Source organism: Neoarius graeffei, chromosome 3 (assembly GCF_027579695.1).
Source record: "Neoarius graeffei isolate fNeoGra1 chromosome 3, fNeoGra1.pri, whole genome shotgun sequence".
Classification (NCBI taxonomy): domain Eukaryota; kingdom Metazoa; phylum Chordata; class Actinopteri; order Siluriformes; family Ariidae; genus Neoarius; species Neoarius graeffei.
This window is the reverse complement of record NC_083571.1, coordinates 75,008,323-75,296,680: the sequence shown is the minus strand read 5'-3', so window position 1 is coordinate 75,296,680 and position 288,358 is coordinate 75,008,323. Positions and strand designations below refer to the sequence as shown.

Below are 288,358 nucleotides of genomic sequence, written 5' to 3'. Positions count from 1 at the left end.
CAGGCTTCAGAACAGGTACACTCTTTTTTTTTTTTTTTTTACACTTTCCAGTGATTAGTAATCAACACACAAACACACACATGCGACAGGGTGTCACAGCTCTCTATCGTCCCTGGCTGTCTGAAAGACAGACACACAGAGACACAGGTTAATAGACAGCCAGTAATTAGCCACAGGTGCATATCACATGTTACCTACTGGTTCAACCTGCCTCCTCGCCGTTCACAGCTGACACTCGACCACGCCCCCGCTGCCACAACGCTTAATCCACTTACATGTTTATGAAGTAAAGGAAATAAGTCGCTCTTTTCAATGTCATAAAAATAATGTGAATGTTGTAAATTTTCACTTAGTAAAAGTGCGTGTGGCAGTGAGGACATGGTCAAGCTTCCACTGTGAACAGTGAGGAGTCAGGTTGAACCAGCAGGTAATATGTGAGTCGTTACACCTGTGTCTAATTACTGGCTGTCTATTAATGTGACTCTGTGTGTCTTTCAGATGGCCAGTAACGAGAGAGAGAGCCGTGATCCCCAATGCGTTTTTGTGTGTGTGTGTGTGTGTGTGTGTGTGTGTGTGTGTGTGTGTGTGTGTGTGTGTGTGTGTGAGAGCAACCTAAAGCCACTGAAAATAAAGATAAATAATTTAAAAAAAAAACGCGCCCTGACCTGTCACACCTGTCTCCCAGTTCCTCACTGCCCTAGCATATAAGCTGTTACAGTGCGATACTAGTGTCCCATCAGTTTTACTAGCTGAAGAAACTTTTAATCCTGGACTGCTTTTTCTTCAATGACTTAACTGTCCAAGTCACAATGGCAGTTCATTGAGTTAAAGGATCACAAACGGAGGCAATGTGTCATGCTCCGCCCCGGAATTCCACTCCGGAGATTACTTATCTCCCAGGTCAGCGCTAATCCGGATCCGGGATGGGAATTCCATCTTGCCTGCATTCAGTTCCTGGTTTTCTCTGCTGTGCATATAAATGCCGTTCTCAGACAGGGACTTCGCCAGAACGTCTCGTCAGTTTTTCTTGCCATTTCTGTGCCCTTTATTCTTTCATGTTTTTTTTGCTCTCTAGCCTGCTTGTTTCTTGTCACGGTTTTTGCTCTACATTTTGTTTTTTTCATGTTTTTTGTGCTAGCGTTTTTCGTCCTTGCCTGCCTTGTTTTTTTTGTCCCAAGTTTTGTCCGGACTATTTTTGCTATTTTTTGTTTGTTAACTTTTTGCTTCAATTAAATCACCTTTTTATTGGGATTACTTGTCAGTGCTCTGCTTTTGGATCCTATCGCACCACATCTCGTCACCCTTAACAGTACATTCTGGCCAACATGGATCCAGCAGAACTGACCCAGCTGAGAATGGCTATACAGCAGCAAGGAGCTCTCCTCAGAACCCACCAACAGGAGCTCCAATAGATTACACAGAACCTCTCCACCCTGTCCAATTCACTCAACCTTCTAGCCACGCAGCTCCAGCACTCCCAAGCCGTGCCTACCCCTGCCCAGCCACCTCCTTCTTCACCTCCTGCCACCGCTGCTCTCCACGAACCGAGACTCCCTTCGCCTCAGCCCTACAGTGGAGAACCAGGTACCTGCAGATCTTTTCTGTCTCAATGTTCACTGATCTTGGAGCTACAACCTCTGGCCTTCCCCATAGAATGCTACCAGGTAGCCTATACCATCACGCTCCTCACCGGCAAGGCCAGGGAATGGGGAACAGCGGTCTGGGACGCTGATGCAGCCTTTTGTTCCAGCTTCAAATAAGTCTCCGAGGAAATGAGGCGAACATTCGACTGCTTTCTGTCCGGCCGGGAGGTGGCTAGGGAGCTCATGGAGCTGCGGCAGGGGTCCCAATCTATCTCAGATTATGCCATTGAGTTCCAGACGTTGGCGGCGTCATGCGGTCGGAATGAGAGTGTCCAGGTTGACACGTTCCTATATGGCCTGTCTGACACCATTAAGGATGAACTAGTCTCTTGGGAACTGCCGTCGGACCTCTCCAGCCTCATGGACCTTGCGAATCGCATCGATGCTCGGATTCAACAACGGAGAAGAGAGAAGAACCGCTCCAACTTCACCTCCTCTCCTTCCGTCGAACCCATGCAGGTAGATCGGGTACGGATGTCAGCGGAGGAACGACTGCGCCGGCGGAGCACGGGGGCCTGCTTCTACTGCAGTCAGCAAGGACACATCTGCTGAGCCTGCCCGCTAAAAGGACGAACCCACCAGTGAATCGAGGGGCCCTGGTGGGCAATGCTTGGAGCCAGTCCTCTGCTGACCGACTGTTGTTCCCTGTTATCATCACCCACAACAACCGGCATCGCCACCTTCAGGCACTCGTCGACTCGGGGGTGGGCAGGAACCTGATCTGCTCCACCACCGCCAAGGATCTCGGAATCCCATTACTCGCCCTCGAGGTCCCTCTCACCGTCCTGACACTCAATGGCACTGGCTTGACCATCACTCATCTTACCACCCCGCTTACCTTAAGGATTTCAAGCAATCACTCCGAAACTATTCAATTTCACGTCATGAATGACCCTTATGTTCCCATCATTCTAGGACTACCTTGGCTGACGCAGCACAACCCTCACTTAAATTGGACTAATAACACCATCCTAGGCTGGAGTCCTTCCTGCCTGGCCTCCTGCCTGAACTCCGCTTGGCCTCCCGCCAAACCACCACAGCCCTCAGCCAGCGAGTTTCCCGACCTCTCTTATGTGCCTCCGGAATATCTGGACCTTAAGCTAGTTTTCAGTAAGACCTGAGCAGTGTCCCTCCCTCCTCACAGACCCTACAACTGTGGTATCAACCTCCTGTCCTGGACAGCACCACCCAAGGGACACCTCTACTCTCTTTCTCCCGCCAAAAGACAAGCCATGGAAAAATACATCACCGAGTCGTTGGCAGCTGGAATCATCTGCCCTTCCTCCTCCCCAGCAGGGATGGAGTTCTTCTTTGTCGAAAAGAAGGACAAGTCACTCTGCCCCTGCATTGACTATCGGGGTCTCAACGCTATCACAATCAAGAATCATTATCCACTACCGCTCATGACCACAGCCTTCGAACTACTCCAGGGAGCCAAAGTGTTTACTAAACTGGACTTACGCAATAACTACCATCTCGTTAGGATCAGGGAAGGGGATGAGTGGAAGACAGCCTTTAACACCGCCACAGGCCACTACGAGTACCTCATGGTCCCTTTCAGCCTGACCAATGTGCCTGCGATCTTCCAGGCACTAGTTAACGACATCTTGAGGGACTTCCTTAACACCTTTGTCTTCATGTACCTGGATGACATCCTGATTTTCTCTCTCTCCCTGGAGGAACATCGGGGTCACGTCCAGCAGGTCCTCCAATGCCTGCTAGAAAACAAGCTGTTCATCAAGGTGGAGAAAAGGGAGTTCCACCAAAGCTCTGTCTCGTTCCTGGGGTTCATCATCTCTCCGGCGAAGATTCAGATGGACCCCCTCAAGCTGGAGGCAGTCGCTGACTGGTCCACCCCATCTTCGAGACAAGAGCTCCAGCGCTTCCTCGGGTTCGTCAACTTCTACAGGCGCTTCATCCATGACTTCAGCATGGTGGCCAGACCTCTCTCAGCCCTGACCTTGACCAAGACCCAGTTCAAGTGGGGGAAGGAAGCGGAGAAAGCCTTTTCCATGCTCAAGCGCAGGTTTACCACAGCACCCATTCTCACCATATCCGATCCAACCAAGCAGTTTATCATCGAGGTTGACGCTTCCGTGTCAGGGGTCAGAGCCATTCTCTACCAGAGAGCCAGTGACAACAAGATCCACCTGTGCGCCTTCTTCTCCTGCCGGCTGTCCCCAGCCGAACGTGACTACGACATTGGCGACAGAAAGCTACTGGCTGTGAAACTAGCCTTGGAGGAGTGGAGGCATTGGCTCGAGGGGCCTAATCTTCCCTTCCTAGTCTGGACCAACCATAAAAACCTGGAGTACCTCAAGTCTGCCAAACGTCTCAATTCTTGACAAGCCTGATGGTCTCTCTTCTTCTCCCAGTTCAAATTCACGTTCTCCTACTGCCCAGGCTCCAAGAATGGCAAACCCGACGCCCTGTCCAGGATGTTCTCTTCCTGCCAGGAGGAGTCCAAAATGCCTGTAACCATCCTCCCTCCACACTGCCTGGTGGGGGCCGCCCTACTTGAGGTTGAGACACTAGTGCAGAAGGCCCTGGAGCAGGACCCCAGAGAAGGTAACCCCAACGACATTCCACATCATCATCTGTTTGTTCCCTGTCCTGTGCAAACCCAGGTGCTGCAGTGGGGTCATGGGTCCAAGCTGGCCTGTCATCCGGGAGCTGCCCAAACCCTGGCACTCATCCAGCAGCGCTTCTGGTGGCCATCCATCAAGGAAGACGTTCAGGAGTTTGTGGCAGCCTGCGACACACGTTCCCAGAACAAGACAGCCAATCGAGCCCCTGCCGGCTTGCTAAGACCTCTCCCGACTCCGCATTGACCTTGGTCTCACATCGCCCTGGACTTCGTCACAGGACTCCCCAACTCAGGTGGCAATACATGCATCCTCACTGTTATTGACCGTTTCTCCAAGACCATTCATTTCATCCCTCTGCCCAAGCTCCCCTCAGCCAAGGAAACCGCTGAACTACTCATCCAGCATATTTTCCGTCTACATGGACTGCCCACTGACATCGTTTCTGACCGGGGTCCTCAGTTCACTGCTCAATTCTGGAGGGCCTTCTGCAAACTCATCGGGGCCACCTGTAGTCTCTCCTCAGGCTTCCACCCACAAGCCAACGGTCAGGCAGAATGGGCAAACCAAGCTTTGGAGGTAGCACTCAGGTGCATGGCATCCAGGGATGCCAGTTCTTGGAGTAAGTACCTACCTTGGATCGAATATGCTCAGAACACTCTCCCTTCCTCTGCCACAGGTCTCTCTCCATTCCAGTGCTCCCTAGGTTACCAACCACCACTGTTCCCCAGCCAAGAGGAGGAGGTCGCCGTATCCTCAGTCCAGCTCTTTATACGTCGCTGCAGGAGGACATGGGCATTGCCCTCGCATCCAAGAGGCAGGCCGACAAACGCCGCTCCAAGGCACCCACCTACCGGGTAGGACAACGAGTCATGCTCTCCATGCGCCACCTGCCACTTAGAACCGTCTCCCACAAGCTAGCACCCAGGTTCCTTGGACCCTTTCTCATCAAGAAGGTAATCAACCCATGTTCCGTTAGACTGGCATTACCACTCACCATGCAACGTGTTCACCCCACCTTTCACGTATCACAGCTCAAACCTCTGGTCTCCAGTCCTTGGGGGGGGGGGGGTTGAAGATTCCGACTCATTGGCATTAAAGGCAAGGGACACAAACTAAGTTTGTTATATGCAAAAGTTCGTAGTAAAAGAGTTCATTATAGTGAGGTTGGAGTGTGTTTGTACCCAAGTTAATCAGGAAGTCATGGATTACAACTTGAAAATTCCTACACACTCCAATCAACTAAAATATGTACAATTTAAATAGGAAACGTGCTTCAAAAATTTATTTCAATTAAAGGCTGGATTTTTCTCATTTTTTCAATGTGAGATGAAACTACTTCAGCAAAGGTGGATTTTTCCAACCCTTTTTAGTAATCTTTACAAGGAGTGCCAATAATCGTGGACGGCACTCTACATACAGTACATGATGAGTTAGCTGCATGAACAAAGATCAGGTTGTGAGCTTTAAATGGATTTTTCATGACTAATTTATAAATTAGTCATATTAAGGCAGTGAGATTTTAAATCTTGTTTTAGCAGTGGCAGAGATCAGGAGTGTGTAAATGCAAATGTGCTACCTGCCCGGCTGGTTGGGGTATTTTTGCTTGGTGTAGGACTCCAGCGAGGCATATACTTTTTCTCTCAGCATCTCCACCTCAGCTGGGTTAGACAGGCCTTTAGCATCTGCAAGCACATATAACTTGATACAAGCACACTTATCACACTCGATACAAATGAATTTATTTGTACATAATTTGATAAAAATCATAACTCATAACCTGTTGGAGCATTTCCACAATAAATGTGGAGTTCATGAAAACCCTCTTAGGTTTGAAAATCATTTGTATCCTATGAGAACGCCTAAGTTTATGTAAATTTCCACATGAAGAGATTCACAAATGTAAACTTCCACTGATCAGCTACAAACTGATGGTGAGGAAGGAGGACAGGTTTGGTCTCTGCAGTGGCATTAGGCTACTAGAAACTTTAGCTCATGCTGTGTTTAAGATGGAACGGATATTTAAAGACTGGTACGACTTTTTTCGGTTGACGAAAGCTGGCTTATAAATCAGTTTCATTTGCCACAGCATCTTCTCTTTGAGAGCAAGTGCTAAATCATCTGACAGAATGATTGTGCCTGGTGTTGCCAGGAAAGGCTCCATAACCACCACAGGGTAACTGAAAAAGGTATGTACATATGAAAAATCTGTCTTGTGCCAAATCCTGTGCATGTTCAAGTTTCATCAGTGCTTGGAATTTTTACAAAAGGGTTTTAACATAAAACATTTTGTATATTTTTACATAGCACTGGTTTCAAAATATTCTCATAGTTAATGTTTTGTGATGCTTGCCCTGAAGAGAATAACAGTACAGAATCTCTTTCTGTAATGTCTAACAATGTTGAAGACACTTATATAGGGATCCACTACTCCATATTTCACTCCTCCATACACAACCTTTTAAGCTCCTTTATATTCTTAGCGATGTGGCACTTAATTCAGATCACAAGTTTTCAGTTCAAATCTGAACTCTGCGGTGGACATCACAAAAAAAAAAAACACCAACTGATTGTGTGTTTCTTTACCCATTCACGTGTTGATTTGCAAGTATGTACAAATCATTTGTTGAAAAAAAAAATAGCCACAAAACAATCCCAAAGTATGACCAATCTACCCCCATGTGTTACAGCAGCTATCAAATGCTTCTCCTTGTAGTCCCTGAGCCAAGACCCTAAATTTGGCTATTTACGGTATTACCAGTCTGGGGGGCAAATTTTATCATGTTTTTAAAACCTTTAATGTGTCTACTTGATAGTTATGTATGATAACCCTCACAATTTAGCAGCTTTGAATAGTTTTTTTGGGTATTTAATATGATCCCCTCACCCAACCGAATCGGAACATTTGATTAAAACTGCAAGTATACATTCTGTACTGGCGTGTCAAAAAACTCAAATATAATATGTTACACATCATAACTCAAAATGAATTGGACTATTAATATATTCAAAGTGAAATACATGCATATTTACAGAATACTGTATGATACAATATAATTGAATAAACAATATAATTGAAAGAAAAAATTATTAAAAGCACAAGCCAAAGCAAAGAGAAAAGGTAATGGTATTTCTGGAGAATAAAGTATGCTGTGTTCCCTTAAGAAAAAACAGTATTAAATATTTAAACAGAATTGAAACATCCTTTTTCAAATTTTGAGCAGTTGATAAACTGTTAAACTCTCGTAGCTGTTATTATTCTATACACATTCACTGGATATGAGCAATCACGCACTCTAATTGTCTACTACTAGGCTATCAGCTCATATACCGTGAGTAGAGAAAAACAAAATGGTGGTGCGTGTTACTGAACCAACCGAGGACAAAATAAAAACTGTACTCAAAAACAAACCCCCAAAAATTATCATCAAGGGTTTAAAGAAACACAAATAGCTAAAAAAGCATAGTCTCTCCCCTCCACCAAATATCTCCTGTTCCACTCTAGCCCAGTTGGTGGCGGTAATGCACCTTTAAGTTGGTTTGTCAACTGTCAAAACACCCTAAAGAAGAAGAAGAACAGGAAAAAATTAACCCCCCCAATATAAAAAAGCAACAAAATACAGAATAAAAGTATTTGATGGTAATAACATATTTTTTTCAAGAATAATTATTATAGCATTTTTCACAAATTGCTACTGTCATTTCGCTGGTTTGTTTACATTCTAAGCAGAAATTATTTTGTTGGACGTTTTGTATAAAGTTTTTATTTAATGAATTTGCAAAAAAAAATAATAATGCTCTGTTTCTCAAAATCCAGTGAAGGTGGATAATAAAACAGTTATTCCACTCAGTCTTGTTGTACATGGTTTATAGCTACAGTTAGGTCCATAAATATTTGGACAGAGACAACATTTTTCTAATTTTGGTTCTGTACATTACCACAATGAATTGTGAACAAAACAATTCAGATGCAGTTGACGTTCAGACTTTCAGCTTTAATTCAGTGGGTTGAACAAAAATGATTGCATAAAAATGTGAGGAACTAAAGCATTTTTTTAAACACAATCCCTTCATTTCAGGGGCTCAAAAGTAATTGGACAAATTAAATAATTGTAAATAAAATGTTCATTTCTAATACTTGGTTTAAAACCCTTTGTTGGCAATGACGGCCTGAAGTCTTGAACTCATGAACATCACCAGACGCTGTGTTTCCTCCTTTTTAATGCTCTGCCAGGCCTTTACTGCAGCGGTTTTCAGTTGCTGTTTGTTTGTGGGCCTTTCTGTCTGAAGTTTAGTCTTTAACAAGTGAAATGCATGCTCAATTGGGTTGAGATCAGGTGACTGACTTGGCCATTCAAGAACATTCCACTTCTTTGCTTTAATAAACTCCTGGGTTGCTTTGGCTTTATGTTTTGGGTCATTGTCCATCTGTATTATGAAACGCTGACCAATCAGTTTGGCTGCATTTGAGCACACAGTATGTCTCTGAATACCTCAGAATTCATCCGGCTGCTTCTGTCCTGTGTCACATCATCAATAAACACTAGTGACCCAGTGCCACTGGCAGCCATGCATGCCCAAGCCATCACACTGCCTCCGCTGTGTTTTACAGATGATGTCGTATGCTTTGGATCATGAGCTGTACCATGCCTTTGCCATACTTTTTTCTTTCCATCATTCTGGTAGAGGTTGATCTTGGTTTCATCTGTCCAAAGAATGTTCTTCCAGAACTGTGCTGGCTTTTTTAGATGTTTTTTAGCAAAGTCCAATCTAGCCTTTTTATTCTTGAGGCTTATGAGTGGCTTGCACCGTGCAGTGAACCCTCTGTATTTACTTTCATGCAGTCTTCTCTTTATGGTAGATTTGGATATTGATACACCTACCTCCTGGAGAGTGTTGTTCACTTGGTTGGCTGTTGTGAAGGAGTTTCTCTTCATTCTGCGATCATCCACCACTGTTGTCTTCTGTGGGCGTCCAGGTCTTTTTGCACTGATGAGTTCACCAGTGCTTTCTTTCTTTCTCAGGATGTACCAAACTGTAGATTTTGCCACTCCTAATATTGTAGCAATTTCTCAGATGTTTTTTTTCTGTTTTCGCAGCTTAAGGATGGCTTGTTTCACCTGCATGGAGAGCTCCTTTGACCGCATGTTTTCTTCACAGCAAAATCTTCCAAATGCAAGCACCACACCTCAAATCAACTCCAGGCCTTTTATCTGCTTAATTGAGAATGACATAACGAAGGAATTGCCCACACCTGCCCATGAAATAGCCTTTGAGTCAATTGTCCAATTATTTTTGGTCCCTTTAAAAACAGGGTGGCACATGTTAAGGAGATGAAACTCCTAAACCCTTCATCCAATTTTAATGTGGATACCCTCAAATGAAAGCTGAAAGTCTGGACTTTATGTCCATGTTCATTATATAATTATAACTTGAATATGTTTCAGTAAACAGGTAAAAAAAAACAAAATTTGTGTCAGTGTCCAAATATATATGGACCTAACTGTATCTCGGCACTACGCGCCTCATCGGCTATCAGCTTATGGATGATTTGATTTTGTGGAATAACTTAAATATATAAGGGCTGTCGAAGTTGGTACGATATGAACACGTTCACGCAAATTCAGAGCATTTGAGATCATAATGCATTAATAGAACATTTTTATTTTTAGCAAATTCGATAAATAAAAACTTTATACAAAATGTCTGACAAAATCATTTCCGCATAGGATGTAAACAAATCGGCAAAATGACATTAGCAATTTGTGAAAAATGCTATAATGATATAAAATAAATAATATAAAATGATAAATTGATAAATTATATAAAATGCTATAATTCTTGGAAAATTAAAAAATACATTCTTACCATCAAATACTTTTATTCCATATTTTGTAGCCTTTTTTTTTATTTTGGGGGGTTTTATTTCCAAGTAGAGTTTTTATTTCGTCCTCGGTTCAGCAAAACGCTCCGCCATTTTGTTTTTCTCTATTCACGGTATATGAGCTGATAGTCAATCAGAGTGCATGATTGCTCATATCCAATAAATGAGGTCCCTTAGCCTCTAGGCACAGATGGCTTTGGCATCATCAGGATTCAAACTCTCAACTTCCAGCAACAGGGCAAACGCTTTTCTGTTGTGCCACTCAGGAACTTTGTATCTTTAATTGCTTATGTATTTTTAAATCCACCGTCTGCCTCTTTTTTTTTATTGAAAGGTTGTGGTGATGAATGAGGGATTTTAATTTTCTATCAACACTACTTCTACCTGCTGTTTCCCAGACTGATTAGATTAGATAAAACTTTATTGATCCCTTTGGGAGGGTTCCCTCAGGGAAATTAAGATTCCAGAAGCATCATTACAGATAAACAGAGAAAAGAAATAGAGAAAAACTTCTAGATAAATTAAAATAAATTAAGTATTTGCATATTCAAATATAAAAGAATAAGATATGGGGAAGAGAGGAGGTGGGGGGGGAAGGGATTCTGGAGCAGAAGAACAAAATAACGTGCGTGTCACTGACCAGGGTTAAACAGAACGATGGCTCTGAGGCAGCCTAGCTCTGTTTTATCCATCTGCATGTCCTTCATCTTAGACACCAGCTCAGTCAACACTCTGAGACACACACACACACACACACACACACACACACACACACACACACACACACACACAAGAAATCATTGAAATCTTGTCTCTGAATTAAGAAGAAATCCATCATGTTAAATACTCACATCATCAGTATTGTAGTATAAATAATATTGTAGTATTCTGCTTCACTGTTTCAGATTTAGCCATTAAGCTTTCAGTTATTGGAAAAGTTCATTCAAAACTTCTCATGTACCAAACAAATAATAAATGCTGGAGACAATTAATTAGCATATTGTAATTTGGACTTACTAGCCCATGTATGAAGGGCCAGAACCATGTTTTTGTTTAGATTTTTATTTCTTCTTCTTTTTGTCATTGTTGCTATTATTATTATTATGTAAAGTGCATCAACCAGTGGTGGATTTAGGTATGGGCAACATGGGCAGCTTGGTAGGGTGGCAAAGGGACGCCTGCACAAAATTTCAAACAAACAAACAAACAAAAAACCCCAAGGTGTGATATTTGCGCTATCGGTGATCTGTTGCTCACTGAAAGATAGGTCACCGTGTGGGTCAGTTAACCTGCTGGAGTGGGCACTGTGATTCTAGTTTATGAGCCAGGTAGGTTACTTCCTGGTATACCACTCAGAAGTAAGAGGTGAGGAGGGAGGGGGCAGGAGTAGGTTGACCTCAGCTCTCCCCACCGGAAGTCCGAGGTAGGCAGAACGGGGGCATCTATTACCTCTAACTTTGTACAGGACTGATGTAATGAGTAAAATCAGTGAAGAAACATGCAAACAATAAAAGGTATGCAGCTGTCATCTCTAAAAAAACTAATTCTTTTATTTAGCCATTTCTGTTTCTTTTAAATACTTGATAACAAAGTGATATATCTGACTTGATGTGCTCCGGCATTTTGTTTTCCTCTCCTAACGGTATATGAGCCGATATCCTAGTAGTAGAGTAGCCAATCAGAGCACACAATTGCTCATATCCAGTGAATGTGAATAGAAATAAATTTTACACACACACACACACACACACACACACACCCTCTGGAAAAAATTAAGAGATCATTGCAAAATTATCAGTTTATCAGGTTTTACTATTTATAGGTATGTGCTTGAGGAGCATGAGCATTTTTGTTTTATTTCATAAATTACTGACATTTCCCCCAAATACCACATAAAAATATTGTCAGAGCATTTAATTGCAGAAAATGACAACTGGTCAAAATAACAAAAAAGATTGAATGTTTTCAGAGCTTGAATAATGCATAGAAATCAAGATCATATTCAATTTTAAATGGCACAATACTAATGTTTGAGCTTTAAATGAGTTCATTTAATCAATATTTGGTGGAATAACCCTGATATTTAAATCACAGCTTTCGTGCTTCTTGGCACGCTCTCCACCAGCATTTCACGTTACTTTTGGATGACTTTATTTCACTCCTGAAAATTTAATCAGCTCAGATTTGTTTGATGGCTTGCGATCATTCATCTTCCTCTTGATCACATTCCAAACGCTTTCAAATGGGATTCAGGTCTGGATGGCCATGACAGGGTCTTGATCATGTGATCCTCCATTAATAGACCTGGCTGTGTAGTATGGAGCATTGTCTCATCTCATCTCATCATCTCTAGCCGCTTTATCCTGTTCTACAGGGTCGCAGACAAGCTGGAGCCTATCCCAGCTGACTACGGGCAAGAGGTGGGGTACACCCTGGACAAGTCGCCAGGTCATCACACGGCCGACACAGACACAGACAACCATTTACACTCACACCTATGGTCAATTTAGAGTCACCAGTTAACCTAACCTGCATGTCTTTGGACTGTGGGGGAAACCGGAGCACCTGGAGGAAACCCACACGGACACGGGGAGAACATGCAAACTCCGCACAGAAAGGCCCTCGCCGGCCACGGGGCTCAAACCCGGACCTTCTTGCTGTGAGGTGACAGCGCTAACCACTACACCACCGTGCCGCCTATGGAGCATTGTCCTGCTGGAAAACCCAATCCTCAGAATTAGTGAACCTTGTCAGAGCAAAAGGAAGCAAGTTTTCTTCCAGGATAACCTTGTACATGACTTGATTCATGTGTCCTTCACAAACACAAATCTGCCCCATTCCAGCCTTGCTGAAGCACCATCAGATCATCACCAATCCTTCACCAAATTTCACACTGGGTGCAAGACACTGTTGGTTGTAGGCCTCTCCAGGTCTCCATCTAACCTTTAGATGACCAGGTGATGGGAAAAGCTGAAAACTGGACTCATCAGAGACCATGACAACGTTTACATGCACATCCAAATCGAGCTGCTGTCGGTAATCGAGCTGAAGATCCCAGCAGGGTGCCAGAGAAATCCAATCCTACATGCACACAATGAAATCGGGCTATTGTGTGAGGTGCATTGTGCACCCGAGCCACAGGTGGCGCTACACGCCCCATCGTGTTGGTACACTTCCAGTTGTCGTCATGAAGAAGAGCTATTCAAGAGTGTAAACAAAGTTATCAGTTCCGTGTTCTCCATTGCGCGTTTTTCTCCCATCCATGAATTTTAATATATTCAACTCCTTAAGCTGAATGAGCATGAACTCTGTCTCCTCATTGCTCCAGAAGTGCACGTTTCTGCTTGCCTGTGGCAGTGGGGGCGTGGTCAAGCGCCGGTCTGTGACAGGAGGGCGGAGCCAGGGAAGGTGAGTGGCAGAATAACTACACCTGACGGTAATTAACCTGTGTTTGTGTGTCTTCCCAGTAACCGCGCCCTATTTAAGGAGGCAGAGGGAGAGCAGAGGGGACAGCTCATCCCGGGACTAGAACACAGTGCGCGCGTGTGTGTGTTTTTTTTCCTCTCAAGAATAAAAGTAGGCTGTTAAACTGAAAAGTCTGACAATAAAAAGCCTATTAGTACCAGAAGCTTTGTCCTGCCGTCCTCTGTGCTCCACCCACACTTCAGAGAGCTCTACATTGCCATTTTCTCTTCTTCGTTTGTTCCTCCTGACCTCTTCTGCTGCTCGCTACTACTGTTGTCATGCCGACCGAGGCTGTTGTGTTTCCCGCTTGTGGTCTCGTCACTTGTCACTTCCGGAAGTAGCTCGACAACTAGCTCGATAGGGTATACATGCACTAAGTAGCTCGGCAGAAATCGCATAAACTAGGTCGTGTAGCTCGATTCCGAGAAATCAAGTTCGGTTCAATTTCAGCCGAATTAAGGTGTATACATGGCATTTTGAACTTCGATTTCAGTCGAGCAACGGCAGAAATTCGATTCTCTCTATGTGCATGTAAACGTAGTGACTGACCTTACTCCAGTCCTCTACAGTCCAATCCTTATGGTCTTTAGCAAACCTCAGCCTGGCTCTTCTTTGCTTTTCATTGATGAAGGGCTTTTTTTTCTTTTTTTTTTTTTTAGCTTTGCATGACTTCAACCCCACCCAGAGGGGCCTGCTTCAAACCGTCCTTGCCGTGCACTTAACCCCAGCTGCCATTTGCAATGCCTTTTGTAGGTCACTTGATGTCCTCTTACAGTTGTTGAGTGACATTCGAAGGAGTTGATGATCATCCCAGTCAATGGAGAGTCATTTTCACCTTCTGCCAGTCTGTAACTTTGTTGTCTCCAATGTCTGCTGCTTGACCTTGTTCTTATGAATTGCCGTCTTTGAAATTTCGAGGATGGAAGCAACCTGACACTCACTGCATCTCTTTGCCAGTAAAGCCAGAACTGAACCTTCTTTTTTCTCACTCAAAATTTTTCTTTTTAACTCTTTTGGCATGATGAATAGATAAATTTGTATTCCAAATAAATTTAAGGTACTACTAACAATGTTTTTGCCATCCAAACTGGTACTATTACAAGAGGATAGTGATGACCATGGAGGTGTTTTTTATGTTTCCTTGTTAAATAAGATTTGGTTTAGGTGATCACCTAATTAGTACCTCATTAACTAAAATGAGGTGTGCTTGTGTTGGAATTCCAGCACTGTCACTGGAACGAAATGGCTGCCAAACATAGAGATGGTGATTTAAGAAGAAATTTAAGTGGTCTCTTAATTTTTTCCAGAGCTGTGTATATACACACAAACACACACACACACACACAGTACTGTGCAAAAGTCTTAGACACATGTTAAGAAATACTGTAGACCAAAAATGCCTTAAAAATAATGAAATGAAATGTTTCAACTTAAAAAAAAAAATGAAAAAGTCAATATTTGTTGTGAGATAACCCTTTGCTTTAAAAACATAGTAGTCTCAGGTACAAATAATGCAGTTTTATAAGGATGTCTCTGAAGGTTCTCAGTCATCCAGGTCATTGTAAACCGTAGGTGCTAAAGAAGGCAACTGAACTTGCTTGAAATTCTTGAAGACGCTTCACCTCTCATCTGAAAAGCTTCTTCAGTTCTGTCTGACTAATGGGGAGTTCCAGGTATTTATCCTCTAGTGGACCAAAAGCAACCCTAAGGAGAGTTGTTGAGGTCACATGGGTCATTGACCCTCTCAGGCTACATCCACACGACAACGGCAACAAGATGTTATTTAAAAATATATCGCGTCCAAATGGGCAATGATCAGTAAAATATCAGGTCCATATGGCAACGCAATGCTTGCTGAAAACGATGCAATACACATGCCACACCTCTAGGGGCGCTGTAAGACGGTCCCTTCGGAGACACCAGAACAATAGAAGAAGTAAGGACGCATGCACATAAACTATTATGTGCGAGACTTCATATTAGCCACAAAGTCAGGAAAATCTGTTCGTAAAATTACATTATAATGACCAAATACAATGAAAAGTATTTTTCCAGTCTCACCTGTGAAAGGTAATCCCATGTGATCTCGTTTGGACGGTAAACCTGTTGGTACAGTTAAACGCAGCACATGAATGAGGCATCTTTATTTTCCGCTTTGACCTATCCAATATGGCGGCGAGGATGACGTATGATTCTACGCGGAAGGCGGCGTCTTTAATGGTCCGGAATAAATTGAATGCTACACGTTGATGGATTAATTTGTTCTTCTACGCCCTTTTTGAGGAATGTATTGTAGGACTTAAACCAACATCTGAAGAGGTGAGATCGCTCCTTTTTTTCCCTATTTTTGCTGGCGGGATTGACTCTGCCCTAAGGGCTATTTTCTCTCTCTCTCTCTCTCTCTCTCTCTCTCACTTTGCACCATTACACAATAAATATTCACAGTGAAAATATTTTGTAAGTGCGTTTCATGAACCAAGTTATAGGATTTGTTGACAACTCGCATCGAGTTTGTTACACTTCTACCCGGCGTGAAGCACTCACAGTCATGTGGTTGTGACGTCATTGTAAACAAATCTGTTCTACTCATCCAGACGACTTCGCAATGGCAACGTTGCCAGATCTTTCCACTCTGGAACCCGTTCTCAAAAAGATTGCGTTTTGGGGCACCCAAAATGCCGGTGCCGTGTGGACGCCAGGCCTAAATGATAAGCAATTGTATCGGAGTCACCTGAATCCGTTGCCATGTGGACAGGGCCTCAGGCCAAGTTTACATTAGACCGTATCTGTCTCGTTTCCTTCGCGGATGCACTGTCCGTTTACATTAAACCGCCTGGAAACGCCGGGAAACGGGAATCCGCCAGGGTCCACATATTCAATCCAGATCGTGTCAGCTCCGGTGCTGTGTAAACATTGAGGATACGCGGATACGCTGTGCTGAGCTCTAGCTGGCGTCGTCATTGGACAACGTCACTGTGACATCCACCTTCCTGATTCGCTGGCGTTGGTCATGTGACGCGACTGCTGAAAAACGGCGCGGACTTCCGCCTTGTATCACCTTTCATTAAAGAGTATAAAAGTATGAAAATACTGATGCAAATACTGCCCATTGTGTAGTTATGATTGTCTTTAGGCTTGCCATCCTTCCACTTGCAAGTGGTAAGTGATATGCGCTGGGATCACACACACAGCGGCTCAGTCCCGAATCACAGCTTGTGCACTTCACTCGCGTGCTCTGTGAGCTGCGCAAGGCCGGAGTGCGCACCCTCCAGAGGGCACTCGCTGTTCAGGGCGGAGTGATTTGGAGCGCAGGATGCCTGCGGAGCCGAGCGTATCCGTGTATTGGTGTTGCTGTGTGCACGCAATTCGTGTATTGGTGTTGCTGTGTGCACACTAATCGTTTTTAAAACGTTAATCTGATGATCCGCTGATACGGTCTAATGTAAACATGGGCTCAGTCATTCTGTAGGCGTTAGGGTCACTGGAGGCCAGGTGTGAACGGTGTTAGCAGCCTAGAGAGTCGTTTGGGTGATCTGTGGGTCGTTGGCTCTCTCTGCCATCGTGTGAGACATTGAAGTCAGCTGAGTCTCGGTGGGGATGTGTATTCAGTTTTCTGGGAAGTGTGCCAAGGACTGCATTGTATGTGGCTGATAAGTGGTGTCTCAGGTGGTGTTTACATTAGACCGTATCCGTATCGTTTTCGTTGCAGATACACTGTCCGTGCACATTAAAACTCTGGAAAACGACTCCACAGGCGGAACAGTTTGAATCCGCCAGGGCCCACGTATTCAACCCAGTACGTATCTGATCCGGTGCTGTGTAAACATTGAGGAACGAGGATACGCAGTGCTGAGCTCTAGCTGACGTCGTCATTGGACAACGTCACTGTGACATCCACCTTCCTGATTCGCTGGCGTTGGTCATGCCACGTTGGTCATGTGAATGAGCAATACAGGAAGTGTGTTGAGGAAGTCATTAAGTGAATGAGCAATACAGGAAGTGTGTTGGTTACCGTAGCACTAAATAGTCTTGTTGTAATCGCAAAAAACGGCCGTTTTGCGAGGTGAAGAGTGTACCGAACACTGTTAGATCCTTCTAGCATAAACACGAAGGCCATACACGGTGTAAAAAAGGCGTCATTGTAGTACCAGTACCGCCGATAACAGACTGGCATACTTCATTTTTTACAACGACATCCTTCCACTTGCAAGTGGTGAGTGACTTGCGCATGCCCGATATGCACTGGGATCATGTGACGTGCCGTCTAATTAGTCATGTGATTAGCATATCCGTGTATTGGCGTTGCTGTGTGCATGGGGAACGGTTTTGTTGCGGGTACAGAAATTTTGTGTGTGTACGCGAATCGTTTTAAAAACGCTAATCTGATGATCCGCTGATTCGAAATAATGTAAACAGGGCCTCAGACCACCTCCTCTGTTAAGTGATGGTCGTTCCAGGTTGACGAAGATGACTCCTTTTACTCCTCTTTCAAACCACCAATCTTCTCTGACTAGAATGTGTACATTGCAGTCCTGAAACGAGTGTCCTTTGTTATTGAGAAGAAGATAGACTGCAGAGTCCTGGCCTGAGGAACTGGCTCTCCTGTGTTGAGCCATGCACTTGTGAAGCGGTTGTTTCATTTCCCCAATGTACAGGTCTGTGCATTCCTCGCTGCACTGAATTGCATACACTACGTTGTCCTGTTTGTTTCTGGGTATTCTATCCTTAGGGTGGGCCAATTTCTGTCTCAGGGTATTACTGGGTCTGAAGTGTACAGGGATGTTATGTTTGTAGAAGATCCTCCTGAATTTCTCAGATAGTCCAGAATTGTAGGGAATGACAATGTTCTCGCATTTGTTGCTGTTTTCTTCCCTGTCCGTTATGTTTCTTTTTCTGGTCTTGATGAAAACCCAGTTGAGATACCCACACTTCTAAAGTGCTTCCTTGATGTGTTTTTGTGCCTTCTCTTTTCCCTCTACTGTTGTAGGAATATTCTAAGCCCTGTGACGTAAGGTCCTAATGACCCCCAATTTGTGTTCCAGTGGGTGGTGAGAGTCAAACAGTAGGTACTGGATAGTATGTGTGGGTTTCTGGTAGACCTTGATGCTAAGGCTTCTGTCTTGTCCAATGTGCACGCTGCAGTCCAAAAAGGCTAGGTTGTTTCCACTGACGTCCTCCAAAGTGAACTTGATGTTGAGTTTTATAAGGAAATGAGCTGTAGGTTTTACTCAGCATCTTGCAGAATCAGCCACAGTTCTTCTGGAGACTTTGACTGTCACACTTCCTTCTTAATTTTGCAGCAAAATCCAGTAACCTTCATGTTTTCTTTTTGAATCTGAAAAGTGGTCTCTTATTAAATATACTCCTCAGATACAAACTTTTTTTTTTCCTGTAACATTTAATTTTGTGCTGGAAAACAAGTGTTTGGAACTCTAACATGTACTGACTTGATAATGTAGAAGTCATAAAATAGAAATCTATAACAAAGTTTGTCTGAAAAAGAAAAAAAGAAATTGGGTGCCTAAGACTTTTGCACAGTGTATGTGTGTATACACGCGCGCACACACACACACACACACACACACACACACACACACACACACACACACACACACACACACTATATACATATATATATGAGCATTAATGGTGCAGTTCGTAATCTTGAAGAGACCTACAATAATCATATAATTTCACAGGTACCATGGAATCTTGTCATTTCATTTCACATTTCTCATCTCATCATCTCTAGCTGCTTTATCCTTCTACAGGGTCGCAGGCAAGCTGGAGCCTATCCCAGCTGACTACAGGCGAAAGGCAGGGTACACCCTGGACAAGTCGCCAGGTCATCACAGGGCTGACACATAGACACAGACAACCATTCACACTCACATTCACACCTACGGTCAATTTAGAGTCACCAGTTAACCTAACCTGCATGTCTTTGGACTGTGGGGGAAACCGGAGCACCCGGAGGAAACCCACGCGGACAGGGGGAGAACATGCAAACTCCACACAGAAAGGCCCTCGTCAGCCACGGGGCTCGAACCCGGACCTTCTTGCTGTGAGGCGACAGCGCTAACCACTACACCACCGTGCCGCCATTTCATGTTTCTGTTTAAATTATTCTGACCCATTAATAGCTCTACCCATATCCCAAAAAGAGCCACTGCCATTGCCCTTTCACCTTAAGATACCTTGTAAGGCATTATGTAGCTTCCACAGCAGGTTGAAGGTGGAAGGCTTACCATGATTTTTCACTGTAATTGTGATTTGCTCACATGAGCAGCAAAGGGCTTTACTTCTTTAAAGTCTGAGTTCAAGTTGCTGAGACTTGAAACCATCCCAATATCACGACAGATGTTTAATCCCTGAGCTGCCACTGGCCTACTATATTTTGCACCATCAGCTTTGTTAAACATCCATTTAAAAGATTTACAAATGCTAGCGAACTAGGCAAGCAAACCTGTCAAAAATAGAGCCCACTCCAGCACTGTGTGCACTGCTCCGGTGCACATGGAGACCTGTGGCCAGCAGGATACCATCTTTCACTGTGACAGAGCGGTGCGAGAAGGAGGCGATGAGCAGCTCGTTCCAGCCTGATGATAACAGTAAGAGGAAACACCAGGAGGTGAAAAACCATCAGCAAACAAGGAGGGGCACAAGCAGTCAAGTCATATTTATTTATAAAGCACATATTATATAACAGAGGTTAAATGCTGTACAATAATAAGTTATAAACAATCAAGATAAAAACAGCAGTAAATATACACAGACCATTAAAAATAAATTGACCATTAAAATTAGACAATTACTTTAACCACCATCCCACATACACTGCCTTGACAAAAAAAAAAAAAAAATTAAAAGGGCACACTCTAATATTTGGTTGGACCACCTTTAGCTTTGATTACAGCATGCATTCGCCGTGGCATTGTTTCGATAAACCTATACAATGTCACAACATTTATTTCAGTCCAGAGTTGTATTAATTTTTCACTGAGAGCTTGTGTTGAGGATGGGAGAGTCGAACCACTGCGTAAAGGCTTCTCCAGCACATCCCAAAGATTCTCAATGGGGTTAGGATTGGGACTCTGTGGTGGTTAACTCATGTGTCAAAATAATTCCTCATGCTTCCTGAACTACTTTCACAATTTGAGCCCTAATTTTATGCCTGTGCCATCAGAGAAGAAAAAAAATCCATTGATGGGATAACCTGGTAATTCAGTACATTCAGGTCATCAGCTGACTTCATTTTATTGTCCCATAACGTTGTTGAGCCTCGACCTGACCAACCGAAGCAACCACAGATCATAACCCTGCCTCCAGAGGCTTGTACAGTGGCCACTATGCATGAGGGATGCATTGCTTCATGTGCTTCCCTTCTTACCCTGACACATCCATCACTCAGGAATAGAGCAAATCTGGACTTATCAGACCACATGACTTTTTTTCCATTGCTCCAGAGTCCAATCTTTATGCTCCCTAGCAAACTTTTCTCCTGATTAGTCTCACTAACAAATGGTTTTCGTATGGCCACACAGCTGTTTAGTACCAATCCTGTAAGTTCTCATCACATTCCGAGTGTGGAAATGCTCTTACTTCCATTATTAAATATAGCCGTGAGTGAATTCTACTGTTTATTTATTTTTACAATTCGACTTCACCAAGCATTTAAGTGATCTCTGACCATGGTCAGTCAGGATCTTTTTCCAACCACATTTTTTTCCATGAAGTTGATGGTTCACCACTATCCTTCCAGGTTTTAATAATGCGTTAGACAGTTCTTAACCCAATTCCGGTCATTTCATCAATCTCCTTAGTTGTTTTCTTTGCTTGATGCAGGCCAATAATTTGACCCTTCTGAAACACAGTAACATCTTTTCCAATGAGCATGGGATACAGCCTTCCAACATGTTTGTTTAAGAAATGAGAAGCTACTCACTGCATCAGTTAGGGTTAAAAGAAATGTTGCCAGCTGAAACGCATTAATCACTGCAGTAATTATCCAATCAAAAGCTCTTAAATATTTGCTTATTTAAATCTAAATGGTGACTTATTTTTTGGCCAGGCAGCAAGGCAAGGCAAGGCAAGTTTATTTATATAGCACATTTCATACACAGTGGCAGTTCAATGTGCTTTACAGAAGTAAAAGCAAAACAGTAAACAATAGAGAATAAAATTACATAAAATAAATGGGAAGAAATATAATAAGAATTAAACAATAGTAGAAATAAAATAATAAAATGAAGTAGAAGTTCAAATAGGGGGAAAAAACCCAGCAGAATAAAAAAAAAGTAAAGATTATAAAACATGTAAAGAAGACAATATTAATTATTTAACAGAAAGCATCTGAAAACAGCTTGGTCTTTAACCTAGATTTGAAGCTGCCAACAGCAGGAGCATTTGTAATGTCCTCTGGCAGTTGGTTCCATAGCTGCACTGCATAGTAGCTAAAAGCTGCTTCACCATACTTTGTTTTAACAACAGGTTTTAATAGTCAATTTTTCTGTTGCGATCTGGTAGATCTGATTGGGTTAGGCCGCTGCAACATATCAGAGAGGTAATTGGGCCCTGTACCATTTAGAGATTTGTACACCAGCAGCAATGCTTTAAAGTCAATTCTGTAGCTTACTGGAAGCCAGTGAAGGGACCTTAGAATTGGAGTAATGTGCTCTGTTCTTTTTGTTCGTGTGAGAACCCTAGCCGCTGCATTTTGAACCAGCTGAAGTCGTTTGATGGTCTTTTTTGGCAGGCCTGTGAAAAGGCCATTGCAGTAATCAACCCTACTAGAGATGAAGGCATGTATCAGTTTTTCCAGATCATTTTTTGACATAAGTCCTCTTAGTTTGGAAATGTTTTTTAGGTGATAAAATGCCGTTTTAGTGATTGCTTTCATGTGACTGTCAAAGTTTAGCTCGCTGTCAATGAAAACACCAAGATTTTTAACCATTTCTTTAGTTTTAATCCCTTTTGTGTCAAGAATAGTGGTAATCCTGAGTCTTTCATCTTTTTTTCCAAATAGAATTACTTCTGTTTTATCTGTGTTCAGCTGAAGAAAATTTTGTGACATCCAGTTGTTGATTTGATCGATACACTGGTAGAGACATTCAAGGGGGGCATAATCATTAGGTGATAAAGCAAAATAAATTTGGGTGTCATCTGCATAGCAGTGATACAAAATTGAATTTTTATTGATAATTTGCCCAAGTGGGAGCATATAAAGGTTGAATAGTAATGGTCCAAGAATCGACCCCTGGGGGACACCACAGGTCAAGGACATTGACGTTGAGGAACAATTTCCCATGGTAACAAAGAAGCTTCTATCTTTTAAGTATGAATTTAACCAATTGATAACTTTACCAGTCAATCCAACCCAGTGTTCAAGTCGATATAGCAGTATGTTGTGATCAACAGTATCAAAAGCTGCACTGAGGTCCAGTAATACCATGACCGATGTTTTGCCTGCATCAGTATTAAGACGTATGTCATTTATAACTTTAATCAGCGCTGTTTCAGTGCTATGATTGGCACAAAATCCTGACTGAAAATTATCAAAACGGCTGTTTGATATCAAGAAGGCAGTTAATTGATTGAAGACAATTTTTTCAAGGATTTTCCCGATGAATGGTAAATTTGATATTGGCCTGTAGTTATTTAATACTGAAGGATCCAGATTATTTTTTTTTAAGTAGGGGCTTTACAACGGCTTTTTTCAGGGACACAGGAACAACGCCAGTCTCTAGGGATGTATTTATAATTTGAAGCACATCTGTAATTATAAGATGAAGAACAGACTTAAAAAAGTTGGTGGGCAGAATGTCCAATTCAGATGTTGAGGAACTGAGATTTTGTACAGTTTTTTCAAGAGTCTCATAATCAATTAAACAAAATTCTGACATTGTGTTCAAGTTATCTATCTGTGTCATTGGTGATTGCAGTTTTTCAATTTTTTGCAACTGAGATATATTATGAGGAATATTCTGCCGTATTTTATCAATTTTACCTTTGAAGAAGGATGCAAACTCTTTGCATTTATTAACTGAGAGAAGTTCAGGTGCTAATTGTGGTGGGGGATTAGTTAGCTTCTCTACTGTTGAAAATAGCACACGGGCATTGTTCATATTCCTGTTGATGATGTTGGAGAAGAAAGACTGTCTTGCTTTACGAATTTCATAATTATAATTACAAAGCATCTCTTTATGGATTTGATAATGGATGTGAAGTTTAGATTTGCGCCATTTTCTTTCAGTCTTTCTACATTCTCTCTTTAGCAGTTTAACAGCCAGGTACTGCTTCCATGGTGCTTTCTGCTTATCATTGACTCTTTTGATTTTGAATGGAGCAATATCATCCATAATTTGGGTCATATTTAAATTAAAAATTTCCAGTAAATCATCTACAGAGTTTTGGTTGAGTTCTGAGAGAGAGCTTGCTCAAAGAGAACACGTGCTGTCTTTTATGACTCTCCTACCCATAGTCGTTGAGCTGTTCTGAATGTGAGGAGACATAGAAACATCAGAGAAAACACAAAAATGATCAGATAAGGCCAGGTCAACAACAGTAGTAGAAACAGTAAGACCCTTTGTGATGATGAGGTCAAGGGTATGACCACGAGAGTGGGTCGGCCCCTGTACATGTTGTACTAGGTTGAAGTTGTCAATAAGTGCAAGTAGTTCTTTGGCATAAGTGTTTTCAGTATTATCTACATGCAAGTTAAAATCCCCAGATATAATAAGACAATCAAACTCTAAGCAAATGACTGACAACAGTTCACCAAACTCTTCAAGAAAGACTTCGGCTGAATGTCTCGGAGGCCTATAAATAGTTAATAATAATATGTTAGGAGAGCATGTAACAAGTGCACATAAGTGTTCAAAGGATGTAAAATCACCAAGTGAGGATTGTTTACATTGAAAAGAGACTTTGAATATATTTGCAATCCCTCCACCTTTCCTTTGTCGGGTAACATTCAAAAAATTTAAATTTGGGGGAGCTGCTTCAATAAGGGTGGTAGCACTATTTGCTTGATCCAGCCAAGTTTCAGTTAGAAGCAAAAAATCAAGATTGTGTTTGCAGATAAGATCATTAATTAAAAATGACTTGTTTGAAAGTGATCTAACGTTCAGAAGAGCTAGCTTTACAGAAAGTCTAGAAGTAATATCTGCTTGTGCACTCTGATGTTGTTTTAAAACAGGAAGGAGATTAGATTGGTTTACCCCCTGGGTTAAATGTGCTCTATGTTTTCTATTTCTTATCAACACAGGAATAGAGAATGGCACAGGCATATTGGGTCCCAGCTGGTTTTCAAAACTACACCCATTTGCAGGGACCCAGAGTACATCAAACAAGACTTTCTAAATGTTCCATTTGGTTTGAGGGTGAAAGGCTTGGAGATGACATGTATCTTTTAGATGGTGAAAAAGATTTGTAGCCAGCTGAAAGTCCTGGGCGAACACAGTTTTGATGAACTGGGTACACTGCTTGTCGCGACAGATTTGGGCTGGAAAAAGAAAGTGTAGCCATTGGGAGCAATCTTTGCATACTATTAGGGAAATCCATGTGGGTGGGAGACGGAGATAGTGCAGTGAAGTCAGAAGAGCGAGAAATTGGTGAGTTCTTTGTATGGCAGTTTGTCTCTGATTTTTGGCAGTCTGTCTTTGAATCTTGGCAGTCTGGCAGGTCAGATGTCTGTGTGTCCTTGATGACGACTTGCAAAGATGATTGTTTTGGCTTTGCAGAGGTATTGTTTTTTGTAACTATGTCAGTCTGCAACATCTTATCAACTGTTTTCCTCAATGCTGGCTGAGAAAAGATTGCAAGTCTGTAATGGTCTACTAAGACTTTGGCTCCAATCCAGCTGAGTTCAGTGCTATTTGGCTTGAAGAATTCTCTGCGATTCCAGAAAAGGTTAAAATTGTCTATGAAGCTCATACCAAATGAAAAACAAGTTTTTCCAAGCCAGGTGTTAAGATTGAAGAGTCGAGAAAATGCAAAACTTCCTCTCGCTGGGAGTGGGCCACTAATAAAAGATTGTATTCCAGTCTGAAGGCCCGGTCACACAGCACTCCGCGTCTATATCACGTACAAAAAGATACAAAAATCAGGTGGACGTGGTCGTAAGTGGTAATTTTTGGTCAATTTTGGCTTTGCCGTGTTTTGTACGGGGTATGGCCGTCGGCGGCTGTTTCACTGCCATAGCACTGCCAAATCACGGGTAACCGCGGCTCAGCGTCGTTGGAAGAGCGGCTTGCTGCGCATATAAAAGCGGTAGGATATGTTGAGCCTGTATCAGTTGGTTCTGTTGGTGCTGGAGCATTAAGATGAGGACATCACAGCGTTGAGGGTTCATGTTCACCCCTTGACATCTAGACTGCAAGTGCCGAGGTCTCAGAAAATTACGGTATTTACATGCCGCAAATCAGAAGTGATGCAGAAGTGATTAGACAGTGATCAATCGAATTTAGAACTTGTTTGAGACGTCGTTTAACGGGCTTAGACAGTGCTATGTACGCGGAAAAATCCATTTCTCAGTGATAAGCCGCTAAACACACGCTATATCCCGTGATACCAACGCATAACACCCGTCCGATGACCGTGCTCTGCCCGTGATAGACCGCCAAACTTTCGCGTCTTACCACGTCTCCCCAAGTTTTAATAACGGCCGGGACACTGATTATCACGTGTTTTTCACCTGTGTTGCACGTCTTTACCACGTGTGCCGGCCGTGGTTGTCCGCGGTCTAAAGTTTTGAGCAGTCCAAAACTTTTTGCCGCGTCCGACGCCGTTCCGATTTTCCCCTGCGTCCTGTAACGTCTGTATATCGACTGTAACACGTCTTAACTTCGACATCAACACGAACAATATCGTCTGCTTCACGGGAGAGCACTTTTTGACGGGTTTTGGCCGTGATAAAGCCATAAAGCGCTGTGTGACCGGGCCTTTATAGAGATCAGAAAAAAGTTTTCTGAAATCATCTTGGACAAACAGCTGTTCTCTGAAAACATCATTTGCTCCCACATGCACAACAATACGTTTGATAGTTTTATGCTCGGACATTTACATACAATTACACACACTAAAAGGTGAAGGAAAAGAAATGGGCCTTTAGACACAATTTAAAAATGTCAGAGAGAGAAGACCTAATATGGAGAAGGAGATCATTTCAAAGCCTGGAGGCAGCAATTGAGAAAGCCCTGTCGCCCCTAGCCTTCAACCATGATCTTGGAACTCCGAGGAATGCGAAGGAGGTTGCAAATATATTGTAGAGTAAGACTACGCAAAGCTTTAAAAACAAATAGCAAGATTTTAAATTCAATTCTATATCTCACCAGTCACAATGGATTTAAGCTAGAAACAGGTGAGATATGTTCACTTTATGTGTCTGAGTCACTGTGAATAAATTAGGGATAAAATTAGCTCATATTTAAAGTCTTTAATTTTATATAAAGCTGCTTTGTGACAATGTCTGTTGTCAAATGCTCTATACAAATAAACTTGACTTGACTGTGTATAACAGCTCTGTTCATTAGAGTTGCAGTGTGATATCCTAAAGAAGTGTCGACTGGAGCAGGTGGAAGATAATTTCGTGTGTGTGTGTGGGGGGGGGGGGGGGGGCTTACCTGCCCGAAGCAGAATGACCTGATCATCCAGAGGAAGGTCTGAGAACTGTGGTATCCTTTTAGCCCATTCAACCAGTGTGAAGAGCTGTTTGTCTGCTGCCTGGCAGATGTTAGTGACTGGGTCATTTGTCTGAGAGAGAAAGATTGAGACAGATAAAAAGGCACGCAGACAGACAGACAGGCAGGGACTATTAGGATCAAGATACCAGTTGTGACTTAACTGGCTTGCATAAGTAAACTTTATAGGGATGTAACTGAACATGCACAGACATTGATATGATATATGAAATGAAATAACATTATATTATATATTTCTTTAGGAAAGTTTGCTCAAAAGGTTCAGAGGGAAACAAAAAAGTCGCATGAGTATAAGGATTTTAATTTTATGCAGGCACATGCAAGTGGTCAGATATGAAGCTTTGTGGGACAAACAGAGACCAGGTTTATCATCATGAATGTGTAGTGCTGGGGCAACACATTTACTATGGTCCTTCATTCATAGCTACCTGGTCAGGCCTGTGGTGGTTTGAATGAAACTACGAGTTTGTTTATATATTGGGAAATCCAACTAAATACAGTGTCCTCCATGATTATTGGCATCCACTGTAAAGATTAGTAAAAAGGGTAAGAAAAAAAATCCACCTCTGATACCCCTTTTCCACCAAATCAGTTCCAGGGCTGGTTCGGGGCCAGTGCTGGTGCTGGTTCACAACTCGTTCAACTTGCGAGCCAGCTGAGAACCAGTTTGCTTTTCCATAGCTCGCGGTGCTAGGGGAAGCCACGTCATTACGTCGCTGTATACGTCAGTTACGTCGTTGTATACATCAGTTACGTCGCTGCGTTTGCATAAACCTTGGCGCGAATATCGAAGCAAAAACAGCACGGAAGAAGCAGCAGCAGCAACAACAACAATAATAATAATAATAATGGATGACTTCGCGTTTGTACAGCTGCTGCTTCTCGTCGCTTAAAAATGGCGATCTTTCGCGGTCTTGTTATTGTTGTTGGTCTTAACAACTCCGCACCCCCCCGCTGACGTAAGCGGTTCTTTCCTCTGGCCCAGCAGAGAGTTGGTGCTAGCCTGGAACCGTTTTTTCTGGCCCCAGAGCCAGTTCTTTGTCAGTGGAAACAGAAAACCCGGTTCCAAACTAAGCACTGGCCCCGAACCAGCCCTGGAACTGCTTTGGTGGAAAAGGGGCATTAGTGGAGTACCTTCATGAAAAAAAATGAAAAAAAAAGAGAAAAATTCAACTTTTAATTGAAATAAATATATTCAGAGAAAAATAAATATCAGTCATCAAGAAATAATTATTTTCAATAAAAACACATGTGCTTCAGGGCAGATGACCTGACATTTGTCTCTAGAATATTCTGGTATTAAGTGGAGTTCATTACTGTCTAAATGACTGCAAGTGTCCCAGGCGCTGTGGCTGCAAAACAAGCCCAAATCATCAGCCCTCCACCACCACACTTTATGGTCATATGCTGTGTTTTTGCTAAACATGGCACTTTGCACGATGACCAAACATCTCCACCGGATGGTCTAATCAGTCAAGTCAATATCTGATTAGCTAGTGCTAGCTGAGTACAGTGCTTTTAACAGTAGTCGCAAAGCAGGGCGGCACGGTGGTGTAGTGGTTAGCGCTGTCGCCTCACAGCAAGAAGGTCTGGGTTTGAGCCCCGTGGCCGGCAAGGGCCTTTCTGTGTGGAGTTTGCATGTTCTCCCCGTGTCCGCGTGGGTTTCCTCCGGGTGCTCCGGTTTCCCCCACAGTCCAAAGACATGCAGGTTAGGTTAACTGGTGACTCTAAATTGACCGTAGGTGTGAATGTGAGTGTGAATGGTTGTCTGTGTCTATGTGTCAGCCCTGTGATGACCTGGTGACTTGTCCAGGGTGTACCCCGCCTTTCGCCCGTAGTCAGCTGGGATAGGCTCCAGCTTGCCTGCGACCCTGTAGAAGGATAAAGCAGCTAGAGATAATGAGATGAGATGAGATGAGTCGCAAAGCAGCTTTACAGAAAAATAAAGATTTTAAATATATGAACTAATAAATTTATCCTTAATAAATATATCCCCAATGAGCAAGCCTGAGTGACGGTGGCAAGGAAAAAAAAAAAAAAACTCCGAGACGATATGAGGAAGAAACCTTGACAGGAACCAGATTCAAAAGGGAACCTATTCCCTTTGGAATATGGGATGCAAAACCCATCTTCATTTGGGTGATTTTATTATAAATAACTCACTTCTGTAACTGTGTCCTATATGGTCAAAAAGTGCGATTGTGTGACCAGGGAATTCAATATAGTTTTGACGTGAAGTCTATTTTGTTGAAGTTATTAACTGTTCACTCGAGACTTGAGTGCAAAACTGTTCATGACAACTGCAGTCCTAAGGTTATCGTGGTAACTGTAGTCCTCAGCCATCATAGCAAAACTGTTTGTATTAAGTGTCCCGAGCCATCAAAGAATATTGTTCCAGAACTTTTGTGGTTTGTTCAGATTCAATTTTCAAAAACCTAAATCATGCTCCATATTCTTTTTGGAGAGAAGGGGCTTTTTCTTTGCCACACTTCTTTACATACACACTATACCCCCCCCCACACACACACACGCAAAATCTGTAGATCATGTAAAACAATTTTGCAGCGTAAGGTCTCATGTCTGATCCAGTCTCTGTCGGTGGCACTTGCCACAGCTGAGCAAGCACACTTGGCATTTCCTCTGCAGAAATGCAGTCTAGTTCCAGCTTGTGCTTTCTTTTTCGCATCGTTATGGCATTTATATGCAACACAATGAGGCATACTTGCTTAAAAACTGATACATTTGGTAAAATACTTGTAAAACTAGCAAAACTACAATGTAAACAGAGAATATAAATAGCTGAGCTACTCCAAGTGACCACTATCTGACATCATTGCAGACGTCCCCATCGCAGGAAGCCCAACTGACATTTTAAAGAAAATTCCTTTTTCTCAAACACTATTTGATCTCCGAAAATGAAAATTTGATTTTTTTAAATCTGCGACTACTTTTATTAAAATAAGTTTGAGAATAACTCCGCTAGAGGATCCTTTTAACATTGGAGTTGCCCAGCGCTCTGTGGGGCAATACTTCTGTGCTCGCTTTCTGGATCCATGGTACAGTGTTCTGACCACTGTTGCCCGGTGGCGTCGTGGCGGCTGTGCTGGCGGTGTGGGATTTATCTTCGTGTACCTTTTGTTGGGACTGTGGCCAGCTACGCCACTGGAGTTACATCCTGATCTCTTTTGGTGGACTTTTTTTTTTGTAATTGTAAAGTGACCTTGGGTGTGAGAAAGGTGCTTATACAAGTTAAAATTATTATTATTATTATTATTATTTCTTCATCAATTATTAGAATTGATAACACAGAATTGAAGGAGTGTCTACTTACTTTTTCATATGACCATAAATGTGAATACCTGCAATATCTGCCTTTCCTGTGTTGTGTGGGTAACTGTCTGAGCAGTGTCTCAGTTCAGAGATAAGTTTGAAGTCAGAAGAGCGATAGACACCATTTCAGCATTAACTCTTCACTATACTGTGTATTGATATTGCTACTGTTTTCAGCAAAACTATTTCAAATGATTCTAAATGTCTGATGGATAATATGTAGGCTGATTACTGTCAGTTAATTGCCACTGAACGCACTGGGTGGCACGGTGGTGCAGTGGTTAGCACTGTCGCCTCATAGCAAGAAGGTTCTGGGTGTCTGCGTGGGTTTCCTCCGGGTGCTCCGGTTTCCCCCACAGTTCAAAGACATGCAGATTAGGTAAAAAATACCCTGCCACTGGGGTTGCACAAGCCAGTGCATACTTAGTGCTGGTCCCAAGCCCGGATAGATTGGGGAGGGTTGCACCAGGAAGGGCATCTGGTGTAAAAACCTATGCAAAATAAAATATGCGGAGCATGATGATCTGCTGTGGTGACCCCTAACGCAGAGCCGGCCCATGGCATAGGCAATATAGGCAAATGCTAAGGGCGCTGCGTCCATCCAGGTGCGCAGAAACGGGGGGAGAAAAATTATGACTTCCACTATTCTGAAAACGAGTTAGCATTATAATGTCTTAGCCTAATTTAATTGTACAGCAAAGCATGTAGTCAGGGTGCGATTTGTCAAAAAAAGCGGGGTGGGGTGGTGGTTGTTAATCATGAAACAATAAGCGCTCAACAGTGGTTCGCCCTGTCTATAGTGTGTCTTCGGGCGCGCAAGTGTGCATCCGCGGCTATTCTCTGTTTTGGCCATGTAATAGCCTAAGTGTTGTTGGCTAAAGAGTGTTTTTGCATAACGTAGATAACTGACATAGATCTGTTGCTCGTTTTGAATATGGCTGCACTTGGAGCAGTCTGTCGGTGTCGTTGAGCAGTCTGGGCTGAAGTAAAGGTCTTTTATGCACCGAACACGTTTTGCAGCGAGATATTCCAATGGTGCCTGGCACGTTTTTTTTTTTTTTTTAAATAAAACAAAGTTGCTTTGTTGATCTGTGTTCTCATTAAAATGACAGTTTAGCAGCTCATTCAAGCAACCATGTTGCGAAGAGCTTCCTGGAGGAAAATATAATAAACGCGTTGAAAACAAGAAACAATCTAAGTGCGTCAAGACTGCAGGGAAATGAAACAAGCACTCAGATGTGTTCTCTTTACCAGCGCCGGCGATTGCTATAGGCGACCTAGGCAATTGCCTAGAGCGCAAAGTGTGCCCAGGGGCGCCAAGGGTGACCAAAACCCCACCAAAAAGGAGGGATGGAGTTATTGAATGGAGATGTTACCAAGTGCATCAGTGGTGTACAGTGTTTTCAACCACTGTGCTGCCGAACTCTAGTACCGCGGAACACTAGTGTGCCGTGAGAGATCACCAAGTGTACCGTGGAAAATTATAGAATGACTGTATATTGTAAATATTGGCAACAGCGTTTTAGTTTCAGTCAACATTTTCTATTGGTGATGTGCCTTGAGATTTTTTCATTGAAAAAAGTGCGCCCTGGCTCATGAAAGGTTGAAAACCTTTTTTACAACACCTCTGATGCGGCTGGGGATGTAGAAATACGCGCTCCTTACCTCTGCTGTTACACTACCTGTGACAGTAGCTTCTGCTGAAAGAAGCTTTTCAAAATTAAAACTGCTGAAGACATACTTAAGGTCAACAATGAGTCAAGAACGTCTGAATGGGCTTGTTCTGGTGAGCATCAACCAAGAGATCTCAAGAGAAATATCATTTGATGATATTATCAAGGAATGTGCCATTAGGAAGACCAGACGAGTCCCATTGTAATGTTACTTCAATAACAAAGTACCCATAATAGCACTTTTGTTTGAAAATACAGCCCATTGATGTCCTAACAGGGTGCTTAAGTTTGCACAATTTAGAATTGTAGAATTTTTTATTCATTTAATTTGTTAATTCTTCAGAGATGACTTAACTTTTAATAGCAAAAAAGAAACTAAAAATAATTTCTTGTTTATTGTCCATGCACTACACTTTGAACAGGGTGCAGAAGAGTTTTTGCCCATTATATGGAGATATGTATTGAATTTGTGTGGTCATTTTACTTTGTGACACTTTATGTGAATAATGATAACAATAATAACAATAATGAAAAAGATAAAAAATGACTTCTTGTTTATTGTCCATGCACCATACATTGTTTAATAGTAATAGAATAGAGTGATTAGATTAAAGTGTTATTTAGATGTTATTAGAGGGTTTTTTTTCTTGGGGGGGGCGCCAAAACTCAATCTCGCCTAGGGCAGCCAAAGACCTAGAGCCGGCCCTGCCCTAACGGGAGCAGCCAGAAGAAGAACAACTGTTTCTGAATGCACAGGCTCATCTTGGTTCGGTTTTTATCAGAAATGAAGTAAGAAATTATGGCAAGTCATCTACTTGTTAGTAGATGATTTATATAATCATAATTAAAGAAATATATAATTACATTAATTATAATTCAAGAAAAAGCTCAACAAATTTCTAAATACACTCTTAATGCACAATACACTAGAAATGACGTGAAACGTAAACCACTGGTGTTGTCACCGCTTGCTAGTGTTATTAATTACATAAAATGAACTCCGTGCTCCAGTTAAGGACTTACAGAGTTTCCTGGACTGTCATCCGTATGTGTTTCAGTCTTGGGTTCCACTGCGAGTTCAGCATCCAGAATCTTCTCGACAGGCATGTCTTCATTAAAACTATTGGTCGACTCCACCTCATTATCACACTTCTCCTTCCCACGCTGCCTCTCTTCCTGAACCGCTACAGTGAGTCAGGAGGGACATAAATACAGTCCTTTTTAGTGTGTATCTATTATTTTATTATATCTGGATGGGTGTATTTGGTGTCACTTTGGTATTACTTTTATTTGAAGTACACGCGCACACACCTTCCCTCTTCATACCCATGGCCAGACACTTCTGGTAGCGACAGTATTGGCAGCGGTTGCGCTGGCGTTTATCAATCAGACACTCCTTATTGTCTCGACATGTGTAGGTCAGGTCTTTCCGGATGGTCCTCTTGAAGAAACCTTTGCACCCCTCACAGCTGTACACACCATAGTGTTTTCCTGCATTCACGAAAAAGCCAAAACACAATGTGTAATCCATGAAGCATACACAAAATGGGAGTAGCTTGGCTAAAAAATAAATAAAAATAAAATAAAAAAAATAATAAATAATAAAAAAAAAAAAAAGATCCAATTTTCTCAGCCAAAAATCAACACAGACATGGTTTTGACTGGCACATCCATCCATCCATTATCTATACCACTTATCCATCAGGCTCGTGGGGGAAGCTGGAGCCAATTTTTTGTTATTCTTATTTCCATTGTCCACACAGTTTCTTTCACTAAACAAGAATGCTCTGAGAACACAATATCCCTCGCTGGCAACTATATCTATGCTATAAATGCTTAATACACCCTCATGAAATTGTCAAAGTTTGGTAATCAAGGGCCATAACTCTGGTAAAATGCGACTGAATTGAACAAAATTGCAGTATGCGTACTACCGATATAAAGAATCCTGTCAAGTTTTGTGAAATTCCTCCAAAAATTGTGAGAGGAGTTGATTTCAGAAGGTGAGTACCCTTCCCGGGACGGATGGACAGACAGAGGGACGGATGGACATCGCCACGACATAATTCCCCTTTGGGCCTTTCGGCCAGTGGGGGATAAAAATTGTGAGAGGAGTTGATTTCAGAAGGAAAACACACTCTCATGAAATTGTCAAATTATAATTTTGTTAGTCAAGGGCATAACTCTGGTAAAATGTGACCAAATTTAACGAACTTACAATATGCGTACTACGGACATATACCAATGCCTCTTGTCAAGTTTCATGAAATTCCTCTAAAAATTGCGAGAGGAGTTGATTTCAGAAGGTGAGTACCCTTTCCTGGGACGGACGGGCGGATGGACGGACGGGAAGGCATATGGACAGACATCGCCACGACATAATCTCCCTTCAGGCCTTTTGGCCAGCGGGGCATAATATACTAAACATGTCATTTCAATCTTTTTTTTTTAATTCACTCAGTTTTATTCTTCCATAAAAGCACACTTATATTGACACTGTCTGATACTGTCTCTCTTGAACATGACGCATTCTGCTCGAATGCGTGGATGCTGCTTATGTCAAGCATGCGTGCACACGGTTTTTTCTCTTTCCCAGGTGCTGCTTCAATCAAACTGATAAGTGCTCAACATTTGCACAACAGTATAAAGTTGCATGGGTGATAACTGCACCGAAGAGGGAGGAGTGAGCTTGTGTGGAGACAAGGGGGGGGCACCCCCTTTGAGTGGGATGAAAATCTCTGGAATACTAGTGTTAATAGATAGCCCATAGCATACTGTGCTGACTGTATCTGAAATCATAAGGATTACCTGAGGAGCGATCACCACAGATGGCACAGATATGTTTGGACATGGAACCGGGACTGGTGCACTGATAGCTGTTGACGGTGGACAGTGACAGCAGACCAGGAGGAGGCTTCACATCCTCTGAGCTGCTCACACTGCTCAGAGAGTTCATCTGCATGATGGATAGAAAGAGGAAACAGAGAGAGATCAGGTCTTGCATTATATCGGCAAACACACACAATGAAACATTTTTTTCCTGAGTTTTCACCCGTGCCTATTACTCTGTAAAAACACCATCCATCCATCCATCCTGCTCTCTCTCTGGCACTTTCTCGCTCACTCTCTCTCTCTGTCGCTCAGAAATCATTTCTCAGCTACATGATTTCCGCCCAGTCCCATCATACCCTTGGCCTTGTGTTACCAACAAGTGTGTGTACACTTTTTAAAATATTTTTTGTATACACACTGAATTTCCCTGAGGGGAAATTAGGATTCTTTGCATTTAACCCATCTGAGGCAATGAACACACACATGCACACACATACCCAAAGCAGTGGGCAGCTACGCTACAGCACTTGGTTAGATGCTTTGCTCAAGGGCACTTCAGTCATGGATGTACAGGGGAAGGGAAAGTGCTCTTCATTCACACACACCCAATTATGTAATTGTAAACCAGAGAATCAAACCGGCGACCTTTTGGTCCCAAGACTGCTTCTCTAACCTTTAGGCCATGGCTGCTCCATATTTAGCCCTTTTTGAAGACAAGGGGGAAACACATGTCCTCACAATCACCTGGTCCTCACAAAAACACAGTGTTTTACATCTTTTATTTGAAAAACTAAAAGTACGGGTTTATGCCAAGGAAGAGCACATCGGATGCAATTTTTGCTTTAAGAATGTTAATGGAGAAGTACAGAGAAGGCCAGAGGAAGCTACATTGTGTGTTTGTAGACCTGGAGAAGGCATACGATAGAGTGCCGAGAGATAAGTTATGGTATTGTATGAGAAAAAGTGGAGTGAATGAGAAGTATATTAGAGTGGTGCAAGACATGTATGAGAACAGTGAAACAGCAGTGAGGTGTGCAGTTGGAACAACTGAATGGTTCAAGGTGAAGGTGGGACTCCATCAAGGATCTGCTTTGAGTCCTTTTTTGTTTGCCATAGTGATGGATAGCTTAACGGACGAAGGGAGGCAAGAGTCACCATGGAACATGATGTTTGCGGACGATATTGTGATATGTGGTGAAAGTAGGAAGGAGGTTGAGTTGGGTTTGGAGAGATGGAGGTATGCATTGGAACGAAGAGGAATGAAGGTGAGCAGCAGCAAAACAGAATACATGTGCATCAATGAGAATGGGGATGAGAGTGTAGTGAAGATGGAAGGAGTAGACGTAAAGAAAGTTGGTGAATTCAAGTACCTGGGGTCAACTGTGTAGGAAAATGGGGGCTGCGATAGTGAGGTGAGAAAGAGAGTGCAGGCAGGGTGGAGCAGTTGGAGAAGGATTTCGGGAGTCATTTGTGATAGGAAAGTCCCAGCAAAAGTGAAAGGTAAGATGTATAAGACAGTAGTGAGACCAGCTATGATGTATGGATTGGAGAGAGTACCCTTAATGAAGAGACAGGAGGCAAAGTTGGAGGTGGCGGAGTTGAGGATGTTAAGGTTTGCGATGGGAGTGACGAGGTTGGACAGGATAAGGAACGAGCACATCAGAGGGACAGCACATGTGGAGAGCTTGGGAATTAAGCTAAGAGAGATGAGACTGAGATGGTATGGGCACATCCTGAGAAGAGATGCAGAGCATGTTGGAAGGAGAATGTTGAGGATGGAGCTGCCAGGCAAACAAAAACGAGGAAGGCCAAAGAGGAGATACATGGATGTGGTGAGAGAGGACATGAAAGTGGCAGGTGTGGTAGAGAAGGATGCGGAAGACAGGGAGCAATGGAGACAAAAGATCCACTGTGGCGACCCCTAATCGGGAGCAGCCAAAAGAAGAAGAAGAAGAAGAAGATTTGAAAAACTAAAAGAGTCAAACATTTAATTCTGGTTAATGAGGTTAAGGTTCAGCTTACATTTAATGCTGCATTAACTAACTACAGTCATCTTTAGGTCAATGGAAGGTCCTCGCAGAGACAGAAAACCATGTGTTTGTACAGTGGCTTGCAAAAGTATTCAAATCCCCTTGAATTAATCAGGTTTTTTTAAAGAACAAATGATAAATGCACACATTCATCGGTCAGCATTTTTTTATTACAAACTCGTGTTCTCTTACAGTGAATCCTTTAAATTAAAATTAATTATTGGTCAGCAAGTATTTCAAATTCAAAGTATTTCAAAACCAAAAACTGAAAAATTCTGCTTGCATTCAAACCCCCAGGTTCTGCAACCTCCAGGTGAAAGTTATTGTAATGAGGACACAACTGATTTGTAATTGGCCTTCACCTGCGGAATATAAAAACAGCTCCCATTTCCTGAATGAAACATACCTTAATTGAACTGTCACTGAAGAGATGGTCAGTCTGAAAGAAAGAAGCGAAACCAAAGACTAAGAAGCATTCTCAGAAAGTCAAGAGCATTAAGCACTGTAAGATCAACAGTGAGGAAGTGTAAGCTGCATGACATCACCCAAGCAATACCTACACAAAACCCTCCCACAAAACTCAAAAACAAGACAGAGACTGGTGAGGGAAGCCACAATGAAGCCAACAATAACTCTGATGGAGTTGCAGAGTAGAGTGGCAGAAAGTGGAATGAAAGTGTATCAGACAACCATTTCAAGAGCTCCACATAATTGAGGACTGTATTGCAGGCATGGCTAAAAAGATATTGTGGCTTGGTAAGGGAATTGAATACGTCTGTAATTCACTGTATAAATCAGAATTTCAGCTTTCACTTCCCGATATTTACATCTAGATGTGTTAAACAACATAAAAGATGCCACCTTTCGGTTGAACCCATAGACATATAAACATAGACACCGCCTTCTGCATAGAATCATACGTCATCCTCACCGCCATACTGGATGTGGCAAAGTGGAGATTCTTCAACCATCTCTGGTATAGCGTCTAGACAGTAGCCAAGAATAAAGATGCCTCATTCATGTGCTGTGTTTAACTGTACCAACAGGTTTACCGTCCAAACGAGATCACATGGGATTACCTTTCACAGGTGAGACTGGAAAAATACTTTTCATTATATTTGGTCATTATAATGTAATTTTACGAACAGATTTTTCTGACTTTGTGGCTGTGGCAGCGGGGGCGTGGTCAAGCACCGGTCTGTGACAGGAGGGCGGAGTTGGGGAAGGTAAGTGGCAGAATCGCTTCACCTGAGTGTGATTAATCTATGTTTTGTGTGTGTTCTCCCCAGTAAACCGGGCTATTTAAGGAGGGAGAGCGAGAGCAGAGGAGCTCTACAACCCGAGCACCGGAATGTGTGTGTGTGTGTGTGTCTGAGAGAGAAAACCGCTTCCGCTGAAAAGTGAGAATAAAACTGTTTTGCGAACTCAGTCTTTGTCCTGCCGTCCTCTGTGCTCCACCCACATCCAGCGAACATTTACAGTGGTGCCGAAACCCGGGATCGTGGAGCACCTGTCCTGCAGCCCCATGGAATCCTCCCCGTTCGCGGACTTGATCCACGCCCTCGCCACGGCTCAGCAGAGCCAGCACCAGGCTCTCGTCACGCTCCGGAAGGAGCAGGAGCAGCGCTTCGAAGCCCTGGTGCTGGCTCAACAGGAAGACCGAGAGGCGTTCCGGCGCCTCCTCGCGTCGGCGGGGTCCACCAGCGCACCGGCCGCGGGCCCGTCTCCCATCACCTTGACTAAGATGGGCCCGCAGGACGACCCCGAGGCATTCATCGCGTTGTTCGAACAGGTCGCCGAAGCCTCGGGGTGGCCGGTGGAGCAGCGCGCGGCGCGCCTCCTCCCCCTCCTGACGGGAGAGGCGCAGTTAGCCGCACTACAGCTCCCCGCCGACCACCGGCTGGCCTACGCCGACCTTCGCCGGGCTGTCCTCCAGCGCGTGGGGCGCACGCCGGAGCAGCAGCGCCAGCGCTTCCGCGCGCTGCGAATGGAGGAAGTCGGCAGCCCATTCGCGTTCGGCCAGCAGCTCCGGGACGCCTGCTGGCGGTGGCTGAGGGCCGAAGATCGCGACGCCGAGGGGATCATCGACCAGGTGGCGCTGGAACAATTCATCGCCCGCCTACCCGCCGGAACCGCGGAGTGGGTCCAGTGCCACCGCCCGGCGTCGCTGGATCAGGCCGTAGGACTGGCGGAGGATCATCTGGCGGCTGTCCCGGCGGCAGGACAACGGCTGTCATCTTCTCTCTCCTCTTCTCTCTCTCTCTCTCTTCCCCCTCCTCCCGTGTCCCGTCCTCGCCCCATTCCCCCACCACGGAGGCGGGGGCCGGCTCCACCCCAGCCGGCCCACCGCACCCGTGGTGCCCTCCCGTTTCTCCCTTCTGTGTCTGTCTCTCCCCCCCCTCAGGTGAGTGACCCTCAAACCACAGCTGCAGAGGGGAGGCCCGGGCCGGTTTGCTGGCGCTGCGGGGAACCGGGCCACCTGCAGCAACAGTGTGTCGCGATGGAGGTGGGGGCGGTGGTGCGGATCCCCGACGCGCCAGAGGCTGCCCTCGATCAGGCCGGAGCATATCGCATACCGGTAAGTGTACAAGGGGCGACATATCAGGCGTTGGTGGATTCGGGTTGCAACCAGACCTCGATCCGCCAAAGCCTGGTGCAAGACGAGGCATTGGGGGGAGCACAAGGGGTGAAGGTGTTGTGTGTGCACGGGGATGTTCACTGCTACCCGTTGGTGTCGGTCCACATATATTTCAGAGGGGACAAATCCATAGTAAAGGCGGCGGTTAATCCTCGCCTTACCCACTCTTTGATCTTGGGGACTGATTGGCCGGGATTCCGGGGGTTGATGGCACACCTAGTAAAGAGTGGGTCCTGCCGGTTAGCGGGTGGGGGTCCCGGTGTCGTTTTGGCTGGAGCTGCGGTCGCAGAGCCGTCTACGTCATCTCCGCGACAGAGTGAGGAGCCCCCGGCCCCTCCTCTTTCTATTGGGGAATCCCTCGCGGATTTCCCACTGGAACAATCGCGAGACGAAACTCTGCGACACGCGTTTGACCAAGTGAGAGTAATCGATGGTCAAACGCTCCAGCCGAACGCCACCCCGACCTTCCCCTATTTTTCCATTTTAAAGGATAGGTTGTACCGAGTGACGCAGGACACTCAGACGAAGGAGCGTGTCACCCAGTTGTTAATTCCAAGGAGCCGCCGGGAATTGGTATTCCAGGCGGCTCACTTTAATCCCATGGCGGGACACCTCGGGCAGGATAAAACACTCGCCCGGATAATGGCCCGGTTCTATTGGCCGGGGATTCGCGGCGACGTCCGTAAGTGGTGTACGGCGTGCCGCGAATGCCAGTTAGTTAATCCCGCGGCCATTCCAAAAGCGCCTTTGCGCCCCCTACCATTAATCGAGACCCCGTTTGAAAGAATTGGGATGGATCTCGTCGGGCCATTAGATCGGTCAACACGAGGGTACCGCTTTATATTGGTTCTGGGGGACTATGCAACGCGATACCCGGAAGCGGTGCCTCTTCGCAATATCTCCGCACGTAGTATTGCAGAGGCCCTCTTCCACGTCATCTCCCGGGTCGGAATCCCGAAAGAGATTCTGACTGATCAAGGCACCTCGTTTATGTCACGAACACTGGCCGAACTGTATGGGCTACTGGGTATTAAGCCGATCCGCACCAGCGTGTATCACCCACAGACGGACGGTTTAGTCGAACGGTTCAACCGCACCCTCAAGAATATTATCAAAAAATTCGTAAGTGAGGACGCACGTAACTGGGATAAGTGGCTCGAACCCTTGTTGTTTGCAGTGCGAGAGGTCCCCCAAGCCTCCACGGGGTTCTCCCCGTTTGAATTATTATATGGGCGTAAGCCGCGCGGCATCTTAGATGTACTGCGGGAAAATTGGGAGGAGGGACCTTCGCAGAGCAAAAATGAAATTCAATACGTTATGGATCTGCGCGCAAAACTCCACACACTCACCCACTTAACTCAGGAGAATTTGCGGCGGGCCCAGGAACGGCAAACCCGCCTGTACAACAAGGGCACGCGCCTTAGAGAGTTCACTCCGGGAGATAAGGTACTCGTCCTGCTGCCCACGTCGAGCTCCAAATTAATCGCCAAGTGGCAAGGGCCCTTCGAGGTCACACGGCGAGTCGGGGACGTCGACTATGAGGTTAGGCGAACGGACAGGGAGGGGGCGCTACAGATCTACCACCTCAATCTGCTGAAGCTCTGGAACGAGGAGGTCCCCGTGGCGTTGGTGTCGGTAGTTCCGGAGAAGGCGGAGCTGGGGCCGGAGGTCCAAAAAAGGTCATTGGCATCTCGCACCTCTCCGGTCCCCTGTGGAGACCACCTCTCCCCGACCCAACTCACGGAGGTCGCCCAGTTGCAGGCCGAGTTTTCGGATGTGTTCTCGCCCCTGCCCGGTCGCACCAATCTCATAGAACACCACATAGAGACGCCCCCGGGGGTGGTAGTGCGTAGCCGTCCTTATAGATTACCCGAACACAAAAAAAAGGTGGTTCGGGAAGAACTTCAGGCCATGCTCGAAATGGGCATTGTCGAGGAGTCCCACAGTGACTGGAGCAGCCCGGTGGTCTTGGTTCCCAAGGCCGACGGCTCGGTCCGGTTCTGTGTGGACTATAGAAAAGTCAACGCGGTGTCTAAATTTGACGCGTACCCAATGCCTCGTATTGATGAGCTGCTCGATCGACTAGGCACGGCTCGCTTTTACTCGACACTGGATTTGACGAAGGGATATTGGCAGATCCCCTTGACTCCATTATCCCGGGAAAAAACGGCCTTTTCCACACCGTTCGGCTTACACCAGTTCGTCACACTTCCATTTGGGCTGTTTGGGGCGCCCGCTACGTTTCAGCGGCTGATGGACCGGGTCCTCCGGCCCCACGCCACCTATGCGGCCGCTTACTTGGATGACATCATCATTTATAGTAATGACTGGCAGCGGCACCTGCAACACCTGAGGGCCGTCCTTAGGTCGCTGAGGCGGGCGGGGCTCACTGCCAACCCGAAGAAGTGTGCGATTGGGCGGGTGGAAGTACGGTATCTGGGCTTCCACTTGGGTAACGGGCAGGTGCGTCCCCAAATTAATAAGACCGCAGCAATTGCGGCCTGCCCGAGGCCCAAGACCAAAAAGGGGGTGAGACAGTTCCTGGGGCTGGCTGGCTATTATCGTAGGTTTATACCTAATTATTCGGACGTCACCAGCCCGCTGACTGACCTCACTAAAAAGGGGGCGCCAGATCCGGTCCAGTGGACGGAGCAGTGCCAGCGGGCTTTCTCTGAGGTAAAGGCTGCACTGTGTGGGGGGCCACTGTTACACTCCCCTGACTTCTCTCTCCCTTTTTTGTTACAGACGGATGCGTCGGACAGAGGGCTGGGGGCCGTTTTGTCCCAGCAGGTGGGGGGAGAGGATCGCCCAGTGTTATACATCAGCCGGAAGCTGTCGGTGCGTGAGGGGCGCTACAGCACTATCGAAAAAGAGTGTCTGGCGATCAAGTGGGCGGTCCTCGCCCTCCGTTACTACCTGCTGGGGCGCTCTTTCACCCTCTGTTCGGACCACGCGCCCCTCCAGTGGCTCCACCGCATGAAGGATGCCAACGCGCGGATCACCCGTTGGTATCTAGCGCTCCAACCTTTCAACTTCAAGGTGGTCCACAGGCCGGGGGCGCAGATGGTCGTTGCGGACTTCCTCTCCCGTCAAGGGGGGGGGGAGTCGGCTGCGGGCCGGACGGGCGCCCGGCCTGAGTCGGGCGGTGGGGGTATGTGGCAGCGGGGGCGTGGTCAAGCACCGGTCTGTGACAGGAGGGCGGAGTTGGGGAAGGTAAGTGGCAGAATCGCTTCACCTGAGTGTGATTAATCTATGTTTTGTGTGTGTTCTCCCCAGTAAACCGGGCTATTTAAGGAGGGAGAGCGAGAGCAGAGGAGCTCTACAACCCGAGCACCGGAATGTGTGTGTGTGTGTGTGTCTGAGAGAGAAAACCGCTTCCGCTGAAAAGTGAGAATAAAACTGTTTTGCGAACTCAGTCTTTGTCCTGCCGTCCTCTGTGCTCCACCCACATCCAGCGAACATTTACAGTGGCTAATATGAAGTCTCGCGCATAATAGCCACTCGGTGAAACCTGTCTCCAAATAACGAAGTATTTCCTTCGTAACTACGCTGATTGTTGTTAGTTGCTTAGCTAACTTTTCACATACTATGTATATAGGTTTCCCAAAAATAAAGACATGAAAAAGCAGTGGGAGACAGCTGTGCGACGGGAAGGGTCTTCTGCTACTCCGTCATCCATGCTCTGCAGTGAACACTTCAGAACGGAGGATTTTGACAGAACAGGTCAGACAGTCAGGATCAGAGAAGGAGCTGTTCCTTCAGTCTTCAGTTTCCCAGCTCATCTCCACCGGGTAGGTGTATAGTTATAAGCAGTGAGAATTAGATAATACAGTGCCACACTATGATGAACGTTTTTGAACGTATGATGAATGTTTTTAACCTTTCTGAGTGTGAAGGAATCAGTGATGTATTTTGTTTTGGTATGACGTTAGAACCTGGCCGAACTCAGTTTGGCGGCCATTCAGCTCACTTTATTCAACGAGAGTAGGTCTGTGTGGTGACTCAATAAATAAAACAGTAAATTTTTATTTTCATTCATTATTTCCAGTTTTTCCACTATTTCCATCATTTATCATATTCAGTCTTGTAGGTTGGTTATTTTGGCCTCAGGTTTTGGTAGCTTGCTACGGTATGCTGACTGATTAGCTTACCTGAGCTATCTATCGCTAGTTTGCAGTGTACAGGGTATTTCGCACACTATTTATAACCATCACATTAAAAGTTATACATGTTGTTTTGATGCCTGTTTGTTTCCCAAATATATACGTGTGTGTCTTAATGGGTGAATAAAAGGCATCGAGTTAAATATTATTGTAGAAAGGGGCTTTATGAAGTTCAGTCCATTTACTTGCATTGGTTTATGGGGAAGATTTGCCACATCCAATATGGCAGACACTCTGACGTATCCCAGCAACGGGCCACTCAGCTCAATGCGGCGTCTATGTTTATATGTCTATGGGTTGAACCCACCCATTTTCAAGTGATCAATAATACTGGAACACACGACGGACAGGTGATCCTTGTTGTCCAGGTATGCCCTGTTAGATCAATTGCTTAAACTATTAATAGCTCTGAATATCTACTTGTCTTTTGGTTTGAGCCTTGAGTTTCAGCTGTAAAGACTGCATTTGTTGTGAAAAAGGACAAACTAACATGAAGACCAGAGAGCTGTCTACGGGAGAAAAGCAAGCCATTCTGATGCTGAGAAAAGAGGGAAAATCAATCATAGCCATTATATAAGCAATTACCATAGCCAATACAACAATTTGGAATGTTTTGGTAAAGATAGAAACCACTGGTGTACTAACAACCAAACAGTGAACAGATCAGCCAAGGAAAACAACAGCAGTTCACAACAGAAACATTGGGAGAGCTGTGAAGTAAAAACCAAAAGCAAGAGTCAGTGACATCACCAACAACCTCCACAGGTCAGGGGTGAAGGAAGGACAATCCACTGTTTGAAAAAAAAGACTTTGAGGTCAGCAATATAGAGGCCATATCACTCAAACAAGATGTGAATCACTCCTCAGCAGTAAGAATCAGAAGGCCAGACTGGAAGTCAAAAATGCCCCTTTTCCACCAAAGCAGTTCCAGGGCTGGTTCGGTTCCAGGGCTGGTTCGGGGCCAGTGCTTAGTTTGTGTTAGGACTGGGACTGTTTTGGCCTCTAGAGGCCGCTGTTATTTCCTGTTTTTTGTCTATGTTTGTTTTGGCCTCTAGAGGTCGCCACTGTGTCCTATGTTTTGGGTTGGTGTTGATTGCCTGTTTTCATTAGTGTCACCTGTTTCCAATTTGTTTTGTGTATTTATACCCCCTGAGTTCAGTCCTCTTGTTATGTTTAAGCTCCAGTTACCTCTGTTCCGATTTCCTCGTCCATGTCCTTGTGTTCTTTGTATTTTTGCTTTCTTTTGGACTTTGTGGATTTTGTTTTTTGACTTTGTGAATCTTCTGAGCATTTGGCATTTTTGCCTTTTCTTTTCTAGTTTTTTTGGCTTTTGTATTGACTTTGAACTTTTGGATTTTTTATTTTTTCCCTTAAGATCTTCTGAGCGTTTTGGATTATACTTTTTGGATTTTTTGTAAATATTGTAAATAAACCTTTTTATACTTTTTATACTTCCGCCTCACGCCTCTGCATTTGAGTCATCCCCCTGGTGGCCTAGTGGGGGTTTGCTGGATTATCACATCAGCGAACCAGGTTCGAATCCCAGCAAAACCCTAACAGTTTGGAACCGGGTTTTCTGTTTCCACTGACAAAGAACTGGCTCTGGGCCAGAAAAACCGGTTCCAGGCTAGCACCAACTCTCTGCTGGGCCAGAGGAAAGAACCGCTTACGTTAGCAGGGGGGCGGAGTTGTTAAGACCAACAACAATAACAAGACCGCGAAAGATTGCCATTTTTAAGCGATGAGAAGCAGCAGCTGTACAAACGCGAAGTCATTTATTATTATTGTTGTTGCTGCTGCTTCTTCCGTGTTGTTTTTGCTTCGATATTCGCGCCAAGGTTTATGCAAACGTAGTGACGTAACTGACGTATACAGCGACGTAATTACGTATACAACGACGTAACTGACGTACAGTATACAGCGACGTAATGACGTGTCTTCTCTTAGCACCGCGAGGGATGGAAAAGCAAACTGGTTCTCAGCTGGCTCGCAAGTTGAACGAGTTGTGAACCAGCACTGGCCCCGAACCAGCCCTGGAACTGATTTGGTGGAAAAGGGGTAAAAGAGACACAGAGATGAGCCACAAACATTTAATCTGGATCCAAAACGAACCTCTACCAGAGTGATGGAAAGGTCAAAGTGTGGAGAAAGAAAGGATCTGCTCATGATCCAAAACAAACGAGTGCATGGGTCTAGCACGGGAGAGGTAGTGTCATGGCTTTAGGTTTGCATGGCTGCTTCTGGAACAGACTCACTAATACTCACTGGCCTGCCACTAAAAGTGCCATGTTCGAAGTTGTTTAACACATCTAGATGTAAATATCAAGAAATAAGAGGTGAAATTCTGATCCATCATCTCATTCATATTTTGATCTTAAACCCAAATCTCTTTAATGTATAACAAAAACAGAAGAACTAGCCTTGAGGATCCAGTACTTTCAGAGGGAACTGTATATATGTGAGTGAGAGAAAGACACACATACAGAGAGTGAGTTTGTGCATATTCTGTACTGAATGTGAATGAGGTCTTTGTTCCTATTTAATATATGTACAAAGCGAGAAATAATCTATTGCCAAAAAATATACAAGGAATGTTTAGTGAGAGAGAGGGGGGATATAATCTAAGGGGAGACCTAAATTTTAAAAAACCAAAGGTTCGAACAAATATGAAAAACATGTGCGTATCGAGCTTTATGACTTTATGGAACAGACTGGAGACAGAAATAAAACAAAGTGCAAATATAAATCTGTTTAAAAAAAGGTACAAAAAATATTTTTAAATAAGTATATAGAAGAGGAAGTATGTTAACGGAGGATGATGAGGGATAAATAGAATAGGGTTGATTGTTATATTAGAACTAACTTAGTATATGGTATATATTTATTTATGGGGATACTGTAGTTTATATATTCATATTTATAGGGATAGGTATGTAGTAGATATTTATTTTTGTAATGATATATTTATATAGATATTTATGAAGTGTATATATGGTATATAGTATATATACATTTTTGTAATGATATATTTATATAGATATTTATGAAGTGTATATATGGTATATAGTATATATATTTTTTGTAATTATATATTTATATAGATACTTATGAAGTGTATATATGGTATGTAGTATATATTTATTTTTGTAATTAAATATTTATATAGATATTTATGAAGTGTATATATATATATATATATATATATATATATATATATGGTTTGTAGTATGTATTTATTTTTGTAATTGTATATTTATATAGATATTCATTAAGTGTATATATGGTATATATTTTTATAGGTGTATTAATGTAGTTTGGATTTCGGGGTAGTTAAAAAGGGGTGGGAAATTAAAAAAGTATTGTACTCTTCCCACTCCTTTTTCAAACAATGTGCGGTGTTTTGTAATGTCTTAGCTCTTTATGTTATTTTATTTATTATTTTTTTTATTTCTCATTTTCTTTCTTTAGTATGTACAAATAGTTACATACATTTTTTATACATGTTCGAAATAAAAAATAAAATTCATTCAATTCAATTCAAATTCAATGTCTGTGAGGGTTTTCAGCCATTAAAAGACTCGACTAAACTTGAAAAGGTTTTACAAGGTTTTTTACTTTCTTTTACTCACTACCACTAGTATTTTTAATTGTAAACATTTTAAAGCAAGCTTTGAGCAAATTGGTTTCTCTTGCCCTTGGGGCACAAAATGAGCATGTGTCTATAATACTACAGAGTTGCACAGATATAGGGTTATACGACACTTACCTATGAGAACCATTCTCATACAGTCACATAAAATGGAAAAGCGGGATGACCTTAAAGTGCATATCATGGGTAAATTCAGGAGCAAGATCAATGTAATTCTCCTATTTTATATTAAACTTTGGTCAAATATCTGTCACATTTTGCATTTTGTGCAATTTTTTTTACCTTGAGCAATACCAGAAAAATTCAGTTGAAATCAAGCCATTTGAGGCGAATTGATCCACCTCTGAAAAAACTTGGCATTTGGATTTCCCGGGAAACACTGATTTTCTTGACGTCATGTGCGGGACGCCTCCCTCTGAATCCTACATCAGCGCTGGTTTGTTTATGAGAAAACGACCTGGTGGTTTTCTGTAAATTTCTTCAACGTTATCGTGTAATTATTAAAATGGTTAACAGATGTATCGTAGGAGGGTGTAGCAACACCAATCTTGATGGGATTAGTACTCATCGTTTTCCAAAAGACCGGACAGTGAGAGAGAAATGGGAGCGCTTGGTCTACACAGGCTGTGCACTGAAACCGTGCAAAGCTCGCGCAGCCTGCTGGCGCTTCCGCAGGTAACGTCACAAATCTGGCTCCAGACTCCCTTGGGATTTTTCCAGACGCGTTTTGTTATTTTATTTTTTTCTGCTATAGACAGATGGCCTTGTGCAAAATTACCCTTCTGGATGAGTGTGTAAAGGGACATACTTTCATATAAAAAAAAAAAAAACACGAAATTGGTCCAGAATATGCACTTTAAAGGTTTAACTTGGTTTTAAAGCTCCTATGCTACGCACTTTTTAGTTATTTTATATTATTCCCTGAGATACTTTTGTAAAGTTTGCGACTAGCAATATATGTAAACAGCTTCACTCTTATTGGCTCAGTTATTATAGTTTTTAAATTTTCATTAGTTTTTATTTTGTCTTTCAGTTTGTTTGTTCATTTTTTTTATTTCAGTTTAGTTTTAGTTAGTTTTCCAAGTGCAAAAGTCATTTCAGATTTATTTTTATTCTGAGGAATTGGCTAGTTTTAGTTTTGTTTTTGTTTAGTTTTAGTGTTTGTTTTTCTTAACATGCTGTTCTTTCATGCAGAAATCCCTCCAGTAAAGTTAGCTTGTTTAGCTGTTCAGAATTCTGTGTGTTTTGCAGGGGAACGACAGCATCCATACATCCCAGTTTACCAAAACACAGTATGCCTGAGGACCCTCCAGATCTACTCCTTTACCCAACAAAAAGCTATTAACAAAAGGCTTGACTAAACAGATATGTTTTCAGCCTAGACTTAAACACTGAGACTGTGTCTTAGTCCTGAACACGATTTGGAAGGCTGTTCCATAGCGTTCACTCGGGTTTGTTGCTTAATGTCCCAGGGCTCCCTCATGTCTGTGTTACCTTTCGGCTCTTCCTTTTAGTTACGCTGTCATAGTTAGTCTTGCTGGAGTCCCTCAGAACAAAATATATGAGATGTAACAAAGACACCAAAGATAACACTGAAGGAGCTACAAAGATCCACAGCACAGATGGGAGTATCTGTCCACAGTACCACTTTAAGCCATACACTCCACAGAGCGGGGCTTTATGGAAGAGTGGCCAGAAAAAAAGCCATTGCTTAAAGAAAAAAAATAAGAAAACACGTTTGGAGTTTGCCCAACAGCATGTGGCAGACTCCCCAAACACATGGAAGAAGATTATCTGGTTAGATGAGACTAAAATTGAACTTTTTGGCCACCATATGTGGCACAAACCCAACACTACCCATCACCGTGAGTACATCATTCCTACAGTGAAGCATGGTGGTGGCAGCATCATGCTGTTGGGATATTTTTCACCTGCAGGGACAGGAAAGCTGGTCAGGATTGAAGGAAAGATGAATGGCACTAAATACAGGGCAATTCTGATGGAAAACCTGTTTGAGTCGGCCAGAGGTTTGAGACTGGGTCGAAGGTTCACATTCCAGCAGGACAATGACCTTAAACATACTGCTAAAGCAACGCTGGAGTGGTTTAAAGGGAAACATTTAAATGTCTTGGAGTGGCCGAATCAAAGCCCAGACTGCAATCCAACTGAGAATCTGTGGCATCACTTGAAGATTGCTGTACACCAACGCAACCCATCTAACTTGAAGAAGTTGGAGCAGTTTTGCCTTGAGGAATGGGCAAAAATCCCAGTGGCTAGATGTGCTAAGCTAACAGAGACATACCCCTAGAGACTTGCAGCTGTAATTGCAGCAAAAGGTGGCTCTACAAAGTATTGACTTTGGGGGGTGAATACCGATGCACACTCCAGATTTCTGTTTTTTCATCTTAATTATTGTTTGTGTCACAATTTTTTTTAAATTGCACTTTTAAAGTGGTAGGCATGTTGTGTAAATCAAATGATGCTAACCCCGCCAAAATCCATTTTAATTCCAGCTTGTAATGTGACAAAATAGGACAAACAGCAAGGGGGATGAATACTTTTGCAAAACATTGTACATGTATATGTAGTAAGAATTACAATGTCCCTCATACCATGCTTTCTGCCTTTCTCTGTCTTCACTCATCATTACTCCATTGTTCAGCCTTCTGTACATTTGTCTGCATTGCTCCTTACTTTCTATATCTGAGTGTTCGTGTTCCTCTGCTAGGAGGTTATTAAATTATATGCATATCCCCTTCAGACATAATGTGTGCAATTGTACATCTGAAGTTCCATAGCATTTTTCCTTGTGTCCAAAGGGGTTATAGTTTTAAGCACATTAAGTTCTCTCGGACTTTTCCACAGATTATCACTACTGTAATCAAAAAGGGTTATTTTTTTATTAGCATGAAGTGTTTAGTTCTTCTCTAAACACATGCAGCATCACATTACACTCATGTTCTGTCACACAGTCAGTGCACATACATTTTCAGCACTTTTTTCTTTTCAGTAAGTGACCAATAAAAAACCATTTAGGTTAAGATTTAGCTTTTTTCTGTACATGGAATTTTCTACTGAAACATCTGATATGACTGAATGTGTGGTGTTCATGCACTGTTCAAGGACTTTGACCTGCCAGAGGTGAGGTTTATAGTAAATTAATATAAATACGGAGGTGATTATAGAAAATTGCATGCACTGATTATTGAGAAATAGTCCGAATTTCTTGACTAATCACCTTAAAGTGCTGATGACACATTTTTGACATCTTTGGCGATGTTTTATAACATAAAAAGTAATTCCCGATGATCCATATATTAATTCATGAAGGCGCCTATTTTACAAGTTATGATAAAAAACGCGGCTATTTGGGCAAATTTGACGGGCCTGCAGCACCCAGGAGACGAATGAGGAGGAGGGGCTATATGACGTCAGCGAAAGAACCTTCCTCCTAACTTACCAGTTTGTTGTTGATGTGACAGGTGTTCAGTTTATCATTATTAGTATTATTATTATACATTATATATATTTATTATGCCTTCGCGTTGTGTTGCCAGCTTTTGCTCCAAAATCCACAAGGATGGGATAAGTTTATTCAAGTTTCCCAGAGATCCCAAGCTGCATGCGAAGTGGGTGAAGCAAGTCAGGCGCACTCGTGACAAGTGGGAGCCCTCACCAACATCCGTCCTGTGCTCTGAACACTTCGATTTGGATTGTTTTGACACCCTTCCCAGCTTAAAGGAATCTCTTAGGTGTTCAGTTCAGCACAAACGTGTGTTACTACCATCAGCAGTGCCTACACAGTGTTGCCAGATTGGGAGGTTTCCCGCCCAGTTGGGCGGTTTCAAGTGCATTTTGGTGGGTTTTGAACATATTTTGGGCTGGAAAACGTCAACAGTATGTGTTTCCAGATACTGCTGACGTTTTCCAGCCCAAAATATGTTAAAAACCCACCAAAATGCACTTGAAACCGCCCAACTGGGCGGGAAACCGCCCAATCTGGCAACACTGCCAGTATTCCGGAGGGGGTCTACTAGTAGCTATGCCGGATCCAGCAGTCACGTGGGACAAGGCGACTCCTCCAAAGACAGTCCTCCTGTCAGAACATGTGTTGTGAAACGACATAAGATAAAGGTACGTAGAGCTATAGATTCTACATGATAATCATAAATGTAATCATAAAGTCGGCGTGATATCAGTCATGTATTTGCTTGTGAAAGCTTGCGGCTTTCATGTAACTGCCGCCTAGCAATGAGAGGCAAAGGGTAAAGAGGGTAGGCTATCATAGATTCTATTCAGAAGAGATCAACACAATTCTAGACTCCCAGAAGAGGAAGAGCTAGCACTAGAGAGTTCACCGGCGTTTTCATGCGCCATTTCCATTGAGTAGAACCAGAGTAGAACAGCCAGTGAACCACAGCGTGTTCTTCCGCTGACGTCACAGCATGGCCGCGAGCCACGGACCCAGTTTTCTTGCGCTGTGCAATTAAAAGTTGGATATTCGCGTAACAACAGCTTCTTTTCACGTAATTATAACAGAAATCTAACATGTTTGCCATGTTGTATAGTTTATTTAAGAAATTACATAGAGTCATGTTCGTGTCATCAGCCCTTTAAGCAGATCGGCAAAATGGTGGCCATTCGCTTCGTCACAGTAAGTGAGGAACAGTTACAAATTATGAAGGAAAATGCTGTTCCTAAAAGCACTAAAGATGCTACCAAGTTTGGTCTAAAACTATTGAAAGGGAAGGTGGAATTGTGATTTATTTTATCTGTTTCAAAACAAAGTATTTTATGTGACTTGGCGTAGATAAGTGACACAACCCTACGCCGTGCCGTTATCACATTTGCATGCTGCTTCTGAAGTTTGAAATAAATGATTTTTTAATAAGTTTTTTAAATAATCACCTGTGTATTTATATTAAAACAATTATCCACTTCAGGCTCAGTGAATAATTGTTAATTATTAAACCCCCTTCCCCACCTGAGACCCACATTTAAAAACAGCTTCTTATTGGACATGGCATGAAGCAAAAAAAAACAAGGACTTATTGCTTGTATTTATGATTTCTTCATATAATACAAACAAAACAGACACAAGGTTACTTTGCATAACTGAAAATGGATTTTAGTTCAAAATACTCAATTTCTCAAGTAACTCTGCTATATTTATGGCTGGAAAACATTTAGCCACAAATTCAGACTTTTTCCTGTCAAGAAACTGCTTATCTCCCAAGGCATGTAATAGGTAACAGGTATGGAGAGTAAACTATTTACTCCTCATCTTAAACAAGTCTCTAACCTTAACCGGGACCACTCTAACTCAAAGCCAATAACTGTGATATTAGGCATGTTTTAAAGCATGTATATAATCTCCGTGCATTTCAGGAATAGCTACAAAGGCAATATGAAATTCACCTTAACCAGGTGTACACAGATGGCCCTGAAACGTGGCATAAAGTAGAGACTGCTGGTATTGGACAGATGGAGCCCAGTGTAAGCTTTTAGAAGGGTACTCAGTCTTTTTGGCCTGATCAGAATTTAGCATTTTTACCTGTGAACTATTGAGGGCGCCAAAGCCCATGGCAGGCGTGGAGGGTAGTGAGACAGAGGGCGAGCTCATAGAGGACGTGATGACCGAGTAGCCCATTGCTGAAGGAAGGGGACGTGAGGTGCTGATGACGGACGGGTGACCCATCATGGAGCTCATTTGTGGAGGCTGTGGGAGAGAGGAGTTAAGTGCCCCAGATGAGTCTGTGGGAGGAGAAAAACAGCTAATAATATTCATGATATGATAAATTGTCATGGTTTTCAATAATTTACAGTATCTGTTTCTGGCTTTCAAAGATGATGGCATGACATGAGCCATACAGTGGTGCTTGAAAGTTTGTGAACCCTTTAGAATTTTCTGTATAAATATGACCTAAAACATCATCAGATTTTCACACAAGTCCTAAAAGTAGATAAACAGAACCCAGTTAAACAAATCAGACAAAAATATTATACTTAGTCATTTATTTATTGAAGAAAATGATCCAATATTACATATCCGTGAGTGGCAAAAGTATGTGAACCTCGAGGATTAGCAGTTAATTTGAAGGTGAAATTCGAGTCAGGTGTTTTCAATCAATGGGATGACAATCAGGTGTGAGTGGGCACCCTGTTTTATTTAAAGAACAGGGATCTATCAAAGTCTGATCTTCACAACACATGTTTGTGGAAGTGTATCACAGCACAAACAAAGGAAATTTCTGAGGACCTCAGAAAAAGCGTTGTTGATGCTCATCAAATCAAATCAAATCAAGTTTATTTGTACAGCGCTTTTAACAATAAACATTGTCGCAAAGCAGCTTTACAGAATTTGAACGACTTAAAACATGAGCTAATTTTATCCCTAATCTATCCCCAATGAGCAAGCCTGTGGCGACGGTGGCAAGGAAAAACTCCCTCAGACGACATGAGGAAGAAACCTCGAGAGGAACCAGACTCAAAAGGGAACCCATCCTCATTTGGGCAACAACAGACAGCCTGACTATAATATTAACAGTTTTAACAGGTATAACCCTCAACTGTCCTCATGGGGCCGTCCTTCACAGGAGTGGGGCGATAAAACTCCGACCAGACACAGGGCACCAGGATGGATCAAGCAGGTCCGAGGGGCAGAAGAGGCCAGCATCTCAATCCCAGGATCAACATGTAACTCAGAGGGACGGGGGGGGGGGGGAGAGAGAGAGAAAGAAAACATGTTGTTAGGTATGCCCTAAAAATGACAAGTATTAAATCTGTGTGGTAGGCTCGCAGAGACGAGAGTCTTTACATCAGGCATGACACACAATGGCATGTTAATATGGTAAAAAAAAATATATCATGACCTGCTCTGGCTGGATGCTTGATTGGGTGATGGGAGCACACTCCTCACCAATGATGAGATGCAGATGGGACCCTTAGGCCTGGCCAAGACAATTCAGTTACATTTCACCGGGTCTGGGACATGCGACAGAATGTCTGACGGCCGATTCCCTGCAGGCTACGATAGCCAGTCGAGGTCCACACCGTCTCCACCAAAAGATTTCCTGTTGACTCCATGTAACTCAGAGGGACAGATTTGGAGTGGGGGGGGAGAGAAAGAAAACACAGGTGGTTAGGTATGCCCGATGTCACCTGAATAAGTAGGAACAGTATACATATTGCACCGAGTACAAGCAGGGACTCCGGCAACTAACTATGACAGCATAACTAAAAGGAGAGAGCCAGAAGGTAACACAGGCATGAGGGAGCCCCGGGACATAAAGCAGCCAGCCACTGCACCGTCAACAAACTCGAGTGAGCAAGCGAGTGGGGACTGACAGCATCCATACATCCCAGTTTACCAAAACACTCTATGTCTGAGGACCCTCCAGATCTACTCCTTTACCTCATAAACATCATTAATAAAAGGCTTGACTAAACAGATATGTTTTCAGCCTAGACTTAAATGCTGAGACTGTGTCTGATTCCCGAACATTACTTGGAAGGCTGTTCCATAACAGTGGGGCTTTGTAAGAAAAGGCTCTGCCCCCTGATGTAGCCTTCACTATACGAGGTACCAGCAGATAGCCTGCACCTTTTGATCTAAGTAGGCGTGGCGGGTCATAGAGGAGCAGAAGTTCACTCAGGTACTGTGGTGCGAGACCATTTAGTGCTTTAAAGGTCAATAGTAGTATTTTATAATCAATACGAAATTTGATTGGGAGCCAATGCAGTGTGGATAAGACAGGCGTGATGTGGTCATATTTTCTTGTTCTAGTAAGGACTCTTGCTGCGGCATTTTGAACTAACTGGAGCTTGTTTATGCACTTATTGGAACATCCAGACAGTAAGGCATTACAATAATCCAACCTGGAGGTAACGAAAGCATGGACTAGTTTTTCTGCATCATGCAATGACATTAAATTTCTTATCTTTGCAATATTTCTGAGATGAAAGAAAGCTATCCGGGTGATGTTATCAATGTGAGTTTCGAATGAAAGACTGGGGTCAATAATCACTCCGAGGTCTTTTACTGCTGCACGTGAAGAAACAGAAAGGCCATCCAGAGTTACTGTGTAATCAGAAAACTTACTTCTAGCTGTATGTGGTCCTAGCACAAGTACTTCAGTCTTGTCAGAGTTAAGCAGAAGGAAATTTATAAGCATCCAGTGTCTAATGTCCTTCACACATTCCTCAATTCTATTAAGCTGGTGTCTCTCATCAGGTTTTGCAGAGACATACAACTGTGTGTCATCAGCATAACAGTGGAAACTAATACAATGTTTACGAATAATATCGCCCAGAGGTAACATATATAGAGAAAAAAGCAGTGGACCCAAGACAGAACCTTGTGGAACACCAAACTTTACCTCGGTACGTCTAGAAATATCACCATTTATATCAACATACTGATAACGATCAGTTAGATAAGACCTGAGCCAGGAGAGGGCCATTCCCTTAACTCCCACAACATTTTCTAGTCTATCCAGAAGAATGGAATGATCAATGGTATCAAATGCTGCACTAAGGTCAAGCAACACAAGTAGCGAGACACAGCCCTGATCAGACGCCAACAGTAGGTCGTTTACTACTTTAACCAGTGCTGTCTCTGTGCTATGATGAGGTCTAAATCCTGACTGATACATTTCATGGATGTTATTCCTATGTAAATATGAGCATAACTGCTGTGCCACAGCTTTTTCAAGGATCTTGGAGATAAAGGGGAGGTTTGATATTGGCCGATAATTGGACAGCTGACAGGGATCAAGGTCAGGTTTTTTAATCAGGGGTTTCATCAGGCTGGAAAAGGTTACAAAACCATCTCTAAAGAGTTTAGACTCCACCAATCCACAGTCAGACAGATTGTGTACAAATGGAGTAAATTTAAGACCATTATTACCCTCCACAGGAGTGGTCGACCAACAAAGATCACTCCAAGAGCAAGGCGTGTAATAGTCAGCGAGGTCACAAAGGACCCCAGGGTAACTTCTAAGCAACTGAAGGCCTCTCTCACATTAACATTAGCCAATGTTCATGAGTCCACCATCAGGAGAACACTGAACCACAATGGTGTGCATGGCAGGGTTGCAAGAAGAAAGCCACTGCTCTCCAAAAAGAACACTGCTGCTCGTCTGCAGTTTGCTAAAGATCACGTCGACAAGCCAGAAGGCTATTGGAAAAATGTTTTGTGGACGGATGAGACCAAAATAGAACTTTTTGGTTTAAATGAGAACTGTTATGATTGGAGAAAGGAAAACACTGCATTCCAGCATAAGAACCTTATCCCATCTGTGAAACATGGTGGCGGTAGTATCATGGTTTGGGCCTATTTTGCTGCATCTGGGCCAGGATGGCTTGCCATCATTGATGGAACAATGAATTCTGAATTATACCAGTGAATTCTAAAAGAAAACGTCAGGACATCTGTCCATGAAGTGAATCTCAAGAGAAGGTTGGTCATGCAGCAAGACAACGACCCTAAGCACACAAGTCGTTCTACCAAAGAATGGTCAAAGAAGAATAAAGTTAATGTTTTGGAATGGCCAAGTCAAAGTCCTGACCTTAATCCAATCAAAATGTTGTGGAAGGACCTGAAGCGAGCAGTTCATGTGAGGAAACCCACCAACATCCCAGAGTTGAAGCTGTTCTGTATGGAGGAATGGGCTAAGATTCCTCCAAGCCGGTGTGCAGGACTGATCAACAGTTACCAGAAACGTTTAGTTGCAGTTATTGCTGCACAAGGGGGTCACACCAGATACTGAAAGCAAAGGTTCACATACTTTTGCCACTCACAGATATGTAATATTGGATCATTTTCTTCAATAAATAAATGACTAAGTATAATATTTTTGTCTCAATTGTTTAACTGGGTTCTCTTTATCTACTTTTAAGACTTGTGTGAAAATCTGATGATGTTTTAGGTCATATTTATGCAGAAATATAGAGAATTCTAAAGGGTTCACAAACTTTCAAGCACCACTGTAAATGATTTGTTCTGGAGAAGTGCTTGAACATTTATTAGAATGTACTTTATAGGATCACTCTTAAACCCTATTCAAATTGGATTAGTTATATATGGGCAGGTGGGGTAATGTAATTATTACCAGAGTATTTCTGGAATTTTGTCTCGCTTGAATCAGTCATGTCAGTACCTTTTACAATGTAAAATATTATATTAAACTATCCTGTCTAACTGACAGGTAAAGAATCTCTTGGTAAAGAGTTGTTAAATCCTCTAGGAAAGGAGGCTTTGCACTTTTTTCAGGACACTTCAAGAAGTATTGGCTGAATTTAAATGCAGAACAATAAAATATAGACAACATTTTAAAGGATTGCATTCCTTACACTGGTAACTGTAACCTACTGATGATAAAGCACAGCCTACACAGCCACAAGCCCTACAGCAAGAAGCTATGAGAAAAGTTAAAACAATCTGTATATATTAATACAAGTGTACATAGCACACAGGTGTGATGACCACGTGTAAAGCAAGAAGACAGCAAAAAATAACAAGTGTGTGGTCTTGCAGAGAAGACATCATATACAACTGTGATTCCAAAGCCTCCGTTCGACACCGAGTCCCACTGAATGTTTTTTTTCCCTTTTAATGTTTAGAAATCTCTCTATTTTTTTCCCCCCGATGATGAATTACTTTTGGTAAATTAAAAAAAATCTGATGTCTTTGTTTCATTCAAAACTATTTGCATGTCCAAAAACGCAGCAAAACCTTCCCATACCAATCAATAACAATTAATTCGTCTGAATGAAGCACGAGAAGTGTGCCCCCGTTATGGCGGCGTAGTTATCGTTGCTCTGGGGTCAGGTGATGGTGCAAAGCCTCTGTTAGAGAAAATTATGATGAAACAAAAATGAACAATTTTAATTTATAATTTTGCAAATCGGCAGCACGGTGGCATAGTGGTTAGCACTGTCGCCTCACAGCAAGAAGGTCCGGGTTCGAGCCCCGTGGCCGGCGAGGGCCTTTCTGTGCGTAGTTTGCATATTCTCCCCGTGTCCGTGTGGGTTTCCTCCGGGTGCTCCGGTTTCCCCCACAGTCCAAAGACATGCAGGTTAGGTTAACTGGTGACTCTAAATTGACCGTAGGTGTGAATGTGAGTGTGAATGGTTGTCTGTGTCTATGTGTCGGCCCTGTGATGACCTGGCGACTTGTCCAGGGTGTACCCCGCCTTTCGCCCGTAGTCAGCTGGGATAGGCTCCAGCTTGCCTGCGACCCTGTAGAACAGGATAAAGCGGCTAGAGATAATGAGATGAGATGAATTTTGCAAATCACGATTGTGCATGTGATAGGATGACTGATTACTTGATAGGGCTATTTGAACTGTTTGCTGCATCTCTTTCCGGCCTTGTTGGCAATGCAGAGGCTGAAATGGTCTTTAGCTGTAGCAACAGAATAAAGGTTGGCCTCCGCAACCAACTTAGTATCAGTACTTCGGACTGCCTTGTTCATCTAAGCCAGTATTTCTCAACCACTGGGCCACGGCCCACTAATTTTTTTTCAGGTTGAAGCTAAATTTTTACCCGTAGTAGGGTACAATTGCTGGGTTGCATCCAACGTCACATCCACCGCATTAGGCTATGGTCACACTACAGCTCGCGATGCTTTGCGATGGGTTATCGATGAAAACGAGGCATTTTGATGGCGATATACACGTGAGCTAAAAGTTGTGGTCACACAGTAGATGAACACTTGACGGTCACACCTTTACGCACTTGAGTCTGGCACAGCTTGAGCAACCGCGCACGCTCACGAAGCACGTTGTGCGCACGCTTGGGACCCGGTTGTTATGGGAAACACCTGACGCTGATTTGAGCGCAATGCTTAGGTACAGATATGGAAGCTGTTTTCACAGAGGATTCGTGAAGCATTATCACTGTCAAATTTGTTTCTAGCCATGTTTATAACACTGTTTAAATACTCTGCTTTCTGTTTTGCTTTTGTAAAAAAATAAAAAAATTAAAAAAACACTTGGAAGGTGGCTCTGGACACTTACACTAATGCATTTATGTCTGAGGACTACAGTTGACTTGGTAACTTTAGGACTGCAGTTGTCATGAACTGTTTTGCACTCAAGTTTCCATCAATGAACAGTTTATAACTTCAGCAAAACAGACTTCATATTAAAACTATTTCCTGGTTACACAGTTGTACTTTGGGACTATATAGGACACTGTTATAGAAGTGAGTTATTTATAAATCATGTTATCCGTTATCACCCAAATGAGGATGGATTCCCTTTTGAATCTGGTTCCTCTCGAGGTTTCTTCATCTCGTCTGAGGGAGTTTTTCCTTGCCACCGTTGCCACAGGCTTGCTCATTGGGGATAAATTAGGGATAAAATTAGCCCATGTTTAAAGTCTTTAATTCTCTGTAAAGTTGCTTTGCGCCAATATCTGTTGTTAAAAGCACTATAAAAATAAACTTGACCTGTTTTCACAGAGGGTTCGTGAAGCATTATCACTGTCAAATTTGTTTCTAGTCATGTTTATAACACTGTTTAAATACTCTGCTTTCTGTTTTGCTTTTGTAAAAAAATAAAAAATAAACACTTGGAAGGTGGCTCTGGACACTTACACTAATGCATTTATGTCTGAGGACTACAGTCGACTTGGTAACTTTAGGACTGCAGTTGTCATGAACTGTTTTGCACTCAAGTTTCCATCAATGAACAGTTTATAACTTCAGCAAAACAGACTTCATATTAAAACTATAATGATTTTCCTGGTTACACAGTTGTACTTTGGGAATATATAGGACACTGTTATAGAAGCGAGTTATTTATAAATCACGTTATCCGTTATCACCCAAATGAGGATGGATTCCCTTTTGAGTCTGGTTCCTCTCAAGGTTTCTTCATGTCGTCTGAGGGAGTTTTTCCTTGCCACCGTTGCCACAGGCTTGCTCATTGGGGATAAATTAGGGATAAAATTAGCACATGTTTAAAGTCTTTAATTCTCTGTAAAGCTGCTTTGCGCCAATATCTGTTGTTAAAAGCACTATAAAAATAAACTTGACCTAAATATCATACCTGCTAATAAACACTCTTCCTGCACTTAGATCCATCTACAGCTGTCTATAGTGTCCTGATCCCCAGATCTTTAACCCAGCCACATATAAAATGTTGCATGCCTCCATGCCCTTCCAGGTTTTCATCTGTGTGTCTGTGTAGAACGAAGTCTGCAGCACCAGGCAGTTTGAGATGTTGGGGAACTCAACGGATGGATCATTTTCCAACTCATAGGAAAAATCCTTCTTTGTTAGCATGTAAGAATCTATCCCATTGAGTGGTTTCTGTATCCACTTCTTTTGAGTGTACGTCTTGGTTTTAATAACTTTCTTGTTTGCTGTGCACAAACATGGCAATAAATTCTTGCGTTAATTGACCAGACTCCACTTTTGGATCATTAATCCCTTTTGGCTGAGAATGCCCTGCATGCATGGTTTTAAGTTGGTTTCTGGCACATCCATATAGTTTTGAATACAATACCTACAATTAAAAACAGTTTGTTTTTATTGCACTTATTTAATTCCTGGGCTCCCATCTGTAACAGGGAATGATGTTGCATTCCATTAATACACTTTACAATAGATTATTAGATTCTAATAGAAAAGAGAAGCCAAAATAATTGGGGATCTTTTTTATAATGGGCCCCAACTTGTTACAAGTATGAATAGGTGGGTCTTAAAGCAGAAAAAGTTGAGAACCAGCTACGCCAAGATAGGCTTGGAGTACAAGAAGCCGCAGAACTTTTCATGTAACCTCATCTGAGACGTGTGTGAAATCGCTAATGTTTATTTACCTTTAGGCAAAAAGGCTATGTGTGCTTTTATGTACAACCCCGATTCCAAAAAAGTTGGGACAAAGTACAAATTGTAAATAAAAACGGAATGCAGTGATGTGGAAGTTTCAAAATTCCATATTTTATTCAGAATAGAACATAAATGACATATCAAATGTTTGAACTGAGAAAATGTATCATTTAAAGAGAAAAATTAGGTGATTTTAAATTTCATGACAACAACACATCTCAAAAAAGTTGGGACAAGGCCATGTTTACCACTGTGAGACATCCCCTTTTCTCTTTACAACAGTCTGTAAACGTCTGGGGACTGAGGAGACAAGTTGCTCAAGTTTAGGGATAGGAATGTTAACCCATTCTTGTCTAATGTAGGATTCTAGTTGCTCAACTGTCTTAGGTCTTTTTTGTCATATCTTCCGTTTTATGATGCGCCAAATGTTTTCTATGGGTGAAAGATCTGGACTGCAGGCTGGCCAGTTCAGTACCCGGACCCTTCTTCTACGCAGCCATGATGCTGTAATTGATGCAGTATGTGGTTTGGCATTGTCATGTTGGAAAATGCAAGGTCTTCCCTGAAAGAGACGTCATCTGGATGGGAGCATATGTTGCTCTAGAACCTGGATATACCTTTCAGCATTGATGGTGTCTTTCCAGATGTGTAAGCTGTCCATGCCACACGCACTAATGCAACCCCATACAATCAGAGATGCAGGCTTCTGAACTGAGCGCTGATAACAACTTGGGTCGTCCTTCTCCTCTTTAGTCCGAATGAGGGCGTCCCTGATTTCCATAAAGAACTTCAAATTTTGATTCGTCTGACCACAGAACAGTTTTCCACTTTGCCACAGTCCATTTTAAATGAGCCTTGGCCCAGAGAAGACGTCTGCGCTTCTGGATCATGTTTAGATACGGCTTCTTCTTTGAACTATAGAGTTTTAGCTGGCAACGGCGGATGGCACGGTAAATTGTGTTCACAGATAATGTTCTCTGGAAATATTCCTGAACCCATTTTGTGATTTCCAATACAGAAGCATGCCTGTATGTGATGCAGTGCCGTCTAAGGGCCCGAAGATCACGGGCACCCAGTATGGTTTTCCGGCCTTGACCCTTACGCACAGAGATTCTTCCAGATTCTCTGAATCTTTTGATGATATTATGCACTGTAGATGATGATATGTTCAAACTCTTTGCAATTTTACACTGTCGAACTCCTTTCTGATGTTGCTCCACTATTTGTCAGCGCAGAATTAGGGGGATTGGTGATCCTCTTCCCATCTTTACTCTTGAGAGCCGCTGCCACTCCAAGATGCTCTTTTTATACCCAGTCCTGTTAATGACCTATTGCCAATTGACCTAATGAGTTGCAATTTGGTCCTCCAGCTGTTCCTTTTTTGTACCTTTAATTTTTCCAGCCTCTTATTGCCCCTGTCCCAACTTTTTTGAGATGTGTTGCTGTCATGAAATTTCAAATGAGCCAATATTGGGCATGAAATTTCAAAATGTCTCACTTCGACATTTGATATGTTGTCTATGTTCTATTGTGAATACAATATCAGTTTTTGAGATTTGTAAATTATTGCATTCCGTTTTTATTTACAATTTGTACTTTGTCCCAACTTTTTTGGAATCGGGGTTGTAAAATAAAGAATTTTCTTGAAATGATTCAAGTTGACATTCCTTTTTCAGAAATTCACTACTTAAAACACCTTATTTTCAGAGCTTCTCCCAACTGCTTTTTCATGCCAAGATTGCACCAGAGGGCCCCAAATTTGCTTCAATATTTCAAATTTTCCCAGAGGAGCATGCCCCCGGACCTCCCTAACAGCCCCGGATCCCCCCTAGCAGGCGCCCCCGCAGACACCCTTCTCTCAACTTCTAGATAATACCCTGCGGTCCGGTAAGTACCCACACACACACACACACACACACAAGTTCTGTTCCAAATTAAGTTGATAGTATAAAGCCTCTTTTGTCTGTCAGAGTGGGTTTATCTCACCAGCTGTCATGAAACAGATGAGAGAGCACAAAATGTCGGAGGCGGGGGGGGGGGGGGGGGGCTACGTTGGCTCATTTTGTAGCAGAATATTTCTTACAGTGTAACAGACTGCAGCAACAAACAGACCGATTGTTACTGTTGTTATCTTGCTCAGCTCATAGTTTATCAGGGACAGCAACTGCATATAATCATAAAATGAATCATAATATTAAAAACAGGCTATGATAAGTGCAAGATGAAAAAGAAATTTGACCTTTGACTAATTCCTGCTCCTGGCTTAAAAAAGGAAGAACAATCACATGGAAGATATCGAAAGGTTCTGCAAGAACTGACTCATTCATCCACAGCTCCTGATGTGCAAAAACTTTTTTTTTTTATTTAAAAAAAAAAACCTACACACACACTGAAACCATACAGAGTGTGTGTGTGTGTGTGTGTGTGTGTGTGTGTCCTATAGTAACCTCTCTCGCTTCTTTTTGCAGAACAGGAAGGTGATATAACTCACTTTCTCTGAACAAAGTCTAATTCCAGCAACTCAAGGGAATAGTTCAACCAAAATGTTAATTTTAGCCATACCCAATGAGCCCTAGTCCCATATGATTGACATTTTACTAATTATATTGATTATGCTGATGGTTGTGCTAACTGCTAGTTACAAGTTGCATTTACTGTTACATTAAATCTGCACATTACAATGATACAAAATCCCTAAATCTACTGTATATTGCCAGTTTCTTCTGAAAGTCTCGTGCCTCACACTTCTCACTGCAGAACCCTGTGTTATTTCCAGCAGGAAAAAATAAATAAAAATCTCCCTAAACATCTCTCCACCATGCTATGACATAGTTTAATGCCACATTCATTAGTTACAAAACTTCCTGTCATGGAGGAAGCATGTGATGTGTCTCTGCTCAGGGTATAAATCACTCAAACCAAACTGGATTGAAAATGAAGAGATGATTCAGTTCCACGTTGCTGAGGTTTAAATGTTACCACTCAACACGAAGCCTAACACTGTTTATTCTATGAATGTACAATATACTGTTGTGTTCAATTGTTTAAATCAAAATGTTTTATATAAGTTAGTTTTTGATTATGAAAAGTCCGATTACGTAAAGTAGACGCCTATCATCTGTCTCTCTTTTTGTTTACTTTCGATGTTTATTGCAATTGTATACACAGCATTTTAGTTTATACAGGGGGCTGCAAAAGTAGGTATACAGTAAGGATTATTCCAGTATTACCAGTATTATAATAGTGGTGTTAGGTTTCATTTAATACCAACATTTTGTGCGAATGTTTTGTTTCTCATTACTGTATACCTACTTTTGCAGCCCCCTGTATATGCTTTAAATAAACATACACTACCGTTCAAAAGTTTGGGGTCACTTTGAAATGTCCTTATTTTTGAAAGAAAAGCACTGTTCTTTTCAATGAAGATCACTTTAAACTAATCAGAAATACACTTTATACATTGCTAATGTGGTAAATGACTATTCTAGCTGTAAATGTCTGGTTTTTGGTGCAATATCTCCATAGGTGTATAGAGGCCCATTTCCAGCAACTCTCACTCCAGTGTTCTAATGGTACAATGTGTTTGCTCATTGCCTCAGAAGGCTAATGGATGATTAGAAAACCCTTGTACAATCACGTTAGCACAGCTGAAAACAGTTTAGCTCTTTAGAGAAGCTATAAAACTGACCTTCCTTTGAGCAGATTGAGGCTACATCCACACGACAACGGCAACGAGATGTTATTTTAAAAAATATCGCGTCCACATGGGCAACGATCAGTAAAATATCAGGTCCATATGGCAACGCAACGCTTGCTGAAAACGATGCAATACACATGCCACACCTCTAGGGGCGCTGTAAGACGGTCCCTTCGGAGACACCAGAACAATAGAAGAAGTAAGGACGCATGCGCATAAACTATTATGCGCGAGACTTCATATTAGCCACAAAGTCAGAAAAATCTGTTCGTAAAATTACATTATAATGACCAAATACAATGAAAAGTATTTTTCCAGTCTCACCTGTGAAAGGTAATCCCATGTGATCTCGTTTGGACGGCAAACCTGTTGGTACAGTTAAACGCAGCACATGAATGAGGCATCTTTATTCTCCGCTTTGACCCATCCAATATGGCGGCGAGGATGACGTATGATTCTACGCGGAAGGCGGCGTCTTTAATGGTCCGGAATAAATTGAATGCTACACGTTGATGGATTAATTTGTTCTCCTACGCCCTTTTTGAGGAATGTATTGTAGGACTTAAACCAACATCTGAAGAGGTGAGATTGCTCCTTTTTTTCCCTATTTTTGCTGGCGGGATTGACTCTGCCCTAAGGGCTATTCTCTCTCTCTCCCTCTCTCTCTCTCTCTCTGTCTCTCACTTTGCACCATTACACAATAAATATTCACAGTGAAAATATTTTGTAAGCGCGTTTCATGAACCAAGTTATAGGATTTGTTGACAACTCGCATCGAGTTCGTTACACTTCTACCCGGCGTGAAGCACTCACAGTCATGTGGTTGTGACGTCATCGTAAACAAATCCGTTCTACTCATCCAGACGACTTCGCAACGGCAACGTTGACAGATCTTTCCACTCTGGAACCCGTTCTCAAAAGATTGAGTTTTGGGGCCCCCAAAATGCTGGTGCCGTGTGGACGCCAGGCCGAAACGATAAACAATTGTATGGGATTCACCTGAATCCGTTGCCGTGTGGACAGGGCTTGAGTTTCTGGAGCATTACGTTTGTGGGGTCGATTAAATGCTCAAAATGGCCAGAAAAATGTCTTGCCTATATTTTCTATTCATTTTACAACTTATGGTGGTAAATAAAAGTGTGACTTTTCATGGAAAACACAAAATTGTCTGGGTGACCCCAAACTTTTGAACGGTAGTGTATGTGTAGCTCCATCTCAACTCTATCCCTTGGGCAGGGCTACACGTGCCCCGCCTTGTTCTCCAGGCTGCAGTTTAGTGGTAAGTACAGCACTTCTTGCATTTAAATGAGTTATAGGCTACTATACATGTATACGCTTTAGATCAATCAACATTCAGACATATTCCCATGTTAAATCTAGAACACTGAACAGTTCACTGCTTTCAGGAGTAAAATACATCATTCATCACAGTTAGCTGGCAAGCTTACTGACAAACATGGAGGTGTCTGAGGTTTTATCTCACTTTGGCGTGCCAACATATGGAGTAACATAATTTCAAACTCTGACTTCCCAACACCATGAAATACCACAAAATGATACATACTACACTGCTGGAAAGGTTCTGTAGCATCAGTTTGCCAGAAATCAAATGCAGGCCTCTGGAACTTAAACCTACGGAGAAGTGTTTTTATCTCAACTGGACTGTTTGCAGTTTGCTTGTGATGAATTTTGCACTGATGTGTAATCAGATGTAATCTGAATTTTTTTTAACTTGCTGGTCAAAATGACCAAATTATATATGTATCACAGATGGACACTACAAGCAAGGACCGTCAAATTACTGAAAAACAATAAAATGAAGGTTTGGGTGGTTTTTTTAGATTCACTGTTATTTGTCTTTTTGTATCAAATCATGTTTATAAAAAAATAAAATGGCAGATGTAATGTCTTTGAGCACAGTAAATAGGAAAATCCAGGCTGATTTCTGATTTTGCAACTCTCTGCATCATCTGCAGGCGCGTGAAGAGCCTGGACTTTTTACCTTGTCCAAAGATAAAAGTTACACTGGTACCATTTCAATGGAAATACCCCCAACTTCTGCAACAGAAACAATTACATATGTATTCGAGTAAGTATATTATTATTATTATTATTATTATTATTATTAATCTGTGATTTGACCTGCAAATGAACTACTGCCTGAGTTGCAGTCCCAGGACACGAATCAGCACGTTCTCACCAATCAGCTTGAAGAATTCAGCAGAGCTGCAGTACAAAATAATATACTTCATTTTATCTGAAATGGTACCACATCCGCATATTATGTATTCATCACTCCCTTCAGTGTGTTTATAAGTCACTGTTTAAGTGCATTCAGCATGATGCTATTCATCCACAAGTTCTCACTGCTCAGCTCACAGGAGGAGATCCCAGTGCAAGTGTCAGATTTAATACCAACAAATGACAGCACTGTTCCTGTGTAAAGCAGAACACACACATACCTACAGAAGCAGAGAGAGAGAGAGAGAGAGAGAGAGAGAGAGAGAGAGAGAGTCTACTAACAGAAAGAAGTACAACCCCACATTAGAAAAAGTTGGGACGATATGGAAAATGCAAATAAAAAAGGAAAGTTACTTTGATTTGCATTTCATTGCAGATGGTATAAACCAAAGACATTTCAAGTTTTGTCTGGTCAATTTAATTTCATTTTTTTCATTTCGTACATCCATTCGGCACAAATTTAGGAGCAGTAATGAGATAAAACAATTAAATAATTATGTAATTTGAAACAGGTGATGTCAACAGGTGATTATAATCACGGTCTGGTACAAAATCAGTATCCAGGAAAGGCCTAGTCTTTTGCCCCTTTTCCACCAAAGCAGTTCCAGGGCTGGTTCGGGGCCAGTGCTTAGTTTGGAACCGGGTTTTCTGTTTCCACTGACAAAGAACTGGCTCTGGGGCCAGAAAAAACGGTTCCAGGCTAGCACCAACTCTCTGCTGGGCCAGAGGAAAGAACCGCTTATGTCAGCGGGGGGGCGGAGTTGTTAAGACCAACAACAATAACAAGACCGCGAAAGATCGCCATTTTTAAGCGACAAGAAGCAGCAGCTGTACAAACACGAAGTCATCCATTATTATTATTGTTGTTGTTGTTGCTGCTGCTTCTTCCGTGTTGTTTTTGCTTCGATATTCGCACCAAGGTTTATGCAAACGCAGCGATGTAACTGACGTATACAGCGACGTAATGACGTATACAGCGACTAATGACGTTGCTTCCCTTAGCACCGCAAGCTATGGAAAAGCAAACTGGTTCTCAGCTGGCTCGCAAGTTGAACGAGTTGTGAACCAGCACCAGCACTGGCCCCGAACCAGCCCTGGAACTGATTTGGTGGAAAAGGGGTATCTGAGAACCAAAGATGGGCTGAGGCTTTCCAGGTTGTCAATAAATGTGTGAGGAAATTAATGAAATGTTTAAAAACAATGTTCCTCAAAGAAGGCTAGGAAGGGATTTGGATATTTCACTCTCTACGGTGCATAAGATCATCAAACTATTCAAGGAATCTGGAGGAGTTTCAGTACGTAAAGAGCAAGGGAACAAGCCTAATCTGAACACCTGTGATCTCCAATCCCTCAGACGGCACTGCATCTACAACTGTCATTCATCTATAGCTGATATAACGACATGGGCTCAGGATTACTTCAGCAACCTTTGTCAAACACGATAATACGGCGTTACATCCACAAATACCAGTTAAAACTTTACTGAGCAAAAAGGAAGCCTTATGTTAACTGTGTCCAGAAGCACCATTGACTGCTCTGGGCTCGGCATCTGGGATGGACCATCACACAGCAGAAATGTGTATTGTTGTCAGACGAATCAGTATTCCAGGTCTCTCTCTCTCTTTTTTTTTATTGTAAGAGATGGACACGTGCTCCAGACCGAAGACGAAAAGGTCCATCCTATGGAATCAATTTTGTGCCAAAATGTTCATACAATACTTTTGAAATATCAAACAAAAACGACAAATCAAAGTACAAAAAAACAAAAAAAAGTCAATTTTTTTAGACTGGCAAACAAATTATTCGTGTAATCGTGCAAAATATCAGTCTATTACTCTTCAGAAACCTTTTATTTTTGTTCCGCGTCTTTCTCAGTTTTGTTTGACGTAATTTATTTTGGTTGCGATTCCAGCTTTCTCATTTGCGCTCCCTGACTTTTTGCTTGCAGTTTTGGCACAAACTTCACGTGTGGGTGGGCTGTCCAGGAATGCATTCCCATTGGGTAACTTGTGTTTGACTGACAGCTACGCTCAGCCATTCCCCCGGAAGCTGTTGCGGCCATTTCCTACTTGGATTGTGTACTACTGCAACACATACAACACATTTGTCCCGTACTTACACTTTGTTGAATTAATTCAATATTATAGTCGCCACTGAAGTCCACTCGATCCTTGTTTACCGTCAATGGATCGGTCACTCATCAAACAGTCCGCCAGAATCCGAGTAGGGAATGGCTGAGCGTAGCTGTCAGTCAAACACAAGTTACCCAATGGGAATGCATTCCTGGACAGCCCACCCACACGTGAAGTTTGTGCCAAAACTGCAAGCAAAAAGTCAGGGAGCGCAAATGAGAAAGCTGGAATCGCAACCAAAATAAATTACGTCAAACAAAATTGAGAAAGACGTGGAACAAAAATAAAAGTTTTCTGAAGAGTAATAGACTGATATTTTGCATGATTACACGAATAATTTGTCTCTCATCTCATCATCTCTAGCCGCTTTATCCTTCTACAGGGTCGCAGGCAAGCTGGAGCCTATCCCAGCTGACTACGGGCGAAAGGCGGGGTACACCCTGGACAAGTCGCCAGGTCATCACAGGGCTGACACATAGACACAGACAACCATTCACACTCACATTCACACCTACGGTCAATTTAGAGTCACCAGTTAACCTAACCTGCATGTCTTTGGACTGTGGGGGAAACCGGAGCACCCGGAGGAAACCCACGCGGACACGGGGAGAACATGCAAACTCCACACAGAAAGGCCCTCGCCGGCCCCGGGGCTCGAACCCAGGACCTTCTTGCTGTGAGGCGACAGCGCTAACCACTACACCACCGTGCCGCCCCACGAATAATTTGTTTGCCAGTCTAAAAAAAAATTGACTTTTTTTTGTTTTTTTGTATTTTGATTTGTCGTTTTTGTTTGATAATTCAAAAGTATTGTATGAACATTTTGGCACAAAATTGATTCCATAACATCCAGACTGTTTTCAGCAACAAGTCCATGTTTGTCAAGTGTCATGGTATAGGGTTGTGTCAGTGCCCTCGGCAAAGGTAACTTACTCTTCTGTGATGGCAGCATTAATGCAGAAAAGTACACTGAGACTTTAGAGATGTGCTGCCTTCAAAACAACAGCTTTTCCAGCGATATTTCAACAAGACAATGCAAAACCACATTCTTTACACATGACAGCATTACAAAGGCATGGCTGCAGAAGAAGAGGGTGCCTGTTCCCTCTGCCCACAATAGAGAATGTGTGGAGAATTTTGAAACTAAAGATATGACAATGACGACCCCATCCTGTTGCACACCTTAAGACCTGTTTGCAGGAAGAATGGGACAAAATAACACCTGAAACCACTTCATCACTTGGTGTCTTTGGTCCCTAAACATCTTAAATGTTGTGAGAAGGAATGGCAATATTATAAAGCGGTAAATGCTTTACTGTTTCAAGTTTTGTTTTTTAAATGTGTTGCAGGAATCAAAATTGAAATAAGTGTATATCCTGTGGGAAAAAAACTAAAATCATGAGGTAAACATTAAACAATATGCTGTTGTATTGTCTCATCTCATTCTCATTATCTCTAGCCACTTTATCCTGTTCTACAGGGTCGCAGGCAAGCTGGAGCCTATCCCAGCTGACTACGGGCGAAAGGCGGGGTACACCCTGGACAAGTCGCCAGGTCATCACAGGGCTGACACATAGACACAGACAACCATTCACACTCACATTCACACCCACGGTCAATTTAGAGTCACCAGTTAACCTAACCTGCATGTCTTTGGACTGTGGGGGAAACCGGAGCACCCAGAGGAAACCCATGCGGACACGGGGAGAACATGCAAACTCCGCACAGAAAGGCCCTCGCCGGCCATGGGGCTCGAACCCGGACCTTCTTGCTGTGAGGCGACAGCGCTAACCACTACACCACCGTGCCGCCCAGAACAAGACTCCAACCGCACCAGGTGGCTGTTGCTGCCTTTATGTGAAAGCGTCTCTGCTACTGTGTTGGACTAACGTTACTCTTTGACTGCCCCATTTTAGTTAACAGGCTACAGATAAAAAGCTTGTTCATCGCTCAGCAAGCCCCGCCCACTATCAACAGGGCAAATAACATGAGAGAGGGTTAAACACTAGCGAGTTCATTGCTCAGCAAGCCCCGCTATCAACAGAGCAATGAACATAGCATGCCACTTCCTTCCCTGGGTGGAGTCTTACCAGATGACGATTGAAGTTGGAGGTTGTCCCCGTCGTCTCCTCGATAGTTTTTCTACATAAGGAACACATAGCAGTGCATTTTTCCCCACTGCACGAGAAGTCTGTATAAGCAAAGTGGCCAATCCTAGGGGCTTCTCTCCAGGCATTTTAGCAACATTAACGTTAGTTTGTTCCTGAACATGACGTATGAACAGGTGAATGTACATTCTCTTGCACAAAATTAGTATAAAAATTAATGTAGATCTAAATATCTTATGCCAAATTATTACAGCATGTTACAAAAAACAAAGAAAATATCCAAGCCCTTTTCTCCAGTTTATGAGTCCGAATGCAATTAATTCACGTGTCCGAGTCATCAGTGCTCAAGTCCAAGTCAAGTCACGAGTCCTTAAAATTACGGTACGAGTCAGACTTGAGTACTACAAGCCTGCAGTTTTAATCCTGGTTTAGCTCTGTCCATCCATCCATCCATCCATCCATCCATCCATCCATATCTCCGTATTTCCGTCCATCCAAAACACCCTTTTTCTCAGCAACCACAAATCATAGCCACTTGATACTTGGTACCAAGCTTAAGCTTGGGGTTCTATACCGTTTTCAGGTCTGTCACACATTGACTTCCTGTTTACCGACTGAATGTATTTATGAAACATATAAGGCAGATTTTGACGCTATTTCAAGAATCAAAATGCTATTTCAAAATGACAGTTTGCCAGGATGCTATTTGAAATCCTTGGGGAGAACACTGCTCTTACTTGTTTCAGGGTTAATTATTTGTTAAAGTCAACATTCATAATATGAGTAATGCCCCTTTTCCACCAAATCAGTTCCAGGGCTGGTTCGGGGCCAGTGCTTAGTTTGGAACCGGGTTTTCTGTTTCCACTGACAAAGAACTGGCTCTGGGGCCAGAAAAAACGGTTCCAGGCTAGCACCAACTCTCTGCTGGGCCAGAGGAAAGAACCACTTATGTCAGCGGGGGGGCGGAGTTGTTAAGACCAACAACAATAACAAGACCGCGAAAGATCGCCATTTTTAAGCGGCGAGAAGCCGCAGCTGTACAAACGCGAAGTCATCCATTATTATTATTATTATTATTATTATTGTTGTTGTTGTTGCTGCTGCTGCTTCTTCCATGTTGTTTTTGCTTCGATATTCGCGCCAAGGTTTAAGCAAACGTAGCGACGTAACTGACGTATACAGCGACGTAATGACATATACAGCGACGTAATGACGTGGCACCGCGAGCTATGGAAAAGCAAACTGGTTCTCAGCTGGCTCGCAAGTTGAACGAGTTGTGAACCAGCACCAGCACTGGCCCCGAACCAGCCCTGGAACTGATTTGGTGGAAAAGGGGTATAAGTGTCCTATTCCTTCGATTGCTTGCATTCTAATATAAGCGAGGGTGGGGGTATATGTAACTGAGCAGTAGCTCACAGTTGATCTTGTTACATTTGACTCTACCTTCTTTTTCCCAAAACTAGTTTAAAAGGCCAAGACTCTGACCAGGATAAAGCACATCCTGATGAGGACTAAATGAACAAGGTGAATGTGCTGATTCTGTCCTTCCCACCCAAGCAGGCTGTATGTTCCCATGTTAATGTATCCTGCGAGCTTTCTGTATTAAAGTCAGGACTGCCTGGTCCCCTGACTCTCCTGCTCTACTCTGCTCTACTCTGAGACGCATCTGTTTGAGCTTCATGCAGAGGAATAAATACCTACGTCTCGGTCCATTTGTCTTTAAAGATTGTTTTCCTGTCAGACTTCTGTAGCTCTGTTTAATTACATAAACTACATAAATCTCTGTAACTGGATTAAGCAGAAAGCCATGTTTGTTTTCTCGAAGGATCACAGCCCAGGTTGAGAATCACGGTCACTAAAGCACATCTTACAGCAGGTTTCTGATTAACTGCACACAGTCTGGGATCACCAGGAAACACTGACATCTGACAGATATGCAGAGTAATCAACAGGCCAAGAAATCAGTCGTGCGTTTTACGACAGCGCACTTCCAAATCTTATTGATTGGCTCCAAAGCAATATGTAGTGAAATAAAGCGAGATGAAAATCAAGACGCCTGACCAGAGCTAAAGCGGTGTACATGGCAAGCAGTGCAAAAAACTCCAATGTGTTGTAAAGTAAGACGGCGTGTCCCGAGAATGTGTGTGAATGTCATTAAAATATGCTGAAACCATGAAGTCACAGTGGACCGTGTGTACTCTGTCCCAACATTTATTATATCGGTGATATCATTCATCACAATGTATTTAAAGGAACTGATGGTAATTTTGTGAATGAATGAATGAAGTAAACATGCCCCTCTCCAACACACTCCTGCGTTTGTGGCTGTGCTTTTCTTTAACAAGTTGTAGGGGGGGCTGCCATGCCGTAGCCATAGTAACCAATTCCCTGCTTCACTATATGAACACACCAATCCCTGTACTCGATGCCATATTCTATCTCCGCCCATTCTTCTGACTCCCTGTAATGGTATTGGATACAGAGATGATACCGGATACCAAATACAGTGACGTCACGACTTTGCTTAAAACCCGCGGCGAAATCGAAATTCCTTCTCTCTGGCGGTGGATTCCACGCGTGAAAGAGACGTCATTGCACCTGTGCTAAAGAACAAAGAACAGAGAACAAAGAACGAGCTATTGATCCCGGACCTTTAGCCAAAGTTCAATGTATTTGATCTTCGCATAGTTGTAATAATAACTGAACCAGTTAGTTATTGCAGTCCATGCAGTATTTTAAAGAGAAAAGGCGACCGGATCCCTTTTCCCTTTCGCAACGTCGACGAACTACAAACAAGATTCCTTCCAGATCATCGGACGACCAACGGGACACCGGAGATCTTCAGCTGACGAGCCGTGAAAGTAAAAGGAACAGAACTGTTTTCTCCCTGGACCTGCGCTCCCCGCTGTCTTCGGATAACAGACGGTGCACTTTCAGTCGCCAAGCAAGAGCGATCTCAAGTAAGGCTGGCATCTGGGCAATTGTTAGTCTTAGTTGTGGCTAGTTAATGTGAAGAGTGTTGTTGTTGTTTATTTGAATTCATTCATGGTTTAAATGTACACATTTTGATTCACATGAAAGTTGGTCTTAGACCACGTGTTGTTTGATTTGCTTTGTTTACTATCTGTATTTAGTTAGATCATGTATGCGTTCTCTCTCTCTCTCTCTCTCTTTTTAACTCCCTCCGTCGCACTACACTCCTCAACATTGGGATTTCAGGAGTAGCTAAGGGTTGAGTAGAAGTTGGGTTTAAGGCCTAGCTGGACTAGTTTTTAAACTACAGATCCTTTGTCTCTCTCTCTCTCTCTCTCTCTTGTTCGCTCTCCTTGTTGCCCATCCCCTTTTAGGCAAGGCCTAGCACAAGGCTTGCGCATTACATTCACATACTCACACACACACGTGATTTCCCTCTCACATTTTAACATCCACTCGCCCCTACACTGTAAACTACTATATAGCATATTACTTCTGATCACCATTAGTGCCTTAGTTATCATCATATACACTACTGATTATTACCTGTATACATTGTATCACCATTTATATTGAATTATTCCTTGGCTGCTATTGTTGCTATATCTGATCAGTATTAGTTTGCTAATTCGTGTCAGCTATTTCAATAAATGGTATCTTTGGAATAAACTGTATCCTGTCTATTGCTACAACATTCACTGAGTGCCAACCTCTGCCAAACAAGTATTCTAATTGCCTTCGCCCATTTGGTTGTTATATGAATGTTATAGATCTAGAGTAAACGTATTACATTAGAACTACAATACTCACTAAAACTATAGCAACATCACCACTAAGTTATTCCATTGATTTTAATAGTTTAGCTATAAACTATTAGACACTTGACTTAATGATTAATGAATTTATGAGACTGATCCCTTTTCACATGAGACTGATTTGATAAGCCTATTGCACCTACAAAGTGAACATATCTGAAATCTCTCCGAAATGTGAAATGAACTTTGTAGGAATTAAATGAAAAAGTTATTTAATGCAATATTACTTTTTCATGGGCTGTCTGTTAATAAACCTTTTTATCATGACACATATTCATATCATATGCATCACAGAAACGTCTCTGAGAACAACGTGACACTTTCTTCCTATGGCCCAAACCTACTAGGGGCGAGATTTAATTTTAACCCATGTTGTTAAACACCACTCACCACATGAAACAAAAACAAGCTTGTTATGGGCTACTGTACCATTAGCAAACGTGTTTCTACATTCTGTGTGAATTCTAATGTGCATCACTGATGCATAAAACGCGAGACCCTAACACAAACTCCTATCCTAACTAATTAACGAAAAAGCTCCCACTTTGATGGAAGTTGTATTATATTCAGCAAATGACAAACTAAAGAAACCAGGGGCATGCAGCGCAATGCAAAGCAACAGCATGTAGCACAGGTTTACTGTGCTCTTTAAAACGATATTAGTGGTCCAGGATTATTACAGATCTATATACAAACTCATAGGTAGGACTGCAACCGTTGAGTACTTTAGTAATTCGACTGATTACATAAGAGAACAAGAACATGTGTTTTCTTGTTTCTATTGTTGAACAGAAACAAGGACAGATTCATGGCTACATTTTCACCTTCACCAAGAAATCCAAGGTCTGCCAAACCCTACATATCCACACTCCTTCGCCTGATAAACCAGTGCAACAGCAAGACACACTAGGATGTTTGAATATTTCTCTTAGTTTATTATGCAATAACACCGAGTTCAATATTAACTCAGACTTTTCAGTGAGCGTTCCCATTTCTTAGAAAAGTGTCGTAGAACCAGAGACAGGTTCTGCACTTTGAACACTGTGCATTCTGAAATCACTGAACTCTTTCTTTCTTTCTGGGTTTTTGTCATTTTGCAACACTCGCTATAATCCACTGAAACATGGGCCGGGTTCAAGACCACAATACGTGTCACATACAGAGGTCCTGTAAAGACTCAATGCTGAAACACCTGTGACGATAACATCATGTAACGGGCTGTGCTGGCTCAGTGTTACTCCAGCGCTCCAGCTGTGCACTCATGATTTATGCTGACCACAACTTCAGTGGTTGTACTAACGAGTGTGTGTGTGTAAGTTTAGCAATCTGCCGAGTGCAGTGCAGGAGGTGGAGGAGTCTGTGGCATTTACCTGATTATTTAACATGGCCCTTGTTTCAGCAGAGGTGGTGGCAGGCATGCCAAATCTAGGGGGGGTCTGGGGCCATGCCCCCCCGGGAAATTTTGGAATTTTTAACCCTCTAAAACGCTATTTCCCACATTTTGAGAGGCAAATTTTGGTGGAGTAAAGCCAAGTTTAAAGTGCATATCATGGGTAAACTCAGGAGCAAGATCAATGTAATTCTCCTATTTTATATTAAACTTTGGTCACATATCTGTCACATTTTGCATTTTGTGCAATTTTTTTACCTTGCGCAATACCAGAAAAATGCAGTTGAAATCAAGCCATTTGAGGCAAATTGGTCCGCCTCTGAAAAAACTTGGCGTTTGGATTTCCTGGGAAACATTGATTTTCGTGACGTCGTGTGCGGGACGCCTCCCTCCGAATCCTACATCAGCACTGGTTTGTTTATGAGAAAACAACCTGGTGGTTTTCTGCACATTTCTTCAACGTTATCACGTAATTATTAAAATGGTTAACAGATGTATCGTAGGAGGGTGTAGCAACACCAATATTGATGGGATTAGTACTACTGGTTTTCCAAAAGACCGGACAATGAGAGAGAAATGGGAGCGCTTGGTCTACACAGGCTGTGCACTGACACTGTGCAAGCTCACGCAGCCTGCTGGCGCTTCCGCAGATGACATCATGAAACTGGCTCCAGACTCCCTTGGGATTTTTCCAGACATGTTTTGTTATTTTATTTTTTTCTGCTGTAGACAGATGGCCTTGTGCAAAATTACCCTTCTGGATGAGTGTGTAAAGGGACATACTTTCATATAAAAAAACCCGAAATTGGTCCAGAATATGCACTTTAATGTCTCTATTGGAGTACATTTCATCCATGTATTTTTTTCTATATGAAACAGAACCAATGGTACTATAACGTAATTACGTCTACTTAGTATCGTTGAGAGGATAACACCCTCTTACCATGGGTTTGGTACTTTCTTTTATGCTTACATGTAAGTAAATACACGTACAACGTTCAAATGTACCTTGCTTAATTGAAGGAACCAAAGTAGCGCATTCTCTCGTCATTGAAAGATGAGAAGGCAGCAGCAATAGGGGTCAAGTCCATGGCATCCACGATATATCTTTAGGTACATGTAGCAGTGTACGGTTTCCCTTAGTTTTCTCATGGATCTGCTCCCCCCACCCCCACAAAAACAAAATGCAAGAAAATTTACCCTCAACGTCCTTGTTGAGGCGGCACGGTGGTGTAGTGGTTAGCGCTGTCGCCTCACAGCAAGAAGGTCCGGGTTCGAGCCCCGTGGCCGGCGAGGGCCTTTCTGTGCGGAGTTTGCATGTTCTCCCCGTGTCTGCATGGGTTTCCTCCGGGTGCTCCGGTTTCCCCCACAGTCCAAAGACATGCAGGTTAGGTTAACTGGTGACTCTAAATTGACCGTAGGTGTGAATGTGAGTGTGAATGGTTGTCTGTGCCTATGTGTCAGCCCTGTGATGACCTGGCGACTTGTCCAGGGTGTACCCCGCCTTCCGCCCATAGTCAGCTGGGATGTCCTTGTTGAATTAAAGAGCTAATAGATTTATATACCTGCTCAGCTATGTGGTACAAAGCAAGAGCACAAATAACTGTCTTTCCTTTAGTCTTCAGTGCAAGTAAACAGTCATTTATGTCTTGGTTTGCAAAATTTGGCTTGGGATGTTAAAAAAATTTATACTGAAAACTTCTCATTATCATCAAGCAACTTGGGTGCCTTTGTCGAGCCCAAAAAGTTTGCAATGGATATTTGTCTGAAACTCCTCTTCATACTGATTTTCAGTGAGTGGTCAGGGCAGCAAGCAAATTCATGTAGAGCTAGAGCTGCATCAAGTTTTTGGGCGCCCAAAACTGCTTGTACACCTCGTGAACGCTATCTAACCATCCGGACAGGACATGAGTTATCAATCAGATACAAATGTAGCGACACCGTCATAGCCTTGCTGTCACAGGGTCCCTGCTTTGGCACGAGTACCAAAGGAGACCAGACATGTCTAGACAGTTGCCACAGCAAGGGGTTAATTAGTGCACAGAATATTCATAAATCAGCTTATCTACTAAAAGTGATGGGTTTTGCAGTTCTGCGAAAGCCAAATAAGAAAAATCCCGGAAAGCGGAGGCAATCGGTGATGTCAGGGCCAGGCTAATTTGCATCGGTTTTGGTGCAAATGGGTACCACCAACCTACAGTACAAAGGGATGCCGCTGGGGCTAGGACTCCCATCGTAACAATTTTTTTTTTTTTTTTGGGGGGGGGTCGCCCCCCCTACTGCCGCCACTGTTCAGTGAAGCGGCTTCCTGGCTGCCTGTTGCAGATCAACTGTACTTACATCCTCCTGTGCCACCACACACACACACACACACACACACACACACACCCCTTCTCACCACCACCTGACTGGGCATTGTTCCTCACACACTTGTTAAGACTCCAGGAATGTAATCAAGAAGACACAACTTGTCAACAACCAAGTCTTAATTACACAACAATATTCCTTAAATCAGCATTTGTGTAATAATTTGCTCCATAAAAGACAAAAAAGATTGCTAAGAATGCATTAAAAACACGCACCAAAAAAAAAAAAACAGAACACAGGACATCAGGGCAGCCCTACAAACTATAATAACGGATTTACAACCCCATGCTGCTACACACACTGGATATATCAAGTTTCAAAACCTATACAAGACACATTTCCTGTAGAGGAAGAAAGAGAAAGGGCGAGCATGAGAGGGGGATGGAGATGGCAGTCAGAAGAGAATGCCTTCAGGGCAACTTGAACAAATATACCGCTTAAAAATATGTCAGCTCATAAAGGAAACGGCCCATATAGACATAATTGAATGCAAATCACATGGCTCAGTGACACAGATAAAGCTCCAACGATGGGTGAGTATCTGCAGCTACACCAACAAACCAGTGTACAGTGTTTACAGGAGTCCTTGAAGCTACAAAGTGTTCCCACAAGAATATTAATATATATTCAGAGCTAATTAAAGAGGACGTTTGGTTGATAAACTGGATCTAAAAGGAGCTAATAACATTATCAAAATCAGAATTACTATCAGGACTGATAGTAGCATGGTGGAAGCATGGTGGTGGGAGCATCATGATACACAAAAGGTGGAGACACCCAGAATGCACTGCTACTGAAGCAGAATTTCTACGTCAGTTTGCTTGTCCTGGGCGTCGAGGCTAATGATTTGTCCACTTCATAAACATTTTTTCCCTCTCATATTTTCAGCCACAGATGCCCAGCAGTTGAAATATCACTCACCAGTGTTTTACTTCACTCATCCAACAGCCAAAGAAAGAAAAACACTCTACTTCCTTTTTACAAAAGAAAATCTTTCATTTGAAATATTTGTTTGAACAAAACACACTCTGACTGACTCACTCTGTATTATCTAGAGACCCGTCGACCCATCTTTTCGACGGCCAATACTAAAAGTCGACAGGTAAATTTCTGCAATGACAGGCTTCAAAATGACCATTCGGGGATCCTTTGGAGCGCGTTGTGCGCGCACTTGGGACCCAGTCTTTATGGGAAACACCTAATGCTAATTTGAGCGCAATCAGCACGTGCATATAAGGACACATTTCACAGAGACTTTGTGAAGCATTCTGCCAGGTATGCGGTGGTAGACGGATCTAAGTGCAGGAAGTGTGATATTTACAAAAATGAAACTGAAAGCAGAGTCACAAACATGGCTACAAACAAATGTGACAGTGATGATAATACTTCGCAAAGCCTCGGTGTCCTTACATGCATGTGCTGATTGCTCTCGAATCAGTATCAGATGTTTCCCATAATGACTGGGTCCCAAGCACACGCACACCGCACTCCGAAGGATCCCCGAATGCAAATGCACTTTTTAAGTCTTGGTGAAGTTTAGGCTGTGCCGAGCCGCTGTGCTACTCATGTTCACATCACTGGATAAGAAAGAGCACTTTGGTACAGCTCAGAAATTTTTTTTTTTTTTTAAATGGAATTCTTACCTTCATAGAAATGAAGTGAGCATACCAGAGGGTTTTTGATCTCTCCGCTCGACACCAAGTCCTGCTGAATGTTTTTCCCCCATTTTCACTTCTACATTTAGAAATCTCTCTAGTTTTTTTTCCCCCCGATGAAGAATTACTTTTGGTAAATTAAAAAAAATCTGATGTCTTTGTTTCATTCAAAACAATCTGCACATCCAAAAATGCAGCAAAACCTTCCCATACTGATCAATAACAACTAACTCGGCTGAATGAAGCACGACAAGCATGCCCCCTGTCATGGCAGCGTAGATACCGTTGCTATGGGGTCAGGTGATGGTGCAAAGCCTCTATTAGAGAAAATTATGATGAAACAAAAACGAGCAATGTTAGTTGCACTGGCAGATCAAAGTAAACGCCAGTGGACGAGTGGGGACCCTAAACAACACAATAAATCTGCATCCCACATGCGTGTTTCTCTGGTACAATGTTTGCTCTCCCTTATTTCTGAAGCGGGACGTGATTTGCTGCTCAGAACCGATAGCATGCTCCCATTGGCCAGTGCACAGCATGGCAACCAACCATAGTCCTTGTTTCATACTACAGCCAGGTTCAGCTGCCGACTCTGGCTGCCTGCCATGTTGGTGTCATGTTGAGGAAGCCGCAGAACTTTTCATGCAACCTCATCTGAAGCACGTGTGAAATATCTAATGCTTACACGTGCTCAATATGTACATGTAAGCTTCTGTGGTTGGGACAGCCATTACCAACTTACTACACCATGCTAATCAGGACTGCGCATTGCAAAATTAGGCACAAAGGCTGCATGTGCTATAAAATGGCATAAAATAAAGAATTTTCTTGAAATTATTTGAGTTGACGGATACCTTTTTCAGAAATTCACTACCTAAAACACCGTATTTTAAGCGCCCCTCTCAACTGCTTTTTCATGCCAAGATTGCATCAGAGGGCCCCAAATTTGCTTCAATATTTCAAATTTTCCCGAGGGAGCAAACCCCTATACCCCCCTAACAGCCCTGGATTCCCTTAGCAGAAGCCCCTGCCGACACCCTTCTCTCAATTTCTAGATAATACCCTGCTGACTCGTATACAGTTACAAGGAACACTACGCTCTTCTGCTAAAAAGCAGCAGACAGATGCACATCTAAAAACACTTAGACAAATTAGAACTTGTTTGGAAAATTTTAATCTGATTTTACAATGAAACACAGAACACTTTTGCAATAACTTGGCTCATTTAGAGAAAAAAAAGGGTTGCATTTAGGATCCCACAGTGAAGCATGGTGGTGGGAGCATCATGATATACAGCTGCTTTTCCGCAAATGGTACTGCGGCATTACATACCATCAAAGGAAACATGAATCCAGCAATATACCAGGACAAATTAAAGGAGAATTTAATCTCATCTGCTAAGAAACTAAACACTCAGAAATCAAAATTTCTGACCTCCAACTTTCTGTTTTAAGGAGGAAAATATACATTACTCATCACAGTTAGCTGGCTAGCTTCTTGACCAACATAAAAGGCTTCTGTATTTGTTTCCCGCTTTGGAGCTCGAAGGCACAGAGGTTGAAAACGATGTCATTTCGTGCTCCAACGTCCCGCTTCCGAGGTCAGTCGAATGCAGCCCATGTAAGGTCTTTATGTGGGCAGAGAAAAACTTACGGTAAAGTTCACCAGCAAAGACTATGTGCCTTCATCATCTTCAACACAATGCTTCACCAGCAAAGACAGTCTTTATTCTCTCCTTCTTTGATAACGTCATTTCTACATTTTAGCCTCGGTAACTGGAATTTTCAAGAGCAACGTTCACATATTTAGGAACTGGCAAATATTAAATAAACCTTATATTCTCTTATTAATGACTTTTCATTGTTAACAAAACCTTGAACAGCCACATAAAACCCAACTTCATAAAATACACTTCGAAAATATTTGGGATAATAAAGTGGAGTGTGGAGGGTTTTCCACATTAGACATGACTTTAACGAATTACACGACATTAATCTCATCTCATTATCTCTAGCCGCTTTATCCTTCTACAGGGTCGCAGGCAAGCTGGAGCCTATCCCAGCTGACTACGGGCGAAAGGCGGGGTACACCCTGGACAAGTCGCCAGGTCATCACAGGGCTGACACATAGACACAGACAACCATTCACACTCACATTCACACCTACGGTCAATTTAGAGTCACCAGTTAACCTAACCTGCATGTCTTTGGACTGTGGGGGAAACCGGAGCACCAGGAGGAAACCCACGCAGACACAGGGAGAACATGCAAACTCCGCACAGAAAGGCCCTCGCCAGCCCCGGGGCTCGAACCCAGGACCTTCTTGCTGTGAGGCGACAGCGCTAACCACTACACCACCGTGTCGCCTCATGACATTAATTAATTAACAAATAACATCTGCTGTTGTTTTTCATCCATCTTGCATTTATGAGCTTGTACGTGTCATGACCTTATTCTGAACCCATCTTGTTGTGACTGTAACGGTGGGGAAGAAAATAACAGACCAAGTGAGTGTCGCTCGTTTCTCCTGAGATGCTCCACAGCCATACCACTGTGTTTCCTTCTTACGTTTATTAATCAAGCATCAAGTTTTATTAATAAAACCTTGTTTTTTTTAATTAAGCATAATTTTAGGAAATTAGTTGAGAAAACTGTAAACTCGATATTGTCTAATACATTTATTCAACTTTTTAAATCGCACTGCTTGTTGTAACAGGCTTCAAGTTATTTCTGTTTCCGTGCGGCATTATTAAGTGGATGTGAGAGGAAGAGTTTTGTGCGTATAGTAAAGTATTCATATTCACCCAGCACTGTGGTATACACACATCATCTATCTACTAATAACAGATATACAGCGTCTTCACTCATTTTCTAAGGTTACAAATATTAAAGACCATTTTTGGGGACAACACATGAAATAAGAGTGCTGTGGAAGTTTTTTACCCCCTTCTGATAGTGACAGTAATCAGACACACAGCTATTATTATTCTATTTAACGGGTTATTAAAAGGATGTTAACACATCTCGTTCAGTGTCATTCGGATTGGTCTCAATCAGTTTCCTCGATCACGATGAGGTGATTACAGGAGCAGTTTCTGTTCTGATTGAGGTTTTAGTCAGATTTTCAACACGTTGTGAGGCTGCATGTGAACACAGCCAGTGTAATGCGGCGATACGACAAGTCCAGACCTCCAATCTAATCTAGTTTACGCAGAGGAGACGCTTTAATGGGGATGAATGATGCCGGACATGACTGGCCTTTCATTGACCTGGAGCTGTTCAAGTAGAGAATAAAATATGATGGGGTGTGCTGCTACAGGAAAACAATCAACACTGGAGTTGTGTTCCTTTCAACATTTATTCTCCAATAACAGCACACCCGGAAGTATTTTATTCCTCTTAAACCACAGTAACTTTTCAATTATTACAATTTTTAATTTATTAAATGAACATCTTTTTTTTTTTTAAATCTGTATATAGTTATATTTAATGTCGATGAAACAAGTTCCTGCTCTCACTTACGTTACAGCGGCTATAAACAGTCATTCCCTCATCAGCCTCTTTAATGTCTCTCGACGTTAATAAAAAAAAAAAAAGCTAGAAACCAGAAAGCACAAATTCCTCTGATTGGTGTGGTACAGTGGTGTAGTGGTTAGCACTGTCACCTCATAGCAAGAAGGTTCTGGGTTCGAGCCCAGTGACTTACAAGGGCCTTTCTGTGTGGAGTTTGTATGTTCTCCCCGTGTCTGCATGGGTTCCTCCGGTTTCCCCCACAGTCCAAAGACATACGCTTAGGTTAACATGGGGCAGCCATGGCCTGAAGGTTGGGCTGAAGTGCCCTTGAGCAAGGCACCAAACCCCCACCTGCTCCCCAGACTGCCCACTGCTCTGGGTACGTGTGTGCTCATTGCTCACTTGTGTGTGCATGTGTTCACTGCTTCAGATGGGTTAAATGCAGAGAAGAATTTCACTGTGCTTAAGTTTGTGCTTGAGTATGATAAATAAAGGCTTCTCGTCTTGCTAGAAAACTTGGCAACAGTCACATACAGCCCCAGATGACACTGGAGACTCTTCCCATAAACGTAATACAAGCAGTTCCTTACTGAAAACTTCACCATAGCAGTGAATATGCAGGATTACGTGACGTGTCCACAGTACAAGGCCGTGCGAATGAGCTCTTACCATGGAAACAATGACATACAAACAGGAGCGCATTAATGTAAACCTGTGATTTACAATCCAGTCAGCTCTACCATGAGGCCTGCTGTTACAAAGAATTTATCAACACCTTCTGACCAATCAGATCTAAGAGTTCAATAGTACTGTGGTAGAAACCAAAAATGTTAAATTAGCAAAATGCTATTCTCGGAGACCTTAGAGAATTACATTCTTATTGTATGATGTGACTCTCCTGATCAATCCCAGACAATCAGGTTGTGTGTAATGAATGAATAATAACACGAGGACAGCTACAGTAAACTTGATTCCTAATGTCAGATTTAATTGTTTTTTGTTTTGTTTTTTACAAACAGGCCAGAGATTAAAAATACAGAGGGAACATCCGGCTTGTTCTCAGTGCACAGTTCAAAAGCCAGCATCTGTGATGGTATGAGGGTGCATTAGTGCACATGACATCTGGGAAGGCGTCATGAATGCTGAATGATATAAACACGTTTCAGAGCAATATGCTGCCATCCAGACAAAATCCTTTTTCAGGGAAGGCCTTCTTTCTTTCAGCAAGACAATGCCATACTGTTTTCTGCACATATTAAAACTGCATGGCTCCATAGTCAAAGAGAGTCTGGGCGCTAAACTGGCCTGCCTGCAGTCCAGACCTGTCTCCCATTTACAACCCCGATTCCAAAAAAGTTGGGACAAAGTACAAATTGTGAATAAAAACGGAATGCAACGATGTGGAAGTTTCAAAATTCCAGATTTTATTTCAGAATAGAACACAGATGACATATCAAATGTTTAAACTGAGAAAATGTATCATTTAAAGAGAAAAATTAGGTGATTTTAAATTTCATGACAACAACACATCTCAAAAAAGTTGGGACAAGGCCATGTTTACCACTGTGAGACATCCCCTTTTCTCTTTACAACAGTCTGTAAACATCTGGGGACTGAGGAGACAAGTTGCTCAAGTTTAGGGAGAGGAATGTTAGCCCATTCTTGTCTAATGTAGGATTCTAGTTGCTCAACTGTCTTAGGTCTTTTTTGTCATATCTTCCGTTTTATGATGCGCCAAATGTTTTCTATGGGTGAAAGATCTGGACTGCAGGCTGGCCAGTTCAGTACCCGGACCCTTCTTCTACACAGCCATGATGCTGTAATTGATGCAGTATGTGGTTTGGCATTGTCATGTTGGAAAATGCAAGGTCTTCCCTGAAATAGACATCATCTGGATGGGAACATATGTTGCTCTAGAACCTGGATATACCTTTCAGCATTGATGGTGTCTTTCCAGATGTGTAAGCTGCCCATGCCACACGCACTAATGCAACCCCATACAATCAGAGATGCAGGCTTCTGAACTGAGCGCTGATAACAACTTGGGTCGTCCTTCTCCTCTTTAGTCCGAATGACACAGTGTCCCTGATTTCCATAAAGAACTTCAAATTTTGATTCGTCTGACCACAGAACAGTTTTCCACTTTGCCACAGTCCATTTTAAATGAGCCTTGGCCCAGAGAAGACATCTGCGCTTCTGGATCATGTTTAGATACGGCTTCTTCTTTGAACTATAGAGTTTTAACTGGCAACGGCGGATGGCACGGTGAATTGTGTTCACAGATAATGTTCTCTGGAAATATTCCTGAGCCCATTTTGTGATTTCCAATACAGAAGCATGCCTGTATATGATGCAGTGCCGTCTAAGGGCCCGAAGATCACGGGCACCCAGTATGGTTTTCTGGCCTTGACCCTTACGCACAGAGATTCTTCCAGATTCTCTGAATCTTTTGATGATATTATGCACTTTAGATGATGATATGTTCAAACTCTTTGCAATTTTACACTGTTGAACTCCTTTCTGATATTGCTCCACTATTTGTCGGCGCAGAATTAGGGGGATTGGTGATCCTCTTCCCATCTTTACTTCTGAGAGCCGCTGCCACTCCAAGATGCTCTTTTTATACCCAGTCATGTTAATGACCTATTGCCAATTGACCTAATGAGTTGCAATTTGGTCCTCCAGCTGTTCCTTTTTTGTACCTTTAACTTTTCCAGCCTCTTATTGCCCCTGTCCCAACTTTTTTGAGATGTGTTGCTGTCATGAAATTTCAAATGAGCCAATATTTGGCATGAAATTTCAAAATGTCTCACTTTCAACATTTGATATGTTGTCTATGTTCTATTGTGAATACAATATCAGTTTTTGAGATTTGTAAATTATTGCATTCCGTTTTTATTTACAATTTGTACTTTGTCCCAACTTTTTTGGAATCGGGGTTGTAAAACATTGTGTGCGTTACGGCGCAAAATATGACAAAGGAAACCCTGAACTGTTGAGCAACTGAAATTCAGGCAAGAATGGGACAACATTTCTCTTTCAAAACTACAGCAATTGGTCTCCTCAGTTCCCAAACGTTTAAGTCGAAGTCGTCCTGATAAACAGGGTTTAATTTTCTTAATGTAAGCCTTGTTCAAGTTTTGCAAGTGAAGACTTTCACAGCTGTATCTCTTCAGCAATGTAGACAAGTGAAGCGAAGCGCCATCAGAGAAAGAAGTTTTGTTACTCTGCTCTGAAGTCAGACAGCATGATAATAATCAATCTGCAAATCCTGATATAACCGTCAACCGTCCCAGGCCTACTAACTGAGGTCACAAACAGAAACCACCAAGTTACATCCAAGTTGTTCAGTTCTGAGTGTAAAACTCAGTGTTAGCAGTTTATGTCTTACAGATTTTTTGACAGCCCTCTCATTGCTCCCATCACTCAAACTCCCATCTGTGCGAGGCTCGATTTCTTCGGTGCTGTTAAACTGATGCACTGGGAGCATTTTACACTCAGACAAGTGGTAAAGATCATCATTGCACTCGGCCAGGGTAGTCACTACTTCATAATATTCCTTCAGTTTAAGTTTGGTTGGGTCCCCCCCGAAGAGAACATAGCATGACTCAACCTCTTGTTTTTGTTACTCACACTTTTAAAGTTCAGCTTAATTAGCCAGTTTTATCATGTTCCATCTGGCTGTCTGTGGCTTGTCGTTATTTTAGTGAGTAACAAGCTATTAAAAAGACGAAGCTATTAAAAAGATGAAGGATTGTAAATATTTGGACACCGACAAAGTCATGGTTATTTTACTTAATTGGCACAGTACATTGACGTCTCTGGAAATTAAATAATGGATATGAGCTCAAATTGCAGAATTTCAGCCTTCATTTGAGGAGATGTACACCCAAACAGTGCAGGACTTATAGCATTTATATATACACATGACCCCCAAAACGGCGGCACGGTGGTGTAGTGGTTAGCGCTGTCGCCTCACAGCAAGAAGGTCCGGGTTCGAGCCCCGTGGCTGACGAGGGCCTTTCTGTGTGGAGTTTGCAGGTTCTCCCCGTGTCCGCGTGGGTTTCCTCCGGGTGCTCCGGTTTCCCCCACAGTCCAAAGACATGCAGGTTAGGTTAACTGGTGACTCTAAATTGACCGTAGGTGTGAATGTGAGTGTGAATGGTTGTCTGTGTCTATGTGTCCGCCCTGTGATGATCTGGCGACTTGTCCAGGGTGTACCCTGCCTTTCGCCCATAGTCAGCTGGGATAGGCTCCAGCTTGCCTGCGACCCTGTAGAACAGGATAAAGCTGCTACAGATAATGAGATGAGATGACCCCCAAAACCCTGGCACTTTTTTATTTTAAGGGTCCAAAAGTAATTGGACAATTGGCTGCTCAGCTGTTCCGTGTGTTATTTCTTCATTATTTAACTTACAAGTAAACATATTCTCAATATAACGTCCAAAGAGCTGCCACTACCAGTGAAACAAGCCATTTGAATGAAAAAAAAATCAAAATAAACCAACCTATCAGAAAGAGCAAAAACATCATCTATTTGGTACATGCTTGTAAAAGAAAGAAAGAAAGAAAGAAAGAAAGAAAGAAAGAAAGAAAGAAAGAAAGAAAGAAAGAAAGAAAGAAAGAAAGAAAGAAAGAAAGAAAGAAAGAATGCAATGATGATGGCGACCTGCCCAAGATGAACCCCGCCTCTCCTGAAGTCACCTGGGACTGGCTCCAGCTTCTCTTGTGATCATGATGGATAAGCGGTATAGCTAATGTAATGTATCGTAATGGATGCAAGTCGATGACATTTTAATCATCAGCTATGCTGATCTAATCTTTACAGCCCTAATGACGCAACCTTATAAAATCACACATTTATACATCCTGGTGAAATAATAAAAAGTGCCAAATTAACTTAAAATATAAAATGATCTTAATTAACAACGTGAGCCACATGGTGGCGCAGTGGGTAGTGCTACTGCTGCTGCCTCAGAGTTCCAGGGTCCTGCTATACTCCAGTTTCCTCCAAAAAACACGCAGGAAGGAAGCCTGGCCCCTCTAAAACACCCCAAGGTACAAGTGAGTGTAGGGATGATGATTTTTCGTGATCATGGGGGGGAAAAAAAAACAGCAGAAAAAACAGCTTGTCCGAAATGTAATTGCCATTCTGAAACGGAAAACAGGTTTTTGTCGGCATCCGGTTTCAAACCCAAGAAATTCAATCCACGTAGCTATACAGCGAGGCAAAAATAAATCAAATCTCAGTGTAAACCGGGTTGTCAACAAACTATCAACCTCCCACCATGTTGTAAATGGCACGAGGGCTTATGATCAGTGTGCACACTGATTGGATAAAAGGACACCCAGGGATTGGAAGCGGGAATGCCTCACCCTGGAAAATACAAAGCAGCTCACAAAGCTGATGTACAATGGTGATACTGAGGCTCAGTTTGGGTGAATCCTGCTGAAGCGGTCTCCCGTCTGTTTCTTCATCAGTTATCAGTTCATGTTCACTGGCGAGTACAGCAGGTGCGTTTGTAAAAATAACCACGTTGTAATATCTAATTACAGATTATTACACTTTGAATTCAGGGAGACTTTGCAATCGGAGAAATCGCAAATACCTCAATAAAATAAACACCTGTGCATCTTAATTTCATTCGGACATTCACTGTATCTTTCCTTTGTATGGTACGCGTTAGCCATCACAAACGTCGTAAAATATTTCACGGGAAGTTTACCACAGTGCCGAACTCACTTACGGTTTGTTTTCATTCACAGTGCGATTCTGTCACCCTTATCATGTCCAACTCATTTTCTTTCAGTTTCATTTCTTTAAATTAATTTATACTTCAAGTTGTACTGGATTAATCAAGATTTAACTTTACTTCCTCCAGAAGCTCTGAATTTGGGTGAGTATAACTCTTAAAACTGCATATCAGGTAACGGGTTATACTGTAACAACACACGCATCATAATGGGGCACTGGAGAGTTTTTGTTTATTGTTACAGTTTGAGTTTTATTGAAAAATTATAAATCATTAAAAGCATAATGATTATTATAACTATACCTGCTTTGTGATAAACTTCATTAACTACTTTAATTTCGCTGAACTAGTAAATACATATTAACAAAAAGGTTATGGTCAGTACAAGTGAAAAATCCTGCCGCTTGTCCGACTGGATTAAAAAGTGAATGCCGAGCCCTGACACGATGTCTTTTATTTCATTTTGACATCTTTCAGCGGAGGTGATACCATACATTTCTTCAGCTTCTTTCTCTCACTCTCCCAATTTGAACCTGAAAATCTATAATTATGTCAAAATTGAATAACAAAATTTATGCGATGTGTGGTGTCCCATTCAGATTACTGACAATGAATGAACGAACGTGATGAGATTACACATTTCTCATCACTGCCCGAGTCACCTGGACACTGTAGGTGTTCACTCAACACTGGGGATTGTGCTGCAGAGGTGAGGGAGTGATAAAAAAAAAAAACTGCCCATGATAGTGAACTGCAAGAAAAGTTACACTGCCAGCAGGATTTCAGAAGTGCCTAGATCACAATGTCACAAAAACATTACTTATGCTGTGTTCACACTTATACCGGTACAAAAGTGGTATAACTGTATCGATACAAAGTATACCGGTACAGTTTAGTGCATCTGTCCACACTAGCAAGAAATGTTTGTGGTTTTCTTTCATGGTAGTTGAAATGCGCGTGCGCGAAACGTTTCCGTGGTTACTGAGTGACTGCCTTCCGAGAATATGGCGGATGAAACGACGTGTGTGTGCTTTTTGTTGTCAATGTACAGTCTGTATTTCTGGTGGTCATTTATTCAGTCGAATCGTATAAAACGCGCGAGGCAGTTGAGAAAGAAACAAAGAAAACAAATCTCCGTTCTTCACTATTTTATTCAGCGAAGATATCGATTGAGGTGTGTGACTTTGCGCATGCGCATTATATTTGTATCGATACAGAGCCGCTTCATCTGTCCACACTACAGTGAAGCGCTACAGTACCGATACGAAACCCATACGTTTGTGGGTTTCGTACAGATACGGTTATACCGCTACAGTACCGGTATAGTTGCTAGTGTGGACAGGGGTTGCGGTACGAAAGTAGTTTCGTATCGGTACAAAATCCCTAGTGTGGACAGGGTATTATACATACAGCAGAGCAAACCCATCTCGTAAGTAGCAGATGTTTTGTCCCCATCACCCACATGGTATTTGTTAATACAGTTAGTTAGTAAAGAAGACATGATGTGGGTTAAACTGGGTGTTTAATAGTGATCTCAAATCCTAATTATAGATGCGAACGTTGTCCCGGCAGAGCAGACTTGTACGATTCTACATCAGGGCTTCTCAGACTCTTTGTAAACAGAGACCTCTTTTACAACTGTAAAAGAAATTCATCAGTCTGCCTCTGTATACGTTTATTTCATGCACATTTAAGCATGTACAACAATATTTCATCTTTTTAATATTTTATTTAGCAGAGCCATAGAGCTTTCTAATCCTGAATGTTACCTGAATGTATAATTACAGTTATTGAGATGTGGATTTAAACGCACTGAATTCAAATGTCCAGTTAAAGGGACTAACGTCTAAAAGAACTTAATAATAAGTACAACAGTTAGTTTTGCTCCACTGGACATGGATATGGACGTGAGCAAAGGCTACGATCAAATCTCATGTCAAGTTTCTCCTCGTACGCAAGTTCTCAGTCAGCGCGGACATGTGGTGTAGCGCAGTAAACCTGACTGAGTGGAGAGGTGTTATTAGACCATGTATTTTGACTGATATCTAAATGTATACAGCCACATTCATCACTTAAAAATACGTAGCATATGGCAAAATATTGTATTTTTTCAAGGCCTACATCGATTATGTGTCATATATCCCTAACACACAGTGGTATGCAAAAGTTTGGGCACCCCTGGTCAAAATTGCTGTTACTGTGAAGAGTGAGGCAAGTTGAAGATGAAATGATCTCCAAAAGGCATAAAAGTTAAAGATGACTCATTCCCTTTATATATTAAGCAAAAATAATTTTTTATTTTCATCTTTTACATTTTCAAAATGACAAAAAAGGAAAAGGGCCCGAAGCAAAAGTTTGGGCACCCTGCATGGTTAGTACCTAGTAACACCCCCTTTATCACAGCCTGTAAACACTTTTTGTAGCCAGCTAATAATCTTTCAGTTCTTACCTGGGGGATTCTCACACATTCGTCCTTGCAAAAGGCTTCCAGTTCTACAAGTTTCTTGGGCTGTCTTGCATGCACTGCTCTTTTGAGATCTATCCACAGATTTTCAATGGTGTTTAGGTCAGGGGACTGTGAGGGCCAGGGCAAAACCTTCAGCTTGTGCCTCTTGAGGTATTCCATTGTAGATTTTGAGGTGTGTTTTGGATCATCGTCTAATTGTAGGACCCATCTTCTTTTTAACTTCAACTTTTTTACAGATGGTGTGATGTTTGCTTCCAGAATTTGCTGGTATTTATTCGAATCCATGCTTCCCTCGACCAATGAAATGTGCCCTGTGCCACTGGCTGCAACACAACCCCAAAGCATGATCGATCCACGCCCATGCTTCAGAGTTGGAGAGGTGTTCTTTTCCTGGAATTTGGCACCCTTTTTTCTCCAAACATACCTTTGCACATTGTGGCCAAAAAGTTCTATTTTGATTTCATCAGTCCACAGGATTTGTTTCCAAAATGCATCAGGCTTATTTAGATGTTCATTTGCAAACTTCAGACGCTGAATTTTGTTGTTAGGACGCAGGAAAGGTTTTCTTCTGATGACTCTTCCATGAAGGTCATATTTGTTCAGGTGTCGCTGCATAGTAGAACAGTGCACCACCACTCCAGCGTCTGCTAAATCTTTCTGAAGGTCTTTTGCAGTCAAACAGGGGTTTTTATTTGCCTTTCTAGCAATCCAACGAGCAGTTCTTTCAGAAAGTTTTCATCATCTTCCAGACCTCACCTTGAGCTCCACTGTTTCTGTTAACTGCCATTTCTTAATAACATTACAATCTGAGGAAACAGCTACCTGAAAACACTTTGCTATGTTCTTGTAGCCTTCTCCTGCTTTGTGAGCATCAATTATTTTATTATTCAGAATGCGAGGGAGTTGCTTAGAGGAGCCCATGGCTGTTGATTTTAGGGACAAGTTTGAGGAGTCAGAGAATTTATACAGCTTTGAAATCTGCATCATCTGACCTTTCCTAACGAAGAATTTGAACAAGCCACAGCTCAATAAGCTAATTAAGGTCTGGAACCTTGGAAAAAGTTACCTGAGAGCTCAAATGTATTGGGGTGCCCAAACTTTCGCATGGTGTTCCTTTTCTTTTTTCACTCTCCAATTGTACAAAATAATACACAAATCTTGCAGAAAACGCTGAAAAGAAATGTGTCGTCTTTACCTTTATGCCTTTTGGGGATCAGTTCATCTTCTGCTCGCTTAATTATTCACAGTAACAGACATTTTCAATAAGGGTGCCGAGACTTTTGCATGCCACTATAGGCTAAATAGGGGTTTTCAAATTGTTTGCAAAAGAGTTAAAATTTTTTTGATGCAAGATTAATTTCTCTTTCATTTTGAGATACCCTACTTGTTAGTCAAGGCTCTTAGTGATAAAATTACGCAATTAAAAACAATGGGTAGGCTAACCGGTTTACAATGTGATAGGTGCTTATTCAGTCACCTATTTAAACAAGAGCTTTGCCAGTCATCAAATCTCAGCAATGACACATCTGGCTTTGTTTGAAGACCTCTACATGTCCATAAGGCAAGACGGGGATTTTCGGGAATGTAGGAATTTTTTAAGGAGCGTGGCAAGTGGCTTTTAATTTGCTTTTGTCTCCCACGGCATCCAGGGTGGTGGTGTGTCGGCACTGGGGACGGAGGACACCGACAGTGTCTGAAATGCCAGTAATCTAAATAATTTCTTCTTTATAGAGCTGTTATATAAAAGCAATATCAGACTCGAGATTGCGACATTGTACTAAATATCAGCACATATCTGATTAGCTGTGTCACTCAGCTGTGCTGAGATTCAGCTAATATTTTACTCAGGTTGTTAAGTTCATGTGTAAAATCCCACTGTTACCCCTTTTCCACCAAAGCAGTTCCAGGGCCAGTTTAGTTTAGAGCAGGTGCCTAATCTCGAACCAGTTCTTCACATTTCACAAGTCAAAGAACCAGCTTTCAGCCAGGAAAACTGCTTCCAGAGCAGCACCAACACTTTGCTGGTCTACAATCAAGAACCACTTATGTCATGGGTGAGGGCGAGATTATCGATTATCCGAACCAGCACCACCACCATGATACCACAGTCAGCATGACAGTGGCAATCTATCAATGATTCCTGATACTATCATCACACGCCCAAAGTGTTACATATGCAGTGTTTAGTCCATTTGAATCTAAACCTGAAGTGTTTTATTCCTCAGTGTGGGTCTCTGTATAGGTGAGGACACACCGAATCTCACTCACACATGGACTTAAACAAGCGCCTGAGACCAACTGATCAAAGTGATCCTGCTCTGCTTCCAGCTCAACTCTATCACAGTTCAACTGCAGTGAGAGAGCTGACTCTTACCCCTTTTCCACCAAATCAGTTCCAGGGCTGGTTCGGAGCCAGTGCTGGTGCTGGTTCACAACTCGTTCAACTTGCGAGCCAGCTGAGAACCAGTTTACTTTTCCATAGCTTGTGGTGTTAAGGGGAGCCACATCATTACGTCGCTGTATACGTCAGTTACGTCGCTGTATACGTCAGTTACATCGCTGCGTTTGCATAAACCTTGGCGCGAATATCGAAGCAACAACAACACGGAGAAGAAGCAGCAACAACAATAATAATGGCCGACTTCGCGTTTGTACAGCTGCTGCTGCTTCTTGTCGCTTAAAAATGGTGATCTTTCGCGGTCTTGTTATTGTTGTTGGTCTTAACAACTCCGCCCCCCCACTGACGTAAGCGGTTCTTTCCTCTGGCCCAGCAGAGAGTTGGTGCTACCCTGGAACCGGTTTTTCTGGCCCCAGAGCCAGTTCTTTGTCAGTGGAAACAGAAAACCCGGTTCCAAACTAAGCACTGGCCCCGAACCAGCCCTGGAACTGCTTTGGTGGAAAAGGGGCATCTGACTCAGAGATGCCTGACTCCCTGATTCCAAGTGGCCTGACTCTCTGACTTGTAGATATCAGACTCAGAGACGCCTGACTCCCTGACGCCTGACTCAGAGATGCCTGACTCCCTGACTCAGAGACGCCTGACTCAGAGATGCCTGACTCCCTGACTCCGAGACGCCTGACTCCCTGACTCCGAGACGCCTGACTCCCTGACTCCGAGACGCCTGACTCCGAGACGCCTGACTCCCTGACACCGAGACGCCTGACTCCCTGACACCGAGACGCCTGACTCCCTGACACCGAGACGCCTGACTCCCTGATTCCTTGACTCTGAGACGCTTGACTCCTTGACACCTGACTCCCTGATGCCTGACTCTCTGACTCCCTGACACCGAGACGCCTGACTCCCTGACTCCGAGATACCTGACTCCCTGACTCCGAGACGCCTGACTCCCTGACTCCGAGACGCCTGACTCCCTGACGCCGAGACGCCTGACTCCCTGACGCCGAGACGCCTGACTCCCTGATTCCTTGACTCTGAGACGCTTGACTCCTGACTCCCTGACACCTTGACTCTGAGACGCTTGACTCCTGACTCCCTGACACCGAGATGCCTGACTCCCTGACGCCTGACTCCCTGACACCAAGACGCCTGACTCCCTGACACCGAGACGCCTGACTCCCTGACACCGAGACACCTGACTCCCTGATTCCTTGACTCTGAGACGCTTGACTCCCTGACACCTGACTCCCTGATGCCTGACTCTCTGACTCCCTGACACCGAGACGCCTGACTCCCTGATTCCTTGACTCCGAGACGCCTGACTCCCTGATTCCTTGACTCCGAGACGCCTGACTCCCTGACTCCAATTCCTTGACTCTGAGACGCCTGACTCCCTGACGCCTGACTCTCTGACTCCCTGATTCCTTGACTCCGAGACGCCTGACTCCCTGACTCCAATTCCTTGACTCTGAGACGCCTGACTCCCTGACGCCTGACTCCCTGATTCCTTGACTCCGAGACGCCTGACTCCCTGACTCCAATTCCTTGACTCCGAGACGCCTGACTCCCTGACACCTGACTCCGAGACGCCTGACTCCCTGACTCCAATTCCTTGACTCTGAGACGCCTGACTCCCTGACGCCTGACTCTCTGACTCCCTGATTCCTTGACTCCGAGACGCCTGACTCCCTGACTCCAATTCATTGACTCTGAGACGCCTGACTCCCTGACGCCTGACTCCCTGACACCTGACTCCGAGACGCCTGACTCCCTGATGCCTGACTCGAGGATGATATTCTGTAGATGTGAGCTGCTATATACTGACCTCCGAGAGCCAAAGCACAGAACTGCCGTGTATCTGAGGCGCCATTTGTTGGAGAGTATAATCACCACATACATTACAGTAAGTTGTGTTCAGGACACTGTACGAGAGAGAGGGATAGAGAGAGGGAGAGAGAGAGACTGCACGATCCCTAAATTTCTGACTGTGATTCATATCTCTCTCCCTCTCTCCTGTTTTTGCCTAAAACGTCTGTCAGCACGAAGTGTCCTGTTTACACAGAGAGAGAGAGAGAGAGAGAGTAAACAGTAGCGCGTTAGGGCTCAAAACTCGGAAGGACAGAGCAACATTGTAACAGAAAACAGAAGGAAAACTCACTAAGCTGTAAATAGGCGTCACTGTTGTCCATCTCTGGTTATTCCCGTATTTCCACTGACTTCTACTTCTTCTTCCTCTTCTTTTTCTTCTTCTTCTTCTTCTTGGGCTGGCTGTAGAGTTGCTCAGACTCACACAGCGGCATCTCAATCCATTCCGGGGCAGAAATGAGTGAGAACACGCTACAGGGAGCGGAGCTTAGCCTGCCTGGGGCCCATTCTAGGGGGGACGTCAACCTGGGGCTTTCATCAACGACCACAGCTTAGTCTGCATGGGGCCCAAAAAGAGGGAGGTGTGAGGAACGATCACTCCAACCAACTGCAATGCCGAAGTGGTTCTTCACTGCACACATATCCATCCATCCATTATCTGTAGCCACTTATCCTGTGCACACATATCTCATCTCATTATCTCTAGCCACTTTATCCTGTTCTACAGGGTCGCAGGCAAGCTGGAGCCTATCCCAGCTGACTACGGGCGAAAGGCAGGGTACACCCTGGACAAGTCGCCAGGTCATCACAGGGCTGACACATAGACACAGACAACCATTCACACTCACATTCACACCTACGGTCAATTTAGAGTCGCCAGTTAACCTAACCTGCATGTCTTTGGACTGTGGGGGAAACCGGAGCACCCGGAGGAAACCCACATGGACACGGGGAGAACATGCAAACTCCGCACAGAAAGGCCCTCGTCGGCCACAGGGCTCGAACCCAGACCTTCTTGCTGTGAGGCGACAGCGCTAACCACTACACCACCGTGCCGCCCAATTTTGTAACATGATGTTTGTTAATAATACAGTACTATGGGAGCGTTCGCCGTGATGTCACAAAATGGTCACATGATGTTTTGGTTGGCAAGAAGCTATTTATAAATGGCCGATTGGAGTTATCGTGTCATTAATTAATTATGGTAGTGTCGTGTTGTGTTATCGGCTGTACATACAGATTTGATAAGAATGATCCCAAGAGCTTGTACCGCATACCAAAGAAACCTGAAGCTCGCCGAATGCTTTGGATCACAGCAATTAAGCGTGACAAGTGGAAACCTACTGACAACGACCGTATTTGCTTTCGACACTTTACAGTATATCTGGTAAGACACATGATTTTTTATTATTTTGTTTTGCAGTTTAATATTATGATATTAGATAAAATTTCCTCATCAGAAATAATTTGTTGTGCTATGACATTGCTTAGATATCAACCAAAAGATGAGTAAAAACGCACGAACAGCTGATTTGTATGCAGTACACGAGTACGATTTCTGCAAACGCACTCGCGGTAAATTTATGTACTTTTTGCAGTATAAATATTTGACATTAGAAGATTGGTCGAACTTTTCATGGTATGTATTTGAAGATAAATAGCATAGCGTGGATTTAAAACACTGCTTGTGCATTCTAAATGTAGAACTTGCTTAAGTTTAGTACTGTACTGTATATCTTTGGAGTGTGCGTGTGAAGCAGCAACATTAACTTATGTTTCAAAGATTATGTCGTGCCTATTTAATCTTTATGTCTTTTTATTATTAGGCACAAAAAGCAAATATAAATGAGTATTTCAATAAAACAACTGAATAATTAACACTTACTTGTATGCATCAAGAGACTTGTAGGCTTTCATTGATTCTTTTGTGTATATTGAAGGCGTGTCAATCACATACAAGTAGATATCGCCGAAGGTCAGGTCAGGCCAGGTGCTTAGATTTGGGTCCCATTTGTCCGTAACTGCGTAAGGATCGGGCAAAACTTTGGTGCCACTGTTGTACAGAAGCTTTGCCGCATATCTTTGCTTAGCATCAGTTGGCAACGAATTTGCATACTGCAATAAATTGCTACAAAAACTAGGTGATGATGCAACTTTGTCAGCTATTGTGGATGGTTCTTACCAACCAATTTTATGCGCAATATTACGTCACGCTCTAGTTTGGCAAACTCTCCCATAGCAAAACCGATGCTTTACCAGTTATCAAGTCAGGAATATCCATTATCTGTTTACACTGTTTAAAAATATTAATTGCTGCAATACAAATTCAGATATTAATTGATTTTAATGAAAGTTTGTCTATAGTAGTTCCACTTTGATTTCAACAATAGACTAAGGCTACATCCACACGACAACGGCAACGAGATGTTATTTAAAAAAATATCGCGTCCAAATGGGCAACGATCAGTAAAATATCAGGTCCATATGGCAACGCAACGCTTGCTGAAAACGATGCAATACACATGCCACACCTCTAGGGGCGCTGTAAGACGGTCCCTTCGGAGACACCAGAACAATAGAAGAAGTAAGGACGCATGCGCATAAATTATTATGCGCGAGACTTCATATTAGCCACAAAGTCAGAAAAATCTGTTCGTAAAATTACGTTATAATGACCAAATACAATGAAAAGTATTTTTCCAGTCTCACCTGTGAAAGGTAATCCCATGTGATCTCGTTTGGACGGTAAACCTGTTGGTACAGTTAAACGCAGCACATGAATGAGGCATCTTTATTCTCCGCTTTGACCCATCCAATATGGCGGCGAGGATGACGTATGATTCTACGCGGAAGGCAGCGTCTTTAATGGTCCGGAATAAATTGAATGCTACACGTTGATGGATTAATTTGTTCTTCTACGCCCTTTTTGAGGAATGTATTATAGGACTTAAACCAACATCTGAAGAGGTGAGATCGATCCTTTTTTTCCCTATTTTTGCTGGCGGGATTGACTCTGCCCTAAGGGCTATTCTCTCTCTCTCTCTCTCTCTCTCTCTCTCTCTCTCTCTCTCTCTCTCTCTCACTCACTCACTTTGCACCATTACACAATAAATATTCACAGTGAAAATATTTTGTAAGCGCGTTTCATGAACCAAGTTATAGGATTTGTTGACAACTCGCATTGAGTTTGTTACACTTCTACCCGCCGTGAAGCACTCACAGTCATGTGGTTGTGACGTCATTGTAAACAAATCCGTTCTACTCATCCAGACGACTTCGCAATGGCAACGTTGCCAGATCTTTCCACTCTGGAACCCGTTCTCAAAAGATTGCGTTTTGGGGCACCCAAAACGCCGGTGCCGTGTGGACGCCAGGCCGAAACGATAAACAATTGTATCGGATTCACCTGAATCCGTTGCCGTGTGGACAGGGCCTAAACCTGCAAATGCAAAAGTATCCTAAATAACTGTTGAGTCCACAGAAACAGCTATTCAAGTCAGAAACTAGTCGTCATATTCATGCTCAGATAAAAGATACTAAATGGTAGCGAGCCGCACAGCATTCCTCACCTTTGTGGTTCATTCAGCCAGGTGTGAGCACAGTGATCACCGTCAAGTACAGACCAAAACCACTGGTCTGAGACCATCTGAGTGAATTGTTGTCTGCACCCAGTGTTGGCTCTGGAGCAACTTTATCTGAAAAAATCGCAGCTTATAACATTAACCATTGACACTGTTAACATTCATTTTTTAACTTTCTTGAAAATGAAATCCAAACCAAGAAGCCTTGATTTGTCACACGTACACTCAAGCACAGACTTAAGCACATAGTGAAATTTAACCTCTGCATTTAACCCATCTGAAGCAGTGAACACACACATGCATATGCACACACAAGTGAGCAATGAGCACACACATACCCAGAGCAGTGGGCAGCTATGCTACAGTGCCCAGGGAGCAGTTGTGGGTTAGATGCCCTTACTCAAGGACACTTCAGCCCAAACTCAGGCCATGGTTGCCCCATGTTAACCTAGCCGCATGTCTTTGAACTGTGGGGGAAACCGGAGCAAACTCACGCAGACCTGAGGAGAATATGCAAACTCCGCACAGAAAGGCCCCCATCGGCTGCTGGGCCCGAACCCAGAACCTTCTTGCTGTGAGGCGACGGTGCTAACCACTACACCACTGTGCCGCCAAATTGTGACAACAGTAGCTCATGTCTGCACTGGTTACAGGTCATTGCATGGTCAACATTTCTGGTACTTAATCATCTCATCTCATTATCTGTAGCCGCTTTATCCTGTTCTACAGGGTCGCAGGCAAGCTGGAGCCTATCCCAGCTGACTACGGGCGAAAGGCGGGGTACACCCTGGATAAGTTGCCAGGTCATCACAGGGCTGACACATAGACACAGACAACCATTCACACTCACATTCACACCTACGCTCAATTTAGAGTCACCAGTTAACCTAACCTGCATGTCTTTGGACTGTGGGGGAAACCGGAGCACCCGGAGGAAACCCACGCGGACACGGGGAGAACATGCAAACTCCGCACAGAAAGGCCCTCGCCGGCCATGGGGATCGAACCCGGACCTTCTTGCTGTGAGGCAACAGCACTAACCACTACATCACCGTGCCGCCCCGTACTTAATCATGATATTGGAAATTTTGGATTTAGCCAGATTTACCTTATTTTGTGTGTTAGCAAGTAAATAAGTAGCCTAGAAAGGAGCAAAAGACAACAATGAGCCATTGCTTAGGCTTTTGAAAATAGAAAGTGATTATATACAGCAGTGAAGATTCTGCTAAGAATCACTAACATTAGTGCTAGCATTAACATTGCGATAGATGCTGTAAACTTCAGATAGGTAGTTTTCCTATTTCATTTTATTGTCTCATCTGGCTTTTTGTGTAGCAGCTTGGTTGTTGTTACTATTTTTATGCCTAACTGTTCTTATGCTGCTGCTGCTAAATGTGGAAGTCTGTTGTTTGCTTTGCCGACTTTTACTGCACATTACTCTGAGCTATATTCAGTATAGTATATAAAAATACAGTATATTTCAGTTTGTTATTTAGCTGGCTGCTGTTGTTTTTCAGGCCTGTTGTATTGTCTTTGAAATGTATGAGCTAGGGTAAGCAGAGTTTTATGATGGTGTTGTATCAGTACCATGCAAAAACAACAACAACAACCCTCTGAATCAATCTCTCCTTCTCTCGCTCGCTGAGTACTTGTATGTGCATGCATTGGAACCTAGACATTAAAGGTAGCCTACAAATAAGCAGGCAGTTCTTGTACGTACTATGATACATAATCCTGCCAATGCCACTGATGTTAACATCAAGAATATGACCATTGTTGACTTGTTTTTTTTTCCTGTTTGCAATGAATAATTTTGTCCTGATAGTGTTCTGTGGCATCTGTAGTTTGTCACTGCAATGTAACCAGAACAGAGATAGACTTAAGAGAAAATAATTAATATCTAATAAAAAGATCTCATTATCTGTAGCCGCTTTATCCTGTTCTACAGGGTTGCAGGCAAACTGGAGCCTATCCCAGCTGACTACGGGCGAAAGGCGGGGTACACCCTGGACAAGTCGCCAGGTCATCACAGGGCTGACACATAGACACACAACCATTCACACTCACACCTACGGTCAATTTAGAGTCACCAGTTAACCTAACCTGCATGTCTTTGGGCTGTGGGGGAAACCGGAGCACCCGGAGGAAACCCACGCGGACACGGGGAGAACATGCAAACTCCGCACAACAAGGCCCTCGCCGGCCACGAGGCTCGAACCCGGACCTTCTTGCTGTGAGGCAACAGCACTAACCACTACACCACTGTGCCGCCCACTTTTTTATCAAATATTTAAAAGAAACATCCATCATCTGTAACCGCTTATCATGTGCAGGGTTTCGGGCAAGCTGGAGCCTATCCCAATTGACTGTGGGTGAGAGGCAGGGTACACCCTGAACAAGTCGCCAGGTCATCGCAGGGCTGACACATAGAGACAAACAACCATTCACTCTCACATTCACACCTACGGTCAATTTAGAGTCGCCAATTAGCCTAACCTGCACGTCTTTGGACTGTGGGGGAAACCGGAGCACCCGGAGGAAACCCACGCAGGCACGGTGAGAACATGCAAACTCCACACAGAAAGGCCCCCGTCAGCCACTGGGCTTGAACCCAGAACCTTCTTGCTTTGAGGCGACAGCGCTAACCACTACACCACCGTGCTGCCTTAAAAGAAACGAAACTAGCTAAATAAAAGAATATAGATTTTTTCCCCCCCAATATCTCCTGTTCCACACTGCAGCTCAGTAGGTGGTGATAATGCACCTTTAAGTTGGTTTGCCAGCCGCCAAAAAAGAAGAAAAGAAAATGGCCGACCATGTTACTGAACCAACCGAGTATGAAATAAAAACTCTACTTGAAAACACCCCTCCCCCAAAAAAAGCAACAAAATATGGAATAAAAATATTTGATGATAAGAATGTATCTTTTTATTTTTCAAGAGTTATTATTATAGCATTTTTCACAAATTGCTACTGTCCTTTTTCTGGTTTGTTTACATTCTAAGCGGAAATGATTTTGTCTGACTTTTTGTATAAAGTTTTTATTTATCAAATTTGCAAAAAATAAAAATAAAAATGCTCTGTTTCTCAAAATCCAGTGAATATGGATAGAATAAAAGAGTTATTCCACACAATTTCAGCGTATATAACTTTTTGCCAACTCGGCACGACATGCCTCATCGGCTGTCAGCGCATATACGACTCAATTTCATAGAATAACTGTTAAATATTATTATATTATATTATATTATATTATATTATATTATATTATATTATATTATATTATATTATATTATATTATATTATATTATCCATCCATCATCTGTAGCTGCTTATCCTGTGCAGGGTCGCAGGCAAGCTGGAGCCTATCCAGCTGACTATGGGTGAGAGGTGGGGTACACCCTGGACAAGTCGCCAGGTCATCACAGGGCTGGCACATAGAGACAAACAACCATTCACACTCACATTCACACCTACGGTCAATTTAGAGTCGCCAATTAGCCTAACCTGCACGTCTTTGGACTGTGGGGGAAACTGGAGCACCTGGAGGAAACCCACACAGACACGGGGAGAACATGCAAACTCTGCACAGAAAGGCCCTCGTCAGCCGCTGAGCTCGAACCCAGGACCTTCTTGCTGTGAGTCAACAGTGCTAACCACTACACCACTGTGCCGCCCATTATCTCATCTCATCTCATTATCTCTAGCCGCTTTATCCTGTTCTACAGGGTCGCAGGCAAGCTGGAGCCTATCCCAGCTGACTACAGGCGAAAGGCGGGGTACACCCTGGACAAGTCGCCAGGTCATCACAGGGCTGACACATAGACACAGACAACCATTCACACTCACATTCACACCTACGGTCAATTTAGAGTCACCAGTTAACCTAACCTGCATGTCTTTGGACTGTGGGGGAAACCGGAGCACCCGGAGGAAACCCACGCGGACACGGGGAGAACATGCAAACTCCGCACAGAAAGGCCCTCGCCGGCCCCGGGGCTCGAACCCAGGACCTTCTTGCTGTGAGGCGACAGCGCTAACCACTACACCACCGTGCCGCCCATTATATTATATTATATTATATTATATTATATTATATTATATTATATTATATATGAGCACATGTTTAAAGCTGTATTCTCCCACATGTTTTTGTTTATATTCTTGCAGCCAGCAGTGTCTCCAGTCAATGTGTGGTCCAGAGACCTCTCACAAGCCCCCTCAGATCTCTCTTTGGAGAGTGAAGGTCATGCAGGGGTTAGTTCCAAGTCCTTCAAAGGTTATTCAGAAGTCACAAACATTCACAATCTTGAATTCTGAAGCTTCAGACACGTTGCTAGTATTGGGGATGACCAGTGTGCTTAAGAACCCCTTCGCTCTGGTTCTGTAGAACAAGCACTGCTTTTTTCAGCTCACAATCTTGTCAACGGTACATAAAAGAAACACAGGAGGATGGTAACAAAGATGAATAGCCTTTTTTTCCAACTCATCTCACACCAATCAAGGCTTTTCATTTGTACTCCCCTCCCTTTTGTTCAATAAATAACATAAATTCATTAAAGTCAAACAGAAGGATTAAATCGGTGATTTGTCAATCTTCTCTTTGTCCAAGCTTAATGGTGGCACATGGTTCAGGCCAAACGCTTTGTTGGCTTTTGGTTCTTTAAGGTTTAAGTCTGTGAAGAGAGTTTGTAGTCTTGTTTAGTTACTCACATAATTTAAACAACCGTAATAAATTATTACTCACTTAAACAGTAATTAAATGTCTTATATTGAAAGACCTCCATTGGTTACGAAAGCAAACTATAACAAAATTAATAATAAATTCATTTACAAACATTTTCAAATGATGAATTTTTATTTCACTTGAGCTTAATTAAACTATTTAACCCGACTTCTAAAATGATCCGTTTGCAGTAATTCTATTTTTCTGTTAGTATCCCAGGAATGAGTTACGCCAGATGCAGTGGCTTCATGTAATAGATTATGGGTTTTTTTTCTGACCCTCCTTCGTAGCATCCATCATCACTTTAAATCCCAGAGACCCTCCTCTCTGCAAGATAAACACCACACACACACACACACACACACACACACACCATATATAGTAATCCCTTTGTATTCCCAATGCAATCCTGACAAACAATGCTTGTAAAGCCAGTCCCTCCCCCAGACCAGGCTTGGGTCACCTGCTAACTCAACTCTGCAGATTATACAGGGCTCATCTAGATACACTACCTGCTCATAAAACCACTACCCACATCACACACACTCCTAATTACACCGCTCACTCTCACAACTACTAACCTTCCTGTGATTTGAAACACAGTTGTACCTTTACATACCGGTACATGAGAAATAATTCAATTTATTATTATTATTATTATTATTATTATTATTATTGTTGTTGTTGTTGTTGTATAGCTCTTTGCATTACTTTCCCTGGTCCTTTTTGTTTTTTGGCTCACACTGACTTTGTGCATCTCTCTCTCTGAGACTGAGACAAATCCTGGTGTAGCTCCTTTTCTCTCCATCTGCTCCTCTTCTCCACACTCCATCTTCATCACATGGTATAAAGCTTCCCCCCTTCCCCTGCCTTCTCCAGCTTGTCCTCCCCCAACACACATGTAGAGATGATAAGTCAGCGCTCCTCTCTGGATGCTTTGGTGAGACAATGCTGGACAGCAAGGTTCAACATCATCAATCTCACAGCATATCTATCATCCAAACAATAGATATAATAGGCAGAGGGCTCTGTTTGTATACGTTCTTCTCTATTCCCTTCTTTCTCTTCACTCTTAATCATCCCCATTGCCCCCCCCAGTCATTAGTGTTAATTAGACATACTCCCATGAGGAGAAATGTGGGTCTGATTCCAATTTTCCAATTTAGTTAAATTCACTCAGCAGCTTCTAACCTATATTGAGTGAGTTAATTTGGTAAACAATACAGCTTCTGTTAATTCCACTTAATTATTCTAAGATTAGATCTAATATAAACGGCAGTCCAGTTCACAAGTAACTGTAGCAAGAACACTCTGTACTACATTTAGTGTACACTCTGAGAGTGCACGGCTCTGCAGGGTTTATTTAGATGGTTAAAGTGCATATCATGGGTAAATTCAGGAGCGAGATCAATGTAATTCTCCTATTTTATATTAAACTTTGGTCAAATGTCTGTCACATTTTGCATTTTGTGCAATTTTTTTACCTTGCGCAATACCAGAAAAATTCAGTTGAAATCAAGCCATTTGAGGCGAATTGATCCGCCTCTGAAAAAACTTGGCATTTGGATTTCCCGAGAAACACTGATTTTCGTGACGTCACGTGCAGGACGCCTCCCTCTGAATCCTACGTCAGCGCTGGTTTGTTTATGAGAAAACGACCTGGTGGTTTTCTGCAAATTTCTTCAATGTTATCACGTAATTATTAAAATGGTTAACAGATGTATCATAGGAGGGTGTAGCAACACCAATCTTGATGGGATTAGTACTCATTGTTTTCCAAAAGACCGGACAGTGAGAGAGAAATGGGAGCGCTTGGTCTACACAGGCTGTGCACTGAAACCGTGCAAAGCTCACGCAGCCTGCTGGCGCTTCCGCAGATGATGTCACAAATCTGGCTCCAGACTCCCTTGGGATTTTTCCAGACGCATTTTGTTATTTTATTTTTTTTCTGCTGTAGACAGATGGCCTTGTGCAAAATTACCCTTCTGGATGAGTGTGTAAAGGGACATAATTTCATATTTAAAAAAAAAAAACAAAATTGGTCCAGAATATGCACTTTAATCTTTGAACTTCCTAAAGAGGTTGCACTTGGAACCTTTCTGAAGTGGAAATTCATTGTCAGTTCTGCATAGAACCATTAACTGGCCTCAGACCTGAAGAGGTCTCAGAGGAACCAATAAAAGCAAACCTAGCCTGTTTCATTTGCTCTGATGTATTTTAGTGGAGTGCTCTGCTCTGCTACTGTTTGTGAATGACAGCACTGAACATCGTCTCTCTGCTCAAGGTAAATAGTGTCATATTTACAGCACACATGTTTCTCAAAATAGCCAAATTGTGCTTTGAGGGGCATTTTTAATAGTAGCCTGGTAAGTAACCAGGAAAATCCTGCCTTACTTTCACTCTTGCAGGAACAGAATCCTGCTTATTAATCTGGCTACATGACAGCGTTATGTCTTGCAAAGCATAATAACAGACTATTATCTTAATTCTTTGTTAATATTCATCAAGCAAAGGAATTGAATTTTATGCATTGCACATTGAGTCTGAGCAACACAATGCTACCTTTAGACTATTTTCTCACTCAATGATCCATCCATCATCCATAACCACTTAGGCCCACTTTACACGGGGACGGTCTGAAACAAAAACGCAAAAGTCCGTTTTCGTTCTCACTTTTTTCCTCGTCTACACGACCGTTTTCAAGGAGGAAATCTGCGTCTATACGGTGACGCATAAATGTGTGGAATTCAATTGGATGTGCATGCCAGGCGGCTAGGTGGTGCTGTGAAAGACCTCCGCTATGTCTGCACGCATGCGCAACGTCTTCCGTCTTGTCTGATCTGCACATCTGCGCCGCGAAAATTTTGACTACTCTGGCTATGGTAAGAAGAAAGTAAGTAAAAAAGTAAGAGCATACTATACCCGCCTCTGTTCATTAACGGTATATGTGCAGATTCGGTATAGATGTTCGAAGGACTCCTGGACGTTTATTAAAGCTGCCAGAGCAGCTTGAAGGTCCGTTGGATCGATGTAATCAGACATGCTCTTACTTTTTTACTTACTTTCTTACTTCCCGGGCTGGCATGTACAGTATATGACATATGTATGACGTAAACGCGTACCCGACATGAGCAGATCTGAGCAGAGTTTCACGTATTGGGTAGTTTAGACGGATATGCAACGGGGGCTGTTTTTAAGTTATCCACTCTGGAAGGCGTTTTCAATTTTTTCCGTTTTTCAGCCTCGGAAACGCCGTCCCCATGTAGACGAAAGGCACTTCCGATAAAATATTTAGTCGTTTTTACCCGACAGCATCCTCGTGTAAACGGGCCCTTATCCTGTACAGGGTCGCAGGCAAGCTGGAGCCTGTCCCAGCTGACTATGGGCGAGAGGCGGGATACACCCTGGACAAGTCACCAGGTCATCGCAGGGCTGACACATAGAGACAAACAACCATTCACACTCACATTCACACCTACAGTCAATTTAGAGCCACCAATTATCCTAACCTGCATGTCTTTGGACTGTGGGGGGAACCGGAGCACCCAGAGGAAACCCACACAGACATGGGGAGAACATGCAAACTCCACACAGAAAGGCCCCTGTCGGCCACGGGACTCAAACCCAAAACCTTCTTGCTGTGAGGCGACAGTGCTAACCACTACACACACCTCACTCAATGATGCTTCATTATTTATTTTGACCTGTAACAGACTGCAGTTTTGAATAAGAATACTATCATTACTTCCAGCACATTGGAACTTTGGTGCTCTGATATACACAAGTTTTGTGTGTAAAAAAATTAAAAGTTGATAATAAACTCCCCCCAAAATGTGCAAACTGATTTACTATAATCTGTACTGGATTTCTCTAAAGCTGCTTTGTGACAGTATCCATTGTTAAGAGAGTTATATGAACAAAACTGAATTGAATTAGAATTTACAAACAGGAGGATTATGTCCTCCACACAAGCAAAAGTACATCTTGTCTGTTTTGCATGTTTGCCTTAATGAATATGCAATTTGGAGCATTTCTGTAGTGCCAAATACAGGGTGGTGTCTATGCAAATAGATGCATTTTGTAACCACAGGGAGATTTACTACAACCTCACTTTGTGAATTACGATTGCATTTACAAATAAATATACAGTCATGTATTTAATATATCAAAATATACAATATAATAATAGGTGTTCATTTTTTTCCCAACTTACTAAAGTCTCAAAGAAGAAGAAGCAGAAGACTATGCACTTGCAAAACTGGTCATATAATTCTCAAATGAATTACAAAATCCCTGTGAATCCTTTATTCAATCATTAGGCTTGGGCCACAAATTAATTTCAACAATGAAAGTAAAAATGAGACCAAGCTACAAGCAAACATAGTAACCTTAAGGAGATTTGAACTTGGTTCCTATAGCAACCGGCCAGTGGACAGAGAGATAAAGACCTTTAATCCAATCCAAACCAATTTTGGTTGCCACCTCAGTGTTACATTAACCTGTTAATCCTCAAATTGTCTCCATCTGGGAGTTTAAGCATGTTTATGTTTCTTCACGATTAAGCTGCTGAGCTAAGCTGGTCTGATTTAAGACACTGAATAATAACTTTATTTCCTCACTTTAGATCAAGTTGGCTTTTTAAGATGATCATAATAATGCAGCAAAGCTTTCTAAAACATATCCTTCGCTGCGATGCGATTAAAAAACCAGGAGCACATAAGAGGAAAGATGTGTGTGCAGAGGCGTAACACAAGCAGTTGAGAACAAACCCCTAATTATAAACTGAACATACAGGTACAAGTCAGTAAGACAACAAACAAGAAAAACATACAAGAACAGGATGTAGAGAAACACAATTATTAAGTTAACTGGTTTGTGTGTGTGGGGGGGGGGGGAGGGGGGGGCTAGATGAGCATGGTCTCCTGCAGGACCCCTCCCCGCAGCCCCTATTACAGAGCATTTGGACCTGAACAAACAGTTAAAGGTGTCATATTTAAGTCTTCACATTTACAGTTAGGTCCATATATATTTGGACACTGACACAAATTTTGTTTTTTTGCCTGTTTACTGAAACATATTCAAGTTAGTTATATAATGGACATGGACATAAAGTCCAGACTTTCAGCTTTCATTTAAGGGTATCCACATTAAAATTGGATGAAGGGTTTAGGAGTTTCAGCTCCTTAACATGTGCCACCCTGTTTTTAAAGGGACCAAAAGTAATTGGACAATTGACTCAAAGGCTATTTCATGGGCAGGTATGGGCAATTCCTTCGTTATGTCATTCTCAATTAAGCAGATAAAAGGCCTGGAGTTGATTTGAGGTGTGGTGCTTGCATTTGGAAGATTTTGCTGTGAAGAAAACATGCGGTCAAAGGAGCTCTCCATGCAGGTGAAACAAGCCATCCTTAAGCTACGTAAACAGAAAAAACCCATCCGAGAAATTGCTACAATATTAGGAGTTGCAAAATCTACAGTTTGGTACATCCTGAGAAAGAAAGAAAGCACTGGTGAACTCATCAATGCAAAAAGACCTGGACGCCCACAGAAGACAACAGTAGTGGATGATCGCAGAATAATTTCCATGGTGAAGAGAAACCCCTTCACAACAGCCAACCAAGTGAACAACACTCTCCAGGAGGTAGGCGTATCAATATCCAAATCTACCATAAAGAGAAGACTGCATGAAAGTAAATACAGAGGGTTCACTGCACGGTGCAAGCCACTCATAAGCCTCAATAATAAAAAGGCTAGATTGGACTTTGCTAAAAAACATCTAAAAAAGCCGGCACAGTTCTGGAAGAGCATTCTTTGGACAGATGAAACCTCTATCAGAATGATGGAAAGAAAAAAGTATGGCGAAGGCGTGGTACAGCTCATGATCCAAAGCATACCACATCATCTGTAAAACACAGCGGAGGCAGTGTGATGGCTTGGGCATGCATGGCTGCCAGTGGCACTGGGTCACTAGTGTTTATTGATGATGTGACACAGGACAGAAGCAGCTGGATGAATTCTGAGGTATTCAGAGACATACCGTACTGTGTGTTCAAATCCAGCCAAACTGATTGGTTGGCGTTTCATAATACAGATGGACAATGACCCAAAACATAAAGCCAAAGCAACCCACGAGTTTATTAAAGCAAAGAAGTGGAATATTCTTGAATGGCCAAGTCAGTCACCTGATCTCAACCCAATTGAGCATGCATTTCACTTGTTAAAGACTAAACTTCAGACAGAAAGGCCCACAAACAAACAGCAACTGAAAACCGCTGCAGTAAAGGCCTGGCAGAGCATTAAAAAGGAGGAAACACAGCGTCTGGTGATGTCCATGAGTTCAAGACTTCAGGCAGTCATTGCCAACAAAGGGTTTTCAACCAAGTATTAGAAATGAACATTTTATTTACAATTATTTAATTTGTCCAATTACTTTTGAACCCCTGAAATGAAGGGATTGTGTTTTAAAAAATGCTTTAGTTCCTCACATTTTTATGCAATCATTTTGTTCAACCCACTGAATTAAAGCTGAAAGTCTGAACTTCAACTGCATCTGAATTGTTTTGTTCAAAATTCATTGTGGTAATGTACAGAACCAAAATTAGAAAAATGTTGCCTCTGTCCAAATATTTATGGACCTAACTGTATTTTAGAACAATAATTAGAACACTTTTTACAATAGAACTCTTTTTTACACCAGAACAATTATTTTACAATTTGTTTTACAATAGAACATTTCTTTAACAGATCTTTTTTAACAAGTATTAAGAGATTAAAATGGCACATGAACCATTTATAGTTCTAATTGATTTATAATTCTAATTAGAAAGTTGGATAACTTATTTCTTCTTTCTGTAATTTGTTTTCACTCCCCTCTCCACTGCCTTCACTCTGATTTATGTGTTGAGTGAAGAACAGTAGTAGACTGGCTGTGCTCGTTTGAAATAAGGGACAACCCCAATTCCAAAAAAGTTGGGACAAAGTACAAATTGTAAATAAAAATGGAATGCAATGATGTGGAAGTTTCAAAATTCCATATTTTATTCAGAATAGAACATAGATGACATATCAAATGTTTAAACTGAGAAAATGTATCATTTAAAGAGAAAAATTAGATGATTTTAAATTTCATGACAACAACACATCTCAAAAAAGTTGGGACAAGGCCATTTACCACTGTGAGACATCCCCTTTTCTCTTTACAACAGTCTGTAAACGTCTGGGGACTGAGGAGACAAGTTGCTCAAGTTTAGGGATAGGAATGTGTGGCAGCGGGGGCGTGGTCGAGCACCGGTCTGTGACAGGAGGGCGGAGTCAGGGAAGGTAAGTGGCAGATTCACTTCACCTGAGAGCAATTAACCTGTGTTTGTGTGTCTTCCCAGGGACCGCGCCCTATTTAGGGAGGGAGAGCGAGAGCAGAGGAGATCTCTCCCGAACCAGACACCTGATGTGTGTGTGTGCGTGTGTCTGCGTGAAAGCTATTGTGTTCCCTGAAAAGTGGAACAATAAAACTGTTTGTTGAACCTGATCTCTGTCCTGCCGTCCTCTGTGCTCCACCCACACCTAGGGAAAGCTACAGTGGTGCCGAAACCCGGGAAATGGAGCACCAACCCGGCAGCCCCATGGAATCCTCCCCGTTCACCGACCTGGTCCACGCCCTCGCCACGGCTCAGCAAAGCCAGCACCAGGCGCTCGTCACACTCCGAAAGGAACAAGAGCGGCGCTTCGATGCCCTGGTGCTGGCCCAGCAAGAAGATCGCAAGGCGTTCCGGCGTCTCCTCGCGTCGGCGGGGCCCACCAGCGCTCCGGCCGCGGGCCCGTCTCCCCTCACCTTAACTAAGATGGGCCCGCAGGATGACCCCGAGGCTTTCTTCACGTTATTCGAGCAGGTCGCTGAAGCCTCGGGGTGGCCGATGGAGCAGCGCGCGGCGCGCCTCCTCCCCCTCCTGACGGGAGAGGCGCAGCTGGCTGCACTACAGCTCCCCGCCGATCGCCGGCTGGCCTACGCCGACCTTCGCCGGGCTGTCCTTCAGCGCGTGGGGCGCACGCCGGAGCAGCAGCGCCAGCGCTTCCGCGCGCTGCGGATGGAGGAAGTTGGCAGCCCGTTCGCGTTCGGCCAGCAGCTCCGGGACGCCTGCTGGCGGTGGCTGAGGGCCGAAGATCGCGACGCCGAGGGAATCGTCGATCAGGTGGTACTGGAACAGTTCATCGCCCGCTTACCAGCAGGAGCCGCGGAGTGGGTCCAGTGCCACCGCCCGGCGTCGCTGGATCAGGCAGTCGAGCTGGCGGAGGATCATCTGGCGGCTGTCTCGGCGGCAGGACAGCGGATGTCGACATCTCTTCTCTCCTCTTCTCTTTCTCTCTCTCTCCCCCCTCCTTCTGTGTCCCGTCCTCGCCCCATTCCCCCACCGCGGAGGCGGGGGCCGGCACCACCCCTGCCGGCCCGCCGCACCCGCGGTGCCCTCCCGTGTCTCCCTTCTGTGTCTGTCTCTCCCCCACCTCAGGTGAGTGAGCCCCAGAGCACCGGTGCAGAGGGGAAGCCCGGGCCGGTTTGCTGGCGCTGCGGGGAACCGGACCACCTTCAACAGCAGTGCACAGCAATGGAAGTGGGCGCGGTGGTTCGGATCCCTGACGCGCCAGAGGCCGCCCTCGATCGGGCTGGAGCGTATCGCATACCGGTGAGTATCCAAGGGGCTACATATCAGGCATTGGTGGATTCTGGTTGTAATCAGACCTCAATTCGCCAAAGCCTGGTTCAAAACGAGGCATTGGGGGGAGCACAAGGGGTGAAGGTTTTGTGTGTGCACGGGGATGTTCACAGCTACCCTTTGGTGTCGGTCCATATTATTTTCAGAGGGGAAAAATTTATAGTGAAGGCGGCGGTTAATCCCCGCCTTACCCACTCGTTAATTTTGGGGACTGATTGGCCGGGATTTCGGGGTTTAATGACGCGCCTAGTAGAGAGTGGGTCCTGCCAGTTGACAGGGGGAGGTCCCGGTGTCGTTTTGGCGGGAGCAGCTGTCGCGGAGCCGTCTACGTCATCTCCACGTCAGGGTGAGGAGCCACCGGCTCCTCCTCTCTCTATTGGGGAATCCCTTGCGGATTTCCCGTTAGAGCAGTCGCGAGACGAGACTCTGCGGCATGCGTTTGACCAAGTGAGAGTAATCGATGGTCAAACGCTCCCGCCGAACGCCACCCCGTCCTTCCCCTACTTCGCGATTATGAAGGATAGGTTATACCGAGTGACGCAGGACACTCAAACTAAAGAGCGAGTCACGCAGCTTTTGATTCCAAAGAGCCGCCGGGAATTGGTATTCCAGGCGGCTCACTTTAATCCCATGGCTGGACACTTAGGGCAGGATAAAACACTAGCCCGAATAATGGCCCGATTCTATTGGCCGGGGATTCGCGGCGATGTCCGTAGGTGGTGTACGGCATGCCGCGAATGCCAGTTAGTAAATCCAGCGGCCATTCCAAAAGCGCCATTGCGCCCTCTACCGTTAATCGAGACCCCGTTTGAAAGAATTGGGATGGATCTCGTCGGGCCATTAGATCGGTCAGCACGAGGGTACCGCTTTATATTAGTTCTAGTGGACTATGCAACGCGATACCCGGAAGCAGTGCCTCTGCGCAATATCTCAGCACGCAGTATTGCAGAGGCACTCTTCCGCGTCATCTCCCGAGTTGGAATCCCGAAAGAGATTCTGACTGATCAAGGCACTACGTTTATGTCACGAACACTACGCGAACTGTATGGGTTATTGGGGATTAAGCCGATCCGCACCAGTGTATATCACCCACAAACGGACGGTTTAGTAGAACAGTTCAACCGCACCCTCAAAAATATCATTAAAAAATTCGTAAGTGAGGACGCACGTAATTGGGATAAGTGGCTCGAACCCTTGCTGTTCTCAGTGCGAGAGGTCCCTCAAGCCTCCACGGGGTTCTCCCCGTTCGAATTATTATATGGGCGTAAGCCGCGCGGCATCCTGGACGTGCTGCGGGAAAATTGGGAGGAGGGACCTTCACAAAGTAAGAATGAAATTCAGTACGTTATGGACCTGCGCGCAAAACTCCACACGCTCACCCACCTAACTCAGGAGAATTTGCGGCAGGCCCAGGAACGGCAAGCCCGCCTGTACAACAAGGGTACGCGCCTTAGAGAGTTCACACCGGGAGATAAAGTACTCGTACTCTTGCCCACGTCGAGCTCCAAATTAATCGCCAAGTGGCAAGGACCCTTTGAGGTCACACGGCGAGTCGGGGATGTCGACTATGAGGTGAGGCGAACAGACAGGGGTGGGGCGCTACAGATTTACCACCTCAATCTGCTCAAACTCTCGAACGAGGAGGTCCCCGTGGCGTTGGTGTCGGTAGTTCCGGAGAAGGCGGAGCTGGGGCCGGAGGTTCAAAAAGGGAATTTGGCATCACGTACCTCTCCGGTCCCCTGTGGAGACCACCTCTCCCCGACCCAACTCACGGAGGTCGCCCAGTTGCAGGCCGAGTTTTCGGATGTGTTCTCGCCCCTGCCCGGTCGCACTAACCTCATAGAACACCACATAGAGACACCCCCGGGGGTGGTAGTGCGTAGCCGCCCTTATAGACTACCCGAACACAAAAAAAAGGTGGTTCGGGAAGAACTTCAGGCCATGCTCGAAATGGGCATCGTCGAGGAGTCCCACAGCGACTGGAGCAGCCCGGTGGTCTTGGTTCCCAAGGCCGACGGCTCGGTCCGGTTCTGTGTGGACTATAGAAAAGTCAACGCGGTGTCTAAATTCGACGCGTACCCAATGCCTCGTATTGATGAGCTGCTCGATCGACTAGGCACGGCTCGCTTTTACTCGACACTGGATTTAACGAAGGGATATTGGCAGATCCCCTTGACTCCATTATCCCGGGAGAAAACGGCCTTTTCCACACCGTTCGGCTTACACCAGTTCGTCACACTTCCGTTTGGGCTGTTTGGGGCGCCCGCTACGTTTCAGCGGCTGATGGACCGGGTCCTCCGGCCCCACGCCACCTATGCGGCCGCCTACCTGGACGACATTATCGTTTATAGTAACGACTGGCAGCGGCACCTGCAACACCTGAGGGCCGTCCTTAGGTCGCTGAGACGGGCGGGACTCACGGCCAACCCAAAGAAGTGTGCGATTGGGTGGGTGGAAGTACGGTATCTGGGCTTCCACTTGGGCAACGGGCGGGTGCGTCCCCAAATTAATAAGACGGCAGCGATTGCGGCCTGCCCGAGGCCCAAGACCAAAAAGGGGGTGAGACAGTTCCTGGGGCTGGCTGGCTACTATCGTAGGTTTATACCTAATTATTCGGACGTCACCAGCCCGCTGACTGACCTCACTAAAAAGGGGGCGCCAGATCCGGTCCAGTGGACGGAGCAGTGCCAGCGGGCTTTCTCTGAGGTAAAGGCTGCACTGTGTGGGGGGCCACTTTTACACTCCCCTGACTTCTCTCTCCCTTTTATGTTACAGACGGATGCGTCGGACAGAGGGCTGGGGGCTGTTTTGTCCCAGCAGGTGGAGGGGGAGGATCGCCCGGTCCTATACATCAGCCGGAAGCTGTCAGTGCGTGAGGGGCGCTACAGCACGATTGAGAAGGAGTGCCTGGCGATCAAATGGGCGGTCCTCGCCCTCCGGTACTACCTGCTGGGGCGCTCTTTCACCCTCTGTTCGGACCACGCGCCCCTCCAGTGGCTCCACCGCATGAAAGATGCCAACGCGCAGATCACCCGTTGGTATCTGGCGCTCCAACCCTTTAATTTCAAGGTGGTCCACAGGCCGGGGGCGCAGATGGTCGTGGCGGACTTCCTCTCCCGTCAAGGGGGGGGGGGAGTCGGCTGAGGGCCGGACGGCTGCCCGGCCTGAGTCGGGCGGTGGGGGTATGTGGCAGCGGGGGCGTGGTCGAGCACCGGTCTGTGACAGGAGGGCGGAGTCAGGGAAGGTAAGTGGCAGATTCACTTCACCTGAGAGCAATTAACCTGTGTTTGTGTGTCTTCCCAGGGACCGCGCCCTATTTAGGGAGGGAGAGCGAGAGCAGAGGAGATCTCTCCCGAACCAGACACCTGATGTGTGTGTGTGCGTGTGTCTGCGTGAAAGCTATTGTGTTCCCTGAAAAGTGGAACAATAAAACTGTTTGTTGAACCTGATCTCTGTCCTGCCGTCCTCTGTGCTCCACCCACACCTAGGGAAAGCTACAGAATGTTAACCCATTCTTGTCTAATGTACTGTAGGATTCTAGTTGCTCAACTGTCTTAGGTCTTTTTTGTCGTATCTTCCGTTTTATGATGCGCCAAATGTTTTCTATGGGTGAAAGATCTGGACTGCAGGCTGGCCAGTTCAGTACCCAGACCCTTCTTCTACGCAGCCATGATGCTGTAATTGATGCAGTATGTGGTTTGGCATTGTCATGTTGGAAAATGCAAGGTCTTCCCTGAAAGAGACATCGTCTGGATGGGAGCATATGTTGCTCTAGAACCTGGATATACCTTTCAGCATTGATGGTGTCTTTCTAGATGTGTAAGCTGCCCATGCCACATGCACTAATGCAACCCCATACCATCAGAGATGCAGGCTTCTGAACTGACACGGCGTCCCTGATTTCCATAAAGAACTTCAAATTTTGATTCGTCTGACCACAGAACAGTTTTCCACTTTGCCACAGTCCATTTTAAATGAGCCTTGGCCCAGAGAAGACGTCTTCGCTTCTGGATCATTTTTAGATATGGCTTCTTCTTTGAACTATAGAGTTTTAGCTGGCAACGGCGGATGGCATGGTGAATTGTGTTCACAGATAATGTTCTCTGGAAATATTCCTGAGCCCATTTTGTGATTTCCAATACAGAAGCATGCCTGTATGTGACGCAGTGCCGTCTAATGGCCCAAAGATCACGGGCACCCAGTATGGTTTTCCGGCCTTGACCCTTACGCACAGAGATTCTTCCAGATTCTCTGAATCTTTTGATGATATTATGCACTGTAGATGATGATATGTTCAAACTCTTTGCAATTTTACACTGTCAAACTCCTTTCTGATATTGCTCCACTATTTGTCGGTGCAGAATTAGGGGGATTGGTGATCCTCTTCCCATCTTTACTTCTGAGAGCCGCTGCCACTCCAAGATGCTCTTTTTATACCCAGTCATGTTAATGACCTATTGCCAATTGACCTAATGAATTGCAATTTGGTCCTCCAGCTGTTCCTTTTTTGTACCTTTAACTTTTCCAGCCTCTTACTGCCCCTGTCCCAACTTTTTTGAGATGTGTTGCTGTCATGAAATTTCAAATGAGCCAATATTTGGCATGAAATTTCAAAATGTCTCACTTTTGACATTTGATATGTTGTCTATGTTCTATTGTGAATACAATATCAGTTTTTGAGATTTGTAAATTATTGCATTCCATTTTTATTTACAATTTGTACTTTGTCCCAACTTTTTTGGAATCGGGGTTGTAAAAAAAAAAAAGTCATTTTCTATGTCTAGCTAACTTGAAGATGTTGACAAAGTGATATCATATTTCAACATGATCTCACTATAAATATTAGTAACACAACGTTAGCTAACTTAATATAGAGTGCGTCTGAAGACAGCACTCACTCTTTATGTATATATTTATATATTTATTTTATTTTTTATTTTTTTAAATGTTGTATGTCCTCCATCTTTTACCGCTTGGGGGGTTCTGACATTGCTAACTATTGTTTGAATCGAATCGTATGAATCGCTTTTGAGCACACAAGAGCAAAGCAAAGTAGATGGGGAACTGGCTTGAGTGGGGGATGTTTCTGCATGATCCTAGTGCCTGGATTCTCTCCTGTTTTTGAGCAGGCGCTCTTTCCACATGGTCCTACTGCCTGCATACCTGCTTTTTTTCCAGACCTAAAAATGTGTGTGTAGGTGAGGGGAGACTTTCAGGGAGTCATGGGGTCCCGTTGAGGGGGGAAGCCGCCCCCATATAATGGTAGGGGAAACACTGTACAGTATGTGAACATTCAACACTTTGTTTAATATGTTTATATATATAACTCTGAAGAGGAATCCAAGAAATATGTGTTATTAAGCAAGCCTTCACAGGTGTAGGGGAGAGCAGGGAGACTTGGGATAATTTGCATTCCCATAAAGTAATTTCAACCAATTAGGTTTTAGATTACATCAGAAGTTAGATGTTGCCCCTCAGAGCTCTGGATAATCAGTTCCACTTCTCCAACACATACCCTCTGAGCAGTTGTACAGTAATCTTGTTACTCAAGCACTCAAAAAATTCTGCTCATTCTTTTCTCAGTCTATAGCTATTCATTTACAGTTGTGTGTACGGTCATCTGAAATTAATGGAATCATCTGCCCCATATTCAGTATCAAGGTATGCTCAAACCATAATAAGACAATTAAGTTACTGTGTTGAAGCTCAAAGGAAATGTATGACAGCCAGCATACTGCCTAGTTGTGACATCACCTGGAATAAAAAACACATTAGCAGTGTGGGAAATAAGGATTTTTAAGTAGACTGTCACAAGACAGACAAGTCTGAAATGTTGTCTGTCCTTCCAAATTTCAGCCTGTCTAAATGATGGGCCAAAGGCCTGGAGCAATGCAGCCGGGGGTCCGGGGCTGAAGGGCCTTAGATGCCTGGAGATGGCTTCTCAGTTATTGCCAGGCACATTTTTGTGGTTTTCAAAGGCCAAATTACACTAGATGTTTGTTGCTAATTACACTATAAATTGAATATAATTTCCAATAAAATGTCAGAAGATTCAGGAAAAACATGCTTAAAGTTCTACCCAAGAAAACAGTAGCACACACAGGTCAGTTCCATGTCTAGAAAAAAGTCTGGGGGGCAAGGATGTTCCAGTTGGTTACAACTTACTGGTGCTCATATATAGATATGATAATAACACTCATGAAACATTATGTCAACAATTACTTTTTTATACTATGTTTATAATAAGTCTATAAGAAATTTAGTAATTAGCAATACAACTATTCTTACATAATAGAGTTAAAATTGTGAGTACAAGATTCCATGTAACTTTGTAGCAAAATGACTTTTAAAATTATTCAAAACTAGACATGGTAATATCATTTGGCATTCAGACTAAAATCTGCTGGACTAGAACTTAGAAAATAGAAGAAAATAAAAACTCTATTAAAATATAAATCTGCATCCTACAAAGCATATGACTGACTGTCATTCTTATTATGAATTTTAAAAAATGCACATAATAATAACAACACAACCACTGATTGGCAGTTTGGCACTTAATACTGTACTGCAAAGTTTTATATAAACTGAACTCTTAATCAACTGACTGGATCAATCAGATACTGTCAACCCTAAAACACTAGTTCAACTGCATCATGCAATAAAAACAACTGCGAATACTGAGTGTATTATTATTGCCTTATTTAGTGTGCCACTCAGGGAATGGTAGATGCCTATACATTTTGATGGGGCTAGGACCTTCGATGGCCGAGTTATGAATTTTTAAATCCCCATGCACGTGAGCAGCTGGAGCTAGGACTCATGCTAAAGCTTTCCGTGAGCTGTGCTCGTTCCTGACATCAGATCGGTCCAAGCCTGGACTGGTTTGAAAGGTCTCAGGGAGAGGGCTGCACCTGTAAATTTTGGCGGGGCTAGGCCCATCGGTGGCTGAGTTATGAATGTTTAAATGCTGGCTTGAGCCAGGGCTCATATTAAAGATTTCGGCAAGCAGCACTCGCACGGGGGTTTCGGAGGCAACTAATGGGCCGAGGCAGGATCATAGTGGGCTGTGCCTGTGCTGGTTCGAGAGGGAGGTGCATGTAAATTTTGGCGGGGCTCGGACCATCCATGGCCGAATTATGAATTTTTAAAGTCGCGCCTGCAGGGTCCCCCGTTTCACAGGCCATGTTACGACATAACGTATTCGCCCAGTGTAACATTTGGAAGAAAATTAGAAGTAGATTAGACCCATATCTTTACAATTTTTTCATGAGTCATCCGGTTTGATGCTTATGAAATACAGACGGATACATTCGAATTATTTTTTATTGGCCATCTGGTCCAATGCTTTTGAAATACAGGCGGACAAATATGAAAATTACCAGTCAGTGTCCGCCAGTCTGGCCTTATTTCCCACACTACATTAGAAACGTTTTGTTGGAAAACACTAAAGCTTTGCTAATTTGAAGCATATGCAGAGAAATGCAGCAGATTTATATTTACAGTATTTAACCTTAATCATTACTTTTATCCAGAGCGACTTACAGAAGTGCTGCATCAAAAACGCATCATCATGCTAATACAAATAGGTCAGGGGCTAAGAATACTATTACGCTAAAGCTCTGATAGACAGGAGTTAGTACAATGTGTTAGTACAATGAGTTAGTACAGCAACACATATAGTACAGCTTTTTGACGTGCAGATGACATACATTAGAGGCTTTTGAGACCACTTCAGGTTAAGCTGACCCTGATCTGATGGATCCAATGAGATTAAGAGCAGAACCACCTGCTCCTGATCTTTTACACTGAAGAATCATAAGAAAACCTAAGACTATCTGTCATGAGAGCAAGCTGGTACGCTGTTAGTGTGAGCTCTAACCAGGCTATCTTTACCTCTCGTCTGTCTGTGAAGGCAGAATATAACCAGAACCATTGATGCACCATGTGCTTTAAACACACTAGGAATGAGTGATACATCACAAATACTTGTAAATGTTATATTACAGTCATGAATATTTAGTGTGGTGTTTAGTTTTGTCATTGTTTAATCTTTTTAATCCTATCAGGATTAATTAATTTTTAATTCGTTGTTTACAACCTGGGTGGCACGGTGGTGTAGTGGTTAGCCCTGTTGCCTCACAGCAAGAAGGTCCTGGGTTTGAGCCCAGCGACCGACGAGGGCCTTTCTGTGTGGAGTTTGCATGCTCTCCCCATGTCTGCGTGGGTTTTCACCGGGTGCTCCGGTTTCCCCCCCAGTCCAAAGGTATGCAGGTTAGGCTAATTGGTGGCTCTAAATTGACTGTAGGTGTGAATGTGAGTGTGAATGGTTGTTTGTGTCATATGTCAGCCCTGCGATGACCTGGCAACTTGTCTAGGGTGTACCCCGCCTCTCACCCATAGTCAGCTGGGAGATGCTCCAGCTTGCCTGCGGCCCTGTAGAACAGGATACGCGGCTACAGATAATGGATGGATGGATGTTTACAACGTCAAATCAGAAAAAGTTGGGACAGTATGTTGAAATTGAAATTCAAACTGAAAACAATAATTTGTAAATAATATTTGCACTCAAAACAGTACAACAGCACATTACTTGATATTGTACCTCATGATTTTTTCCAAAAATAAACACTTAATGCTGCCACCACCATGCTTCACTGTACGACTGATGTACTCAGGGTGATGGGAAGTGTTGGGTTTGTGCCACACGTGGCGTTTCCCATGATGGCCAAAAGTTCAATTTTAGTCTCATCTGACCAGAGAATCTTCTTTCCTGTGTTTGGGGAGTCTGCTACATGCTGTTGGGCAAACTACAAACGTGTTTTCTTGTTGTTGTTTTTCTTTAAGCAATGGCTTTTTTTCTGGCTACTCTTCCGTAAAGCCCCACTCTGTGGAGTGTACGGCTTAAAGTGGTTCTATGGACAGATACTCCCATCTCTGCTGTGGATCTTTGCAGCTCCTTCAGTGTTATCTTTGGTGTCTTTGTTGCATCTCTGATTAATGCCCTCCTTGCCTGGTCTGTGAGTTTTGGTGGGCGGCCTTCTCTTGTCAGGTTTGTAGTAGTGCCATGTTCTTTCCATTTTGCTATAATGGATTTAATGGTGCTCTGTGGGATATTCAAAGTTTGGGATATTTTTTATAACCCAACCCTGATCTATACTTCTCCACAACTTTGTCTCTGACCTGTTTGGAGGCTCCTTGGTTTTCATGTTGCTTGTTTAGTAGTGTTGCAGAGTCAGGGTCCTTCCAGAACAGGTTGATTTATACAGACATCATGTGACAGATCATGTGACACTTTGATTACACACAGGTGGATCTTAATCAGCTAATTATGTGACTTATGAAGTGAATTGGTTGGACCAGCTCTTATTTAAGGGTTTCATATGAAAGGGGGTGAATACCTCTGCACACTCCAGATTTCTGGGGTATTTTTCTATCTTAATTATTGTTTGTGTCTCAATAAAACAACAATTTGCACCTTTAAAGTGGTAGGCATGTTGTGTAAATCAAATGGTGCTAACCCCCCAAAATCCATTTCAATTCCAGCTTGTATTGGAAGAAAACCAGACAAACACCAAGGGGGATGAATACTTTTGCAAGACTCTGTATATTAGCTGAGCTCCCACACATATTTTCAGACAATTATGGGCCAGTACTCATGGAATAAATATGTCTACCCTGTCATGGACATATACATTACTGTTAAATATGTTTTTCATTGCAATATTAAGATGAAAATGACATTTTCTGAAAAATATGATGTCCCTTTCTTAAACAGATTTATTGATTTGCTTTCAAAATATAAATAAATAAAAATATTTCACGTAAACCATCTGTTTTTAAAGAAACCCATAAAATTTAACCTTTTTAAAAAATTTGGACAAAATTGTGATATTCAGGTGAAGTTTTTTACTTGCATATTATCCCCCCCTCCACACACACACTTAGCCATTGAACATGTTAGATTTCATATATATACAGATATTTCACAGTATGTTTGAAATAGTATTTAAAAATATCATGACAGAGTGGACCAGCACATGATGGGGTGCACACATAGAACACACAAAACATGACAAAATATGAAAATGAAACATTTATTCAACTTTTAAAATGGGTACATTCTCAAGCTACTTGAAATGAATTATTTCCCCCTTGCTTATTCATTTTAGATTTTAATTTATTTGTAGGTATAAAAATGTGATATTTTTAAATAAATTTTTATATATAAATGCAGTTAATTCCAAAGGGATCACTTACTTTTTCTTGCCACTGTAAGTAAGGTATAATGTACAGCAAGCCGGTCATTATTGTGAAATAAACCCTACAGGGTCCTGAATCACTCTAAATGGGTTTATTTTGCAGTAATGACCAGCTCACTGTACATTATCTGTACATTATGAATACTTTTGCAAGACTCTGTATATTAGCTGAGCTCCCACACATATTTTAAGACAATTATGGGCCAGTACTCATGGAATAAATATGTCCACCCTGTCATGGACATATACATTACTGTTAAATATGTTTAAATATTAAATATGTACTGTTAAATATTGCTACATACTAAAGAAATCAATAATTTGACACAAAATATTTATGTGCGAATTATTTTCTTGTTTTTGCTAATGACTTGATCCATAACAACAGTCTGTTATACAGAAATGCCACAATGACCAATCAGAATCGAGTATTTAACAGAGCTATGTTGTAATGTATAATGGCACTACACTAATATACAGTGTGACCTAACAAGGAATAAGCAATAATCTGGACTAATATGCCCGTGTGTGTGTGTATAGGGAGGTAACTGAATCCATTATCAAAATGATGATAAAATTACATCCATTGACAAATTACAAATGAACAATATGTCCATGCTGTCAGGTCTAAGTGGCCAACAGGGTGGACAACAATAGGGTGGACATTTTGCACTTCAGTTAGGATGTGAGCTCACAACAAACTGTGACAAGCTAACTAGCAAGTCTGATTGTTGAAGAGAACTTGGGATAGTTAAACTTGCATATTTTAAACTTACTGCTGCTCACTGTATGCTTTTTTTTTCTTTTCGCTTTTTTCACCAGGACAGTTCCAGTGCCAGCACAGCACCTGTTCTGTCTTGGTGCCTTTTCAGAACATTTTGACAAGTTTGAGAACCGAACATTACGTAGAAGTTGGGGTTATTTCCATTGAAATGTTACTATAGTTACTGTAGTAACGTTTCTGTTTGGATGCGGTAAAGAGGAAAATCCAGGTAGATGGTGCAATCATCTTTAACATGTTCAAAGACATAAGATAAGATAAAATTTTATTAATCCCAAGGAAAATTCTTGTGCCAGAAGTCGCTCTATAACAAAACAGTACAAGTTAAAATACAACAGTGCAAGCTGGAGGGGGGCGGCACGGTGGTGTAGTGGTTAGCGCTGTCGCCTCACAACAAGAAGGTCCGGGTTCGAGCCCCATGGCCGGCGAGGGCCTTTCTGTGTGGAGTTTGCATGTTCTCCCCGTGTCCGCGTGGGTTTCCTCCGGGTGCTCCGGTTTCCCCCACAGTCCAAAGACATGCAGGTTAGGTTAACTGGTGACTCTAGAAGGATAAAGCGGCTAGAGATGATGAGATGAGACAAGCTGGAGGGGGAAAAAATCTGATAAGAACTGTACAAGGAATAAATGCTATTAAAAAAACAGTGCCCAATAGAACAACAACAGAAATACTGTAAGTTACATTTTTTTAATATGATTTGATACAAAAAGATGAATGAAAATGAACCTAACTTAGAAAAAATAAATATATCACAGTCCATAAAAATTACAATCAAAATGAAAGTCAGTTAAACTGAACTTGGATATGAAAGCAAATGATAACTGATGTATAAAAGTTGACCAGGTTGAGATTCCTTCATAATTCCAGGGGAACATATGTGGAAAAAAAATCATGATGGACAGAATGCATCTGCTTTGCTTGCTTTTTTATAAATTTATTTGTAAAGTTATTACATCTTGCATTTGAAGGTTGCCTGCGTGTAGTGATTTCTGATTTCACTGATGTTTTCTTCAAATGGCAGTGAATTTCTTGCAGTAGTCCCTCCCTTAGCCACTGACATCGGCAGTTCCAACTTTGGGACCAGCAAATGTGAGGGACCATGCTTTTTGGCACCAGCACTATCCATCCATCCATTATCTGTAGCCGCTTATCCTGTCCTATAGGGTCGCAGGCAAGCTGGAGCCTATCCCAGCTGACTATGGGTGAGAGGTGGGGTACACCCTGGACAAGTCACCAGGTCATCACAGGGCTGACACATAGACACAGACAACCATTCGCACTCACATTCACACCTACGGTCAACTTAGAGCCACCAATTAGCCTAACCTGCATGTCTTTGGACTGTGGGGGAAACCAGAGCACCCGGAGGAAACCCACGCAGACATGGGGAGAACATGCAAACTCCACACAGAAAGGCCCCTGTCGGCCGCTGGGCTCGAACCCAGGACCTTCTTGCTGTGAGGAGACAGTGCTAACCACTACACCACCGTGCCACCCTGCACCAGCACTAGTATTTATTTATTTTTTGGTAAAAATGCTTGGAACCGGTTTTAGATCAGGCCCCGGCTTTGGCACTGTGTTGGTGGAAAAGGGTTATTATTTGCACCATTCTGTGTAAACTTTAGAGACGGTTGTGCAAGGGTGTAGGTTTGGTCAGGGGCGCAGATAGGATTTTTGAACTGGGGGGGGACTGAGCTGTCAGCAAATGATTCCATTTTGTGTATGCATGTATGTGTGCGTGCGTGTGTGTGTGTATACTACCGTTCAAAAGTTTGGGGTCACTTTGAAATTTCCTTATTTTTGAAAGAAAAGCACTGTTCTTTTCAATGAAGATCACTTTAAACTAATCAGAAATCCACTCTATACATTGCTAATGTGGTAAATGACTATTCTAGCTGCAAATGTCTGGTTTTTGGTGCAATATCTCCCTAGGTGTATAGAGGCCCATTTCCAGCAACTCTCACTCCAGTGTTCTAATGGTACAATGTGTTTGCTCATTGCCTCAGAAGACTAATGGATGATTAGAAAACCCTTGTACAATCATGTTAGCACAGCTGAAAACAGTTTAGCTCTTTAGAGAAGCTATAAAACTGACCTTCCTTTGAGCAGATTGAGTTTCTGGAGCATCACATTTGTGGGGTCGATCCAAAATGGCCAGAAAAATGTCTTGACTATATTTTCTATTCATTTTACAACTTATGGTGGTAAATAAAAGTGTGACTTTTCATGGAAAACACAAAATTGTCTGGGTGACCCCAAACTTTTGAACGGTAGTGTGTATACATGTTATTTCACCTCCCTCACTGCCATCACCAGGAACTACCTGCAGGCCAGGACAATGATAACATTTTAACATAGCCTATGGAAATCCAAAGTTTACACATTATCATCACGCACAGAAATTGCAAAACTGCAAAACTAGTTTTAAAACCGCTAAGTTCCAACTGTTAAACATAGCGAGAGGCTGGGCTACGTGTGTGTGTGTAAAGTGTAAACCAGTGCATACTGACTTTCTAACTATGCCTGTGTGTTGCGTGAGCGGCAGTCAGTCAACAACTCTTCGCAAAGTTTCCTTATGAAACAATATGCTCACTGAAATTATGGCAGGGAACGCCAGATTAAACATTAAAACTGCCTTCTGAGCACTGTATCTACAGGCTACCATCGAAAGAAGGAGGCTACCAGAAAGGCATCTCTACTCCGTACGATTTTACTTTCACTACGACATTACTTTGAACAGACTATCAAAAAATTGCAAGGTGATATGATAAAGTAAGGCACAGTTTACTTACAGTCGTTTTTTTTGTTTTTTTTTAAACGATGCAATCGTTTTCTGCCTTTTGGCACCCTTCATCATGCCGTGTTGGGGTCCTGAACTAGGAGGAGCTGTCCCCGATATGCCTGTCAAACTTGTTGTGGGTAACCATAGCAACCAAGCTCGAGCTCGCAACCTGTGCAGTCTGCGCAGTTGCAACTATGTATGTACTGCTGTGCACCTCAATAAACCAAATGGTAATTAGTCTTTTGATTTTTCCATGAGGTTTGCCTTATGCAAAGAAAGACAGCATAGACGTTTTTTCCTCCCTATAAGTGGGGGGGACCGAACAAGGTGAATTTAAATCTGGGTGGGACGAATCCCCCCGTCTCCCCCCCCATCTGCGCCCGTGGGTTTGGTATTAACATTGGTGGTTTTCTGCCAGGAATGCATTCCTGGACAGCCCACCCACACGTGAAGTTTGTGCCAAAACTGCAAGCAAAAAGTCAGGGAGCGCAAACGAGAAAGCTGGAATCGCAACCAAAATAAATTATGTCAAGCAAAACTGAGAAAGACGCGGAACAAAAATAAAAGGTTTCTGAAGAGTAATGGACTGATATTTTGCACGATTACATGAATAATTTGTTTGCCAGTCTAAAAAAAATTTACTTTTTTGTATTTTGATTTGTCGTTTTTGTTTGATATTTCAAAAGTATTGTATGAACATTTTGGCACAAAATTGATTCCATACACTTGGCCAATCAGAAAGTTTAGAAATCCCATCACTGGGTTTTGCTGCCACCTTGCGGCGTCAAAGTGTTTTCGCGTGCGCGATCGCTTATACCGCATGACCCTCTTAGGCACCCGTAGATATACTCTTAAGTCAGACGTGTACGTAGTGGGGATCGTTTTACTAACCGGAAGTGTTTTGAAGTGCTCTGAAATATCGTAGATAATCAGCGATTTTAAACGGGTTTAATTCTGATTCTCCGAGTTATACGTGTTACTGATGTATTCAAGGAAGTATGTCGAAAGAGTTGTTGTTGAACCTCGAGGATCCATCGAGCCTTCAGACTCCGACAGTGATGAGTAACGACCCAGGGAGCATGCGTATCGATGAGGATGGAGAGTGGGGTAAACACACTCACCACAATTCAGACATTTAACGTTGACATGCGCGCTTTGTGTACCTCTTGAAAGCAGTTTTCTGGAAGTCCTCTCATACTCCCGCACCAGTCGAAGGGATCTCATCCCAAAGTGCGTAGAAACATATCTGCGAAGAATCTCAGTTATCCAGGTACATAGTAATCTGTGGTTGGTTGAAGAGAGCAACTGGACTTGCTTGAAGAAAACTGGCAGACATCTTAGCCAGAGAGGATCGTTCATTTTTTGTCTACCTGGAACGACCATCATTGAACAGAGGTGGGTGTCTATGACATCTTTATCAGCCACCTACAATGCAGCCATCAGCATTCTGATTCTATGATGATCCATGAGAGGATAAATACTGGATACTCCCTATTAATCAGACAGAACTGAGGAAGCCTTTAGGATGAGAGGTGGAACGTTTTCAAGAATCTTCAAGCAAGTCCAGTTGCTCTCTTCAACCAACCACATGTTTCCTGAGGAGAGACTACAGGTGGCCCCGATGAGTTTGCAGAAGGCCCTCCAGAATTGCGCAGTGAACTGAGGACCCCGGTCAGAAACGATGTCAGTGGGCAGTCCATTTGGATGGAAAATGTGCTGGATGAGTAGTTAAGCAGTTTCTTTGGCAGAGGGGAGCTTGGGCAGAGGGATGAAATGAACGGTCTTAGAGAAACGGTCAATAACAGTGAGGATATACAACCCCGATTCCAAAAACGTTGGGACAAAGTACAAATTGTAAATAAAAACGGAATGCAATAATTTACAAATCTCAAAAACTGATATTGTATTCACAATAGAACATAGACAACATATCAAATGTCGAAAGTGAGACATTTTGAAATGTCATGCCAAATATTGGCTCATTTGAAATTTCATGACAGCAACACATCTCAAAAAAGTTGGGACAGGGGCAATAAGGTGGGGTTTACATTAGACCGTATCAGCGGATCATCAGATTAACGTTTTTAAAACGATTAGTGTGCACACAGCAACGCCAATACACGATTCGCGTGCACACAGCAACGCCAATACACGGATACGCTTGGCTCCGCAGGCATCCTGCGCTCCAAATCACTCCGCCCTGAACAGCGAGTGCCCTCTGGAGGGTGCGCACTCCGGCCCTGCGCAGCCCACAGAGCACGCGAGTGAAGCACACAAGCAGTGATTTGGGACTGAGCCGCTGTGTATGTGATCTCAGTGCATGTCGGGCATGCACGTCACTTACCGCTTGCAAGTGGAAGGATGGCAAGCCTAAAGACAATCATAACTACACAATGGGCAGTATTTGCATCAGTATTTGCAGTGTTTTCATACTTTTATACTCTTTAATGAAAGGTGATACAAGGCGGAAGTCCGCGCCGTTTTTCAGCAGTCGCGTCACATGACCAACGCCAGCGAATCAGGAAGGTGGATGTCACAGTGACGTTGTCCAATGACGACGCCAGCTAGAGCTCAGCACAGCGTATCTGTGTATTCTCAATGTTTACACAGCACCGGACCAGACACGATCTAGATTGAATACGTGGACCCTGGCGGATTCCCGTTTCCCGGCGTTTCCAGGCGTTTTAATGTAAACGGACAGTGCATCTGCGAAGAAAACGAGACAGATACGGTCTAATGTAAACTTGGCCTAAGAGGCTGGAAAAGTTAAAGGTACAAAAAAGGAACAGCTGGAGGACCAAATTGCAACTCATTAGGTCAATTGGCAATAGGTCATTAACATGACTGGGTATAAAAAGAGCATCTTGGAGTGGCAGTGGCTCTCAGAAGTAAAGATGGGAAGAGGATCACCAATCCCCCTAATTCTGCGCCGACAAATAGTGGAGCAATATCAGAAAGGAGTTCGACAGTGTAAAATTGCAGAGTTTGAACATATCATCTACAGTGCATAATATCAAAAGATTCAGAGAATCTGGAAGAATCTCTGTGCGTAAGGGTCAAGGCCGGAAAACCATATCGGGTGCCCGTGATCTTCGGGCCCTTAGACGGCACTGCATCACATACAGGCATGCTTCTGTATTGGAAATCACAAAATGGGCTCAGGAATATTTCCAGAGAACATAATCTGTGAACACAATTCACCGTGCCAGCCGCTGTTGCCAGCTAAAACTCTATAGTTCAAAGAAGAAGCCGTTAGAGGTCTGCGCGGGTCGGATTTTTCAGACCCGCTCCTGCCCGCATTGTGCAGTCCCACTCCTGCCCGCGCCCGCAAAGAATTATGATTTTCAGTCCCGCTCCCTCCCACGCCTGCCATATTTGGTCCCACTCCCGCCCGCAAATCCCGCATGATGCAGACGTTCGCGTTATTTCTCAGGAAAGTTCTTGTCTTGAGGTGCCCCGCCCCCTACTTTGAGTGGATTTGAGCATAAATATCTACAGCTCACGTTCACGTTTGTTATTGTTTACCTTGTTTCTGAAATCGCAAATTTTTATCACATGAGAAACCATTGTAATTCTCTGATCAGCATAAAAAAGTGAATGGGCTTGCTTTGTACCAATGGTGCTCTATTTTTTTTTTCATTGCAAAGCAGAGCTAGTAAGAGAAGTGAATTAATTTACTGCTTGAGTTAGTCTACAACTTTAATCAGAGAGACAGGTTACACAGTGACGGTAAGCTTGACTCAATGCTATCCCAGAAATCCTTCCTGTAATATGCAAATTTGGCCGCCTCTGATTGGACAGCCAAATTTGCATATTACAGGAAGGATTTCTGGGATAGCATTGAGTCAAGCCTACCGTCACTGTGTAACCTGTCTCTCTGATTAAAGTTGTAGACTAATGCAAGCAGTAAATCACTTCACTCATGGTTCTCTTGCTAGCTGGGTGTGAACTGCGAGTCATTAGAGTGATCAAAGGATTTCCTGTTAGGGTGATCAATGACAAGTTTAAGATGCCATTCCTCACTCAATCTGGCAATCTGACTCTCTCTGCAAATTTAGGCATCTTAAAATGTTTTTATTAATGCCAAATAAAATATCCAGCACAAATTATATCTGATAGACATAGGTCGCGTTAACCGACAATTGTCCGTCATTGACGGATTTTTTTTAGCTATGACGGAAAAATCTGAAGGCCGTCGGTCATTTTGACGGATGTTTACCGTTACCATTACCAATAACAATAATAGCCTAATAACAATAATAAAACATAATGAAACACACAATTGGAATGATTGGCAAGTTGTGGCAGAGTTTTCTTACATACAGTATACATAGTTTTCACTGCCGTCACTTTCAATCTGAGCCGACGTTGCGGCAGTCTTGATGTTCAGTGCATAGGCTACTCATGTATACATTGTAGCCACTGCGCAAGGCTCTTCTCCCCATCGCGCTCCTGACCGCGCTCTGACTTTTCTAACCACTAGCACAGTGAGATGTATTAATGTTTCCCTTCTCTGCAGAAGACACGTCATTTTTGCTATTAAAAAAAGAGATGCATTGGGTTGTTTGTGTCGTTTCCCTGCCTATACGTCTTAATGCAATAGCGCTCATTTAGGCTAGTTGTTTTCTTGTTTTTAAAATGAAACAAATGTCGATTTATTGTATTCTTCCCCAGCAAGCTTAGGAAGCTTAGGAACATCACTGCTCGAATATCTGCTAAACTATCATTTTAATGAGCGCACGGGTAGACAAACTAACATTTAAACATAACTTCGTTTTATTTAAGACCTTCCGTGTCAGGTTCCAGGCTCCGCGGGGTGCAGCTGCACCACTGGTGCAGAAAGACCGCATGCTGCAGGATTTCCTCCCTATGAAGAGAGTACTAGCAGGGTCGGGAAATCCAACTTTCAGAGGCTCTTGCCGGCTTCTGATCACTTCCCTGGGAGAAATGTTTCCTGACTTCAGAACTTTGGCTGAAGTGGCGCTGGTTATTCCAGTCTCCAGTGTCGCAGCAGAGCGCGGGTTCAGCCTTCAGAATAAAATTAAAACGTCAATGAGAAGTCGTCTGTCCGAGGCAAAGACGCAAAATTTAATGACAATTGCCTCGGCAGCAGTCTCCATTGACGACTTTGATTATGCACAAGCGAGCTCCCAATTTAAATCCATGCAGGCCAGAAGGAAGGTTTGAGCTCACGCAAACAGATCAAATTAGATTGTCACTTAAATCGTTGTAGTGGACTGTTCATATTTTAACTGCAATTGTCTTGCTACGTTGTAAAATAACATTGTTCATGTGCCCGTTAAGGCACAGCAGCCGCAATGTTTTTAGCGGAGGGAAAATGGGTTCACAAGTGACCGAACGTCAGAATCTCTGTTCATCTTTTTGCATCATAAATGCATAAATAAATGATTAAATAATACAAGCTTGTTCTGTGAATTAATTTTTAAATGAAAATGAGTCCATGAAAACACAAGTTATTAAATATATAGCATTTCTAGCCTATATACATTGTCATTTAAAAGTTAAAATAAAATGACAGATAATAATGGACAATGACGGAATTTTTACAACCCTGTCCGTCAAAATGACGGACAATGAAAAAGTCTAACGCAACCACTGCTGATAGACATAAATTAATAATTTATAAATTTTATTTCAAACATATTTTTAGTTAGCGGGACTGCAGCTTATCACCGCCCGCGTGCGTGCCTGCAATGAGCTTTCAAAATTTGTCCCGCGCCGCACTGCTTTGTGGCGGGTCCCGCGGGACTCCCACGGGAGTGCAGGGCTCTAGAAGCTGTATCTAAACATGATCCAGAAGCGCAGACGTCTTCTCTGGGCCAAGGCTCATTTAAAATGGACTGTGGCAAAGTGGAAAACTGTTCTGTGGTCAGACGAATCAAAATTTGAAGTTCTTTATGGAAATCAGGGACGCCATGTCATTCAGACTAAAGAGGAAAAGGACGACCCAAGTTGTTATCAGCGCTCAGTTCAGAAGCCTGCATCTCTGATGGTATGGGGTTGCATTAGTGCGTGTGGCATGGGCAGCTTACACATCTGGAAAGACACCATCAATGCTGAAAGGTATATCCAGGTTCTAGAGCAACATATGCTCCCATCCAGATGACGTCTCTTTCAGGGAAGACCTTGCATTTTCCAACATGACAATGCCAAACTACATACTGCATCGGTTACAGCATCATGGCTGCGTAGAAGAAGGGTCCAGGGAAGGCAGGTGCGCAGTGCGACAGGAGCTGCGTTGTCTTTGCCTATATGGTTTTATTTAAATTTCGATTTAACTTTGATCAAACTCCGGCTGGAGTAGGTCACTTTTAAGACTTTTTTTTTTTTTGAACATCGGCAAAAATTAAGCATGAAGCGTGAATTAATGACTCTTGGTGTCTACATCGCTGCGTTGTTGATGCTATCAGCTCGTGCCTGCTGGTGTCCACAACAATGGGAACACGCAGGCTTATCTACCTCCTGTTCTGCCGCGACAATAACTTTTGGACATCATATAATTTACTCAGCCATTAATAAACGTGCAGTCATGTCGTTAGCTAAATCAACTAAAACAACAAGCGCAAGCCACCGATGGAAGCGGCATTACCCATACAAACATTTGTCCTACCTGGCCTTCATGCTACTCCTCGCTGGGGATATCCAGCTCAACCCTGGGCCTACTTCAGTGGATATATCCTCTCTGGATCAAGCGGCATGGAATACACAAATGAAACCAAAGAAACCAGTAGGATCTTGCAATACTCTCCATCTGAAGTTGCAACAAAGATGTGACTGTCTCTCTATTCAAACCGTAAATCATGCGAAGATCCTCTGGAATCCTCGCGTCAAGCCGATGGGACTTTTGGGAGGGCATCTGAATGTTCGGAGTATTATATCCAAGACTGATGAAATTTACAAACTCTTGTCAGACTCTAATCTGGATTTTTTAGGTCTATCCGAAACATGGTTAATGCCGAATTCACCAGACTCTGTTTATGCCGTGCCAGGATATAACATTTATAGACAAGATAGACAGACTGGAAGAGGCGGCGGCCTACTACTATACATTAAGGATTGCTTTCGAAGCACTCGATATGAGCTGACTGTAAACTTTGAATGCATCGCTGTATCTGTCTCGTTGTCCGAGAACATGTCGTTTATAATTGTCTGTCTATATCGACCACCATCATCAAGCAATTCTTTTTATGATGAATTTAAATAACTTGTATCAAACCTTGAACACACTGGGAAGGAATTTATGATACTTGGTGATTTCAATATAAACTGGTCTAGTAAATCAGACAGGAAAAAACTTAAAGATATCACTGGCAAATACAATCTTTCCCAAATGGTTAATGGGCCGACTAGAATTACAGGCTGTTCCAATACACAGATTGATCTGATATTCTGTAATCGACCAGAGAGAATCACTACATCATATAACTTTTTATCACTGGTATTTCAGACCACAATCTAGTGTTGGTGTGTCGAAAACTAACAAAGAAAAGGTTTATCTACAAACATGAAAATAAAAAGATATACAGAATACTAAAGAAGGATATGCAACTGTTCGAGGAACAATTAAAACTATTAGATTGGTCTGATTTTAAATATGATGACAGGCCTCTAAATGAAAAGTGCACACTTTTCTTAAACATTATTGGAGGTGTGAAAGATAAATTCATGAAGAAATGTACACATGGACATAAAAAATCCAATTTACCATGGTTAAATGAAGTTATGGAGCCTTATGAGGAAAAGGGATCATGCACTTAAAACTGCCATAAAAAGTAAATTGGATAGTGATTTATAGGATATTTAAAGGACTGAGGAATAAAGTAATAAGGATGCTCTGTAAATCTAAAGCAAACTTTTTTTATTGATCTTATTAACCAGGCAAGAGGTAATGGCCAACAAATATGGAAACACCTAAATACAATGTCAAGGAAAGTAACAAAAGGAAACCAGCCGCTAGAGTTAAACATTAATGGAAATATTTCAAGAGATGACAGCGAAATTGCACTGGCTTTTAACACCTTTTTTAAGGAGTCTGTTGAACAATTAGCAACAACTTTTGGTCATAGGAATGTGCTTATCTCCCCACCTAACTATGAATACCCAGTTTTTAATCTTCAAGAAATAAATGAAGAAGAGATAAACACAATTTTAACTCATCTTAAAGGATCTAAGGCTCAAGATGTATATGGTTTTGATTCCTCCCTGTTTAAGAATAATGCACACGCACTTTGCAAACCCATTACACACCTGGTAAATATGTCCATTAATGAGTGTCTGTTTCCTGATGCTTGGAAAAAAGCTGTGATAATACCTATTTTCAAAGCTGGGGAGACTACTGACGTGGCAAATTATAGGCCCATAAGTATACTCCCTATTATCTCCAAGGTAGTTGAGAGGGTTGTCGTACAACAACTCACCACCCATCTTAATTTGTGCCACGCTCCACTGCATGTGATGCAATTTGGGTTCAGAACAAATCACTCCACAGATACTGCTCTTTGCTACTTTGTGGAAGAATTGAAATCCAAGGTAGACAAGGGTGGAGTAGTTGGAGCAATTTTTCTGGATTTGAAGAAAGCCTTTGATACCGTAAACCACAATGTTTTAGTTTCTAAACTGTCTTCACGTAACATCTCAGCTGACACGATTAAGTGGTTTACATCATACCTATCAAGAAGGAAGAATTGCACTAGAATAAATGACACACTCTCCACTGAAAATGCCTGTTCAATAGGGGTGCCTCAGGGTTCAATCCTAGGCCCTCTATTGTTCAGTATATATATAAATGATCTTCCCTTAGTTTGCCCTGATGTTAACATCCAAATGTATGCTGATGACACGGTGATATGTCTATGCAAAAACAAAACAACAAGCGGCATACAAACTCAATGGAGCATTGAGCAAAATAGTTGACTGGCTAGATTACTCTTGTCTGACACTGAATACGTCAAAAACTGTTTGTATGTACTTCTCTTCACGTAAAAACATTACTCAAGAGCCGGAGATATTTGTTAAAGGAGAAAAGCTCAATGTAGTAGACGATTTTAAATATTTAGGGGTCATTGTTGACTCTCATCTAACTTTTAAAAAACATATTAAAAAGGTTAATGGTCGAGTTAAAAGGAATCTCCTCAATTTTAAGGTAATAAGGAATCAGATGACTACAGAGGCAGCCAAACTTTATTTTCATTCTATGATTTTAATACACATTTCATATTGCTTGACCACCTGGTCTCAAGCAAATGCAACTGCCATGTCACTAATACACATCCTATAAACAGGCACTGAATATTCTGGACAAAGAATCCAACACCTACCATCACTGTACTATCATACAGAAGTATGGTTTATTTAGTTTGGACAGTTTTATTTTCTTTTTAAATTGCTGTTTATTTTTTAAAATTATAAATGATCTTGCTTCACCTCCCCTTAAGCAATTTGTGAGTCTGTGCAGACCCACAAATAATACAAGGACTACAAGAGCGTCATCTAGAGGGGACTGTATAAGTGTGTTTAGACATTCTACTTTTGGCCAAAGTGCTTTCTCAGTAAAAACATCAGGGCTATGGAATAGTATTCCTGTTAGTATCAGGCAAAGCACCACACTCAGTACTTTTAAATTAGGTCTTAAGAAATGGCTAAAAGCAGGGCAGCATTGTAGACATTTTTAGTCATTGATCTTGTGTTTTTGTGTTTATTTTATCATATATTATGTTTTTTGTTTCCTTTAGTTTATTTTAACTATGTACTTGTCACTGCAATATATAGTAGGCCTATATCTGCACATAGTCCCCACCTATAACATGTTTTGTTGTCATATATATATATATATATATATATATATATATATATATATATATATTTTTTTTTTTAACATCAATTCCTGTCCAGGGACTACAGATGAAAATTAGCCTTGTGGCTATAATCTGGCTCAATTGTATGTTGTGCATTGTCCCTGTCAAATAAACAAAGTAAAGTACTGAACTGGCCAGCCTGCAGTCCAGATCTTTCACCCATAGAAAACATTTGGCGCATCATAAAACTGAAGATACGACAAAAAAGACCCAAGACAGTTGAGCAACTAGAATCCTACATCAGACAAGGATGGGTTAACATTCCTATCCCTAAACTTGAGCAACTTGTCTCCTCAGTCCCCAGACGTTTACAGACTGTTGTAAAGAGAAAAGGGGATGTCTCACAGTGGTAAACATGGCCTTGTCCCAACTTTTTTTGAGAAGTGTTGTCATGAAATTTAAAATCACCTAATTTTTCTCTTTAAATGATACATTTTCTCAGTTTAAACATTTGATATGCCATCTATGTTCTATTCTGAATAAAATATGGAATTTGGAAACTTCCACATCATTGCATTCCATTTTTATTTACAATTTGTACTTTGTCCCAACTTTTTTGGAATCGGGGTTGTAGTACGTGTTGCCACCTGAGTTGGGGAGTCCTGTGACGAAGTCCAGGGCGTTGTGAGACCAAGGTCAATGCGGAGTTGGGAGGGGTCTTAGCAAGCCAGCAAGGAGTTGATTGGCTGTCTTGTTCAGGGAGCATGTGTCACAGGCTGCCACAAACTCCTGAACATCTTTCTTGATGGATGGCCACCAGAAGCTCTGCTGGATGAGTGCCAGGGTTCGGGCAGCTCCCGGATGACAGGCCAGCTTGGAGCTATGACCCCACTGCAGCACAAATTGCCAGGTCAAAGGTTGTGGCTGGACATTTCACCTGTGAGATGTATAAATAAAATTTATATAAACCTGGTGGTGTGTTGGATCCGCTGGCGGAGGAGGAAGCCGGACAGACCTGGCAAGCCCAAACATATGGTGAGGGTCTGAACGTCTGGCTGAGCACTCTGTCGGGGAGGTCTTTAACTCCCACCTCCAGGAGAGCTTCTCCCAGTTTCCGAGGGAGGTGGGGTACATGGAGTCTGAGTGGACCATGTTCTCTGCCGCCATTGTCGACGTGGCTGTTTGGAGCTGTGGCTGCAAGGTCTCCAGTGCCTGTCGTGGCAGCAATCCCCGAACCCGGTGGTGGACACCGGCAGTAAGGGATGCCGTCAAGCTGAAGAAGGAGTCCTATCGGGCCATGTTGGCCTCCGGGACTCCTGAGGCAGCTGACTGGTATCAGCAGGCCAGGCGTGCCGCAGCTCGGGCAGTTGCGGAGGCAAAAACTCGGAACTGGGAGGAGTTCGGTGAGGCCATGGAGGAGGACTTTCGGTCGGCCTCGAAGAAATTCTGGCAAACCATCCGGCGCCTCAGGAGGGGGAAGCAGTACTCTGCCAACACTGTTTGCAGTGCAGGTGGGGAGCTGTTGACCTCGACTGGGGATATTGTCGGGCAGTGGAAGGAATACTTCGAAGATCTCCTCAATCCCACAGTCACGTCTTCCATTGAGGAAGCGGAGGCTGATGACTCAGAGGTGGACTCGTCCATTACCCAAGCTGAAGTCACAGAGGTGGTTTGCAAGCTCCTCAGTGGCAAGGCACTGGGGGCGGATGAGGTCTGCCCTGAGTGTCTCAAGTCTCTGGATGGTGTGGGGCTGTCTTGGCTGACACGCCTCTGCAACATCGTGTGGTGGTTGGGGACAGTGCCTCTGGAGTGGCAGACCGGGGTGGTGGTCCCTCTTTTTAAGAAAGGGGACTGGAGAGTGTGCTCCAATTATAGGGGAATCGCACTTCTCAGCTTCCCCGGGAAGGTTTACTTCAGGATATTGGAGAGGAGAATTCGGCCAATAGTCGAACCTCAGATCTAGGAGGAACAATGTGGTTTTCGTCCTGGTCGTGGAACACTGGACCAGCTCTATACCCTTCATAGGGTGCTTGAGGGTTCATGGGAGTTTGCCCAACCAGTCTACATGTGCCTTGTGGATCTGGAGAAGACATTCGACCTTGTCCCTAGTGGTATCCTGTGGGGGGTGCTTCGGGAGTATGGGGTTCGGGGCTCTTTGCTAAGGGCTGTCCAGTCCCTGTACGAATGGAGCAGACGTCTGGTTCGCGTTGCCGGAAGTAAGTCAGACCTGTTCCTAGTGCATGTTGGACTCCGGCAGGGCTGTCCTTTTGTCACCGGTTCTGTTCATAATTTTTATGGACGGAATTTCTAGGTGCAGCCAGGGGCTGGAGGGAATCCTGTTTGGGAACCACAGGATTTAATCTCCTGCTTTTTGTGGATGATGTCCTGTTGGGTTCTTCAAACCAGGACCTTCAGCACGCACTGGGGCGGTTTGCAGTCGAGTGTGAAGTGGCTGGGATGAGAATCAGCACCTCCAAGTCTGAGGCCATGGTTCTCGACCAGAAAAGGGTGGCTTGCCCTCTTCAGGTTGGTGGAGAAGTCCTGCCTCAAGTGGAGGAGTTTAAGTATCTCAGGATCTTGTTCATGAGTGAGGGAAGGATGGAGCGTGAGATCGACAGGCGGATTGGTGCAGCCTCCGCAGTGATGCGGTCGCTTTACCGGTCTGTCATGGTGAAGGAGCTGAGCCAAAAGGCGAAGCTCTCGATTTACCAGTCGATCTATGTTCTGACTCTCCCCTATGGTCATGAGCTTTGGGTAATGACCGAAAGAACAAGATCGCGGATACAAGCGGCCGAAATGAGGAGTTTCCTTCGCAGGGTGGCTGGGCGCTCTCTTAGAGATGGGGTGAGAAGCACAGTCACTCAGGAGGAGCTCGGAGTAGAGCCGCTGCTCCTCCATATCGAGAGGAATCAGCTGAGGTGGCTCGGGCATCTGTTTCGGATGCCTCCTGGACGCCTCCCTGGGGAGGTGTTCCAGGCATGTCCCCCCGGGAGGAGGCCCCGGGGAAGACCCAGGACACGCTGGAGGGACTATGTCTCTCGGCTGGCCTGGGAACGCCTCGGAGTTCTTCCCAAGGAGCTGGCCGAGGTGTCTGGGGAGAGGGAAGTTTGGGCTTCCATGCTCAGACTGCTGCCTCCGCGACCCAGCCCTGGATAAGCGGATGAAGATGATTTGAGAAAAGGAGGAAGAAATATATGCAAGAGAAAGGTACACCGTAGAAGAGAAAATAGTAAGAAAAAAAGGAGCCATTAAAAATGGTCAGAAACTGAACTGAAAAAGGGGGAAAAACAATAATGGTGAAGGGGAGCACTGTAAGGAATATAGGTAAAGTATAGAAAATAAAAGGAGGTAATGGGGGGTGAGTCAGGAGATACTTTTGGGGGGGGGCAAATTTGATCAGATGCCACGGTTTAACGCACAAGCCAAATACACGCGATGGGAGTGGTAATATGGCGGCCAAGTGGCTTCACTCCTCTCTACAGCAGGGAATAGGCTATGAGCTCTCCAGATTTTATATGGTGCTCAGTGGTTGTACACTACTTTTCATGGTGCACTGAGAGATACTATGAGGCCACTATTTTATACAGAGTGTAATAATTCTCACTGTACGTTCAGACAGCAATACAAAATGGTGAACTCGCTATATAGTCCACTATGTAGTGAGTGATTTCGGACACAGGGCATAAGATACACCTGCTCTGATTATATTTATTTTTGAATTCTACAGGAGTTAGCCGTGGGCACAAAGTTTCAAAGCTGCACATGTCGCACCAAAGGAGTGATGGATGTCAGAATTTGGACCGGAAGGCTTGTTCGGAAAAAATGCATAAAATTAGTTTCAAAGGGTTGTAGTTTCAAAAATGTTAGAGACAGATGTAATACTTGGGATTTCTCCATAAGTTTGGAAGAGGAGTACCCTGAGTGTTTTCAGGGGAATGTGAGAAGGAGACCTGGGACTGTCTCTGATTTGATATGGAATGACTCTATGGTTTCTATAGTAACAGCTCATTCACAGGGACTTGTATGTCGGCCACTCAGCATAATTGAAAGCTAATATTAAACACACAATGTCATTCGGTAAAAAAAAGTACATGATCACTGATGTGGTAAAGTTGTCTAAAAGTAGACACGTGTATGGGTTTAACACTGATGACTGGAGTTCTCCTGTGATTATAACACTGTTATAAGATATCTGGTGTTTGACTGTTAGGAAATATACAGGATCTAATGGTGTTATATAAACACATGGCCAGGATGGGTAACATAGGACATTATAAACATGTCATCAGGAGATGATGTATTCCCTGGCCCCCGCATAAAACCCCACTCCAAATTTTCCTAAGTTGAACTGGTTGCGATGGAAATACAGCAAAAATAAAAATTGGAGAAATCCCAAAATGTCAAAAGGCACAACTCCTCTAATCACTTAACTGTCAGGTTTTGTGAAAAAATTCCGAATAGTTTGAGTTATGCTCCAGAAACTAAAATGTTTACAGATGGACAGAGCAATAGCAATATTGCCCTGCATTATATGCCGGGGGGATAAAAAGTATGATGTTAATAAATAAATAATTGAGTGCTGGCAAATTAGTTTTGTAGAAGAGGAATGTCTGTTGTTGTTTTTGTTTTGTTTTTTTGTTTTTTTTAAAAAGCTTCACTTCGTGGTGATGCGCATCAGCACACCATATCAGTTTATGTGCAATAAAATTATACTGATGTTCAAATACTCAACTATATTTTCATGATCATCATGGTCTTTCTTTTTTGTGTAGATATCAGTTTGTTTGATGAGTTGGATGGCCTGGGAGATGCTGAGGAGTTGCTACAGGCTCTCGAGAATGCTGGCTATGTAAGTACAAAGATGTCTCTCACTCTCACTCTCACACACACACACACACACACACACACACACACAAATAACTACTTCTCTCGTGAATAACCCTGTTTTGCTGAGTTATCACAGCAGGACAGCACACAGTCTGGAGGTGTTTTAATATCTAAAGATATTTGAATGTGGAAATGAGGTACCTCCTAATTTGTGTCTGCTTCATGGTGACACGAGCCATATTTGGTACTATAAGTACCGTGTTTTCCGGACTATACATCGCTCCGGAGTTTAAGTCGCATCAGCCAAAAAATGCATTATGAAGACGAAAAAAAACATATATATATATATATATATATATATATATATATATATATATATATATATATTATACGTCGCACCAGACTACAAGTCGCACTTTTTTGAAGGGTTATTCTATCCATAGAATCTGTGATTCTATCTGATAAGCGGCACGTGGTTACTGCGCGACTGCATTGTTTATTTAATAAACGAACAGCTGAGCAGTGATAACCCGCCCTTTGCCCTGTAAGTAGCCTAGTCTGATTATTTTAGATATCTACTACTATCTTTAATACTATCACTATCGTTATTACTAATAGCCTATATTATTATTATAACTAATATTAGCCTATTACTGATGCATTAATCAGTTTACTTTTAGAATATTTTTACCGGTAGGGCTTATTATCGCCCCATGGCTCTTTCATCTTTGTTATTAAAGCTGTAGTCATCATCGAGGAGTGTCATTCTTCATTTTTGTCGAATTTTATTTCATCAAATCGGAGGCCAAGTAGGCTATAGGTATATCATCTCCAAAGACAGGTATGGTAGTAAAAACAACCATCTAGTGAAAAAAAAACCCCAACAACAACCGCTCAGAGAAAAAAAAACAGGCAGAAAGTGCGCCTGCCAGTTAACGTCATATCAGATAAAAACATTAAACATTATTCAGACCATTAACACCATAACATCAGAGACGAAGAATAAAGTTCATCTTGGAAGGAGAGTTATTTTTAAAAATGCAAAACAAAATCATTTATAATAGCCCAGAGAAAAACTGGCTGAATATGTACCGTAACATCAAGTTATTCAATAGCCTATAGGCCAAAAATCAGGGCTTAATTTGAGCCGGAACATGACGGAACAAGATCCGTAACCTCCGTTGTTGGATCCGGCAGCTATTTTCATTCGGTGTTCCGGCAGCTATTTAAATGGATCAGATCACCTCCGTGACCATCACAAAAGGAAAAAATCAAACAATAAATTAAATAGATAAAAATGTGTTTAGTGTTCGGTTTTGATTTTAATATCTGTTGTTGATTTCTCTCCTATGACATCCACAAAATCTATGCGAAAGGGGAAGGGGGGGACATGGGGTGTATACTCAATAGAACACCGGGTTTTTTGTAGCCGTTAGCTTGCGCTGTGGAAAAAATGGCAAAAAAACAAGAAAGCTTACTAAAATTTTTTAAATGAATTCTCCAACTTGTTTTGTAAACCCTTTATTTCTTAACTATTACTTGAATTGATTGCACTTGTGTTTGCTGGCACTGCTTTTAATGAGCAGGAGAAAAACAGGGAGGGCTCGGAAAATGACCGGAGGTTGGAATCGAACCCGGGTCCCCGGATTTATGGTATGGCGCCTTACCCACCTGAGCCACGAAGTCCCTGCTGGCACTGCTTTTAAATACCTTTAAATCCTTAAAATGAGTCATTTAATTCATGTCTTGTGTGATCTGATCTCCAATGGTGAAATAAACCGGTTGTGATATGAGTACAGTCTGTTATTTTAGAAGATAAATTTAATATATAATTTAATATATAGCCTAATAAAAAAAAAAAAATTTATATCACGACATATTACTGTCTGTAACTGTTCATCACTAAAGCGTTTTCTAAGATCATGTCTGATATTATTATTATTATTATTATTATTATTATTATTTTATTTATTTTTTTTTTTTACACACACAATAAGCGCGTGTGCGTAAAGTTATAGTAAACCACCCCCCGCCTTTTTTTTTTTTTGAGTCGCCAGACCCACCCACCTCCTGCGTTCTGGGACCTCCCACTTCACAAATTAAGCACTGCCTAAAATCATTACATAACTTATTTAAATAACTATAGGCCTATCATTAATAATAAAACACAGGTCAATCAAATTTATCAAGCTGACGATTTCACTCCAAATCAGCAAATCCATTGAATTCCTCATCCTTGGTGTCGCTTCTGAACAACTCTGCCAACTCCAGCGGCAGACGAAGCGCCGTTTCCTCTTCTGCGTGGCTGTCGTCAGATTCGGCATTAGCTCCAGTTATTCCGCGGTGAAAAAAAAAAACATATATACGTCGCACCGGAGTATAAGTCGCATGGCCAGCCGAACCATGGAAAAAAAAGTGCGACTTATAGTCCGAAAAATACGGTACTTATAAAAGTAAATCCGAGTAGGCTGTAGTATAGTCAGGCGGTATTTGTTTATATTTGGAGGCTACTTTGCAAAATTTGCGAAGTCTTGTTTTTGGTGGTAATATACAAGTTCAGATATAAATTCATAAATCTGGGCTTGTTGTAATGTTTGTTTGTAGGCTGCTGTTTAATTATGCTGTTTAATTATGCACATAAAAAGAGCCCTGAAACCACATATAGGAAATTGGTATAAAAGTATTGCATCATTTAATATGCAATTATTATATCCATAATAAGTGTTATTTGTGGCATGCAACCTTTTTACTCAGGTTAAAAGCATGGTTCATACATTAGATACCCATTTAACCCTAAAAGGACCTAAACTACTGAGTGGGATCAGTTCGAACCTCAGAGGTGGTGTGGTGTGCTGCTCAGTCTGTTCAAGTGACATGTAACTTTTTGCTTTTAGGAGTTTGTTACTCTATAGATTCTTTATCTAAAAGTATGTTTATTTCAAGAATGATGAAAGTGTTTAACAAGGTGACTGATTTGCTGTTGGGGTTTCATAACTGTGAGATTTGTTGCAAAAATATTTCAGCAAGTTGGTCGCTTCTTTGTGTGTCTATCTTTGCCTATCTGTATGTTTGCATGCTTGTCTCAGATGTCTGCCATAATTAAGAATATAACTCTCTCTTACAAATTGTAGATAACTAGTGAACCTGTTATAGAGTTACTGAAATGTCTGATGCTTATCCGTCCATGCACTCTACAACCACATACCACAACAGATTCCTCATCCTTGCACCTGTCCTGTAAATGTGCTTTGTGCTAATATGCTAATGCTTAATAACAATGTGTCCACATACCAACTCTTCAATAAAAAGCTGGGATAAGTGATTCCTTATTTGAATAAAAGATTTTATAAGACGAAAAATTGAAACCTGCACATGTCACTTCTAATTTGAAATATTATATTTATCATTTTGTTTTTTACTTCATTAATATGGAATATCAAATGAGTTCATTGCATCATAAACATGTGGACACATTTGAAGTAGCTTAATATGCATGCTCTTAGAAAATGCTCATTCTGCTTTATTTCTGGTCATATGTGTTACCAATAACTGCTTTTATCTTCGTGTTTTGTGCTTGAATCCTTAGGCAAAGTGTTACTTCTTGATGTAGTTTGGACATAAAAAAAAAAACCCAGAAACTGCTAGCAGCTTGGTAATAAATGTATCACAGAAATTTCTGAAATGAGAGATTGTGAGCGGAGTTCTGGAATGTAGATAAGCTATAAATATTCTCAAGTTCTGTAGCAATAGTGTAAAATATTTCTGGCTTTATGTTCTCTGTGTACTTAAATGTCTCATTTTAAACTTGAAAATATCATGTAAATATATGATTTCTATTCACAAAGTTAGTAAATGGGTCATTTAAAAACTAGAAAAGCACTCGGAGAGCGCAGACCTCTGCCAAGAATCCTTTAAAAAATTCCAGGATCCAGATGGTGATCCGGATCACCGCCAAAATTTAATGGATTGTTACTTGTACCCAGTCACACCTCTGGAAAAAATTTCAGAGCAGTCCGTTCATAACTTTTTCCATAATGTTGCTAACAGACAAACAAACCAACACTACCGAAAACATAACCACCTTGGCGGAGGTAAAAATACAGATGTTATAATAGACTTGAGTGATACGGATGTGTTTGGTTTTTTTATTTAAAAAAACCCCGTTTTTAAATGCGATATTTTTAGTATTTCCTTTTTTTTTGGTGAAAATGGTGATTGCTGACATTACAGCAAGTAAAAATAATTTGTTTGGGATGTAAATAAAGAGTTCATACTGAGAAACCAGACTTGGCAAATTTTGCAAAGTAGGTTACATATGCTCCCTGACCTAGTAGCACAGTGAAGCAAACAGGATTAAACCATCACTTATAACAGAAAGATGGTAAATAAAGGCTTGGTTTTTTTTTTGTTTTTTATAAATGTAAGATCGGCATCTAAAACTAGGCCTGTTACGATCAAGAAGCTTTGCTAAACTGGCTACACTAAATTTCATGTGTGTATAAATGACCCCATGACCCTGACTAGCATAAAGTGGTTATTAAGGATGAATTAATAAATCCTATAATAAATACAATGGACAATAAAGTACTCAGACAATAAGCTAAATGAGGAATACACAGTTCTGTATTAATGTACTGAAACTTTACATTTATGCCGCATTTGATTATATCAAGAAATGAAGAAAATGCTGATAAATTGATAAATATTAGTCAGGATTCATGTAATAGTGTACAGTTAACTCTTCAAACCATATCTAAATTTGCATCCTTTCTTCTCAGTAGAGTTGCTCATGAAGTTTTCATCACAGTGAGGTGGAGCAGATATCACATGAAGCAGCATTTTGAATTGATATCAGATGTAATCATAGTTACAATCTGCACACAGCTCTGTGTCCATCTCCACAGACATTACTCACTGCGTAGATATGAAACGCATCACAAGAAAGACCAGACCTGGAGCTCGGTGTGTAATGATGCTAGTCACATTTATCCAATATTTGTAGACATTGAAGTAATCATGTTATAAAAATGAATCAAACTTTTGCAAAGTAATATCTAGGCATGTAACAATGTATCAGTTGACGATAAAAATTGTGATTATCAGGCTCTGTAATTTCTTCCCTTTCCCAGCTGTAATTGTGTTTAGACAGTCGAGGGCTTAGGTTATTGTAACATGTACAACAGCAGGAATACATGCGACTTCACTGTAGGCAGAAGTTACGCAGCTCTAATGCTGCCAAAAAAAAACGGATCTAAAATGGGAACAAGCTGCTGTGTAATTGACGACAAACAGATTGAACAAGAAATCAGAGCTCTCTTTTTAGACAGCTGAAAGCTAAAGAAAAGAGAAGCAAATGGAGGTAGTACAAATGTACTAGGCCTATTTGTTATTAAATGTGTTCATGTTTAATAAAAGGAATATTTTAGCTAATAGGCTAGTATTTTACTCCAACCTCTACAAATGTGGGTAAATAATTGTTGGTTATTAAGAAAATGAAACAAAGGTGTGTGTGTGTGTGTGTGTGTGTGTGTGTGTGTGTGGTTTTTTTTTTTTAAACAAAAATATTTAAGTTGATGCTGAATAGGAAATTTTTTTTTTTTTTTTGGGGGGGGGGGGGTAATAAAATTTCCCCTTCATTTATTTGTTTCCAAAAATGTTGTTGGAAAATCGAATCATCAACCCAATATTGTGAGTTGAATCAAATTGTGAATTGGGTGAATCGTTAACATGCCTAGTAATATCTTTAAGTTCTTCACCCATTTTCACACTCCTACTTCTCAGTGTCACAAAGCATTGTCAAGTAACCTGGTTCTGAATTCACAGCAAATAAAATGATGACCTTTATTTCTGTGAGGCACTAAGCACATACTGTATTTTTGCAAACTTGTAAGCCATAGTTTCCCTCTATCATGGTTTGAATATCATCAGATTCCACGCAATCATGAAAATGCATCTCTACTGCCATCATTTTATGGTGAGCTGCATCTTTTGAAACACAAGTTTCAAACGATGCAGTCTGTTTTCCTGTGATATAAAGGTTAATATGAAGTGTGCAGGGGCAGCACGGTGGTGTAGTGGTTAGCACTGTTGCCTCACAGCAAGAAGGTCCGGGTTCGAGCCCCATGGCCAACGAGGGCCTTTCTGTGCGGAGTTTGCATGTTCTCCCCGTGTCCGTGTGGGTTTCCTCCGGGTGCTCTGGTTTCCCCCACAGTCCAAAGACATGCAGGTTAGGTTAACTGGTGACTCTAAATTGACCATAGGTGTGAACATGAGTGTGAATGGGTGTCTGTGTCAGCCCTGCGATGACCTGGCGACTTGTCCAGGGTGTACCCCGCCTTTCGCCTGTAGTCAGCTGGGATAGGCTCCAGCTTGCCTGCGACCCTGTAGAATAGAATAAAGCGGCTAGAGATAATGAGATGAAGTGTGCAAGTACGATCATATCACATGATGATGGATGATCTGGATATATGCCTGTGAAGATTCTCAATCATCCAGGTCATAGTAAACTGTGGGTGGTAGAAAAGGGCAACTGGACTTGCTTGAAGATTCTTGAAAAGATTTCACCTCTCGTCCGAAAGGCTTCCTCAGTTCTGTCTGACTAATAGGGAGTATCAGATATTTATCCTCTCCTGAATCAGAATTCTGATGACAAGTTCATCTAAGGTGTCGTTGAGGCATCATGTTGGTGTGGGTCACACCCAGCCTCCAGTGACCCACACCAACATGATGCCTCAATGACACCTTAGATGAACTGGTCATCAGAATTCTGATTCTGATCCAGGAGAGGATAAATATCTGATACTCCCTATTAGTCAGACAGAACTGAGGAAGCCTTTCGGACGAGAGGTGAAACGTTTTCAAGAATCTTCAAGCAAGTCCAGTTGCCCTTTTCTACCACCCACAGATGATCTGGATAGTCTCAACTGTTCTTGGGGGGGAAAAATATATACAACATATATGGACCTGATAATGACCAAGATAAGAACTTGAAGTTAAAGGTAGTGGAAATGACCCTGAGAATGATTTATGTAAAGCACAAGTCATGAAAATTCATGTAAATACTTCACAAGATGTACGAGTATTGGATCATTCCATGTCAATTCACACAAATGCCCAAAACCTCCCCAGTGACACCCCTTCAATTTGCCTTTTTATTTTATTAGTGCCTTATGATGTCAAATGAAAGAATCCAAAATTTTAGCTTCCTAGCTCGAACGTTTTTTGAGTTTTGGCCCTTCAAAGTTTGGGTGCCACGCCCACTTTTGGGGTCCGGGAATTGCGCACTTAATTTGCAAGCATTTTTGGAGGCCCATATTTTTTGTTCTAAGGGGAATATAGACCTGTAAATTGCTATATCTATGTATTCTGGCCCTGTCTATCAAATTCTGCACCTAAAAATAGCACAGGTTTACTAACTTTAGAGATATTAACCCCTTAAAAGTGGATTTTTTAATGACAATTTTTTTAACTTTTTGGGGGTCCATATCTTGGAAAGTTTTTATGTTGATGGGGTTTCAACTGATTTATCATATTTGGGAACTCTACTGTGTACTTAGAGAGTTTCAGGGCACTCAGAGGTTTGGTGGGGGTACAGGAGGGCCCCAAATATGGCTTCGGGACAAAATTACCATTTGGTACGCCCTACTTCAGGCCATTAGTTGGCCATGTGGGCACATGATGACTGGAATGAACCTTTAACCCTATCAACAGACACCTTTTATCAAACTTTTAAGCCAATAAAAACTTTGATCAACTCCTTCAATATAAACTAAGCATTTGTATATGGTACTATTTTTGCATATTTTCTGAAAAATCCTAAGTCCGGAAAGTAGGTCAACTGTTTTGACTGCCTATTCATGTTTAAGGTAGTAAAAGCACACCCATATAGTGATTTTAATCTATGGGAAGATTATTTATACCCAATACCCCATTAGTTATATTGACAATTACAAGGGATAAACCCTTTCCTGGCTGTTTCACAATGCTGTTTTTTTTGTTTTTTTTTAACATTTGACACCTTTCCCTGTATCCAACCAAACTCTGACCACTATACACTTAATAGTTAAATGCATCTTTCAAACAGGAAAGGGAAAGATGCAAACAAGGGGATGATCCCAAGTGCTTCATAGTGCAGGATGCTGTGCAGGGACACCATTGGGACAATAGTCAAGCCACTATCCACCCCTTTGCTGTGTACTTCAACAAGAGTGATGAACTTAAGTGTGATAGTTTGGCAGTAATATCCGACTGCCTGAAACATGACACAACTGCTGTTCACTGCTTCATCGCAAATGTTCTGCCAAGAGTGCACTAGAGCATCCCTGATCTGAAAAAAGTCATCTACTTCAGTGATGGGGCTGCATCACAGTACAAAAACTGTAACAACTTTTTGAACTTGTGCAACCATGAAAAGGATTTTGGTGTGAAGGCTGAATGGCATTATTTTGCCACATCGCATAGCAAGAGCCCATGTGATGGTATTGGTGGTACTGTGAAGCACCTGGTTGCCCGAGCAAGTCTGCAGGCCACTGATGATCACATTCTCACTGCTGAACAGATGTATCAGTGGGCAAGCAAACATATTGAGAATGTGAAATTCTTATTTGTTACCAGTGAGGGCATCTCTCTTCATGAGAAAGAGTTCGAACTTGAGGGCAGGTATTCATCAGCCAAGGCAATACCTGGTACTCGGTCTCATCACAGCTTCCTACCTATTTCCAATGGAAAACTGGAGATGCGGAGGATTTCTCAGGACTTGACATTTTCCATTGTGTCGGTGGGTGCCACTGATTGGTACTGATTCTAGTGCAACCCCAAGTCATGCTTGTGATGGTGCAGAGGATTTCAGTTCATATCAGCCTGGGCAATATATTGCTTGTGTGTATGACAACAACTGGTATGTGGCAAACATTGTCGACCGTTCTGATGAACACAATGATGTATATTGTCATTTCATGAAACGGTCAAACACGACTCTGTCTTGGCCTGCTGAAAACTGCCAAAATCCACCATGCTGGGTGCCATTTCAAGACATTATATGTTATGTAAATGCGCCAGAGATTCAAGGTCGTAGTGATCGGCATTATAAAATTATTGCAGTTGATGTAGAAAGAATTGAGATGCTTCTTCCAAAGTACATTTCATGCTTAACTGTCAGTGTCAGTCAGCAAGCCTGGTTATGGTTTTATATTGAATTGAATCGTTTTGTATTGTGCCTACATGTATTTTACAGCAGTAAATGGCGTCCATGCCTCATTAAAATTGTCTGATCTGATCACATGACTAATTTATTCTTAAGTGTAGTTTAAGTTGTGTGTGTGTGTGTGTGTGTGTACAGTGTGCAAAGGGTTAATAAATGTAAACTGTCAGTTTATATGTTCAATTATGTGTTCAGTGATATTATCCTTGTTTTAATCTTACTATTTTATAATTTGAATGTGTTTTAGTACCTTTTGATTTGAATTGGCAGTTAAAACAATAACTGACCTACTTTCCGGACTTTTCGGATTTTTCAGAAAATATGCAAAAACAGTACCATATACAAATGCTTAGTTTATATTGAAGGAGTTGGATAATCAAAGTTTTTATTTGCTTAAAAGTTTGATAAAAGGTGTCTGTTGATAGGGTTAAAGGCTCATTTCAGTCATCATGTGCCCACATGGCCAACTAATGGCCTGAAGTAGGACGTACCAAACGGTAATTTTGTCCCGAAGCCATATTTGGGGCCCTCCTGTACCCCCACCAAAGCTCTGAGTGCCCTGAAACTCTCTAAGTACACAGTAGAGTTCCCAAATATGATGATTAAATCAGTTTAAACCCTATCAGCACAAAAACTTTCCAAGATATGGACCCCTGAAATGTCAAAAAAAAATTTGTCATTAAAAAAATCCACTTTTAAGGGGTTAATATCTCTAAAGTTAGTAAACTTGTGCTATTTTTAGGTGCAGAATCAGATAGACAGGGCCAGAATACATAGATATAGCAATTTACAGGTCTATATTCCCCTTAGAACAAAAAATATGGGCCTCCAAAAATGCTTGCAAATTAAGTGTACAATTCCCGGACCCCAAAAGTGGGCGTGGCACCCAAACTTTGAAGGGCCAAAATTCAAAAACGTTCGAGCTAGGAAGCTAACATTTTGGATTCTTTCTTTTGACATCATAAGGCACTAATAAAACAAATATCAGGCAAATTGAAGAGGTGTCACTGGGGAGGGTGTGTGAATTGACATGGAATGACCCTATTGTAAACTGTATGGATCCCAAAGTCAGAGACACTCGAGGCTGCCGCTCCTCAGACCAGTCTAAACAGTGGCATTGGGGTTGTCTAGCTCTTTGTGCGGTGGTGCCTGGTGGCTGTGCAGGTGGTTTGGGATGTACCTTTGCGCGCTTTTTGGTGGGATTGTGGGCGGATTACTCCCTGACCCTCTTTTGGTAGGCTTTATTTGAATTGTAAAGCAACCTTGGGTGTGATGAGTGCTATACAAGCTGAGCTGCTGCTGCTGTTGATGATGATGATGATGATAATAGCAACTTTATTATTAAAACCAGTTTAACAGTCCTGGAGGCTTTTTCTGTTAAAGTGATGCAACCATCTCTGAATGAAGGAGGTGGGCTCTGACTCGAATACATCTGGGTTATTTTACTTGTTTTAGCACACACCTTCAGACACCATTTCCTCTCCGTCCTCACAGAATTCATCTGAACTGAGGAAGCCCTCCCTCAGGTGAATTGTTGCCATGAGTTGATTGGCCTGGATGAGTGAATCTTCAGACATGAAGTGTTATTCACACTTGTGATTTAAAAAAATATATATATATATGCATGGGGCTGCACGGTGGTGTAGTGGTTAGCACTGTCGCCTCACAGCAAGAAGGTTCTGGGTTCGAGCCCAGTGGCTGACTAGGACCTTTCTGTGTGGAGTTTGCATGTTCTCCCCGTGTCTGTGTGGGTTTCCTCTGGGTGCTCCGGTTTCCCCCACAGTCCAAAGACATGCAGGTTAGGCTAATTGGTGGCTCTAAATTGACCGTAGGTGAGAGTGTGAATGGTTGGTTAGCTCTGTGTCAGCTCTGTGATGACCTGGTGACTTGTCCAGGGTGTACCCCGCGTCTCGCCCATAGTCAGCTGGGATAGGCTCCAGCTCGCCCACAACCCTTCACAGGATGAGCGGTTACGGAAAATGGATGGATGGATCATACGCATGATTGTCAAGTTTATTTGTATAGCGCTTTTAACAGACATTGTTGCAAAGCAGCTTTACAGAAAATTAGACTTTAAACATATAAGCTAATTTTATCCCTGATAAATTTATTTATCCCCGATGAGCAAGCCTGTGGCGACGATGGCAAGGATAAACTCCCTCAGATGACCTGAGGAAGAAACCTTGAGAGGAACCAGATTCAAAACGGGGCATGATTATAAATAACTCGCTTCTATACCTGTGTACTGTATAGTCACAAAGTACAACTGTATAACCAGGAAATTCATTATAGTTTTACCATGAAGTCTAGTTTGTTGAAGTTATCAACTGTTCATTGATGGAGACTTGAGTGCTGGAAAAAAATAAGTGATGGAGACTTATTTGCTGTAGAGACTTGATTATACCAAATGCATTAATTTCTTCTAGGTCACTTTAATGATCCAAGCAGAACAGCAACGTAATGATACCTTTTGCCAAGGAAACATATAAGTAAGGTTTCGGTTTGTTTCAGAGCATAGAAACATTGTACAGAGAAGACCTTGTACAGATCACCTGAATAAAACTGAAGCAGACAAATGGGTTATTGGACAATAGTCTCTAATGTACTGTAACATAACTGTAGTAATAAATAATGAACCGTTCTTTTGCATTTCCAATATGTTCTAGTGAGATGTTAGAGCTCTGGTGTCCTTTATGTTCAGTATGGTAACTTCCTCGTTAGCATTGCTAGCCTTATTAACAATCCCTCACTCTGCTCTATGAACTATAACACTTGTGTGTCTGTATCCACACCGGGTCGAGTTCTGCCATATCGACCTGCCCGCTAGCTGATCATCACCCGTGTGTCTGTCTACCCCCGCCCCTTCACCAAACCATTCACTCTTTATTACTGGTGCAACTCCACTGTTATAACACTGACTGTAAATATTGCAAAAATAAAAATTGTCTGGGAAAAATGATGCAAATATGATGGAGAATGAACTTATGTTTCTGTGAAAACATGATTATGAAATCTAACAATGATCACTTCAGATGTTGATTAATTAATTGCAAATTAGCTGATTTATATAATAATGTCCTTCAGATGAGCACTTGCATTGTCCGCTTCTCTTTCGTTTAGCGTGCTTTACTGACTTGAGTTTGAATCTGACTCACTCTTGAGTTTAGCTTGTTGGTGTTATTGATGTTCGTGAGCAGGATTTCATCTTTGAAAACCGCATGAGTTTTTTCCTGGATGCTGAGAGGAGCTGCTGTTCTGCATGTTTTTACAGATGGGGAGTGCTGCTGGTCTGAACTTGGACATGGATCTCTCTGAGTGGGAAGACACTAGCAGCATGTGTACAGGTCCATTCTCTGCTCTCTGAGTTTAGGATACTTTTTTTATTCTTAATTTCATTTATTTATTAATTAATTAACCCCCACCCCCCCTTTCAGTGGCGTGCTTGTGAACTGTTTTGTTTTAACCTGCAGATGGAGATATTTCAGCAGACTCCCTCTCTCCAAGCCACTCGCACACTTCAGTCTCTTCACCCATATCGACAGTGGCCCATTCACCCTACTCTGTAAGCAAACTCATGTGTATCTATATGTATGTACAAGATTTGACAAGCCTAGATTTACAGTAAGCATGCTCGGAGATGATAGCTCACATCTGTTTTTCAATCAGAGTTTGTTTTAAGCCAAGGTGATGTTCTGTGTGTCCCTTTGCATCTTTGGAAATTATTATTATTATTATTATTATTATTATTATTATTATTATTTATTTTTTTTTTTGTGTGTGTGTCATAATCTGTTTATGGGCATTCCCTTAGTAGTCTTTAAAATGTTTCACCACTCCCTTCCTGTCATCCTGCACTTCTTATGAGATTTATTTTGAAGGGTGTGGGTGTAATAACTGTTGTGCAACATGCTATGCTTAATTATGTTTTAAAGACCTCACCGAATACCTGGAATTGCGTACAGGTCTGATTTATTAACTTCATGTTTATCATTAACCCTTATGTAGTGTTAGGAGCGCAACTGCTACTGCAGCTTGAAATAATGTTTTTCCTAACAGGCTGCAAAAATAAATTAACATTCTGCCTCCATCACTGATTTTTGAGTTGTAAGTGTGTCTGACGTTCCCATTAGTGTGATGTCTTAAGAACGAGTGGTTGAATGTTTGCAAGATATAAGTAGAGTTACTATTATAAAAAGCAGATGAACTAATTTACACTGATTTTTAGATTTTGGAGTTGATCCAGTATGGTCAAATTTTTTGGTGTGTGTGTCCTGGTGGGGCGGCACGGTGGTGTAGTGGTTAGCGCTGTCGCCTCACAGCAAGAAGGTCTGGGTTCGAGCCCCGTGGCCGGCGAGGGCCTTTCTGTGTGGAGTTTGCATGTTCTCCCCGTGTCCGCGTGGGTTTCCTCCGGGTGCTCCGGTTTCCCCCACAGTCCAAAGACATGCAGGTTAGGTTAACTGGTGACTCTAAATTGACCGTAGGTGTGAATGTGAGTGTGAATGGTTGTCTGTGTCTATGTGTCAGCCCTGTGATGACCTGGCGACTTGTCCAGGGTGTATCCCGCCTTTCGCCCGTAGTCAGCTGGGATGGGCTCCAGCTTGCCTGCGACCCTGTAGAACAGGATAAAGCGGCTAGAGATAATGAGATGAGATGAATGTGTCCTGGTAGCTTCCTTTTTTATGTATTTTAAGGGTATTTCTGAAATACAAATTGGTAACAACAAGCATTCTACGTCGTGGCGGCCTCCTGTTCACATGGAGTTCAACTTGTTTTATCCTCTTCTTGAATGAGGGAATGACTGTTCAGAGCTGATGTACAGTTGTGGTCAGAAGTTTACATACAGGAACATGAATATCAGGGTAATATTGGGCTTTGAAATTTGAACTGTTTCTGTGGCAGAATGATTGGACAACATACAGTACCAGTCAGAACCTTGTACACCCCTACTCATTTGTAGAGGTGTTTTTTTTTTTTAAACATTTTCTACATTGAACAATACTGAAGACATCAAAAGTATGAAATAACATATGGAAAATAGATGGAATTATGTGGTAGTGTTAAAAACCAAGATGTCACATTTTAGGTTCTTCTGAGTAGCCACTGTTTACTTTAATGACTACTTCATGAAGCTGGGTAAGAAAATGCCAGTTAGCTTCGTGAAGTCGTCACCTGGAATGGTTTTCAGTTAACAGGTATGGATCATCAGAAGGTAATTGGTGTAATTTCTTGCCTTCTTAAGGTGTCAGAAACCAAACAGTAAATAATAAATAAAAATACAGTAAATGGCCCTACTCCACAACTGTGGTAATCTATGTCAAGAACTGCTCAACTAAGTAAAGAGAAACCTCCATCATTAAGACATGAATTGTCTTTTATTAAATATATATCCATTGAATTAGGGAAGTACAAACTTTTTTGATTGATTCTGTGTATCTTTAATAGAAAAAATTTGTTGCACAAGGTTTATTTTGGGTTTTCTGAAATCAACACGGGGTCAAAATTATACATATAGCACACCTAATGTATGGTTAAATGTCCCTTACATTAGCAATGACTGGCTTTTTTTAATTATTTATTTATTTATGTTTAAAAGTAGTTGTCATAGCGTTGTGTATCAAATTAGTGTGAAGATCTGAGTTTAATTTTGTAAATATGTCAGGAAAAAAAAAAAAGCTATGAACATTTGAAAATCCAGTGGGTTTTTTTTTTTTAAATTATAATAAAATTTCCATTTCTGTCCGTTGCCCCGGTCACAAACCAGCAATCATTTTCCGCTGGTTTAATTTTCCATTCATGAGAAACCTCAATCAGAAATTAATAGACAAAAAAAAAGAGATTTAGAATTGAGTATCAGGGTAAGAATTACAGATAAGCTGCTTCTTGTAGATCACAATTATGCACCTAGAAGGCTTAAAAGTAATACATCAGTGAAATTGGTCCATCCTTTGTGTTTAAACCAAAAAGCCAGAATTTAGCGCACATGTTCACTTTACATTGTGGACACCAAGCATCACTAATGACGGTGGTGCTTGAATGCGCTGTGTATAAGGGTCAAACTTTTGTTAATTCGCTTCAAAACAGGATTACTGATTTATAAACTGCCTCTTCTTTTCTCTCTCTCAAAAAAAAAATTAGGAAAATCATTTGATTTTTAGCAAGGATACGTTTTCCTCAGTAATCTGATCTTTCGGGGGCACTAGACAGCAAAGTGTTCAGCAGATTTTATTGGAACATCAAGTCGACATGAGAGATTTGACCACTAGGTAGAAATCATGAGTTTCAAGCTGATTGAACCAACAGTGAGCGAGCTGGAAACAACAAAACAACACACGGACCGGTGATGAATATTACTAGAAAAACCCAGGATGGCGGCGCCCATGAGTTTGGTGTATTGCATTATGCAATTTTAAACGCTTAAAGTAAAAGCTCATCACAGCACCGCACAAAATTAACAGTATATTCCGTAAATGTTATTTATTCTTGAATCAACACTAATTTTATGTAGATTACACTTTTAATTGTTTTTAAAGGCCAAACGAAAACATGCTGATCTCCCATACAAACGTATGGGAGGCTCATCAGCACAGCAGCGCGCTGTCAAGCTTACTTGCGTTACATTAATGGCATTTAGCAGACGCTCTTATCCAGTGATGTACAATGTACCCAGAGCAGTTGGGCTTGGGTGCCTTGCTCAAGGGCACTTCAGCCATTCCTGCTGGTCCAGTGAATCAAACCGGTGACCTTTTCAGTTCCAAAGCTGCTTCTCTAACCTCTAGGACATGGCTTCCTCCTTAGCAGGTTTCACCTTGACAATATGCTTTTGGTAGCTAAACCCAAATTCTTGGGGTGTGGTCTCCCCCCAAATTAAAGATGTTGTACAATTATTCTGCCACAGCCACTGACATAGCATCAGCCTTATGGCGGGTGTGTTTCTGGTGTGACTGTGTCGGGTAACACAACATGCTCCCTGCCCACTAACACTCGTCTTGTGGTCAGAAACTGACACCATGAAAATGGTGAGCTGTAGTTTCTAACTGTACGCCTAAAAGGTGTAGCCAGTAGTTGTGCACAGTCTGGAAAAAGGCAGCAGTGTTGCTAGACCTGATACACTTGTGTATAATGCGCTTAGCAGTGGAACTGTATACTTGGTAACTATAGCTGTGTGGTTGGTATAAATCGACCAAAGTGCCAGAAAGTGTAAGTCATTGAGGAAACACATAATTGTCGAGTTTGAGGAAATAATGGACCTTTTCACAACTGTCCTGAGAATAAGTGTTAACCTGTCCAGGTGGGGGTGGGTGTGTTTGTGTGAGTGTCTGAGATGAAGACAAGTGGAACTAGATAGAACTCGACGCCAACGGCATCGATGGGGATGCCTCCACCCGGTAGGCTACACGCCTTATTAAGTTGTGATTTGGGGATGAACATTTGACCTCACAGTAATCTTGACCTGGTGAAATTACTTGTATTAGCCTGAGAGATGTTGTGTTCACAAGGTTTGCGGACAGACATTTGACCTCACAGTGACCTTGACTTTAGACCTTTTGATCTCAAAATCTAATCAGTTCATGTTTGTCCCAAAGTGCACAAATGGTGAAAGTTTGGTGAAATTCCTTTCATTAGCCTTTGAGATATTGCGTTCACAAGGTTTCGGGACGGACGCACGGACAGACGGACAACCCGAAAACATAATGCCTCCTGCACCTTACGGTGGCGGAGGCATAAAAATGTGTACGTTGAACCGATTGCACCACCTCACAGCATGAGAGGCTAAAATCTGGATGCTCGCTTCCATACACATTCGCATCTAATTAAGATGCTGGTGTGCTAATGAACGTCTTGGTCACTCCTCAAGTCACCCTGCTCATTAGTCTTATGAGAGGTGGTGACATCCTGCTGACAGCTCGGTGTGCTTGACCAATCTGCCAGTGTATCACTAATGAACATCATTGAGGACATGGAGAGCACTCTTCTCTTCATCCTGCCAGTTAGTCACTACAGTGACCGTGTGATGGTGCTGTGACTCATGTCTCTTAGTTACCCACAAACACTTCAGAAACGGCTCTTTGGGTTGTTTGTTTGTTTTGTTTGTTTGTTTTTGTGTGTGTGTGTGTGTGTGTGTGTGTGGTATATTTCATAAAAATGCATGCTCGCCATTTGGGCTTCAATGGCCAGCATGCATTTCATGCGGAATAGGCTGATAAGAAAAACAGTATTATGAAGTTTGTTGTGATGTCTTTTGCCATTTTGTGAATTTTACTTGAATAAGGTCAAGATCTGTTTCTGGAAGAAAGAGGGTTGAAGTGACCAATCATAGCCGTGGGAACATGGTACATCTTATTCCCAAGACCAGAGTCGAGTCATAAAGCTGTAACAGCCACGTAAACATCCTATTCCTGCACATCATGTATAATAGAACGGCATAATTGTTTAAAAAAAAATCCTTGTGTATGGACTCGGTGCAAGTGAAACAGAACCATAACATTATACTTCATGAGTTAGAAAACATTAGTTGTATATAATCCGTTGTGGGGAAGCATCATTGAATTTGATCATGATTGAGGCATTTAGCTTCAAACTCCATTTTGTGTGTGAGGGTGGGGTGTACAGGGGGTCAGGGTCTGTAGTGAAGGGTTATTAGTTTCTTATACACAGGCTACCTTGTGAATACCTGCAGTCTGAATGTTGTATTTGGCTTTCTGTTGTTTGCTGTTCTCTGCAGGATGAAGCTCTGTCTCCACTCTCTCTCCAGTCTCTGCCCTCTCCACAATCTGTCTGCTCAGACTCCAGCAGCTCTGTTGATCTACCTCCTGAGAAGAAGCCAGTCAGGAAGACCAATCAGACAAAAGGTGAAAACACTCAGCTAATGGCTATGTTGGATACTGACCATTTTATACCGTTCACTGCACTAAGCACATACAATGAATGTTTAGTGTCAACTATGGCATAAGACAGCATGAAATATTCATGATTTAATTTCAACTCCAATGCACTGTGGAAGACTGCTAAAATAATGTTGTGCATAATGTTGTGCAAATGTTTATGCACATGACTGTGTGGCATCATAAATACTTAGGAATGGTACATTACAACATTAGAGAAGCTAGCAAAAGTGTCTAAAATAAGGATCCATCCAGCCCCCCCCCCCGGCTTATGTGAAGTTGGGTTATGGTGGCAGCAGGCTAAGCAGGGTGTTCCTCTCCCCAGCAACACTTTCCAGTTCCTCCTGGGGGATCCCAAGGCACTCCCTGTCTGTCTGTCTGTCTGTCTGTCTGTCTGTCTGTCTCTCTCTCTCTCCTCACCCTATCTCCTATGGGTGAGCCCAGCCGCCCTATGGAGAAAGCTCATTTTAGTCGCTTGTATCCGCAATCTCATCCTTTCGGTCACTACCCAAAGCTCATGACTCATAGGTGAGGGTTGGAACATAGGTTTACTGGTAAATCAAAAGCTTTGCCTTCCGGCTCTGCTCCCTCTTCACCACGACGGACTGGTACGACGCCCGTATTACTGCTGACGCCACCCCAATCCGCCTGTCCATCTCACGCTCCATTTAAAAAAAAAAAAAAATTAGGATCTTGGATAGGATATTAGATAATGCATTAGTATTAACCTGTGAGCTGAACTGCAGCTAGAAGTACTGTCAGACCAATCGAATTTGAGTTGCAGTGTACAATAATTTTTCCTACCTAGGGTCACTTTTGTGTTTGGTGCAGACCCACACCCTTTAGATGACGTCACATGGATTAAATCTGTTCTTTCTCTCGAGCAATTCCACTATACAGGCTTAATAATAAGCCTGGATGTATACTTGTCAGGCCAGAAAATAAACACTGCTAAGTTAAACTGTTCAAGTTGACCAAATTTCAGCCTGCTTTTCTGAGATCATTGTAATGTTATTCTGACAGTATGTTGACCAAAGCCATGGTAGTTTTTTTTTTTAATTAATTTAATGGTAGCACACTATTGTATTGCCTGCAGTTAGCTACATGTATTATTTGGTGTCTGCAAGCTCACATGGTCCATTTTATCCAGTCGGAATGGTTTTACTGTTGTGTAAGTTGGTCTCTTTTCTTACAGTGAAACCTGTCTCAAGGCCCATTCATCTGAGCCCTAAAGTCTCCATTCAGCCTAAACCACTCATCACAGCACTTCCCATTGCTCGGGCTGCAGCTGCCCTGCAGACCAAAACCATCATCATCCAGCCAGTGCAGACTACTATAGTGCCAGTGGTTAAACCTGCACCGGTCACTATTCAGCCAGCTCCCCCTGCAGGTCAGGAACCATTCAATCACTCAAATCATTCTGGTAAAATCATCTTAAACTTTGGAAGTGATGTTTAAAGCAGCACTTGGTGTGTAGTGGGTTTTTATTGTCACCCCCTCTTCCAGGTCTTGACACATCTATTAATCAGGGATGGGATGATACTATTTATAAACAATAACCTCGGGTGATGACCAAAAAAAAAAAAAACAAACCTCAGCAGATTTCAGCATGTAGTCTACACTCTCCATCCACCTTAACAGGAACACCCGTGCACTTGCACATTCATGCAGTTGTCTAATTGGCCAATCATGTGGCAGGTATACAGGTATTCCTAATAAAGTAAAACTGTTGGTGTATTTTTCCCAAAAAGTAAACCATCATTGAGAAACCAGGTGGGGAGAAGTTAAATATACCCTTCCTAGTTTCACAATCATTGAGAGAGTAATTAGCAGCCAGGTGTTAATAATGAAATGTGTGTGTTAATAAACAAAAGTGAGAGTACCTCTATAAAAGTAGAACTTTTGGCAATTTGGTGCTCTGGAGCACTCAGGTGTGTATCTAAGGCCAAGTTTACATTAGACCATATCTGTCTCGTTTTCTTCGCGGATGCACTGTCCGTTCACATTAAAACGCCGGGAAACGGGAATCCGCTAGGGCCCACGTATTCAACCCAGTTCGTGTCTGGTCCGGTGCTGTGTAAACATTGAGGGTACGCGGATACGCTGTGCTGAGCTCTAGCTGACGTCGTCATTGGACAACGTCACTGACATCCACCTTCCTGATTCGCTGGCGTTGGTCATGTGACGCGACTGCTGAAAAACGGCGCGGACTTCCGCCTTGTATCACCTTTCATTAAAGAGTATAAAAGTATGAAAATACTGCAAATACTGATGCAAATACTGCCCATTGTGTAGTTATGATTGTCTTTAGGCTTGCCATCCTTCCACTTGCAAGTGGTGAGTGACTTGCTCATGCCCGATATGCACTGGGATCACACACACAGCGGCTCAGTCCCGAATCACTACTCATGCGCTTCACTCGCACGCTCTGTGAGCTGCGCAGGGCCGGAGTGCGCACCCTCCAGAGGGCACTCGCTGTTCAGGGCGGAGTGATTTGGAGCGCAGGATGCCTGCGGAGCCGAGCCGCTGAGGAGAAATTTACACATTTACACATTTCAACTTGCGTGCCGTCTAATTAGTCATGTGATTAGCGTATCCGTGTATTGGCGTTGCTGTGTGCATGCGAATCGTTTTTAAAAATGTTAATCTGATGATCCGCTGATACGGTCTAATGTAAACCCCACCTAAATCATGCCAAGAAGAAAGAACATGACCTCAGAGAAACAACTGTTGCTCATCAATCTGGGAAGGGTTATAAGGCCATCTCCAAACAATTTGAAATTCACTGTTCTACAGTGAGAAGGATTGTTTACAAATGGAGAGCCTTCAAGACAGCTGCCAGTCTTCCCAGGAGTAGACATCCTAGCAAATTCAGTCCAATGACCGACCGTTTAATGCTCAAGGATTTTTTTTTTTTTTTTAAAGTGCTACATCATGTGACCTACAGGCATCTATAAACATGTTAAAGGTTTTTATGCCTCCGCCACCGTAAGGTGCAGGAGGCATTATGTTTTCGGCTTGTCCGTCTGTCTGTCTGTGCGTGCATCCATCCTGAAACCTCCGTCCGTCCGTGCGTGCGTCAGTCCCGAAACCTTGTGAACGCAATATCTCAAAGGCTAATGAAAGGAATTTCACTATTTGTGCGCTTTGGGACAAACATGAACTGATTAGATTTTGAGATCAAAAGTTCTAAGGTCAAGGTCACTGTGAGGTCAAATGTCTGTCCGAGAACCTTGTGCACACAATATCTCCAAGGCTAATACAAGTAATTTCACCAGGTCAAGATTACTGTGAGGTCAAATGTCCATCCCCAAATCACAACTTAATAAGGCGTGTAGTCTACCAGGCGGAGGCATCCCCATCGACGCCATTGGCGTCGAGTTCTATCTAGTTGTTCATAACATCACAAGGTTTGCAAAATTGGATCTAAACAAACCATAAAAGTTCTAGAACAATATCCTTTGGACTGATGAGACCAAGACTGGACATGTTTGGTCATCATACACACTGCTAGGTTTGGCAAAAACTGAACACGGCATATTACCACACACCTCATGCCAAGTATCAAGCATAGTGGTGGAGGGCTGGTGATTTGGGCCTGTTCTGCAGTCACAAGATCTGGGAAATTTGCAGTTATTGCAGCAGTGAATTCCACTTTGTCTCAAGAACATTCTGGTATAAATGCGAGGCTGTCTCTGTCTAGCTGCTTTAGTACAATGATCCCAAGAACATCAGCAAATAAACATCTAAATGACTAATGAAGAAGAAAAATCAAGGTGTTTTGAATGGTCAAGTCAAAGATGCTGTGGTGATATTAAGAGATCTGTGCATAAATGAATGTCTTCAAACATCAATGAACTAAAAGAATGCTGGAAAGAAGACTGGGCCAAAATTTCTCCAAGACAACGTGAGACTGAGCAACTACAAAAAATATTTACTTAAGGTTTTTGTAGCTAAATGGGGTCCTAAGTGTTACTGAATTATAGGGTGTACACCCCCCCGGGTGTCTGAATGTTGGTTTTCTTTTGGGGAAAAATGACCTATATATTGAATTCTGTGGTAGTTGTGGGGTTTATTTATATTTATTTGGGGGGGGTCACCTGAGATTGGTTGTTTTTATAAAAGTTGGTGAGGATAACATGCATTGTTTAGGCACTAATAAATAAACAGAGTTAAAGGAAGGGTGTACTTTCTTTTTTCTGTGACTGTAGCTGAGTTGAGTTTGTACCTTTTTGAGTCATGGTTCTCAAAGTGGGGTACATGGATCAAAATTGGCATTGAGTTCTGCCCAGTGTTTTAATTTCTGTTTTCACTTATTTATTGTCGTTGCTGGAACTTGCAGGCTGTGGTCTGAAGATGGCGTCAGATTTCTCCCTTTTCCTCCTGTTCTTCAAAGTTATTTTCTCATGGCTTCTTTTGATACCAACATTGTGCCCTTTTGTTTTTAAAGAAACAGTAGCTGTCTCTCCATTAACCTGCTTAATGTGCAATTTGAAACTGCAAACTAAAAAGAGTAACGGAAACGTGAATTTAAAAAAAAAATCCTCAAATATTGCAAAATAGTTTACACTCAAAATGAATTTTCAGACAGTTTGATAAAGCAATATTTTGCATAATTGAAATGGAAACAGATTTTTTGCATTTAAGTCACATGAACAAATGGAAATGCTAGCTTTCTGAAAAAAAAACAAACAGTGCTCTGTAAGTGCTATTGCAAGAGGAGAAAACCAAGCTTTAATCACATCACTCTGGTAACAGACCATTCAGTTGTTTTGTTAATTCTTAAATCTCACTTATGTTTTGTCCCCAAACTGCAATGAAAACCTGGTTAATGACTTTAATTCCCAGTTAATCCTAGTAACACTGGTATACTCCAGTCGTGTTCGTACATCAGTAGTAACTTACATAGTCAGTTGACAAGATTGCCACCGTTCCGGATCGGATAATTTAGGCATGCGGTGCCGGAGTGCCTAATTGGAAGAATTCCTGGTGGGCTCCAGGTTGGTGATGCAATAAATTTTATATTTGGCGTAATAACCTAGAACTACTGATTGCTGTGCTCAGAGTCGCATAATCTCTCTCAAATGCACACCGCTCTGTAGAGGAGACAATAAGAGCAGCACTCCAAGGTTCCTATCTGATCGATTGATTCCAGGCTGGTCACATGACAAATATACAGGTTTACAGCTAGTTAAGAGTTCTATTAGCCTTTAATCAAAATATACAGTAAAAAAGAAAACTGGGAGGTTAGGTGAGTAAGTGTAAAGCAGCATAATGTTTTCAGTTATGCTGATCATATGATCATAGACCTTCCTCAGTGCAAACAGACATATTAAGACACGTCCATATACAGGGACAACCCATTCAAAGGACAACCTTTAAAACCAGAGTTATCCAATCAGCATTGACTCACTAGAGTCCAAAGAGCAGATGGAAAAATTAGTGAATCAGAATTGTAATCAGGGCGGCACGGTGGTGTAGTGGTTAGCGTTGTCGCTTCACAGCAAGAAGGTCCGGGTTTGAGCCCCGTGGCCAGTGAGGGCCTTTCTGTGTGGAGTTTGCATGTTCTCCCCGTGTCTGCGTGGGTTTCCTCCGGGTGCTCCGGTTTCCCCCACAGTCCAAAGACGACATGCAGGTTAGGTTAACTGGTGACTCTAAATTGACTGTAGGTGTGAATGTGAATGGTTGTCTGTGTCTATGTGTCAGCCCTGTGATGACCTGGCGACTTGTCCAGGGTGTACCCTGACTTTCGCCCATAGTCAGCTGGTATGGACCCTTTTCACGTGACGTCACGACAAACGCGGCCGCCATTTTGGACATGTACTACCAGTAGTTTACCACAGCCAGCATTGAGGAACGGCAGCAAAGAAAGTGTTTATTTTCAGCAAGACTTCCATCATGCCACTATATTGTTGTGCACCTGGATGTAGTAACCATCAACAAACAAGGCAAGGGTTATCATTTTATCGGATCCCGACGGAGAAGATAGATAGCGGCCATTAACAGATTGGCAGCCCTCGGCATACCAGCGCTTGTGTAGTGACCACTTTGTTGGAGGTAAGACGAATAAAATTAGCCAGAAAAGGCATTACATTGCTGTTAACATTCTGTGGCGGCGAGTGTGTAACCAAATAGGCTAAAATAACCCATTGTAACCTCTTTGTTCTTCTGTAGTAGCTATTAGCTAACGACATTAGCTAGCGTTGTGTTCCTTTGCTGTTGGTAGACTGTAGGACAGATCAGAGGCAGTGTCCTACAAACAGCGCTTAATTTGAGGGGGAGCAAGCCGGAGCGCGCTCCGGAACCTCGGGCGTTGGCTCCGGCAGCTATTTACACTGGATCCAGTGATCCGACACCTCTCTTGACTATGTAAAAAAAAAATACGATTGTCTCTAGGCTTGCCATCCTTCCACTTGCGAGTGGTAAGTGATCTGCGCTGGGATCACACACACAGCGGCTCAGTCCCGAATCGTGGCTCGTGCGCTTCACTCGCGCGCTGTGTGAGCTGCGCAGGGCCGGAGTGCGCACCCTCCAGAGGGCACTCGCTGTTCAGGGCGGAGTGATTTGGAGCGCAGGATGCCTGCGGAGCCGAGCGTATCCGTGTATTGGTGTTGCTGTGTGCACACTAATCGCTTTTAAAAACGTTAATCTGATGATCCGCTGATACGGTCTAATGTAAACATGGGCTAAGTGTTCAAAACAAGAGGAACATGTATTTGTCTCTTAAATCCAGGCCGTTCCCTGTAATCTCTAACAACGGTTGGAGAAAGTAATGGCAAATAGCGAGTGCACAAGCCATAGAAGGTAAACTGTACACAGCGCCAGGGCAGTGTGATGGTATGTCTCCTTTTAGATTGTGTTAGCTTATCAATGAACACACTCGTCACTCGACGAGTTTCACGTCTTTACGACGGATACTTAAATGTGTGTTAGGTATTATTGTTGCAGTCTAAGCAGTCATTGTAGCAGCTAGATGAGCGAGAACCGAAAGGGTCTGTGCCATAAACTGTTATTTCTGTAGGGCGTTGCTATTGTGTCGTTACTGTTATTTCTCCCTCTGCTCGCCCTGTAAATGCCCTCCATCGCTGGATAGCGAAGGTGTTTTCTGCATCTCGCTCCTTTTTCTTGTATGTTCTCCGTTTGTCGCCTTCCTCGCATTCAAACCAATTCGAGCCGAAGTCCGCTACATGTCCAAAATGGTGGTCGCGTTTACGAAGGTCACGTGACTGAAAAGGGTCTATAGGCTCCAGCTTGCCTGCGACCCTGTAGAACAGGATAAAGCGGCTAGAGATGATGAGATGAGAATTGTAATCATGTTATAATAATCAAAATATCCTTAGAGATACGCGTGTGTATAAACAAGTACAAACACAAATAGTTTGTATAAGAGCATAAACCATAATGCATAACAAAATTGCTTGCATCATAAAGACAAATTGGTCATCATTTAAACCAGATGGAGCCAAAGTTTTCAAGTCAAAAAAGATCAGAGCTTCACATTTCAAAAGATTTTGAGTGATGCAATGATTTCTACAAGTAGGGAAACCTCATCACGTACAAATTTCAAATCTGAGGGCAAGTGTTTTGCTCCAAGAAATGTCATGTGACTAGAGATTTTAGGCACCCTTGTCTGTGGATTGCACTATGTTCACTGATGGAGAGCACCGTGGCAGTGGGTGGACACTTTGAAATCCCCCACCGTGCTCTTTATTTGGTACTTTGCCAGTCACATCCCTGAGTATCTGTGCTGTCACATGGCAACATGACTAACTGGTGTCTGGTTCTGTTTGTGCTCCACATTCCTGGATCTAAAAGTCTTTAGTGTTGTTTCTGCTTCATCCAACTGGAGTAAATGCAATATTTGTTGAGACTCAAAAGATTTGTTAAAAAAAACCCAGCAGGTTTTGTGTGTTCTTGTGATGCTTTCATGCATTTCTAGTTTATAAGATCTCTAGGTCGGAGCCAATGTCCATCTTTCTCTGCCAGTGTAAACATTTTAAGGAAAAAAAACAATGCAATATTTGATGCAGTTAAACCATCTGATGGCTTTATGCTGAAATGCTTAGATATGATCATATTTACTCATGCTGAGATGCTTTGATATGAGTGTTTCCTCATAGTGTCCCAGAAGTTAGGGGGCAACTTGATCTACGTTAATTATTCCAGAGTGCCCCCTAACTTCTGGGACACCCTGTGTATGTGCGGTTTTATTTATATATTTTTTCTTTTTTAAATTCAGACTCTTGGTGTAGTTTCAGTTGCGTGTTTTTAATTTTTATTTTTACATATATGCACATAGAGTCCTTTATTACAAAGTCCTTGTCACGAAACCCTTTATATTGCTTTTGCATTGCCATTTTTAACCAATATGAATGTCTGTCTGAAATTTCACTGTGCTGAACTGCCTTTCATGTGAAGACCCACTCTTTGGAACCAGTGACCACAGCAAATTAACTTGGACAGAATTTTAACTGTACTATACTTTTATAGTACAGTTAAAAAATGTTTTTTTATATTTTAAAAAATATGTATTTAAAAATGCTAGTTTTTTTTTTTTTAATAAATCAACTGGAAGACCATGTTCTGGATGCAGACCCAGCAATGTGTTTCAACTGACTTGAACAGGAGCCAGTCAGTGTATGAAAAACATCAGCCACAGTTCAAGTGACTCCATTTAAAAAAAAAAAAAAAGGACCAACCAGTTTGATTTCTGTAGCTGATCTTCTGTTGCAAATCATCTGAATGTAATTCTAGTCAGATAATCAAACCAAGGACTAGCTACACAGCTAGAGGAACATTAGAGACATTAAGTCAGAAAGGGAAGTTTTCAGACTTTTGTGGTTTTATTTACACTTTATTTACTGCTCTGTTTAGTGACATGATCTCAAAAGCCATGGAAAGCCAATTAGAAGTTCAGAGGTCTGAGCGCATGGTGCTAATGAAAAGTATGATGTGAAGCACCACTAAAAATAAAACCACATCATAATCGCATCAGAATGTCTTATGAACTAACAATGAGCTAATCGCTAAGTCACTTTCTGGCAAGAAAGTTAATGTTACTGGACCTTCATAAAATTTTAGTTGAATACCCATGTATTAGAGCTTGTTCCTAGATGAATACAGTGTTGTAAAGAGAGCTCAATGTTAAACTGAAAGCTCACTGGCCAATAATGGCCACATTTTTTTAAAATAAATTCCTAAAAAGGTGTCCGATTAGCTAAAAATGTGGTTGCCGTGAAGCAATCAACTTTCAACAGCCACTTCAAGTTAACATTCAGTTGTTGTCATGGAACGTGAATGGTAGTTCTTTCTAGGGACCCTTTACAGTCCTTGGAAAAAAAAAATCTCCCAACCTGACTTGCCCAATGGGCGGAGCAGCACCCAAAATGTACTTGCCCAAAAAAACAATTCCACTTGCCCAGAGCTTGATTTTATTCGAGAGGACAGAATGCAGTTGATTTTTAAGTAGGTGAAGCAGCATAATTATCATAAATCCACAAAACCATAACACCAATATATGCAGACACATTCAGAAAGAAAAGTTCTAGTAGCAGAGGAATGAATAATTTAGGGTATATTAAGCTGTGGAGAGTTTTGAATGAGTATAATAATGCTGGAGCTTTGTTTCTGTTATCAAAGGAACACAGTCCTGTGCAAGATGTCACCGTGGAACCAGAGTGTAGAAATGAAAATACAGTTCGAGAGAGTTCTACATACACACACACACACACACACACACACACACACACACACACACACTGAACTTTACAACAGCTCCACGCATGTGAAATGGAAATAAATCGACTAAGGCAGGAAAAACTATTTTGGATAAAATTGTTACTGTCCGTTACACACTGATCAACCTGTTCTGCCTTTGAATCGAGAATTGATTTATAATTAATGAAAAGGGAACTGAACATAACCATTTTATTGAAATTGTTACAAGAATGATTATAGTTAATATGACTATAGCTACAACTGAAATGTACTGATTCTGTTGCTGTTTGTAATTATTGTACCATCCACTATTAGATAAAATTAAAATCTTGCAATATTGTTTGAAAGTCGAGAGCAAGATATTTTATTTTACAAATAACACTTCAGATATTGTTTTAACAATAATAAGCATCACTGTATAAACGAGAGTGCAGATAGCTGTGTAACTGCATGTCCTTGGGGTTGATGAGACATGGAGGGGTGGGGATACCATCTAGCCCACAGTTTAGGTCAGAGCTCTTTGAGGGTAAATGCTTTGGCTTTTGCAACATTCTGTTCCCAAAAGCTGTTGTCCGGGGGGGGGTGTCTTTTATACAAAAGGTTTTCTTGCTTCTGTAGTTTATTTTATTTTATTTTTTTAACTGTTGTTCTGTGTTGGGACTTTTTTTGGGGGGAAAAAAGAAGATACAGTATATTCCAATGTGTAGCTAATGCTAACACTAGGCCACAAATCTGCACAGTCACTCCAGTCATTTCGAGGAACTTTGTACAGATTGTAACCACTAATAAACGCTGGTTACATAGGTAACTGTGGTTCTACGACTGGTGGAAGACCGCCAGATGGCGCAGTTTAGACTGTGTGAAACCCCTTGCGCTAGCCGCATCTCTTGCCGAGAATTTATACCCAAGTTGTCAACTCGTGACATGTGATGTGCCCTAAATGATAGACATGCGTGCTACTGTTTTTATCATTGCCTGGAGCCTTTCTCGCCAGAACCAGAGTCCCGAGTGACTGGTCTATCTGGCGGTCTTCCACCAGTCGTAGAACCACGGTTACCTATGTAACCAGCGTTCTACTTCCTTGTCTCCAGACCACCAAATGGTGCAGTTTAGAATGTGTGGAAGACTTGTGTCCAAGCTGTCACGAGGGCTCAACTAATACATAAGACATAACAAAAGAAAAAACACCACAGACTAGTGTTTGTTACTGACTTCACTTTATTGAACAAGTAGATTAGTTACACTTCTATTATTGCATTTGTAACAATCAAGAACTGGTGGAGGCTGTAAAGCTCACACCTCTCATGAAAGGAACTGCTGTTGTCTACAGCTAATGAACAGATGGAGCAGCGCTAAACACAGCCTGCATGCATGATGAAGAACTAGTAGCAACATTTATCCTGTAGAACCTGGAAAATGTGCAGACTGATGTCCAGGTTGCGGCCGAACAAATATCCAGTAGACTCGCACCCTTCAGGGCAGCCCAAGAGGTAGACACAGAACGAGTGGAGTGACATTTCACTGCCGTCGGCATGTCATGGCCTGTAGAAGAATAAGCGTAAGATATAGTGTCTGTAATCCAATGAGCCAACCTATCCTTAGGCAAGGCCGCGCCTTTACATCAGTCACTGAAGCACACAAACAATTGGTCAGTGGTTCGCCAGTCTGCTGTGGCGGTCACATATTGCCTAAGTGCCCTAACAGGACAAAGGTCCATGTTCAGTGTATTATCTGAAGGATCCAAAGCAGGAATAATCAGAGGCCTGTTAACAAAATCTGGACCCAACACTTTAGGTAGAAAAGTAGGGTTCAGCCACAACGTTACTCGTGAGATCTCTGGCCCCCACTGCAGACACAGTGGGCTGACAGAGTGCTTGCAGCTCACTTACCCTTTTCGCTGAGGCCACTGCAATCAGGAAAGCAGTCTTCATTGAAAGCCACTTAATGTCAGCACTCCCCAGAGGTTCGTATGGAGGGCTACAGAGACTGTTCAACACAATATGGAGGGCTACAGAGACTGTTCAACACACTATGGAGGTCCCACTGAGGTACGACGCATTTGCGAGGTGGATTCAAACGTTTTGCACCTTTCAGGAAGGTCACAATCATCTTGTGCGCCCCGACAGGGTGCCCATCAATTGGACCCCTGTAGGCTGACATCGTAGCCACATATCATCTCAGGGTCGATGCAGAGCGACCAGCCTCCAAAAGGCCCTGCAGAAATTCCAAATGTTCTTCAAAGTACTTGCCACTGGGTCAATACTGTGTTCAGAACACCGTGCTGAATAATATTTCCATCTGCCACTATACAACAGGCATGTAGATGGAGAATGAGCATTTAGAAGAGTGTTCCTGACCCCCTGTGAACATTCCAGTATGCCGGATGAGCCCCCAAGGGCCAGAGCTTCAGTCTCTGATGGTGTCTGTGCTACAGGCTGCCATTCAACTGGGTCAGCAGGTCTGTCTTGACTGGTAGAGGGCTGGGTGGACCTGTCAACAGTGCTTTCAGAAGATGAAACCAGGGACTGTATACACGGTATGGCGCGAACAGAAGCACAGGCTGGTTGGTCGTCCGTATGCGCTCGAGTATCTGCCATATCAGTGGGAACGGAGGGAATGCATACAGCCTCAGGTTTGGCCACTGATGGGCCAACACATCCTGCCCCAGGGACCCAGGCTCGCCCCACAGTGAGCATCACTTCGGACAATGGGTCGTCTCTCTGGTGGCAAATAGGTCCACCTCCGCTTGTCCGTATGTTTTCCAAATCATCTGAACTACCTCCTCGTTCAGGCGCCGCTCCCCCATGAGGGGCCTGCCCCGAGAGAGAGTGTCCACTACGCAATTCTTCTTCCCGGGTAGGTGTGCATCGGCCCACAGCCAGATCTGCCTGGTTAGGGTGTTCAGCAAGGAGGACCTCGTCCCCCCCCCCGGTGGTTGATGTGATATACTGTTGGAGTGTTGTCCAACCGAATAAGGACATGTTTGCGTTCCAGCTGTCCTCTGAAGTTCTGTAGCGTCAGCCAGACAGCCTGCAGTTCCAGGTAGTTTATTTGGCAGGACTGGAACCTGTCCTGCCACACACCATGAATCCCCTGGTGATTCCACAGTCTGCCCCAGCCGTGTTGACTAGCATCCGTGGTGATGACCTCCCTCTGAGCTGGGGGTGGTCCCAGTGTGACGCCCCTCAGAAGAAAAGATCTCAGTGCCCACTGCTTCAGGGAGGCAATGCCCTTTGGTGTCATCGATACCAGCACATGCTTTTGGGTCTGAGCTGAGAGTCTTTTGGCCCTCAGCCATGATTGGAAAGGCCGGAGATGAAGCCTGCCGAATGTAATAACAGGTGTTGCAGCCGCCAACATGCCTGCAAGGCACAGCAGCAGGCCATAGCGGACGGTCTGACTCGACCGGACTCGCGTGGCCAGCCCTAGTATGTTGCGAATTTTTCCCTGAGTCAGGTACATTTGTAGCGTGATTGCATTCAGGTGAATGCCTATGAAGTCAATGGACTGAGTCAGTTCCAGTGTGCTCTTCTCGAAGTTCACTGTCAAACCGAGAGCTGAAACATGATTGAGTAGTATCTGAGCATTTGCATGCGCTTGCTCTGGGGACCGTGCACAAAGCAGCCAGTCGTCCAGATAGGGTAGGATGCGGATGCCCTGGCGATGTAATGGAGACAGGGGCCTCGCGCATGCACCTGGTAAAGACCCGGGGGGCCAGTGATAGCCCAAAGGGAAGCACCTTGGACTGGAACGAGTGACCTTCGAAATGGAAACGAAGGAAGAGACGGTGCTGAGGATGAATGGGTACATGAAAATACTCGTCTCGTAGATCCACTGTAATGAACCAGTCTCCCGCCTCCACTGAGTGGAGCACATCCGAAGTACACAGCATACAAAAGGGCAGCTGCTTGAGGTAAGTGTTTAGATGGCGTAGGTCTAGTATTGGCTGGAGCCCGCCATCTTTCTTGGGTACGACGAAGTAGGTGGAGAACACACCCTGACGTGTCTGGGGGGTCTATTTCTTCTATGGCATCTTTAAGAGGGACTGAATTTCTGATAGTAGGGCAGAATGTGTTTCCGGGCTTTGAGCACACGTGACGCGTAGCCCTAAGTTTAGAGGAGGCCGGCGGTGAAATTGAAGGCGATAGCCACCTTTTGAGGGTGTTCAGGACCCACAGGTTTGGTGTTGTTGAGCCCCAGTATTCCAGCTGTTGAGGAGTAAAATGCCCTGCCGCCGGCCGCGCACCATCAGTCTCGTGACTGTGAGTGGTGTGCAACTTTGGGGGGATGGCTGTGAGTCGCCCTTGGAAAAGAGGTAGGCGGTCTGCCACATGTTCCGCGCTGGGGAAAGCCATGTTCTGTTTGCCTCCGCTGAGGCTGCTGTATGGCAGCAGTAGGAAGGGACGCCGCGAAAGGTAGGTGGTGGCAATGCCTGAGGTCGTCTGAAAGCAGGTCTCGGTTTCACATGTTGGGAGCGTGTTTCAGAAGCAAGTTGGCGGCGGTTTAGAGCCTCTTGCGCTGCTGGGCCAAACACCTGCCCAGGGGCCAAGGGTAGTTGGCGCAAGATATTCCTAACTGCATCAGGAAGAGGGGACTGTGCTACCCAGATCTGCCTGCGGGCTTGGAGTAGCAGTCCCATAGACTTACCACACTGCTTAGTCATTGCCCCCACGCCCTGAAGAGCAGTGTCTATCAACTCTGAGGCAGCCGCATCTGAGGTTGGCTGTAGGGTTGTCTGCAAAGCAAATAGTAGATGGGCCATGGTATTCAGGACCCGCCCCATTGTAGCCTGAGTGTTATAAGCTCTACACACCACCAAATTGTCAGTGCATCTGCACTCTGGGTTAGGGCACTGCGGGTCAGCATGAAGGGCTTCATCAGGTGGGGCAACCAGTGACACCACTGCTGACTCCACCGGTGGCATGGGGCCCAGGCCTGCAGAACCTGGGTTTGCCATGGAAGCCAACAGTCTAGTGGGACAGTCCATTCTGCTGGTATTTGCCTCCTTTAGTGCCTCAGTAAATGTCTTAACAAAGTCCTCACAGTGAGGGACAAAGAGATCATTGCTGTGTGTAGATAAGTGGCAAAGACGGTTTGTCTGCACCAGACTCTGAGGAAGAGGTTCTATGTTAAGCTTTGCCAGGGCCATTCGAATGGTTCCTGCTAGAGTGGCATTGACCACTGATGATTCTGGCTCATCCTCTGACTCACTGCCACTCTCTGTAGCAGGAGAGTGGAAGGCAACATGGTCGTCTGGGAATGAAAAAATTCTGCCCAAAGGAAACAAGCTATCTGTGGCAGCAAGAGAAACTGTATCCTCCTCTCTGTGTAAGGGAGATGGAGGCAGGATTGGCTGTGAAGCAGGCAGAGGGGCCTCATCCTCTGTCTGAGAGCCAGGCTGTGACGCATGTTGTGAATGCATACTAATAAGCATCTCTCTTATCTGTGCAACACTCTGTCAATTGATCTACCCTGCGTGTCAGTTCCTGTGAACGTTTGGGCTTTTTCACTTTTGGGGGAGCATGCGAAGCCACTGGGTGCTTACCTGCACGCTCCTGAGCTGGAGGAGAAGAGAGAAGGCAGTCCTCTTTTCCATCAATGCCTGCTAATCATGCCTGCCGTTGTTGTATGGAGAGCAGGCTACAATGCACACATGGATCAGTCATAGCCTCTCTGAGATGATTAATTCCCAGACAGCTGGGGCAGTGATCATGTGGATCTTCCACTTCCATGGGTGTACCACACAGAACACACCAGGCCATACTTACCAATTGTATTAATTATTGTAGCCTATTAACACACAATCAGTTAACGTTATGTGTCATGGAGAGAACACACGAGAACTGCTTGTTAACAGTGCTGTAATCCAATCTGATTCACTGTAAGCTTGAGGCCATACAAATGTTTTGGTGCCGGGGGCTGAGCACCTTGCACTTGTGAAGCGGAAAAAGGCACGGGTAAACAGGTGCTCTTTATTTTTTGTTTCGCTATGCTGCGCCGGGGAATGGGGACAGGTAGTGGTCGTTTCGCTATTGCGCTGCTGCACTGGGGACTGGGCGCTAGCGCGCTACTGACTCTGCTCCTCCTACTCAAGCGAGTAGGACGCTTCTTTGCTTTGCTCCTGCTTTCTTTATCTTTATTTCTATACTTTACTTTCTCATTTAATTTCCACTGTTTTTTAAATTTTATTTTTCATCTTTATAAGCTTTTAATTTTAATTTAATTTCCACTATTTTTTTTCCCATCTTTATAAGATAAGTTAGTTTTTAAAACAAAATGCCAGGGAGCAAAAAATCCTGCAGAAAATGCATGGAACTAGAACAGAGGATTTCTATTCTGGAATCAAAGATTGATGCTCTGCCAAAGACGGACAAATTAAAAGCAATATCTCAGGAAAGGAGTACAGAAACAGTGGCTGAGAATGCAGAGATTGCACTCCGACAGACCGATGGCATTGCAGATCAAGTGGATGAATTCATCAATCAAGCTGGGCAAAATGTGAGTACAGAAAACTGGCAAATGATGGGTGGCAAGCCCAAAAATAAAAACAGAAGAGTAATTACTTCAACACCAGCTCGTTCTACAAATTACAATAGGATCTACAATCCTATGGAAAATCCACAGCCCATAAGGCTTCAGAACAAATTTGAATGCCTCAGGGATGTGGAAGAGGATTTTTCAAGTGGACAAACACATAGTAAAAAGAGATCGCACCAAGATCGAAGAGCTGTGGGAAGAGGCAAAAAGCAGCTCGTAACACCACCTGATCCCACAACCCTTGTTCTTGGTGATTCCACTGTAAGACAATTAAAAGGTTATGGGATGATTATCTGTTGCCTTCCAAATGCATCCATCTCTGACACCAAAGACAGCATTTTGAAACTCATGTCTGAGCATAAAACTATTAAACGCATTGTTGTGCATGTGGGAGCAAATGTTTTCAGAGAACAGCTGTTTGTCCAAGATGATTTGAGAAAACTTTTTTCTGAGCTCTATAAGACCTGGAATTCAATCTTTTATCAGTGGCCCACTTCCAGCGAGAGGAAGTTTTGCTTTTTCTTGACTCTTCAGTCTTAACACCTGGCTTGGAAAAACTTGTTTTTCATTTGGTATGAACTTCATAGACAATTTTAACCTTTTCTGGAATCGCAGAGAATTTTACAAGCCAAATAGCACTGAACTCAGCTGGATTGGAGCCAAAGTCTTAGTAGACCATTACAGACTTGCAATCTTTTCTCAGCCAGCATTGAGGAAAACAGTTGATAAGATGTCGCAGACTGACATTGTTCCAAAGCCTAAACAATCATCTTTGCAAGTCGTCATCAAGGACACACAGACATCTGACCTGCGAGACTGCCAACATTCAAAGACAGAGGACTCCACTTCCCCTCAGATGGATTTCCCAAATAGCATGAAAAAATTGCTCCCAATGGCTACACTCTCTTTTTCCAGCCCAAATCTGTTGAGACAAGCAGTGTACCCAGTTCATCAAAATTGTGTTCGCCCAGGACTTTCAGCTGGCTACAAATCTTTTTCACCATCCAAAAGATACATGTCATCTCCAATCCTTTCACCCTCAAACCAAATGGAACATTTAGAAAGTCTTGTTTGATGTACTCTGGGTCCCTGCAAATGGGTGTAGTTTTGAAAACCAGCTGGGACCCAATGTACCTATGCCATTCTCTATTCCTGTGTTGATAAGAAACAGAAAACTTAGAGCACATTTAACCCTGGGGGTGAACCAATCTGATCTCCTTCCTGTTTTAAAACAACATCAGAGTGCACAAGCAGATATTACTTCTAGACTTTCTGTAAAGCTAGCTCTTCTGAACGTTAGATCACTTTTAAACAAGTCATTTTTAATTAATGATCTTATTTGCAAACACAATCTTGATTTTTTGCTTCTAACTGAAACTTGGCTAGATCAAGCAAATAGTGCTACCACCCTTATTGAAGCAGCTCCCCCAAATTTTAATTTTTTGAATGTTACCCGACAAGGGAAAGGTGGAGGGATCGCAAATATATTCAAAGTCTCTTTTCAATGTAAACAATCCTCACTTGGTGATTTTACGTACTTTGAACACTTATGTGCACTTGTTACATGCTCTCCTAACATATTATTATTAACTATTTATAGGCCTCCGAGACATTCAGCCAAAGTCTTTCTTGAAGAATTTGGTGAACTGTTATCAGTCATTTGCTTAGAGTTTGATTGTCTTATTATATTTGGGGATTTTAACTTGCATGTAGATAATACTGATAACATTTATGCCAAAGAACTACTTGCAGTTATTGACAACTTCAACCTAGTACAACATGTACAGGGGCCGACCCACTCTCGTGGTCATACTCTTGACCTCGTCATCACAAAGGGTCTTACTGTTTCTAATACTGTTGTTGACCTGGCCTTATCCGATCATTTCTGTGTTTTCTTTGATGTTTCTATGTCTCCTCACATTCAGAACAGCTCAACGACTATGGGTAGGAGAGTCATAAAAGACAACACGTGCTCTCTTTGAGCAAGCTCTCTCTCAGAACTCAACCAAAATGTCAGACTCTGTAGAAGATTTACTGGAAATTTTTTATTTAAATATGACCCAAATTATGGATGATATTGCTCCATTCAAAATCAAAAGAGTCAATGATAAGCAGAAAGCACCATGGAAGCAGTACCCGGCTGTTAAACTGCTAAAGAGAGAATGTAGAAAGACTGAAAGAAAATGGCGCAAATCTAAACTTCACATCCATTATCAAATCCATAAAGAGATGCTTTGTAATTGTAATTATGAAATTCGTGAAGCAAGACAGTCTTTCTTCTCCAACATCATCAGCAGGAATATGAACAATGCCCGTGTGCTATTTTCAACAGTAGAGAAGCTAACTAATCCCCCACCACAATTAGCACCTGAACTTCTCTCCGTTAATAAATGCAATGAGTTTGCATCCTTTTTCAAAGGTAAAATTGATAAAATACGGCAGAATATTCCTCATAATATATCTCAGTTGCAAAAAATTAAAAAACTGCAATCACCAATGACACAGATAGATAACTTCAACACAATGTCAGAATTTTGTTTGATTATGATGATGATGATGATTATGATTATGTTTGATTATGAGACTCTTGAAAAAACTGTACAAAATCTCAGTTCCTCAACATCTGAATTGGACATTCTGCCCACCAACTTTTTTAAGTCTGTTCTTCATCTTATAATTACAGATGTGCTTCAAATTATAAATACATCCCTAGAGACTGGCGTTGTTCCTGTGTCCCTAAAAAAAAAGCCGTTGTAAAGCCCCTACTTAAAAAAAATAATCTGGATCCTTCAGTATTAAATAACTACAGGCCAATATCAAATTTACCATTCATCAGGAAAATCCTTGAAAAAATTGTCTTCAATCAATTAACTGCCTTCTTGATATCAAACAGCCGTTTTGATAATTTTCAGTCAGGATTTCGTGCCAATCATAGCACTGAAACAGCGCTGATTAAAGTTATAAATGACATACGTCTTAATACTGATGCAGGCAAAACATCGGTCCTGGTGTTACTGGACCTCAGTGCAGCTTTTGATACTGTTGATCACAACATACTGCTATATCGACTTGAACACTGGGTTGGATTGACTGGTAAAGTTATCAATTGGTTAAATTCATACTTAAAAGATAGAAGCTTCTTTGTTACCCTGGGAAATTGTTCCTCAACGTCAATGTCCTTGACCTGTGGTGTCCCCCAGGGGTCGATTCTTGGACCATTACTATTCAACGTTTATATGCTCCCACTTGGGCAAATTATCAATAAAAATTCAATTTTGTATCACTGCTATGCAGATGACACCCAAATTTATTTTGCTCTATCACCTAATGATTATGCCCCCCTTGAATGTCTCTACCAGTGTATTGATCAAATCAACAGCTTGATGTCACAAAATTTTCTTCAGCTGAACACAGATAAAACAGAAGTAATTCTATTTGGAAAAAAAGATGAAAGACTCAGGATTACCACTATTCTTGACACAAAAGGGATTAAAACTAAAGAAATGGTTAAAAATCTTGGTGTTTTCATTGACAGCAAGCTAAACTTTGACAGTCACATGAAAGCAATCACTAAAACGGCATTTTATCACCTAAAAAACATTTCCAAACTGAGAGGACTTATGTCAAAAAATGATCTGGAAAAACTAATACATGCCTTCATCTCTAGTAGGGTTGATTACTGCAATGGCCTTTTCACAGGCCTGCCAAAAAAGACCATCAAACGACTTCAGCTGGTTCAAAATGCAGCGGCTAGGGTTCTCACACGAACAAAAAGAGCAGAGCACATTACTCCAATTCTAAGGTCCCTTCACTGGCTTCCAGTAAGCTACAGAATTGACTTTAAAGCATTGCTGCTGGTGTATAAATCTCTAAGGCTACGTTTACATTAGACCGTATCTGTCTGTAAATTCTTGGCAAGAGATGCAGCTAGTGCAAGGGGTTTCACACAGTCTAAACTGCGCCATCTGGTAGTCTGAAGACAAGGAAGTAGAACTCTAATTTCCGTGTAGATCTATCCTTCACTTCGTCCTGACTAAGATGGTCCAAGTAGTAGAGCTTTTTTTAGCTGTAGTTTTCTTCGGACAACAGCAACAGACGCCGGACATCTCCGCTTGGCTTTAATATGTGAACTGCCAATCAGCAAGTCCCGTATGTGTTTGGTTGTCACGATTTACAACCAATGGGAGACACCCTTTGTCAGCTGTCCACCAATCACAGGCTCGTGTGCCACAATGGCGGTATGTTGATAAATATTTCGAAAATAAAAATATCACGAAATATGAAACCATCAAAAACATGTATGTATGAAAAAATATACACGCGCTCGCGCGCACACGACCACCATTTGGTGACTGCTGCGCTCCTTGTGTGAGTCCGCACATGGCGTACGTATTAACGTTTTTGAGAATAAACCCTGGACAGTTTGAAACTCGTTCTCTGGTCTTGAGTTGTAAACACATCACATTAAGTGCCCAAAGACTGGACATTGTCTCTGCTGTATCTACCACGAAGTTCTGGCAAGTGAAAAATGGTGGAGAATAATCACTAATGGTTTGTTTGACGGTGCTATTGACGTGTACCTTTTACAGCCTTCCTGTCTGTTTGCATCTCTAAAGTGCACATTTAGGAAGATCAAGCCTGCTTCTCGTGTGCATTTGCCTTATGGATGTTTGTCATTTCTCTGCTCAGGTCATCCCACCTTGCTCTCTCAGCCCACTCAGGTTCTGCAGCTGCAGCCTCCACAGGTTCCAGCAGGTACCCAGGTGCTCACTCTGCCCAGCCTGGCACAGGACAGGCCTACAAACCTCACCACCCCTGCTGCCCCACCGCCTGCCATAGGCATCCCATTCCGGAACCCTCCATCAGATGAGGATGTAAGTCTTTAACAACTAGCTATAGAAGCATAGCATGTTTTTGGCTTGGTTCAGCCTTGGTTTTGGGTTTCTAACTTGGATTATTCAAACCACCAAATGTTCTTTAGCCTCACAGTGCTAACCATGCACAGGAACAACTTCATCAATCACATTCTTCATCTAAAAGCTCATTGACTTCTCATGGGGCACGAAGGCTAGCTCATATGTACCCCTTTTCCACCAAATCAGTTCCAGGGCTGGTTCGGGGCCGGTGCTGGTTCACAACTCGTTCAACTTGCGAGCCAGCTGAGAGCCAGTTTGCTTTTCCATAGCTCACGGTGCTAAGAGGAGACACGTCAGTTACGTCGCTGTATGCGTCAGTTACGTCGCTGTATACGTCAGTTACGGCGCTACGTTTACATAAACCTTGGCGCGAATATCAAAGCAAAAACAACATGGAAGAAGCAGCAGCGGCAGCAACAACAATAATAATGGATGACTTCACGTTTGTACAGCTGCTGCTTCTCGTCGCTTAAAAATGGCGATCTTTCGCGGTCTTGTTATTGTTGTTGGTCTTAGCAACTCCGCCCCCCCGCTGACGTAAGCGGTTCTTTCCTCTGGCCCAGCAGAGAGTTGGTGCTAGCCTGGAACCGGTTTTTCTGGCCCAGAGCCAGTTCTTTGTCAGTGGAAACAGAAAACCCGGTTCCAAACTAAGCACTGGCCCCGAACCAGCCCTGGAACTGCTTTGGTGGAAAAGGGGCAATGGTCTAATCCCACAGAAGAGCTACTGTAGCACAAACTGCTGAAAACAGTTAATGCTGGCTAAAACAGAAAGGTCTTCTATGAGATTGGACCATATGGGCTAGTCTTCGTGCCCTGTGCAAATCAGTGAGCGTTCGACACCCATAACCCTGTCATTGCTTCATCAATTGTCCTTCCTACCACTTTTGGTAGGTACTAGCCACTGCATACCAGGAACACCCCACAAGATGTGCCATTTTGGAGATGCTCAAACCCAGCCATCTAGCCATCACAATTTGGCCCTTGTCAAAGTCACTCAGATCTTTGTTTGCCCATTTTTTTCCTGCTTCCAACATGTCAATTTCAAGAACTGACTCTTCTCTTGCTGCCCAATATACCCCACCCCTTGACAGGTGCCATTGTCATGAGATAATCAGATGCTATTTGCTTCACCTGTCAGTGGTCATAATGTTATGGCTTATTTGTGTGTATGTATACACAGTACTGTGCAAAAGGCTTAGGCACCCTGGGTTTTTTTTCCATAAAAATCTATAATAAAGTTTGTATTTTATGACCTACAATATCGAGTCAATACAAAAACATTTTAGAGTTCCAAACGTTCAATTTCCAGCACAAAGTTAAATGTTGCAGAAAAAATATTTGTATCTGAGCAGCATATTGCATAAGAGACCACTTTTCAGATTAAAAGGAGAAAACGTAATGAAGACTCCTGGGTTTTGCTGCAAAACTAAGAAGCGAGTGTGACAGTGTCCAGAAGAACTGTGGCTGGTTCTGCAAGATGCTCAGTAAAACCTACAGCTCATTTCCTTATAAAACTGCACTCACTGTACCTGAGACTACTGTTTGTTTGTTTGTTTGTTTGTTTGTTTGTTTGTTTGTTTGTTTGTTTGTTTGTAAGCAAAGGGTTGTCTCCCACCAAATATTAACCATTTCATTTATTATGGCTTACTGCTGTTTATATAGTTGTTTTGTTTTTTAAATTTTGAATCATTTCATTTTTTAAATCTATTTTTGATCTACAGCATTTCTTTACATGTGGCTAAGACTTCTGTGCATGTGTATAGAGTGAGTAAAGGACTTGCTTTGTCAAGGTCAATTGATTTACTCCTATTTTCCCCAAAACATTTTAATTATAAATCAGGTTTTATAACACCAGCCATTACATGTTTGCAGCGACTGTCTGCGCTGAATTTATAGGCTGAGCCTCACAGAGAAACCGACTAGAGTAATGGTCCTGCTCATTTGTATTTACTATAATACAATACAGTTTAAAACATTAGGTGTCTAAGCTGAACCTGGGTGTTCTGAAAGTTGCATTTTACGATTTTTATTTTTGCATTTACATAGAAATTCAGATTGAATGAATGAATGATTTCCTGAAACCATATTCTGTACACACATTATATTGCTACATTCACTCTTATGGCCTGCATAGAAATAAGCAAAGAATACAATGCTAATGCTGCACAAATTAACTACCCGTCAAAAGTTTGGACACCTTATAATTCAATGGATGTCGTTTCTCTTTACTTAGGCTACGTTTACATTAGACCGTATCTGTCTCGTTTTCTTTGTGGATGCACTGTCCGTTTACATTAAACCGCCTGGAAACGCCGGGAAACGGGAATCCGCCAGCGTCCACGTATTCAATCCAGATCGTGTCAGCTCCGGTGCTGTGTAAACATTCAGAATACGCGGATACGCTGTGCTGAGCTCTAGCTGGCGTCTCATTGGACAACGTCACTGTGACATCCACCTTCCTGATTTGCTGGCGTTGGTCATGTGACGCGACTGCTGAAAAACGGCACAGACTTCCGCCTTGTATCACCTTTCATTAAAGAGTATAAAAGTATGAAAATACTGCAAATACTGATGCAAATACTGCCCATTGTGTAGTTATGATTGTCTTTAGGCTTGCCATCCTTCCACTTGCAAGTGGTAAGTGATATGCACTGGGATCACACACACAGCGGCTCAGTCCCGAAAACACTGCTAGTGTGCTTCACTCGCGCGCTCTGTGAGCTGCGCAGGGCCGGAGTGCGCACCCTCCAGAGGGCACTCGCTGTTCAGGGCGGAGTGATTTGGAGCGCAGGATGCCTGCGGAGCTGAGCGTATCCGTGTATTGGTATTGTTGTGTGCACGCAAATCGTGTATTGGTGTTGCTGTGTGCACACTAATCGTTTTAAAAACGTTAATCTGATGATCCGCTGATACGGTCTAATGTAAACATGGGCTTAGTTGAGCGGGTCTTGATATTTAATATGGATTACTACAGTTGTGGAATAGGGCTATTTACTGTATTTTTATTATTTACTGTTTGATCTTGGCCGCGTTAAGAAGGCAAGAAATTGCACTAACTTTTGACGAGGTACACCGGTTTAATTGAAAAGCGTTTCAGGTAATCGCCTAATGAAGCTGGTTAAGATAATGCCAATAGCGTGCAAAGCATCAAGGTAAACACTGAATACTTTTTGAAGAATCCAAAATATGAAGCCCCCTTTTTTTATTTTTAAAAAAAATTTTTTAAAGAAGCCTTTGTCACATGCACAGTGAAATTCATCCTCTGCATTTAACCCATCTGAAGCAGTGAGCACGCACGCACCCCCAGAGCAGTGGACAGCCATACTACAGTGCCCAGGGAGCAGTTAGGGGTTAGGTACCTTGCTCAAGGGCACCTCAGCCCAAAGCCGCCTCATGTTTTTTGTTGTTGTTTACATAATTCCATTCACGTCCCACATGTTGGTTCATAGTTTTGATGTCTTCAGTATTGTTTTAAAATGTAGAAAATGGTCAAAATACAGGAAAAACCTATGAATGAGCAGGGGTGTCCAAACTTTTAACTGGTACTGTAGGTTTTGGTTTTCTTAACCATTGTTAACATTTTGGTTGGCACATCCTTGGCGTCTGTGTGTTGGTCGTTCTGGAAACGATAAACCCACAGATGACCATTAACCAAAAAGCCACTTGTGTAGTGAAGAGAGAGATTAGAAGCTGTTAGCAGATGCAACTATTTAACATCTGAGCAGAAATTGTGAATAGTTTTGAGTAAACTACTAGATTACTGTGCGTCACTACTAGGTGATGTGTAAACTGTTATTTTCTCAACAGCATTGTTGGTAACAGCAGAATGGCTTTCATGCTGTGTGTGGCAAGTGATATTCATATGGTCTGTATAGTTCATTTACCAGCTGCCAAGCTGACAAAAGGAAGGAAGTGAGTTGGAGAGTGGAAAAGGGAGCGAGGCTCTGGTTCTGCTTCTGATAACATTTGGTCATCAAATGGCTTACAGTGAATATCTACTCCAGATGGACTGTCCTCAGTTTGTAGGGGGGGGGAATCACCTCCTTAGACTGACACGTGTCAAGAGAGTGGGTGTAAAAGAGAAAGCTGGTGAGGGAGAGAGGAGGAGACGGTGGTTTCTAGAACGTGGAGATGGAGTCAGATTGTGTGACTGTGTGTCACAAGAATGTGTTTTTCTGTGTCATTTGGCATTGATGTGAGCATCAGCATATAATACCACATATTTCCTACAGTTTTCCATCCCTAAAACTGTCGCATGATATTTGATCAATTCTCACATTTGGCTATGATGTATGAATTGTTCATACTTTCCTTTCAGTTTGCTGTGAGCACAGACACATCTGGTCATGATATTAAATGGGAGGACCAGCTTATCGAGTTATAAAATGTATTATAATAGGGTCTGATCATAGGCATAAAACACTTATACATACAGCGCCCGCCACAATTATTGCCACCCCTGGTAAAGATGTGTTAAAAGCATTTAAAATAAATTCAGTTTTTATTGCAGAAGCATAATCTCACACTGAAAATTGTAGAAAAATGTAACCCTTAATTCAAGTGAATTTAAAAAAAAAAAAAATCCCTGACTAAGAAATTATTTTTTATAAAATCACCTGTTCCACAATCATTGGCACCCATAACAATTCCTAGAAAATAAATGTAATTGAAGCATTTCTGTCATTTCTACTGTAGTTTATAAAGTTGAGCAAAGTATCTAGGAACCTTTAATTAGTAATTCATCACATCCTGTTTCCCTGGGGTATAAATATGATGTGACACAGCGACCTATTTCTCTTAACCACTCTTCAACATGGGAAAGACAAGAGAACACACCAAGTAAGGCAGATGTGTCAACCTTCATAAGTCAGGCAATGGCTACAAGAAAATAGCCACTTGCCTACACCTGCCCATATCTACAGTCAGAGGAATCATCAAGAAGTTTAAAACAACTGGAACAGTGGCAAACAAGCCTGAATGAGGATGCAAGTTTATCTTGCCACCACGCACAGGGAGGAGGATGGGAAGAGAAGTAAAAAGTTCTCCAAAGCTCACTGTTAGAGAATTGCATCAAAGAGTAGCATCTTGGGGTCACAAAGTCTCCATAACAACCATCAGGCGCTATCTACATGCCAACAAGCTGTTTGGGAGGCATGCACGGAAAAAGCCTTTTCTCACTTACAAGCATAAACGTAAACGTCTGGAGTTCGCTAAGCGGTACTGGGACTTCAACCAGGACAGTGTGCTTTGGTCAGATGAGACCAAGATAGAGCTTTTTGACAACAAACACTCTAATACATCACAAAAGATGAGTATGCGGAAAAGCACCTCATGCCCACTGTGAAGTACGGGGGAGGATCGGTGATGCTGTGGGCCTGTTTCTCTTCCAAAGGCCCCGGGAACCTCGTTAGGGTGCATGGCATTATGAACTCTTTTGAAGTATCAGGACATCTTAAATCAAAATCTGGTGGCCTCTGCCCGAAAGCTGAAGATGGGTCGTCACTGGGTCTTTCAGCAAGATAATAATCCTAAACATGTGGCCAAATCTACACAAAAATGGTTCACCAGACACAAAATCAAGCTCCTCCCATGGCCATCTCAGTCCCCAGACCTCAACCCAATTGAAAACCTGTGGGGTGAGCTGAAGAGGAGAGTGCATAGGAGAGGACCCAGGACTCTGGACAATTTAGAGAGATTGTGCAAAGAGGAATGGTTGAATCTCTCTCTCTCTCTCTCTCTCTGTATTCTCCCATCTTATGAAATGTTATAGGAGAATATTAAGTGCTGCCTTGTTGGCAAAAGGGAGTTGTACAAAGTATTAACGTCAGGGGTGCCAATAATTGTGGCACACATCATTTCATGAAAAATAATTATTTCTTAATGTGGGATTTTTTTCCCCACTGAATAAATGCACTTGAATTAAAGGTTGGATTTTTCTCTTTTTGCATTGTTCTATATTATTATTTTTTTTTAAATGAATTTATTAGAAGCCTAAGAACATAATGAGGGGTGCCAATAATTGTGGAGGGCACTGTATACACAAGGAACACACCCAATGAAAGACAATATGCACCACCATTCGTGTTTGCTATGTTTTTAAAATCAATTGGTTCAAGTCTGTAATCATGCTGTCTCTCTTCAGAGTAACAGGCAATGTTGCAAAGACGGCTCTTTCATTCAAACCACATACAACTCTCAATTCTAATGTTTGTTCCTTTGTGTAATTTATTGGATTCAGTGTTTGCTTAGTCTGTGTACTTCTCAGTTCTTCAAAGGCATTTTGAAAAATGAATGAGAAAGTAATCCAAGTAATGATTCATGTATATTACACCCGTTAGTTCACATAGGCCTGCTCAGTCACTACGTTTACATGCACATAGAGAGAATCGAATTTCTGCCGTTGTTCGACTGAAATTGAAGTTCAAAATGCCATGTATACACCTTAATTCGGCTGAAATTGAACCGAACTTGATTTCTCGGAATCGAGCTACACGACCTAGTTTATGCGATTTCTGCCGAGCTACTTTGTGCATGTATACCCTATCGAGCTAGTTGTCGAGCTACTTCCGGAAGTGACGAGTGACGAGACCACAAGCGGGAAACACAACAGCCTCGGTCGGCATGACAACAGTAGTAGCGAGCAGCAGAAGAGGTCAGGAGGAACAAACGAAGAAGAGAAAATGGCGATGTAGAGCTCTCTGAAGTGTGGGTGGAGCACAGAGGACGGCAGGACAAAGCTTCTGGTACTAATAGGCTTTTTATTGTCAGACTTTTCAGTTTAACAGCCTACTTTTATTCTTGAGAGAAAAACACACACGCGCTGTGTTCTAGTCCCGGGATGAGCTTTCCCCTCTGCTCTCCCTCTGCCTCCTTAAATAGGGCGCGGTTACTGGGAAGACACACAAACACAGGTTAATTACCGTCAGGTGAAGTGATTCTGCCACTCACCTTCCCTGGCTCCGCCCTCCTGTCACAGACCGGCGCTTGACCACGCCCCCACTGCCACAGGCAAGCAGAAACGTGCACTTCTGGAGCAATGAGGAGACAGAGTTCATGCTCATTCAGCTTAAGGAGTTGAATATATTAAAATTCATGGACGGGAGAAAAACGCGCAATGGAGAACACGGAACTGATAACTTTGTTTACACTCTTGAATAGCTCTTCATGACAACAACCGGAAGTGTACCAACACAATGGGGTGTGTTGCGCCACCTGTGGCTCGGGTGCACAATGCACCTCACACAATAGCCCGATTTCATTGTGTGCATGTACGATTGGATTTCTCTGGCACCCTGCTGGGACCTTCAGCTCGATTACCGACAGCAGCTCGATTTGGATGTGCATGTAAACGTAGTCACTGACTGCAAATGATGTTCGAAAGATCAAGGAAGCCATCAAGATGAATTGGCCCCAGTGCACTGATGGGGTGCATGGATCTACAGTCTGGGTGAGACAGAAATCAGCCACAGCCTCTGGTTCATACCATTGTGGTTTTTACTTTAGACTGTTGGTGGTGCTGCTGTACATGGTTCCATCATGTAGATGCCAAAAGTTTACCATTTATTTATTTATTTATTTATTTATTTTCTTGAAGGGAAGAACACTTGGTCCTATTGGACCATTTAGCATTTACCAGCTGGCAATGTCTATGAAAATTTCATCATCTCCGTCAATTTGAAATCCCAAAAACGTTTAAAAATGCTAATACCGAAAAAGCACCATGACTTTGTATTTGGTTTGGTGACAGAAAAAAGAGCAGCTATGTTCACAAGAAATCCCTTGCCCAGAGAAGCCATGAACATCCTGCTACAGAGAACAGCTATCCTGTCCTGGAATACGAGTACTAATTAACCAGGTTTTTACATTTTGCTGGCGCTGTCCCTTGCAAACACACACTATTCCTCAGTTTAACAGCTTACAAAAATGCAACTAATGGCAATAGATAACATGACACAGGTTTTAACAAAAGTTTCTGGCCTTAAGGTCTTTTCTAATCATTTTGAAATGGCTTTGAAAAAGTGTGTACGTTTTTACAATCTACAATATCTTTGTGGCAGTTCGCAGGAGGGGGAGGAGCACAGAAAGACGGCAGGCCAGAATAAAGTTCCATAGTGCTATTTATTTGTTCTTTTCAGAGATAAATATATCTAGTCACACAGAACACACCAGTTGACTGGTTCCAGAGAGAGCTGCCTTCCTCTGCTCTCTCTCTCTTTATATAGGGCGCGGTCACTGGGAAGACACACAAACACAGGTTAATTGACATCAGGTGTAGTGATTCTGCCACTTACCTTCCCTGACTCCGCCCTCCTGTCACAGACCGATGCTTGGCCATGCCCCCGCTGCCACATACCCCCACCGCCCGACTCAGGCTGAGCGGCTGTCCGGCCTGCAGCCGACCCCCCGACGGGAGAGAAAGTCCGCCACAACCATCTGCGCCCCCGGCCTGTGGATCACCTTGAAATTAAAGGGTTGGAGTGCCAGATACCAACGGGTGATTCGCGCGTTGGCATCCTTCATGCGGTGGAGCCACTGGAGGGGTGCGTGGTCCGAACAGAGGGTGAAGGGGCGTCCCAGCAGGTAGTAGCGGAGGGTGAGGACCGCCCACTTGATCGCGAGGCACTCCTTTTCTATCGTGCTGTAGTGCCCCTCGCGTACCGACAGCTTTCTGCTGATGTACAGCACGGGACTATCCTCCCCCTCCACCTCCTGGGACAACACGGCCCCCAGCCCCCTGTCCAACGCATCCGTCTGTAACATAAAAGGGAGAGAAAAGTCAGGGGAGTGTAATAGTGGCCCCCCGCACAGTGCAGCCTTTACCTCAGAGAAAGCCCGCTGGCATTGCTCTGTCCACTGGACCGGATCTGGTGCCCCCTTTTTAGTGAGATCAGTCAGCAGGCTGGTGACGTCCGAATAATTAGGTATAAACCTACGATAGTAGCCAGCCAGCCCCAGGAACTGTCTCACCCCCTTTTTGGTCTTGGGCCTCGGGCAGGCTGCAATTGCTGCTGTCTTGTTAATTTGGGGACGCACCTGCCCGTTGCCCAAGTGGAAGCCCAGATACCGTACTTCCACCCGCCCAATCGCACACTTCTTTGGGTTGGCTGTGAGACCTGCTCGCCTCAGAGACTTAAGGACGGCCCTCAGGTGTTGTAAGTGCCGCTGCCAGTCATTACTATAAATAATGATATCGTCGAGGTATGCAGCCGCATAGGTGGCGTGGGGGCAGAGGACCCTGTCCATCAGCCGCTGAAATGTAGCGGGCACCCCAAACAGCCCAAAAGGAAGTGTGACAAACTGGTGTAAGCCAAACGGTGTGGAAAAGGCCGTTTTTTCTCGGGATAATGGAGTCAAGGGGATCTGCCAATAACCCTTTGTCAAATCCAGTGTCGAGTAAAAGCGAGCCGTGCCTAGTCGATCGAGCAACTCATCAATACGAGGCATTGGGTACGCGTTGAATTTAGACACCGCGTTGACTTTTCTGTAGTCCACACAGAACCGGACCGACCCGTCGGCCTTGGGAACCAAGACCACTGGGCTGCTCCAGTCACTGTGGGACTCCTCGACGATGCCCATCTCGAGCATGGCCTCGAGTTCTTCCCGAACCACTTTTTTCTTGTGTTCGGGCAGCCTGTAAGGGCGGCTACGCACTACCACCCCCGGGGGCGTCTCAATGTGGTGCTCTATGAGGTCGGTGCGGCCGGGCAGGGGCGAGAACACGTCCGAAAACTCGGTCTGCAACTGGGCGACCTCCGCGAGTTGGGTCAGAGAGAGGTGGTCTCCACAGGGGACTGGAGAGGTATGCGATGCCAATGTGCCCTTTTGAACCTCCGGCCCCAGCTCCGCCTTCTCCGGAACCACCGACACCAATGCTACGGGGACCTCCTCATTCCAGAGTTTGAGTAGATTGAGGTGGTAAATCTGTAGCGCCCCACCCGTCCGTTCGCCTTACCTCATAGTCGATGTCCCCGACTCGCCGTGTGACCTCAAAGGGTCCTTGCCACCTGGCAATCAATTTGGAGCTTGATGTGGGCAAAAGTACGAGTACTTTATCTCCCGGTGCGAACTCCCTAAGGCGCGTACCCCTGTCGTACAGGCGGGTTTGCCGTTCTTGGGCCTGCCGCAAATTCTCCTGGGTTAGGTGTGTGAGCGTGTGGAGTTTTGCGTGCAGGTCAATAACGTATTGAATTTCATTTTTACTGGGTGAAGGTCCCACCTCCCAATTTTCTCGCAGCACATCTAAAATGCCGCGCGGCTTACGCCCGTATAACAATTCAAATGGAGAGAACCCCATGGAGGCTTGGGGGACCTCTCGCACTGCAAATAACAAGGGTTCGAGCCATTTATCCCAGTTATGTGCGTCCTCGCTTACGAATTTTTTAATTATATTTAATTCAATTAATATTTATATTTTATTCAATTTAATTTTATTATATTGAACCGTTCAACTAAACCGTCCGTTTGTGGGTGATAAACGCTGGTGCGGATCGGCTTAATACCTAATAGCCCATACAGTTCGCTCAGTGTTCGTGACATAAACGAGGTGCCTTGGTCAGTCAGAATCTCTTTCGGGATTCCAACTCTGGAGATGACACGGAAGAGTGCCTCCGGAATACTGCGTGCTGAGATATTGCGAAGAGGCACCGCTTCCGGGTATCGCGTTGCATAGTCCACCAGAACTAATATAAAGCGGGACCCTCGTGTTGACCGATCTAATGGCCCGACGAGATCCATCCCAATTCTTTCGAACGGGGTCTCGATTAATGGTAGGGGGCACAAAGGCGCTTTTGGAATGGCCGCTGGATTTACTAACTGGCATTCGCGGCACGCCGTACACCACCTACGGACGTCGCCGCGAATCCCCGGCCAATAGAATCGGGCCATTATTCGGGCTAGTGTCTTATCCTGCCCTAAGTGTCCAGTCATGGGATTAAAGTGAGCCGCCTGGAATACCAATTCCCGGTGGCTTTTTGGAATCAAAAGCTGGGTGATTTGCTCTTTCGTCTGAGTGTCCTGCGTCACTCGGTATAATCTATCTTTCATAATAGAAAAATAAGGGAAGGACGGGGTGGCGTTCGGCGGGAGCGTTTGACCATCGATTACTCTCACTTGGTCAAACGCATGCCGCAGAGTCTCGTCTCGCGACTGCTCTAACGGGAAATCCGCAAGGGATTCCCCGAGAGAGGGAGGAGGAGCCTGTGGCTCCTCACTCTGACACGAAGTTGACATGGACGGCTCTGCGACAGCTGCTCCCACCAAAGCGACACCGGGACCTCCCCCTGCTGACCTATGGCAGGTCCCACTCTTCGCTAGTTGACTCATCAACTCCCCGAATCCCAGCCAGTCAGTCCCCAAAATTATCCAGTGGGTGAGGCGAGGATTAACCGCCGCCTTTACTATAAATTTTTCCCCTTGGAACAAAATGTGGACCGACACCAACGGGTAGCTATGAACATCCCTGTGCACACACAACACCTTCACCCCTTGTGCTTCCCCCAATGCCTCGTCTTGCACCAGGCTTTGGTGAATTGAGGTCTGATTACAACCGGAATCCACCAATGCCTGATATGTATCCCCTTGGATACTCACTGGTATGCGATACGCTCCGGCCCGATCGAGGGCAGCTCCTGGCGCGTTGGGGATCCGAACCACTGTGCCCACTTCCATTGCCGAACATTGCTGTTGGAGGTGGCCCGGCTCCCCACAGCGCCAGCAAACCGGCCCCGGCTTCCTCTCTGCACCGGCGCCCTGGGGCTCACTCACCTGAGGGGGGGGAAGAGACAGACACAGAAGGAAAAAATGGGAGGACACCGCGGGTGCGACGGGCCGGCTGGGGTGGGGCCGGCCCCCGCCTCCGCGGTGGGGGAACGGGGCGAGGACGAGACACAGGAGGGGGGGGGAGAGAGAGGAGAGAAGAGGATGTTCGCTGTCCTGCCGTCGGAACAGCCGCCAAATGGTCCTCCGCCAACTCGATGGCCTGATCCAGCGACGCCAGCGACACTGGACCCACTCTGCGGTTCCCTCTGGCAGGCGGCCGATGAACTGCTCCAGCACCACCTGATCGAGGATTCCCTCGGCGTCGCGGTTGTTGGCCCTCAATCACCGTCAGCAGGTGTCCCGGAGCTGCTGGCCAAACGTGAATGGCCGGCCGACTTCCTCCAGCCACAGAGCACGGAAGCACTGTCGTTGTTGTTCGGGGGTGCGCCCCACCCGCTGGAGGACGGCCCGGCGAAGGTCCGCGTAGGCCAGCCGGCGGTCAGCGGGGAGCTGTAGCGCGGCCAGCTGCGCCTCTCCCGTTAGCAAGGGGAGAAGGCGTGCCGCGCGCTGCTCCATCGGCCACCCCGAGGTCTCCGCGACTTGCTCGAAGAGTGTGATGAATGCCTCGGGGTCATCCTGCGGGCCCATCTTGGTTAGGATGAGGGGGGATGGGCCTGCGGTGGGAGCGCTGGTGGACCCTGCCGACACGAGGAGGTGCCGGAACGCCTGACGATCTTCCTGCTGCACCAGCACCAGGGCCTCGAACCGGCGCTCTTGCTCCTTCCGGAGGGTGATTAGCGCCTGGTGCTGGCTCTGCTGGGCCATGGCGAGGGCATGGACCAGGTCCGCGAAGGGGGAGGACTCCATGGGGCTGTTCTTTTCCTGTGCTCCGTCCCGGGTTTCGGCACTACTGTGGCAGTTCGTAGGAGGGGGAGGAGCACAGAAAGACGGCAGGCCAGAATAAAGTTCCATAGTGCTATTTATTTGTTCATTTCAGAAATAAATATATCCAGTCACACAGAACACACCAGTTGACTGGTTCCAGAGAGAGCTGCCTTCCTCTGCTCTCTCTCTCTTTATATAGGGCGCGGTCACTGGGAAGACACACAAACACAGGTTAATTGACAGGTGTAGTGATTCTGCCACTTACCTTCCCTGACTCCGCCCTCCTGTCACAGACCGATGCTTGGCCACGCCCCCGCTGCCACAGTCTTTTTTTTATATCCACTAAAAATTTCAAAAAGGAAAAATCCATCCAGTCATATTCAGTGACTTCAGCTTCACAAAGGCAATTCACATTCTGTCTTCCCTGTATTAGACAATAAGCTTCTATAGCGTCCGGATTTTATTTCTTGTTCTCAGTGTGGTGTTTTTCCCTTATCCTCAGAAGAAGAAACCGGTAGAGGGACTGTATAAATTAAAGTGCAATGTTTCACTTATGTAGTTAGTAAAAAATGTCTGCAAATGTTCTCATACGGCATAGTACTTAAATGGTTGAATTTAGTTGCGAACCACATGCAGCATTTTGCAGTTCAGAGATGTTAATACATATAAAACGGCTCATGTCATAGACTTGTTGCTTTCACCAGTTCTTTTTTTTTTCTTTTTCTCCCCCCACCTCCCCTATTACCCCAGCCATGAACATATACAAACATAGTGGGGGGGGAATAACCGTACCGGCACTTTATTTTTTTATTTTTTTATTTTATTTATTATTATTTATTATTATTATTATTTACAATCCCAAATCAGAAAAAGTTCGGATGGAATGGAAAATGCGCAAAAAAGTGACTTGTAAATTTACTTTGACTTGTATTTCATTGCAGACAGAATGAACAAACATTTCATTTATTAATATACATCCATTCCTGTTTTTCAGGCCTGCAACACAGTCCAAAAAAAGTTGGGACGGGGCAATTTAGGGCTAGTAATGAGGTAAAACAATTAACGATGTGACTTTAATCATGATTGGTACAAAATCAGTATCCAGGAAAGGCCCAATCTTTGCTTCTTAAAGACGTGTCGTGGATTTCCAGTTTGTCAACAAATGCATGAGAAAATTATTGAAGTGTTTGAAAACGATGTTCGTCAAAGAAAGCTTCGAAGGGATTTGGATATTTCACCCTCTATGGTGCATAATGTCATTAAACAATTCAAGAAATCTGGAGGAATTTTGGTGTGTAAAGGGCAAGGGCGAGCGTGGTATTATGGGCAGGGTGGTGGTATGGTTAGCACGGTCGTCTCACAGCAAGAAGGTTGCAAGTTCAAACCGCGTGGCCAGCAGGGGCCTTTCTGTTACCCCTTTTCCACCAAATCAGTTCCAGGGCTGGTTTACAACTCGTTCAACTTGCGAGCCAGCTGAGAACCAGCTTGCTTTTCCATAGCTTGCGGTGCTAAGCGGAGCCACGTCATTACGTCGCTGTATACATCAGTTACGTCGCTGTATACGTCAGTTACGGTGCTACGTTTACATAAACCTTGGCGCAAATATCAAAGCAAAAACAACACGGAAGAAGCAGCAGCAACAACAATAATAATGGATGACTTTGCGTTTGTACAGCTGCTGCTTCTCATCGCTTAAAAATGGCGATCTTTCACTGTCTTGTTATTGTTGTTGGTCTTAACAACTCTGCCCCCCCGCTGACGTAAGCAGTTCTTTCCTCTGGCCCAGCAGAGAGTTGGTGCTAGCCTGGAACCGGTTTTTCTGGCCCCAGAGCCAGTTCTTTGCCAGTGGAAACAGAAAACCCGGTTCCAAACTAAGTACTGGCCCCGAACCAGCCCTGGAACTGCTTTGGTGGAAAAGGGGCATGTGTGGAGTTTGCATGTTCTTCCCGTGTCCGTCTGGGGCTACGTTTACATTAGACCGTATCTGTCTCGTTTTCTTCGCGGATGCACTGTCCGTTTACATTAAAACGCCTGGAAACGCCAGGAAACGGGAATCCGCCAGCGTCCACGTATTCAATCCAGATCGTGTCGGCTCCGGTGCTGTGTAAACATTCAGAATACGCGGATACGCTGTGCTGAGCTCTAGCTGGCATCTCATTGGACAACGTCACTGTGACATCCACCTTCCTGATTCGCTGGCGTTGGTCATGTGACGCGACTGCTGAAAAACGGCGCGGACTTCCGCCTTGTATCACCTTTCATTAAAGAGTATAAAAGTATGAAAATACTGCAAATACTGATGCAAATACTGCCCATTGTGTAGTTATGATTGTCTTTAGGCTTGCCATCCTTCCACTTGCAAGTGGTAAGTGATGTGCGCTGGGATCACACACACAGCGGCTCAGTCCCGAATCACAGCTTGTTCACGTCACTCGCGTGCTCTGTGAGCTGCGCAGGGCCGGAGTGCGCACCCTCCAGAGGGCACTCGCTGTTCAGGGCGGAGTGATTTGGAGCGCAGGATGCCTGCGGAGCCGAGCGTATCCGTGTATTGGCATTGCTGTGTGCACGCAAATCGTGTATTGGTGTTGCTGTGTGCACACTAATCGTTTTAAAAACGTTAATCTGATGATCCGCTGATACGGTCTAATGTAAACATGGGCTGGGTTTCCTCCACCATCCAAAGACCTGCAATTAGGTTAACTGGCTACTCTAAATTGCCCATAGGTGTGAATGTGTGAGAATGGTTGAGAGGAGAAAACCTCTATAATAATCCCATAGAAAGCAACAGGGAACCACTACAAGAATTCTTCCCTAGAAACTTTGATGGCTAGAGCTGTCAGCACAGCTAAGTCACTGCAGTAGTATGCTAGATAGATGGAAAGGGCAAGGGCACGAGCCGAAGCTCCGGTCTCTGATGGCACTGCATCAAGAACTGCTGTTAATGTTGTCATTCACAGCTATAGAGCTGATATAACCACATGGGCTCAGGATTATTTTGACAAACCTTTTGCCAAGCTCTACAGTACAGAGTTACATCCACAAATGTCAGTTAAAACTTTATTCTGCAAAAAGGAAGCCTTCTGTTAACTGTGTCCAAGAGCGTTACTGATTTCTCTGGACTTGGAGGCATCTGGGATGGACCATCACACAGAGGAAATGTATATTGTGGTCAGATGAATCAGTATTTCAGGTCTTTTTTTGGGGGGGCACCACATCAGGGTTTTGCCTAGAAAAACTGGAAAGCGTTGTTCCCGCATGCTCTCCCCTAAAATTTTGAAATATAAGAGTTCATTTCATGGCTTCTGATGACATCTAGAGTTGATTTTTACGCTTCAGATGGTGTGGGTGCAATCAGTTAATTATTGATATTAAGTGATCAATCTCGTTAAATCAGTCTCATTAAATTTTGAAGGTCAATAATTAAAATGAATCAATCCCATTGAATCATTTAATTTGACTCGTTTGAATTGAATCATACCATAGAATCACTCTCATTTGAAGTGAATCGTTCAGTGAATCGTTCAATGAATCATTTGGTGAATCATTCAATGAATCGTTTAGTGAATCATTTGGTGAATCGTTCAATGAATCGTTTAGTGAATCATTTGGTGAATCGTTCAATGAATCATTTAGTGAATCATACCATTAATCCTGGTGCTTAATAATAAGTTACCAAACAGCTAAATTATGGTACATTTCCAAATTATTAAGATCACTTACCACATAACATTTGCATACGCACCCTTTTTGAATTCTTTGAGAAAATTGGGGACTTCAGATATTGTTGTTCACAAATAACACAGTTTGTTTAATAAATGAAATTATACAAAGATAAAAAGATAAAAATAATAAATCAATATATACAAGCAGTGAGGTGTGTGTGTGTGTGTGTGTGTGTGTGTGTGTGTAGGACTTAACCATGTGTTTAGCCTCGTGTAGCTAACTACACGTGGTGGAGGCCTAGCTTGTTGGTAGCTAAACAAAAGAATGTTATCTAAACAGAACAAAGGATTAGCTCTGTGTTTAGCCTCGTGTAGCTAACTACACGTGGTGGAGGCCTAGATTAGCCTTGTGTTGCTAGTGTGTTTGTGAAAGGCCCTATGGCCTAGCTAAAGTGTGTTTGTTAGGCCTGGTGAGGCCTACTGAGCACGTGTGGCTAAAGACAAAGGGAAGCTATCTAAAGTGTATCAGGCCTGGTCAGCACGTGTTCTCAGTAACAAAAAGATTCCACACTCATAACATTACCAAACTCACTGAAACCTTGATAAGGTCAAAATGTATGATAAAGAAATTAGTGTTAGTCAGAATAAGAGAGAGAGAGAAGCATGCGCAGCCTATCTATTAAACAATTGAGAGAACATAGAACAAAATAAATCAACACGCTGCGTGTCTAACAGTGTAACAGATAAACCTGGGTTTAAATTCACACTATTTCAAATAAAACAAATTCCTAAGACTATCCTAATTATGCCCAAATGCCAAAATCTTACTTAATCCTGCCTTTAGCAAGATATGAAGAACTATTCGCCGGTGTAGTCTCGGGCCTCGCCGTGGGAGCACGTGAGCCGCTCGTGATGGAGGCGGAGAAAACTTTCGGGTCCAGCGGAGCACTTGGGTGGGTCCCGTGGAAAGCAGAGGGTTCTTGGTCCGAATCTCAGCGTTCGTGAGGAAAAGTCTCTGATCAGAATGAGATGCACAGCGCTTTGAGTTAAAAAGGATTCAATCGCTTCTTAACTTCTAACTGCCTGGGCTGCAGTCGTGACGTCACTTCTAATGCAAGTAAACCGGTTGTAACTCAGGTTGAGTTTAAAGATCGCGCGACTCTAGAGTTTACCTTTGCCAAGGGTAAGAAAGAAAATCGCGCTGAGTGATGGATCTTGCAAGAAAGAAGACGTCTTTCTGGGTGGAGAGCGCGCCTCTTTATACATCCAGATCCATCGGGAGCTAGACATGAGAGAGCAAAATGGAAGAGCTTCCGCTTGGATTTATGCGTGCATGTTGGACTGACGTAGGTGATCCCGCCCACGCGTGACGTAGGTCACACGGAAGTTGCCTGGGAATTGTAGTTCTGACACAAGATGGCGGTATGATACCTACAGTCCCCCTTTTGGTCTCAGGGGTATGACGGAGTCGTAGCACTGAGAGCACCGTATCGTATCATCGCCGTGTCCATAGTCCTTGAGGTAGACTTGTCCTGTGCAGTCCATGGTGTCCTGTGAAGACTGTAAACTTGTGAGTTCCAGTAAGACAGTTGGAGACAGAGGCATTTTGGGCATAATATAATCACTATGGGCATTTTGGGCATATAATCACTATCTAACTAACTAGATCAAAACCACATCAAAAAAATTAAACATGGAACATGAAACATGTAGTGTTCAATTTCCTATGCATAAAAAAAGAAAAAGAGAAGAAATGAAGGAAGGAAAGAAGTATTAGTGTTTGGGTTGGCAAACCTAATCTTCTAGAATGGTGTAATAGCAGTGGGTGGTCTGGCTAGAAAGCGTGCGCTACTGCGGCTAGCTGTCGGGGACACAGACCATCTTATCTAGCTAGGTGTGTAGTGTTATGTATGGGTTGCCTGGGCAGACCCAGTGGATGTCTTTAGCGAAGGTGCACATCCCTAAGTTTTGTGGATTCACAAAAGTGAGGATAGCACTGCCAAGACTATATGCCAGGTGTATTTGCGATGAATACACTCTAGTAATAACTGATTTTAGTATTTTATCTACCATGTTATACCGAAGGGTTATTACTTCATTGGGTTGGTGAAGTCTGACCGGGAATGTTAGTGTACGCTTATGGTTGAGTGATGCGTACAAGCTAAGGGGACAGGATGGGCCTAGCTGTCGTCCACCCCCTTTTGGAGTGAGGACTGTTCAAAAGGTTTGATTCGATTATCATGGAAATCGATATGAAGGTGTTTGATTAGGCCTAGATGTCCTAATGTGATACACGACGGGGAACGGTTTTCCCACGATCGAAAGGTCTCGACCAGGGTGGTAGGAACTTCTCTGAGATTCGGGCGTAGTAGGCTTTGTGTCCTTCTACTCTCGAATCGAGATTCTTTTGGGCACCTGTAAAGGTTGACTGTAGGTGGCGTTGTAGGTCGGCGACATGTTGATGTGCGGTGTATGCAATCGCGACGCTCATGGCCTCTGGTTTGTATAGGAGATGCGGGGGAAGAACCGACTCTCGCCCAGTCATCATCCCAAAGGGTGTGACTTCAGTGGCGCAATGAGGGGTGGACCAAATGGTCCTTAGCACCAAGGGAAGTTTCACGTCCCAAATTTTACCATGGTTTGTGATGTACTTTTGCAGCATGCTCACAATGGTTTGAATGGCTCGTTCAGCCTGACCAGAGAATTGAGGGTGGTACGCGATATTGAATTTCACCTCGACGCCTAACATGTTCCACAGCGCAGCCATTACACCAGCGGTGAAATGGGTGTCTGTGTCTGAGTCGATGGATAGAGGGAGATTTTTGCCACTAGGGGGAGTCGCGATGTCGGGTGTATTCGACACCGGACTCGGTGTGCCAAGACATGAACTGAAGTTCATCAGAAATTTGATCTCGCGTGGCGCTCGGTTGATCGGTGTTCGCACTAATCTCGTCGCATCGGGTTTGTGCATATTTTGTGGGATCCAACGACTGTGGGGTTTTGTTTTGAAGCTGACTAAGTTTATGTCGCAGGGCTTGGTTGGGATTGGGTCGCCTTGTGAGAGCCGTGTGTCTGAGAAATGGTGGTGAAGACTTTAGCGCACATGAGAGGTGCGTTTTGTGTGTTTGCCTTCGCCACCAGGGGGGGCCCTACATCCTGACCCTCGCCTGCTGTTTCAGAGGGATCTCCTTCCCCCTTTTACGAGATATACCCGTGGTTCCTGGCCTAGTCATGCCAGCGAATGGTTTGTCATTTTTCTTGGGCTCTTTTGTTTTATCTGTTGAGGGGTCTGACGTCTCCTGTAACAGTTCTTTAATCTCAGCCAACTGGGCTTTTAAAGAGTCCAGCTCTGAGTGGAACTCACCAGGTTGGTCTGAGTCACTGTGTTGGTCGTCTCTACCCTTGCTTTTAGAGCTACGGTCGGAACGCTTCTGCCGTTTCTGGTCAGAGCGGGGATGACGGTTTTCCTGCCAACCGTTTTGTTCCCTACGACCCTTTTCCTGTGATGGGCGATTGCCATAGTCACTGTGGACTCGCCCTCGGTCCCTCCTGGCCTTACCTTGTCGATTTTTCCACTCACCCTTGTGATGGCTCGGCAAGGATCGGGCTGGACCGGAATTTTTCCAGGTGGGTCCCCCTTTTGGAGCTTCACCTCCTTCTAAGGTTAGCGGGGGCTTGTCCTCGCCCTGGAGGCTAAGGACCCTGGGGTCATCATCATATCCGTTTGCGGTTTTGACGATGGTCTCCCAGGTCATTTGGGCTAGTCGCCTAATTTCCCTCATCGAATAGCGACCTTGTCGACACGTCAGTGTGACATGGGTCCGCACGCTTGGGTGGAGGTTATGTAAGAAGAGAGATATGAAACCTCTATCTTCTTCCAAACCTGGTGCGCTACTACCTTGGAAATAGGCAGTACGTAGCCGTCTGTAATATTCACGAGGCGCCTCAGACCGTTTTTGTTTGACTTGTAATGCACACAATATCGCGGAGGTTTCGTCCATGTATGGCGCATATTCTTCCCTCATGTAATTGCGAAGTTTCGAATAACTATCGCGAATGTTTGGGGGTAGTGTCTCTAAAAAGGCACGAACGCTACTACTGGAGGTCTTCCAGATTAGTTTAAGTTTTTCACGTGTTGTGGCGTTCGGCAGGTCCATCAGGCATCGATCAATTTCTCGTAAATAGTTATTTACATTTGTTCTTTGATTGTCGGGATCGAATTGTTCGACATCTTTGGCAAGTAGGTCAATTTGCCGTAAGCGAAGGGTTTGGTGCACGTCCTTGTGCGACCTTCTTGGCTCTTCTGAGCACTCACTATCTAAGCTACTCTGGTGTTGTTCCCGTTTCGCACTAGATTCGTGGTCTGATTCATTTGAAGATGGATCAGGGAGACTGAAGCGCACTGACCTAGGTGTGCTATGGGCCTGGGCTCGGGATGAGCGCAGGGCGGCTCCATCCTGGCTAGACGACGACGACGGAGTCGTGTAGCGAGTTGATGGAGTTTGGCGGGATGTCTGGTTCTCGACCAGATCATTTACGGTGTCCGGTTTGGACGCCTCTTCCCGCTCTGAGCTTTGGCGCATTGTTGGGGGTCTTTCACGCCCCTTGCGCTGCTCTTGGGGGGTCTGCTCCTGGGCAGCCCTCTTAGCAACCATTTCGGCTTTCTCTAGCCGTTTGGTGCAATTATCAAGGGAGGTCTTCAAGAGCTCACACTCCCTATGTAAATCATTATGATCGGCTGTCAGCTTGGCGTTGCTGGTGGTCAGCCTTTCAACCTCTCCGCGAAGGCGTCTGATTTCTGAATCAGCATTTTGGAAGTATGATAGGAATAGCTTACCTAGTGCCGCTTGGACACTAAAAGTTGTTCTTTTTGGATCTCTCATATGTTTGTTTGAATTGTCTAAGTTGTTTTGGCATTCACTCTCACTCATGTACTTAATGTTTGCCTTTTCGGAAGCAGAGCAGTGAAGGAGGTCTGCGATGACCTCAAGGAGAGACACGTCTTGAGCGTTGTCTTCCATTTTTGAGACATGAGGGGATGCCATTTTACTTAGGCTGGATGCTAGATAATTAATCAAGTTAATTATTAATTTAATCATTATTAATTAACTGTGTAATTAATTAATAAGGTTTATTTGGAAATGCTCTCTTATCCTAACTTGAATAGGTTATGAGTATTTGTGATATGGTTATCAGGCTACTGTTAACCGTTTTAACACACCTGGGGATATACCTTAGCAGTTGAATTAACTGAGTTTATTTGTTGTTGAACAATATTCCAGAAGTCAACAAGCCAATCTTCCTCACACGAGGCACCAATTTAACTGTGGGTGCAATCAGTTAATTATTGATATTAAGTGATCAATCTCGTTAAATCAGTCTCATTAAATTTTGAAGGTCAATAATTAAAATGAATCAATCCCATTGAATCATTTAATTTGACTCGTTTGAATTGAATCATACCATAGAATCACTCTCATTTGAAGTGAATCGTTCAGTGAATCGTTCAATGAATCATTTGGTGAATCATTCAATGAATCGTTTAGTGAATCATTTGGTGAATCGTTCAATGAATCGTTTAGTGAATCATTTGGTGAATCGTTCAATGAATCATTTAGTGAATCATACCATTAATCCTGGTGCTTAATAATAAGTTACCAAACAGCTAAATTATGGTACATTTCCAAATTATTAAGATCACTTACCACATAACATTTGCATACGCACCCTTTTTGAATTCTTTGAGAAAATTGGGGACTTCAGATATTGTTGTTCACAAATAACACAGTTTGTTTAATAAATGAAATTATACAAAGATAAAAAGATAAAAATAATAAATCAATATATACAAGCAGTGAGGTGTGTGTGTGTGTGTGTGTGTGTGTGTGTAGGACTTAACCATGTGTTTAGCCTCGTGTAGCTAACTACACGTGGTGGAGGCCTAGATTAGCCTTGTGTTGCTAGTGTGTTTGTGAAAGGCCCTATGGCCTAGCTAAAGTGTGTTTGTTAGGCCTGGTGAGGCCTACTGAGCACGTGTGGCTAAAGACAAAGGGAAGCTATCTAAAGTGTATCAGGCCTGGTCAGCACGTGTTCTCAGTAACAAAAAGATTCCACACTCATAACATTACCAAACTCACTGAAACCTTGATAAGGTCAAAATGTATGATAAAGAAATTAGTGTTAGTCAGAATAAGAGAGAGAGAGAAGCATGCGCAGCCTATCTATTAAACAATTGAGAGAACATAGAACAAAATAAATCAACACGCTGCGTGTCTAACAGTGTAACAGATAAACCTGGGTTTAAATTCACACTATTTCAAATAAAACAAATTCCTAAGACTATCCTAATTATGCCCAAATGCCAAAATCTTACTTAATCCTGCCTTTAGCAAGATATGAAGAACTATTCGCCGGTGTAGTCTCGGGCCTCGCCGTGGGAGCACGTGAGCCGCTCGTGATGGAGGCGGAGAAAACTTTCGGGTCCAGCGGAGCACTTGGGTGGGTCCCGTGGAAAGCAGAGGGTTCTTGGTCCGAATCTCAGCGTTCGTGAGGAAAAGTCTCTGATCAGAATGAGATGCACAGCGCTTTGAGTTAAAAAGGATTCAATCGCTTCTTAACTTCTAACTGCCTGGGCTGCAGTCGTGACGTCACTTCTAATGCAAGTAAACCGGTTGTAACTCAGGTTGAGTTTAAAGATCGCGCGACTCTAGAGTTTACCTTTGCCAAGGGTAAGAAAGAAAATCGCGCTGAGTGATGGATCTTGCAAGAAAGAAGACGTCTTTCTGGGTGGAGAGCGCGCCTCTTTATACATCCAGATCCATCGGGAGCTAGACGTGAGAGAGCAAAATGGAAGAGCTTCCGCTTGGATTTATGCGTGCATGTTGGACTGACGTAGGTGATCCCGCCCACGCGTGACGTAGGTCACACGGAAGTTGCCTGGGAATTGTAGTTCTGACACAAGATGGCGGTATGATACCTACAGATGGGTAAAATGCAGAGGAGGAATTTTGCTGTCCTTGAGCTTATATTAGACTAAAATAAATAAATAAAGGCTTGTTCTTAATTTACTCACAAATGTATTTATTCCACTTGAAAGGTGTACGTCAAACCAGCTACTGGGTTTGGGATACTACGACATCATGAACTATTTAGTATTTGTGAATTCTAAATACACCGGAGATGCTAAAGGTAAATAAAAGTACAGATGCCTACCAATAGGCAGATTTCGTGCCGGAAAATTATGGGAAATTCCTGATAAAGAAAAATATCTTATTATGACAACAGTAGGCTCAAATGTGGACTTATAACAGTAATAAGCAAGCCAGGGCCTAGAGCTAACGTGTTTTATATTGTTTAGCCGAATATACATTATCGGTACATGATAAACATGCTGCTAGTTGAGCCAAGCATTAGGTCTAATAAAAATATATTGTGTCCAAAGCCCACATCCAGATATTCGCAGTTGCAATGATGTCATGTAAAGGTGACCATGATGCTGTGACCTTTTCGTTCTGTTCACGTTCTGTTCGCGAATTAAAATGCTGAACATGCATTTTTGTGCGTAAAAATGCACGATTTCTGTGTTAACGCAGTCCCTGATAGGTCAAAATTGTAAGCATTGTGGCAACAGTTTGATGGGTAGTGGCATGTCACTAAGCTTATCGGTCAATAAATTGAGCGTAGTGGGGCCACTATGCTATGACGCTTTAGGGGAAACCCAGCACATGCTCTGGACCCAAGATGAAAAGGACCATCCAGACTGCTACCAGCAACAAGTCCAAAAGCCAGGGTCAGTCATGGTATGGGGTTGTGTTGGTGCCCTTGGCAAAGGTAACCTGCTCTTCTGTGATGGCAGCATTAAAGTATTAGTCTAATGAAAATTATATCATAAAATCCCAGGTTTTCTGTGTGCAATATGCTCAAATAGGTTGTAAAGTTCACTGATTTTTAAAATTAAAAAAAAAAATTGGTTTGGAATAAACTTTTTTGTTTGTTTTTTTTGCATCCGAGTTATGTTCCAAAAATCACTAAAAGCTTGTCCACCATTATTAGATCGCAGCGATTGACATGTCAGCGGCACTGCATCTGTGACAATATATGTGCCACCGCGGTGTGTTTATTTTTTATTTTTTTGGTGGGTGTCTCCACACAGACTCCATACTATTCTCTGCAATGGCGTGTGTTCTTGATGCAAATTCTTTTGAAAAAGATGACGAAAGCTCTTCAAATCCATCCTCAAGCTTTGATTGGTCGTCTGAGGACAGTTTAGAACCTGCAGCCACTGAGAAAGAGGCCGACGGATATGCAAGCCAAGTTGCTCATGTTGAAGAGCAGCAACTGCTTGAGCTGTTTTCTGGAACCCAAGAAGTTAATGCATATCATGGTTTGCTTATTCCTTTTTATTTGTGTTTTTTTTTTTTTTTTTTTAAACTGATTTGGTGTTCAACATTCACAGTTACGATAAAGCAGTGTCTCTTTTGTAATTGCCATCTTTGTAACTTCACTTGGTAGGCACAAGATTAAGGCTACGTTTACATTAGACCGTATCTGTCTCGTTTTCTTCGCGGATGCACTGTCCGTTTACATTAAACTGCCGGGAAACGGGAATCCGCCAGCGTCCACGTATTCAATCCAGATCGTGTCAGCTCCGGTGCTGTGTAAACATTCAGAATACGCGGATACGCTGTGCTGAGCTCTAGCTGGCGTCTCATTGGACAACGTCACTGTGGCATCCACCTTCCTGATTCGCTGGCGTTGGTCATGTGACGCGACTGCTGAAAAACGGCGCGGACTTCCGCCTTGTATCACCTTTCATTAGAGTATAAAAGTATGAAAATACTGCAAATACTGATGCAAATACTGCCCATTGTGTAGTTATGATTGTCTTTAGGCTTGCCATCCTTCCACTTGCAAGTAGTAAGTGATATGCGCTGGGATCTCACACACACAGCGGCTCAGTCCCGAATCGTGGCTTGTGCACTTCACTCGCGCGCTGTGTGAGCTGCGCAGGGCCGGAGTGCGCACCCTCCAGAGGGCGCTCGCTTTTCAGGGCGGAGTGATTTGGAGCGCAGGATGCCTGCGGAGCCGAGCATATCCGTGTATTGGCGTTGCTATGTGCACGCAAATCGTGTATTGGTGTTGCTGTGTGCACACTAATCGTTTTAAAAACGTTAATCTGATGATCCGCTGATACGGTCTAATGTAAACATGGGCTAAATAATGGCAGCAATTAGGCACTTTCAGTGCTGTAGCCGGCATGAGCGGGTGACGCGTTGTGCCATATGCATTGTGCGCCAAATCCCATAATTTTTTTTTTTTTTAAACACGCAAAGATGAGTTTGCTTTATACCATTTTATTGGCTACTTGTTCAAATTGTCAAAATGAATACTGAATCTAGTGAGTGGGGAAATCTCCAGTACATTTTGATAAGACATGAAGGGTTAACCTCAGAAATGTGATCAACGGTACAAAGTCCGAAGGGTGTTTTTCGCACTTTTTTTTTTTAAAGGCATTCTGATATTGTGCCAAAATCTAAAGCTTGACTATTTTGGCCCACACAGCGTGTTTACCCATTTATCTCAAAATTGTGACTTGCGACTTCTGACTGGTTTCATAATGGAGAGTCGCATAGATGCTACATATCATAGATGTGTACATTTTAAATATTTATACATCAGCTGGAGTGTGATTGTCAACAGCAACGCTGTTGACTACAGCAACGATTAATTCCCCCCATACTGCATTTTTCTGACTTCTTATGATGCTACTTTTCAGGCTACCAAACAGAAATAATTTGTTCAGTTGGACTTGCGATGTTGGAGCTTCTATTTCAAGGGTGGAGAATCTTCTCTTCTTGGACATATTTCGTCTCTCAATGTCATTTCATGAATCACAAGTGAACTTTGTTGTATGGTGATTTCTACACTTGGATCTGTGCTGGTCTTGATGCTGGATTTGATAAATGAGGGCTACTGTGTGTAAATTTGAAGTGGTAGTGTAGTGGTGTAGCCTCATGGCGAGAAGGTTCTGGGTTTGAGCCCAGTGGCCGACAGTGGCCTTTCTGTGTGGAGTTTGCATGTTCTCTCCGTGTTTGCGTGGGTATCCTCCGAGTGCTCCGGTTTCCCCCATAGTCCAAAGACAAGCAGTTAGGTTAATGTGGGGTGCCCTTGGGCTGAAGTGCCCTTTGAGCAAGGCGCCTAACACCCGGGTGCCATAACATAGCTTCCCTCTGCTCTGGGTATGTGTGTATGCTCATCACTCACGTGTTCACTGCTTCAGATGGGTTAAATGCAGAGAGGAATTTTACTGTGCTCAAGTATACGTGTGATCAGTAAAGTTCTTCTGTTTTACCCTGGAAATATACTGAATAACCTGAATACTTATTTCCTTTTGCTGTATATTGTGCAGCTGAAAGAGTTTCAATTTTAAAACATAATACAAACCTGTGAAATTGCTTATAACATCGATGAATATGTAGGGAGTCTGTGTGCTCATATTGAAAATAACCCCTTCACAGTGAAAGCAGCTGGAATTTAGTCTTTGAAAATTCACTTTATCAGTTTGGCTACTTTTCCAACACAAGTTGCCAATATAGGCAACTAAGGATGCAAGTGATTTTTCTCACCATATAAATGTTAATCATATGAAATGTACTGTTCCACTGTTTTGTAGATAAATAACATACTAGTGTCGTTATACTAAATTTAATATGGGACCGTGTTCTCCCTTGGATAACAGTACTGGAACACTCTCTAGTAAGAAACTATGTTCTGAGATTGGTCCAAGTTGTTGCAAGTTTGTCAGGGGATTTGTAAGCAGCCGGGAAAACTCTGAGAACTCCTAGAACTTTTAAACTTAGAATTGGTATGTTATGGTGAGGGCCAAGAGCGTTGCCCTGCCATCGATGGTGATAAGGAGCTTTAAGTTTGCGATAAAACTACATTTTTATACCTTCAGAAAATGTGTGTTTATTGTCTGGAACTCAAAAGCTAAATGGTAGATTATACAGTCCCCTCCGAAAGTATTGGAAGGCAAGGCCAGTGCTTTTGTTTTTGTTGTACACTGCAGACACTTGGGTTGGGGCTTAAAAGTTGAATGAGTTGATGGAGCAGAATTTCAGCTTTCATTTCCTGATCTTTGCATCTGGATGTGTTGATGCGGACCAGAGCCAGCCCGTCTCTTGGGGCCATATAGGCAGAAATTATTATAAAAACATGAACTTACTGTTCTAGCTATCTTGGGTACATTATGTGAATCTGAAGCACATGATGTGGAAATAATGTCTTGAAATAAATACGTGATGTAACCAAGTTGTGCTCATGCTAGACACTGACATTTGGGTTAGTATAGGGATGGTTCGTAAACGTCCTTACTCCTACCATTTCCATGGGCCAAAAGATATTGGTAGAACCAGTATCCAGAAGAAGAAAATCAAGTTCAAAGTTGAGGTTGATATTGGTTTTGTTAAAATAATAAAATTAAATTATGGTTCTTAAATATTCATGATGTTTGGTTGGTTCTCACAAAATGTATGTTTGGGAGGTTTTTTGGGCATGTGAACCACCCCTCAACATTTTGGAGGAACCTTTTTCTTTATCTCCAAACAACTAACCCATTAGCTAATGCTTGAGTGGAGCAGCCATGGCCTGAGGTTGGGCTGAAGTGCCCTTGAGCAAGGGCACCTAACCCACAACTGCTCTTTAGGGTGCATCAGTTGCCCTCACTTTCATAAAATCTGATGCATTTTTGTTTGGGTGTTCCTTTTCACCAATAGACATCCTGTAAAATTTTTTGACCATATTCAAAAGTCTAATGGTGGCGCCATGAGGTTCATTTTTTGCTAAAAAACGCTTATTTTATGTTTTCGCGTAAGGTTTGAACCACAATGTTGGACTCCATTTATTGATTTCTTGTGACCCAGAGATCATGTTAAAGGAACAGTCCACCGTACTTCCATAATGAAATGTTCTTCTCTGAATTGAGACGAGCTGATCCGTACCTCTCCGAGCTTTGTGCGACCTCCCAGTCAGTCAGACGCGCTGTTACTCCTGTTAGCAATGTAGCTAGGAAACTTTGTTTCATGTCACTGGTCATATAAACCTATGTAAACAGGAAAAACGTGGAAGAGTTTGGTCGCATCTAACTACAGCCCCAAAAAATACCATTGGCCATGCTGAGCCTAGCTACATTGCTAACAGGAGTAACAGCGCGTCTGACTGTCTGGGAGGTCGCACAAAGCTCGGAGAGGTACGGATCAGCTCGTCTCAATTCAGAGAAGAACATATTTCATTATGGAAGTACGGTGGACTGTTCCTTTACGAACCTTTGCAAGGGATCGAGAAGCATTAATGTGATTCATAATACATTTGTATTGTTTAAAAGTAGTTGAACAATAATTCAATGAACAGCTAAAACTCAAACTGTGCTTGATAATATATTTAGAATATGTACTAAAAATGTGTATCTAAGATATTTGGTATACTCTATAAGGTACAATAATGTTTCATAAGTGATCGAAATTTTGTCATAAAAGTCATAAAATAGCAGCTTTTTCCATAACTTTGAGCTCCTGGTGCCACCATTAAACTTTTGAATTTTGTCAAAATATTTCACCCAGTGTGTTTTCTTACCAAAAAGAACATAAAAACAAAAATGCATCATGATCGGAGGAACTTTTCATTTTTAGGAGGCAACTGGTGCACCCTACTGCTCCCTGGGCACTGTAGCATAGCTGCCCACTGGTGGGTGTGTGTGGGTGTGTGTGTGTGTGTGTGTGTGTGTGTGTGTGTTTTTTTTTTTACTGCTTCAGTTGGGTTAAATGCAGAGGTTAAATTTCACTGTGCGTTTATGTCTGTGCTTGATTTGTATGTGTGTGACAGGCTTCTTGGCTCGGCTGCTGCTTCTTGGGTGGAGCCCATGGGGAAGTTATCGGTTATGTTCCTTGGTGCAAATGGATCTATATCAGGGGTGGGCAATTATTTTTTCCATGGGGCCACATGAAAAACAGAAAATTTTGTGGAGGGCCGGACCAAAAGGCTGAACTAAATTCTGCATAATATTAATTGTATTTCTTTATATAAAGCAATAAATATCATTGTTTTTACAAGCTGCTAAGACTGGTAAGAGTATGGAAAAAACGAGGTTGCCTTACAAAAAATGTCATTTATTCAATCAAATTTCCCAAAACAATGGTTAACAAAATGTGAATGTTTGTACCATTTTTTTCAGTCACATTCACCCCAAAACACAATAAAGACATCACAATATTGTCTTTCTACTCCAAATATCAAGCAAGATACATCATATAATAATGCTGTCCACATTTGTAGTCTAATCGCCTCATTTGGTGTTTTTCATTTGGTAATGCTGACTCAAATTGTAGTCTTTGAACACTGCGATCTGCTCTCCGCAAACTAAACACATGGCTTCATCTCTGACTTCAGTAAATAAATACTTAGCAGTCCATGTTTTGTTGAAAGCCCTGCATTTGGCATCTACCTTTTCTTCTTTTTGCGGACATTTTGGGGACTAAAGTCTTCTTGTGATCTGCTCGCAACAACTTCGATTCGGTGTAGGTATCAGATCTACAGATCGGCTCGGGCTCCGGCACCTGCTAGTGACGTCACACTATGTGATTGGCTGGACTGTTTGAAGGATGACGTACAAGTTTGTGGTTGGTCTGGACAAATTACGGAAGTAGTTATCGCGGGATTTCATGTCATGCTCATGTCGTGCGCATTGCGTTTTTGTTGAACACAACTTCAAAATAAAAGCAATGCACATTCAGTCCATGCATGAGGTAAAATCAGAAAATACGTTTATTTTGTAATTTCTAATTAACCTTACGCAGGCCGGTCAGAATGAACCAAAGGGCCGGATGCGGCCCGCGGGCCGTAAAATGCCCAGGTCTGATCTATATCCTCCATGTTCTGTTTGATGTGTTAGTGAGAGTATGAGAAGAGATTTCAGGTCACGGCTTTTGCTGTTTGGAAACCAAGAGGAAAACAATGCAGCTAAACAAAAGTAGAAACGCTGTAGGCTTCTGAATGAGCATGTTTTCAATCAGGGTCAGCAGCCAGTGACTGAATCATTATTGTGCGTGCATGCTCATGCTCACTTGTGAAGAGCATGGTCAGAGATTTAATGGTAATGGTTTGCTTCTCAGGCCCCTGTACATCAATAATATATTTTCTTTTGTCTGGTCACTGAGCTCACTGTGTGGACATGTGGCATGTAATGTGTGCTGAGCAGCACAGGGAGGCATGAAGTGTGCAATATGATTAGGGCTTAATGAACCTTTACCGATTTCCACATGGAGTGGGGTGTATTGGATCATAATGCACAGTGTGTTTGCTGATGAAGGACATTTAAAGCAGCTGTGCTGCAGTACACAGACTGCTGGGATGAGCAAATGTAGTGCTACCTTTAATGCAACTAAATATCTTGTTTCCAGTGAATTCAGAAAGTATTCAGACCCCTGTACTTGTATACTTTGTGTTGTGTGTTTTTGAATGGATATACAGGTGCAGCTCAAAAAATTCGAATATCATGAAAAAAGTTCAATATTTTCCATCAGTGATTTTAAGAAGGTGAAAGTTTAATACATTTTAGACTCCTTACATGTAAACTAAAATGTTTCAATCATTCTGTTTTAATTTTGATAATGTCCTATGGTGTGCAAAAAAATAAATTAAATTTAAAAAAATCTCTAGTTTCATTTTGAGTTTGAGTAAAACTGTATAAATACTGTGCATCTCTCAGTCTAGTTCAGTACACGCAACCACAATCATAGGGAAGACTGTGGACTTAACAATTGTCCAGAAGACGATCATCGACACCCTCCACAATGAGGGTAAGCCACAGGAGGTCATTCCTGAAAAGGCTGGCTGGAAAAGGTGCACAAGCAACAGGGATAACTGCAGGCTTGAGAGGGTTGTCAAGAAAAGTCAGTTCAAGAACCTGGGAGCGCTTCAACAAGGAGTGGACTGAGGCTGGTGTCTGTGCATCAAGAGCCACCACGCGCAGACGTTTTCAGGAAAGGGGCTACAACTGTCACATTCCTAATATCAAGCCACTCCTGAACCAGAGAACCAAGCGTCTTAGCTGGGCTAAGGAGAGAAAGAACAGGACTGTTGCTCAAGTGGTCCAAAATCCTCTTTTCAGATGAAAGGAAATGTTGCATTTCATTTGGAAATCAAGGTCCTCGAGTCTGGAGGAAGAGTGGAGAGGCACAGAATCCAAGGTGGTTGAAGTCCAATGTGAAGTTTCTGCAGTTTGTGGTGATTTTGGGGTGCCATGTCATCTGCTGGTGTTGGTCCATTTGTGTTTTTATCGAGTCCAAAGTCAATGCAGCTGTCTATCAGGAGATGAGAGTACTTCCTGCTTCCATCTTCAGATGAGCTTTATGGAGATGCTGATTTCCTTTTTCAGCAGGCCTTAGCACCTGCCCACAGTGCCAAAACTACTACCAAATGGTTTGCTGACCATATTACTGTGCTTGCTTGGCCAGCCAGCTTGCCTGACCTGAACTCCAGAGATGAATCTATGGGGGTATTGTCAAGAGGAAGATGAGAAACACCTGACTGAAAAATACAGATGAGCTGAAGGCTGCTATCTAAGCAACCTGGGCTTCAGTAACAACTCAGTAGTGCCACAGGCTGATTTGCCTCCATGCCATGCCCTATTGATGCAGTAATTTGTGGTAAAGGAGCCCCAAACAAGTATTGAGTGTATAAATGAACGTACTTTTGAGAAATTGGATGTTTCTGTTGTATTGTAAAACCTTTTTGATTGACCTTAGGAAATATTCTAATTTGAGATGCTGGATTTCTGGTTGTCATGAGCTACAGGCCATAATCATCAAAATTAAAAAAAAAAATGGCTTGAAATATTTCACTTTACATGTAATGAATATAGAATATATGAAAGCTTACCATTTTTGAACTAAATTACAAAAAAAAGCTTTTTCATGATGCTCTAATTTTTAAGATGCACCTGTAGTTGCCATTTTGGGTCTGAATAATGTACATATAATTTATATATATTTTTTTAAATGAAGGAGATTTTTCAAAATTCTCAACACATTTTCATATTATGGGCCATTAAGTGTAGATTGATGGGTAAAAATGGCAACTATATCCAGTTAAAATCAAATCCACAATACAATAAAGTACACAAGTAAAGGGGTCTGAATAGTTTCTGAATTGTGTTTGTCTGTGAATGCAAGTGTGCGAACAACAGTGGAGTCTCACAACCATCTGATATGTTTTCCAAGTGATGTAAGGCCAGCTGTGCAGTCTGGCTGTATTTTGTGTGTATTTGTGTTACTTATGATTTTATGCCCTTATTCCCGCACATTGTGATTGAATGTGTACTACAAACTGTTGCAAAACAAATTGGTAAAGCCATGACTGGTATGTTAATTTGTCCAATGCCATGAGTGATTAAAAAGTCCCATAGAAATCCCCATCTGGAACCACTGAGATTCGTTTAAATTTTTCAGAAGCCAGAATTGTAATGACATTTTACAAAGAAAGCATGATGCATTCTACACAGAGGCAATTCAAGGATACAGAAAATCATTTCTATTTGGTCACAACTGTCACAAGGTGTAAGGACAGCAATTATTTGTTGGAGGGAGTGGTTTCCTGGTAAAACTGTTTGCTGGGTGGTTGGTTTGTTTGTTTTTAACCCATAAATGTCGTCTACAAATAAGTTCTGCCATTCTTTTCCACTTCTTACTCTCAGCCGGTTCTTGCTGTGAACCGACTGATGTTTTCAGTGTATAGTCTTTTCTCTCTGTGTGTGTGTGTGTGTGTGTGTGTGTGTGTGTGTGTGTGTGTGTGTGTGTGTGTGTTTGACCATCCTAGTTCTGTGATTGAGTGTTGCGTGCACTTGACAGTATACACTGTATAATGAAAGTGCTGCTTTGTCTGTTATTCTCTCTCTCTGTCTCTTGGCATTTCTCTCCCTCTGGTTTTGTCTTTTCTGCCCCCCGCCCCCAAAAGGTACAGAAATTTCTGCTCCAACGTGGCAGATTACACACGCGTGCGCACACATGCACAGCTCTGTACAAATCCACCCACAGCAGCTTGATGTCAGGCTCTGTAGAGATTATGCTGCTATTTCCCTGTAGACCTCAGAAAACACATCTGATCTGTATTGTCTCTGTTAAAACTTCCAGCCTTTGCTCTGAGTGTTCTGCTTTTGCCAGATCTAGCCATGTTTGGATTTGAAAAGGCTAACGGAGTCTGTGCAGACAACTTTTAAATCAGAGTCAGAAGTGATTTATTAAAGTATTTGTTTGAGCAATTATGTGTCTTGTCTAACCCTGTTGAGTGAAAATGCTAGATTGGTTAGATATCAGAAATGATGTTGTCTGTGACCCATATCTTCTGAGGTCTGTTTGATCTACATATGTGTTTAATAATGGATTAATTTTTGACCATCAAAATTGAGAACAAATCTGTGTTTGTTTTGGCCAATAATGAGTATGTCTGACTGTTGCATTGTCCCAAGTGTAATGTGACCATATAGATAATGTCAGTCAAGATGAAAAAAGTTGTGTAGTTTCACAAGGGGGAAAAACTGAAGGAAATGCAGAAACTGGGAGTCTACAAATTATTACAACCCCAAATCAGAAAAAGTTGGGATGGTATGCTGAAACTGAAATTATATGAAAATGATTTATTTACAAATCTTTGACCTGGACTGCACTCAATACAGCAGGACATTATTTGATGTTTTACCTCATGAAGGTTTTTTTAAATAAACATATTTAAATTGATTCTTGCATCACATTTCAAAAAAAGTTAGAAATGTTGCCGTTCCTTCTCACAACACTTAAAAGATGTTGAGGCATTGAAGATGCCAAGTAATGAAGTGTTTTGTCCCATTCTTCCTGCAAACGGGTCTTAAGCTGTACAATAGTACAGGGTCGTCATTGGTGTGTTGGGTGAGGTTTCAATTTATTTTTATTTTAACTACCACACACACGCGCGCGCGCTACACGTTCTCTGTTGGGGACAGGCACCCTCTTCTTCCACAGCCATGCCTTTGTAATGTGTGCAGAATGTAGTTTTGCATTGTCTTGTTGAAATCTCCCTGGAAAAGATGTCTTAAAGGCAGCATATGTTGCTCCAAGATCTCAGTGTACTTTTCTGCATTAATGCTGCCATCACTGAACTGTGAGTTACTTTTGCCAAGCGCATTGATGGAACCCCATACTATGACAGACCCTGGTTTTTGGACTTGTTGCTGGTAACAGCCTGGATGGTCCTTTTTGTCTTTTTGGTCTGAAGCACATGGTGTCCATCTCTTCCCAAAAAGACCTGGAATACTGATTATTCTGATGACAATACACATTTCCCCTGTGTGATGGTCCATCCCAGTTGAGTGCTTCTGGATGCAGTTAACATAAAGCTCCATTTTTACACACAATTTTAATTGGTTTAACTGTGGCTGTAACTCTGTATTGTAGAGCTTGAGACAGATTTGCCAAAGTAATCCTGAGCCCATGTGCTTCTATCAGCTATAGATAAAGATGCTGCACCATCTGAAGGATCAGAGATTACAGGTGTTCAGCTTAGGCTTGTGCCCTTGCCCTTTACACACCAAAATTCCTCCAGATTCCTTGAATCGTTTAATAATTTGCACCATAGAGCAGGGGTCCCCAAACTTTTTCCTGTGAGGGCCAAATAACTTTTCCCTTCTCTGACGGCGGGCCGGGGCCAGTTTGTAACAAAAAGTGTGACAATCGCAGAGGTGTCTAAACGTAAACATTTATTGTTTTCCAGAAAGCCACACATAACCAAAAATTAACCCTTTCTGGGATCTTGACAGGAAAAAAAATCAGAAAATAAATAATAACATTATTAATGAAATAAATAACACTATTTATGAAATAAATAATAACCAAATAACCCTTCAAGTTTTTCACAGAAAAAAAGACCATGGAACATTAACTTTCTTGTAGACACAACTGTTTGCAGCTCTCTCTCATCAACTTCACTCTGAAAACCAGAAAGCAAGCAGGCTATGAAACCGAACTGATACCAACACCTACCAACACAATACATTTCACTACCAGTATGGTTGTAGAACAGATTTTATCTCAGTAGATTTCATTATGATTATATTTGTTTGTACTCAGAATGGCTTGTTCAAGTCAGAAAAGTAAGCTTACCTATATATGTTCATCAGTGTGAACATATATAGGTAAGTAGCTGCAAGTTAAGGCTGTTCAGTATTTCTGTCACGTCTGTTAAAAATGCTAGGTGCCATTTCCATTCTGGGTCGATCAGCTCGGGGACCGTTTTGTCTTTTGAATGAAGAAATGCGTTTATCTCAGGTAGCAGCTTGTAAAAACACCTCAAAACTCTGCCGCGGCTCAACCATCTGACCTCTGTGTAGTAAAGCACATCACCATGCGCAGACTCCAGTTCAGACAGGAATTGTTGGAACTGCCTGTGTTTAAGTCCCTTTGCCCTGATGAAGTTTATGCATGACCCCACAACCTTCATGACAGAATCCCACTTCAACACTTTGCAGCACAGTGCTTGCTGGTGAATTAGGCAGTGGACTTGTAGCGGGGCGGTAAGACCCCGTTCTTCCATCTCCCGGTTCACGAGCCCGATCAGACCCCGAGACGCGCCCGCCATACTAGGAGCTCTGTCAGTCGTGATGCTAACAAGCTTTGACCAGTCCAGGTTCAAGTCTTCCATGGTTTGGCATACTTTGCCAAAAATATCCTCCCCCGTCGTAGTCCCTTTGAGACTTTGGAGGACTGCCAGATCCTCGCACATTTCAAAGTTTGCGCTAACTCCACGAATAAAAATTAGCAGCTGCGCTGTGTCCTGCACATCCGTGCTCTCATCCAGTGCTAATGGAAAAAAGTCATATTCTTTCGTCTTCTGCTGCAGCTGGGCATATACATTACCCCCAAGTTCTTCAATGTGTCTTGTGATTGTAGTCGCCGACAGACTCACGGCATTAAAGACATCTTTCTTCTCGGGACACACCTCCTCCGCGACAGCATTCAAACATTTCTTGACAAATTCTCCATCAGTGAAAGGTTTACCGTTGCTAGCTATCAGCTGAGCAACCCGAAAGCTCGTTCGAACAGACGACTGGTTCAGCTGAGCTTGGCGTACAAATGTATTCTGCTGAGCTAACAGTATACTTTTTAGCTTTGAGAGTTTGTCTGCTCGCGTTTGGCCTTGCAAGCTATCATACTTGTCTTTGTGATGGGATTCATAGTGTCGGCGCAGATTGTATTCTTTGAATACAGCCACTGTCTCTTGACAGATGAGACAAACAGCCTTTTCTTTGCATTGAACAAAAAAATAATCGTTTGTCCACTGCAGGTTAAATACCCTGCATTCTGAATCTATTTTTCTCTTACCTAATCTTTTCGCCATTATTCCGTGTTATTTGACAGTGGTGTGTCCAGGATTTTTTTTTTGAGGGAGGGGTTTCAGATATGGCACAGACTGCAGAAGGGTGGAATAGAATGTTGCGTTTTATGCATGTACAAGTCGCGATCACGCGGCCAGACTGAAAAAAAAAAAATCATAATGCGTCTCTGGTATTGTTCAGGGGGCCGGGCAAAATGTGGAGGCGGGCCGTATCCAGCCCGCGGGCCGTAGTTTGGGGACCACTACCATAGAGGGTGAAATATCCACATTTTTTTATTTTATTTATTTAAAATTTGTTTTTAAATATTTCAGTAATTTTCCTCACGCATTTGTTAACAAACTGGAGATCCTCTGCCTATATTTGCTCCTCAAAGTCTAGGCCTTTCCTGGATACTGATTTTGTACAATCCCTTGTAGACATCACCCATTTCAAATCATTTTGTTTTACCTCATTACTAGCCTTAAATTGCCCCTGTCCCAGCAGTTGTTTTTGGAAATGTTGCAGGCCTGAAATGCAGGAATTGATGTATATTACCAGATGAAATGAAGCTGACCAGCAAAACATGACGCATCTTGTATTGCATTGCAGATAGAATGAACCCAAGTCATAGTACATTTATGCCGCTTTTCCACTACAAACGCGGCTGAGCCGTGCCGTGCTGAATCGAGCTGAGTCGGGCTGAGCGGGGCTGTTGGAGTTGCATTTCGACTACAACCGCACTGAACCGTGCTGGCTGGAAGTGGGTGGACACATTGGGTGGAGTTAGCAAAAGTGGGTGGACGTCACGTGATGTCGTTAAGCAGCGCAAACAGTGACATCAGTGACAGTGGCGGAACAAGTCAGAGCTGGGCCGGGGGCGGGGCAAATGACCGGGCCCTTTATTAAAGCTTATCATAACATCATTTTAGGCTACAAAATGTCCGCAACTGCGGTGTTTACCAATTTCAACACTACCGGGTGCAACTATGTTATTTAGTACATCAAGTCCTTCAAACGAACATGTAACTCAGAAACAAAAAACATTAGGATACTGTACATGGCTCATAATAAAACATCAATAACCTATACTGCGCACATTATTTGAAGGGCATATGAATGAGCGCTCAGAGGTTGCAACGGTGACAGGAAGAGTCAGAAATAAAAGGAGGGCGGTGCAAACCTCACTGAATGCACTGTGTTTACCAATTTCAACACTACGGGGTGCAACTATGTTATTTTGTACATTAAGTCCTTCAAACGAACATGTAACTCAGAAACAAAAAAACATTAGGCGACATACTGTACATGGCTCATAATAAAACATCAATAGCCTACTGCGCGCATTATTTGAAGGGCATACGACGAGCCTTGCGCTCCGCGAACTCGTCCACGATGCTCTGTATGTCACTGATTCAGTGATCTTTTCAGCGGTAGTCTCACGACCCGAATAGTAAACAATAAACATGGAGGACATGGAGTCGTTAGTGTTGCTGGTCTTGGTGCTGTGGCTTGTTGTCACCGACGACGCCAACAGATACTGGCAAGAGCGTATAGATGAGGCGAGGCGCATAAGGCTTCAGAAATTCTCGTAATTCGTAATTATTCTTCTTCCGGGTTTGCGGTGTTTACAGATCCCAGCGCGCTCGCGGGGCGTGTGTGGGCATGTGAGGACACGCCTCCTCACCAATCAGTGCACAGGGGAGTGTCTGCTCACGCCCCCAACCTCACTCGGCACGGCTTGGCTCGCTTCAGCCCCACTCCAAAACGGTGCGAGTTTTAGGGGCTAAGCAGGGCTGAAACGAGCTGAGTCGTGCTGGTTTTTGGTAGTCGAAACGCGAGCCGTGTCGGGCTGAAGCGAGCTGAAGTGAGCTGAAAAAGGGTAGTGGAAAAGGGCCATTAGAAATCATGTTTGTTTGTTTTTCTTTGCATTTTCCGTACCGTCCCAACTTTTATTGATGTGTGGTTGTAGTTCAGTGCTGTGAACTGCTTATAGGAGACAAATTACAGATGGTTAAAAAAAAGAATTAAGGTTAAGGAGGATTTGGCAAAAAATGGCAGCGTTAATGTTCAGGTCATTAGCACAGTGTTACAGTTGGGTAAAATAAAAATTGTGAGGACAGTTTAAACAGTGGGCGGCACGGTGGTGTAGTGGTTAGCGCGGTCTCCTCACAGCAAGGAGGTCCGGGTTCGAGCCCCGTGGCCGGCGAGGGCCTTTCTGTGCGGAGTTTGCATGTTCTCCCTGTGTCCACGTGGGTTTCCTCCAGGTGCTCCGGTTTCCCCCACAGTCCAAAAACATGCAGGTTAGGTTAACTGGTGACTCTAAATTGACCGTAGGTGTGAATGTGAGTGTGAATGGTTGTCTGTGTCTGTGTGTCAGCCCTGTGATGACCTGGCGACTTGTCCAGGCTGTACCCCGCCTTTCGCCTGTAGTCAGCTGGGATAGGCTCCAGCTTGCCTGCGACCCTGTGGAACAGGATAAAGCAGCTGGAGATGATGAGATGAGATGAGTTTTTAAACCGTCACTGTCGATCTATTGGGGGGGGGTCCCAAAAGTCTTCATACATGGGGGGAAATTAATACTTTTTAATAAAATCTGAAGTTTATTCACTTAAGTCTCTATGATTACCATTTCTTTGTAAACACAGTTGTCTCCCACTCGTGAGGAACTCATGTTAACACACGTACTGTTCTGCATGTAGCTGCGCTTGAGTGATCTTTCATTGCACTTTAAATGATCTTCGTGTTGTAGGCATAAGAATGATTTCAATATGGTCTCCTTTGGCAAAGGCATTCTGGGAAAAAATTTTATGTATATAAAATTAAAGCCCCAATTTTAGCTTCATCACTGGCTACCAGTTAAATTCAGAACTTTATTCTAATATTGTATTGATTTTATAGCTTAAGATGTCACAGGAAATTTGCTGGCAGTGGAATCTGCACCGCTAAAAGTGAATAGATCCTTTAAAATTACAAAACTCAACACTCATCTTAGCTCCTTGGACCATGGTTTAAGACTGCAAAATGGTTATAAAAACTGTTGCTTGTCTCTGCTTCCCAGCATGAACAGTAATAAAAGTGAAGAAAAGTGCTGTTAAAGTTTGTTACTGGTTATGATTAAAGTGTAGATTTACAGCAGTATTTTTAATGTGACAAGAGAATGTATTTCGGAGTGGAACATGGGCTAGTGCAACCAGTGAACATGGTTGAAAAGAGGACGACACTTCTATCCTCAGCCAAGATGGGGATAAAGGGAACGTCTCTAATTTAACCCAGTATTTGAATAATTCTGTATTGAATAAAGGTGAGCGACCTAAAAGTAAAATGTTAAATTTGGCACACCTAATCCTCCCACTACCTTAGCGTTTGACACACATTTTTTAATCAGGCAAGCTTTTCTCTCTTTAATGTAAAGACAAACATCTATGTACTACATAAAACCTATGGCGTCCAGTTTGATATTAGCCTTTTGCTTAACTTTATAAAGGTCTAGTCAGTGCTTATGTATGATGAAACACAATATAAGTAGACCACATTAACTGCTTCAAACAAAACATAAATTTTATAGTATCTAGAGGTTTTTTTTTTTTTGTGGGGAATCATATTTAGATTTGTTCCAATTGCTTGCTGAAACTAAAACATGGAGAGACCTACTACTAACAGGCATTCACCATCAACTGTGAACAAGGAAATCAAAATCATGACCAGGGGAAGTCTATAGGCTTCTGTGGGCTCGGAACGCCGCCTTCAGAGCTGGGGACGAGGTGGGCCTGAGGACAGCTAGGGCCAACCTGTCACGAGGCATCAGGGTGGCCAAGAAACAGTATTCCAGGCACATTGCTGACCATTTCAACGACAGCAGAGACATCAGGAACCTGTGGCGGGGGATTCAGACCATCACAGACTACAAGCCCTCGCCACAGACCTGTGACAACTCCACGTCTCTGCTGAATCAGTTGAATGACTTCTTCGCTCGCTTTGAGGCAGACAACAGCACCACGGCACAGAAGACCCCACCACCTCCCGGCGACCAGGTGTTGACGCTGTCCCCAGACAGCGTGAGGAGAGCTCTCAGGACGACAAATGCACAGAAAGCCCCTGGTCCTGATAACATTCCTGGTCGTGTCCTGAGAGACTGTGCCGAGGAGCTCACAGATGTCTTTACAGACATCTTCAACATCTCTTTGAGCCAGGCTGTTGTCCCCACGTGCCTCAAAACCACCACCATCATCTCGGTCCCGAAGAAGCCGTCTCCCTCCTGCTTCAATGACTACCGCCCTGTCGCACTCACTCCCATCCTCATGAAGTGCTTCGAGCGGCTAGTCATGAGGCATATCAAGTCTGCCCCCCCCGCCCTGGATCCTTTCCAGTTTATCAGTCCAACCGTTCGACCGATGACGCCATCTCCACTGCCCTCCACTCAGCCCTCACCCACCCGGAGACAAAAGACTCATATGTCAGAATGCTGTTCATAGACTTTAGCTCAGCATTCAACACAATCATTCCTCAGCAGCTCATTCACAAACTGGACCAGCTGGGACTCAACACCTCCATGTGCAACTGGCTGCTGGACTTCCTGACGGGGAGACCACAGTCTGTACGGGTCGGCAGCAACTCCTCCAGCACCATCATACTAAACACGGGGGCCCCCCAAGGATGTGTGCTAAGCCCCCTCCTCTTCACTCTGCTGACCCACGACTGCACACCAACATCCAGCTCAAATCTCTTCATTAAGTTTGCGGATGACACGACTGTGGTGGGTCTCATCAACAATGGCGATGAGACAATCTACAGGAGTGAGGTGAGCCGCTTGGCCATGTGGTGCAAGGACAACAATCTCCGTCTGAACGTGGAGAAGATGAAGGAGATTGTTGTGGACTTCAGGAGAGAGCACACCCAGCATGCTCCACTAACTATCGACGGTGCTGCAGTGGAGAGGGTGAGCAGCACCAAGTTTCTGGGTGTGCACATCTCTGAAGACCTGTCCTGGAACAACAACACCGCATCACTGGCCAAAAAAGCCCAACAGCGTCTGTACTTCCTCCACAAACTGAGGAGAGCAAGAGTCCCGGCCCCCATCATGCACACATTCTACAGAGGCACCATCGAGAACATCCTGACCAGCTGCATCACCGTGTGGTACGGCGCCTGCACCGTGTCCTGCTGCAAGACTCTACAGCGCATCGTGAGAGCAGCTGAGAGGATCATTCGGTGTCTCTCTCCCTTCTCTTATGGATATTTATAACTCCCGCCTCACCCACAAAGTCATCAGGATCGCAGGTGACCCCACCCACCCATCTCACAGCCTCTTCAGCCTGCTGCCGTCGGGGAGGAGACTGCGGAGTCTCCGGGCCAAAACCAGCAGGCTCAAGAACAGTTTCTTTCACCAGGCGGTCAGGAGGCTCAACTCCCTCCCTGTTCTGCCCCTCCTCCCCCTTCTGCCCCCTGCCATAGATTCTGCTCGCACACCCCCCTGCCCCCCCTTCAGCATCTGACATGTCATCCTCACAGTTTCCCCCCCAACACACACACACACACAGACAGACATACATACATGCATGCATGCATGCATACATACATACATACATCTCATCGTTCATTAACACACTGAACTCAGGGACTGCACATCTCACTTTACCTCGTTCATTAACGCACTGAACTCAGGGACCGCACATCTCACTTTACCTCACTCATTTGCACTATTCCGCACTACCTCACCTTAACAGCTGCTAGTTTGTTTATACTGCTTATTTCATGTTTCATGTTTACCTGCTATACCTCAAGTGCCCTTGACTGTTTGGTTATTTGTACCAATTTGTGTGTGTGTGTGTTTAGTCTAGTTCATATCTAGTGTTTATATTGTCTGAGTGTTTAGTCTGTCTTGTTCTTATCTAGTGTTTACTGTTTGTTTATATTGTTTGAGTGTTTAGTCTATGTCTAGTTCCTATGTAGAGTGTTTATACTGTTTATATTGTTTTTTTTTTTTCAATTATTCTATTTTTATTTATTGCATTGCCTGTTTGCACCGTGGGTCAGAGAGGACTGATATTTCATCTGTGCTGTATGTCGAGCATGTATAGCATATTTGACAATAAAGTTGACTTGACTTGACTTTGAATTAGTTTGCATGGCTGAAATAAGGTAAGAGCCCTGCCAACTCATTTGAAGTAAAATTTTGTCATGATTCTGATTTCCTTGTCTTTAGTCCAAATACCTTGTCGCATTTACTGCAAATTTCTTACAAAGTGTAAAAACATCCAACAGACCTCCCTCCTCCACAAATGAGCCTGTCCCTGTTTAATATCCATGGCCCCTTAACCTCTGGTTACCCAAACATGTTTGTTCCCAGGCCCTGCCCATGGCAAAGATCCCTGGCTTAGGAACTTTTTCTGTCACTCTTTTTCTCGGGGGATGGCATGCAAACAGACCAGTTGGGGATCCAAACAGCTTAATTCTGGCCATGCTAAGGGCAAACCCTTAGAGGCCTGCCTGTGTGGGCAAATCAGGCCGTAGCAATAGTGTGTTGTCTTTCATCCTCTCTCTCTCTCTCTCTCTCTCTCTCTCTCTCTCTCTCTCTCTCTCTCTCTCTCGGGTTTTGTGGTAGCTTTGTCCCCAGTCCTGTGTGCGTAAGCTAAATTTTAAAAAAAATTGAAGTAAACTAGAACATTTTCTGCCCTCCCCAGAGCATCTTATTTGTTTAGCAAACCATTCCCATGCCATTTTACTGAATTGACTGCTGTTCCTAGCATTAGATTAGATTAGATTTACTTTATTCATCCCACATCGGGGAAATTCACATGTTACAGTAGCAAGAAAATGTCAAACAGATAACAAATAAAACTGAAATAAAAATTAGACAAACGAAGGATTAAATACAGAGGGCTATTTGCATTATCTACCGTGAAAAAGTATAGAAAAACTACAATGTTTTCATACAATTGAATGTTTACTACATCTTTGATTTTAAGTTGTTGCTGTGCTACCCATTCAGCATTATAGCTCTTGTTTCCCTTGTGCTGAAGCTGTGCAGCCTTTTTTGTCTGAGGGCAGCAGTTGCTTGACAGATGCTCAGACACACGTACGCAAAGCTTATGAGGCCTATTATGTCCCTGCTGAGGGCACACTCTAAATGTCTTTATTTAGGCTGTAAAATTCCACAAACCACTGAAATTCTCATGAATGGGAAATGCAATGTTCCATGGTATAGTCCCTTATGTAATATACCTGACAAGTGCATTGCTCAGTGTTTGTTTGGTGCAGCAAATGGTTCGTAGGCCAAACTGATCCATCATCAATAGAGAAGTCCGAGGTAGTTCTACATAATTAAAACCTCTTGTTCGTATGCATGTATCGCACCACGGGATTTTTGTACCAAATCCTCTGATTACAGAACATGTAGAAACGGCATTGAAAAGCACACAATATTTTGCACCATTTTTGCTGGCTGATCCAGTAACCATCAACAAATAATCACCTCAATAGTGCCCCTACAGGATACATTTACTGCTTTTCAATGCCGTTTCCACATGTTCTGTAATCGGAGGATCCGGTACAAAAATTCCTGTGGTGCGACATAAAATGTGCACATATTTATATTAAAAAAAAAAAAAAAGGTTTATTTATTTAAATTTTTTTTTAATATTACGTATATTGAGACAAGTGTTTTACTGGGAAATGCACCACTTTTTATTTTTCATACAAGCTCCATCCAGGCCATTGAAATCCAAAATCATGACAGAAATCTGTTAATCATGAGAAAATCGAGGAATTGTTTTGATAAATTTGGGTACTAGTTTGTGTCTATATAATGAAAATATGAAGTTTATCTTCTCTTGTTGAAAAACTCGCATTTTGCATATAAAATTTATTGCGGATCTGAGTGATGTTTCCCAATATCTTCATTCCAATTACATCACTCCGATTTTCCTGTTGACTAGACGCATGTCAAAATGATAAACTGGTTCAAAATTAAAAAGTTCTTTTGATTAACTTGTGGGTTGTTAGGTTATTTATTTTTATTTATTTTTTAAATGTAATCTAAACACTGCATGGTGGCATGAAGATATGAAGTTTTTCTTCTAGTGTTGAAAATATTTTCACTCGTTCACGTCACTCACTCATATGTTCACCACTCGATCAACGTCGTGTGTGTGTGTACACACACACACACACGCGCACACACTTTTTAAATGTGCTCCGGCTGCTTCAAACTCAGAACTTTTCAGAGCAAGTTTCTGTGAGATCCCAAGTCCCCAGAATCAGCACTCTGAAATCGTTCAGTACAATCGCCAAGTCTGTGGTCCTGTGTCTCGTATCTGGTGTGTGGGTTCTTGCGATTAAAACGTTAATCGGTTAACTCGTCATTATGTCTGGCCGCTCATGTTTTTAAAATTGGTTAAGAATTGAAAATCCTCTAGTGTGTGCCAGGTCTAAATGTTTTGCACTTTGGCATGAAACTCCTGCAGTTATGCTGTATGGCTATGTGGAAAAGTGCATCTGATGTGGGTTGAAGTGCACCATCTTAACCCTACTTGAGCTACAGACATGTACAGGGTGGCTGTCACAGCAGATGAAAAGCAGACAATTGTGTATGGAGGAAATAGAAGTCCAAAGTGACTAGCTGTGAATTAGTGGGAATTACAGCAGACCCAGCAATTAATAGTGCATGGTATATAGACCAACTTTTTTTTTTTAATGTAGATCAGCACTTTGAATCTCTTGGAAAAAGACATTGTTTTCCTGAGCACAATCACTGGGTATGGTTAGGTGTGGTTGCCTATTCGGTACAATATACACTATGGGGAAATCCAACCCAAGTGTAGAAAAACAAACAGTTGTGTGGTGGAATAGACAGTCCAAAATAAATGGCTATGAATTAACAAGAATCCCAGCTAAGAATGGTGGATGCAGCATTAAACAGTTTGTGGAATGTAGAGGGAGTACCAATCTATGCTTGGCAGTAGATGTTTACCACAAGCTCTGTTAACAAGACAACATAACCCACCAGAATGTGGAACACATGAAGGGAGAAAAAGAAAAACAGACAGGGGCTTTAAGTGACTTATTTTTTTAATCGAAATTTCAGTAGATTTAGCTTCATTTTATAATGGCAAATTGCAGGTATTAAATCATATGATCCTAATCCAAAGTGGAATACACATCTGTATTGTCAGATAAATTAATAAACTGCTTTCAATTTTGCCCCCTCTTCCAGTCCAGCGTGTCACGACGGCAGCAGCGGATGATCAAGAACAGAGAGTCTGCATCTCTGTCGCGGAAGAAGAAGAAAGAGTACTTGTTGACCTTGGAGGCCCGTCTGAAGGTTGCACTGTCTGAGAACGAGAAGCTGAAAAATGAAAATGGGACACTGAAAAGGCAACTGGAGGGTCTGATGAATGAAGTAGGTCCTGCAATAATATATTGTATTCTTTGTCATTTTGCCTCGAGACTCCACCACAATGGATTTGAAATGAAGCATCAAGATGTGATTGAAGTGTAGTGTTTCAGCTTTAATTCAAGGCATTTAGTGGCCATAGAATGCATTTTTATTCAGCATTTTATGTTCTTTTCTGATGTCTAAACAGAAGGCGTGTGACTTTGATCAGGGCAAAAAAGTTTCCAGATGCAGTTTTATAAACCCATTTTACAATCCTGTGATCTGGCCCCAGAATGAAAGAAGCTTGCTTTTATTTATTTATTTATTTATTTATTTATTTGGGGGGGGGGTTTGATATGTTGATTGAGCTCTTTTCTGATTGGCTGGTTTGTAGCAGGTGTGTCATTAGGGCATGAACATGGACATCGCCATCCAGAAAGGTGACCCAGAATTGCCACTCAGAACTGCCATCCTGCACCAACATGACAGTAGATTGATATAACAACATGGGCCATTCCTTTGAATGGGACACAGGCAGGAAAATAAAATGATCCTCTATGTACATAAGCTAAGTTGTCATACTGTCTAGTTAGCTATGCTAGCTACTTGGTGCTTGCTAGTAGCTAATGTTACCCATACAGTACTAGCTACTTGCTTTTGATCTCGACAACAATACAAAGTAAATTAAAATTGCTAGCTAACTATAAAACTTTAAGATGAAAGGTTCAACCATCAAAAACTGGAGAAATTAACACGGTATGGCTAGCTACTTACTGCCATCTATGGTTTCCTGAGAGTGGGGTCGCGGTCTTCTCTGGACAGTGAAAAGCCTGGGCACTCCACCCCAGCATCAGGAGTGGTTTCATTTAACCACATCTCACTGAAGCAGAAAGCAGATGTAGTTAAAGTCCTCTGTCCTTACCAGCAGTTTCATTTTGCTGTTGTATGGGTGCACGTTGGAGACACCGGTTGAAAGCCACATTGAAGTTTCGGCTGTACAGGTCCTAGGTAGGTATTTGCATACGTGGGTAGTTAAGTACTTGAGGTAGGTAAGCATTTACATGGATGGGTAAGAAGGTATTTATATAGGTAGGTAAGTAGATACTTGTCGGTAGATAAGTAGGTACTTGCTTATTTACATACTTTATTTCCTTTAGGATAAAGTAATTTTAGGATGAAGCTACTGGCTAGGCAGCCACTGGTGTCAGAAGCTGAAGTAATATAACGTGGGCTAGTGTATGCAAAATTTGGGCTATGAATATTAACACCTGACTGTTGTGAAACACTCCAGGATTTTGGAATTGGCCTTTTTTTTTTTTTTAAATACTGCTCTCTATTGCATAAGCAGGATTTGCATTTGATAGAGGAGACAAGTGTTTGAGGTTCTTGGCATGTCAGCTCAATGTACCAAACTCTCCTTTTTCAACTATGCCAAGGTAAATACAGATTTCCATTCTTTGGCACCTTTACCAAAATATTGCATTAAGTATGTAGGATTTACAGCCAATTTTTTTTATAGTCCCTCCATTTTCATAGGTTCAAAAGTAATGGGACAAGTGACTTCTAAGCAGTTTCATGGCCAGTTATGGCCTCTTTACTTGGTATTCATTCATGGAAACACTCAATATGCAGTCCAAAGAAGCGTTGATGCAAATGAAAGAGTTCATCCTTAGACTGATTAGAAGGGGGGAGCAGACCTACTGTATCAGTGACCAAATCAAAAATGTGGTAGATATTTAAAAAAGAGAGAATGTACTTGTGAGCCCTGGAAGACCACAGAAGACAATTAAATAATTATTTTCTTGTTGAAGTAAAAGCCCTTCACAGCATCTAGCCAAGTCAAGAACACACTCAAGGAGGTAAGCCTATCTCTGTTAGTCTACTATTAAGAGATGCCTTCATGAATGTAAGTACATAGGGTTTACCTCAAGATCAAAAGCACTGGTAACACTTAAGAACAGAAAGGCCAGTTAAGACTTTGCTAGAAATCCTGCCCAATTCTAGAACAAAAGTCTTTGGCTGTAGAGTCCTCCAGCCTAAAGAGGAAAAGGACCATCCAGCACAAAGTTACCAGCACAAACTTCAAAAGCCAACATATGTGATATGGGGTGGGGTTAGTACCCATGGTATGGGTAATTTGCACATCTGTAAAGGCTCCATTAATGCTGAAAGGTGCATACAGATTTTGGAGCGACATATACTGCCATCCAGGCGATGTCTTTTCCTGCTTATTCCAGCAAAACAATGACCAGCTACATTCTGTACGTGTTACCACAGCATAACTTTGTAGTAAGAGTGTAGGTGCTAAACTGGCCTGGCGACATCCCAGATCAGACAAGAATGGGGAAAGAATTTCATTTTCAAAACTTCAACAATTGTAGTCCTCAGTTTCCAGATGCTTACAGAGTGTTGTTAAAATGTGATGCAACACATTTTTTTTTTATTTTTCCTCTCCCCCCTTCCTCTCTTCCCCATATCTTATTCTTTTTATATTTGTAAATGTAAATAATTTATCTAGAAGTTTTCCTCTATTTCTTTTCTCTGTTTATCTGTAATGATGATGCTGGAATCTTAATTTCCCTGAGAGAACCCTCCCAAAGGGATCAGTAAAGTTTTATCTAATCTAACACAGTAGAAAACATTCCCCTGTCTCAGCTGTTTTTGGAATGTGTTGCAGGTATCAAATTCAGAATGGGTGGGTGTGTTTTTTTTTTTTTTTTTTAAAGAAAAGTTTGAACATTAAATATCTTGGTTTGTATTGTGTTCACTTGAATATAGGTCAAAATTATTTGCATTGAATTCTGTTTTTTATTTATATTTTAGTGTCCCAGCATTTTGGAATCTGGTTGTACATAGTTGAATATTTATGTGCTTGTTCTTACGGCTCATTCACAGGTAGGGCAGTAGCTCTACATTAAGTGTAATAATCAAAGCTTAATAATAGGTTTCAGAAATGAATGCAAATAATTACACAGAACTTCATATATTTATTTACAGGATGGACAACTACTGCAGGCTCCAAGCAATTCCAAGCTGGGCTTCCTATATAAAGCAATCTTAAAACAATTGCCTGTGCTTAGAGCATCCAATGATGTGCTGTGTATCTCCTCCATGCTTTTGTTTTAGAACACCATTTTGAAGGCAACTGCTCCAAAGAGACGGGCTGTGTGTCTCATGGTGGTCCTGGTTTTCTTGGCCATCAACATTGCACCAATGAGGTAAGCTAATAATCGACACAGACAGTAAAGACTTCCAGTGAGAAATTTTGCCGTTTGGCTTGATGTGGTTAGTCTGTGCAGGTGATGACAGAATGCGTGCATAAAGAGTACTGTATAAAAGTCTTACAAACATGCAAAGAAATGCTGTAGAGCAAAGATGTCTCCAAAAATAATGAAATTAAATGTTTCTATATTAAAAATGCTATAAAGAACTGTAAATGGGTAATAAATCCAGGTGAATATTTGAAGTCACAGCCTCCCCCCCCCCCCCCCCCCCCAAATTTTATTTTTATTTTATTTTTAAAGTAGTCTTGGGTACAGTGTGTGTAGTTTTATAAGGAAATGGGCTGTAAGTTTTACTGAGCATCTTGCAAAATCAACCACAGATCTTCTGGAGACTTTGCCTGTTGCACGTGTTTCTTGTTTTTGCAGCAAAACCCAACAGCCTTCATGTTTTCGTCTGAAAAGTGCTCTCTTAAGCAATATGCTGCTTTATTTACTGATGCCCTTTTTTTTTGGGGGGGGGGGGGGGGGGGGGGGGCTAGAAAATTAATGTTTGGAAATCCGATAATGTTTTTTTATTTTTTATTTATTTTTTATTTTATTTTGGGTACTGACTTTGATAATGTAGAAGTCATAACATCATCTATAATAAAGCTTGTACTAAAAAGTAGGGTGGCTAAAACAGTTGCATAGTATTGAATTATCTAGCTTTTAGAGAGAGGACTTGAAGCCTGTGGGGATGTCCATTGAGGAAGATTGGTTTATTTACAGTGGGGGAGGAATAAGTTTTCAATACGTCAACTACTTTTCTATGAAACAAGTTTAATAGTGTCAAACGTTTGTACACCCCGAATCATTCATAGGTTTTTCTGTATTTTGACTATTTTCTACATTGTAGAACAGTACTAAAGAAATCAAAACTATGAAATAACATGCATAGAACATACATGGAATTATGTGGTTTAAAGAAACTGTTTTTAAAAACAATGTGTTTCTTCAGAGTAGCCAGCATTTACCTTGGCGCTTTGCACACTATTGGCATCATCTTAAGCGGCTTCATGAGGTAGTCACCTCAAATGCTTTTCATTTACCAGGCGTGTCTAGTCAAAAGTTGATTGGTGATCCAGTATGTCCTTGCCGCTTTAATGCATTTGAGATGAAATAGTAGATAATAATAAAAATAGTCAATAGCCCTATTCCCCAACTATAGGAATCCATATTATATAAAGAACTGCTCAACTAAATAGAGAAATTATGATGACAATGATAATAACAACAATAATAATAATAATAATAATAATAATATATTTAAGCATTACACACAGTCTCAATGCTTTACAATTAATTAAAAGCTATAAACAATTTACATAATACAAATCCTGTCAATACATTCAATAAGAGACTATAAAATAAATTTAGTCTAAATATACGCTCCAGAGCACGTTTCTATACATTATAAGCGCTAAGGAAAAGAAATGCCTTTTAATGACTATTTAAAAGTTACAAATGAATCTGAGTTCCTAATAGAAAGCGGCAGAGAGTTCCAGAGTTTTGGTCCATATACAGTGGTGCTTAAAAGTTTGTGAACCCTTTAGAATTTTCTATATTTCTGCATAAATATGACCTAAAACTAGAGATGCACCGATACCACATTTGTGAAAACCGATACGAGTATGAGTACTATCATTTCAGTACTTGCCGATACCGAGTACTACTGATACCGATACTGTTGATGTTATTAAAATATAATTTTTCAAATATTGCAGCATTTGAATATTTAATAGGCCTACTTTATCTATTTCCTGTGAATGTTGTTTTCTAACTGGAGTGATCATGCACACGGGTTCACATTGACAATCTCCGCTGCTCCAGAAGCGCAGAGTAGCCTTGAGTCCACGTCACACAGCCAGACAGCGCCTCTTCACGGTAGCGCTTATCTTTTGCAACATTGTTACAATAATGTTGCAAAACCTAAGCGCTGCTGCGCTAGGCCTACTAGGCCTACATAACAATGTTGCAAAAGAAGCGCTACCGTGAAATGAAGAGGCGCTGTCTGCTGGCAGTGTAACGTGGACTACAAGGCTATCTGCGCTTCCGTGTGCAACCTCTCTTGATTGTCGCGCAACATTCACTCCCAGAAAACTACACTCATTGCAAATAGCCTACACAAAGAATTAAATATTTAGCTGCTGCAATTTCTGAAAAAGGCTGCTATTTATTTGGATTAGATTACAATGTCCAACTTTCGAAGTCAAGAAAGACTTGCACTCTTGCAACATGTAAGACCGATTGTTGATGAAGGGAGGAGAGAGCAGTGAGTTATCACATGCAGCGTGATCATTTCACTCCGCTGGTCACTTACCCCCTCTATCATCGGCCTTCCGCAACATTGCGGTCTTGGTTGACTTAAGGGTTGTTCTGGTGGTGCACTTAAACTACTCCAATTACATTTAGCAACAAGACAAGGGCATGAAAGGGAGGAGCAGTGACCATCGCAACATCACAGAGAGCGCACAAGATAACAGTGGTGGCCGGCGACGATGTATTTAATTTCCATCGCCAGTAATGCAGACTAAAATATGCCCCCCCCCCCCTCCTCTCATGTGCATGTGCGCACATCCTGCTGTGTGCTGCAGGAGAGTTGAATGCCTCGAGCACGCTCTTGTTCAGTCGCAGAACTTGTTAGGCAGACGCTGTTGCTGTCCATTCGCAACATCGCGTCCCGTGCTCGTGGAGCTCCATACCTGTAGATGGGATGTCAATTTCCTTGGTCTTAGCGTTGCCCTCAACTGAAACAAGTTGGAAAACTCAATCAGCCATTTCTTAAAGCTCTCTCTCTCACTCTTCACTCTTAAACTCTCCCGGTTGGACTCGTACTTAAAAACTCTGCCGGTTGGATTCACCTATACAAAAATCCGATTTTCGTTTGTTTGTTAGTGAGTAGCCTGTCCTACAAAACCCTTACCTAGGCGAATAGCCAACATTAAAAAAGGACAACGTTGGGGATCTTAGCGTAGGCCTATCTGCGTATGGCAGCGAAAGGGAGTGGAGTGTGGAGAGATGTTTAAAATGACAGTGTTGGGGAAAGATGTTGTGACGGCACTGTTTCATGACTACGCAAACACATCTTCGTCATGGAAAAATGGGTTGTTGTCGAACAATTTTTTTTGTCTTCTGACGAAATTAGCCTACGCTCAATGCTTGAGATTTACAATTTTTTTCCTGGGAGAGGCTTTCTTTCCTCGAACGGACGCTGGCAAAAGGCGCTTCATGGAACACTATCGGCGCATGGTATAGCCTATCATATTATGCTCAAGCCTGAGCTCAACAATGCTTCAGTTTTTTTTTCTCTCTCGAATGGAACAAAAAGCGCTGCGGGGAACATTGGTATCGGCACATGGGATCGGCACTGGTATCGGTTCATGGTATCGGCAACTGTTTGACAAGTACGAGTATGAGTATATTAGTGGAGTATCGATGCCGATGCCAGTATCGGTATCGGTGCATGCTTACCTAAAACAACATCAGATTTTCACACAAGTCCTAAAAGTAGATAAAGAGAACCCAGTTAAACAAATGAGACAAAAATATTACACTTGGTCATTTATTTATTGAGGAAAATGATCCAATATTACATATCTGTGAGTGGCAAAAGTATGTGAACCTCTAGGATTAGCAGTTAATTTGAAGGTGAAATTAGAGTCAGGTGTTTTCAATCAATGGGATGACAATCAGGTGTGAGTGGGCACCCTGTTTTATTTAAAGAACAGGGATCTATCAAAGTCTGATCTTTACAACACATGTTTGTGGAAGTGTATCATGGCACGAACAAAGGAGATTTCTGAGGACCTCAGAAAAAGCGTTGTTGATGCTCATCAGCCTGGAAAAGGTCACAAAACCATCTCTAAAGAGTTTGGACTCCACCAATCCACAGTCAGACAGATTGTGTACAAATGGAGGAAATTCAAGACCATTGTTACCCTCCCCAGGAGTGGTCGACCAACAAAGATCACTCCAAGAGCAAGGCATGTAATAGTCGGCGAGGTCACAAAGGACCCCAGGGTAATTTCTAAGCAACTGAAGGCCTCTCTCATATTGGCTAATGTTAATGTTCATGAGTCCACCATCAGGAGAACACTGAATAACAATGGTGGTGTTGGCAGGGTTGCAAGGAGAAAGCCACTGCTCTCCAAAAAGAACATTGCTGCTCGTCTGCAGTTTGCTAAAGATCATGTGGACAAGCCAGAAGGCTATTGGAAAAATGTTTTGTGGATGGATAAGACCAAAATAGAACTTTATGGTTTAAATGAGAAGCGTTATGTTTGGAGAAAGGAAAACACTGCATTCCAGCAAAAGAACCTTATCCCATCTGTGAAACATGGTGGTGGTAGTATCATGGTTTGGGCTTGTTTTGCTGCATCTGGGCCAGGACTGCTTGCCATCATTGATGGAACAATGAATTCTGAATTATACCAGCGAATTCTAAAGGAAAATGTCAGGACATCTGTCCATGAACTGACTCTCAAGAGAAGGTGGGTCATGCAGCAAGACAACGACCCTGAGCACACAAGTCGTTCTACCAAAGAATGGTTAAAGAAGAATAAAGTTAATGTTTTAGAATGGCCAAGTCAATGTCCTGACTTTATTCCATTCAAAATGTTGTGGAAGGACCTGAAGCGAGCAGTTCATGTGAGGAAACCCACCAACATCCCTGAGTTGAAGTTGTTCTGTATGGAGGAATGGGCTCAAATTCCTCCAAGCCGGTGTGCAGTACCGATCAACAGTTACCGGAAACATTTAGTTGCAGTTATTGCTGCACAAGGGGGTCACACCAGATACTGAAAGCAATGGTTCACATACTTTTGCCACTCACAGATATGTAATATTGGATCATTTTCCTCAATAAATAAATGACCAAGTATAATATTTTTGTCTCATTTGTTTAACTGGGTTCTCTTTATCTACTTTTAGGACTTGTGTGAAAATCTGATGTTTTAGGTCATATTTATGCAGAAATATAGAAAATTCTAAAGGGTTCACAAACTTTCAAGCACCACTGTACTGAAAATGCTCTTTCTCCATATGTTTTAGTGCTAGCTTTAGGTATTGATAACAGGTTGAGGCTAGCTGACCTCAACGAGCGAGAAGGTCTGTAATTATTTAAGAGCTCACATAAATAGTCAGGGGCTTGATTGTGAGTTGCCTTGTACACTAAGCAAAGTACCTTAAAGTCTATTCTAGATCTAATCTGGAGCTAATGCAGCTGACAGAAAATAGGTGTTATGCTATCACTCTTTTTCACTCCTTTAACTAGCCTAGCAGCAGTGTTCTGGACTCGCTGGAGCTTAGATATCTCTGTATCAGGAAGTCCTACGAGTAGACTATTGCAAGAATCTAACTTTGATGTTATAAAAGCATGGACAAGCTTTTCACAAGTCTCTTGGTCGAGGTATTCGGCCAATGTTCCTGATGGAGAGGAAAGCAGACTTGCAGATGTTATTGATGTGTTTAGTCATCAAGAGGTTCGAGTCAAAAGTCACACCAAGATCATGTGTATCCGATTTGGGTAAGATGTTAAACCCATTGATGATAGTCCATTACTTTAAGACATGACTCTTTTAATTAATAAAAATAAAGAAAAATCATTGCATTAGAAGGTGTGTCCAAACTTTTGACTGGTACTGTATTTCCAATGCAGCTATTCACATGAAAGGTTGAGTAGACATTGGTATTGATGTAGTAAAACCTACACAGAAAAAGAAATCAAAATATTCCGATCCATAAAAAAGGTTATGTGCAGTGGTGCAGGAAAAAAGTATTGAATACAATAAGAAACCCAGCTGTGCTAATTAGCTCGCCTACCCATGCTGATTAGAATCAGTGGGTTAGTGTATATTGGAAGGTTAGTACCGCCACTCTTGAAAAAGGGGAACCCACCTCTGAATGTAAACAAATTATTTGGCACCAAGCGGTCATGCAAGAAATATCTGCTGTATAAAGGCAAAGAGCTCTCCAAGATTGTTGAGCAGCATAGGTGTGGCACTGGATACCAATGGATTTCTCAACTTCTAAATGTTCATAATGTTTTATGGTGTGTTTTGGGGTTTAATTTTTTTTGGGGGGGCGCACTCTGTTATTAATTTAGGTGTCTGTCTACTTGTTTGGACCTGTCACACGTTCGGATGATTTTTTTTTTTTTGGGCTCTCCAGTATGTTCATAAGCAGGGCACATGCACGTTTGGGTGGAGGTGTTTTGGAGTGTGGTCAAATCCTTATCCGTTTTAGTAAATTATTTCTCATGCTTGCTGTCTAGTCTTTTTGAGGGAGATGGAGGCTCCAAGTTTGCACCAGCCCCTGGTGCCAGTAGCAGACATCTGTTAGGCATCTCATCAGAAGTCAGCAGCGACTTGGGGGCCAGCAGACATGATTCTCTGTCTTCTCATACTGGAAATGAGTAAGAGTATATTCTGTGGTACAAAAATGCATGTTTTTTTGTGTGCGCATGTTTTCCCCTGCATTTTTGACTTGTTTTCCCTTGCCTTTTTCATGCTCTCTTCCTTCCCCAGGTTGGAGGGCTTGGAATCAATGCCGGAGAAGGCGGCTCTCATGGTGGTTAAAAAGGATCCTCTGTTCCTCAGAACTCCTCCCTGCCAGCCTCTTCTAAACAGGACCAAGTGCATAAAGTCAGTACTGAGCATACTCCAACTAGTACAGTTTTCATCTACACTACAGGGCCAAACATTTGCAGACCCCTGACCATCAACACCTATATGTGCTTTTTGAACATCCATTCCAGAGGTCAAGGCTCTGTACAAGACACAAGTTCTTTCACTCCACCCTTGGCAATCTGTCTTCCTGGAGCTCACTTTGTGCACAAGTGCATTCTTTCTCATGGGTTCTTAGGTTCAGTGAAGGAAAATTGGAATTCCACAACATGCATTCTATACAATTGTGTGCTTTTCAGATTTTGTGGCAACAGTTTGGGGAAGAACAACATATGGGTGTGATGGTCAGGGTGCACATAATTTTGGGTATATAGTGTATGTAGTTATTGCCATTAGTCTCAGGCATCCTAAAAAATGTTATGTGAGAATAATTTAAACCACATATACTTTCAGGCTACTTCCTGACAAGCACTGATTATCCTTAACCAACATGAGTTTAGCCTACTCAGTAAATGGACGTGGGAATAGATAAGATTACAGTACAATGCAGTATAGTGGAAGCATGTAAACATCTTGCTCTGTTTCCCTCATTTGAAATGACTTAATTACCATAATACAAGATGCACAGGAAAAGAAATACATCCTCAATCGTGTTTCTATTCATCAGTGCATAAAAACAATTGTCCTCATCAACTTCTATACACAAAAAAAATGCACAACAGATTTCAATAGACAGTCAAGTTTTTTACCAAAAAGTAAACCAAGATTTAGAAACCAGGTGGGTGATAACAAAGTACACCCTTCCTACTTGCACAATCAAGAAAGTAATTAGCAGTCAGGTGTTACTAATGAAATGCACAAGATTTAGTTAACGATCAAGAAATGTGAGTACCTCAATAAAAGCAGAACCTTTGGCAGTTTGTTCTGGATCACAAAGGTGTCTGCATTGTGCCAAGAACAGACATCAGCTGTGACCTCAAAGCAATTGTCGCTGTTCATCAATCTGGGAAGGGTTATATAAGGTAATCTCCAAACAATTTGACATTCACCATTCTGTCGTGAGAAGGATTGTTTACAAATGGAGAGCCTTCAAGACCATTGCCAATCTTCCCAGGAGTGGGCATCCCAGCAAATTCAGTCCAAGGTCAGATGGTTTAATGCTCCAAGATATAAAGAAACGCCCAAGAGCTGCAAAAAGGGCCCTACAGGCCTCTGTGTCCATTAAATATGTACAGTGCCTTGAAAAAGTATTCATACCCCTTGAACTTTTTCACATTTTTCCACCTTACGACCACGAACTTAAAAGTTTTTTTTATTGAGATTTTATGTGATAGACCAACACAGAGTAGCACATAATTGTGAAGTGAAACGAAAATGATAAATGGTCTTCAAAATTTTAAACAAATAAAAATCTGAAAAATGTGATGTGCATTAGTATTCAGCCCCCCTGCGTCAATACTTTGTAGAGCCACCTTTTGCTGCAATTACAGCTGCAAGTCTTTTGTGGTATGTCTCTACCAGCTTTGCACATCTAGACACTGAAATTTTTGCCCATTCTTCTTTGCAAAATAGCTCAACCTCAGCCAGATTGGATGGAGAGCGTCTGTGAACAGCAATTTTCAAGTCTTGCCACAGATGCTCAGTGGGATTTAGGTCTGGACTTTGACTGGGCCATTATAACACATGAATATTCTTTGATTTAAACCATTCCATTGTAGCTCTGGCTGTATGTTTAGGGTCATTGTCTTGCTGGAAGGTGAATCTCCTTCCCAGTCTCAAGTCTTTTGCAGCTTCCAACAGGTTTTCTTCCAGGATTGCCCTGTATTTAGCTCCATCCATCTTCCCATCAACTCTGACCAGCTTCCCTGTCCCTGCTGAAGAAAAGCATCCCCATAGCATGATGGTGCCACCACCATGTTTCACAGTGGGGATGGTGTGTGCAGGGTGATGAGCAGTGTTAGTTTTTCGCCACACATAGCGCTTTGCATTTAGGCCAAAAAGTTCAACTTAGGTCTCATTTGACCAAAGCACCTTCTTCCACATGTTTGCTGTGTCCCCTACATGGCTACTGGCAAACTGCAAATGGGACTTCTTATGCCTGCCTTTCAACAATGGCTTTCTTCTTGCCACTCTTCCAAAAAGGCCAGATTTGTGGAGTGTACGACTTATAGTTGTCCTGTGCACAGATTCTCCCACCTGAGCTGTGGATTTCTGCAGCTCCTCCAGAGTGATCATGGGCCTCTTGGCTGCTTCTCTGACCAGTGCTCTCCTTGCTCGCTCTGTCAGTGTAGGTGGACGGCCATGTCTTGGTAGGTTTGCAGTTGTGCCATACTCCACAACTGTAGTAATCCATATGTCAAGAACCGCTCAACTAAGTAAAGAGAAACAACATCCATTATTAAGACATTAAGTGCCTTTTATTATTATTTTTTTAATTAATAAGAAAAACCATTGAATTTGGTGTGTCCAAACTATTGACTGATACTGTACTTCAAGTTATTGTTAACATCTTTGGTCTCCTGTTGTTCAGATGGACTTCTGCACGTCTTGGTGATTTTGTTGCCTTTCAGTGCCATAGTTGTGCACTTTAGAGACAAAACAGCCGTTAATGTTCATATACTTAATTACACTGTATGTTTGCAGCAGGCTAAACAGTTTCCTTCTCTTCTGGGTGTAGGATGGCCAGTGAGCTGAGAGGATGGTTCCACCGCCATGAAGCAGAGCGCACTAAGAACCAGCGCAACAGCAGCACCCATTCCAGAGCTAGAACAATCACGGTACGAGTGATCAGAAAAACTAATCTAGTCACCATCTTTATTCTGCTTCCATACATTCCCAATTACAGTGAAAAAACTTCAAGAATTTCTACACCTATACAGATCCTTAAAACAGTTTATATTGTATTGGGTATGTTAGTCTCTATGTGACCCATTTTTAATTTCAAGGTTATTCCACATATTATTTAACAGTAATGTACATTCTTGAGCAGCAGGCATGTGTTCAGGGTAGCTATTTTGAGTACCCCCCCCCCCTCTTGTTTTTTTTTTTAAATAAAGAAAGCCCCTTCAGTCAGGGTGCATCGGGGTGAGAAGCATGGATTTGAACCAGACAGCGTTTGCTGTAGTTTTACACGGTTTTTCTTTTTTTAGATCTAGAGGTACATATACTTTGGAGCTCAGAAAGTAAATGGCAAGCTAATGTGAGGCTTTACTTATGAATAGGTAGGGCTGGAATGCCTACAAGGGAGACTTTTTATTGTTTCTCAAATCTTTTATCACCAGCTTTTATCAGTGGGGTTCTATCTCACTTAAGCTTCCATCAATGAACAGATTTACATATATATATATATAATTTTTTTTTAACAGTAGATCGTGTCAAAAAGCAGCTTCACAGAAATCAGATATAGATTTATTTCACATCCAAAATGTACAATACAGAACTACAAACCCACTCAATAGAATAGTACATGTTTATTGCATGGTGTGTATCGTAGACAGATTCCTTGCTTTGTCTGATTTGTTTGTCTGGATCTTATTTAATGCCTTATGAACCTGCTATACAGTGAGGAACGTTCTTTCTGTGCCTTATCCATTCCTACAAACTTTAGCTGTTAAGTGCAACATTGCATTCCAGCAAGGAGGGATGATTTTTTTTAATCTATCAATCTATAGATGGATAGATAATCTATTAATCTAATCAAAAACATAACACTTTTAATCAAGAGCACCTTTATGTAGTGTTTGGGGTTTTTTTTTCAGCTACTTAATGTGAATGAAGGCTATCTCAAAATCCTGTTCATGTTTACTCTGTGAAATACAATGCTGTCACACCACATGTTTTATATAAAAGTTAACACATGCATGCTGTTAACACAGGATTGCTTGTATTCTGTATTTAGTAAATACTGTGTTGAAGTGTAATATTTTGTTTGATAATGAATGGTTTACGATGTATATTCATAACTTTATTTATTTATTTATTTATTTTTAAGAAAATGGCCAAGAAGAAGGCAGAAGTGGCACAGATCATGACCGTACAGTACACAGACTCTTCTGACAAGTGAGTGCTGCTCATTTGAAGCTATTAGCTCATGGTTGTTTTTAGCAGTATTTGGAGCATTCATTGATCTGGTGCTTTAAGATATTGTAAACCCATCACAGGCCTTTTGAGCGCCATAATTATATAAATTATGCAGATAGACCTTCCTGTGTAATAAACATCACGTCAGGCAATGATTTTCATGGCTTTGTGTAAAGACTCAGCTTTGTGAAATATCATGAATTTGTAGAAAATCCAGCTGTTCTGAAATTGAAAGAGTAGTTTAGATATTAACATGGTAGAAATTCTTGGTCTTAAAAATACTGACTATAAATCTACTTCAGCTACAATGTCCTGAACTCAACTAGTAAATGTCAGCTTGGGTGATTCAGTCATGTGTAATGGAATGATGCCATTCTTCAGTTCTTTTAAAATAATGTTTGCATATTGGTTTAAGTGCCTTTTTTTTTCTTCTTCTCATAAATGTTGTGCAACTGCATGCAAATTGACATTCACTGCGCTGCATTTGTGTCATGTAGTAATTTTTTTTTTTTTAAAGCTACATTTTTCTGTTTGTTTCAGAGTAAACGATCTGGAGATAAGCTGTACTGTTTTTGATTGAACCTGGTTTTAATTTTTTGTGGTCTAAATGTAGTGATTGGTTCAGTTTCCAGTTGTTCTGGCTGTTCCAGGGGAAAGACTTTGAGAATTGTTTTAGAGGTTTTTGGTTTTTTTGGTGCAGCACTTAATTATTTTACGTAAACACTGGTTTTAAATGATTTTGGCATCCTTCTCCTAAAACTCTTTCCACAACAAATGAAAGCTATTAGGGGAAACTTTAATCATGTAAATAATATCCTGCTGTAACTTGTACTGATTTCCCTGGTTTTTATTCTGCTGTAGCTGTTAGTATTTTTGAATGTAGTTTCATTTTACCTGGTGACTTTTTTTATTTTAAATAAGGGAAATATAAATGGAAATAAGACGGCTTATTAGTCGCAGTTGTGTCTATGCCTAGTTTTTGTTTTTGAAGGCTGAATATTTCCTTATCTTTAGGCATCCAAGCAACGAGCTGCAGGTTTACTACGCCCCTCACCGCACTTACAGCAATTTCTTTGATGAAATCAACCGAAGAGGAGACACTTTCTATGTGATCTCTTTCCGCAGAGTGAGTAGCTTTGTTGGATTCTTCTCCCCCCCCCCCCCCCCCCCCCCCCAAAAAAAAATTGTGTGTATTTGGACATGTGTAGAAGCTACTCTTGATAATCATAAGCTTTAAAACATCATGCAGTCGTAGAAATGCTGCAGGAATATACATCCAAACCAGGTACACTGCAGGTAACTGGATGCTCAGCTTAGTGCTACCCATTTTAGTGGCCACAGGCTATATGTGACACAAGCACTGTAACTATAACGGTGTCAGTCCTGTCTTCTGATGGTACTGGATAATGAGCTAGTGTATCTATCTGGATTTATTAAAAACATTAGACTGAGTTCTCAGAATAAACCTAATTATGGTGAGGAGGAATATCTTCAGTCTTTGTTGAAATGCCTTTGATATAGGGCATGTCATAAATCTCCTGTACTTATTTGGCCAGGACACACACAAGCACTGGCACTTTTCTCAGAAATGAGTGAAAAAGTTAAATATTTTCTGTGATTTGGGGGGGGGGGGATGCAGACTGCAGCATTGTGCTTCCATAGAAACCCACCTCGGACCTCCCAGTCCATGTCATGGATTTTCTTCAAAGATTCACATAACTTCAAGTAAATTCACGGGACCTTGCCAAATCCTATCGCTCTACTCCAAATACTTTTTTTTAGTTCTGAATTTTTGAAATTTGGCCCTCAGAGCTAAATTTGATCTTTTTTGTTATTCTATCCTAAGCTTCACTAATTGCTTATTTTTCACTGGATTGGGTTGAAATTTGTACTGAACTTCCAAGAAACCCAAAGGAATGAAGAACCTTTAATTATCAGAAATGAATCTCTCCAACAGTTTTCACGTTCTTGCAACCAGGTTTTGATTGTGTAGCATTTTAATATACAGTGGTGCTTGAAAGTTTGTGAACCCTTTAGAATTTTCTATATTTCTGCATAAATATGACCTAAAACATCATCAGATTTTCACACAAGTCAAAAAAGTAGATAAAGAGAACCCAGTTAAACAAATGAGACAAAAATATTATACTTGGTCATTTATTTATTGAGGAAAATGATCCAATATTACATATCTGTGAGTGGCAAAAGTATGTGAACCTCTAGGATTATCAGTTAATTTGAAGGTGAAATTAGAGTCAAATGTTTTCAATCAATGGGATGACAATCAGGTGTGAGTGGGCACCCTGTTTTATTTAAAGAACAGGAATCTATCAAAGTCTGATCTTCACAACACATGTTTGTGGAAGTGTATCATGCCACCAACAAAGAAGATTTCTGAGGACCTCAGAAAAAGCGTTGTTGATGCTCATCAGGCTGGAAAAGGCTACAAAACCATCTCTAAAGACTTTGGACTCCACCAATCCACAGTCAGACAGATTGTGTACAAATGGAGGAAATTCAAGACCATTGTTACCCTCCCCAGGAGTGGTCCACCAACAAAGATCACTCCAAGAGTAAGGCATATAATTGTCGGCAAGGTCACAAAGGGCCCCAGTGTAACTTCTAAGCAACTGAAGGCCTTTCTCACATTGTTTAATGTTAACATTCATGAATCCACCTGCTAGTCACTACACAAGACAACCATAGTTCATGGAGGTCGACTGCCACAGTTTCATTGTGCTGAGATGCTAGTGGAAGGCCAACAGCAGGCCTCGGATTAATCTTGCTGTGTCTCTGACAGGTTTCACACTCATTCACAATTCTCTGAAAAATGGTAACACACTCAGCATCTCTGTTTCCAGAGCTTAACAGGAACCTCAGCAATCTGTCGACAGAAGCGTGACCAAACTGTCTGTGAAGCTACAAAAGAATCTTTTTCTTTGTTGTGTTCATGTTTTCTGAGATTGTCAGTATTTCTTCATCTCTGTTCTCATGTGGAGTACATCCTCATGCTCAATTGATAGGAGTACACCGTCATCAGCTTGAATGGCTCGGCCCTCTTTATCCATAATGTTCACACAGTAATGGCCAGAGCTCGTAAAGTCCAGCTTTGTAGGTTGCTGGAACATCACTGCGCTGTCATTTTTCATATCGAGTACAGTTCCTGCTCTCTTCATGGATGCTTTACTCAAAAGAAGTGGAATCTTAGCTGGAACGACTTCGATCTCAATGTTGCACTTTGTCTTGCCAATTTTTGCAGGAATCTTTAGTTTTCTGGTGGAATGGACAACTTTCCCATCCCCAAACTTAAACGTCCCATTACTTTGTTGTTCAGACATCTTCAGATTCTCTCTCACTTTTGCTCAGTCCTTTGACATAATTGTCTAGCCATTCCTCACCACACACAGTACGTGTACATGCTGTGTCTATTACTGCAGAGCCAAAACATTCAGTCAACAGGATTTCAGCACTATTGGGTGATTTCTTTTGTAAAAAGAGTGATGTTGCACTCCTCAGCGTCTTCAGTCTCACAGTCGTCAGTGACTTTAACCTGTTCACTCTTGTGTGGGCAGTCTTTAGCCCAATGAAATGTACTTTGACAAACTGCACATTTGGATCTGCGCCCATATCTGTCCAATGGGTTAGTACCAGGCAGCGGTGCTTTCTGTTGCTCATCTCGTTTCGGCCACGGTCTGCCTTTATGTTGTCGTTTCTGTTCCGTTGTTACATATGCAGCTTCATGATTTATTCCAATCGTTTGACCAGACGTTTTCCCGCCGAAAATCCGTTTCAGTGCCGATTTCATTGCAGCAAAACTCAAATCTGTACAGGCCGTCAAAGCTAATTGTTTGTCTTTCACGTCCAAGCATGCAGTATCCAGTAGTTTAAACGCTAATACGGCATCGGGCAGTTCCATTTTATACTTGTGCATTCGCGTAGCCTGGCAAGCCAGACTAAATGTGAATATTTAGTCTGGTCTCAGTCGTAGACATTTCCGAAGGGTGTGGGTAGGAACAACCCGTTGTCTTTCAAACTGTCTCTGTGCGTATAGGCCAACGCTCTGACCAATCAGCGCAACAGTGACTGTGACGTAGTCAGAGCGACAGAAAGCAGTGGGGGAGGCCTTGAAATAAATAATTTTTCAAAATGCGTATTAATTAACAGGTTCTAGATATTAAGAAGTTTGGAGATAATGACCACAAGTTTGGAGTCTGTACCACATACTTAACATACACTTTTTTTTTCCAAGTGTTTTTCAAGGGTTTGCTTAAACTGTTTGAGAGTTTTTATTTTTATTTAGTGGTGTTTGGTGAAATAATTTCCCTTAAATTTAAAATAACGGGAAAATAAGAAACAATCAAAAAGTAATGTTTCAAAGTTGTTTATTAATTCTTCGTACTGCACAAACTAGCCCCATCCTTTTGGCTACCAGCGGAGCCAGCTGGTAGATCAGACTTTTGCCATAGCCGATCGGCAAAACAGCGAAAACGTCCTTCTTGAAAAGGAATGAGCGGAGAGCCTCTTCCTGCTCATGTTTCAATGAAAACTCCAAGTCTAATTCTTCTAAAACTGATTCCAAAGCGGAGTCAAACTAGCGCTGTTCACTAGCCGTAGCCATCTTTCCTGTTGTGCTTTCTCCAGCGTCGAGCAGCCTTGTCACTCCTGCAAAAGCCTGCCCAAAGAATCCAAACAAAAACCTTGCGTTGTGATTGGCGGGCATGATTTGATGCCAGGGGTGTTTTGTTGATATGGTGCGAGGCTAGACCCACTCATAGGCAAAAATATTTTTGGCCGCTAGGTGGGTGGGTCTAGTTTACTAGGCTAGCATTCGCGTGTATCGCTGTTCAAATTCAATTATGAAGTCCGCCATGGACACACTACTGTCTCTCGCTATCTTGTCAAAGTTTGAATATGCCTCATATGTCCTGTCCTTTTCCTCTACTAGAAACAAACCGTCAAGTTTTTCCATTAGTGTAGTCATGCCAGTGTCTTTGTTAAGGTCGTCCACGGGTATCTCCATTGCGGTTTCCCGGGCTCTCCCCATTAGTCCCAGAGCCACTGCAAGCACTTGCTTCTTCTTTCCGAGCTCCGTCACTCTAATCCACATTTCTACTTCGTTGTTCCAACTTTCGTATGGCTTCCCTTCATCGAAGGTCAGTGGATTTTTATAATTTGTAGCCATCCTCTGCTACCAATGCTAGTCACTACACAAGACAACCATGTCATTCATTTCCAAACTTTTAATGAACTGCAGCAACACACCACAAGGCGGACTATAGCTCCGCCCAAAACATTTTTGGTCAAAATAAGTCTGTGAGCCGCTAAATAAAATGCATTCATGTTTAACACACCATCAGGAGAACGCTGAACAACAATGGTGTGCATGGCAGGGTTGCAAGGAGAAAGCCACTGCTCTCCAAAAAGAACATTGCTGCTCATCTGCAGGTTGCTAAAGATCATGTGGACAAGCCAGAAGGCTATTGGAAAAATGTTTTGTGGACAGATGAGACCAAAATAGAACTTTTTGGTTTAAATGAGAAGCGTTATGTTTGGAGAAAGGAAAACACTGCATTCCAGCATAAGAACCTTATCCCATCTGTGAAACATGGTGGTGGTAGTATCATGGTTTGGGCCTGTTTTGCTGCATCTGGGCCAGGATGGCTTGCCATCATTGATGGAACAATGAATTCTGAATTATACCAGCAAATTCTAAAGGAAAATGTCAGGACATCTGTCCAGGAACTGAATCTCAAGAGAAGTTGGTCATGCAGCAAGACAACGAGCCTAAGCACACAAGTCGCTCTACCAAAGAATGGTTAAAGAAGAATAAAGTTAATGTTTTGGAATGGCCAAGTCAAAGTCCTGACCTTAATCCAATCAAAATGTTGTGGAAAGACCTGAAGCGAGCAGTTCATGTGAGGAAACCCACCAACATCCCAGAGTTGAAGCTGTTCTGTACGGAGGAATGGGCTAAAATTCCTCCAAGCCGGTGTGCAGGACTGATCAACAGTTACTGGAAACATTTAGTTGCAGATATTGCTGCACAAGAGGATCACACCAGATACCGAAAGCAAAGGTTCACATACTTTTGCCACTCACAGATATGTAATATTGGATCATTTTCCTCAATAAATAAATGACCAAGTATATTTTTGTCTCATTTGTTTAACTGGGTTCTCTTGATCTACTTTTAGGACTTGTGTGAAAATCTGATGATGTTTTAGGTCATATTTATGCAGAAATATAGAAAATTCTAAAGGGTTCACAGACTTTCCAGCACCACTGTAGTTCTGTCACATCCAGAAGTTATTTGGTCCTAAATAAAAAAATAAAAAAAAAAATTTAAGAAAAAAAAAAAGACTGCCATAGATCTTACTAAATGTAGTTTTAGAGCTGAAAAACACATTTTATAAAATATTTTCCCAAGAAGGGTTATTTTATTATAAGGATTATGGTCCTTGAAACTTTTTATGGGAAAGTATTAATATTGATTAGATATATATATGTAAAAAAAAAATTGGATATTAAATTGCTCCTTAAATTAGTCATTTAATAATTTTTTGAAAATATTAAATTATTTTATTTGTATAGCACTTTCAACAATGAGCGTTGTCACAAAGCCATCCTCAGGAGGAATGAGGTGATTACAACTCCAACCAGGAGGGCATCAGGATGGATCAGGCAGGTCACTGGAAACAAAATAGCTACTTTTCATACTTTTCACTGGCTGTAATATTACATTCAGTGGTTTTTAGTTATTTGTACTCTGACCAAGCTTTTCTGTCTCTGTGATTCCTATTGAGGCTATTTGTCATTGGGTTCAGGATATTTGCCAGTTACATCTTGTAAAGGCTTGGTTTATTGCATACTGCATGTCATCTTGTCCTGTGTGTCTGGACAAATATTCATCTTGGTTCATGAGCTCAGTATACCATGAGTTGGCCTAGTGGTTAGCGTTTCTTCCTCTCAACCAGGAGATTGTGAGTTCTACTCGCGGTCAGGTCATACCAAAGACGATATTAAAAATGGTACCCATTTCCATCTGGTGAGGCACATCGCAATACAGATGTGAGTGGGGAAGCAAACTCTACCAGAGGACCAGCCTCCCACTGTAACTCTTGCTAGGCAAGAGACAGAGGGTTATAAAAATGGAGATCGGCGCCACCTGATGTGCCTTTTGGCATAGGAAGGACTTTGATTAGCTCAGTACACATGCAGTATATTATTCTACAATTTCATGAACTCAGTCACATCAAACTGCTTAAATTTATGCAATAATTAGAATTTTTTGCTCCAGGTTCCCCCTACAGTTATGGAGCATTGTTTACTGTTGTAAATACAAGTTATACATTGAGCTCCCCTGTACACGTGCATTTGTTGACAAGCTGAAGGATATGGACATAGTGGGACATACAATTGTGTTGTATAGGCGCTGTGGCCACTGAGCTGCTTGAACTCGCTCGCAGATGAGTTCATTACGCAAACAACGTAAGCTCATAGATCACGGTAAAGCTGGTTTGATTGTTCAATATCATTGCATATTTGAGATTCACTGTTACAAGCCAGAGAACCATGTCAACTGACATGGCAGATTAATATTACAGGATTTAACACACATGACGCAAGTTTTATTTATGACATTGGAGATGAACACTAGCATTACAAAATGAATGACAGTTTTAGTTTGCTGCAATACCATGTTTGCATTTTCAGGCCATATACAAGCATTTGAATGTGGCGCATGTATGTAATCGACATATGGTTTCTGTAATAATCTTTCACATGCAATGCACATTCTAACCACAGAAACTCTGTGGTGTTATAACAAAGTTATTACTTAAACTTGTCTTGAAGTAAATATGTGGTAGCTAAAGTTTGCACAAGTATTGTACACAACTCTGAATAGTAGCATGCTAAGTTATGTTAGCCTAGCATGCTACTATTGTGAGTTGTGTGCAGTATTTGTGCAAACACTGAAATAAACACACAGGGGAAAAAAAAAAAGTAGCTACTTGGTCCACTAAATTAATCTTACAAAACTTGGATGCACTGACTCAGTGATGCAGATTTGGGTGGCAAGCTCACCAACTAAGCTAGACAGCAACTGACACAAGTGCATTTATTACCATTACTGATGTTCAAGTGTTCTCTAGCAAGTTTTTGTAACATCACCTTGAAATGTAGCTAGCGGCTAAACCTCTGTCGAAATGGACCGACTTGGTATATGATCAAAAGCTAGTGATTCGACAGCTTTGCGAACAGCCAAACATCAAGCAATTGGAACAGCACGTTACAAGACAATGAACATATTACTTACTAGTCCAACAGAAAGAAGCCCAGCTCAGCATCTGTTTCGCAGCCTTTTATCTCTCTCTCACACGCGCCAACAAGGGAAAAAATCCAATCCGAGATTTACTCTTGTCCCATCTCTTGCTCAGTCACACTTTTTTTTTTTTTGCGCCATGATGTCCATACCAGGCTTGTAGTACTCAAGTCCAGGACTCGGACTCAAGTCCAACTCGTGCCCTAATTTTAAGGACTTGTGACCTGACTTGGACTTGAGCACTGATGACTTGGACTTGTAAATTGGAGACGAGGACTCGGATTGTTTGTTTTTTGTAACATGTCATAATATCATATGGCAAATTATATCTACATTAATTTTTATACTAATTTTGTGCAAGAAATTGTACGTCACCTGTTAACATGTCATGTTCAGGAGCAAGCTAACGTTAATTGTGCTAAAATGCCTGGAGAGAATGTCCCTAAGATTGGCCACTTTGCTTATACAGACTTCTCGCGCGGTGGGAAAAATGCACTGCTGTGTGTTCCATATGTAGAAGAACTATCGAGGAGATGACGGGGAGAACCTTGAACTTCAACTGTCATTTGGCAAGACTCCACCCAGAGAAGGAAGTGACATGCTATGTTCATTGCTCTGTTGATGGCAGGGCTTGCTTGCTGAGCAATGAAGTTGCTAGTGTTTGCCCTGTTGATAGTGGGTGGGGTGATGAACAAGTGATGAACATGCTCTTTATCTGTAGCTTATTAACTAAAATGGGGCCATCAAGCAGTAATGTTAGTCCAACACAGTAGCAGAGACGCTTTCACATAGGCAGCAACAGCTACTGTCAAATGATGCGGTTGGAGTCTTGTTCATGGACTTGACTCGAAATTTTCTTTAATTACTTGGACTTGACTTGAGACTGGACTTGGACTCTAGGTTTAGTGATTCAACTACAACGTTGGTCCATACTGAGAACACCGGCCTAGTTTTTTTTTTTTTTTTTATTTGTTTGTTTGTTTTTATTTATAAATAATTAGCTAGCTGAATGCTCTGGAGTTGTTGGTGTTACGAGGTGCCAAAAAGATTACAGTTCTTGCAGGAGGTCAATTCTCATGACAAATCTCTCTGGGACACTCACTCACATGGTGCTATAACTGGAGAACCAGGGTGGAGTCGGGAAGGAAGACAAACAATTCTGCCTGTTTTTGAGTAAATGTACCATCAAAATGGTAGCCACCAAAATTACCATCAAAATTTGAAGCTGACATTTTAAGGTAAAACTCCGATCTAATGTTACTTTAATGATGGAATGAAGTATGATTGCACTCTTTTGTATACTTCTGGGTATATTGCGATCCATTTTGCCATAATCCACCCAAATCTGTTGTCAGAAATGAGTTAAGAAAAATGTAAAACTGTGAAATGTGTATTGAGCCAATACAATAAGGAAAACAAGCTGAGTAGTATGCAGCAAACCAAACCATTACAAGCTGTAACTTGTAAATGTGCTGAACCCACTGAAGAACAGGCTCAATAGGCATCACACACAGAAAACCTTGAAGTCAAATACCTACATATGAAACATTAATGTTTCATGTAATATTACAGCCAGTGAAAAATATAAAAAAAAGCAGTTTTTTTTTTTAAATGAAATGATCTTTTTTATTTATTTATTTATTTATTTATTTTGATGGTATATTTTCCCAAAAAATAATTATTTACCCCGCCTTTCGCCTGTAGTCAGCTGGGATAGGCTGCAGCTTGCCTGCGACCCTGTAGAACAGGATAAAGTGGCTCGAGATAATGAGATGAGGAGAATTATTTTAATTTCCTTGAAACTTTGTGGGAAAGTTGATATTCAGTGTGTATGGGGGGTATGCAAAAGTTTGGGCACCCCTGGTCAAAATTGCTGTTACTGTGAACAGTTAAGCAAGTTGAAGATGAAATGATCTCCAAAAGGCATAAAAGTTAAAGATGACTCATTCCCTTTATATTTTAAGCAAAAACAATTTTTTATTTTCATCTTTTTGCATTTTCAAAATGACAAAATAGGAAAAGGGCCCAAAGCAAAAGTTTGGGCACCCTGCATGGTTAGTACCTAGTAACACCCCCTTTTATCACAGCTTATAAACACTTTTTGTAGCCAGCTAATAATCTTTCAGTTCTTACCTGGGGGATTTTCACACATTTCATCCTTGCAAAAGGCTTCCAGTTCTACAAGTTTCTTGGGCTGTCTTGCACGCACTGCTCTTTTGAGATCTATCCACAGATTTTCGATGATGTTTAGGTCAGGGGACTGTGAGGGCCAGGGCAAAACCTTCAGCTTGTGCCTCTTGAAGTATTCCATTGTAGATTTTGAGGTGTGTTTTGGATCATCGTCTTATTGTAGGACCCATCCTCTTTTTAACTTCAACTTTTTTACAGATGGTGTGATGTTTGCTTCCAGAATTTGCTGGTATTTATTCGAATTCGTGCTTCCCTCGACCAATGAAATGTGCCCTGTGCCACTGGCTGCAACACAACCCCAAAGCATGATCGATCCATGCCCATGCTTCAGAGTTGGAGAAGTGTTCTTTTCCTGGAATTTGGCACCCTTTTTTCTCCAAACATACCTTTGCACATTGTGGCCAAAAAGTTCTATTTTGATTTCATCAGTCCACAGGACTTGTTTCCAAAATGCATCAGGCTTATTTAGATATTCATTTGCAACCTTCAGACGCTGAATTTTGTGGCTAGGATGCAGGAAAGGTTTTCTTCTGATGACTCTCCCATGAAGGTCATATTTGTTCAGGTGTCACTGCATAGTAGAACAGTGCACCACCACTCCAGGGTCTGCTAAATCTTTCTGAAGGTCTTTTGCAGTCAAACAGGTTTTTATTTGCCTTTCTAGCACTCCAACGAGCAGTTCTTTCAGAAAGTTTTCGTCCTCTTCCAGACCTCACCTTGATCTCCACTGTTTCTGTTAACTGCCATTTCTTGATAACATTACAATCTGAGGAAACAGCTACCTGAAAACACTTTGCTACGTTCTTGTAGCCTTCTCCTGCTTTGTGAGCATCAATTATTTTATTATTCAGAATGTGAGGGAGTTGCTTAGAGGAGCCCATGGCTGTTGATTTTAGGGACAAGTTTGAGGAGTCAGAGAATTTATACAGCTTTGAAATCTGCATCATCTGACCTTTCCTAACGAAGAATTTGAACAAGCCACAGCTCAATAAGCTAATTAAGGTCTGGAACCTTGGTAAAAGTTACCTGAGAGCTCAAATGTATTGGGGTGGCCAAACTTTCGCATGGTGTTCCTTTTCTTTTTTCACTCTCCAATTGTACAAAACAAAAATAATACACAAATCTTGCAGAAAACACTGAAAAGAAATGTCTTTACGCCTTTTCTCACTTAACTATTCACAGTAACAGACATTTTCAGTAAGGGTGCCCAAACTTTTGCATGCCACGATCTATCTCATCTCATTATCTCTAGCCACTTTATCCTGTTCTACAGGGTCGCAGGCAAGCTGGAGCCTATCCCAGCTGACTATGGGCGAAAGGCGGGGTACACCCTGGACAAGTCGCCAGATCATCACAGGGCTGACACATAGACACACACAACCATTCACACTCACATTCACATCTACGGTCAATTTAGAGTCACCAGTTAACCTAACCTGCATGTCTTTGGACTGTGGGGGAAACCGGAGCACCGGGAGGAAACCCACGCGGACACGGGGAGAACATACAAACTCCGCACAGAAAGGCCCTCGCCGGCCACGGGGCTCGAACCCAGACCTTCTTGCTGTGAGGCGACAGCGCTAACCACTACACCACCATGCCGCACACAATATGAATATCAACTTTCTCAAAGTTTCAAGGAAATTAAAATAATTCTTTTTGGGGGAAAATATACTATCAAAATGTTTTTAACAAGTGTCTTGGCAGTTAGGTTTTTTTATGTAGGACCAAATAACTATGGCAGAAATATATTAATGCAACACAGAATCAAAATTTGGTTGCCAAAAAAAAGTGAAAACTAGCAGCTGAACAATAGTAGCTAGTATTTAATTTTTTTTAAATTAAAGATTTTCTTTCAGGTAAAATATTTTTATTTGTATTAATTTGATTACTTTCAAACATTCAGCAACAGCTATTTACATGCCTACATTTTAAATTATCCTTGGGTAATTTTCTTGGAGGTTCAGTACAGAATAAAAATATAAGAATCCACTACTCTGTTTGAACAACTTTTTTAAAAATTACTGCTATATTCTATGCCACTTTCACAAGCTCTGTAGCAGAGAACCACCGTCTTAGACACCACAATTCTAGTATCACACCCAGGCTCAACCTGTAAACAAATGAATTTTATTAATGAAGAGCATGTGTAGAGGTTGGAACAGGAGTTCCATGCTTTGGGACTGACTGACTCCAATGTCCTGCCCTCTGTAAATAAGAGAGGAACCATATGGTCTCACTCAGAGTAAGAAACTTTGAAGTCTGCCTCTGACAAACATATCTGTGATTCAGAGGTGCACAGATGTGTCCAAGAAGAAACGAGGTTTGAGATGCACACAAACACAGGCAACTGTAGTTCTAGAGAACATGAGACCCCCAACTAAAGTCCTGATCCCACAATACCATTAACTATAAATAAATTGGTTCCCTGTGGTTGGTAGTCACACCAGACCGATAACAGTACCTATAGCCCAGGCCTGGGTTTGCTTCTGGAGCGATTTTTCCAGGCCTGGACCTGATCCGATAAAACATCTGACCAATCAGGTAATTGTTTGCATGTGGTGATGTCTGAGCACATGCCATTTTATTTATTTATTTTTTTCCCAGTCATCTTTGTACATCCTTGTTGCATCATGAAGTCATGGAATATGGAGTCACAGAAAATAAATATATAATGCAAAGCATGGATCTTTTATTCATAGTTGTGATTTTCCATGAAATATCAATAGTAAATTCATAAAGTAAATGTATAAATGCAGGTAAGATATTTTAATTATGAACTTTGTCCATCCAAACCTTTAATTGGTTTAGACTTCTTAATTTTTTATTCGTGGTTATCATCCATATGAAATCCATAACCAATCTGTAATGTACTGAAACGTCCGTGGCCAATCTGTAAATTATCATCCGTGATGTATCCGTATTAAAACCCGTAACCTCTGTATTTTGTATCCTTTTTTTTTTTATTTCCGTAGTCCGTGACCTGTCCATATTTTGTCAACCACTGGAGTACGTGCATGGGTTGTTTTTGATGTCCAAGCTGTACAGTATGACCCGGAGTAATGTGCTGCTACTTGGAAAAAGCTTCCACGACTATTCCTAAGTTGCATGCATTTATTTACCTGAGTGACAGGACCAACCAATATTACAGTCGGGATGATGGTTGTGGTGTGACTGCTCCAGACTGGAACTAAATTCAGGCATAGGTAATCGTCATGGTTGTTGTGGGACTGGGCCCTAAGAGAGCTTGGGTGTTGATTGATTAGGATTTGACTTAAATATTTTTTTTTCGACCAATTTATACCTCTGCTTTTGCTGTGAATTTGGACTGGTTTTCATTCCCCCACCCCCCAATACAGCAGGTGCGATCAGATTTTGTTTATACACTCAGATGGCGCAATTGAAAAGTTGTATTTTCATGTCTCACCCTTCCTAAAGTCTAATGTAAAGCTGTCATTTCAAATTTTTTTGCTCTACTTTTAGATTGTAAGTAGGCAGCAGGAAAGTTTGTGTCTTTCACGAGTTAAAACGCTGGACAATAACTCCCTCCCATGAAATATTGAGTTATATAAAAACAATGTTGCTTCTGCCCATCCTAATCTGATTTGTTTTTCTTTTTCTTTCAAAAAATGACTCATGCATCTGAAAACAATTCTGAGACCCGTTTTGCTTTTCCTTGTGTAAATAGATGCTCTCTCCAAACATGAGACCTACGAAATTTCAAAAAGCATCTTGATTTCAAACTGTTTTCAGCTTTAAGTCTTGTCCAGAAATGGGTTGTGGCTCTTGTTAGTCAGGTCAGAAAACCATTGGACCTGTTTATTCAGGGTGAACTTGTGTTTGAGATCACTTTCTTCAGTCTGTTTTACTGAGGTGCATCTGGCTTGTTGACTCTGTGGTAATAGCAACATCTACAATGACCACTGCCTGTGCACTGATGGCCTCTAAAGTGACCTTTTGTTCAGATGTAGGCAGGTTGGAGGAATCCTGTTATTACTGAATAGCTGAGAAATGTGGTATTGAAATCCCCTTTATCCACTGAGTTCACTGAATGCTTGAAATTGAGAAAATGGACAAATGTGTCACAGCATTCTTGATCGGAGGCTTATCAGTGGGTTACATATCCTTAAGTGCGCAATCGTTTTTCCAAATTAAACACGCCTCAATTTCTAATCGAAAACAGACAGTATATTCATTCTTGGAACACTTTCAGAATTACAAGATTGGACTGATTTTTAGATATTTACACCAAAAACTTCCATCCAACAACAACTTGGTTGAATTTTCCGAGACATGGAACGCCAGAAAATGGGAAAGAGTGAAGATGGAGTTTATTAGCTTATTTATTTCCATGTATTTTGTTTCCTGGGATTTAGGGTGTGGGTCTCCTATGGGGTTTTGTTGGTCCCACCCTCCCTACTGTGTTCTGTTCCTTCTAGGTCTCTGCATCATGTGCTGGACTCCATTTAAAATGTTTTGAATATTTAAATTTTCTCTTTTTTTAAAAAAAAGCCCCAACTCCCATGTTGCGCTTTTTAACATTTCCAACATTTATCGTCAGTGTTTCCATTCCCCTTTTGCTTATGTAAGCAGATTGCAACATTATTGGCTTACAGAGAACTTGGAGCCCTGGGAAAGCTTTCAGTTGGAAGACCTCATCCCTACCCGTATGAGAATATAGCTGCTTCAATGCTGGCCTCTATAACCCCAGAGGTTTTCTCTCTTCCCTTTAGTGGTGCTAATGGGTATCGAAGATCCAAGATTTGGTTCCACAAGTTTCAAAGGTTGCACACTGGAGATGAATATAACATGCCACTTTGCTTCTATCTGTTTTCCTAATATCCTTTACTGTCTTCAGATGCATGCATTTTCCACATGTGTTTTGGCAGCTCTCAGAACAGTTGGAAAGTGATTATGGAGTTTTCCAGTGATACAGTAGAATCAGATAACTATACATAAATCTGATTATGGAAAGCACCGTAGAAAGGTTAAAATGACTCTTGAAAATAGTGGGACAATAGCCTTACTAAGAGTGATATGAAATATATGATGCTAACTGAACACAAGCTTCTATTTATGCTTTTAAAGCATTCTATTTTAGGCATCTTGAGCCTGATGTACCAAATTAAATATTTACTTTAAACCAAATCATTTTGTTTTCCCTTTAACAAAATTTTCTAAATTAACTATTTGATCACATCTGGAGTACAGTCCCTCAATTAAAGTGCTTCAAGTAGGAGTTTGTGTGGCTGTAGGGAAGGTGTTGAGACTGTTTCATACAAGTTTGTCTCCCAATTCAGACACAGATGGAATGCTGTTTTTGTAGCCAGGATCAAGAGTATTAAGATTAACTTTTAATTTATTAGTATGTAAATTATGGTATGGTTAGAAGAATATCATGGCAACATTGGGATTTCTATGAACTGTTGCGCCCCCCCCCCCCCCCCCCCCCCCTTCTGTGGCCGAATGATTGTACAACCTACAGACTTTAATAATCGACATTCTATCTTCAATAGGGAAAAAAACAAGAATTTGGTGCACAAGTTTTAAATTTATTGTGTTCTAAAATCAACAAGGGCAAAATTTGGTTTGTGTACAGCGCACCTAATATTTGGTTAAATATCCTGTAGCATGTTTCATCTCGACCAGGCACTTTTGGTAGACATCAAGCTTCTGAGTAGATATTTGACCACTCTTCTTGATACCACTGGTAGACTTAAATTCAATGTGCATGTTTCTTGGCACATACCTGACTTAAGCAGAGTCCTCATGTTTTCTGATAGAGTTGAGGTCAGGACTTGGTTTTAAGCTTACTGCTAGCTTGCTTTATCCTCCCCAATCAGCTTTGTGTGTTCTGGGTCATTGTCCTGTTGGAACACCCAATGGTGTCCAAGTGTCTGATGGTTTGAGGTTATGCTTAAAAAAAAAATGAGGTTCATTATTCCATCCACTTTGTGCAATGCACCAGTTCCACTGGCAGCAAAACAGCCCATGGGTGTTCGTACTCGGATGGAAAAATGGATCAAAATAAAATCACGAAACTTGCATTTTCACCATCTGTATAACTTCCGATTTTTTTTTTGCAAGCATAAATACTTTGCCGCTTATAGAATTCCATAGTGGTTTGTCACTATTACTCAGTGGTACTTTGGTTTTTAATGCATCTTAATATAAATTCCGATAGTTCCTGATGTCGACACATGTTTATTCCTCCTTAATGCGGAATTCAGTAATGTAATTTTTGATAATTTCCCCAAAATATGCCACAGTATTTAGAAGTCATTGCACAAAAAAGAATTAAACTGGACTAATGCATTAAAAATTAAATGGCAGGATGAATGGCCAAAAGAACTTGACAAATACAGTAGGCCACTAGAAACGTGCTGTCAAAAACTTGATAAGCCTTGAGTTGCGATTTGCCTTTAATGTAATGAGGAAAAGACCTACAGCCAGAATGGAAAGAAGGTGCTTTTAAAGCATGCAAATGATGACCAAAATCAAGTAGTAGTTTGTCAGTAAGCACTTGCACGGACATTGCCAAGTAAGTAAATGGGCATAACTGAATAATTAACCTATTATTGCTCACACACGATGTTGACTGATTTGGTAGGCCCCCTTCCTACACCCTTAAGAGCATACTGTATGCCTATATGAGCACCGTTATGTTGCCTGCACCCACCACTCATTTTAGTAAATAATCAGTTTAAGTCAGTCAAATAGTTAAAATATTATGAATAAATGTAATAAATATTTTTCATATTTTTAAAATACAGTGGCACTTGAAAGTTTGTGAACCCTTTAGAATGTTCTATATTTCTGCATAAATATGACCTAAAACAACATCAGCTTTTCACACAAGTCCTAAAAGTAGATAAAGAGAACCCAGTTAAACAAATGAGACAAAAATATTATACTTGGTCATTTATTTATTGAGGAAAATGATCCAATATTACATATCTGTGAGTGGCAAAAGTTTGCGAACCTTTTCTTTCAGTATCTGGTGTGACCCCCTTGTGCAGCAATAACTGCAATTAAACATTTCCGATAACTGTTGATCAGTCCTGCTCACCGGCTTGGAGGAATTTTAGCCCATTCCTCCATACAGAACAGCTTCAACTCTGGGATGTTGGTGGGTTTCCTCACATGAACTGCTCACTTCAGGTCCTTCCACAACATTTCGATTGGATTAAGGTCAGGACTTTGACTTGGCCATTCCAAAACATTAACTTTTTATTCTTCTTTAACCATTCTTTGGTAGAATGACTTGTGTGCTTAGGGTTGTTGTCCTGCTGCATATCCCACCTTCTCTTGAGATTCAGTTCATGGATAGATGTCCTGATGTTTTCCTTTAGAATTCACTGGTATAATTCAGAATTCATTGTTCCATCAATGATGGCAAGCCGTCCTGGCCCAGAAGAAGCAAAACAGGCCCAAACCTTGATATTACCACCACCAGGTTTCACAGATGGGATAAGGTTCTTATGTTGGAATGCAGTGTTTTCCTTTCTCCAAACATGGTGCTTCTCATTTAAACCAAAAAGTTCTTTTTTGGTCTCATCCTCCACAAAACATTTTTCTAATAGCCTTTTGGCTTGTCCACATGATCTTTAGCAAACTGCAGACAAGCAGCAATGTTCTTTTTGGAGACCAGTGTCTTTCTCCTTGCAACCCTGCCATGCACACCATTGTTGTTCAGTGTTCTCCTGATGGTGGACTCATGAACATTAGCCAATGTGAGAGAGGCCTTCAGTTGTTTAGAAGTTACCCTGGGGTCCTTTGTGACCTCGCTGACTATTACACACCTTGCTCTTGGAGTGATCTTTGTTGGTCGACCACTCCTGGTGAGGGTATCAGTGGTTTTGAATTTCCTCCATTTGTACACAATCTGTCTGTCTGTGGATTGATGGAGTCCAAACTCTTTAGAGATGGTTTTGTAACCTTTTCCAGCCTGATGAGCATCAACAATGCTTTTTCTGAGGTCCTCAGAAATCTCCTTCGTTCATGCCATGATACACTTCCATAAACATGTGTTGTGAAGATCAGACTTTGATAGATCCCTGTTCTTTAAATAAAACAGGGTGCCCACTCACACCTGATTGTCATCCCATTGATTGAAAACAGCTGACTCTAATTTCACCTTCAAATTAACTGCTAATCCTAGAGGTTCACATACTTTTGCCACTCAGATATGTAATATTGGATCATTTTCCTCAATAAATAAATGACCAAGTGAAATATTTTTGTCTCATTTGTTTAATTGGGTTCTCTTTATCTACTTTTAGGACTTGTGTGAAAATCTGATGATGTTTTAGGTAATATTTATGCAGAAATATAGAAAATTCTGAAGGTTTCACAAACTTTCAAGCACCACTGTAAGACCTACGCTGCCCAGCCAAAAAATGTCACCATTTAGATTTAAATAAGCAAATACTTAAGAGCTTTTGATTGGATAATTATTGCAGTGATTTAATGTGTTTCAGCTGGCAACATTTCTTTTAACCCTAACTGATGCAGTGAGTAGCTTCTCATTTCTTAAAAGTGTCGGAAAATGTATCCCATGCTCATGGAAAAAATGTTACTGTGTTTCAGAAGGGTCAAATTATTGGCCTGCATCAAATGAAGACAGCTAAGGAGATTGCTGAAATGACCGAAATTGGGTTAAGAACTGTCCAATGCATTATTAAAACCTGGAAGGATGGTGGTGAACCATCAACTTTGTGGAAAAAATGTGGTTGAAAAAAGATCCTGACTGACCATTAGAGAGCACTTAAATGCTTGAAGCTGAAGTGTTTTTATATATATATATATATATATATATATATCAGCAGTAGAACTCACGGCTATGTTTAATAGTGAAATTAAGAGCATTTCCACACTTACAACGTGATGAGAACTTACAGGATTGGTACTAAACAGCTGTGTGGCCATAAGAAAAAAACATTTGTTATTGAGGCTAATAAGGAGAAAAGGCTTCAGTTTGCTAGGGAGCATAAAGATTGGACTCTGGAGCAATGGAAAAAAGTCATATGATCTGATAAGTCCAGATTTACCCTATTCCTGAGTGATGGATGTGTCAGGGTAAGAAGGGGGAAGCACATGAAGTGATTCATCCATCATGCATAGTGGCAACTGTGCAAGCCTCTGGAGGCAGGGTTATGATCTGTGGTTACTTCGGTTGGTCAGGTCGAGGCTCAACAACATTGTGACAATAAAATGAAGTCAGCTGATGACCAGGTTATCCTATCAATGGATGCCCCCCCCCCATTCTCTGATGGCGCAGTTATAAAATTAGGGCTCAGATTGTGAAAGTGGTTCAGGAAGCATGAGGAATCATTTTGACACAGGAGTTAACCACCAGTCCTTAACCCCAATTAATCCCAATCTTTGGGATGTGCTGGAGAGGACTTTATGCAGTGGTTCGACTTTCCCATCCTCAACACAAGCTCTCAGTGAAAAATTAATACAACTCTGGACTGAAATAAATGTTGACATTGCATAAGTTTATTGAAAGAATGCCATGATGAATACATGTTGTAATCAAAGCTAAAGGTGGTCCAACCAAATAGAGCACATGGAGTGTTTTTTTGGCTGAGCAGTGTCCTTCATTGCAGGAACGCCACCAGAGAGCACCTAAGAACATCCAATTTTTAAAAACTTTCTGGAGGAGGCTCAGACCTCTCCCCGCACTCCACACCCCTTCAGCCACAGGCCCAAGGTGTTGCTATGCGCCTAGCCAGCAACTTTGCAGCCAAGCCTCTGGCATCAGTTTTTGTTTGTGTGGTTGATTTTATTTATTCCCCCCCCCCATATCAAACTGCTCCTTGCTAACACCCATGAAATAGCTCCAGAGCATGATGCTACCATCATGCTTAAGTTTGTACCTCTGTTCATTGTAGCCAAGCAACTCAATCTGTGTCTTAACTGACCAGAATACTTCACTCCAGAAGGATTTTTCTTTGTCCATGTAGTCAGCTGCAAATTTTATTCAAGCTTGAAGATGTTGATTTTGGAGCAGTGGCTTCTCTTGGACAACAGCCTCTCAGTCAATGGTGATATAAAACTCACTTGACTGTAGAGAGTGTTCCAGCAGCTTCCAGTTCATGGCAGGCTTCTGCCTTGGTGGTTCCTGGGTTGTTCCTGACCATCTGAACCAATTCCCCCTTAGCTGAGGGAGACAATTTGGGTTTTCTTCCAAAATGGCTTGGCAAAGTGGTTCTTTGTCATGTCAAACAAACTCTACAGGTGCTTACATTTTTTTCAGGTTGCAAGACAAACTTACGGCCAACGCGCGTCTTTCTCCGTGAACAAAAAAAAAAACAGCGATTTGGGAAATGCCAAAAATCACACGGCCAAAAAATCGTACGTCTGGTTGTGACCTAGGCTTAACCAAACCACAACACTCTCCGTTACATGCAAAAATAACCACACAGACTTAGATTAATAAACTTACCCCATCAGAAAGAGAAACGGCGCCTTGCACACACCAATGCCTCCGATGGAATGTAATCCTAGAACGGTCCGTGTATCATCCAATCATTCAAGTATTCCATTCAATCTGGAAAACGAGGTTGCGTTTTTGTTTGTTTTTTTGCTAGAAATGGTGATCTCCGATGTAAATACCGTGTGTCTGTTTGCTTCGCGGTGTTTCAGCTCCTCTGCGCTCTGTTTAGTAACTCATTCCATAGTGAAATCACACGCCTGTATGCAGGTTAAGTAGCCATGCACTCAACTTGGATCATACAGCTGATTCGCAGAAAAAAAAAAAAAAGACTTAAATCATCATGTGAATGGCCCATATGGTAATTTACCCACACACCCCCCCAGCAGGCTACAGTCCTGACAAAAACGAGACAATTTGCAACAAAAAATGTATGCTTTTCCAACAAAACAATCTATTATCTGAAATACTGATTGCATTCTTCAAGATCTCAACTTGCACATGATGGAAAAAAACAAAAATCACAAATTTCGAAAAAAAAAACCGCTTCTTTTGCAATTATCTCGGATTCGTTTCGGCCGACATGTGTCCCTGGATTCGGTGAGGGGTCACATTTAGAAATGGCTCCAAGAGGCATTCCTGAGCTGTCAATCTGTCCCTTTTCTCAGATCTGCACTGAGCTCCTTGGACAAAAGTCTAGCGCCTCAATCCATGGTGCTGGTCAATCTGAGTGCTCTCAAACAAACCCTTTATATGTTGGCACAGAGAAGCTACCAGCCGTGGTCAGTCATCACTAACATGAAGTCAAGCAACCTTGGCAAGTTAAGACATTTTGGAACTCTCAGCACCACTGAATCTGTGTGTGTAAATTTTTAACCCTGTCTTGTATAATTTTGATCCTATGTTGATTTCAAAAAACCCAAAATAACAACATGTTTACCAAATTTTTTTTTTTTTTTTTGGGGGGGGGGTTGCCTATTTAAAATGTATATTGTACAGTCAGTCTGCTACAGAAAAAGAACAGTTCATTGAATAGAATAGAATGCCTTTATTGTCACTATACACATGTACAATGAGATTAAAGCATCTCCAATAACAGTGCAAACAGCGTGTAGAGAGAGAGAGAGGAAGGGGGGTAAGGTGCACAGTCTGAGGTGTATGTGTTGTGTTACACATTATGGAGTGAGGTATTGCACATATAAAGTATTGCACAGAGACAGTCACATTATAAATTATTGCATGAGAGAGTCACATTATAAGATAAAATATTACACATTATGAAGTATTGCAAGGTAAGGTAAGGTGCACAGTCCTGAGGTGTACGTGTTGTGTGTAAGGTGCACAGTCCTGAGGTGTATGTGTTGTAAGGTGCACAGTCCTGAGGTGTATGTGTTGTGTGTAAGGTGCACAGTCCTGAGGTGTACGTGTTGTGTGTAAGGTGCACAGTCATTGACATCCTTAACAGCCCAATATTACCATGACATTCATATTCATGAAGTGTACGTGTGTGTTTCATTCAAAATTAGTTTGTTCTTAACAACTACTTTCTGTATTTCTGTCTCAGGATCACCTTCTTCTTCCTGCCACCAACCACAACAGAGGAAGCAGACCAAAGATGTCAGTTGTGCTCCCAGCAATGAACATCAATGGTGAGACCTTAAGTCCTCTTCGGAGTTACAATTGCAGAAACAGATTTACAGTATTTTTGTTCTCTGTTCACAGCCATGGGCCTTTGACTTGGCCATTTAGCTCTCTGACTGTAGTGTGTAGATGGATAAAGCATAGCATCCAGGTCAGCAGGATTAAAATGATGTATGTATCATATTTACTTTTGGACTTGTTCTATGTACTCAACTGTCTTTCTGTTCCAGATTTTCCCCCCCCAATTTGTTTCATTTGTTTTCATATCACAATCATTTGAGGTCAAACTTACTTGATTTTTGTGGTACGAAAAGATAAATGCAACAAATAGATGATTGTGGCTGTGTTAAATGTCGGCATTAGAACAGCAACGAGTATCAAAGTCCTTCCCACGCCATGTGGCGCATAGGGTGGCGCCGATCCCTGTTTCCGTAGCTCTCAGCCTCTCGCCTATTACATAGCTAGGGTTACAGTGGGGCTGGTCCTCTGGTAACCATGAGAGTTTGACTCCCCACTTGCATCTGTGCCTTGCCAGACAGCAGTAGGTACCATTTTTATGATGGTCTTTGGTATGACCTGACCGTGAGTAGAACTCGCGATCTCCCAATCAAGAGGCGGACACGCTAACCACTTGAAGCAACAAGTATTCAACATTGTAAATGTGAAGTGTGTGTGTGCACGCGCACGCCTTCACACTTTTTTTTATTTAATCAACTGAAGTATTGGTTTTGGTCATTGATGGTGAAGCCTCAGTTCTCAGCCTCTTGCTGTTTTTAAACATCAACAAAACATGAAACTGATCATAGCTGGAGAAAGCTGTTCTTAGTCTTTACTGACAACATTTTATATTTTTAATTGCTTCTGAATCTCCGCTCAATCCCATCACTGTTTTTTACAGTTCACTTGATATACCACAGATATTTATTCGCAAAATATTTGTTCAGCGATGCAGAGCATTATGCATTTCTTTTCGTCTCTGTCTAGCCATTTGCTGTTGTCAGGCAGATTATTCAGATAGATAATGTCTCGTATTGTTATTCAGATAATTGCATAGAAACAAAGTAAAAATCCAGCCAATCGAGCATTGTATCATAATTCCAAAATAGTTTTACTTTTTCCTTTCCTATATAGTTTCCTCTTGCTGATGCTAGTCCAGGAAAAAATGATGGATATGTGGGTTTTAATTATGATGATTATGGTCATGCTTTCTTTTTTTCTTTTTTTAAATGTATTTATTTTAAATAATTATGATCTTGAAGGAAGGAAAGCTGACCACCTTTTTGGATCCCTGACCACTATCAGTCAGTGGAGTAAAACAATGTGGCTGACTAACTGACCAAATAATCGTGAATCCCAAACAGTGAATTCCTTCAGGAAATGCGTAGTTTGTTATAGTTCTATAGGTATTAGAGTGTGGACATGAACATTTGACACTGGTATATTGTCAAATGGGTTATTCACGCTCTTTCTGGGATCAGGATGCACAAAGGCATTTTAATTAAATGTTAGATGGCAGTATGTTGTAGTTTCAGCAGTCCAAATGATCTTTCTTCCTTGTGCTGAAATCTGCTTTAAATTCTTTCAGTGACATGCTGCATCGTTTAGTTTTGCTTGCTTATAAATGGCTTTCACATGTTTGCCCTGATAGAAGTCTTTCAGTGACTCTGAACTAAAAGCATGGTGAGGGGATCCTGAGATTTTTGGTTCAATCTGATTAGCTTCAGGAGTTTCAATTAGCAATTTGTTTTTAATGATCTGGGCTTTACCTCTTGGACTTCAGGTTTGATGTAGTTAATGTACACAAGAGATGCATTTATGCTCTTATGTCCTTTATGTTCTTTTTAATATTTAATCAAAATGATCAGAGTACAAAACAGCTTTGAATGCTACTATGCTTAGGTTTAAGTCAAGTTTATTTGTATAGTATGTTTAACAATAGACATTGTTGCAAAGCAGCTTTACAGAAAATTTAAAGACTTTAAACATGAGCTAATTTTATCCCTAATTTACCCCCAATGAGCAAGCCTGAGGCAATAGTAGCAAGGAAAAACTCCCTCAGATGACATGAGGAAGAAACCTTGAGAGGAACCAGACTCAAAAGGGAACCCGTCCTCATTTGGATGATAACAGATAGCATGATCATAAATAATTTGCTTTAGTGTCCTATTTAGTCACAAAGTACAACTGTGTAACCAGGAAAATCATTATAGTTTTAACATGAAGTCTGTTTTGCTGAAGTTATAAACTGTTCATTGATGGAAACTTGAGTGCAAAACTGCTCATGACAACTGCAGTCCTCAGCCAAAGATGCATACTGTAAGTGTCCAGAGCCAGGTTTGTGCAGTGTAGTGCTCCATTTGCTTTGCTAACTGAATGGAATTCAAGGCTTTGTTAAATTCTGTATGTTATCCTCATCAGCAACTGTCACCATTTCTGTCACTACACCTGGAAGCCTAATGAAGAACCTGAACAAAGTCACATTAGTTCTGTGACTTTCAAATGAAACCTATCTCTGTTGAAGGAGAAGAGGAGGGACTAAGGCCAGAGGGACAGGAAGAACCTGAAAGCTCTGCCCATTTTATTTCCTTGTAGGAAGGCCTAATCTAATCCATAGATATTGCTGTGAATCTCCTGTCTTCAGCTTGTTGAGAGTTTGGATAATTGTGTTTTCTGGCACTAAATACAATACATACTGACCACTGGCTCTGAAGATGAAGATATTTAGAGTTTGTTTGTTTGTTTGTTTTTTTATAAAAACTAATCTGGAATGTGGTAAAGGATGATGACTGGGTTATAATAGGGTTAATTTTCATTAAGTGTTCTTCCCTCCGTCATATAATGAAGGTGCTGCTGCTCAGTATATTGTGAATTATCCAGTGCGATGACTGCTTCATTGTACAGCATGCTCCACAACTGCAAACGAAGGTTAAGACTTCTCCTACATGAAAATATGTGGACACATTGAAGAAGAGAATCCCAGGCTTTCCTATAAAACATGTCTGCAGTAAACTGGATAGATTTACTACATCCGTTCATGTGTGCTCATTGCTGTGGTAAGATGAAAGCCAACGTGATTCAGGATGGTGTCCTGAAATGTCACTTAACCTCCACCACTTGCAGGATGGGTTCCATGCCCTGAAAATCTTAAAGCTGGAGAATCGCAGTGCTTTTAGAGAAGTACAGACACAAGGGTGTAAATGAACATCAGGTGTGGTTAAAATGCTATTTGTTTCTCATTACAGACAGCGTGATAAAGGACAAGGAGTTTGAGGTGATGATGCAGATTGACTGTGAGGTCATGGACACCAGGATCCTTCACATCAAGTCCTCCAGTATCCCACCAATCCTGCGGGTCAATGAAACTGATGCTGGCTCATTCTACCACTCTGCCACTACCACCAATCATGCTTCTCCCTCTGTTGGAGTCCTCATGGGCTCTGCTTGACTCCAGATGTTAAAAGATATCAGAAGAGCGGGGTTTTTTTGTTATCCCTTTTTGTTGGGCACATTTTATCTCTGTCAGAAATTGGAGTAGAATTTTTGAAAACCAGTTTGATTGAAAAACAAGTCAGAATGCAATACAGGTGGTGTTCTTCAGGGTTCATTACTTGTATTGAACCCTGAGGAACACCCCACACACACGCTTCACTTGCACCATAAAATCCTTAAGCTCTATCTGTTAAAGCTCTCAGGAAACAATGTATAGTTTATGTTCAATCTACTCTGATTTGAATTCTTAGAGGGTTTTGTGTGTGTGTGTGTGTGTGTGTGTGTGTGTGTGTGTGTGTGTGTGTGTGTGTGTGGCTTATACTGAATTTGTGCTTTTGTTTGCACTTTGTATTGTGAATGTTATAGGAGTGTGCTAATGAAGCTTTATTACTAATTTTATTATTACTTGGCACATATACAAGGCTCCTTTTCATATTTGTTTATGACTAAAAATAGTAATAAATATTGTAATTATTACAATAAAGGGAAAATATTTTAATTTCTATTCAAATAACAAAGCAAAAACTGGTTCAAATTGGAAGATGGTCTGTGAGTGAAACTGCTTATTCATGACTTTAAGTGATTGTTGAACAATTGACACTTTTTTTTATTTTCAAATGTCACAATGAAGCAACATTTTAAAACAAACACTGGACTATAATTGTGTATGGTGTTTTATTGATTATACTTTTGTTTTTTAACTGAAGTAAAGATGGACAGCCCTCTCCAATTCCCTCTTAGGTTTTCGTTGTTTCGGTTCTAGGATATGTAATCATATGTTAATACCATGGTTCTTTTTGAAGACCGTTTCCTCAAAGGTTAGACAGACTTTTTTTTTTTTTGGGGGGGGAACCACAGTGTTATAATGTGATGTAGGGTGAGGAGGCCTGTGGTGCAGTTGGTGTTCCAGTTCATTGCAAAAGTGTTCACTGGAGTTGAGTTCAGTCAGGGCTCTTATGCAGGACATTTGAGTTCTTCCACTCCAACCTTAACACACCATGTCTTCATGGAGCTTACTTTGTGTATAGGGGTATTGACATGCTAGAGGGTTCAAGTTGTCAACCTCCTCATGATGAGCCCTGGAAACTGACTTGTTAGGCAATCGACAACAGAGACCGCTACAGCAGCATTAATGTCAACATAGGCACTGTTATAATAGAATCCCCAATTCAACTCTCCTTCAGAGAAGGCAGCCTGGTGCCAACCCAGAACACGTGCCACTGTTGTTAGTTTCCACTGTTATGCTGATGACACACACACACACAGTTGTATGTTTCTGCAAAAGCAGATGAGAGACACTAGCTTAATGAAATTGAGGAATAGTGTAAAGGACATTAGACACTGGATGCTTATTAACTTCTGCTTAACTCTTCTTCTCGAGTCACTATGCAACAACTTTAGATTAAACTGTCCCTATCCAGTGTTGGATGCATTGTTTTGCACAGGGGGACAATGCTTCCAGGTCTTCTTGGGTGCAGGGATCTGGTAGATGTGGGCAAACTAGTACAACCCTGATTCCAAAAAAGTTGGGACAAAGTACAAATTGTAAATAAAAATGGAATGCAATGATGTGGAAGTTTCAAAATTCCATATTTTATTCAGAATAGAATATAGATGACATATCAAATGTTTAAACTGAGAAAATGTATCATTTAAAGAGAAAAATTAGGTGATTTTAAATTTCATGACGACACATCTCAAAAAAGTTGGGACAAGGTCATGTTTACCACTGTGAGACATCCCCTTTTCTCTTTACCACAGTCTGTAAATGTCTGGGGACTGAGGAGACAAGTTGCTCAAGTTTAGGGATAGGAATGTTAACCCATTCTTGTCTAATGTAGGATTCTAGTTGCTCAACTGTCTTAGGTCTTTTTTGTCGTATCTTCCGTTTTATGATGCGCCAAATGTTTTCTATGGGTGAAGGATCTGGACTGCAGGCTGGCCAGTTCAGTACCCGGACCCTTCTTCTACGCAGCCATGATGCTGTAACCGATGCAGTATGTGGTTTGGCATTGTCATGTTGGAAAATGCAAGGTCTTCCCTGAAAGAGACGTCGTCTGGATGGGAGCATATGTTGCTCTAGAACCTGGATATACCTTTCAGCATTGATGGTGTCTTTCCAGATGTGTAAGCTGCCCATGCCACACGCACTAATGCAACCCCATACCATCAGAGATGCAGGCTTCTGAACTGAGCGCTGATAACAACTTGGGTCGTCCTTCTCCTCTTTAGTCCGAATGACACGGTGTCCCTGATTTCCATAAAGAACTTCAAATTTTGATTCGTCTGACCACAAAACAGTTTTCCACTTTGCCACAGTCCATTTTAAATGAGCCTTGGCCCAGAGAAGACATCTGTGCTTCTGGATCATGTTTAGATACGGCTTCTTCTTTGAACTATAGAGTTTTAGCTGGCAACGGCGGATGGCACGGTGAATTGTGTTCACAGATAATGTTCTCTGGAAGTATTCCTGAGCCCATTTTGTGATTTCTAATACAGAAGCATGCCTGTATGTGATGCAGTGCCATCTAAGGGCCCGAAGATCACGGGCACCCGGTATGGTTTTCCAGCCTTGACCCTTACGCACAGAGATTCTTCCAGATTCTCTGAATCTTTTGATGATGATATGCACTTTAGATGATGATATGTTCAAACTCTTTGCAATTTTACACTGTTGAACTCCTTTCTGATATTGCTCCACTATTTGTCAGTGCAGAATTAGGGGGATTGGTGATCCTCTTCCCATCTTTACTTCTGAGAGCCACTGCCACTCCAAGATGCTCTTTTTATACCCAGTCATGTTAATGACCTATTGCCAATTGACCTAATGAGTTGCAATTTGGTCCTCCAGCTGTTTCTTTTTTGTACCTCTAACTTTTCCAGCCTCTTATTGCCCCTGTCCCAACTTTTTTGAGATGTGTTGCTGTCATGAAATTTCAAATGAGCCAATATTTGGCATGAAATTTCAAAATGTTTCACTTTCGACATTTGATATGTTGTCTGTTTTACTGTGAATACAATATCAGTTTTTGAGATTTGTAAATTATTGCATTCTGTTTTTACTTAAATTTGTACTTTGTCCCAACTTTTCTGGAATCGGGGTTGTACCGGTAGATGTATAGTCTGCTCCTCCCCACACAGGCAGCTGGTGTCATCATTCTCTCTATACCCCCCACTTAACTAGATTGGTTTTGCAGTGGCCTACAGCAGTTCTCATATGGTTAAGACCTGAACAGAAGGGCCATGCTTTGCTGGAGCCAGGGGGAGGGGTTTCCTTACTGTGATGCTTGGGCAAGATGTTTGGTCCACAGGGACAGTCACTGGTTGTGTGGGCTGTTGCTCAGTGGCTCAACAGAATGTATGAAGCTGTGCCTTGATTTCAGCCTCTTTCCTGTTGGCACATGGTTGAAAAGGTTACCTTCCTGTTAGTTTTTCTTTCTGGGATGCAACAGTCCTCCTAATGCTAGGGGGTGCAATGCCCCACAGCAAGTAAAGGTCATCTACCTTTGTGGGGTTTATACAGCCAGTGACAGCCTGGCAGGTAGGATTCAAAGCTGGGTCAATTTTGGTGGAATGAGCTGATCTACTCCATACCAGTGAAGCATACTCCGTTGTAGAGAAGCATAAAGCCAGGGCTGTAGTACAGATCGTCTTAGCATCGGCACCCCGCTTGGTATTGGTCAACTTCCTGAGGATACTATTCCTTGATCCCACCTTCACCCTGGTCTTTGTGAGATGGCCCTTGTATGTGAGGGACTGGCCAAGTGTAACCCCTAAGTAGACAGGCTTGGTGACGTGCTGCAGCCATTTACCATACTAACTAATCTGTAGTTGGCGGTTGGCTTCCCTGTTCTTCAGATGAAAAGCACAGATTTGTGTTTTGTCTGGGTTAGCTCTGAGATGGTTTGTGGCATATTAAGGGATGAGACCATCCAGAGCATTGCTGAGGGAATCTTCTACTTCTTCAAAGGTATGCTTCTGAATTGCAAGTCCTCAGCATAGAGGAAGCTTCAGGTACCTGGGTCATTAGTATAGATATTAAACAACAGAGGAGCAAGGACACTCCCTTGTGGAAGGCTGTTGTTCTGTGTCCACCATTGACTCCATCTGCCACCGAGGTCCACAAAGAATCTCCTATTCAACATGTTGCAAATCAGTTTGGTCAGTCTCACATCTGAGGTCATGTCATATACAATTTCTTGGTAAGAATTTTGTGGTTGATTGTGTCGTATGCTGCAGAAAGATCAACAAATGCAGCACTTGTGATTTTTCCATTCTCGAAACCATCTTCAGTGAACTGCATGAGGTTCAATAGTTGACCAGTGTATGACTTTCCAGGTCTGAAACTTGCTTGTTCTGGGATAAGATGGTCCTCCACAAATGAGGCTATGCAGTTCAGAAGAAGGCGTTTGAAGAGTTTGTAGGTGTGGTAAAGTAAGGAAATTGTCAAGTCAAGTTTATTTGTATAGCGCTTTTAACAATAAACATTGTCAAAGCAGCTTTACACAATTTGAACGACTTAAAACATGAGCTAATTTTATCCCTAATCTATCCCCAATGAGCAAGCCTGTGGCGACAGTGGTAAGGAAAAACTCCCTCAGACGACATGAGGAAGAAACCTCGAGAAGAACCAGACTCAAAAGGGAACTCATCCTCATTTGGGCAACAACAGACAGCATGACTATAACATTAACAGTTTTAACAAGAAGTCAGTTTTGTTGACGTTATAAACTCTTCATTGATGGAAACGCGTGCAAAACTGTTCATGACAACTGCAGTCCTAAAGTTAGCAAGTCAACTGTAGTCCTCAGCCATAAAAGCATTACTGTACGAGTCCAGAGCATCCTCCAAGTGTGACTTTCAACTGTCCTCATGGGGCCGTCCTCCACAGGAGCGATGCGATGAGACTCCAACCAGACACAGGGCACCAGGATGGATCAGGCAGGTCCGAGGAGCAGAAGAGGTCAGCATCTCGATCCCAGGACCAACATGTAACTCAGAGGGACAGATTTTTTGGGGGGGGGGGACACAGGTTGTTAGGTATGCCCAATGTCATCTGAATAAGTAGGAACAGTATACATATTGCACTGAGTACAAGCAGGGACTCCGGCAACTAACTATGACAGCATAACTAAAAGGGGAGAGCCAGAAGGTAACACAGGCATGAGGGAGCCCCAGGACATAAAGCAGCCAGCCACTACACCATCAACAAACTCGAGTGAGCAAGCGAGTGGGGACTGACAGCATCCATACATCCGTTTACCAAAACACTCTATGTCTGAGGACCTTCCAGATCTACACCTTTACCTCAAACACCTTTAACAAAAGGCTTGACTAAACAGATATGTTTTCAGCCTAGACTTAAACACTGAGACTGTGTCTGATTCCCGAACACTACTTGGAAGGCTGTTCCATAACTGTGGGGCTTTGCAAGAAAAGGCTCTGCCCCCTGATGTAGCCTTCACTATACGAGGTACCAGCAGATAGCCTGCACCTTTTGATCTAAGTAGGCGTGGCGGGTCATAGAGGACCAGAAGTTCATTCAGGTACTGTGGTGCGAGACCATTTAGTGCTTTAAAGGTCAATAATAGTATTTTATAATCAATACAAAATTTGATTGGAAGCCAATGCAGTGTGGATAAGACAGGGGTGATGTGGTCATATTTTTTAGTTCTTGTAAGGACTCTTGCTGCTGCATTTTGAAGTAACTGGAGCTTGTTTATGCACTTATTGGAACATCCAGACAGTAAGGTATTACAATAATCCAACCTGGAGGTAACAAAAGCATGAACTAGTTTTTCCACGTCCCGTAGTGACATTAAATTTCTTATCTTAGCAATATTTCTGAGATGAAAGAAAGCTATCCGGGTAATGTTATTAATGTGAGTTTTGAATGAAAGACTGGGGTCTTTTACTGCTGCACGTGAAGAAACAGAAAGGCCATCCAGAGTTACTGTGTAATCAGAAAACTTACTTCTAGCTGCATGTGGTCCTAGTACAAGTACTTCAGTCTTGTCAGAGTTAAGCAGAAGGAAATTAATAAGCATCCAGTGTCTAATGTCCTTTACACATTCCTCAATTCTATTAAGCTGGTGTCTCTCCTCAGGTTTTGCAGAAACATACAACTGTGTGTCATCAGCATAACAGTAGAAACTAATACAATGTTTACAAATAATATCACCCAGAGGTAACATATGTGTCAGAAAACAGAATCCAGGGACACATGTCTGCCCGGGGGCATTTTGAGTTATTGACAGATTCAGAAAGTACAGTTTCTAAGCTTTCCAATGATGCCTTCCATGTGGAGATCTGACAATATTTGAAGAATGTGTGGCCTTTTGAAAGTGTATACCTCTTAAAACAGAAAAGGGAGAAAATCACCCTCAAAGTTTTCCATCTCAGCTACTCTGGGTGTAGGGCGGGCACATAATGGTGCTCATCTGCATGACATTAAGGAAAGCCCTATCCCCTACTAGCTAGCACGATACTACTTTCATGTAAACAAAGATCACCACGTCAATTTTCCTTCCATGCAAAGTATGCCCAAAACAATTATGAAGTACAAAAATAAGTCCTAAAGTATACTTTAATGTTTTGTGGTTGAAAAATTACTCACACCGTAAGAAAGAAAGATAGCACAATGATGACACAACTAACGCAACACTAGTTTCATGTAAAGCCTCAGTCACAACCGGCCGTACGGTACGTGCTCCTACGGCCGGTCTACATGCAAAAAACGCAAGAAACGCACGAGAGTGCGCATGAAACGCACGAGAACGCGCGTGTGATGTGCTGATTTTCGAGCCGTAGACTGGTCGCAGAGGTTCTTTGTCATGTCAAACAAACTCTACGGGCGCTTACGTTTTTTTCAGGTTGCAAGACAAACTTACGGCCAACGTGCGTCTTTCTCCGTGAAAAAAAAAAAACGCAGCGATTTGGGAAACGCCAAAAATCACACGGCCAAAAAATTGTACGTCCGGTTGTGACCTAGGCTTAACCAAACCACAACACACTCCGTTACATGCAAAAATAACCACACAGCCTTAGATTAATAAACTTACCCCATCAGAAAGAGAAACGGTGCCTTGCACACACCAATGCCTCCGATGGAATGTAATCCTAGAATGGTCCGTGTATCATCCGATCATTCAAGTATTCCATTCAATCTGGAAAACGAGGTTGCGGGGTTTTTTTGCTAGAAATGGTTATCTCCGATGTAAATACCGTGTATCTGTTTGCTTCACGATGTTTCAGCTCCTCTGCGCTCTGTTTAACTTGCTCATTCCATAGTGAAATTACACGCCTCTATGCAGGTTAAGTAGCCATGCGCTCAGCTCGCATCATACAGCTGATTCGCGAAAAAAACAAAACAAAAGACTTAAATCATCATGTGAATGGCCTATATGGTAATTTACCCACGCCCCCCAGCAGGCTACAGTCCTGACAAAAACGAGACAATTTGCAACAAAAAATGTATGCTTTTCCAACAAAACAATCTATTATCTGAAATACTGATTGCATTCTTCAAGATCTCAACTTGCACATGATGGAAAAAAACAAAAATCACAAATTTCGAAAAAAAAAATGCTTCTTTTGCGATTATCTCGGATTCGTTTCGGCCGACATGTGTCCCTGGATTCGGTGAGGGGTCACATATATAAAGAAAAAAGCCTGTAACTCTTAGGGATTGCTGGGTCTTTTGCCAGGTTTCAGTAGGGCAATGACTCTTGCTCTTCTCCATATCTTGGGGATCTTGTTAGAGCTCACGCATTCACTGAATATGTCAAGTAGCCATCTGAGTGTGCCAGGACAGAAGTGTTTAATCTGCTCCGCAAGGATATCGTCAAGACCAGCAGCCTTGTTGTTTTTCAAGGCTTTGATTGCAGTTTCCAATCCACTCATGGTAAATGGTCTTGTGAACCCTGTGGATTCTTGTGAAGATGCTTCTGCAGCTTTTGGGAGCTTAGCTCTCTGGGGATGGTGGTTTAGATTTCCTCAACTGTTCAGGAGAAGTTGGTGGGCAACCTGATCACCAGTGACTTGTGGCCTTGGTTGCGACTTTGTGTAGTTGTTTCCCAGAATGCGTATGGTCTTCCAAGCTTTCTTATTGCTACGGTATGAGTCATATCTGTGTTTTCAACAAGCTCTTGCCATTTCTTCCACCTCCCTTCTATGATGAAATTGGTCGGGGTTTCATCATATTCACTGGTGTCAGTGCTGAAAGTATCATCCTTGAAACGAACAATGTAGTCCTCATATAATGCCTTTTGAGTCATTGGTTAAGCCCTGGATGTACTTTGTGTGGCAACCACGAGGGATGTCTTGATTTGATCGATTCCACAAAAATATCATAATTACTTGGAGTAGCTGGAAGATCTGTTATGGCAGAGTCCAGGTTATCAGCAAACCCCTTTCAGTCAGCTTTCTCAAGGTTGAAACATCGTCTAAAGGGGATGGTACAGGGTGAAACAACTGTGTAGATCTTGAGACCTATTGGCCAGTGTTTTGTGTGTGTGGGGAATGGGGTTGAGCACAAGCTTCTCACATTGATTAGTGATGACGGTCGATGCAAAAACTAGATCTGGGTTGTATCCCCATCTCCACCTTGAGCTATTGAAGAAAGGGGGGAGCTTTGTATCATGGATGAGAGAAAGCTGGTTTGAGTCTGCCCATCTCCCTAGAAGCTCACCATCTTTGTAAGTTTTGGCATAGCTCCAGGTGACACAATGGCTGTTGAAGTCACATTGATATGGCCACTGGTTACATCGGGTGGGATGTCAAAGGTGACGGAAGGAGGTTTATATATTGAGGTAACAGAAATTCCCTTGATGATGATGATGATGATGATGATTTCAACTTCATCCTTGTCAGTACAAATAGTATTGTCAACAGATAGCCCATTGCGAATAAAGATTGCACTTCCATACTGGTTGTGTGGCATCTCCAGAATTAGGGTCATGCCAGAGATGCAGGGGCGCAATCAGGAAGGCCCACAGTGCATCCCTTGCAGACAGAGAACGTCACAGCTGTGTTGAATGCACAGATTCGCCAATATATCTTGTTTGGTGCTAGTGAGACCTTCAATGTTAGATGATATGCACAAGGCCGGTCCTGACAAGGACCTGTGTTTTTGACCTTGGGGATCATTGACCATTCTAAGATCGCGTTGAGACATGGTGATAACAGAATAATAGAGTTTAAAGCATTGCGTTGTTACCATAGTGTAGCTGAAGGATTCTCAGGTGACAGGGACCTGACAGGGACCGCGACGTGAACGCTCCTTCAATGGCCCTCTGCTTAACTCTGACAACATAGAAGTACTTGTACTAGGACCACATGAAGCTAGAAGTAGGTTTTCTGATTACATAGTAATTCTGGATAGCCTTTCTGTTTCTTCACGTGCAGCAGTAAAAGACCTCAGTGTGATCACTGACTCCATTTTTTCGTTTGAAACTTATATCGATAACATTACCCAGATAGCTTTCTTTCATCTCAGAAATATTGCTAAGATAAGAAATATTATGTCGCTACATGATGCAGAAAAATTAGTTCATGCTTTTGTTACCTCTAGGTTGGATTATTGTAATGTCTTACTGTCTGGATGTTCTAATAAGTGTATAAACAAGCTCCAGTTAGTTCAAAATGCAGCAGCAAGAGTCCTTACTAGAATTAGTAGATATGACCACATTACCCCTATCTTATCCACATTGCATTGGCTCCCAATCAAATTTCCTATTGATCATGAAGTACTGCTGTTGGCCTTTAAAGCACTGAATGGTCTTGCACCACAGTACCTGACTGAACTTCTCGTCCTTTATGACCTGCCGTGTGTATTTGGATCAAAAGGTGCAGGCTATCTGTTGGTACTTCATATAGTGAAGGTTACATCAGGGGGCAGAGCCTTTTCTTACAAAACCTCACAGTTATGGAACAGCCTTCCAAGGGAGTGTTTGGGACTTGGACACAATTGCAGTATTTAAGTCTAAGCTGAAAACATGGCTTTTTAGTCAAGCCTTTTGTTCATAGTTTTTTATTAGGTAAAGGAGTAGATCTGGAAGGTCCTCAGGCATAGTGTTTTGGTAAACTGGGATGTACAGTGGTGCTTGAAAGTTTGTGAACCCTTTAGAATTTTTTATATTTCTGCATAAATATGACCTAAAACAGACCTGGGCATTTTCCGGCCCGCGGGCCGCATCCGGCCCTTTGGTTCATTCTGACCGGCCCACGTAAGGTTAATTAGAAATTACAAAATAAACGTATTTTCTAATTTTACCTCATGCATGGACTGAATATACATTGCTTTTATTTTGAAGTTGTGTTCAACAAAAACGCAATGCGCGCGACATGAACATGACATGAAATCCCACGAAACCTAATCCCGCGATAACTACTTCCGTAATTTGTTCAGACCAGCCACAAACTTGGACGTCATCCTTCAAACAGTCCAGCCAATCACATAGTGTGACGTCACCAGCAGGCGCCGGAGCCCGAGCCAATCTGTAGATCTGATTCCTACACCGAATGGACTGATGATTATCTGTCAGCTGTGCTTCGCATCTCCATCTCAGACATTCAACCTGACTTTGATGCACTCGTTAAAGACCAACAGAGACTAGATTTCTCTCATTGAACAAATAAAAAACACCAAATGAGGTGATTAGACTACAAATGTGGGCATCATTATTATAATATGATGTATCTTGTTTGATATTTGGAGTAGAAAGACAATATTGTGATGTCTTTATTGTGTTTTGGGGTGAATGTGACTGAAAGAAAAAGGTACAAACGTTCACATTTTGTTAACCATTGTTTTGGGAAATTTGATTGAATAAATGACATTTTTTGTAAGGCAACCTCGTTTTTTCCATACTCTTACCAGTCTTAGCAGCTTGTAAAAACAATGATATTTCTTGCTTTATATAAAGAAATACAATTAATATTATGCAGAATTTAGTTCAGCCTTATGGTCTGGCCCTCCACAAAATTTTCTGTTTCTCATGTGGCCCTATGGAAAAAATAATTGCTCACCCCTGACCTAAAACATCATCAGATTTTCACACAAGTCCTAAAAGTAGATGATGAGAACCCTGTTAAACAAATGAGACAAAAATATGATACTTGGTCATTTATTTATTGAGGAAAATGATCCAATATTACATACAGTGCGTTGCAAAAGTATTCATACCCCTTGAACTTTTTCACATTTTTCCACCTTACAACCACAAACTTAAAAGTTTTTTATTGAGATTTTATGTGATAGACCAACACAGAGTAGCACATAATTGTGAAATGAAATAAAAATGATAAATGGTCTTCAAAATTTTAAACAAATAAAAATCTGACAAATGTGATGTGCATTAGTATTCAGCCCCCCTGCGTCAATACTTTGTAGAGCCACCTTTTGCTGCAATTACAGCTGCAAGTCTTTTGTGGTATGTCTCTGCCAGCTTTGCACATCTAGACACTGAAATTTTTGCCCATTCTTCTTTGCAAAATAGGTCAACCTCAGCCATATTGGATGGAGAGTGTCTGTGAACAGCAATTTTCAAGTCTTGCCACAAATGCTCAATGGAATTTAGGTCTGGACTTTGACTGGGCCATTCTAACACATGAATATTCTTTGATCTAAACCATTCCATTGTAGCTTTGGCTGTATGTTTAGGGTCATTGTCTTGCTGGAAGGTGAATCTCCTTCCCAGTCTCAAGTCTTTTGCAGCCTCCAACAGGTTTTCTTCCAGGATTGTCCTGTATTTAGCTCCATCCGTCTTCCCATCAACTCTGACCAGCTTCCCTGTCCCTGCTGAAGAAAAGCATCCCCATAGCATGATGCTGCCACCACCATGTTTCACAGTGAGGATGGTATGTGCAGGGTGATGAGCAGTGTTAGTTTTCTGCCACACATAGCGCTTTGCATTTAGGCCAAAAAGTTCAACTTTGGTCTCATCTGACCAAAGCGCCTTCTTCCACATGTTTGCTGTGTCCCCTACATTTCTTATGCCTGTCTTTCAACAATGGCTTTCTTCTTGCCACTCTTCCAAAAAGGCCAGATTTGTGGAGTGTACGTCTTATAGTTGTCCTGTGCACAGATTCTCCCACCTGAGCTGTGGATTTCTGCAGCTCCTCCAGAGTGATCATGGGCCTCTTGGCTGCTTCTCTGACCAGTGCTCTCCTTACTCGCTCTGTCAGTTTAGGTGGACGGCCACCTAAACTGTCTTGGTAGGTTTGCAGTTGTGCCACACTTTTTCCATTTTTGAATGATGGATTGAACAGTGCTTCTTGAGATGTTCAGAGCTTGGGATATTTTTTTATAACCTAACCCTGCTTTAAACTTCTCCAGAATTTTATCCCTGACCTGTCTGTTGAGTTCTTTGGTCTTCATGATGCTGTTTGTTCTTCAGTGTTCTCTAACAAACCACTGAGGCCTTCACAGAACAAGTGTATTTATGCTGAGAGTAAATTACATACAGTAGGACTCTATTAACTAATTAGATGACTTCTGAAGGCAATTGATTGCACTGGATTGTATTTAGAGGTATCAGAGTACAGGGGGCTGAATACTAATGCACACCACATTTTTCAGATTTTTATTTGTTTAAAATTTTGAAGACCATTTATCATTTTCGTTTCACTTCACAATTATGTGCTACTCTATGTTGGTCTATCACATAAAATCTCAATAAAAAACTTTTAAGTTCGTGGTTGTAAGGTGGAAAAATGTGAAAACGTTAACGGGGTATGAATACTTTTGCAAGGCACTGTATCTGTGAGTGGCAAAAGTATGTGAACCTTTGCTTTCAGTATCTGGTGTGACCCCCTTGTGCAGAAATAAATGCAACTAGACATTTCCAGTAACTGTTGATCAGTCCTGCACACTGGCTTGGAGGAATTTTAGCCCATTTCTCCATACAGAACAGCTTCAACTCTGGAATGTTGGTGGGTTTCCTTACATGAACTGCTCACTTCAGGGCCTTCCATAACATTTCGATTGGATTAAGGTCAGAACTTTGATGTGGCCATTCCAAAACATTAACTTTATTCTTCTTTAACCATTCTTTGGTAGAACGACTTGTGTGCTTAGGGTCGTTGTCTTGCTGCATGACCCACCTTCTCTTGAGATTCAGTTCGTGGACAGATGTCCTGATGTTTTCCTTTAGAATTCGCTGGTATAATTCAGAATTCATTGTTCCGTCGATGATGGCAAGCCATCCTGGCCCAGATGCAGCAAAACAGGCCCAAACCTTGATACTACCACCACCAGGTTTCAAAGATGGGATAAGGTTCTTATGCTGGAATGCAGTGTTCTCCTTTCTCCAAACATAACGCTTCTCATTTAAACCAAAAAGTTCTATTTTGGTCTCATCCGTCCACAAAACATTTTTCCAATAGCTTTCTGGCTTTTCCACATGATCTTTAGCAAACTGCAGATGAGCAGCAATGTTCTTTTTGGAGAGCAGTGGCTTTCTCCTTGCAACCTTCCCATGCACACCATTGTAGTTCAGTGTTCTCCTGATGGTGGACTCAAGAGTATTAACATTAGCCAATGTGAGGGAGGCCTTCAGTTGCTTAGAAGTTACCCTGGGGTCCTTTGTGACCTTGCTGACTATTACACACCTTGCTCTTGGAGTGATCTTTGTTGGTCGACCACTCCTGGGGAGGGTAACAATGGTCTTGAATTTCCTCCATTTGTACACAATCTGTCTGACTGTGGATTGGTGGAGTCCAAACTCTTTAGAGATGGTTTTGTAACCTTTTCCAGCCTGATGAGCATCAACGCTTTTTCTGAGGTCCTCAGAAATCTCCTTTGTTCGTGCCATGATACACTTCCACAAACATGTGTTGTGAAGATCAGACTTTGATAGATCCCTGTTCTTTAAATAAAACAGGGTCCCCACTCACACCTGATTGTCATCCCATTGATTGAAAACACCTGACTCTAATTTCACCTTCAAATTAACTACTAATCCTAGAGGTTCACATACTTTTGCCACTCACAGATATGTAATCTCATCTCATTATCTCTAGCCGCTTTATCTTTCTACAGGGTCGCAGGCAAGCTGGAGCCTATCCCAGCTGACTACGGGTGAAAGGCGGGGTACACCATGGACAAGTCGCCAGGTCATCACAGGGCTGACACATAGACACAGACAACCATTCACACTCACATTCACACCTACGGTCAATTTAGAGTCACCAGTTAACCTAACCTGCATGTCTTTGGACTGTGGGGGAAACCGGAGCACCCGGAGGAAACCCACGCGGACACGGGGAGAACATGCAAACTCCACACAGAAAGGCCCTCGCCGGCCCCGGGGCTCGAACCCAGGACCTTCTTGCTGTGAGGCGACAGCGCTAACCACTACACCACTGTGCCGCCCCCAGATATGTAATATTGGATCATTTTGCTCAATAAATAAATGACCAAGTATAATATTTTTGTCTCATTTGTTTAACTGGGTTCTCTTTATCTACTTTTAGGACTTGTGTGAAAATCTGATGATGTTTTAGGTCATATTTATGCAGAAATATCGAAAATTCTAAAGGGTTCACAAACTTTCAAGCACCGCTGTATGGATGCTGTTTTTCCTTGCCACTGTTGCCACAGGCTTGCTCATTGAGGATAAATTAGGTACCGTAAAATACCAAATAATAGCCGAGTTCCAATTAACCGCCGAGTTCCCTTTAACGGCCGGGTGTACGCGTGTGTTGTGACAATTAAAGGCCGGTTCCGAATACTCGCCGGGGTCTAAAAAAAAAAAGCGTCCGAACGTTCTATCTAGAATCTTGAGGCCCAGCACTTTTCTGGTTTTCTGGTGTTTAAACGATTTTGCATTGCATAGTTTTCTACCGAAACAATATGAATGAATGAATGAATGAATGAATGAATGAATGAAATTATTTCTATAATACTGTTTACAACATTTTGTTACGTGATAATAAACATGCCATTTCAATGTTATAATCTTGGTCTACCGTAATATTTCTTGAGGAATGCAACTCCGTAACTTTTGACAGATGTCTTATGGCCCTTTTCCACTACCCTTTTTCAGCTCACTTCAGCTCGCTTCAGCTCACTTCAGCCCGACACGGCTCGCGTTTCGACTACCAAAAACCAGCACGACTCAGCTCGCTTCAGCCCTGCTTAGCCCCTAAAACTCGCACCGTTTTGGAGTGGGGCTGAAGCGAGCCAAGCCGTGCCGACTGAGGTTGGGGGCGTGAGCAGACACTCCCCTGTGCACTGATTGGTGAGGAGGAGTGTCCTCACATGCCCACACACGCCCCGCGAGCGCGCTGGGATCTGTAAACACCGCAAACCCGGAAGAAGAATAATTATGAATTACGAGAATTTCTGAAGCCTTATGCGCCTCGCCTCATCTATACGCTCTTGCCAGTATCTGTCCGCGTTGTCGGTGACAACAAGCCACAGCACCAAGACCAGCAACACTAACGACTCCATGTCCTCCATGTTTATTGTTTACTATTCGGGTCGTGAGACTACCGCTTAAAAGCTCACTGAATCAGTGACATACAGAGCATCGTGGACGAGTTCGCGGAGCGCAAGGCTCGTCGTATGCCCTTCAAATAATGCGCGCAGTAGGCTATTGATGTTTTATTATGAGCCATGTACAGTATGTCGCCGAATGTTTTTTTTGTTTCTGAGTTACATGTTCGTTTGAAGGACTTAATGTACAAAATAACATAGTTGCACCCCGTAGTGTTGAAATTGGTAAACACAGTGCATTCAGTGAGGTTTGCACCGCCCTCCTTTTATTTCTGACTCTTCCTGTCACCACTCTGAGCGCTCATTCGTATGCCCTTCAAATAATGTGCGCAGTATAGGCTATTGATGTTTTATTATGAGCCATGTACAGTATCCTAATGTTTTTTGTTTCTGAGTTACATGTTCGTTTGAAGGACTTGATGTACTAAATAACATAGTTGCACCCGGTAGTGTTGAAATTGGTAAACACCGCAGTTGCGGACATTTTGTAGCCTAAAATGATGTTATGATAAGCTTTAATAAAGGGCCCGGTCATTTGCCCCGCCCCCGGCCCGGCTCTGACTTGTTCCGCCACTGTCACTGATGTCACTGTTTGTGCTGCTTAACGACATCACATGACGTCCACCCACTTTCGCTAACTCCACCCAATGTGTCCACCCACTTCTAGCCAGCACGGTTCAGCGCGGTTGTAGTCGAAATGCAACTCCAACAGCCCCGCTCAGCTCGACTCAGCTCGACTCGGCATGGCACGGCTCAGCCGCGTTTGTAGTGGAAAAGCAGCATTAGCCACCCCTTTGGGTATACCCAACGAAAGCCAGCGTGTGTGGTGACATTGAGGACTGCGGGTTTCCAAGGTTGGACTGCTGCTTCTGTTAAACGACCTAAATTGCCGAATGCATGCGTCAAAGCACACACTGAGTTTTATTAAAGACCTTATACCATTTCACTTGCCCTTACCTATTCGGATCTGGAAGACGCTTTACAAAAAAGGTGAGAGCGTTCTAACATGCATTTCAGTCTGCTCGCGGCCAATCTAATCCAAGGGGCCTTTTCAACAAGTAATCTGTCGTGCAAGTTGGGCAGAAGCACGCGTCAGGCAGGCAACATGTAGGCCTACAAGTCAGTAACCTATTCAACTAACTTTCATCCGAACTTTAAGTTTTCTACGGGGTCGAGCCACCGTACCAACTCACTCGGGGAATAGGCTCATATCGGCCAAATAGGGAGACGTCTTGGAGAGAAACGTGATGCAAGATGACAGTATGTAGCCACTGCAGGTCACTTATTTTTCAGCATAAGAAAAAACCCTTTGGTTTGACACTTCGCACCCTAATTATGTTGCTTCAATGTCGCGCCCTCCATGCAATTTCAGATTGACAGACATCGCGAAGCGCAAAGGGTGGAGGCTGCATGGGTGAAGGTGATAGCAAGTGACCATAACTTTGCAGAGTAATTAAATCACAGTGCTGCGCACAGACAATGGTGTGGTTTCTTGATTATTTTGTAAAGCATGCGCTTAACTAGTCATTAACAGGAAAAGATGTGTGATTTATCCTTTATCCACCCTGACTGTGCCATGCGAAGATGCATTCTGCGTCTTCAAAATTCCCCGAAGTCGGCACCGTGCTATCTGTAATCTAACTCTAAACAAACTGTAAGTTATACTGGTTAAAAGTAGGCCTATCTGAGAATGATTTTTTTCCCCGTTTTGAGGTAGATTTTGGGGAAGGTGTTTGTGAAGAAGGAATTAATCGCCTGTTCCAAATAGCCGCCTAGTCTCTAATACGCGCCGGGTCTCTTACGTGATTGAGACAAATAATCGCCCGGGCTATTATTTGGTATTTTACGGTATAAAATTAGCTCATATTTAAAGTCTTTGTTTTACAGAAAATTAATGTCTGTTGTTAAAAGTGCTATACAAATAAACTTGACGTGCCCTCATCAGGGCAAGCAACATTAGATGCCATACAGGATGGTGTCACTGTGCTGTGACTGAAGTTGGAAGAACTCACCAAGGCTAAGCTCACCATCACTAATCTAGATGGTGTCGGACTCGAGGACTGGGCTTCAGCAACTCACAGGTGGAACACAGGCCCGCCGACGGGGGGGGGGGGGGGACAAACGGGTATGTTGTCCCGGGCCCAGGAATGGGGGGGGGGGGGCAGAACTGGGCTCTCATGAAGTTGCGATTATTTTATTTCATTTCAAAATGTGTTGATTTGGGGGAGAAATGTGCTATATTTGCATTCAATAAATGATTTCTAGATCTTTTGCCTTTATTTTCTTTGAAAAAGGTGTCAAGAACCCCCTACCACCCCTAATGCAAAAATGGTTTGGTCTGACTCTTTGATTAAGGGGAAAAAAAACGATCGTTCGATCATAGCGCTTCGACAATCAGCGTGCGTGCGATTTGCCAACATGCACAAGTCAGGAGCACAGAAAAGAAAAGAGAAAAAGAGAGGAAGAAACCAAGAGACTCAGGGGCTCACTGCATAAATATTTTAAAAAAGATTCGGATGATGCAGCAGGTATTAGCAAAGGCAGTGGGGCAGCTGAGCCAGGTAAGACCAGTGTTGGGCACGTTACTTTCAAAAAGTAATTAGTTAGTTACTAGTTACTTTTCCCAAAAAGTAACTGAGTTAGTAACGGAGTTACTTTGTCATAAAAGTAACTAATTACCAGGGAAAGTAATTATTCCGTTACATTTTGTCACCCCCCCCCAAAAAAAAAATCAAATTCCATTAGTGTAATCATAATAAAAGTGAATGTTAAATGTGTTTAATGACTGAAATGGACACTTAACAGAACCAATTAGTAATGTTATCTACACTATATTAATATGTTTGTGGGACAATGTGAGATAAGACATCTATCAAATGTAATATATTTTTGTAGTTATTAAAATTATGTTACTAATTACTGGCCACTGACGAGGACAAACGCTTTGTTCCTCGACATAATGTGCATTGCACGTACACACTCTTGCCTTTTATTTCAAGTAATGAAAAGTAATGTCTGTATTTCCAATGTGAAAGCGCAGTGCTGGGCTGACCGCTCGCCATCGCTGTGTCTTCCGATTGAAAGAGCGCGCAGTAGGCGTGGCCTACCTACGTATGTTGTCCAAATCTACTCTGATTGGCTTACTGTGCCGTTGTCTCGTGTCTCCCCGCCCCACACTAAAGCAGAGTAAAGAAAGGCTGAACGAGCAGCGTGCCAGATGAGAACAGCTTTAATAAAGTAACGCATAGTATTTTATTGTAAGTAACGGGAACGGCGTTATAACGATGTAAAAAGTAATTAGTTAGATTACTCGTTACTAAAAAAAAGTAACGCCGTTTATTTCTAACGCCGTTATTCCCATCACTGGGTAAGACACAGCCAACTTTTTCCAGCCCCGTAAAGTAACCCCAACCAAGGCACGCGCGGCACGCAATTCATGTTACAAACGAGGGGAGAGCAAGTCACACTGAACACCATATCAAACGCACAGGGCATTGAATCATTTCATAACCACAACGGCTTAATAACATTGTGTTTCATATATCTGATTGAAGCTAAGAATATTCACATTAGCCCGCAATCATAACCCGCCGTTTCTCGAGCGGTGTGTTCTTCTCTACTTTTCACACTGGACAGTACGCACGCAGGCACAACAAAAGTCCGGCGCATTGCATTTCGCACCTGAATAGTTGCAGACTAAGGAAATGTTAAAATGTTAAAACTGTAAAAATTTTGAAATGCTAAAATGAAATGATTGTTGACCGGTTGAATGGTTTTTGAATACCTGTCATTTAAGGGTTGGAGTGAGTAGAGACTGGGATAAGAGAGGTGTGTGTGTGTGTTGGCCCGGGGGGGCGTTGTTAGGGGGGGCCCACTCAGAGCATTTTGTCCCGGGCCCAGCCAAAGCTGTCAGCGGCCCTGGTGGAACATGACCTCTAATCTGGACCTGGTTTTTGCAAACCTGAATTCACTTAACCATATCATCCTGGACCATTTTCCAAGATCACAACACAGGCCACTGATCATCATCTGAGACAGCCCAATAGAACCAGTTCTAACCAAACCAGTGAAGAGGTGGAATTTCCACAAGGCTAAATGGGACCAGTTCACAAACCTGGTGGACTTGGGCATAGACGGCATTCCCACCCCATCTTCTTTCAACCTGGACTATACCTACTCAGCCCTCTGCAAACTTCTCATCAGGGTAACAAAGCGCACCATCCCAAGAGGTTTTCATCATTGTTACATCCCCACTTGAAACAAGGAGTGTGATGCACACTATGACAATTTCCTGCATATAACCTGGTGCAGAGGCAGTCAACAAGGCATTACATTTTGACAGACTGCTTAGACAAAAAGCGTAGAGAGAGATGGGAGGTGATAAGTCAATTCCTTGAACTTACACATTCCAGCAGGCAGGCCTGGAAGACTTACTGGCAGAAACTCCAGACTAACACAATCGTTGAGTAGCTCCTTGCAAATGGTTGATTCAAGGATGCAAACAAGTACCACACCTGCTCCATCAAACAAGAAACAACCAAATTATGGCGAGCCCCAGGAGTTGATTTGCCTTCTCTCAGCACCCTTCACATCTGAAGCGCTCTCTTCTGCTATCAGTCACCTGAACACCGGAAATGCCCAAAGGCCTGACAACATTCTTCCAGAGTTCTTGCTCCACTGCAGCCAAAAATGCTTTGATTGGCTTCAGGTGTTTTACTCCTCATGCCTCCTCCACCAGTCCATACCCAGGATCTGGTAGAAGGCAACTATCATTGCCTTACCAAAACTAAAAACACAGATTGTTAGGTATGCCCAATGTCACCTGATGAGTAAGAACAGTATACAATTTGTGCTGAGTGCAAGCAGGAACTCTGGCAAAACTAACTATGACAGCATAACTAAAGCCTCACTCACAACCCGCCGTAAGTGTTTTGGACACACACGGGTCGCAGGGTTTGGTAGCTCGCAGCTGTGCCGCAGGGTCGCAGTGAACCCAGGAGAATGTTTGGGGCAGGAGTACGGGCAAAGTACTTGTCAAGTACAGGTTGCACGCCTGACTTCCTCAAGGCATGGGGAAAATTGCACTGTTAGCCCGTGGAAAGCGTATGTCTGATGCACATGATCAGTGCGTGAGGAGTGTGTGTGACTTGCATTTTACCAGTTTCCTGCACTATGAGTACGGGCCACACTTGTGAAGCATGTGTGA

General features: G+C 42.5%; 3 protein-coding genes across 6 annotated transcripts in view; 2 read left to right on the top strand and 1 right to left on the bottom strand.

The window, feature by feature from the left end:
* Positions 1–97,252, bottom strand: part of rxrgb (retinoid X receptor, gamma b) — a 100,137-nt gene extending 2,885 nt beyond the window's left edge. The window contains exons 1-10 of one of the 4 annotated variants that reach the window (XM_060917326.1): positions 97,099–97,252; positions 53,147–53,346; positions 37,549–37,581; positions 35,089–35,236; positions 33,565–33,771; positions 33,304–33,464; positions 27,200–27,329; positions 20,044–20,176; positions 10,753–10,844; positions 5,808–5,913 (exon numbers count right to left, since the gene is read on the bottom strand). In XM_060917326.1, the coding sequence (XP_060773309.1) occupies positions 5,808–5,913; positions 10,753–10,844; positions 20,044–20,176; positions 27,200–27,329; positions 33,304–33,464; positions 33,565–33,771; positions 35,089–35,236; positions 37,549–37,581; positions 53,147–53,346; positions 97,099–97,129 (1,241 nt within the window). In that variant the 5' untranslated portion in view covers positions 97,130–97,252. The remainder of the gene's footprint in view (positions 1–5,807; positions 5,914–10,752; positions 10,845–20,043; positions 20,177–27,199; positions 27,330–33,303; positions 33,465–33,564; positions 33,772–35,088; positions 35,237–37,548; positions 37,582–53,146; positions 53,347–97,098) is intronic. The other 3 variants (XM_060917328.1, XM_060917329.1, XM_060917330.1) reach the window with 3 other exon arrangements.
* Positions 38,323–43,242, top strand: LOC132883564 (uncharacterized). Its single transcript, XM_060917331.1, has 2 exons — positions 38,323–39,720; positions 43,057–43,242. Exons 1-2 carry the CDS (start codon positions 38,668–38,670, stop codon positions 43,057–43,059), a joined length of 1,056 nt encoding a protein of 351 aa, XP_060773314.1. The 5' UTR covers positions 38,323–38,667; the 3' UTR covers positions 43,060–43,242.
* A 31,252-nt stretch (positions 97,253–128,504) lies between the features above and the next one.
* On the top strand, positions 128,505–268,301 carry atf6 (activating transcription factor 6). The gene is made up of 16 exons (XM_060917325.1): positions 128,505–128,748; positions 142,229–142,305; positions 154,754–154,826; positions 154,953–155,044; positions 160,205–160,331; positions 161,560–161,754; positions 181,308–181,492; positions 227,445–227,630; positions 230,733–230,824; positions 237,141–237,281; positions 237,394–237,510; positions 240,170–240,269; positions 241,484–241,551; positions 242,587–242,698; positions 264,088–264,172; positions 267,407–268,301. The coding sequence occupies exons 1-16, from the start codon at positions 128,640–128,642 to the stop codon at positions 267,607–267,609; spliced, it is 1,962 nt and encodes a 653-aa protein (XP_060773308.1). The 5' UTR covers positions 128,505–128,639; the 3' UTR covers positions 267,610–268,301.
* The last annotated feature ends 20,057 nt before the right edge of the window (positions 268,302–288,358 follow it).

Bases quoted from the DNA above. Each gene is read 5' to 3' on its own strand.
- LOC132883564 (XM_060917331.1), top strand. From the start codon at position 38,668: ATGGAATCCTCCCCGTTCGCGGACTTGATCCACGCCCTCGCCACGGCT.
- atf6 (XM_060917325.1), top strand. From the start codon at position 128,640: ATGTCGAAAGAGTTGTTGTTGAACCTCGAGGATCCATCGAGCCTTCAG. The intron at 128,749-142,228 runs GTAAACACACTC...TTTTTTGTGTAG, and splicing joins CGATGAGGATGGAGAGTGGG to ATATCAGTTTGTTTGATGAG. The intron at 227,631-230,732 runs GTAGGTCCTGCA...CTTTTGTTTTAG, and splicing joins TGGAGGGTCTGATGAATGAA to AACACCATTTTGAAGGCAAC.